Here is a 288,358-nt window from a genome sequence, read left to right on the forward strand (position 1 = left end):
AAACAAGCCGAGCGTTTGCGTTAGTTTAGCCAAGCACTGTTTTAGTAATCCATTCATTCTCACAGCCAAACCATGTGTCTGCGGCCGGTAGACATTGCATAGTTTATGTCGTATCCCCAAAAGGCAGTTAATTCCTTAATCAAATCAAGTGCTGACTGTGATGCTGGAAATGCATTGGAGGGACAGGGCCTCCATGTCCTTGTCCTGTACCCCTTTCATGCTATTAATGTTATTTACACTCTCATTCACTCTTGGATGACCCAGAACTCCATGGCCTTCAACACTGATAAAACAGAGATTCTTATTGTCGCTTCTGGCTATATGTTAAAAAACCTCTCTGCTGAATACACAGCTCTCCTGATTTCTAGCGTTTCTAATCCCGTGGTTCACACCATAAAAACGCTTGGTGTTACCATTGATGCTAAACTTACCATGAGACCTCATGTGGCCAAGAATTGAGCCTCATGTGGTTGAATTAATAAACAAATTGGTTCTTTGCATCCTTTTCTGTCTGTTAACAATATGTCGATCCTACCCTCATCTTTGGTTGACTCAAGGCTAGATTATTGTAACAGTCTCTTATCAGGCACTGCCCAATCCAATTTAGCTGCCCTTCTGATTACTCAAAATGGTGCGGTTAGAGCATTGCTGGGTCTTTCAAGACGGCATTCTATTACTGAAGCCAGACAGAAACTGCACTGGTTGCCCATTAAGCACCAGATTTCGTTCGAAATCCTTACACTTACTTTTAAATGTCTGAATGCTGTAAATCCCAACTACCTCACTGAGCGTATTCAGCGTTATGTACCAGTGCAACCTTTTAGGTCACACGAACAGGCTAGGCTTAGTCAGCCCAGATTTCGCCTGGCCATATTCGGGAAAACCAGGTTTGATGTTGTGGCTCCCTTTCTGTGGAACTTAATTCCTTTGCACCTCAAGCTTTCCATCTCACTGGATGATTTCAAAAAGAAGCTTAAGACCTTTCTTTTTACATCATTTTAGAGCTTTCTCTTCTTGTTCCAGATTCCTGCACTTTCACTTATGACTGTTTGTCTTGTCTATGTTTTATGTGCGCCTTGAGGCTGCGGGCGTTTAGGCACGTTAACAAGAATTCAAATAAATAAATAAAAATGATTTGTGTTCTGTGTTATTTTCTGCACATGAGTCCATGTGGGACTCCTGGCAGTGCAGCTCTTCCTCTTTTTGGTTGTGGTGAACAGAAACCCTTTGGATATCCTTATGGCACCCATGGGTGAGGGTACAACACTGTAGGATAAAACACTCTACTCCTAATGTATGTTTCTGGGCACCTGTGTGTGCCCCACAGAGCAGGGTATGGGCTGGTGGCATCTCCATGTTGAATTTGACAGGTGCATTGAGTATCCTCCATTTTGGGGTACCCAGGCCCTGCCATAGGAATCAGTGGATTTCTTATATGAGACAAGATGGCCCCTATGGCCTATTGGTGTCTATAACCCGTTACCTTGTTTTCCCGAAGATCTGGGAAGCCCTGACTCTGTCCCTCCCCCTGACTGGCTGTTGGGTGGAATAACCGTATATGGTATTGTGGGGAAGTCCAGGCCAGACTGGCTGGAGCCTTCCCAGTGACTGTATGTTGTGGGTACACCCTTGGAGTGGGACCTGGGTGAATGGAGTTAGTGACCAATATGCACTTCATGTTATGGGTGTCTGGTTTCTGGTGTGTGACACTATGAATGAGACAGCCCTGCCCGAAACTGGTATGCATGCAGTGTGGTGTGCTGAAAGGCTGGGTGATTGCCCAATCCACATTTCTTGTTGTGAGTGTCTGGATGGAAATGAATGGCCTGAATGCACTGTGAGCCTGATTGGCTGCCTGCCTGCCTGCCTGAATGCCCTTCTGAATGATTGGCTGCCTGAGCCTGCCTCAGCAGTGTGAATGGGAGACAGAACAGTATATCTGGGAACCTCTTACGTACCAGAATTGTTCAGAAGCTGAAGTCGAAAATTGATGCTTAACTTTGAAGCCCAGCTGGAAGAAGAAGGTTTTGCTGCTGCTTGCCATCAACGCAATCCGAAAGCTGTCGATTCTTCAAGGACTGATCCAAAGTGGCCTGGCTAGGAGACCTCTTCCCGAGCTACGAGGGACCATCATGCAAAAGCTTATCTTCACCGAGGTACCCTGGAAGCCAGTTATGAAAGACTGTTGACAGGAGACAGGGTCCACCGAAGAATCCTCAAGTGAAGCACCCGGACATCTAGGTCATCGAGGTACACTGTCGGTGACCGTGGTTTGGAGGATTGGTGTAACCGCTGGAATCCAGTCGAGTTGTATTGCCTAGAAGTGGGGACAGCTTGACTCTGTGCTGCTGACGGCCAGAGCGCAACACTCCACCTTTGCCTAAGACACTTTGAAACAAAGGACTCCCTTGCCATCACCGTCTACCGCTTTGTCCCACCGGAGAAAATCAAGGTCGTTGAAGAACTGAGAATCCGCCAGTGGATTTCCCGCCACCCGAAGTCCACAAAGACGCCGATGAAGATCCAAATGCCAGCCGTGGTTGCGTCCCGATCGTCGACGCCAATGCTGACACCCAACGCCCGCTGTCAGGCCTATGTTCTTAATCGAGTCATCGTTGCAGCAACAAACTCTTTTGATCGAGGACTCTCGATGCTAAGGTTCACATTCTTCAAGGACTATCAACGCCCTGTGGCTCCTGATTTAAAGAGAGTTCACCCTTGAGGGATCTGTCGATGAACCGTTGATGAAACTCTGCTCAGCTCATGTACATTGGGGTAGTTGAACATTTTAGCAGGCAACAAGACTATTTTAAACATATATGGACGGTGCTTGTTGATACACTTTATTTACAGGTTGCCCAGGTGGGGGATCCTCACACAGAACTGTGTCTTGGTAGGGACAAAGTATTCTGCCATTGTTTAACCTAACTTGTTTTCCTTCCTATGTCTGATGTTGATTCACTTTAATATTTGATTTGTATGCCATTGAAACTGTCAGCATTTGGTGCATTTTAAAGGAGGCAAGATTTAACTGGGACACCACATAGATATTGTACATAATTGCCATTAGATTTGCCCAAGCACGAAGTGTGTTATTGATTGTGTATATATATTGAACCTTATTTATGTAAAGAACTGTGTTATCACATAACATAGTGTGAGGACATTCCTTTGTGTGGGCTTGGGAACTACACTGTACTTAAGGACCAGCCCGCATCACCTTCTGAGAACTTAAGCCTTAGTTGCTCGTCCGTTGCTACCAACAATAGAGAACCTTGGCTGGGGTGCTCTGTGCTCCTACTCTGCCATATAGAGGGCAGGAGTACAGATACTCCCCTCCAGTCTTTACACTGACCATTGTCAGAACGAATTTCTTGGCACCTTGGGAACACCTCCCGCACCAGGAATTTTGCAACTGAGCAGGATGTCATTATGTGCACATGGACTAGCCTCAAGCCAATGTGTACATGAACATACAACCGTAATCTTGTACCTATAAGACATAGTCAATATGCAAGTGCCGGAAGGGCACAATAATATTCCTTGTACTACTTTCAAAGTGTGACATGGCAGAAATGTCTGGCAAACCATACAATTATATACAAATTCAGACACATACTCGTACAAATTGGGCACAGACCAGTCCTCACTAATCCCTGCAACCACATGCTCTTTTGACAAGTGGGCTGGGTAGTGGACCTGTTCCAGAGCCACAGTTAATATCTTTTTTGGTATTACCACTGCTGTGCCGCCAAATTAAATCTGTTGGTTTCAGAGAGCATACCCTTGTCTTCCATAGCGATTTTTTCCTCATTTGGTGCTTCCCCCTGCAATTCGATTATGTGCACTATTGGGGTTGCAATAAAGCTTTCTGATGGCTCATCTTCTCCTTTGTCTTTTTGTTTTATCAGGGCTACAAGTGGTATTTTTCCTCCTCACTAGGGAGGAGGACATGTGATCCTTCTAGCAGATATACTGCTTCTTTGGCTGCTCTGACTACATTTTTGTTACCCAATTAAATAAAATGTTGCCCGCCCGTATGTGCCTTACACTTTATTATTGCCAATTCTACTGGGAGTGGCAGCATTTCCAATAATTCACAAAACATTCTGCATTTTGTACTGGTGTCCATCACTTCGTCTGAATCCTCTCCTTCCCCGGCTTCCCAACCCCGAATGTACAGTGGATGTTATTTATGTAGAGCCAGAAAACATATTTCCTGCATGCCCTTCTGATATGTTGAGCACCTCTATTAACACCACCAATTATGTTGCTTGTGCAGAGTAGTGTGCTGGCAGACGTGTTTGACAAAAAAATGATAAATTCTCCCTCCTTGTGAATTCTGTGCCTGTGCCTCACTACTGCAGACCCAGAGGGCCTCTGTCCAGTATTTGGGTTGATACTTGAGCTTCCATCAATGAATAGCATGCCCCCCCTTTCAATCACTTCCTCTTTTTACCAGAGGGTTCCATTCACTGCTGTCCATAGATGCAACCCAATCATGTATGTAATCTTCCTCAGTTGGTTTTGCAATGAATTCTGCTGGGTTTATTTTCCTGCATCTTCGCACCGATATTGCAGGGTTCGCAAGTATAAACTTGTACCCATATGATCTCTCAGTTGTCAATGTTGATTTGGTCCTTTCTAGTATCACGAACAGTGCATGTTCCACATACAAAATTACTGGGCACCCCATTGCTAGTATTGATGCTTTCTCAATTGCGAAAGCAGCAGCCGCAAGTGCCTTTTCACAAGGAAAGTGTCCCTGCATCAGGGGGTCAAGCGAACCACTGTAGTAAGCCTGTTGCTTGTGACCCTGTCCCTTCTTTTGTGTCAGCACTGCGGTCATGAATTTGCTGTCTGAGTGAGAAAACAAGTGAAACCTCTCTTTATATTTGGGTGTAGCTAGTACTGGTACATGTGCTAACTCATGTTTGAGTTCATCAAAATTCTCATTCATTTCTGCATTCCATTTTATGTTGCTTTTTTTTCTGAACTTCCTTAATTGCTTGGGGAAGCAGCCTAGTGTAAGTAATCAAAAATCCATGCCCTGCAGTAATTGCATAACCCTAGGAACTGCTTTATTTCTTTTACCGTTTTTGGTCGGGGCATTTTATGTATTGCCTCCGTCCTTTGTGATGTTATTTTCCTCCCATCTGCAGATACAATCTGCCCCAAATAAACTACTTCCTTTTGAAAATACTGCAGTTTCTCTTTGTCCACTGTATATTCTTTTTCAGCCAGTATCGTCAGTAATATCCTTGAGTCCTTTCTACACTTGTCTTCTGTCAGGCTGCACACCAAAAGGTCATCCACGTATTGTATCACAGTGTTTTCTACTTGCAAATAGCTCAAATCCATCTGTATTACCCTGTTAAATATGCTGTGTCCCTCAAAGTACCATAGAGGCATTCTGGTGTGTTTGAACCTCCTCCCGTGATACGTAAACACGGTGAAATACCTAGAATCAGGATGCAGGGCGATAAAGAAGAAGGCACACTTCTACTGTGAAGTATTGTGCCTCTCTTGGGATGTTACAGAAAATTATTGCAGGGCTTGGAACCAGAGGATTTTCTGCCTCTATAATGTTAAGAGGGCACAAATCCTGTACAAATCGCTATGCCCCTCCTTTAGATTTTTTGATCGGATAAATTGCTGTGTTGCATGGTGAGGTAGACTCCTGTATAATGTCTTGCTGCCATAGGGCATGCAATGTCTCATATATGCCTTCATCTGCTTCTCGTGAAAGGGGGTATTGCTTTACTCGTGGCAGAAGTGCTCCTTCCTTATCTTAATGTGAATTTCCCCCGCCCCTTTTAGTATACCCACATCATGATGCCCTGTTGTCCATAAACTCTTTGATATTTTCTCAAGATCCATGCATGTATTTTGACTCTTTTCTCACCAATTGTGTCATATGGGGTACTGCTCTTTCCTTTATCTGCACTGGACAGGGTATACTCAGCTGAAACGCCATCTCCCCCTCCTCTCCATCTAGTGTGGCAAACAACTCTGCATCAGTCACTCCTGTCAGTGTTAGCGTATCGATCGCCATTCCATGTGGTTGTCATCTGTAGCAAACAATATAATCATGTCTTTTCTCACTACCACGTCCTCCAAGTATAGTAGTGTGTATGTGCCTAATGTAACTTTGGAGGGGAATTGTTATCTGAAGAATAATTCATTTGACAGTTGAAAAACCTTCCCCTGTATCCCTGGTATCCATCCTAGCAGCACCTGTACCCCATACAAGAACCTCTGTGTGAGTGTGGGTATCCTTCTCAATGTGCTGTGTGCTTAGTAGGTTTGTATCAGCACTGCCACCCTGGTTGGTGCACACCATCCCTTTCTCCGAGGGTGAAATTGTGCCGTTCAATTTGCTGAAAAAATCTCTCATCAATATGTTGATGGCCGTGTCTTTTGAATACAATACTCCTGTCTAATGAGGCACCTTTTCTGCCCCAATCTCATCACATTCCAATGTGTGAGTGTCTGCGCTGGTGCCTGTAACACGCTTGCCATGCCCTGTGCTAATGCTACCCCTAGGGTCAATCCTTACCTTTGCGTAGGCATGACCTGCGTCTGCATGGAGTGCATGTGCATCTGTTGCTGCAGCACCATTTGTGCCTGGTGCGGTTGTAAGTATTCCTGTATGTATTGCAGTTGTGGCTTAATTCCGTCTTGTTGTCCTGTTTGTGGGCATGTTCGTGCAAAGTGACCAAAATTCACACAAACAAAGCATTGTCCTCCAAATAGGGGCCCCATTCCCCTATATCCAAATCTCCTTCCCTGTGGGTAGCGTTAGGGAGAATTGTCAAGAATGTGCTAATTTCCCTTACCTTTTGAGACCTCCAGCAACTTTGCTGGATTTCCATGATTTTAATTTTTACTTGGAAAGAGTGTGAGCCTTTTTTTCCCACTCTTTTATGTATTTTGATGTCTGTTTTCCTTTTGTGTTCTTGGATATGTTCTTGGATATGGATATGGAGTTTAAAACAACTCCATGGGCATCATCTTTTTCTTGTGTGTCACAAAGCACCTTGAGTGCAGTGGCACAGGAATGTCTTTCAGACTTCCCAAGGTTTAAATACCTTCTCTGGGACTGACTTCTGTCTCCCAGAGCATGTAAAGTTAAATTGACTTTACTAGTCTTTTTAAATTTACAGACCCAGCACACACTAACTTCCTATAGAGTGCTGGAGGGGTTGCCTAGCATCCCCTGAGTCTAAACACTCATGTAACAGTCAAATGTTACCCTTTTCTACTTGAAATGTCTGGTGGCAGTGGATCTTAACAAACTACCATGATTTTTCCCAACCGGGAACACTGGTAGCTAAAGACCGGGTCAGCCATGTTTTTCAATATGGCGCCAAAGACCTATCTGTGGAAACAGACTCTGATCGACTTTTTTCGCTGTTTCTTTTAGAATAGGTTCTTGTTGTGTTTAACTCTGTGCGCCAAGCCTGGTTTGGTCCCTTTGTTCATTGGCCTTTGGCAGGCTTCAGTGCTGAAGCCCTCCTCTGGCACCTGAGTGTCTGGGGTGGACAGGATGTGAGGGAGGTGCCCAAAACTCCCTGTGCTTAGTCGCCTAGGAGATCTGAAAGCACTCTGGCGTGATTGGCCGGCTGGCTGTCTGGCAAGGACAGCCACCCTGCTGTGTGAGGGACAGCCATGCTGGAATGAATGGAGAAAAACTGTTTAAAAGCAGGCCCTTGGGACTTGGAAAGCAGAGTCGACCACTGGAACGAAAGAACCGAAGACGAGCTGAAGGAAGAAGACTGCTGCAACCCCAGGTCCACTGGTGAAGCCCTACTGCAGGTCTGAATTGCCTGAAACTCCATGGACGGAGAAGCCCTTCAAGGTTAACTTCTTCCCTTGAGTTTGGTGGGAACAACCAACTCGCAAGTCACCTGGACACCGTTCCAACACTGGTCGAATTTTCTTCAGAGTGCTGTTGAAAACCAGATAGCCAGTGGGAAGGATACCTGTTTGTGGTCTTTAAGGCACTCACACCTTAAACCAACGTTTTGCCAAACTTGTGGCCTCTTCCCTGGGCATTGCAGGAACCTCCCAATGTCCTCCTTCTTGTCCCCTCGACTAAAGCTCAGGAATAGCGACATGTGCAGGACCTGCCAGGAACAACTGCCTCAGCTACAGCTCTTCTTCATTTAAAAGGTACTGTGTAAGTGCGGTCCAGAACTCAGTTTGGCCGCAGTGAAAGTTTGTGAAACTTTCCCAACTTTGAAGGCTTGTCCTTCCCTAAACCAACATCTAACTTTTCATCTGACCAACTACTTCTAAAAATCGTGGCAAAGACTTAACCATTTACTACCAGAACTGTGCTATCCTATCCAAGACTCTGAACCATTGACTTTGGCCCAGGCCTATTTAATTGAATTGCTGGTAGTAGTGAACTGAAACTATTTGCCCTACCTCTGAAAGTATTTGTGCTTTTGATTCTTTTAACCTTGTCTTTTTACCCCTTTTTAAAGTAACTGAAGTGCCATTTTGCTCCCACTTCAGGGGAGCTGAACATGTTCAGAAACTGATTGGTTGTGTATTGTAGTATATTATATTGTGATATTGAGCTGATGTTGCTAGTGGAATGTCTTCCAACTGACGGTGTAAATAAATGTATATTCTTGTACCAAGAAACCTTGAGCAAGTGTTTGTTTGAATCACTGTGATTGCTAGTCCTTTGCGTAACCTCTTGTACTGCTCACTTTATTCTTGAGATAAGTCTGGCTGCTCTGTCACTGCTACCACATGACCTTATAGTACAGGCTTGTACCAAAAGTTACATTTTACTGACACTTGTTGTCTTAATTGTGTGTAGTGTTCCCAAAGGGTACTGCATGTGATTCTGCCTAACAAGAAGTATCCCCTTCCCATCTGATAATGTCCCATGTATGGGCTTACGCCCTATGTGTGTGCGAATACAGGCTGCTGGTTGTTTATAAAGCCAGGCTGCTACTGTAACCGCTGCGTCCCCCACTGCTGATTGTACGCTACTCGTGTGCATCCCCCTAGTGGTACTGTCACTGCTACTGGGAGCCCCCTTGTTGGGTGGGTGGAACGTCTACTAGTCCTGTGAGCACTGCTCCTTCCATGCTTATGTTTGCTACTTTTTTCTGCACAAGTTTATTTTCTGCTCTTACTGCATTGTCTACTGTCTCTTTGTCTTTTTCCTGTGCCCGGTGAAGCCCTGCTGCAGTGCTGAAGCTCCACATCTCTAATCGACTAGAGAAGCCCGGAAAGGATGACTTCTCCCTCTGGGTTGGTGGGACCAATCAACCTCAAAGCAAACTTGCCTAGAACCCCTCTCCCTGCTGGCTGTACTTCCTGGCTGCTGCTGGATCCGAGTGCCGGTTCAGAAACACCAGAATCAAGTGCATAATTTTTAAGCAAATAATATGGATAGTGGGATCGATATAGGTTTCTGTGCGCTCTTGACCACTCTCAAAGTTAAAAATAATTATAAGATTCAAAATCGGCATCGGGCACCCCACTCCCCACAAATCACACACAATGATTTGAGATGAATAAACAAAGAGATTAGAGATCCAGGAGGACAACTTGCGCTCAGGTTTGTGATTAATTTGTAACCCAATTACAGTATCACACAGTTCTATAGCATACAGTATGTGGTTTATTCCACATATTTGTACAGCAACACAGCCATTTCTAAGCAGGCCAGAGCTCCAGGAGATCCCAAGGACTCTCCCGAAGCAGGACTACCCAAGCCCGAGGCATCTCACCAGAGTGCTGCACTCCAGAAGCGAGGGGAGCCCATCAAGTGTCCGAGATCCGCAGTGGTGCTATTGACCGGTAGCTGAAACCGCAAAGTGCCGCTGAATTGAGAAGAGCTCTTTGCTGCCACCAACATTCGGACCACAGTGCAGAAGTCCTCAGATGGCCTCCCTCGTGTCCCACGACTGAGGCCCAAGAACACAGGATCTGCAGGACTGCAACAGGAACAGAAGCCAGCTTAAATCTCTTCTTCCAAGCAAAGGTAATGTGTTAACTAAAGGGGTGCTTACCGTTTTTGTGTGTAGCTTGTTCGTTCTCACAGGAGATTTACAGTAGCTGATTTTTCTGCAGAGTTGCTTGTAGCTTTGCTTTTCACAAGTCTTACGGCTCGTGTCCCAACAGTGATTCTTTCTACAAACATTGTGGAAGACTTTTGTGCTATCTTCCAGAAGTGCCTCGCTCCCCTAGACTTTGCTCAATTGACTTTGGCTGCCCTGGCTCCCGGCAGACATCTGACCCTTTCACTTTGTGTTTGTCTGTCCCTCAAAAAGTCATACATCCATTACTTGTATTGCTGGGAAAATGGTTAACCTATATTTAATTGGGGAATTGTGAAAGTGCTTACCTGTTCAGGAGAACTTGTTAACCTTTCTTTCCTTCCCTAACCTCTTTTCCTTTTGTGCCATAACTCCAGTATTGCATTGAGTATCAAAGTGATATATCAATGTCCACAGTGTCCTAGCTATTGAAGTCACATGAGGATGTAGGAAGTGTCTGAGTGCCATCCCAAAAGGGGATCCACTTACTTAACTGAAACTGAAGGAGTGTATTTTTTAAGTGTATTTTTTTGTTGCATCTGGCCCTTTCTAAATAAAGCATAATTAATGTGACTGTTAAATTAATAAATAATTGTAATAAGAAATCCTAAGTATAGGTGTTATTTGAATACGTGTCACTGTGAATACCTATGTCGCATCCCTACAGCTCACATGTACCCCTCTTCAGATAGGCCTATCTGCTCAGTCACTCTACCAACTTGTGTAGTACAGGCATATACCAAAGGTTGGATTCCCTATTGCCAAGAGGACAAGGCTGATGTAGTATCCCACAGGGTTACTACATACAATCTTGCCTAACACTGGTGGCAGGCTGTGAGGATTTGTGTAGAGTTGTTACATTAAGTGTTTCTGTGCTTGTGTTCAACTAAACCTCCACAAGGCTAAGCTCCATCAGAAAGCGAAAAATCAATTGTAACATGCCAAATATGGATAACGTCAGTCAGGAAGTCCTGATCCTTCTAACAGAAGATCAACTGAAAGAAATATGTAAAGTCAAGAATCTTACTGTAAAAGGAAAGATTCATGAGTTGATTACAAGGTTGTTAAATCACCAAGGTTTGGGTAGTAGTCCCTCAACACCTATTAACCCAGAAAATGTGGACAATGATGATGAGGGTGATAGAATAGGGTCAGTAGAAGTAGAAGAGTCTCAGGATGAGGATCTGTCTTTATCACAACCTGCCTTACTACTCAGCCTGTTTCCACTGAGACCCAACCAGGTCCAACACTGAGTCCAGAATATATTGCTCTTGAGTTAAAGAGAATAGAATTGGAAACCAAATGATTAGATGCTCAACGAGAAGCCAAACATCAAGACATCAGAATCAGGGAATTGAAATGCAGCATGAAAAAGATATGCAAAGACTGTCTCTTGAATCTGTTTCCTCCCAAGTGTCCTCTAGGTCTTCCAGTCCGAAGAGGCGTTGCCTGCCCAAAGAAGCAGTGAGTACATATGATGTGAAGAATGATATTTTGGTTTGCTTGAGTGCTTTTGAATACAATCATGAGAGTCAGGGAATCCAAGGGAATGAGTTCATTCATTGGCTTTTGTCTAGGATACCCCAAAGTGCTGCTGATGCTATACTGGAGTTGAGTGTCCCTGAAAGGAAATAAATTGACAATTTGAGATTGGGATTAATAGCCAGATTTGGGAATACTCCTTCCCGGTACCTTAAGGGGTTTAGGACCCTCAAAAAGACTGATGGTACCCCTTGGGCTACCTGGGTGTGTGAATGTTTGAAAAACTTAGATGGTTGGGTTAAGGTTACAAAATTAACACCTCTGAAGGAATGAGAAATCTGTTTTTGTTAGAATCTATTTTTGATGACTGTTCTCCTGAGCTGAGACAGCACTTGGCTGACTCACAAGAGATTGATCCCAAGAAGTTAGCAAAGGCTGCTGACTTATGGGTAGCAAACAGGCCGGCTCACAAGGATTGTGGAGCCCCTCACAAAAAGTATGAGGGGAAGCAGCACAAGAAAGAGGGAAAAGAGAATTCTAATTCCAACCATCCAAAAGAGGGCCACAAACAAAATAAGGGTACATTCCAAGGGAAACCAAAGTCGAGTGAACTCTCTGGTGCCAAACCAGAGGGAGGTCAGCAGAAACCCCAATTACAGAAAGCATTTGGTAAATACTATGCGTGTGGGTCAACTGACCATGTTAAAGCGGATCCCACGTATAAGGGTAAACCTTCAGGGGTCCACACTGCCTCCTTAGCCTTCATCCCTGAGGGAGAAGTTCATATGGCAAGAGGTAACTTTCAACTATTGCCTGAAGACCACATTGGAGTCTCAGCAAGTATTTCTTTAGTGTCCCTGGCTCTGTGGGAACAGGAGTATGTGGATGTATACTACTCCTTTCCAGATAACACAAAAGAACAGTACAAGGACAGTGTACTTCTAAATGGCCAGGAGAAATATGCCATTATAGACACTGGGACAAGCATTACAGTGGTTGATGAAAACTTTTTCAAACCCAAGGATGTTGCGAAGGCACCCAAAGGTCCCACTAAACTTGCAGGAGGCCCAATCCAGATGGCTCCAATACTGCCAGCTCTCTTGCAGTGCAACAATATGACTGTTAGGATACCTGTCAGTGTACGAAATGAGGTGCCTGGGAGAGTCCTGTTGGGGAATGACTTAAAAACTCTTGGCGTGGTATCAAGCACCCTCAGGCCGGCCAGTAAAAGGAAGCAGGAGCGAACTAGATTGGCTAGAAAGGCAACTTTAGATGCCTCTCAATGGGAGGTTACAGAGATTCCTATAACACCCAGTTCACAGGAAGGACACTCTTCAAAATTCCAGCCCAAAGAAAGAGACAAAGGGGAAACCCAAAGTCTCAAGAAGAAAGAAAGGTATCACACCTGTTCAAAAGACAAGGACATCCCAGAGAGGACAGTCCAAGGTGACACCAGTGACGCCTCCACCGGCTGAGGCTGAGTGGGAGGACCAACCAGAAAGTGCTGAAACAGCTGCTGGTGAAACAGAGCTAGAAGAAGCCCCTCCCTATGGTGGTGATCTGGATCCTAAAGATCATCCTGAGCAGCAGACTTTACTTGCAGAAGGTGGACCCTCTAGGGCAGACTTCAGCAGAGGTCAAAGAGAGTGTCCTACTCTTGAGGTCTTAACCAGCAGGCAGCTTCCCCACTGGAAGGGCAAGAGCCAGGGAATCACAGGCTTTACTGGGAGGTTGGCCTCCTCTCCAGTAAACCGATTGACTCTACCGAGGAGACTACAGAAGACTTGTAGTGCCCCAGGAGGTAAGACCACAGTTCCTACAGTTAGCCCATGAGATCCCTCTGGCTGGTCACTTGAGCTTTAAGAAGACCAAAGAGATTATATCTCTGTATTTCTACTGGGCCAAGACATAAGTTCTGTAGGAGCTATTACACTTGTCAGACTTCTGGGAAGTGGAGCCAAGATTGTGGTACCTTTAGTGCCTTACCCATTGGTGGGAGTTCCTTTTGAGAGGGTTGGTATTGACATTGTTGGTCCCCTAGGCCCTCCCACTTCTTCCGGACACCGATTTATATTGGTTGTGGTAGACCATGCTATCAGGTAAGTTGAAGCCATACCTATGAGGACTGTTACTACTCAGGCAGTAGTTCAGGCCCTTTTCAGTATTTTTACCAGGGTTGGATTTCCTAAGGAGGTCATCTCTGACAGGGGGTCAAATGTTATGTCCCACTACATGCAAACCATCTGGAAAAACTGTGGAGTGATCTACAAGTTTTCAACAGCCCACAATCCCCAAACCAATGGGGTAGTAGAGAGTTTTAATATAACTATGAAGAGCATGAAAGGTGCTTTAGAAGGATCCCTCAGAAGAAGGTGGGACCTTCTACTGCCAGGCCTTCTCTTTGCTTATAGAGAAGTCCCCCAGGAAGAGGTTGGTTTCAGATAAGAACATTGAAGGAGTAAAACTCTCTTCAGATCTGATTCTGCAACAGCAGGAGGAGTGCAAAGTTCTGTTGAATCATTTTGTCTCCCTGTTTTCACTAACACCAGGCTTGACCCCTGGGGGCCAGCATGATATTATCACTGGTGATAGTCCCCCTGTGAAAAGCAGGGTTTACAGGATGTCAGACCATGTAAGATCCCACATAAAGGAAGAGGTCAAGAAAATGCTTGATCGTGGGGTAGTCCAGTTGTACTAGTGCCAAAGGCAGGATCCAAGGAGTTGAGATTATGAGTGGACTATAGAGCTCTTACCCATTTTTTTACCCAGGAGGCCTCTACCCATTTAAGGTCATGCTTTCCGGGCTCAAAAATGCACTCGCTACATTCCGGATGATGGGGAATCAAGATCTGAATAGGATGGAGGACTTCTGCATGGCATACTCGGATGACATTGCAGTGTTCAGCCCCACTTGGGAAGAACATCTTGACCACCTTAGATATGTTTTGCAGGCTCTTGAACAGGCCCATTTGATCATAAAAGCTAGTAAATGTCAAACTGGTCAGAGCCAAGTAGTATACCTTCGACATGAGGTAGGAGGAGTTGAAATAAGACCATTGCCTAGAAAAGTACAGGACTGGCACACCCCTACCACTCAAACCCAAGTGAGAGCCTTCCTATGTCTCACTGGGTACTATAGGAACTTCATTGAGAACTATGGGATCATAGCTTCTCCCTTGAATGTGAACTCCTCACGCAAATTCCCCAAGAAGGTCAGGTGGACTGAGGAGTGCCCCAAGGCTTTTGAAATGACTTAAGAAAGCCCTTTGGCAAGCTCCTGTCATGAGAGTTCATGACCACAACCAAACCTTTATTGTACAGACTGATGCTTCAAATACAGGGATAGGTGCATTTCTGAGTCAGCTGGATGAGAAAGGCAGGGAACACCCTATCTGCTTCATGAGTAGGAAACTGAAGGATCGCGAGACAAGGTGGGCAACTATTGAACGTGAGTGTTTTGCCATTGTGTGGTCTTTGAAGAAGTTTAGACCATACTTGTATCTACTTTTGTAACTGCCAAGAAGCCAAGGTTGGTGTAGTCTCCCACAGGGTTACTGCACACAATCTTGCTTAACATCCCCTAACTAATATGTGATAGAATAAAGGTATTTATTATCCCTTGCTTGTTTATTCTCTTGGGTCCACATTTCTTGGATTGATCTTATGTATTTTTTTTCTTTTTTCTTTTTAATACAGCTGAATTATATCAACGTTTCAATATATTTCAAATTTAAGATTACATAAAAAGGCCATACGTTAAGATACATATACATTTTTTACAAAAATATATACAAATACTCCTATTTGATTTGGGCTTTCTGCTCGACTTAGAAATCAACAGTGTTTTGGAGTCTGAGTTGTCAAGCAATATGGAATCTATGCCAAGGGCAAAAACTGTCACAGCGAATTGTCAAGATTTAAAGAAGCCATTGAAGGATAGGACTTTGTGTGCATGCAACTGCAGCAGTAATTCGAACTAGCTATCTAACCTGGCAAAGTTAACCCCTCTTGGTCAGCTGGAATTCGCGGGCTTTCAAACATTTGCTAAACAATGATGAGAGTGGCCTAGGCAAATTCCATATAATTCGGCTGCAAGAGACTTGGTTGCTAAGCCCCATAGTCTGGTCAGGTTATCAAATACACTTGAATCCAGCTCGGAAGCCCGCAATAGGCAGACCCTCTGCGGGTCTACTGGTGGCTGAAAGACTGAAAGACGAACCGGGATCATCATCACAGGTGTGGGCCATGCCGAATGCATACATGCTACTTGTAAGGGCGGTAATTAATGGTGACATCTATGCAATTTTGAATATATACTGGAACCCAGTAGCCATCACAACTGAGTGTTTCTTTAGGGATTTGAATAAATTATTTGACATAGTATCTGCGGATGATAAGATTTTGTACTTCATCTTAGCAGGTGACTTGAATATGAATTGCTTAGCAACAAATGGGGCACAAAAGAGTGAAAAGCTGTTACAATGGAACACAATGGTCACTCACAGGAACTTGCAAATTTTGAATGGAGCATTTAAAACAGACATCCCTCCTGCACCAACTTGGAAGAGAGGAAATTCTGTATCCACAATTGATTTCATCTATGTAAATTGTGCTTTATGGTCAGCAATGTGCTCCTTTTGTGTGTCTCCATCTGTAACAAGTGATCATAACATGTTGTGTGCCACTTGGCAGGTAATGGCAAATGCGAATGATATCAAACACAAGATAATTGAAGGTGGTTGCTTTGTGGTAAATGGCGGCAAGAACCGACTCTGATGGTCGGAGAACGCCCTGTGGCATTTTAATCAAATTTTATATGACTCAAACACCTCAACTAACTGGCAAGCATCAGACATAGGTTTAACATATTCCAATACAATGCAATTATATAGCCACCAGAAGGCTGTGAATTCCAAAAGAGAAAGGCACATCCATGTTTTTGATAGCTCTATATTCATTAGGAAGAGAGCATATCGTGCTGAAGTGAGAAGTTTGGCAAAGCTTCCTCTCACCATTAGATTGACTCTCATAAAAAAAGTCTGCCTGAACTACAATAACTGGGTCAAAGGACATCGAGCTAATCTATATCAAAAAGATGGTGCAATTATGTTGTCGACTTTGGCTGATAAAAATATCACAAAAATGTGGGCAATAATAAATCAAACTAATAACGCCCGCCAATTAGACCTTCAGACATCGACAGTTGAGGCACATCAGTGGGTAGATTACTTCCAATCCCTATATGCTTCACACGTAAACGGTCTCAACATTAAATACACGAGAGGTGTTGAGGTTCTGGCTACATACTGACCAAAAGGAAATAAAACACCTAATTATGACATCAAGCAACTCGTGTGCAGTAGGGCCTGATGGGATTTCGAACTCTCTGATGAAAAAACACCCTGAAGTCTGGAGCTCAATTCTCTACAAGATATTTTCTGCAATAAACAACCATCAACGGATGCAATTACAATTCCGATTTATAAAAAGGGTGACCGTCAATTACAAATGAGTTACCGACCAATTTCTCTATTGGATGCACCTGCGAAAATATTTTGTAGAAGAATATTAAAGGAGCTCAATGAGTGGGTAGATCAAAATAGTCTAAGAGACCCATTCCAGTCAGGCTTTGTAAGGGGCATGGGCACAATACCGAATATCTTAGCACTCTCAATGATACAATCAGAGCAAGTTGATGGTGGACTCCCCTTATATTTGGGGGTTTATTGACTTTAAATCCGCCTTCGACTACATTGATAGAGATATGCTTATAGCTAAGCTAAGGCAACATCAGTGCCCAATGTCCCTTATAAACTTAGTGATCTTACTACACTCCTCTACCTCTATGCGAGTTAAACTAAATATGGGCGGAAGATTATCACCAACTATCCAAACATATAGAGGAGTGAAGCAGGGCTGTGCTCTTGCCTCATTCTTATTTAACTTCTTTATTTTTGATCTATGCCCTGCACTAATGAACTGCGTAGCTGATGCGCCTCGTATAGGATCTCAAAAGGTTGCCTACTTACTATACGCAGATGATTTGGTATTACTATCCCGCACTCCCATAGGCCTACAAAACATGCTAAACCAATTAGGTTCATATGCAACATCAAATAACCTTGTGATCAACACAGCCAAATCCCAAATGTTAGTGTGTAATAATAATTTTACAAACAAATATCATCTGGTGTGGTCCCTTCAAATGTGTGTACTAACTAAAGTTGCCAGATATAAGTATCTCGGAGTATATATTGAGCACAAGAAAACCCTAAGTACCATGACAGCGGAAATAAGGGTTAAACTTAGTTCTTTGATCTCACAATCTAAAATCATGTTACGAAGATATGGGAAGTTCACCGTGAAACACATTGTGCTCTTTTATAAGGCCAAAGTAATTCCAATTCTGCTATATGGTGTCGAGGCTTTGGTACCACAAAACCGCAAATTTTGGGATAGCTTGGAAGCTAGATTTTGGAAAAAAGTTCTATCACTCTCCCCAAGTACACCACTGGCCATGCTGCGATATGAACTGGGTTTGGTCTCCTTATATGCCCTTGTATTATGGAAGCAGTGTGCGCTTCTATGGAAAATGCTGGATGGTTTAGGGAGGCCTACCTTTCTAAATGTACTAGCCTAAAATCTATTAACTGCAAAAGTTGGTATGTCAAGGATGTGGAGAAGTCACACGCTCAATGCGGCTGCTGATGCCTCAGTATCGATTGAGCTTCTGTTGACTAATCCGGATCATGCCAAAAATAAAATGTATCAAGCAGACTGGATTTTCAACATGGAACTTTGCACAAAACTTAAAGACTTTAACCTCGAAGCTTTTGGCATCAAAAGGTATGGGGTAATAGCAGAGTATCTGCTGAAATTCCCGTCACATGCATGCCGACAGAAATATCTAAGATTCAGATTCAATCAATATGAGACAAATGAGATCCTGTCTAGAAGAAAGGTAATATCGAAGGATCAGAATTTCTGTCGTCACTGTAAAGTTAATGGACAATGTGAAACATTACAACATCTCATCATTGAATGCCCCACATTACATGACATCAGAGTGAAATGCCTCGGGGGAAAGTTGTCGGTTCAGAGTGGCACCAGTTCTGTGCAAATATGGAATCGTCTGTTTTCTAATCCAAGAATGACTATACAACTGGCAATTGTGCAATTTCTTAATATAATTTTCCCCGGCTCGAATTCTGCATAAATTAATTCAAAGTGAATGATGATTGTCAGTTCTAAGTAATTTCAAGGAGGGCTCTCACTTTCACTTTGTATTATTCTGTTTATTTTGTTTTATGTGGTTTTATTATGTTTACTTGTTTCATATTTGCCAATAATGTGGTGTAAATATTCGTTGTAAAGTATAAGATGTTTAAGTATGCTAAATGATGTGTATACACATTTGAAAAGTTGGTTTACCAGCTATAACAAATAAAAAATATAAAAAATATATATTTCAAATTTAAGATTACATAACAAGGCCATACGTTAAGATATATATACATTTTATCCTAACATTGGAGTCTAACGTATCACACAAGCTTCTAAACGTGAGTACTTAGTTCTCAGAATTCATTAAAACTCCCTGCAACTTAATACTAAAAAATGTGTTATTACAATACATAAATGATATAAAATTTGCTTGCAGACATACTTCATCCTGACAATATAGTCTTTAGTTGGACGCAAGTTACAACACACTAAGTATTTGATTCAGTGAATCAATTTAAAATAATTGTTACATACTTGTATTTGTCAGTTTTGGCAAACAATCAATGTCAGACAACATATTCAATTGCTTGATGTGAATGATCACCATCACATTTTACTGTTTATTTGAGCCTTTATATCTTTAAAAAAAATTATTGTATGAAAGATAAGCCAACTATTAGTCACATAAAGCATCTACATTATCCAATTCTGAATCAACATTTAATTTCAATGATGTAAGAAAGTTAACAATTGCTATCCTTATACACACCAATGGCGTGTTTAGAATGAGTTTGCATCTTAATTCTGAATTTAGTTCACTTAAGTACTTAAAGTGTTTCCCAAACACGCTTGTCTTTCTGGCCCTAGGGCTGTACAGCAGTTTATTAAATGTTGTATTGTTTCTTCACATGATGGGACTTTGCAGAACCTACAAACAATTTGCTCTTTGGTTATTATTTTACGTTCTGCTAGTAAGTCTCGAGTTTTTCATAGATTTAATTTCATGTGTAAAATTGCAGATATAAAACGCGGTGAAGGTGACCTACATAAATACGGTTCCATTACACCATATTTATTTATTTATGTTAACTGGATGGAGTGCAAAATGTTTGTATGTTAAACATTGCTCCCTGGTTTTTATCCAATCACTTTGGTAATTTTTTGTTTTACTCGGTCCAGATTGGTAATTAGGATTTCAAGTGTTACCTCCGCACTAACGAGCATGCTATAAATGCTCTTGGTCCATGTCAGTAGCGTGTACAGAATAGAACATGTATTTATTCCATGTTTTTAGCAGCAAATTGGTTTGGGTTGAAATGAGGCATTTCCTAAACGCAGCACATAAGCACCAGCAATATAATGCATTTAATGATATTATGCCCAACTCATATCTTACCCATGCTATTGGGACACATTGGGGAAGATTTAGTACTTGCTTCCAGTATTGGCCTTCAAGTTTGGAAAAGAAGGTTTCCGGTAGACCAGCTCTAGTGTCCATCCCATATAATCAGTTGCCGTAACTTTCTGTTTATAATACACTAGTCTTGAAGTAAAGAACATTTGCCATATCTACTCAGTAGGACACTGGTTTGCGAAATAGCACAGGTCACTTTTTTCCCAAGCTCAGTTGTTGCATTTTATTTTGTGAGTTTTCATCTATAACCAAACCAAGATATGTATAAATCAAGATGACCTACAGTGGTGCACCCTTAATGGTCCAGTTCTTTCTGTGAATAGCCATTTCTTTTGGGTTTGCATGCTATTATCTTGGTGTTTCCCAAATTGTTCTTGAGCTGGTTGGTATCTATATATTGTGATAAGGAATCTAGGAGCCTTCGCAATCCCATCACTGTTTTTGATATGAGCACCAGATCGATAGCATGAAGTAATGCCTTGACCTGTGTGTTCATAAATTTTGGTGAGTCTGAGGCAGTATCCTCGAAAGCATCTTTCATGTCATGGATAAAAACATTAAATAGGCCGACGCAAGTATGCACCCTTGCTTCAGCCCTTTGGATGTCTTTATAAGTGATGAAAGGAGGCCCTTCACGGAAAGTCTTACTCTAACAGATGTTTTAGAGTGGAATGTGTAGATTATATCGCGAATGGTTGAGGGACAACCTGCTTCTTTAAGTTTATTGATTAGCAATACCCGAGACACAGGGGGTCATTACAACCCTGGCAGTAGGGGGTTAACAGGGCTGGTAGAGCTGCCGGCCCCCTTGACACGCTAATGCCTCATTACAAGGACCGCTCGCGATCAAACCAGGTGTCCTTAGCAAGTCCCGCGAGCTGTTCAGCATGCTAACAACGGGCCCTTCATTAACGGGCCCGTTGTTTGCATGTTCCCCATTCCCATTGAGCCCTATGAGGAATGGGAATGGTGATGGGTTCCTGGAATGGGGAAATACCGGGCCTTCCAAGGTCGGAATGGCCCGGTATTTCCCCATTCCAGGAACCCAGACCCAAAACTTGGCATGGGGTAGCCATGCCTCAAATAGCGGCATGTCTATCTCCAGGGTCGTAATGACTCCCACAGAGTCAAAAGCGGAATGTAAATCCACAAATGCAAAATATATTGCTTGGCCCTTCAAATGGGCTTCAAACATGATGATTTTAATACAAAGTAAATTGATTGTGGTGCCCATACCAAGGACGAAGCCTGTCTGATTCGGATCTCTCTTCAGGTGTTCTAGCATCCAGGCATTAAATTTGTGCAATACTATGCACGCAAAGACCTTACCAAGCGCGTCTAGGAACGATATACGCCTATAATTCATCGGAGAGGCCTGAACGCCCTTTTTATATATAGGTATGATCAAAGATTTGCACCAAGTCGTGGGAATCACACATTTCACAATTACATCTTTGAAAATTGTATGCAATATGATGGCCCAGCTGTGAGGATCTGCTTTAAACATGCCATTACTAAGGCCATCTGGGCCTGTTGCCTTTGAGCCACTCAATTTCCCAATAATATCTTCAATTTCTACTACTGAGATTTTTAGTTTCAATACTTGGTTAGTATCCTTTGGATATAGGAAATTATCGAATTTGAATGGGAATATAGGTCTGATATAATGTTTGACCCACTGTTGGTCACTAACACCATTAATTTGACCACTTAATTGCTTATTCTACTTAACATTGTTCAGCATCTGGCAAGTTTCGGCTGAGTTTTTAGTTGACAGTGATGAGATCACATTTGGGCGATCCCAGTGCAGTTGTTCTACTGCTCGCGATAGTTTGCTGATGGTTTTCTTTTCTAGCTGAAATGCTATTTTTCTGTACTTTAGTTCCTGATCAAATTGGTGTTCATGCTGATGTTCTATGGTTTTTGTGGACATAATCGCAATACTAAATTGATCTAATACTGCTGGATATTGAAAGTCCATATTATTTAGATAACAGAGTGTAAATTGTTTATTCAATAAGTACAGATTATCCTTAGACCACAGAAATCATGACTTAGCATTGTTGGTTGTTATGGCAAACCTGTGCCATTCCTGCACATTAGTGTGTGTGTTGATAGACCAGGTCAGTGAGAGCATTTGATGATCACTATAAGGTTGTGAGATGATCTCAAAAAGTTCCACTATATTAAATAATGGGTCTTCAAGATCAATATAATCAATAATGCTCTCCGATTTACCTCACAACCATGTGCTTTTAGGTGGAACATTGCCTGGCAAGGCGCCGTTGACCATTTTAAAGTTCCTTTCTGGCATAAAAGTCTCCCATCTTTGCTCTTCTGGTTGTTTGGTTTTGCAATGGGCATTCAGACATTTGAGATTTAAATCTCCTGCCACAATTGTTTCATAGATGTCAGATTCTAGCGCTATGGTATCGAAGATGGTTGTTAAATCTCGATAGAAGGCATTCTCTGATATTCCTGCAGGGTTTCTGTACACATTCACAAGCGCTATTTTGTATTCATGAGATTCAATGTTCTCTAATTGAAGATAGTTATTAGGTGCTAACCAAGTTTGGATATTTATGTCTGGGCTTTTTCTTATGGCCACTAATAGGCATGAGGAGGGTCTACCTCTAGTTGTTATTTTAGCTGTCAGTAAAACCAAATCATGATCATCCCAAATTGGGGTTCTGGTGAACCAAGTTTCTTGGCACGCCAAGATGTCAAATGTGCGACTATGATTATCAATATTTGATTGTAAATGAAAATGACCATGAGTATTCCAGCTCGCAAGTCTTATTTGTATCAATTTTTTGGTTAATGATGGTTATGCAACATTGGACTGTCTCAAATCGCCTATATGCTGATTATGATTGTTACTTGTGTAAAGATTTGGCTTAGAATGATATGTTTTATCGCCATTAGTAAGCCTTGCCGGGTCTTGGGCTAAAATGAAGCCCATCCTAAATAGATCCATCTTGGCTCTCCAAAGAGTGTTGAAGACTACACCGGACGATATCCATAATCGAACAATGGAGAGGTTGCCATCACTTATAAACTCAACTTGTTCTATATCTGTAGATACCACATGTTTTAGCACCACGACTTAAGCAAAGATGTTAAGCACACTTGCTCTGCATAAGTTATGTTGATTGTTTGGAAGATCACGACATTTCATTATGAGTGTATGTGCAAGTCTTGGGCGTTTCAGAGTCTCATAGGTCAATTGATGCTCGTAATCCTGTTTAGAATTTGAATGCACTACTCCAGAGGATTCTTGACTGCTGCTCTGTGAGTGGATGGCTATAGATTCCATCAGTCTAATTAGTTTTTTTCACTTGATAGTTGCTATTTGTAACATCTTTGTCATGATGAAAACATTCCTCATTATTAGGTGGAAACTGAGTGGGCTTATTTGATAAAGATGGATTATCAGTATGGGTGATTATTTTCTCAAATTGTGATTTCAAATACGCATCCACTGCATCTTTAATTTCTTTAATTTCTTTACTTCTTTCTTCTTGTGTTATTGCGTAACTAAGTTCCTGTTTCTTGATTAATGCAGCAGGACTTTGTTTTCCCATACTGCAATCTTGTTTATTAGTCAGGGAGGGAAAGCATTGATTTGCTTTGGCTGCCACTACCTCTGTGTTTGCCTTTTGATTGTCTACCACTTGGGCTTGGGCCAAGGCTAGCATAAGATTGTTTAATGGAGCATAGGTCAAGTTCTGTTGATTTGCTTGATGGTCATTAGAATGTTTGTTGTATTCTTTCTCTGCAGATACTTTATTTAATGGCGCAACACTTTTTGTTTTGGATGCAGCTCTACTAAGCGCTTGAATAAATGCTTTAGAACTTTTCATGCTGGCTGATCTAGTGGCCCGCATGTTTTTAGTTTTTTTCTTCCATGGTTCTAATGGAAGCGATGCATTCTTTTGTATTATAGGTTTCCCTTTCTGCAGACTTTTTTGAACGTATCCATGAATGTTCAATTCTTATTGATGCAGTAAAATCATCAAGTGGTCTAATTATTTGTTATTATAAACTAATCTAATTATTTGTTTGATTGCAGGAAGCATAGAGTAGCTTGATACAACTTTAGCCAGGCATAGGCAAGGCGCATTCTATTCTATCTGTGCTATTACTGAAACTGGGGTTGCCGGGGGCTCATTTGGAATCAACTTCTTTGGTTCTTCTCGACTTCCCCAGTTTGCAATAGTTTCTATTTGCGCTGCCTGCTGCAAACATTTTTTTTCAAGTGCCTCAAACAATTTAAACAGAGAAATTAATGTCAAATTAATTGCAGCAAGATTGACTTTCAGCATGGCATTTTGATCGTTTTCAAGTTCCAATATCGGAGCTTGAGTCAATATCGGTTTCCTTGGGGTCGGGGCCACGTATGAGCGTGAGATCGATGGCACCGAAGAGTCCATTGAGCCTCTTTTATGACAGTCTGGTGACTGTGAGTAATCCAATTGCTTTAAGTCGGAGCTCAAATCACCTGAGCTCATGTTTATAGATATGTGAGAGATTTCCTGACTCATATTTATTTGTTCACAATATGGAATTGGAGAGAATCGTTCAACATGCTTCAATCTATTAGGGGCTTGTGCTGTGCTCAGAAGGGTTGCATCTGATATTGCTTGTGTGTCTGCAAACTGTGGGACAACATTTTCCTCAGGCAGTTCTTGAGTCTCTATATGATTAATATCAGGCATTACTTTAGGCGGCCTGTCTAACAGAACCAAACTGAAATCACGGATATCCGTGTTGACTGTTATTTGTCGGTTCATGGCAACTGGAGTTAGAAAGATCACTTCCCTCAAGGTTTTCCTTACTTTACGATCGAGAGCTCCGCCCCCTGTTAAACGCATAGTGTTATATGTGTCAGGCATACTTGTTTTCAAAGAGTATAGTCGTAAATGCATACAAATTACATTCTCAAATGCAATTACGCTACAGACTGTATTTTTATAGGATGGTGAACAACTGCAGTCAGGTAGCAGAAAAACCACACAGAAATATGAACAATATAACAGAGACAACAGTTGTGAGATGAGGAGAAACAAGGAGCACTTTTGCCACGTTGCCGCGGAGAAGTGCAAAGTGGTCCTTGTCGGTCCTTGCCCCGGTGCACGTGCGCTGGTGTGCACACTTTCAAAATGAAATAGAAACACCAACAGAAGGGGTCTGGCAATGGTATTTCAAAGTAAATATTACCTAAAACAAGATAAAACAAATAGAATATAAGTACATTAAATCTATATATAACACTGTGTGTATTTACAAAGTAGTCCATGGACATTCACCTTGATTCTTTGAGCAAAGTATGCAACGAAGCAAATATCCAGCAGTCTCCCATGGCAAAGTGGTCGTTGTCGGTTCTTGCCTCTGTGCATATTCTGCAGGGTTCTCATCTGGCTTCATTTGTCATGCTAATATTGATGCCATATCTGATGTGTCTGGATACAGCTCCCTCAGAGCCTTCCAGACATGCACTCAGTAAATATTATAAGGTGACACATCATGTATGTTGGGGCTTAATTTCACCCTTGCATATCTGCTTGCTGCCAAATGTTGTCACTTTGCTCCCCTACCAATACTACTAATAGTATCCCTGACAACTCCTTCTCAAATGCGTATATCCAGTTGCCGGTCCCTGCCCTTAGTGAAGATAACCTGTACACCAGATTGTCCCTATCCAGTGTCTGCCAGCGTACGAAATGCACTTCCCCTTTTGACTCCTGTTGAAGGGGCAACTGTGTCCGTGCTTGGTGCCCAGCCCCCCATTGTGGTCTTTTTACTGCTGCCATTCTTGCTTTCCTGCTTCAAAGCCTATCTTCCCAGTCCCCATTGTGCTCCTCTTTTCCCTCTTCCTCTTCCTCTTTTCGCCACCTTCTTCTACTCTAACTCAGTAACTCGCGTGTGTCATATTTGTCATCCCCGCTGTGATTGTCACTGCTTTCCTCTCAGTCTGATGCGTTATGATCACCATCTGTTATGTCTTGGTCATCTTCTTCCACGTTCACCCACAGCCATCAATTTTAAATTGTATGTGTTCTGCTCTCATACCTGTTTATCTTCCCTCTTCCCTGCTCCTTCTTTTCTCGCTATCTTTCTCTCTCCATTACCTTTTCTGCTTCTCTAAAGATCGAGTCAAGATGTTACTGTGTGTTTTTCTTAATGTCTGCAAAGTTTTTCAATTCCCCCTTCTCTTCCTTATCCCTTGCATAAGTTTCTGTCTATGTTTCTGCTCTGTTCTTTTTCATTTTCTTCCTGTCCAGGGACACTCGCTTCGAATTTGTTTATCCTGCGGCTAATATTATGGATATAATGCATAAGGAGGTGGTGGGCTGCTTGCATTTCTTTTCTCCCCCCTCTTCCTTCTTCTATTCTACTTTATTTTCTTCATGCAGTTTACAATGACCCAGAATATCCTGTCTCTTTTTAAGTTTCACAACTTTGTATGTTGCTGACAAGTATGAGTACATACTGTCTATTATATCCTTGTGAAATGTTCCGTCCCCAGGCCATTCCTGATAACACTTTCCCACTGTATCCTTTACCCACTGAAAATTATATTTTAATATTTTATCTCTATACTGGGGCAACATTTTACACATATGATCAAGGGGGCATCCATAAAATATGATGTCATTTTCGCTCCCCTTTCTTAACCTTTTAAGGGACTCTTTTTACCCCCTTATACCTTATATCTTTTACCTTATATCTCAAAACTTTGTTCACTCCTCCCTCATTCTCACTTGCTCACCATATTTCATCCACACTGGCCTTCCTCTAAGGCCCTGCTCTTTCACACCACACACACAATGGTCCTCTCCACAGGCCTGACTCTTTTGTTCAATTAGTACTTCAATGCCTTCTTGGCTTAGTTACAGCTGGGAAAGCGAATCTCAAACAGAATGCGGAACAGAACTGCATGAAATGTGCTGTCAAAGTTACACCCCAAGATGAAATCTTTTAGAATGGTACAAACGAATTAGCATCAAAACACATTGCTTCAATAGGCCAATCCCCCAACTGAAGCTTATTGGCGGAGCTGTGTGATTTCACTATAGCGGGACATATATTATCCATAAATGATTGGGTCCCGCAAGTCTTACCACACCACCCTTGGCCCTCGCTGTGATGTCACAGTCCAACCCACGCTTCCCACATCATATTGCCAAAACATCGAAACATTAGAAATGACCAGCAGAACTTTATTCATTTGCCGCCAGACATCTCCAAGAGCTTCCCAAGAGAGTGCAATCGATCATGACACCACATGAGCCTTGAACTCTTAACACGTTATGGACTTAATGTTGCAGCCTATGAACTTTTTGAGCCACAGCCCAGCTGAGATGTGCAGAGGGGCGATTTGAAACCGCCTTGGGGTATTTTGAAGCTGTCAGTAGACCAATTTCCACAACTACTATGCTGAATTATAAAATGGTTGTACAATTGCTGCCTTCCCCTGGCACCCATGAGCTTAGTTTCCTGACCTCGAATGAAACGAGAACTGTTTATTTCTTTCCTCAGTAGCCCGGGAACGTGTAGTTTGCAATGTGCTGTCAGTTTCTACCACTGCTAGACAAATTAATAAAAGAGCAAATGTATTTTCTAGTCCACGTGAGCACCCAGGCCTGTTAGCAATGCCTACATCTAATTTTATGTCCCACATACATTACTTGCAGTTTAAGCCTTATTATTTGTAAATTATTTAGTTATTACACCATCAGAAAGAGGCATTTTCCTTTCCTGATGCATAACCCTATGATGCCATCACTACAGCCCTCCTCCCCTTTTAGTTGGCTATTTCCTCAGCGGATAGGTTTGTGCCCTTTCTCCGCTCAGAACTTGCATCCCCACTACATTTGCTTACCCCAGCCAAATGTGGACACGTGTGTGTGTGTCTGTTCAAAATGTTCAGCATACTTCCCAACATGCTACAAACCTGAAGTTTGGCATGTGGGTAGGATCCATGATGTAGCCAATGTAAAAGGTATAGGATATACTTTTTTCCATATTTCTTATTATGTGTCTGCAATGCTTAACCCTGCCATATGTGGATATGTGCGTGTGTCTGTTCAAAATGATCAGCACAGTTGACTACAAACCTGACAGTTCCATGGTTTAGACAATGTAAAAAGTATCAAATATAAATGTTTCTATATTTTATGTTTCTTTAAGTGGTCTGCAAAGCTTACCCCGGCCATATGGCTATCTGTGCCATAGTTATGCCATAGTTCTACGTAAAACCGTCAGTAGTTCATTGTTCCTAAACTTTCCACACCATCATCATCCTAGCTGACTTCACTTCTGAAGTCATGCAGGTGACACAAAACAGTGCTTTTTTTGAAAGGCGGGTTACAGGAAACGGCGCATGTCTCTTCAATAGTGTCCAGAATGATGTTGTCCCTCACATCATGGCAGATCTCTCATAATAATTACAGGAACTTTATTTCCCACAGCAGTTGATGGATGGATGCCATCTCAACAGTATGACGCTGACATGCTTCAGCCGTACATGTACGGGTATGGCACTTCAAGATTACACGCTTCAGCCCTTCACGTATGTCACTTATGTTGAGGTTGCTACTGCCTCGGCTGTGTATCAGGACACCAATAATGTTGCCACGCAATCTCAACGTTCTGAAGTACAGCTCACGGTGCAAGGCACGGGTACAACTGCTAGTCCCTTATAAAGACAATATCGCCTACCATTATATACTTTATCCAAAGTGAGCTGTAAATTATAAGCCACGAATTAGGATGTTAAAAACAACATGTTCTAACATTTTAGTATGCTTGAACGTGACTCAATTAAATAAGTGTTGATTAAATGTTATAGGGAATTATCCAACACAGTGTTTTAAAAGAGAAAAAGAATACCGAATGTCTAGAACACCATCTCCTTCTCCACTGACCCTTAAATTGGATGCAGTACATTCGAGTCATTCACCCACCTTCAGGAGTCCGAGAGGGCAGGAGCCCTTCTCCCCCTGCTTCAAAGCATCCACCTTCCCCCACCCATGCGTGGACAAATCTGCAGCCTACAGGACCAGAGCCTGCACCCCTAGGTCAGTGGACCTACACCCCCACCGCATGGTGAGCACAACGTAAGCGCCTCACCCACCCCCAGTTGCCTCCCACATTCGCCGTACCCGACGATCAGCTGTTCTCCGAGCCGTGCCTGGTCCCAAAATGGCCGGCGCAATGCGGCCTCAGATCGAGGCTCAAAGCAGTTGCTGAGCAACCTACTTACCCAGGACACATCCGCCGGCAGGCGGAAGGAAGCCGGCCAGTCGCAGAAGGCCAGAAGTAAAAGGCCTTGTTTGCCGTTGTCGACTCCATTCACCCGCCTTCAGGAGTCCGAGAGGGCAGGAGCCCTTCTCCCCCTGCTTCAAAGCATCCACCTTCCCCCACCCATGCGTGGACACATCTGCAGCCTACAGGATCAGAGCCTGCACCCCTAGGTCAGTGGACCTACACCCCCACCGCATGGTGAGCACAACGCAAGCGCCTCACCCACCCCCAGCTGCCTCCTACATTCGCCGTACCCGACGATCAGCTGTTCTCCGAGCCGTGCCTGGTCCCAAAATGGCCGGCGCAATGCGGCCTCAGATCGAGGCTCAAAGCAGTTGCTGAGCAACCTACTTACCCAGGACACATCCACCGGCAGGCGGAAGGAAGCCGGCCAGTCGCAGAAGGCCAGAAGTAAAAGGCCTTGTTTGCCATTGTTCGCCGCTTGGGCGCCGGGTCGCCATAACACTCTAAGACACCGGAGGAACAGGAGCCTCGCCTCCACTGCAGGAGCAGAGTGAAGTCGCAGAGTGAAGCAGGAGCTTCCCGCACATATCAAGGTAGGCCCCCTGGGCTTGCTAGTTCATATTTAAGTCTGCGCATTCCAGCCGAAATTACGCGCCAACATTGCTTCCTCTTTTTAACCCTGACCCCCGATTTCTGCTGCAGTCTGCATGAAAATGCCATTTCACGGCAGCATCCCGCCAGAAACCAGCGCGCCCCCCTTTGTTGCATACTGGGCTGCCTCCCCAAGATGGCCACCCGCTATGGCCAAATCCAACTTCCATTGATCTGGGTCCTCACAGGCTACGAGCAGCACCCTCATTAGCCGCCCTGATCCAGTAAGTAGCCTATCACCAGCCGGCCAACCTGCCCCCTGCTCGGAACCCTGATCGTATTCTATGAAGTCTTTGCCCATAAGGTTCTGTACTAGCTCTGCACCGACCTCTTACTACTGGAGTTGTCACCTCTCCTCCCACTGCCTTAAGGTAGCCGGCCCTCTACAAGTCACCGCAGTATTGTAGTTCTCGGTACGACTCTGTACCTAGTTGTGGCCCCACTGCATTACATCTTTATCCTAATGTACCTACCATGTGTCGCATAACTGCTTCTCAGTTGATGCATCACTCTGAACTTAGATGCTACCATGCTGCACCATATGCTGGCCTACGGTCGCTAATGGACCACATTTGATCTATGCGGTGCCTTATGGTCGCTAAAAAGACTATATCTGATTTATGTTGCACCTTATCCTAGGTTGTTCTGTCTTGTTTATGATTCGCCATGCCTTAGCAGTTCACTGTGATACACTCAACTTGGCTGAACTTTACACTGCCTTGCCTATTTGCATTAACTACCTAACTTTGCACACCCCTCAGCCTGGTGTATACTGCTCTTTGTTTTAACTAATATGCCTGATATTTGAATCTAGCTGCGCTGTATTTTGCACTGCATTCCCTGATGTGCCTGATATTTGAATCTAGCTGCGCTGTATTTTGCACTGCATTCACTGATGTGCCTGATATTCGAATCTAGCTGCGCTGTATTGTGCACTGCATTCCCTGATGTGCCTGATATTTGAATCTAGCTGCGTTGTATCCTGCATATCTGATTCTAGGGGCACTCAGACTGCTGTATACTGTGAAATGCCTCCTAGTCTATCTACATCCTGTCACCTTAAAACTTATCAATGCCTGTTAGCCTCAGTTAGCCCGCCTATACCTATCCATCTTAAAATACACTGAAATATCTCAATTTTGTACCCAGCCAGTCAGACGCTCCTAGCTTGACGGCACTAAGCATTCTTACATGTACCTGAATTCCAAACCGCACCTGGCCTGTTTGTCGCATCCAGGCCGCTCACTTTTAACCAGTTAGCATGTACTCCCTAAATCTAGTGAAACAAACTATTGCTGCCAACCGTAGGATAGCTAATCTACCCCGCCTCATCACCTCCTCCATCATATTAGTAGCATTATCACTTAGCCTAGCTACTAAAGTTAGCATACTGTCCCACAGCACCAGGCCACTCGCTACCCACCTCCCATACCACACCATGCCGATATCACAACAAATCATAGGACCTATAATGAACCAACATCAGGAAGATACTATCTTACAAAGGCCCTGTAGTACCACAGACAGAAACCTTAAACTTCGCGCTCGCCTACCTAAATTGCACGAACTATCAGCCAAGAAAATTGAACAACTCAATCTCCACAAAAAAAACACCTACTGTCGAAGCCAATTATAGAATATACCAGGAAAGATAGCAATCCCAAAAAACTCACACAAAACTGTTCCAAATCTATCACCACTGCTAGTCTCAGTACCACGAACCCCAAACCTGAAAGTCACAAACATCATCTCAAAGGTGCGCTCATTAACGCTAGGTCACTAGTAGCACATGCAACAGAGATTTCAGACATCATTCTCGCAGACAACCTCGATTTCCTGGCTATCTCAGAATCGTGGCTTCATGATGCAGCAGGCCCTGCCCTATCATTAGCAGTTCTAGACAATTATACCATCTTAAGAGCAGACAGACACACCTCTCGAGGTGGGGGCCTGGCTATCATAGCCAAGCTTAGTCTTGACATGAGAATTACCACAACCCCTATTTCGAAATCTTGCAAATGCCTTGCGGTCAAAATTACCACCGCTAACTCCCAAACACTGAACCTCATCCTTATCTATAGACCTCCAGGTCCTACTGGAACCTTCGCTGAGGATCTATCTACAACCATATCCAACAACCTAAAAAGCACCTCCCAAACAATAGTGCTAGGGGACTTCAACCTAGGCTATAATGACGCTAAGGATATCCAGTCCACAGCTACAGCTCTGATCCTTGAAGAACTGGGTTTCTCCCAGAAAGTTAACCTTCCCACTCATGACAAAGGCCGCATCCTAGACTGGATAGCGGAACATAACTGTGGAGTAACCATCACAGAGACTGTACCCCAGATCTGGACTGACCACCATCTATTACTATTCACAGTAGCTACGAACTCGGCCACGGCTCAGTCCCCACTTGCCCCTCCCATGCCCACGAGAAACAAAAAACTTATGACGGCGGAAAAATTGCTGCCCATCATACTACCACATCTGAACTCGCTCCCAGCGAACACGGATCCAAATGTGCTAGTTAAACAATTTAATGAAACTATCAACACAGCCCTTGACCACATAGCTCCGCTCAAGCTACGTAATAGTAAACCGAAGAAACATCTTAACTCATGGTTCACTCCTCACCTAAAAAAGCTCAGGCAAAACAAAAGAAATCTTGAAACCACCTGGAGACTCTCTCCCTCAGCCGAAAACAAACTCAACCTAGCTAAGGCATCTTCCCAATATAAGAAAGACATCTTACTAGCCATACAGGAAACGTACAACACCAGAATATCACAATCTAAATCTAGCGTCAGAGAATTGTTCAGCATCCTTAAAGAACTGGAAACTCCTATTGCCCCCCAATAATACTGCACCAAGGATAAAAATTGGTGCTCCAGCATACAGTCAGCCCTCACCAACAAAGTAGCCAATCTACAAACTAAAATTGCCCTCAAAAAAGTTTCTCTTACACCTCATATCCCACAGACTTTAGTTCCACTGCTAAAACCTAAACAAGAATCACGTTTCTGCTTCGCTAAGGTATCGACCATTGAGGTAGAAAAAGTTATCTTGGGACTTAAACCATCCAACTGTAAAGGTGATCAATGCCCTTCCCAATTAATCAAGGATGCTGCGAGAGAATTATCGCCATTCATAACCAAACTCATCAACTCATCCTTTACCACAGGCACTGTACCGAATAACCTAAAGGAGTCCTGGGTACTGCCACTCCTAAAGAAGCAAACCCTTGACCCGGCCATTCCTACCAACTTCAGGCCTATCACGACCGTGCCCTTTCTTCTAAAAATCTTAGACAAAGTGGCATACATGCAAATGCAAAACTTCCTTGAATCCAAACTTTTACTTGGAACACGACAATCCGGATTCCGCCCACAGCATGGGACTGAGACAGCCCTAATCGATCTCAAGGCCCAAATAGATCAATGTAGAGACAACGGCCAAGCAGCCCTTCTTCTACTGCTAGACCTCTCAGCGGCCTTTGATTTAGTCGACCATACAGTATTATGTAGCCACCTAGACTCTGCAGCCCACTTCTCCAAAGAGGCCATAATATGGATCAAGTCTTTCCTGAGTAACAGAACTATGAGAGTCTTCTCTCCCTCAGCCTCAGCTGACCCGATCCCCATAACATGTGGGGTACCTCAGGGATCCTGTGTGTCACCCACCCTCTACAATGTATTCAAAGCCACTCTTTGACGAAATGGATCATCTGGGTATTGCCTACACTAATTACGCAGACGATACCCAGATCCTCCCCCCGCTTTCAGGTGACTACGTCAGGGATCTGGCCTTAGTGAATAAAATCTACAGCATCGTTCAGGCATGGATGGCCACACACGGCTTATGCCTGAACGATGACAAAACTGAACTCATTATCCTAGGCACCCCGACATACATAACCAAACTCAGCCCGGATTATGCCAATTTCATCATCGATGGGAACAACATAAAAGTAGCGAAGGAAGTGAAGACCCTAGGCTTTTACCTAGATGCCACCTTGAACTTTGCTAAACAAGTTAATTCCCTAGCCTCAGCTACCGCATACACATGCAAACTCATCAGAGCGAGCAAACAATTCCTTTCTACAGACAGCTGCATCACGCTTGCCAGAGCCCTCATACTTTCCAAACTGGATTATTGCAATGGACTATACATTGGGGCTAATAAACAGACTATTCATAAAATCCAGGTCCTCCAGAATAATGCCCTGAGAGCAGCTCTCAAGATTAGCAGAAAGGAGCATATATCCTCGGTAAGAAGAGAACATAAATGGCTATCCACACAGGATAAAATTCAACTCAAAATTGCCTCCCTCACCCACAAGTGCCTCAACAACAAAGCACCACCATACCTCAAGGATAGGCTACACCCTAGAACCTCGACCAGACCCACAAGAACAGCAAATGCTAACTGCCTACAAGTCCCGCGATTTAAACTCGCGACTATAGGAGGACAGAGCTTCCCAGTCAAGGCAGCACAGCTGTGGAACTCACTACCCCTTGGCATCAGAGAACCCCAGCCCTTTGCGAAATTCAGGCAGAACTTGATCAATTGGCTGAGAGTAAATGACGCCTAACTAACTTCCCTGTCCTGACTGTTTCCACTGGTAAACTAACTGAAGCTCCACTGGCACCCCTATTCCAGACTATCTAAATCAACTTCCTTTTGCACTGGAATGTCACTGGAATGATACCTGTATATTACTACTGTATATATTATTGTATACTATATATTGTATGTATATTACTACTGTATATATTATTGTATACTCCCGATAGTATATCCACACCTGTAAAACTGTGTTGGCTCTGGACCTAGTTCCGGCCGTGTATATATATGCCTACTATATACTGTACATTGTATGATACCCTTGTACTGCTACTACTATTATGTACTTGTAACTAAGCTGAGCATATTCTTGTCCTGTGCGCCCTGATGCCCCAGGGTTTGGCGCGCCCTATAAATAATAAACTAAACTAAACTAAACTAAACTAAATGAATTTATGGTTCTTATGGACTCTTGGAAAATGTGCCGATTGTTATCTAACAGAGGAAAACATATGTCCACGCAGCTGACTTCCCTATGGGAATACTTACTGATCACTGTGCCAACAGCATTCTGGGTATCTCTGCATACTGCTATTGCTTGCACCACATAATTCTGTCTATTCCTCCTATTGGGATAGGTTTCGTTTATTTCCCAGACATGTTGCATCTGGGTAAATGGTGGCTTTGCCATGTGGCTGTTGCCACTGGTTACATATCTCCTTTTCCTGTATGGAGTTGCAGAACTGTATCAATATTATACGAGTCGTCTTGATGCCATCAACAGAATCTGCCAGTCATAAGCGATGCCCTAAAACGCAAAGCTAAAATATGGTCAATCTTATACTAATAGTTTAATTAAACAGAATACTGCGTGATTAAATTAGCATATTGAGAGTTCATCAACATTGCCTTATGTTGGCACCTAATTAATTAGGCACTCCGTCTATGGTCTGCCTGGGTGCAACAAACACGTTTAAAGCAGACTGACGAACCATAAAGGACACAGACATTACCACTTGAAATAAAAGGCGTGCATCCCATAGTCTACTCCATCCTCACCTATAGACATCAGGCTTTAGAATGCACGCTTGTTTTCCTCATCTTTAAAGCAGGTAAACAAATAGACACACAAACACACAGCAAGACAAATGGACAACAAGACGGATAGATAGCCAGACATACAGATAGACCAATAGGAAGAAAGTCAAACAGACAGCTGGACAGACAAATACATCGAAAGAATGATAACCAGCACTCCATAAATGAATAGATCGAACGAATAATAGATAGATAGATCGACAGATTAAAGGACAAATAGACAGTTGTCGGCTAAGTATCAACTCCTGTGTGTAGAATAAATTGTGAAACTCAGAACCTGTTCAATGAAGTAGCATTATGATTCATACGTGTAAATGCATAGCTAGCGTCGCAGGCCTCCCACACACCTATAAAAGGTTGTTTACAATACGCACCACGGTTCCTCCGCCCTCCGCCCCCAGCGTTTGCAGCTCACAGTTTGCATTCTGCCAGTCCTGAAATTGAAGATGATTGACATGCTGGGGGATGGCACTATAATCATGCTTAAGCTTTAACTTTTGTCTTAATAGACTTTTTTGTATGACAGGTTAAAATAATTTTGTGACAAAATTGAGCTAATTATCTCACCCACCAGTCTGTCAGTCATGGGTTACTTCTGCTTAGAAAAGAAGTAAATTGTTCTGTACTTTCTATGCACAGTATGCTGCACCCACACACTGAAGAATGAGTCATGTTTTAAATTCCCTTCATTTTTCATGAGACTGACTGTAAGCTGTAGATCTTTTCTTCAGAATGATGTGCTTTTGCGAATTATTTGTGTTGTGCTGTACCTATTAGTTTTCATTTATTTGCATGTGTTCATAATTTAATTTGAGCATACCCACATGACGTCTATCAACGTTGGGGAAATTACTGTGAACACAATTACACCTCTCTTTGAACGATTGCATTGCTCAAACAATACGTTTTTGCCTGGCCTTGGAAGAACAGTCAGAACTTAATTATCCACAATGTAGCCGCTTTTTTTTCACCCCAGAGCAGGATCAGAAATACTTGTAATTGTTTAAAGCCATGTACAGAAGAAAATCTGAATAATTTGAAAAAACGCATTATTTGATTCTTAGGGGGTGATTCATGGAATATTCTGTGGCAAAAAAGACACTTGCGTGCGAAATCGCACGCAAATCCTTGTTCGTCAATTCATGGAAAGCAGTGCGTGGTGTTTACCGGTCCACCACGTCACTGCGAGTTGAGGAACACCTTGCATGAGACTCCAAGAAGAGGTTGAGCTGGGCCTATGCAGCCATCTAAAAAGGGGGTGGAACATGTGGAATGAGGAGGAGCAAGTGTTAGGCGGAAACCTGTGCAGTTCCCTCTGGGACCACTGCAAAAGATTTAGGACTACAGGTGTTTGGCAGTAAACCCACTTGGTAGCAGTCTGTACCACACAGATTCACTTGGTAGCTGTGGCTGAGCAGTCAGACTTCCCTCAAGAAGAGTTAGGCAGTATGTGGAGTATACAAAATAGGGCAATTTACACAGTAGAACAAGCAAACACGGAACAAGGCTTCGGTGTAAAGATATATAGTTATTTATTTATAAAACACATCTATGTAAAACACTCGGGCACTAATACGGTAAACACTTCAAGCACAATTACTATAAGAAAAATCAATCCCCCTAACAATAGTTCGACAAGTCTAGGTTCAACGGCACCACTTATTTGCAGACAGAGGTGAATGCTTTAACCTAGATGGCACTATAGTATTCGTTAGGACAGGAGAGAAAGGCAGGGTATGAAATCAACTCGGTACCAACACTTTTACGAACAAATGCAAGGCAAGTAAGGCAGGGTTCACTGTAGATCGCAAAGTTCAGAGGCCAGGCCCACTTGGAGAGAGACAAGGCGATATGTCCCAAAAAGTATCACAGCGGAAATGCACTTCGAGTCTTTGTCGCAAATTGTTATAGAACGATTGGGCCAGTTCAGAACGGAAAGTTACGAAAGATTGGAGGCGACCCAATGGAGAGGCGAGGATTAAGACACCTCACTCTATCCGGCAAAAGGGAAGCCAGGCGGACACGGTACCTTGTTTGTGTAGAGACAGCTCCGGCGGGGGCAGTTGTTCCTGGTGGTGGATGCACGTCGGGTCTTTGCCAAGAGAAGAGATGATCTCGTCGTCGAAGGAAAGTGGAAGATCGTTGCACCACCAGGGAAGAGACCAGCCGCGGAGTGCTCCGTCACAAGGCACCACCTTTTGGTGGCGGTACAGGGGTAGTGGCTATCCGGTTGCCGGGGTGCTCTGCACGGGCAATTCGACCACTACGTCCTGGAACGAAGAAAAATCAAAGGGGACTGGTTGTTCCCACCAGTCAGGGGAAGAGACTCTCCGGCAGGGAGATCTCCTCTGTCGTCGGGAAGTGGTGAGTCGGTTCAGCAGGGCTCCACCGGAGGTGTCGTCGTTGCAGGTCAGCTCAGCTTTACCCTCGTCAGATTCTTAGGTCCTGTGGCGACTTCTGAAGATCCAGTCCCAAAAGCCCTGCTTTTATGCAGAAAACCCCCATTCATTCAGCCTAGCTGTCACTCAAAACACGCTAAGTGGTGAGCGGGGTGGCTCACCACTTGGGCCAATCACACCAGAGTGCGACTTGAGTTGGCAAGGCAACTCAGTCCAGGGTGCCTAAACCCCCTCCCACACCCCCTGTGGTACCCAGACAGAATGGCACCACTTTGGAGGGCCTCTGTGTAGAGGCCCGCCAAAAGTGGAACAAAGGGCTCAACCTTTGGTTTAGGAGTCACAGAGACGAACACAGACGTCATTTTAAAAACTGAGTTCTGGCAGAAAATACCAACCGATAGATTTATTTAAGATAAATAAACCAGTGGTATGTTAGAGATTAACGAGAAAAAGTATTAACCTCCAACAATGGGAAGAATCCCATAGAGTTATATTCGGGGTCGAATATAACAAGTAGTTTCCACTGCCACCAGCCAAAACTCGACGAGGGGGGACGTAACAGTGCCCCCTCGAATAACAGACCCAGGAGTAACCGAATTACCCCTACTAGTACGTCCACAATAGGATGGTTTGTGTTCTGTTAGTAAATTTAGGTCTAGTAAAGCCAATGGTGACTTTACATGCCCGGGGAGACAGTAGTCAGTCCCCGGGTATGGAGTCTCTGATGGAGGTCCGCTAGGACGCCCCAGTGCTACGGCACGCAGGGTGCGGTGTAACACACATAGAAAAACATATGAGACCCTATGGAGTAAAAAGCCCCATAGCCCATAGAACACATTGACATTCAAAGGAATTACACACATTCATGTCCAAGAGTGGGAGAAAAAGAGTCTCACTCTTGGCAGGATGGAAAAAAACAAACTCCAGAAATCCAGCAAGGCTGCTGGGGGACTCACTAGGTTAGGAAATTCAGCCTAAACAGAGAATTCTCCCTAACAGCAAGCGAAAATATGGGTGTTACGAGGGATGTCCCACCGTCAAGCAATCGCACCGCTCGTACGCGTGCAAAATAAACATATTCATGGAAGTGAACTGGGAACGTCGGGTTGCAAAAAAGCATGTGCAAATCCTGGCACACCTACGCCAAGCAATAGCGGGCATAAACGTCAACATGCACCCTAAAAAATAAATGCACAGCACAACCTCCAAATGTATAATGTCCCCAAAATCCCAGACCTCCAAATGTATAATGTCCCCAAAATCCCAGAAGCACAATGCCATATTGCTGCACACCTGTTCGAGAATGTGCCTGATGTGCACAAACAAATCCTATTGTGGTGTGTGGAAATGCAGTGCAGCAATGATTCACATGTTACATAGATTCTGGCAACATGACCACAATGCACCACATCCCAAATTAACTACTGAACAAGAGGTAATTGACAATTGTAACAACGAGGGTGATACCCCAGAATGGCCACATTCACACATGCAGCAACTAATGTAGCCATTCCATATGGATCAAGATGAATGCACATTTTACTTGTCTCCTGGGCATGCAGCCGACAGTCAAAATTCATCCCATGAAATAGCCATCATTCCCAGACAGAAGGATCTGCATACAATCAAACAATGCAAGCTGAATGCAGCCAACACATCCATGAACCCAAAAAGTACAGACACACTTGCTCCCCTCAGTGACATGCAACACATGCAAACAACACACAAGACAACCATCAACATGTGTCCCAGTACACATGCAGCAACATCTAAACACTGCATGCAATTCAAACACACACGAACAAACACACACGAACAAACAACCACAACACCATACTGCCTGATCCCCTGAATGCCATGCAGTGAATGTGCATGTCATATATCCCCATTTCCAAGCTGATGGCACATACACAACACATGCATCAGTCAACCTCCTGCATGAAAATGAAATATATGAGAAAATGTGAGACTCCAAAAAAGCAGGGACTCCCTGGAAGAAAAGCAATGACATGACAAGGCATGCCATTACCAGCATAGTAGTGGGACAATGCAGTGAACACAGTCATGGGAGCCCATGACGCAAAGCACACAAAGGCCAAAACCCAAATACTCACCTCTTGCATTTCAGGCAGGATCTTGCTGGGGGACGCATTTCGAAGAGGCCGATGTCAGACTGGGAGGCTGGCTACCGAGGCAAATGCCATGGAAGACATAAGCAGACATGACAAAGCAATGTGAAACTGCAAACAGGGATAAATGCACACAAGAGATAGAATGCAAGGGAAAAGTGCAAGGTCCATGCAGACTTCATTGTTGAAACATGGCTCCATGATGCGTTAGGTCCTGCCATCAGGTCTTGCCATCAGGTCCTGCCATCTCATTAGCCCTACCTCACGGATATTCCATTCTCAGACAAGACAGACAACTGCTGACAGGAGGAGGAGTTTCCCCCATATCAAAAGATACCCTCTCCATCAGGCTGCGCAATCAACCAACGGAAGGCAATGCTGACATTATATCTGCCAAACTATCCATGTCCCCTAACTGCACCATAAATATGTTCCTCATCTAGCGGCCTCCTGGTCCAGCTTTAGATGTTCAAGGACAGCTCTTCCACCTACTAGGTGATAACCTTAAAAGCTCCACCAAAACCATTCTACTCTGTGACATTAATCTAGGCCTAAATGATCCTAAAGATAAAGCAGATTCAGCCCTAGCAAAGGACCTAGTGTTCATTGAAAAAGTCACCAGCCCAACTCACTGCAAAGACCGTACCCTTGACTGGGTGGAAGACCAGAATTGCTCCACCATGGACAGCTCTAACTTGGCATACCTGTGGACAGACCACAACTGTATCCAATTCACCATTCCCACAGCCCCTACTACCAAAGTTCTCACCTATGCCCCACCAGACAAGGTTAGAAGTACTAAAAAACTAGATAAGGACAACCTCTGCCCCATAGCCCCAATTGAATGCAAAAAAGAGAAAAAGTCAATGCAGGTAAACTCATGGTTCACAGATGAACTGCAAGCCCTTTGTACTAGTAAACGTGTTGCACTAACCAACTGGCAGTCCAAGCCTAGTGACTACACCAAGAAAGAATTTAAAATACAATCCACAAATAAGCGATGATTAAAGCTAAATCTAGCTCCTTCAACTCACGGATATCTAAGGCTAATTTTCAAACTAAGGAAATGTTCACCATTTTCAAATACTTAATCTCCCCCTCCACCGAACCCGATGAAATCACCAAAGACGAAGGTTGATGCTCAAGCATACAAATGGCCCTGCTCAGCAATATAGAACTTCTACAAAAAAAATGCAGGTTCAATTCAAAGCCTTACCTAACCATGACCAGTCTCCCCTCCCACACTCCAAACAATGTCCTCTTTTCCTTCCGAGACGTCACACAACCAGAAGTCCTCAACCTCCTCCAACATCTCAAACCTTCTTTGTTTAAAGGAGATATCTGCCACCATAACATTAATAAAGAATGCACTGAAACCCTTGCCCTTCTCATAACGGTGTTCATTAATGCCTCATTCAAATCAGGTAGTGTCCCCTCTAGCTTCAAAGAAGCGTGGGTGCGTCCACTCTTAAAATAAACCTTTCTAGACCCCACATCCCCTAATAACTACCGACTCATCACCACTGTCCCATTCCTCCTAAAAATTCTGGATAAAGCTGCTCACAACCAGATTCAATACTTCCTACTACTCAATCTCTCTGCTGTGTTTGATCTTGTGGATCACAAGATTCTTACCTCACATCTCACTCATTCAGCCCAGAGAAGCATTGTCGTGGATCTCCTCCTTTCTGGTAGGTAGAGCCATGAAGGTATTCTCTGATCAAGCAAGCGCTGCCCCTAACACCATTCACTGCAGAGTCCCACAGGGCTCATATACAGTTCCTTCTCTCTACAACTTGTTTACAAAGCCACTCTTCGACAAATTGGATACCTTTGGCATAGCATACACAACCTATGCCGATGATACACCTGTCCGTCCGTCCCTTGTTACCCTGCTTACGCAAGCACATTGTGACTGCACAGCGCGTTTTCTTAAAGAAAAACAATCTGGGAGCAGATATGCTCTGAAAGACCTGTTCTCGCTAACTCTTCTGATGTCCTTCCTTACCCGGTTTGCACACTCCCTCTATGCTTTCAACTTCATGACGGTGACGGACACTATTTTTTTCACTTCCCTACTTACGTTCAAATCTGCCTCCCCGCGAATCCAAGCCCACTTCATATCCTTCAAACTCTCTCTTAAAAACTTGTTCGTCTACTCACGGCAGCTCTTCAATACTATTTTTCCACTGGATATATTGTGATTCTCTTAAACACGTTGCAATGTCTCCCTTGCTGAAGAAACCACAACTTGATCCTGCTGCCATGGAAAACTACCGACCAATGTCTCTTGTTACTGTCATCATGAAATTGCTTGAATCTATTGCTACCCCACAACTCTCTGTCTTTCTTGAAACCAACCATCTTCTTCACCCCTTCCAGGCAGGATTCCAACCGGTATGGGTACTGAATGTTGTCCTGGTAGCCCATCATGATGACACTGCCCTACTGCATGACCGCAGATAGATTGGTGCTCTTATTCTCCTTGATCTCTGCGTGGCCTTTGACACCGTCGACCACTACAGACTTCTCTACTGTCTCCACAAAACTGGAATATTGGGTACCCCCTTGAAGTGGTTCTTTTCCATTCTTTCCAACCAAGTTCAGACTGTTTCTCATCCTCTTTTCACCTCTTCTCCTACCACTTTGGATTGTGTGGTTCCTCAGGGATCGGTCTTCTTCCCCTCTCCTGTTTAATCTGTATATGTTGACTCTTGCCAAACTGATCTCCAATCGTGGTATACACTTTTTTCTTATGCCAATGACACACAGATTCTCTTCTGACGTAATGTTCCCTCTACTGATCCTCCTCAGAAGCTGAAGGGCTGCCTCTTGGCATTTGCTGACTGAATATCCAAAAACTGGCTCAAGCTAAATGGTGATAAAACTGAGATCTTGTTGGTTGGCTCTACCTGTTCCCGACTACCCTGGACCACCAATTATTGGCCCTCCTCTCTTGGCCCCAGCCCTGAAATTTCCTCCATTGTTAAAAACCTAGGCATTAAAATCATGTCCTCTAGCTCTAGAGCAGCCCAAATATCGGCATCTGCCAAACTGGCTTTGTAAAACTTAAATTACTGAAAAGGGTTCTCCCCTTCCTCCCGATTGACTCTAGATCCAAGATTGTTAGAGCCTCCTTTATGGGGTCAATAGACTACTGTAATGGCATCTAGCTTGGCCAACCTGATTCCCTGCTACAACGATTACATATTCTTCAAAATACAGCAGCCTGCCTTGCCCTGAATGTCCCTAGATTGGCTCATTCCCAGGGCCTTCTTTGTCAACTCCACTGGCTCCCTGTGAAAAGCTGCATTAAGTTTAAAGCTCTCTGCCTTGTTCATTGAGCTATCCACAATGTTGGGGCAGAGTTTCTGCAATCCAGACTTGTACCATATAGACCATACAGAGCTCTCAGTTCGGCTAACAAATGTTTGGTCAGTATTCCACGATTCCAACAAACTCGAACTGGAAGAAGGTCTCTGTGTTTGGTGCTATGCTGTGGAATGCACTCCCTTCTGAGATTCGTAATATCCCTGATTTCCTTCCTTTCTGCAAATGTCTTAAAACTCTGCTGTTCTAAAATCTCTGGTTGCTCCTCCTCCTCTCATCTCTTTGGTGCCTTGATGCCTTTTTGGCTGTGTACGCAAATCCCAAAATAACCAAGGTATGAAGAAAAGATGAAGAAGGTTGAAGAGGAGGAGGTGGTTGAGGCCTCGACCAGAGGGGGGAATGTACACAATTGAAAAGTGTGAAAAAGTGATTGACACACCCAAATGGACACAGTCACAGATGCAGCAAGTAACGTAGACATTCAATCGAAAAATTAACAGTGAGTCATGACCATATGCAGCATGGCATTGCACCATTCACCAACACAGTCACAGCAACTGCAAATAACATTGTATATGTAGTACACCAAAAACAACACATCACAATAGACTAAGTACCTGACAAATGTCACATGGACAAAAACTGTACTGCATGTAGACACCAAACCTCACACATGAGATGACAAGTAGTAAGGCACAGTACTATCTAGAAGCCAATTAACCCATGCAAGGAAAGCCCTGGACCCACAATGCGTGTTACACAACAAAAAACACGTACACTGGCGATCCCATTCGCTGGCCGCAACAAGTCACACAATATTCAGTGATATCAAAGTAGTCATTTTCAATATTAACAACCAAAGAGCAACAGAGAAGTGCACTTCTTACCTGTTTCCTGTGCATGCATACGACTGCATGTATCCTCTCAATCCCATCAGCCATCACATCACAACAAATGGATCTGCAAGGAAAGACAAATCAATGTTAGCGCAGCCAACACATCCATGCCCCCTAACACACAGCAATATGTGCCCCCTGAGTGACATGCAAAAAATGAAAACTACCATGACGACCATCAACATGTGCCCTGGCACACATGCAGATAGATCTGCACACTGCATGTAAATCCAACACACAAAACACATGCTGACAAACACCCACCCACAACCCACACACTGCCTGAACCCCCAAGTGCCATACAGTGAATGTCCATGTCACACCTGCCCCATTATCAAACTGATGGCACATACTCAACTCATGCATTTGGCAACAGTCAGCATGACAATGATCTGACCCACAAAAAGTACATCACTGAGATCTAATAAAGGCTGGATCACCCTGGGAGTATTTCCCATACCATGACATACTATGCCATCTTCAGCGTTGCACAGGGACACATTTTGAAGACATGCATTGCAACAACTTAAAGACAGTGGAGATCCATGACAAGCATTTACTGAATCGGAAAACAGACATAGACCACTCAGTGCAGTAGGACCAGACTTTCTGACAAACTCTCTCCTCACACAACACACCCAGTAAACTATACTGACCAATCCCTTGCTCTGCTCTTTCTCATTTGCCTGCCTCTCCACCCTAAAATACCACAATGTCAGCGGACATATCTAAAATCTGAGCCGTTGTGAATGTAAATTTAAATAATGTACCCCATTTCCCCTTTGAGGTTGGCTCTGAAAGAGCCATTTTTATGAGGGGGGTTTACAGATGCTTGACAGACACCTGTTATTTTGTATTTTTTTTTTCTTACTTAACTCCTAAAATCTTCACATAACCTTCTCCAAAGCAACCCTTACAATCCAAAACAGAATGGCCTTTCCCATAAAAGATAAGGAAATGCCATCTTCTTTAAAATAAACAGCATTACTGGAATCAATATTCTCATTATTACAGAAGAACATACCAGCTCTAAGCATGAAAGCACACATGCCTCGGTTAATTGCACGCCTAGCAATATTTTGCTGAGGACAAAAAATAGAACTGTTGTCCCATATTGCCCTAGGTACTAATACAGAAAAAAATACTTTGGCATTTGGAAGGATGTTCATTACTACTTGAACCAAGTGTTCCAAATTGGCCAACAAAGTAGGGGCACTCACATAGCCCAAATGGAAAGCACCATAGTGCAAAACTACCACATGGGACTGTTCATCCGGCCCATATCTTCACAAACTTGTACAATTCCCTGTACATTGCAATCAGGCACAGTGCTCCACAACACCTCCACTCCTTTAACATCAAAATTGTTTGCCACATACCTGCATTGAGCATACTGCTGTAAACCATGCACAAACATCTCTCCAAGCACCAACACCCAGACTTTCTCCACCGCTGCCATATTCACCACACACAGTCTCTTTCAACACAAATCCACAACCTCAACATCTGATTGGCTAATACAAACAGTCCCCTTTCCATGCTGGATTTGCTGGAAAACCCCAGTTTTGGCATGCCCTGTCTGCAGACAGCTGCATTGTCTGCATACCGAATACCTCTTAGACAGCCCTACCATTTCCACTTCACTCTCTGTGCCATTCCCTCATTGGATACACCTAAGCAGTTACACAACCATCCACCAAATTACATCCAAGTCCTCTACATATAACTCCATCATCATAGTTCAGCACTTCAAATGTACGTTTGATCACTCTGAGTACAAGTTTCATATCATTGGAAAGCACCTACTACAAAAACTATTGTACAAGTCTCTAAGATTTCTACTTGCAGCTGCATGTATATCCACATGCATGAATGCAAACTAGGGGTATGTATATTTGCTGCATAGTACATGTACAACTCTTATGAATGCATATAAAATAACTGCCGCTTAACCTGTATAACCTATAAAATGAACTTACTGTCATTTTTCCCATCTGCTATAATCAACTGTCACTTCCAAACCTATCTGCTATCTAATTTTCCTTTTACACACACAGCTATCTAAACAATTATAATATTAAAAGTTGGGAGAAATAACAGTATAATTGTAGAAAAACACATAGTAGTGTATTATAAAATTACACACAGCCAGGATATGGTCATGCATCTTTACACACTCACACAGATAGACACTATCATTGCAAAGCTCCCAGCTGAAATAACACCACTGCCTGCAAATCACACCCTTCTGCTTTATTACCCACACCTTCACAAATGCATACATTCCAATGCTTTTCTATAGAGTTTCTGCCATTTACCTTATAAAAATTGCAAAATAAGTATATCATTATTTCTTCTATATCCTAACATTCAATAACACAGCTTTAAGAAACCAAGTGAGTTTCATACACTTACTATTCTAACCATGTGCAAAGCATGTTGAACTAACATATTTAAAGTAAAATATAAAGACTGCACATAGTGAAAGGAAATTGCATGCACACACTATGTTCAGATATCAAACAAGTATACTACTACAAAAACATAATATTCAACGTCTAAATTAACATCTGTGCTATAAACACACAAAATTACTACATTATTTCCATTACAATTGCAGTGAAGACCACTCTCCTGAAAAGCAGCTGCATCTGAAGTACAAACAACAACTCAGAAGAAACCTGCTCATTCCACAAAAAAAGTAAGTACAATACTACCATAATATTCTTATTGTTACTCAAACACACTGTGGGGTTGATTCATGGTATTTGTGCACCAAAAAACAGAGATTTGTGCACCATTCTGCCCACAAATCCCCATTTGTTAAACAACGATTTGCAGGCAGAATGGCACACAAATCCCCGTTTTTTGGCGCACAAATGTCATAACTCAGCACCTAGAATGTTAGTATTGCAGAACAAAGAACTGTATTAATTCTATACCATTAGATTTAGTATTTGTGTTTCTCCTCACCACTAGCTTACTTTCTACTGTCATCTGAACCCGAGTATAGTAACACACAAATACATAAATAGTCTTCCCAACTAGTTGTAGCTACCCAATACACAATCACTCACCACCACATACATCTTTACCATCATACTCAGACACTCATGCAACAGCGCACATACATTGCAGAACAGCCCAACCCATACCTTATTTTTTTTTCAACAGACCCCAAAGAATACCTACCAAAAAGCAAGTCCGTAGAAAGCAACAAATAAGTAGAACAAATGAAAATAAAAGTGTCCAAAATAAGCATCCATCTCTAGCAGAATTTGAACAAAAGGTTCAAACAAAAGATCTCATAGAGTCATTAAGCGAAACAAAACAAGCTTCCAGTACAAAAACTTCCCATCCTCTTTCAAAATGTAAAACGAAACAGAAAGTGATTAACAAGAATTCAGCTACCACTTCTGCTAACACTACTCCTATAAATCTTGATGTAGTGGCAATTAACCATAACAAAAAAAGTATTTCACACAGGAGACATATCATGCACAACCCTTAAAACCTACCATAGAAAATGAATCTTAGAATCTCTCATAGACAGTGCAATCCTTCTCAAAAGGAAGTTATTTATTTTAGTATTAAACAGAATAAAACCACTAACAAAACTAACTACTAAATTACAAAAAAGACTTCTCAATAAACGTAATGTCAACAAAAATAACTTCTTAAATATTTGTGCAGGTGAATGGAGTCACACCACGAGCACAGACCCTTATTTCAATGAAGAAGCATACAAACAAAAGCAAACAAACACAATTGCCATACATGGCAGTGGCCGAGGGTATGAAAAACGTAATAATACCATAATGGAACAAGAAATACTGCTTACAAAAATATCCCCGAAAACTCAGTATCACCTCTCCATCCGACTGAACCAGAAAGTCCAGTATACAAATGGCTGTGCACGGCAATGTGTAACATTGCCAAAACATCTTTCAAATCTGTACGCCAGTTCCTCAATCAGTATGTGAAAGGCAAAGACAAAATCAAAATGAAACTACTACAAAATATGGATACCTGTCCAGTGCGCAAATACACAGGACTACAAGGACATTCATTAGCCTGCATTTCAGGACCTATTTGCAAAATCACCATCCATCAAATCAGAATGATATCAACACATCATCCAACTATAAGAAATCTAGTCTATAAACTATACTATGCTAAAAGCCCTGCTTTAGCACTAGCCAATTTAAATAATCTTCCACATGCTACAGCCAAAGGCCCACTTGAAGAAATAGAGCATATCCAGAGAAAATATTTTGGAAGTGAAAGCCACTTACAAAATGCAATAGCTATACAACAGACTAGCAACAAATGTACAGGTGAAAACCTTCTACTACACACATACAAAAAAGAAATACTAAAATGTAAAAGTATATCCGCTGAAGTACCAAACCATGTTTGTGTGTGTGTTGCTGCAGAACTTTTTATAAAAGTAACACAAAAACTGTAGATGTAACATACAAAATAGAAGACAATGAAGATTCCAAATGATTTGAATTAACTATCTACTTTATACCAGAAAACAAATACGAAATAACTGATCCCTTAATACTTTGCACTTACTGCACTACAAAACTTGACAAAAACCAAACTCCTTCACATGCTATTACAAATAACATGGAATTATTCCCACTACCAAAACCTCTGCAACAACTCAATTTATATGAGAGCATCATAGTTCAAACAGTGCACCGATTTCAAGCAATAATACGCCTTCAACCAAAAACAGCAAAATTACCTCCCTCTGAATTAGTGAAAGGCATTTCTGGCAAAGTAGTTTAGATACCATTAGATCTGAAAGAAAATGTGCACACTCTGGGAGTGCAACGTCCAATAGAGCAATTTTTAATTGTCTTAGTAAATGGTGTACCTACAAAAGATGTTCCAAAAATCATATATGTTATATCATGAGGCTTTTTTATTCCAAAATAATCCTCCAAAAGTTATTCTTAAATAGTAGTACCCTCATGTATCTTCCCCAATATAATACAACATCTGGAGAACTTTGCTCTGTAGATCCTGTTAATGTTTCAAGATATTTCCATCATCGCTTCATTGCTATGCTACACTTTATTTGTAATAAAACTGTTCCTCCCCTTGGAGAAGTGCAACACTTCTTTTGGAGATAAGAATACCAAGCCAGAGGAGCACCACATATCCACATGCTTTTATGGATTAAAGATGTTCCTAAATTTGGTCAAGACAGTGATGCCACTGTTTTACAGTTCATCAAAAAATATGTCACTTGTGAAATTCCATCGGAAGCAACAAATAGTGATCTTCATGCACAAATTGAACAATTTCAAAGACACAAATGTGGGGAATATTGTTGTCTCCAATACAAATACACCAAATGCTGCTTTGGGTTTCCCTAGACCAGTTACAGAAACAGGTGAAGTGAACAACTTCATGTCTTCAGTTAGACATAGTGTTAAAGGTAAATCACCTAACAACACATATTACATACAAAGAACAGAAAAAGCAAAATATATTAATGATTACAATGCAATCATTGGCCTCTTATGGAATGCAAACATAGATGTGCAGTGCATTAAAGACATTTCCACTGCAGTTGCACGATATGTTACAACCTACTTAACCAAAGCAGAAAAAACAGAGCTTCAAGACCTCTGGAATGACCTATCATCGGACAAAACACTGTCTCAGAAATTTTACAGCTTAGGCAGAAAAATGCTCTCTCATAGAGAATGTGGATGCTATGAAGCTGCAGATCGTACAACCAGTACTGCTTTGTATGGAAAATCTGAAAATTTAGTATGGCTAAGTCTTGGTCCTGCTAAATCTAGAAAAAGAGTTCTCAACTCATACGACGACATAGAAACAATAGCCAAAAATGATCCCAACAGCCAAGAAATTTTGAAAAATAATTTACTAGACACATACTACCCAAACAGAAGTACCACTTTGGAAACCATATGTCTATACCACATAGCCCAAAACTTCACATACAAAAATAGTATAAAACCCGATGAAAATAAAGCTAGATACAGAGTGACAAATTGTGAAGGCAGATTAGTGAAACTTAACAAACAAAGCTTAATTAATCATATCAAATTGTCATTAAAAACTCCTCAACATAAAGAACTATATTAGATGTCCCTGCTACAACTTTTTAAACCATGGAGAAAAGAAGAAGAGTTACTAGATATCTATGATTCCTATGAAGACGCTTTCAAAGAAAATGAAAGCACTATAACTGATGTAAACTTTACACAGTACAAAACAATGTTGCACAATGAACAGCAACACGAAGAAGAACTCCAGGCCCAACAAGATAAGGACACTCCCGACAGTAGTCAACCTTCTGTAACAGGAAGCCAAGAACCACTGGGACAGCAACTAATAGCAATTGAGACAGAATTAGCTATGACAGAAGTAGAAAACACCAAGTCGTACTATGAAGAAGATACAGAAGACTTAACTGTACTGCAATCAAAACTGAACAATGAGCAGTGTAGCATTTTTCAAGAAGTAACAAAAGAAATTGCACATGGTGTACAACATGAAAATAAAGCATGTACCTGCCAAAATTACAAACCTATACTACTATACGTCAGTGGTCAAGCTGGTTCAGGCAAAACATTCTTAATCAAAATCATCATCAAGTTACTTCAACAATTGACAAACAACAAACTGTCAGCTGTTGTAACTGCCCCTACAGGTTTAGCTGCCTACAACGAGTCGGTGTCACTTTACACCGATTACTACTCCTTCCAGTAGAACACCAAAACAAATTAAAGGGCGATTAATGGCATTAATGTGCGCCGAAAATCTCTGCGCAAGCGTGCGAAAGCATACAAATCGCAGCGCAAGTACGAAAATCGCAGTGTAAGCGTGCGAAAGCCGCGCACATCGATTCATGGCAGTCTGTGCTCATGTAAATACTGGGATATGAGCCATAATCCTGCGTGGCACACGCAGGCGCACACATCATCAAACAGCGTGCGCTACACGCACAGCGAAAGCGCACATAGTGCGGCGCACACAACAAAAGTAGGCGGAATACGGGGTGTAACACGTGGAATGGGGAACAACGCATGAAAATGTGGGTGTTACGGGGGAAGTACAGGAGGCAAATGCGTGGAACACCCACACCCATGCCTACAACACGTATTCGTGGAATTGAACAGGGGAAATGCGTGCGCCAAAAAAGACGCGCTAATCTGGAAACACGTACACCAGCAGGAAGCAGGCGTACGTGGACCCGCGCAACATAAAAGTGCACGCAAACAACAAACAAGCTCAGACGCTACAATGAATAAACCATTCCTCGCAGCAGTGGTCATGGGAGACCACAGGAGGAGGAGGATAGTCAGGCCCAGAATTTTTACACCCAGGACCAGCCTTTTTGGGATGCCTGATGACCAGGTGTATGGGAGGTACAAGTTTCCACCTGACATAATACTCAACCTGGTGAGTGAGTGGGAGGATGACCTCACATCACCCACCCTGTGCTCCCAAGCACTGAGCCCCTTGGAAAAGGTGCTAAATGTACTGCACTTCTTGGCCACTGGTTCATTTCAGCGGACAAGTGCCATAGTGGGGGGGTGTCAGAGGCCATGCAGTTACGCTGCCTACACCAGGTGTTGGCCATCATGACTGCACGCCCATCAGTCCGCAGGCACATATACCTGCCCAGAACACCTGCAGAAAGGCAGGCTGCCGTCCAGGATTTTTATGGGGTGGCACACTTCCCCAAATGCTAAGTGCCATTGATTGCACCCATGTGGCTCTACGTCCTCCCAGGGCATCTGAGCACATCTATAGAAACCGTAAGCACTGGCATTCCATCACCGTGCATGTAGTATGTGATGCCAAGGGAATCATCACCTCAGTATATGTCAACTATCCAGGGTCCACCCATGACAGTTTCATTTACAGAATGTCAACCCTAAACCGGGACCTAGAAGCTGGGCGGCATGGCGATACATGGCTGCTTGGTGAGTATAAATGCCTCTGCACATGCATGCATGTCAGATACTGAGTAATGTCACAACCCACTTATGATACCCATCATCACCTCCCCAGGGGACAGTGTCTACCCTCTGAGCACCCACCTTATGACGCTAATTCAGAACCCCACCACACCACCTGAGGTAAGATACAACACAGCCCATATTGCAACCCAGGCATAGTGGAGCCCACATTCGGAGTGCTCAAGTCATGCTTTCGCTCCCTTGACCACTCTGGTGGGCAGCTTCTATACGCGCCCCCAGTAGTGTGCAAGATCATAGTGGCAGCATGTGTCCTGAAAAGCGTTGCAACACGCCGGGGCCTGCTGGTGGACATGGTGGTGCAACCACATCACCAACTACATGCACGGCCACTGCGCATGGGAGGGGAAGGGCACGTGGTGAGGCAGCCCGTATGCAGCTGGTGGCTAATTACTTCACCTAAAATCACATCCCTGTGGAGTGCACACAGCACTGGCACATTCCAGTTGACAATCAATGATGATGACATAAGGGACAGTCAACTGTCACAACCATACCAGCCTGAAATTGGTCACCTGGAAGTGTTACATTGTGTGCATCCCTACCACAAAAAGACACACATTTATGCTGCATGAATGACTACCCCCTTGCAATATACAACATGAAAATAGCGCCATGTCACCCAACCCCCACCCCATCTCCGCCACCCAACACACCATGGCATGTCATGCAATGTGAAAGCAAACAAAGGAATGCACAACACATGACACAAGTGTCACAAAGTACACTGTCCCAAATGGAAACAGGCCACAGACAATATGCTCCCAGTAATCAATAACAAACAGCACACATGACCAAATACTTACAAGCAACACAATACAGCAACAACGTATGAAACATTGCCAAAATATGACAGTACAAACCCAAAATAGTGCAAGTCTTACAACCTGAATAAGCCAGCACATCGACCCCTTCCAACTGCAGAGTGTTGCTGTCAGGCAAATGTGTCAGTGTACTGCATACAACATGAACCGCATCTGAAAAGGAGACAGCCTTGTGAAGACATGAAGAAGGTACCTGCGAATAAGGAGGAAGACATGGATGCACAAGCACATATCAATACACCATGCAGTGTTCAAGACAAAAACAAAGCCCACTAGGGATGTCTACACAGTTATGACTACAGACTGCCCACACAGCTCATGGGAGCCCAATGTCACTGTGTAAGTCACTGTCACTTGGTCACACCCTTTGCAAGTTCATAGAAATGGGAAGCAGGAGGGGTGTGTGTGTCAGGAACCCAAGCCTCTAACCCAAACGCAGGACAAGCCTGCATGTGCCCAGCCATAATACACAGCGGATGCCCACGGGAGCCACACAAGGCAACACACTGTAAAATAAATAAAATAAAACCTCAAAAATGCCCATGTGGGGGCAAGGCCAGGGGGGGAAACCACCCAGGAGGTTCAAGGACAGGGTGCACACCAACACCCACCTGCGTGGATGTTGCAAAATAAAAATACATCCATGGGCTCATGGCCTGCACGGCTATGCTACTGTGGGAGAACTGCTGCTGTCGCTCCCTTCACCCTCTGCTGCTGCATCAAGAGGTGGTGGTGCTATGGGAGGCAGCCCACGCAAAGCCCTGGTATGGTCCTCCATGGCAGCAAGCATGCGGGTGTGGAAGGTCTCGTTCTGGAGGATGATAGTACGGAGATCCCCATGCAGCACCTGACGGGTTGCCTGCAATTCTGCACGCATGGCCTCACGTGATGCCCGGATCTCCTCCCGAGTTGCCTGCAGCTCAGCTGAGAGCGAGCTGCTCCAGCTGCTGTTCTAACCTAAAATTTCGGGAAGCCTCAAGTTCACCCAGAGTCTCCGTGAGGTTATGGAGTTCTACCCTCAGGGCTTCCCTGTGGCCCTGTAACTCTATAGATATGGCTTCGAGCAGAGTCTCCAGTGCCACCCGTCGGTCCCTGTTGGACACCAACATGTCTCGCCTGTGTGATTGGCAAATGGAGTCTGTTGCCTGCTGTTGTTGCTCCATCTGCCTTTCAGGGGGGAGAATGGAAGTGGCCACCCTCTCCATTGCCCGAGCCATCATTTCAACTGATGCTCCCTGTTGTGCTGTAATACTGTAAATGGAGTTTTCCCATACAGTATTGCCTGGTGGCGCACGGTGTCATCACCTGCAAAAACATGAAAGACAACAAATGGAAACAGGCATGAGCACCATAGCACACACATAGGCCTTATAAGACAGAGATCCAGTACATGATTTACACATGTCCCACATGACAATAACCCTGGCATGCATGCACTGTCAATGAGTTGGAAGGGCTGGCAAAAAGCACAAACTGAGGACACCATAATGGAAAAGCAACACAGTTGCTGCATGCTGGGTAGCACTGGCATCACACATTAGCCTGTGAGTGGCATGTCCAATACACATACATGACACATGCCAGCACACAGATGGCATGTAGCCTAGCCATGGTACATTTGACAAGTACAGCCATATGTCAGTGAATGAGTACTGCCACCCATCCATGTAAGATGGACATGAGGAGATGAAAAATGCTAAATGGTGTGACAAAATACCCATGTGCCACACACTGCAACACATCCAGTGTACAATAATACAGTTATTGCAGGCAGATGTACACATCAATGGTTGGTGACTTCAACATGACAGGAAACAACTATCATGTTCCACATTCAAACAGGCCCCAAAAATTAATGTGAGCAGGCCAATACTCAATCAGCCTGAATGGTCTAATCATTCACATAACAAGGTACCACATGTGGGCCAATGTGGGGTGTAATCAATGACAGAAGCATGGCATTAGGGCTGAAAAATATGTTGCAAAAATGGGACAATTTAAACAATCAGCCTGAATGAACACTTAAAAATACAGAACAATGTTGTTGCAAGATGACAGTTCAAGGGCAACTGCAGTAATGTGGCGCTAATTTGCTACTGTGGGCAGAAGGGATGCTGTCATACCCAAATCCAAGGCCGGTGAATGTTTTGGAGGAAGCACATGGGTGACCCATACCACTCAGGAGTACACACCCTCACATGGCACTCAATCAGAACCCGTCACCCAAACAACATACACTTGGATTGCACACACATGCATTGGCACTCACAGGACAATGCGTCGTAATCTGGTAGGTCTCCCGCGCCTTGGATCTTTTCCTCTGTGACGAAGGTTGCAGCAACAGACTCATGTTCAGTGAGTTGGTTGTCCTCTGGTGGAGACCCACCGCCAGTCACCAGAGTAGAGGCATGATTTGAGGCCAGCTTGTTCTTTGCTCTGCGTTTCAAGTCATTCCACTGCTTGTAGCAATCATCAGCAGTGCGTCTCACAAATCCAAGGGCACTAATGATGTCCACGATGGTCTGCCAGTGTGCCCTATGTTGACCAGGTGTGGTCTTGCACCCTGCAGTCACCACCATTTCGCGGCTATCTGACGACACATAGGCCACAAGTGCATCAAGTTCGGCGTCATTAAAGCTGTGCTTCCTTGACGTACCGGAGTGTGTATCCGTGTCTGGGGTCTCAGCCTGTAGTGCCAGAGCACCCTTCTTCTTCTTTTTCAAAGTTGGTGCGGATCCTGAGTGGCTTACGCCACTCTGGTCAGTAGGGGCAGAAGCGCCAGAAGCGAATGCACAATGACCATAGGTCTTGGTGCAGGCATTGGCTTCAGGGTGATGTTGGCAGGGTCAACGTCGGTATTATGGACCTGGACCGACAATGTCCCGGCTGGGAGACTCAGAGCTGGGTGGATAGAGCTGCAGCTGCCCCTGCAGCCTCCCCACTCTGCCTACTTGGGGCAGCAGATGACATTGCTGCCCCAGATCCACGTGGCCTGGTGACAGCAAATTGCACCGCCACAAGTGGCTTAGACTTGCTGACCTGGAAGTCGGCCTGGGAGTCATCCTATGCCGGTTCAGGTGCCAAAATGGGCCAGTCCAACAAGGGCTGAGCTGGGATGGTGTCAGCTACGTTTCCCACAACCATGGGGGGGGGCATGGGTGTCCCTGATTGGTCCTCCACGCACGGGGGCCTAGGGGCACCCTGCAAATCCTAGCCACGTCCCCTACCGTGGCCACCACGCCCACCTTTTGGAGGTCGGCCACCTTTGCCTCCCTTACCGCTTGGTCGCCTCCCAACCACGGCACTGATGTTCTTGTGCGTATGGGAGTTGCAGTAAACTATTGTCCTGGGCAATTGGTGGTGGAAGGGGTAGGGTACTAGATGGTATTCATACCCTAGTGCTCTAGGAAGGCTGTCTGTGACCCCTGGGGGAAGATGACGGGTCACGCTTCGCACAGGCACCCCAAAAACAAAAATGAACGTGCACGCAACCCCTCGTAGACCACGTGCATGGAAAAATGTACCCGCACTACGCTGTGGCACCCAGAAACACAAAAATAAGCGTATGCGTAATACACGCAGCCTACAATGACCTCTGAAGGGGTACGCGACACATGGGGCAAGCACAGTTGGTAAATACGTGCGCGACTTACCGTATGCCTGGAAAAAGAACGTGAAAAAGAAGCGCGTGTGCGCGTTGGCAACACCCCCGCCAAAAGACGAATTTTACGCTGTCTGATGAAACAGGACAAAAGAAGAATTGAACGCTGTTTGAGGAAACAGACCAAAATAAGAATTGAACGCTGTCAGAGGTAACAGGGAGTACGAACTTGTACCGTTGTGAAGTAATCGCGTGTGAACCGACAAGAATACAAAATTCACCCACTCGCTCTCCACAAAAAGCACATACAAGAAAATGGCGTCCTACACATACCTTTTAAACCGGCCCACACGTACAATGTCACTTACGTGTGTACGCACTAAGGCCCTTTCCTCCAATTACACGAGCTGACACTCGGACGTGCAGTTTTTGCACTTGTACAATGAACATGCACCCGTGTTGAGGGAAACGCCCTTGAGCGTCATGTCACAGATGCGCTTACGCGCTAAGGGCCTTTCCTCGAATTACACGCTGACGTGCAATTTTTTCACGTGCCAAATCATTCCATATCAAGCTGGCCACGCGAAAACACACCGAAGACCACACTCCTGCCGAAAAAGGCCATTTTCCTGCCCCCAAGAGCCCCGAGCACGCTCCCACCTGCCATCTGCTGCTGCCTGCCTGCCTGATGCCCACGTGCCCTGCTATTTGCTGCCTGCACGTCAGCCAGGGGTGCAGTTGCTGTGAGAACCCTTGCTGGAACCGAAGACTCCCGACTGGGATACCATCGCTCCACAGCCCAGCCCCAGGACTTAGTTGCCCACCCACTCCTGCCTCTGGGGTTGCCATGTCGGGCACAACACCATCTGGCACCACTGGCAACCCCCAGCCAGAGAGGCAGAGGGCCACCAGCTTCAGTGCCAGGGAAGTTGGTGTCCTGGTGGAGCAAGTCCTGGGGCAGTATGATGCCCTCTTTGGAAGTTTGCGCGCCGACAATGAAGGACGGACCAGGATCTGGATGGACATCATGACTGCCATCAACGAGGAGGGGGTGGCAGTCCGCGGCATCAAACATGTCCGGAAGTGCTGGAAGGACTTCAGGTCCAGGACCCTCGACAAGGCCCTGTGCCTCTTGAAGGCAGCGAATGCCAAGGGGTGCCGGGGCCAGCTGTCAGACCACAAAATGAGGGTCCTGGAACGCATACGCCCAGCACTCCATGTCCAGTCTGGAGTCGAGCGGTAAGTGTTCATGTATACTGATTGGACACTGAGCGTGTTGTGGTGTGACAGTAGTGTGCAATTTGCACATGTATTTTTGTAGGGCCATGTATGGATGTGTATGTACAGGGGTGTGAGGCTTACACATGTGAGTCCTCTCATGTGTGACACACATCGATGGTGTTTGTGTTGGTAAGCATGCTGGCCAAATGCAGGTGTGAGAGCACACATGTTTGAATTTATGTATATGTATGTTGGCATGGTTGTAGTGTCACACATGGATGGTGGTTCCTGCTGCATGTATCTGCACTGTGTACATGTGTATGTGTGTGTATTTGACAAGTGTGCAACTGTGATGCAACATGGATGCATGTGACACTGACATGTAGAAGGCAGAATGCCAGATGTGACATGGATGGGGATGTCATCACTGTGACAGTTTGTTGAGATGTACACATGCATGTAGGTCTGGTGGAGTGTGTGCATGTGTTGTGAAATCCCCGTGTTTCATGTGACGTCAGGCTCACCTTCGGCTGCTCGTGCTGTTGTTTGTGTATGGATGGTGCTGCCTGGTGGAATATTGCTGTTGAATTGCTCATGTGTGTGAGTTGAAATGACATGTGTGTTGGGGAGTGTGATGCCATGTCTGAAGTTTGACACTGCCACTCATGTACAACTGTCATGTGTGTATCAGTCCATTGTACAGTTCCCTGATGCCTGTGTTCTATCTCTCCCTGTCTGCAGCGTCAACTGATGAAGAGGGCGGAAAGGGTGCTGTGGAGCAAAGCGGCAGGGATCGCACTACCAGCCAGAGATGCAAGGCCCGGCTCCCCTCTCAGATTGTCATCTCATTGGGGAGTGAGGAGTCTGGTGCCACGTCCCAGGCCGCAGCTGCCGAGGGTAGGTCCAAGAGGTGGAGGTCGCAGAAGGGGCAGCTGAGACCCCACAGGGTCCGACGAAGGAAGGTGGCATGGAGTCATCCAGGTTGGTGGGGGGTTTGGTGGAGGAGGAGGCCGTGGAAGGGACACGCACAGGGTCTGGAGGTGGGGATTCCACTGGTGCTAGTGGTGCAGTGCAGGGGCAGGGAGAGGAGGCAGCACAGGCCACCGTGGAGTTGCCTGTGTGTAATCCTGTCCCTGATCCTGTGACTGCATCATCCGGCACCAACAGGGATGCCTACGTCCAGACCCGTTTTCGGTGAGGGGATGAGCGCACAACAACTGGCCTTCCTCTCCCTGCGGACGTGGCTATCTAGGACCGGGTTGAGCCTGTCCTGGCTGGGATAGCGCTGCATCAACGGGGCATGCGAGGTGACCTGCGGTGTTTTCATGAAGACACTGCACATCATCTCGGATGCCTCTTTGACCGCGTTGACCTACTGGGACGGGTCACCAGTGCTGGATTCCTCCATGTGCTGGACCTTCTTGCGACCCCTCCTCACCTGAAACCCCTACGCGCCAGTCGTCCTCCATGCCATCTTCCCACCCATGTATCACCTTGGTACCCTGTGGAGCTGCCTCTGAGCCAGCGGTCAGGCTGGTAGAGGAAACATCCCTGCCACAGTCAGGAGTCGGACGTCCAGCAGGGGTGGCCACCACGACAACTGCACCCCAGCCAGAGGAGGACGTGCAGGCAGCAAGAGCCAGGGTGCAGGCACAGGCACAGCAGCAGCAGCAACATGGTGGGAGCAATGATGGCTCGGGGCCTTCAACATCGGAGGGGCAGGCATCGGCCAGAGGGCAGGAGGACCCAGGATTGGAAGTGTCTTCCGTGTGGCAGCGGTTGGGCCAGGCCATAGGTGCGGAGTGGCGGCGGGCGGAAGAGGCACGGCTCACAATGGTCAGGGTGGAGAACTCCATGCGGAGGGCACTGAGGCGGGCCGAGTGCCTCGAGGCTATTCGCAGGGAGTTGGAGTCCAACATGGCATCGTCCCTGCGAACCCTCGGGGCCATGGAAGAGGACCGCCTCCAGGACATTGAGCAGGAGTTCGATGATTCCCTGGCCCAGGACATCGAAAAGTGAGCCGTCGGACTAGCCCGCCGCCATTGTAAATAGTTTTTAGTGTTAGGTTTCATTTTCGTTTTCATTTGATTTGGGGTGATTGGACTATGCACCACACATTTGTATACATTGTTTTTCTTAAGTAGTTTCTTAGGTAGGTTTAATTTCTTTCATGGGGCTCATGGATCCTTGACAATGGATTGTACATAGTTGGACAATGGATTTATTTGAATTTTTTCTTTGGATTTCACCATGGATTAATGGATTTTTCTTTTTACGTTTCCTTTGGATTTGCTTTGGTGGAGGGAGAGTTTGGACTATTTTTCTTTTGGATTTCTTTGGATTGGTTGTACTTTTCATTTACTCATCTTTTGGACATGCTTTTCATTTCATGTTTGCAATTTTTTTATGCTTTCATTTCATTGCTTTATTTTTGTCCATAATACATTTTGATATTTTACTTCCATGTGTCTAATGTGGGTTTACACAATCAATGCTAACCAGCGTGTGTGTGTGACGGACATGTGTTGATGTACATTGTTGACTTTTGGTTTGTGTCTTGAGATAGGCATATCAGTGTGGGGTGGATTGGGAAATCATAGCGTCTGAAGACTGGGGTGGCGTGCTGTGGTATTTTGGTGTAGAAGTGGGCCATGATTGTGCATCTTTATGTCATGTGGGGGGGACATGAGTGGGGGCCTGCTGGCAGGTGCCCCTCACTGCTGGGGGGTGGGGGTGCAGGGGGGCATGTGTAGGACATGAGTGGGGGCCTGCTGGCAGGTGCCCCTCAATGTTGGGGGGTGGGGGTGCAGGGGGACATGAGTGGGAGATGAGTGGGGGCCTGCTGGCAGGTCCCCTCACTGCTGGGGGGTGGGGGTGCAGGGGGACATCAGTGGGACATGAGTGGGGGCCTGCTGGCCGGTGCCCCTCACTGCTGGGGGTGGGGGTGCTGGGGGACATGAGTGGGACATGAGTGGGGGCCTGCTGGCAGGTGCCCCTCAATGCTGGATGGGTGGGGGTGCAGGGGGACACGAGTTGGTGATCACTAGTGCAAGGTGACATGTGGCCTGGCTGGGTGGCATGCCCATGCTGGATGGGCTGCCTGCGGGACATGACCAGGGGTGCAGGGCAGTCCCCTGTGGTGTGGGCTGCCTGCAGGGCCCGTGGAGGTGGTTGAGGGCACACCTGGGAGGACCCACACTGCCAATTCACATATGGGACTCCTCGCGCACCCCATTGGATACACGTACCCCGCTCTGACTGCGAAATTGCGTGTGAAACTTCCCGTGCACCCCCGAAATCCACGTACCCCGCTTGCAGAGGGGCTACCGCATGTGAAAACCCCTACATACCACCCAAATACATGTACCCTGCTCGCACAGGGCCAAACGCATGTGAAACTCCCTGCGAACCCCAGTAATACACATACCCCGCTCGCACAGGCCCTACCGCATGTGAAACTCCCCGCGAACCCCAGTAATACACGTACTCTGCTCGCACAGGCCCTACCGCGTGTGAAACTCCCCACGAACCCAGTAATACACGTTCCCCGCTCAGCGTTTGCTGTGTAGCTGGTACAGGGTTAGTGCAGCCCTTTGCATTGGATTGGGGATTTTGATGGCTTTTCCTTGCGCGAGGGGCGTTCTTGGGGGCGTAACTGGCGCTGCAGGATGTTCTCTGCCCCAGGGCTCTTTTTGCCTTGGGAATTCCATGAATATGCGGTGCACCAGAATGCTGTTTAGCGCACACGGCTGGCGCACGCTGGCGCACAATCCCTCTCTGCGCTGCTCGCGTGCACTGCCTCTGTGCTGAATTCTATGAATTACCCCATTAGACTATTACAAACTTTCTACAGAAGCTGCAATGGAACTACGCACAGTGTTAAAACAAATGAAAATGCTACAAATAGATGAAGTGAGCATGGTCTCCAACCTAATGTTGGCTTTGATTCACCTAAGATTACAAGAAGTACTCAAAACAAACTACGAAGAGCTCTTTGGAGGAAAACACATTATTGTTTTCGGAGATCTTCAATTGACACCAGTGAAAGTTGAACCTATTTTAAAACCTTAGGACACAAACTCTGTCGTAAAACTGTTGGCAGCATAGGCAATGTCATCCTTTGGCAACATTTCCAATACAGAGAGATAACTGAAAATATGAACCATTCAGCAGACCTCACATACGCCAACATTTTAAAAGGTATTAGAGTTGGTGTACTACCTCAAGAAGCACCATCAATATTAAAAACCCGGCACATCCATGCACTGTATGGCCATAATTCATGTGCCACTGATGTCATGGAAATTAGCACACAAAAATGTCACTTGTATGTCCTTGATGCCAACTCTTGCAAGCTGTTCAAAATTCAATGAAACAATGTTGAAAAAAGAAATGCAACCAATAATTGAAATTTGTTCCTCAGACAAACTGGACGTACATGCTATGACACTACCCATGTGTCAACAAGCCACAACAAGACTAAGGGGCTGATTCATGGAACAAACGTGTGCTGATAATCCCAGCGCAAGCAGGCGCAAGGTGGTGCAAGCGTGTGAAAGCAAGCGCACGTGCACGCATACGATTCAAGGAAGGTGCTGCGAATGTATACCACTGGTTGTGCGCCAAATCTGTGCGTGGCGCACGCGGGCGCACACGTCATCAAACGGCATGTGCTACACGCACAGGGAAAGCGCATATAGCGCGGCGCACACAACAAAAGTGGGCGGATCAGTGGGTGTAACACGCAGAATGGGGAATAACGCGTGAAAAAGAAGGCGTAACTGAGGAAGTACACGGAACGCCCACACGCACGCGAACAACCCGTATTCATGAATCCGAATACGGGAAACCTGCGCATGGCAAAATACGCGCATAGGCATCAGCGCGTCCACCAAAGGAAGGCAGGCGGAAGCGTCCCCTTGCACAGTATAAAAGTGCGCGCAAACAACAAACACGTATATACCGCTACGATGAATGCCCCATTTGTCGCAGCATTGATCGTGGGACACCGCAGGAGGAGAATAGCCAGGGCATGCATTTTTTCACCCCGGACAAGCCTTTTTGGGATGCCTGACGACAGGTCTACGGCAGGTATAGGTTTCCACCTCGTATCATCCTAGACCTGGTCAGGGAGTGGGAAGATGACCTTACATCCCCCACCCTCTGCTCCCAAGCATTGAGCCCTTTGGAGAAGGTGCTTAATGTCCTGCATTTTTTGGGCACTGGGTCATTTCAGCGGATTACTGCCATAGTGGGGGGGGGGTCTGACAGGCCACGCAGTCACGCTACCTACACCAGGTCTTGGCAATCATGACAGCGCGCCCCTCAGTCCGCAGGCACATATACATGCCCAGAACACCCACAGAAAGGCAGGCCGTTGTCCAGGGCTTTTATAGGGTGGCACACTTCCCCAAAGTGCTCGGTGCCATAGATTGCATCCATGTGGCCCTACGTCCACCTATGGCCACTGAGCACATCTACCGAAACTGCAAGCACTGGCATTCCATCAACGTGCAGGTGGTATGCGATGCAAAGGGAATCATCACCTCTGTCTATGCAAACTACCCTGGCTCCACCCATGACAGTTTCATATAAAGAATGTCCGCCCTGAGCCAGGCCCTGGAAGCTAGGCAGCATGGTGACACATGGCTCCTAGGTGAGTACAAATGCCTGTGCACATGCATGCATGTCACACACACACACCCAAATACACAAAGCCCAATAATCACAACCATCATCACCTCTCCAGGGGACAGTGCCTACTCTCTAAGCAACCACATGATGACGCCAATCCGGAACCCCACCACACCACCCCAGGTAAGATACAACGCTGCCCATATTGCAACCAGGGCAATAGTGGTGAGCACATTCGGAGTGTTCAAGTCACGCTTCCGCTCCCTTGATCGCTCTGGTGGGCAGCTACTCTATGCACCCCCAGTAGTGTGCAGGATCACTGTGGCAGCATGTGTCCTGCACAATGTTGCAACACGGCAGGGTGTACCAGTGGACATGGTGGTGCCACCACATCCCCAACCACAGGCACAGGCGCTGCCCATGGGAGGGGACAGGGCACGTGGCGAGGCATCCCGGACCCAGCTTGTGGCCGCATTTTTCACCTAAACTCCCACCCCTGCTGAGTGCACACATGCCTGGCACATACCAGATGACAATCGATGATGACAAAGAGACAGTCAACTGTCACAACCTTACCACCCTGAGAATGTTGCCATACAAATGCCACATTGTGTGCATCCCTAGCTATTTAAACATAAACAATCCGGTGCAACCAAAAGGCACACATGCAAGGTGTGAATCACACAGACCTGCAAAACAGGACATGACTATCACTGCTATGTCACCCAAACCCTCCCAAACCACAACATGACATGGCAAGCAATAGCCATACACCAACACAGTACCAATAAGGTACACATTGACATGTGAAAAATGTAAAGTGGCATCACGCAATGATGCCTGACATGGAATAAGATGAAATGACTGACCAACAACCTCCCACCCAAACAAAGTCATACCCAAATGCATTCCAACAGTTGTAGTTGTAACATAACAATGAATGCCTGTCTACATGCACATTGTGCATTGTAAAATCAACACTGCAGCTTCTGTGTGCTGTGCCCACCTCATGCAACACACTGCTCAGCGCACAGCATAGTGAACAGCCATTGTGTGTGGCGCACACCCTGAGCATCACATCCAAGTGACAAAATACATTAAAAAGCAAATTACGCATTTACAGGATCCACAATTGGTCATAGATCATGTGCTGCAGGGACACAGTGGGCACCAGAAGGAAAACAGAGTGTACATGTGGACATGGAAGGGTGGTTGTACATGTAGTGGATCATAGAGCGAGTGTGTGGGTCAGTAGGGACATGCACTCAATATATGCGAGTGCAATCAAGTGACCATCAGTTTCCTCTACACATCAAATGTGAACATCCATCATGTGTACACCCCAGCATGTCAAGCCACAACTATTCCCTCACACCTGAAAGGTAAACACAACACATGAACAGGCATTGATCAGCAGAATACATCATGTACATAGGATACTGCAATTACAATGTCAGGTTGTGCATCACACTGTAGGGCAAGGCAACTGTCAACAGCAAAACACCCCCCCCTCCCTCACAAATCACCATGACCCACTGACAACTGCACCTGGGTTATCTAGCCTTCATCCTTGAAGTTCACCTGGCCACAGTATCACCCTTCCCCCTTGTCACCATCTCCCACCTTGTGTGCAAAAAGTGTCCAGCACCCTCAGAGGCCACCTTGACTTGCAAAAACACCACATCACAGAGAACTCAAAGCAGGCCAACACAGAAGCCAAGCAAAAAGCCTGCAGGCAGCAAAACAAACCAGAAGACCCTCCAGTAGATGGCTTGAAGTAGCAGTATGTCACAAAGCCAAAGTACTACCACAATGACGTAACAACCAAGGTAGAACAGTAAAACAATTTCACAACAGGATATGTACCATGTGTGGTACATAACACAGAATAATCCACCACAAACTGATGTGTACTGTCACTGCTCCTATGTACAGGTGCAGGAGTGGCACGAACCAACCACCCCCACCGTGGCTGGGTGCCTGCAAGGTCAAACTCACACAGGCCTCAGAGACCCTGGTGGGGAAGGAGGGTCAGGGATATACAGTCTGGACAGGCATTGCTATACTGGATAACTGGAATGAGGGGCTGAAGAGGGGAGTAGGATTCACATGGGAAAGTAGGAAATGCGCAAAACTGTACCACTCACATTAACACATACACAAGTACACCAAACCTGATCATCATGCACATAGTAACAAATTGCTCAAATGGAAGACAAACAGAAACTTATCTCTGGGGTGAGTGCTGGCCTCCTGCCTGTGCACTCTCAGGACCGGTAACAGGAGCAGTTTAATGCTGCAAAGAGAGCCACAGTTACTAATCTGTGCATGCCTATAACACACAAACACACCACCATATGTGCCCCAAAGTAACAAAATACTCTACAAACAAACAATCTGGTGTGGATGCTTCGTACCCATATGTAACAATACCCCTGTGATGGTTCATACACAGTCAATGCAGTAAGTCATGCGCAGCTGGGTGCGTTGCAAATGGAAGACCAATGTGTCACGAATCACACAACATGCAATGTTCCCTGGGTAAGCAGCCAGACGCATATAGCAAGGAATGACTTCAGAACAAGTCGTATTCCACCATGACCCAAAAAATGTAGGTAGTGCAAGTGTCAAATGGTACATGGTAATGAAATGCACTGCACACAAGTCTTTCCCTTACTGTCTGTCCCTGTGAGCTGCTTCGTTCCATGTCTCGGAATGCTACATGGCTAATACAAGTGCTTCAATGGACCATGGTGGACCGGAGGGTATGTGCCACTGGCCCTGCAGGTGCCCCAGACAACTTTCCCATCAACTAGCCAGTAGTCCACCAACGCATCACAGCTGTATTGTGCGCTTCAACACCAATATTTGTCCAAGCTCACCGTCAGTGCTGCTATTAAGCATGCATGTGCAACTGGCCAGGTGGAAGGTCTGCTGCGTTGTGGCCCCCCTGTCCTGCTCACCTTGCCTGGAGTCCCTTGAAATACGTCAGCTGGTTTCGGATGTATGAGTACAATCCCTGTGCCACTGCTTGCGCACACATGCGCATGTCGGCACCACCAAACGTGTCCAGCTTCCAGACGTCCAATGACCCATGTCTGCTGGCAAAGGTGGTCTGGAGGCTCATCCCCCTGCAGAAAGGGCATGAAACACATGATTAATGCTTTAAAATCATCTGTGTGTGTCTCTTCAGGCATTACATGACTGGACTATGTCAGAGACGTACAACACAAATCACACCATCAGTCCGTCTTTCACAGGCAAACTGTTGAACACACCATCTACGCCATGAATTGCAACAAGCACATGTACAGTATAGATAATAAACATACTACACAATGAATATTAATGAATGTACACATCTATCATGAAACCCCCCATATAGCGAATGAAGAACAGTGGTCAATAACACCCCTATCATCCCAACTAGGGGTGTTAACACAAGTTTCACAGCAGCAGACATGCCACAGATATGACAGTCCAGAGCCCTTGTGTAAATAGGCTGTTACACCGAACCATCCTTGCGAGCACATGGATAAGGGAAGCAGGAGTGGCATATGTGAGTCAATGACCCAAGCTGTAAACACATACACAAGACAAGCTTGAAGGGCCCTGCTAGAACAGACAGTGGATGCTCTCAAAAGCCACAAAGCACCATACCGTCACATGAAATCACAATAGACAAACAATTTCAAACTATATTAACTAATTACACTAACTATGAAAAACCTACATTACCTATTTAAACGAACTATCAATATAAAACTAAACTAACTAAACTAAAAGAAAAATCAAAAATGGCCACATACGACCCGAGGAGGGGGAGGCAACCAGGACGGGGGAGGTACAGGGTGCTGCTCAACACCCACATGCGATGATGTTGAGGAAAAAAAAAACTCCATGGGCTCAACGCCTGCACAGCCCGACCTATGTGGGAGATAGATTGTCGTCCCAGTCTGGCTGTTCCTGGAAAGGAGGACGTGGCACAGGAGCCTGACTACGCCTAGCTGCAGCTCGCCCCTTTTCGGCAGAAAGTCTGCCGGTCGCGTGTGCCTCGTTATGTGCGGCGATAACACGTAGGTCTGCATTTAGAACCTCCCGAGATACACGTGCTTCCTCTTGCAAGGTAGCATGTGTAACACAGAGTTCATCCTGTAAGGCCTGGTTGGACAGCTGCTGCACCTCCCGGCAAGCATGTAGCTCAGCCAAGATGGTACGCTCAAGCTGCGTAAACCTATCCTCTGCACGCTCCCTCTGGGACATCAGAAGGACACCCATAGTGGATCTGAGGGAAGTATACTCTTGCCTCAGGGCCTCCATGTGTGCCTCTGCGTGAGCAGCAATTGCTTTACGCAGAGACAACATTTCAGCCTGGTGTTCCCTGTCTGAGGCCGCCATGCCCAGCCTGAGTGAGCGGGCCGTGGACCGTGCCGCCTGCTGCTGGAGAAGCACCTGCCTAGCAGGGGGCAGCACGGATTGGACCACACGCTCCATGCTCTCAGCGTTCTCCATTGCTGCCCCCTGCCGTTCAGAATTGGCAGTCATGTCTTGCTCCCACTCATTATACTGCGGTTGCACTCAGCGACCGCGTTGCTGGGCTTGATCCCTACGGGACCCAAGGACTGGGTGTCCTCGTTGTGTTGGCACCGCCCGCAGCTGCACGACTACATGCCCCCATCAACGTGATGGGCCAGGCACATCAGTGACTGGTGTGGAGGGTGACTCTGCGTCCCGATCCACCACAGGCGGAGGTTCCAAGACTGTCTGACCCTTCAGTGCAGGTGTTGCGGACAGAGGAGTGTCCACATCAGAATCACTAACCCCTGACATATGGACCTGATGCTCATCCAACTCGACATGGACGTCAGAGTGGTCATCAAGGCTGGACTCATTGCCAGCCAGAGACAAGATGGACTGTAGCACATGTGGGTTTTCGTGGCCTACCACCCCACAACCCCCACTTGTGCCGGGTTTCTGTAGTGATGACAACCCTGTGCCTGGCATGACAACACCATCCTCTGGCTCCATTGCATCATCATCTGAAAAGTACAGAGAAAAAAGGTCACTACACATGTTAGAAGCACACAACACACACACACACAAATACACCAAAAACATCAAGCAGACATGTCACACACAAAATAGAACCTGCCATGCATGCTGAGTCAACTTGAAATTGCTTCTGTGATTAGGCATGTCGAAAGGTGACAGTTTGCACTGAAGTGGGTCAATGCAGTGCAGCAAATATGTCCGTTACTCACTATCTACATGTGCAAGAACTTCATGATGTGTGTCAGAAAATGTGAAGGCAGTAAAAGGTCAACTTCAGGCATCACGTGCAATGTGCATTTAATGGGTAGCATGTCTTCAAGTAAACCACCCCTCCCCCAAGTGCAAATGCAGGGATGCCTAGCATGGTATCAAAAGGCTGAACATATACCTGTGAATTGACAGACAGTGTTGACTAGCATCAACTGCATCATGTGAGTCAAGTGACAACACAGCAAATGATGATGGGACAGTAAGCAGGACACATGATGAAACCTTTGGAGTACACCTACGTGTGAAGAAGACACTACACCAGTTGGACAGAGTCATTGGCCATTAAACAGGCTGAGGCCTGTGACCCACACAGACCGTGACACCCTAAACATGTGTGTGACGCAGGACTGAGCTACAGTGGAAATGGGAAGGCTGATGAAATGCCATGCAATGTAGGCCCCCCTACCACAATGATCATCTAGTCAAGGACACATAGGAGCATGAGTGGAATACACATGGAGCATGAATGGGCACTCATGTCCCTGCTGGGCATCTGACCTCTGCACAGTCCAAGTGAGACACCCTTCATCGAGTACAAAGGATGTACCACACAGCATATGTCTGGCAGGACGCATGAACAGGGAAGTACTCAACGGCAAAATTGAAGCAACCAGTGTTAAGGTGGTATGGGGGTGCAGAGGGGTGGTGGAGGGGCAAGGGAGCATGCCTACATGGAGTACCCGCATGCAGGCACAGGACACATGCACGTCAGTCATGCTATGACAGAGTCACTGGGCTGAGAGGAAGGTCACCCCACGCTACATGCTGAAGGGCCAGTGAGCTGGAACATGGACTTGAGGGGCATCCTGGTGACCAGCATGTGAGTAGGGTGCAATAATGGTGATGCAGACATTCCCCGTCCGCTCCACATGTCCACCATCCAGCAGAGCGGATTTGCATCAGGGAAGCATTGCATTACTTGCACATCAGAACCATGTACATGTGACATGTATTGGCAGTCATGCACAACACATCACACAAGTGAAACACACATGTCCACAACAAACATGCAGCAACACTCACTGGACTGGGCATCAAAGTCCGGCATCTCTCCACTCCTTCGACCGATTCAGATGGTATGAACTCTGCAACGAGTGACTCATGCGGAGTGAGGTCTTCCTCCTGAGGTGCAGGCCCACTGCCAGTCACCAGATTAAAGTTGTAATATGAGGCACGCTTAGCCTTAGCGCTGTGTTTGAGGTAATTCCAATGCTTTTTGCACTCTTGCGCCGTACTCACCTCAAGGCCGAATGCACTCACATGTTCCGCAACTTGCTTCCAGTGGGTATCACGGTGGGCAGCTGTAGTCTGACAATTAGGACCCACTAGCATGTCACGGCTGTGGCCAGCACGTGGTCCACGAGGCAGTCCAGTTCCTGGTTGCAGAAAGGCTTCTTCCTCGACGTGCTAGAGGTCGTGGCTGTGTGTGGGGTCCCAGCCTGTGCTGCAGGTGCAACCTTCCTCCTCTTGGATTGTGGCGCAGACCCTGGCTGGCAAATGCCGCCCTGTTCACTATGGCCAGTAGCACCGGTGGATTGAGCCAAGGGAGTGGCAGATGGAGGGTCGACCAAAGGCCTGAGTTGCCTCAGTGGCAGCTGGGTGCCCTCTAATGGGTCCTGCGCAGCAACATCCGCTGTGGCAGGGTCATTGACCGCGACTGTCCTGGTTGGCAGACTCGCAACCAGGGTGTTGTTGGCTGCATCTGCCCCTGCACTTGCCAACACCCGGTTGGTCGGGGCAGCAGATGACATTACTGCCCCAGGGACACATGTCTTTGTCAGGGCAGCCCTGCATGCACCTACTGTTTCCCTCCTGGCCTGTTGGAAATCTTCCAAGGGCTCTTCACGTGCCAACGCAGCCTGCGCTGGCAGACCCTGAGCCTCGGTGGTGGTGTACACAGCTGCACCTGCAGCTAACACTGCCCTTGAGCCCGTGGCAGTCGATGAAACAGACTGCCGGGTCACACGGGTGCCAGTGTCAGATGCAGAAGCTGCATCTCCCAGAACCACAGGGGGTGGTGGCAAGACTGCACCGACACATGGCACAATATCGTGCTCAAGTCGCGCACCCCTGCCTCTTCCCCCTCTGCGGCCACCCTGGGCACCCTGGAGTCCCCCTACTCCCTGGTCAACCTGGCCACGTCCCTGACCACGCCCACTGCGAGGAGGACGCCCAGCTGAGGCGTCCCTCCCCTTTGGTGGCCTCCCAACCATGGCACAGATGGAGTAGTGCCGGCACAGAGGGAGGAGTGCCAATGGGAGGTTTACACCACAATTGTCCTGGGCAATTGGGGTGAAGGGGATGGGATGCAAGATGTTAACAGCCCCCCTGCACCTGCAAGGCTGTATGTGACCCCAGTGATGTAGTGACAGGTCACGCAATGCTCAGGCACCCCAAAACTGCTGTAAAACCGTGCACGCAACCCTGCAGCCTACGTGTGTGGAATCAACTTCCCGCAGTAGGCGGTGGCACCCAGTAACACGAAAAACGCATACGCGTCGGACACGCAGGCTACTATGACCTCGAAAACGGGTGCGATACACAGGGGCACCCGCAGTGGGAAAAATAGTGTGCGCGACTCACCGTGTGATAATGAAAAACACGCGTAGCCAATAACCCCCCAAAAGAAGAGATACGTCCTGATCCGCTGTGAAGTTGTGATGGCGCACGAAACAACACGAAGCAGCAACACACGTCGGTCTCCACGAAAGGCAGGCACAGAGAACTGCTGGCCCCGCTCACCTTTAACCCGTGCTGAGCGAAGCGCCCGCACGTGTCACGTCACTTACGTGTAGGCCCTTTCCTCGGATTACACGCATTCACACGCGGATGTGCAGTTTTTTCACGTGCGCTGAACCACTATGCCCACGTCACAAGGGAAACGCCCGTGCACGTATTATCACAGACGCGCTTATGCGCTACGGGCCTTTCCTCGAATTACACGCAGACGTGCAAGATTTTCACGTGCCAAATCACTCCGTATAAAGCTGGCCACGCAACAACACACAGAAGACCACGCTCCTGCCCAGAAGGCCAAATTACTGCCCCCCAAAGCCCCGAACACACTCCAACCTGCCATCTGCTGCTGCCTGCCTGCCTGCTGCCCACGTGTCCTGCTATTTGGTGCCTGCACGTCAGCCAGGGTTCCAGTTGCTGTGTCCACCCCTGCTTGAACAGAAGACTCCCGACTGGGATACCATCGCTCCACAGCCCAGCCCCAGGTCCCAGTTGCCCACCCACCCCTGCCTCTGGGGTCACCATGTCGGGGCAAACACCATCTGAGACCACTGGCGACCCCCAGCCAGAGAGGCAGAGGGCCACCAGCTTCAGTGTGAAGGAAGTTGGTGTCCTGGTGGAGCATGTCCTGGGGCATTATGATGCCCTCTTCGGAACATCATGCGCCAACAAGGAAGGACGGGAGAGGATCTGGGACAATGTAGTGGTTGCCATCAACGCGGAGGGGGTGGCAACCCGCGACATCAAGCACGTCAAGAAGCGCTGGGAGGACTTCAGGTCCAGGACCCTCCTCATGGCCCGGCACCTCGCGGAGGGGGGCTGGGTCAGCATGAGTGACATCCAGATGAGGGTCCTGGAACACGTATGCCCAGCGCTCCACGCCCAGAACCTTCTGAGGAAGACCCGTCTGGAGTTGAGCGGTAAGTGGCAAAGCATTGGTGTGTGAGACAGGGCATGTTGCAGTGTGCTGGTAGTCTGATACTTGCATGTATGTGTGACATGGGCCATGTATGGATGTGTGTGTGCAGGGACATCATGGTCATGCATGTGAGACCAGTAATGTGCGAACCACATGGTTGGTGCATGAGTTCCAATGCAACATGGGGAGCTGTATGGCAAATGCACATGTGAATGCATGCCAGTGTCTGTTCTTGCACATGGTGGGGGTGTGAGGGATGGGTGCTGCTGTCATGTACATGTATGGTGCACGTGTGTGTGTGTCTGAGAAGTGTATCTGTGACTTCGATACCCCATGGATTCATGACACATGTCCGTGATGATGTGTACATTCACTCATGCAGTGCGGTCACCGTTGTATGCGCTGTGTCTATCCACTGTGTCTGGGGTGTACAAGGCATGTGCATGACCCTCCGGTGATGTGTGTGCAAGGGATCAGTGTGAGCCATGATGCATGTGAGTTTGAAGGCAACATTTTGATTAATAGAGGCCCTTGTACATGGATGCTGATGTTGATTGCAGGTGCCATGCCTGTTTATGCATGTGTGTTGCGTGCATTCACCCATGTGTTCTGGAGGGACAGGATGGAAGTGACGTTAGACACTGCCACTCATGTGTTATTGCTTCCTGTCTAGGGAATATTGTACTGTACCCTGATGCTTGTGTTCTATGTCTCCCTCTACGCAGCGTCAAGTGAAGAAGAGGGCGGAGACGGCGCTGTGGAGCCAAGCGATGGGGATGCCTCCACTGGGCGGCGACGCAAGGCCCAGCCACCCTCCCATGACTTGCCATCATCCGGGAGCAAGGGGGCTAGTGCCGCGTCTGCCACTACGGCTGTGGTGGAAGGGCCGGGTGAGCCTCCACAGGGGCTTGCAATGGCGGAAGACGGTATGGAGACATCAAGGTTGGTGGTCTCCACAGAGGAGGAGGAGCCCGCTACTGAGCCGCACATGGGGCCTGGTGGGGGTAGTACCACTGGTGCAAGTGGTGCAGTCCAGGGCCAGGGTCAGGAGGCAGCACAGGTCACCGCGGAGGGGCCTGTGCATGTCCTGTCCTTGACCCTGTGACAGCACCACCATGCAACAGCAAGGATGCCCAGGCCCGTCCGCAGGTAGGGAAGAATGCCATGTCATCTGCCTCTCCACTACCTGTGGACGAGGGGTCCCATGAACGTATGGGCTCCGTCCTGATTGGTGTTGCGTTGCGCACGTTTGACATTCGTGATGACGTGCGTTCTTCCTCGGCGGAGAACGCACGCCATCACGAACAGCAGCGTTGCGACGTGGCACTGTTGGGAGGGGCCCTGGTTGGTGGGTTCCTACATGTGACGCTCACTCTGGCGGACCTCTCCTCCTCTGTGGAGACTATGCGCCAGTCATTCTCCCTGCCGTCTTCCGGCCCAGATTCCACCAGGGCCCCCTGTGGACCTGGCCTGACCAACACAGCCAGCTTGGTGGAGATCAAGCAGTCGGGAGTCAGCAGTCCAGCAGGGGTGGACACCACAACTGGAGACCAGCTGATGGAGGATGTGCAGGCATCATCGGACAGGGCACATGGACAGCAGCAGCAGCAGGAGCAGGATCTAGGTGGGAGCAATGATGGCTCGGGGCCATCGACATCAGGGGGGCAGGCATCGGCCAGAGGACAGGAGGACCCTGGAATGGATGTGTCTTCCGTGAGGCTGCGGTTGGGCCAGCGTATAGGTGTGGAGCGGTGGCGGGTGGAAGAGGCGTGGCTCACCATGGTCAGCGCGGAGGTCTCCATGCGTCGGGCGTTGAGGTGGGCAGAGTGCCTCGAGGCGACTCGCAGGGAGTTGGAACAGGCCATGAGTGCCTCCCTGCGAGACCTCGGGGCCAGGACAGAGGCCCGCCTCCAGCAAATAGACATGGAGTTCGATGATGCCCTGGCCAAAAACATCACTGAATGAGCCGCAGGACTTGCCCGTCGCCATTGTAAATAGTTTATAGTGTTAGATTTCCTTTTTTTTATTTTGGGGCTTTTGGACTATGCCCCACACTTTTGTAAATAGATTTTTTGTTAGGTAGGTTATTAGATAGGTTTCATTTGTTTTGTTGGGCTCATGGACCCTTGAAAATTTTATTGTACATAGTTGGACGTTGGATTTATTTGGACATTTTAATTTCATTTCACCATGGATCAATGGATTTACCTTTTTGCGTTTCATTTGGATTTGGTTTGGTGGACAGAGAGTTTTGGCCATTTTTCTTTTGGATTACTTGGGTTTTTTGGAGGATTTTTTTTATTTTTTTTATTTGGACATGCATTTCATTTCATGTTTGCCATTATTTTATGCTTTAAGTACTTTCAATTGGTTTTCATGTTAATACATTTTGATATTTTACTTCAATGTGTGGGATTCACTCATTGGGTTCATGCATGTTGACATGTGGGTTTACTCAATCAATGGCAACCTGTGTGTGTGTGTGTGTGTGTGTGTGATGGACATGTGTTGATGTACATAGTTGACTTTTGGTTTGTGTCATGAGATGGGCATGTCACTACTGGGTGGGTGAGTGGGTGGGGGGACATGAGTGGGGGCCTGCTGGCAGGTGCCCCTCACTGCTGGGGGCTGGGGTGCAGGGGGACATGAGTGGGGGGCTGCTGGCAGGTGCCCCTCACTGCTGGGGGGAGGTGGTGAAAGGGGCCCCTAGGGGACCCTGACGTCTATGGAAACAAGGTGAGTCACCACACACGATAGAAACACCAGACACGAGGTTGTATTCCCAAAGCTAGGGTTTATTGCAAAGCAAAAGGCTCAGTTGGCCAACTCGGTCTCATGCCCCGCAACGTGTATCTCTAGACCTCGAGGGACGCAAGAGAGTGAATTACGTACATCAGTTACATATATACAAAATACATATCAAACAATCAGCTATGACATGTTTAACACCCCCTTTTATTGGGTTTCTTTGAACTTGGTGTGATGATGGACATCTCCCACAGTTATGACACCTTCAAACATCTATTCTAGTAACAATTTGCAATTTGTGAATGCGGAAGCATCTTTCAGTTGTTGAATAGAACACAGCGCTTCTGTTCTTGGAAGCAAGCTACATCTGGGGGGGAAGAGTTGCATTCGGACCTTTCTATCTATTAGGTGCTATTCGTGTCCTGGGAGCCGACACGCTCTAGCGGGCTCAGCAAAGGGGGGCCATAAGAAAAGCATAATTCAAGCCTTTAGCGGTATTATTCTAACATATTCTACCATATAACGAGACTGGCTGGCAGCTGTGAAATGATTAAATGCCCTGCAGCTCTGCTTCAAGGCTACATTCGGGAGGGAGGCGGGCATTCTTCCTGGCGCTGCCTACGTTTGTGTTTCAACAAACTCTTGTTATCCTCTCTGCCCTGCGGCTTTGTCCTTTCTACGTACAGACAACAATGTTTTACAGTCGAGCAGTGTAAGTGGAAAATATACTGCGAAGCAATAGGAACAGAAAGCAATGAGCAATGGTTAGAAAACAAAATGGCGATTATTGTTACATCAAAATGGCCGTTCATTGGCAAACTCGAAAACCTATATTCTGTCATATCGTGCATGAGACGGTTGGCCCACGGCCACCAAAATACGTTTGCGGTCACAAAGTATAGGTATCCATTTTTCTACACTGACAAACCCTCCTTTGGCCGTATGCCAAACGTCTCATCTATTTATTGAAACCTCCTCTAGTGATGATGAGTCTGAAGTACTTATGTCTGAATTTTGCATGCTATCGTAAACATCATCGTCTTCATCAATATCTATTGCCATCAACTCTTTTACTGATCTCATCTCTTTTGGGTCTGGGTCAGTTCGACCATGAGGTTGTTTTTTTCTTTGTCATCATATGCATACATCCTTCCGCACATCCCTCAGTTACCTCAGTGCAAACTATGGGTAGACAATGTATACAACAACAGCACTTAAGGAATATTCCAAGCACCACTACTAATATTGAGATCAACTTCCATCCCCAAGAACGTAGTATTCCCCAAAACCAAGATCCTATTCCCCAGCTCCCTATTCCAGTAGGGAGTTCAGAGCTTAGGACGTGCATTTTCTTTATTGCTTCAAAGATCGTGGGGGAAAAAGTCATTGACATAAACGCAACACGCTGATCCCACTATTTTGCAAATTCCCACACGATCAACCAGGATCACATCGAGAGCCATTCTATTTTGCAGCATCATTAACCTGATTCCCCTTTCTTCCAACGTCATGTTAAATAGTATATCTTTTGTTGTGTTTATTGTATTCTTTAGGATTCTGGACTATATTATAGGAGTTCACTATCTGCCCTAAGAATGGAATGAATGATTTTGTTACATCAGTTGCTATCAAAACACCCTCGTCAGTCCTTTTGACTCTAGTTCTGGATAATCTGGCCATGGCTGCTGTTTCTAAGAGGAATACTCCTAGTCCTAGGTAACATGTACCTCCCCAGTTTCTGGGCAACCAAGGATATGCTTTCTCTCCACATATAAAATAAACTGCATCACCTACATATACTGGTTCTATTACCCATTTTAATACCACCGTATTCGTGAAACCAGTTTATGTTCCAACTGAAAAAGAGCCTTTCTTTTTTAGACAAAAAGGGGCAGTTCTTGGGCTATAATTCACCATATAAAATGGGGGGATTGCATCTTTGTCCCCTTCTGTTCTTACACGAAACGTCATTACAGATGTTTTTTCTGGTGGGGACAATCTATCTCGTCTATTTTGTCGTGTTATCTTTCGTGTACTTTTCCTCGTGGGCTCTGGGGCTATCACTTGTGCTTTATGAAAAATTGAACAACCCACAGGCTTCATTATTATCGCCTTAAACTCATTCATGTTGGTTCTGTCTAATTGACCCGTATTACTCTCATTCCATTTCCCATAGAACATTGCACCTTAAGATGCACTACATGCAGAACTTAATGGTAGTGGCTGCACATACCACCCGATTCCTTTCCCAGCATGCTGTGGTAAATGGGCACATACCCAGCAATTTGTTTTCTTCAGAATTGCATGTGTCATGTTCATGATCAATAGCAAAGTATTATTTCCAAAACCTTCTCTGTGTCTTTCTTCCATTGGGGGCAGGGTATAAGTGATCACCTGAACCGGGCTTTCAGTAGTGGATATATTAATTATTGGTAAAAACATTTCTAATGGGTGTATTTTTTCCACCCACCATAATATTAGGGCCGTGGATATTGGTGCTACCACGCTCATAAAGCACATTATTATTGTCAGTACCAGCATACAATTTGTTTTACCATGCGTTTTTCTTAAGCTTACAGTCTTTATAATTGACTCATTCTCAGCGGTGGTGGTGCAGGAGGAGGCTGGAACCGGTCCCGGCATGTTTCTCGTCGTCCTTCTTCTTTCTTATCACAGTTCGTTGTGGATATCTCTCTTCGTCGCGCTTGCTCTGATGTTAAAAAGTTCAACGGAATTGTCACTGTTCAGTTCTGCCTGTCCTTTTTTAGCCTGGACTCGATTATTTGTTTTTAGGCGGGATCACTTGTCCTTTCTTATACTCCTCAGAGGACCTTTGATCAGTTATCTTATCGCTTTAGTATCATGTGTGCCCAGCTTGTCCGCTCTGGTTCAGGACACATGTACTTTTAATCAGTTATCTCACTTGCCATAGTACCATGTGCGCCCAGCTTGTCCGTTCTGGTTCCTGACACATGTACTTTTATGATCGCACCGAGGAGCCGCGAGTCTTGAATTGTTCGACTTGCACAATTCTCACGCTTCTCTCCTCTACATCTCTAGTTCCTTCTCCGTCCATGAGCAGAACCAGAGGTTGACATAAACACCAAAAAGAACTGAGGATCACTTTGTCTCTCGAAGGCCACAAGTTGTATCGTCTCACTCCTGGTATCGTGTGATCTGTGAACAGTGCCGGTGCACTTCCAGATTCAGGCTCAAAGTCAGCCTGTGTCGCTACTGCAGGTGCTTGTGTGCGCCGCGCCAATGATGCAGATCCGTTCTTTGGCGTGCTGGCAAGTGCTGGTGGGCGCCAAAGGGGTACACAATTTGTTTCTGCTGGTACTTGCAAGGCAGATTTTGTGTAGGCCAGCAGTGATGTCGATTCTGCTGGGCAACGTTGGGGCACTCTTTGCCCTTACCCCTCTTTGGCAATCGTCTCAGGCTTTGTTTCGAGTTTCACTTCTCGTTTTGGCAGATTAGGTGGCTGCTTACTGGCAACAGTTTCTTTCGTTTCTGGGACTGCTGTCTCTTTCCGGTCATCAGTGTCAGGCAAGTCTTTCAGTGCAGTTGGAATCTTCTTGGCATGGGTGGCATGGATCCACGACTTCCTTCCATCCACCCGTATTGCCGTCTGCGTCGCCAAGAGTACTTGATAGGGCCTGCGCCACTTGGGTGCTAATGATGACTTTCTTTCAAAGTTTTTTAGCAGCACCCAGTCGCCTGGCTCCAGCGCGTGCCCCGGACCGGTGTATCTCACTGGTAATGCCTCCTGCACCTGCTGATGAATCAAACACAATTTCTGCATTAAAAGGCCACAATAAGTACTAAGCACAGGATGTTCCATCTCACTAAGTCATTTTGGCTGTGGTGTGCACCAACAATTTGCCGGCCTCCCCATCATGATTTCGTACGGGGAGAGCCCAGTTTTAGCCTGTACAAACGTATGCATGCATAATGGTGCTATTGGTAATGCATCCACCCAACTCAAATTGCTTCCCGCACAAATATTGCTAATCTTTGATTTAAGAATCCCGTTGTCATGATTTCTGCTTCCAAAAGGTCAGGGTTTTCCCAACTCCCTTGGAAGCAGATCCATAACCCAGGTTCCGAGTGCCAACCAGTCCCAATTGGGACCTTTTGGACCCAGTCCTGGCGCCAGTGGCACCAGGCTCATAAATATGCCCAGTCCCAGCGCTGGAAGCGCCGGGCTCATAATGCTTGGGTGGACTTACCTGCAGCAGACCATGCTGCTTACTTGCCTGCCAGTTGAGCCTCTGATCCTCTTCTGTTTGGAACTACTTTTCCTGTTGGGTGGGGCTGGAGCCACTCCCTAGATTCAGAACACTGGAACTCTTCTGGAAGGCAGGAACTCTTTTCTTACCAGGAACTCTTTTCTTACCTAGGCGTGGCTGTGGAAGGAGACACCTAAGCACTACAGGAGGCTATTTAAACCACACCCGGTGGATGAATCTTGCTTTGCGTTATTCTGCACCCTCTGCAGCAGAACGCTCATCGTGTCTTCTGCATCCGGTCCTGGGCCTAAGGAAAAAGGCTTACCATCCTGAATCCAGTCTTCAGCAACACCTATAAAGACAAGAAAGAACAGGTTAGCATTCCGGCATCTGAAAGGCAAAGGCTTACCTACTCTTCGTGCGCTCCGGAGGTCTTCACACTGCATTCCGGCATCTGAAAGACAAAAGCTTACCAACTCTTCGCACGCTCCGGAGGCCGTCGGCGCTGCATCCCGCATCTGAAAGACAAAACAAGGTGCGTTTAAAGACATTGGGGAACTTTAATACTCACGTGCCATTACTCCTTTCCACATCTAACCCAGTGGGCATCCCGGCACCCTGCAGCCGCTCCGAACTTGTACCTGCAAAATAAAAAGACAGTTAGAGCGCATCGTGAAGCTGGCAACAAGCGCTTACTTACGTGCTTCCAGGCGCTTCTATTCATCACACGGGCTTCATCTTCAACTCACTTCAGCCCGTCATCCGCCATCGCCGGAACCCTGCAAAACAAGAGACATCATTATTAAAGACTTTAAAGACATTTGAGTTACTCGAAACTTACCGTTTGTGCAGTAAACGACGGACAGCAGTCCTCTGAAGTCAAGAGGCCTGCGCTACCTATCCAGTGAAGAAACTGGTTACAGCACCCTGCCCCGAGGCAGATGGAGAGCTCGGCATTCACTTACCTAAGGTGAGAGCGTTAACCTGTGGGGGTCTACAGGAGAGGAGAAGAGGAAAGAGATAGGGACACCCCAATAACCCCAGTTCATTAACCCCGTATTTTCTATCTGCAGACATCTTACTCTGCACGTCAGGCATATAGTGCACAGAGGTCCAGCCCAAAGAGCCAACCGGGTGCTGTACATCACCTTTGAAGATACGGTAGTCGCCCAGTCAAGACCGGCGCCTCTGCGAGAATCAGGTGAGCGTTACAGAACGCAAAGCCTACCGCAAAACTCTCGCCCAGGCGCTATGGAAACCTCGGATACTGACCACCTAGCCCGGTTACTTGGGGAACTAAGGGCAGAAGTGCATGCAGCTCGTCAGGAAACGAACGCTCTAAGAAGGGAACTAATTATTTCCAAGGAGAGAACAGATGATCTTGCTAGACAATTGCTACAGTCACAAGCCGGACAGACCCCGCTACCCGCATCAGGGGCAAATCTTCCTTCAACATCCTCTATGAATCCAGTGCAGATCAACCTACCTGGGAATGTACCTCTGGCTCCGCCCGAACGATTTTCTGGTTACCCAAAGAGGTTTGCGGTATTTATCAATCAGTGCCGGTTGCACTTCTTATGCCGGCCAGCAGCCTTTCCAACTGATCAAGCTAAAGTAGCTTTTGTACTTTCGTACCTTAGTGGCAATGCGGCAGACTGGTCGATCCCTCTAGTTAATCAAGATGATCCGGTTCTCCATGATTTTCAAGCCTTTCAGCTTAGTATGGAAAAACTGTTCGCAAGACATGCACAGGGGCAGGCCTTGGACAATGAGCTTCTTTCGTTGCGACAGGGTAATCAAGACCTTTTGGCTTATATTGCATCTTTCAATAGACTAATAGTGGAAACTCAATGGCCTGAGGACAAAAGGATTACGCTGTTTTATAGAGGTCTACGTGAAGAGCTCAAAGACGTTTTAGCCCAAGTAGTGAATCCCCCACAAGACTGTTCGGATTATATAGACTTGGTCGTTCAAATAGATCACAGACTGCAGAACAGGAAGGCCGATCGTTCCAAGTTTGATGCTCGAGTATTTTCCAAACCGCCAACTCCTTCCAAAGGAGTAGACTCCGGGGAACCCATGCAAATAGGGGGTCTGAAAGGTCCTCTAACACAAAGGGAGCAGGAAAGGAGAAAACAGTTGCAATTATGCCTATATTGCGGAAACTCAGGGCACTTTCTTCGAGACTGTCCGGTGAAACCTGCCAAGAAGGCAGTAGGAGCTGCAGTTACCACAGTTACAAACTCTGAGCAGGGAAACGACCTCGCCCGACAAGAATAGAGGTCCTCTTGCCGAGCGTGAAAACCAGTTCCGTGACCTCGCATTTCGTGATACCTATGGTCCTCATTAGCCCTGATAATCCGGATCGATTACATGCAATTGAAGCTTACGTCGACAGCGGTGCCATCGGCAATTATGTGGATCATGAAATGGTTTTGAGGATGAATCTAACTCTTTGTCCCAAGGCTGTAAAGGACGTCATTACTACAGTGGATGGTACGGAGATAGCCTCCGGGCCAGTAACGCATACCACTCAAGAGGTGACGCTAATAAGTCAAGATGGACACCATGAGAAGATCGTGTTCGATGTGATCAAGGCCCCTCAGTTCCAGATTATTCTAGGAATACCTTGGTTAGAGAAACACAATCCTCTGATCGATTGGCGAGCAAGAACGGTCCAGTTTCCAGAATGTGTCTCTACTTGTCACCCTCCACCTGGTGTTGCACTGGCAGCAATTTCTTCAGAGACTCCCCAGTTACCTCCCGAATACCTAGAATACCAAGATGTTTTCCGGAAGGAGCAGGCTAACTCTCTACCTCCTCATAGGTCTTATGACTGCCAGATAGACCTGATACCTGGATCTACTCCTCCTTGTAGTAGAATTTATGCCCTCACCGAGCCTGAGAACCTTCACCTTCGACAATACCTGGATCAATACCTGGCAAATGGGTTTATTCGTCCTTCCAAGTCCCCTGCCTCTTCAGCTTTGTTCTTCGTTCCAAAAAAGGAAGGAGACCTTAGAACTTGTATCGATTATCGCTCCCTGAACCAGATCACCGTTAAGAATAGATATCCGTTACCTTTGATCCCTGAACTCCTGGACCAAGTCAGAAAAGCATGCATATATACAAAGCTGGATCTTAGAGGAGCTTACCACTTGGTACGAGTAAAAGAGGGCGATGAATGGAAGACGGCCTTCCGCACCAAGTATGGGCTATTTGAATATCAGGTCATGCCCTTCGGACTTTGCAACGCCCCGGCCGCCTTTCAATATTTTATGAACGATGTCCTCAGAGAGCTCATAGATGTGTGTGTTGTTGTTTACATCGACGACATTCTCGTTTATTCTTCATCGGAATCTGAACATCGGAAACACGTGAAAATGGTCCTCGAAAGATTGCGTCAACACAAACTTTTCGCTAAATTGGAAAAATGTGTTTTCAACGTGACTGAAGTTGAATTCTTGGGATTCATATTATCACCTGGCGGAGTGCGTATGGATTCAAAGAAGGTCGATGCAGTTCTCAAATGGCCATCACCATCCTCCGTAAAAGGTGTGCAAAGCATGTTAGGCTTCGCTAACTTTTACCGCAGGTTTATCCCCGAGTTCTCGCGAATAGTCCAGCCCATCACTGCCTTGTTAAAGAAAAACAAACGTTTTGAATGGTCTACCGAGGCGGAACAAGCTTTCCAGGATTTGAAGACTAAATTTATCTCTGCACCAATCTTAAAACACCCTCGCCCCGAACTCCCCTACATCGTGGAAACTGATGCTTCAAGCCTTGCCATGGGGGCAGTTCTATCACAAAAGGACCCGGTAACCAATCAGTTGCATCCCGTGGCATTTTGGTCCCGCAAATTCTCGCCTCCTGAAGTCAATTACACGATTACTGACAAGGAACTTCTGGCTATCAAGTCTGCCTTTAAGGCTTGGCGGCATTATCTGCTGGGGGCCCGACACACCGTTACTGTGATTACGGATCACCGAAACCTGCAATATTTGAAAACCGCAAAAGCCCAATCCTCTAGACAACTCCGTTGGGCATTATTCTTTGCCGAGTTTGACTTCATAATTACCTATCGACCTGGTACAAAGAAAGGTAAAGCCGATGCCCTTTCTCGGATGGGAGTGGAAAAACACTTGATCAACCCTAAACCTGTACCAATCATTCCCGAACAAAGAATTCTGGGTGTAATCGCCACAGAATCCATAGAGGAAGTTAAGGATAAAGCCAGGCAACTTGTAACTCCAGCAGACATACAGAATTGTCATCTGCAGGGAAAGGTCTTTGCAGTAAAGGACAACTTATTGTATTTCCAAGACCGATTATACCTACCCAGCACAGATTTACAGAAAAAAGTAATCTCTTGTTATCACGACTCTTTAATGGAAGGTCATCCCGGTATAGCCAAGACCTCAGAAAAGATCAAGCGCTACTTCTGGTGGCCGTCTTGGAAAAAAGATATCAGAGACTTTATAATGTCCTGTGGAGTATGCGCCCAAAACAAGAGTCAAAAGGAAAGACCAGCAGGCCTCTTACGCCCTATTGACATCCCACCTCGCCCTTGGCATACGCTTTCTATGGACTTCATCACCGATCTACCTCCATGCTCCGGATACAATACGATTCTAGTAATCGTGGACTTATTCTCCAAGATGGCGCATTTCATTCCGCTCTTAGCCTTGCCAACAGCAGCAACTCTGGCCCGAGAATTTCTCGAAAACATCATCCGACTGCACGGTTTTCCTTCGGTTCTAATTTCGGATCGAGGTAGTCAATTTATTTCTCATTTTTGGCGAAGTTGCTGTCGGTCGGCTCAAATTGATGTGAGACTATCGACCAGTCACCACCCTCAGACCGACGGACAAACCGAGAGGACCAATCAAACTCTGGAACAGTATTTACGCTGCATGCTGCAACAAACTGAAAAAACTTGGAAAGATATCCTTTGGATAGCCAAGTATGCCTACAATAACTCTGTCCATTCGGGAACTGGGAAAACCCCGTTTTTTCTTTTGTACGGCAGTCACCCTCGAACCTCGGAGTTGGATCCCCTCCAAGATCTTGAAACACCAGCAGTAGACTACCTGCATTCTACAATCACCCAAGCCCTTAAGGAAGCTGTTTCTCACCTTCAAAGGGCTAAAGAACAATACAAGAAAGGAGCAGATCAACATCGGAAGGAAGCCCCTCACTATCAAGTAGGGGATCAAGTCTGGTTATCCACCAAATATCTATCTCTAAAAGGGCCACGCACATTCAACCCAAGATACCTTGGTCCCTATTCCATCACTACCATAGTAAACCCAGTAGCGGTCAAGTTGGACTTGCCCCCGCACATGAAGATACATCCGGTCTTCCACGTCTCTCTATTAAAACCCGTGCAACCTCAAACCCGACTAACCAAATCTCCAAAACCTATCCTAGTTGATGGAGAACTCGAGTTTGCAGTCAAAAGCATTCTGGACTCCAAGATCTCCAAATCTAAACTATTCTACCTAATTGACTGGAAAGGCTACGGCCCCCAAGAGAGATCCTGGGAACCTGCTGAATATGTCCACGCTCCTCGCCTAATTAAAAGATTTCACCGAACATTTCCTGACAAGCCAAAACCCCCGGAGAAGCCCGGTTTGGGAGGGGCCTTGAGGGGGGGTACTGTCATGATCTCTGCTTCCAAAAGGTCAGGGTTTTCCCAACTCCCTTGGAAGCAGATCCATAACCCAGGTTCCGAGTGCCAACCAGTCCCAATTGGGACCTTTTGGACCCAGTCCTGGCGCCAGTGGCACCAGGCTCATAAATATGCCCAGTCCCAGCGCTGGAAGCGCCGGGCTCATAATGCTTGGGTGGACTTACCTGCAGCAGACCATGCTGCTTACTTGCCTGCCAGTTGAGCCTCTGATCCTCTTCTGTTTGGAACTACTTTTCCTGTTGGGTGGGGCTGGAGCCACTCCCTAGATTCAGAACACTGGAACTCTTCTGGAAGGCAGGAACTCTTTTCTTACCAGGAACTCTTTTCTTACCTAGGCGTGGCTGTGGAAGGAGACACCTAAGCACTACAGGAGGCTATTTAAACCACACCCGGTGGATGAATCTTGCTTTGCGTTATTCTGCACCCTCTGCAGCAGAACGCTCATCGTGTCTTCTGCATCCGGTCCTGGGCCTAAGGAAAAAGGCTTACCATCCTGAATCCAGTCTTCAGCAACACCTATAAAGACAAGAAAGAACAGGTTAGCATTCCGGCATCTGAAAGGCAAAGGCTTACCTACTCTTCGTGCTCTCCGGAGGTCTTCACACTGCATTCCGGCATCTGAAAGACAAAAGCTTACCAACTCTTCGCACGCTCCGGAGGCCGTCGGCGCTGCATCCCGCATCTGAAAGACAAAACAAGGTGCGTTTAAAGACATTGGGGAACTTTAATACTCACGTGCCATTACTCCTTTCCACATCTAACCCAGTGGGTATCCCGGCACCCTGCAGCCGCTCCGAACTTGTACCTGCAAAATAAAAAGACAGTTAGAGCGCATCGTGAAGCTGGCAACAAGCGCTTACTTACGTGCTTCCAGGCGCTTCTATTCATCACACGGGCTTCATCTTCAACTCACTTCAGCCCGTCATCCGCCATCGCCGGAACCCTGCAAAACAAGAGACATCATTATTAAAGACTTTAAAGACATTTGAGTTACTCGAAACTTACCGTTTGTGCAGTAAACGACGGACAGCAGTCCTCTGAAGTCAAGAGGCCTGCGCTACCTATCCAGTGAAGAAACTGGTTACAGCACCCTGCCCCGAGGCAGATGGAGAGCTCGGCATTCACTTACCTAAGGTGAGAGCGTTAACCTGTGGGGGTCTACAGGAGAGGAGAAGAGGAAAGAGATAGGGACACCCCAATAACCCCAGTTCATTAACCCCGTATTTTCTATCTGCAGACATCTTACTCTGCACGTCAGGCATATAGTGCACAGAGGTCCAGCCCAAAGAGCCAACCGGGTGCTGTACATCACCTTTGAAGATACGGTAGTCGCCCAGTCAAGACCGGCGCCTCTGCGAGAATCAGGTGAGCGTTACACCCGTTGTGCCTCTCCACATACCGGCAGAACTCGGATGCCTTGAACTATGGAATCTCTTATCAATCTGAAGACCAGCACATATCTGTAATACCACTGTGCCCACAAAATGTGGTCCATTATCAGACCATAGGACACGGGGCAAGCCAAATCTGGAAAAGTACTCCTTCAACATTAATTTTGACGTGCTCATTGCTGGCACCTCTCCATCTCTATGAAATCAAAATGGATCACCTCAAATGGCATAGAGGGCGGGCCAAAACTGCCTGTTGGAGTTACTGTTCCCTTCCCTACATTGTGTTGCAAACGCGTGATACAGTTCTGCACCAACCTCTCTGTATTCTTTTTTATGTTTACATTCTGCCAAACTGTGGAAAGGTGCTGTATTATTTTCTTCGCACAGATGTGTGTAGGGCTGTGGGCCATTGTGACAATTGCAGTCACTTACGAATTTGGCAACATCCATTTTCTAGTTCCCTTATCCACCCAGCAACCCTCTAGATCCAACTCAGCAGATCCCTCTGCCCACCCCTGTATTTCATCAGCCGTAGCTTCGGCCTGCATTTCTTTGACAGTGGCAACTCCATTTTCTATCATACAGGGTACTTCCTCAGTCTGAACCGTCATCATTTTGGTATTCAAATTAGTGGTAGTTTGTTTCGCAATTCTGTCTGCAAACGCGTTTCCCTCTCCTACTTTGCATGTTACTTTTTTATGTGCCTCGCATTTCACTATTGCTAGGCGCTTTGGAAACGTGAGTGCAGACAGCAATCGTGCAATCAAAGGGCCTTGTTGAATTCTGGTGCCATGTGATGTCAGAAAACCTCTCTCAGCCCAGAGTCGACCAAAATTATGAACCACTCCAAAAGCATACTGACTATCAGTATATATATTCACATTCAAATTTTCAGAAATCTTGCAGGCTCTGGTTAATGCTATTATCTCTGTGGCCTGTACTGAATTATAGGGAATCCTTTTGCTTTCTACAACGCTCTATAGGGTAGTGATAGCATATGCGGCAGTTGTCATGCCATCTGGTAATTTAAAACATGAGCCGTCACAAAATAACTCTCCATCTGGCTCTTTCTGTGGGATATCGCTTAAATCAAATCTCCCCTTTGTTTCTTCCCCAGTGACCATTAAGCAATCGTGGGTGGGTGATTCATTCTTCCCAATTTCTTTTATGGTTGGTGGCATTAATTCTGCAGGATTCAAAGCGCTACACCTCATAATTTGCATATGGGGCGTGAACAAGATAATCTCATATCTTGTCAATCTAGCAGAGGTGAGGTGTTGCGTCTGTATCCTATTTAATAGAACGTCTATGGCATGTGGCACCATCAAAATGAAAGTGTGCCCTAATACCATCCCTTCCGTTTGTTTCACTGACGCAGCTGCCGCCGCGACAGATCGCAAACATCGTGGCAGTGCGCGCGCTACAGGGTCCAGCGCAGTAGAAAAATAGCCGCACAGCCTATTTCTTCCACCTTGTTTCTGTGTCAAAACCGCCAATGCACATCCTTCACTTTCACACACAAATAGTCTAAAAATTTTCTCATAGTTCGGCGTACCCAAAACTGGAGCCGAGCATAATGCTGTTTTCAATCCATCAAATGCTTTCTGACATTCCTCATCCCACTGCAAAGGCATAACCGCATCCTTCCTAGTTAAATTCACCAACGGCTTCACAATTAACGCAAAATTACCAATCCATTGTCGGCAATATAAAGCCATGCCTATTTTGGCTCTGACCCCTTTTTGTGTCTTTGGAATAGGCATACAAGAAATACTTTCTATGCGTTCTGGCGTTAGTCTTCTCCCTCCTTTCGAAAGTAGGTAGCCCAAATAGGCCACCTCCTATCGATTATATTGAAATTTCTTCAAACTAGCTTTATGGCCATGTGCCGCTAGGTGTGACAGTAGTAATACAGTGCTTTCTTTACAAATCTCCTCTCTGTCTGCAGCTAGCAATAGATCGACCATGTATTGCAAGAGTGCAACCCACTGGTAATTCCAGCATGTCTAGCTGCTCTTTTAATGCTCTACTGTAAATACTTGGACTTTCCGTGTAACCTTGTGGAATCCAAGTAAATGTAAATGATCGTCCTCCTAATGTGAACGCGAACAAATATCTGCTGTCCTTGTCCACTGGAATGCTGAAGAACGTGTTTTTCAAATCCACTACACTAAAATATTCTGCTGAAACAGGTATCATTGTCAATATTGTAGTGACATCTGGCACTAGAGGAAATTGTGGATCTACTACTTTATTCAATGCGCGCAAATCAATTATGAAACGGTATGGTACCTCATTGCCTCCTTTTTTATAAACCGGAAGAATCGGGCTGTTGCATGTACTGCCTGTAATTTCCTCGATTACCCCTAATTTCAACAAATCTGTAACAATACTCTTCAATCCTTTCTCACCTTTAGCCGAAATTCTGTATTGGGGTATTCGCGGTAGGGTAACACCTTCTTTTAAGATGATCTTTACTGGCTCTAACTTTAAACATCCTACATCATTGTCATGCATTGCCCATATACAGGTTGGTACTTTACTTAGTTCCCCTTGTAACGTTTCAGACATGAATTCTGACACAGTGGCATCGTGTGGCCAAATCATCAGAAACACCCCGTCTGCCGTGCAATGTATAACGGAACCTAGTTTCTTCAACAAATTTAATCCCAATAGGTTCTCCCCACAATTTTCTGTTAAAAGGAAAGGACAATGTTCATTGAATGGTCCTATAGTAACTGGGACTGGTTGGGACACTGGGTTTATGACTGGTGTACCTGCGAACCCTACGGAAACATTCTTTTGCCCTGACAGTGGTATATCCGGAACCAAGTGATGGTCTATTGAACACTTCTGTGCTCCTGTATCTACGAGAAAGCGGTGCTCCTCATTCCCGACTCTCATTTCTACGTAGGGTCCTCTCTGATTCACGGGAATAGACACTGGTTCCGACCCCTGTCCTGGGCTGTCCTAATGGGGAAATAACACATCGTCCGATGTGTAATCATTGCTGTTACTGTAATACGTGTTTGGCTGTGTATCAAAAACGTTCCCACTCTTTCCTCTATTTCCCCCACTCTGGTTTCCATATTGTTGTTTTTGCTATCCCTGACTCTGGTTTGGGGCATTTTGGTTTTGGCCTTGGTTTGGATTATCTCCGTTATTGTGATGCTGCTGCATACTATTCTTATTTGGTAAATTCGCTCCTGGGTGTCCTCTATGCTGTCTCCTCTGACCAGACCCATTTCTATTCTGTAGATGCAGACATTGCGCTCGCCAATGTCCTTCCTCCTTACAGTATGCACACAGACTCTGTCCCACTGTTCCCCCATGCATATTCGAATTACTCCTTCCTTGTGCGTTCCCTTGCCCTCTATTATGTCCTACTACTTGCTGCATTAGTACCTGTGTTCTCAATAGACATTCTTTCAAGTCTGCCCCCACCTGTTTTAGCAACGATAATTGGTTCACCATCTCCTTCTGCCCCGGTGATGGTAACTGCTGCCGTTTATTATGCGACCCCTTTTCCCCCTTCCCAGGTCTCCCGATATCCCTACTCCTGTACGCGGGTGTAGTAAACAGGTGTAGTAAACATTTCGACATAATCATTATCTAATTCATCTATAAGCTCAAAAAGTCTATATACATGTTCTATCACTTCTTCATCCCTCTCCCTACAGTGTGCTAATGCATTCAAATCTAACAATCGCTGCGGTGGTAATTTCCCAATTAACTGTTTCCATTTCTCCGTCAAATATTCACCCATGCATTCCAACACTACCTGTCTTCCGTTGCTTCTATGGAAGTCATATATCGAAGCCAATGTTGTCATCCCATCATTCCTGTCTATATACATCTCTGCCTGTTGCTGCAATTCCACCTTCCTTTCTTTGCTGATTGCGCTGCGAGTTACCCTCGTGCATCCCCGTTGGTTAGTCCCGCCTCTTGCCCCCGTGGTTTCAACTTCAACCCCGGGAGGAACGGACGGTACCGAGTCTGTATCTGAGGCGGGAGGTGCGGATGGGACAATGGGAACAGGGAGTGTCTGTTGTGGGCCTGGTTGCCTAATAGGAAGTGTTACGCACGCGGTCTGTGGCTGTGGGAGGGCTTGAGCTACCTGAGGGGGAGCTTGGGCTACGGGCGCGGTCTGGGCAATAGCTACTGACGTGTCTGGTCTTACTTCTGATCTTGGGCCTTGTTTTGTATGGGTCAATATATTTTCTATTAATTCATCTGCTATATGTAATTCCCGTTGTGGATATATCTTTTCTATATTCAACTGGTCTCGCCTACCTGCCCTTCTTAGACTCTCAGTCCACTCCTCCTCTTCTTTCTCGTCTGCTACTTCACCTTTTGATTTATGCCTGCGCGCATGCTTCGCTCTGCTTTTAAATCGGAGCATTGCTTCCTTTCTCCAGTCTTTAATAGTCTCAAATGCTCCAAGTCGCGCTTTCTTTCTTATCAACACCCTTTCCAGGTTGTCTATCCTCGCTATCTCAAAACTACCATTAATCGGCCACTGATGGTCTTGTTGCTTACTGGTTTGCCTATGGCAAGTCTCACAGAATGTTATCGCACCCACTCCATACTTCACATACATCTCATAAGCCGGCGTTCCCCCAGGTGGTACAATTTGGCCATCTTCCAAAGATTGTCTACCACAGCGGAAAAAAAACCCTGCTAAGGTGGACAATACCCCAGGCATGTTTCAACCTTCCCCCTGGTTGTTCAACCATACCTAGGGCGTTTGATTTTGCAAAGTCAACTCTCAACCAATATCAGGATTACTTTGAATCGGGGAATGACTCACCTGATAAATCAAGTCATCTGTATACTGACGCACCAAAGGACGTCGTATCTGCGTTTCTTGGCTTCTGCCTCATTTCGGGACCCTTGCCTCCTTGTTCTCTAGCCAGGCACGTCGATCAGGGATCAGATGTGTGCAGATCTGAAAAGGAGTCTCTCATCACTTTTACAGGGCGCCCCGAACACCTCTTGATCCCAGCTCGATCGTCCCGTCCTCGCCGTTCTCCGCCTTACTCAATTACAACGTTATGCGATGGAACAAGTGGGGGAGGGTCCCTATTCGGGCGCCATCTTGAAAGGGACCCCTAGGGGACCCTGACGTCTATGCAAACAAGGCGAGTCACCACACACAATAGAAACGCCAGACACAAGGTTGTATTCCCAAAGATAGGGTTTATTGCAAAGCAAAAGTCTCAGTTGGCCAATTCGGTCTCACGCCCTGCGACGTGTATCCACGAGGGACGCAAGAGAGTGAATTACGTACATCAGTTACATATATTCAAAATACATATCAAACAATCAGCTATGACATGTTTAACACCCCCCTTTTATTGGGTTTCTTTGAACTTGGTGTGATGATGGACATCTCCAACAATTATGACACCTTCAAACATCTATTCTAGTAACAATTTGCAATTTGTGAGTGCGGAGGCATCTTTCAGTTGTTGAATAGAACACAGCACTTCTGTTCTTGGAAGCAAGCTGCATACGGGGGGGGGGGAGTTGCATTTCGGACCTTGCTATCTATTAGTTGCTATTCATGTCCTGGGAGCCGACACGCTCTAGCGGGCTCAGCAAAGGGGGGCTGTAAGAAAAGCATAATTCAAGCCTTTAGCGGGACATGAGTGGGGGCCTGCTGGCAGGTGCCCCTCACTGCTGGGGGGTGGGGGTGCAGGGGGACATGAGTGGAACATGAGTGGGGGCCTGCTGGCAGGTGCCCCTCACTGCTGGGGGGTGGGGGTGCAGAGGGACATGAGTGGGGGCCTGCCAGCAGGTGCCCCTCACTGCTGGGGGGTGGGGATGCAGGGGGACATGAGTGGGGGCCTGCTGGCAGGTGCCCCTCACTGCTGGGGGGTGGGGGTGCAGGGGGACATGAGTGGGACATGAGTGGGGGCCTGCTGGCAGGTGCCGCTCACTGCTGGGGGGTGGGGGTGCAGAGGGACATGAGTGGGGGCCTGCCAGCAGGTGCCCCTCACTGCTGGGGGGTGGCGATGCAGGGGGACATGAGTGGGACATGAGTGGGGGCCTGCTGGCAGGTGCCCCTCACTGCAGAGGGGTGGGGGCGCAGGGGGACATGAGTGGGACATGCGTGGGGGCCTGCTGGCAGGTGCCCCTCACTGCTGGGGGGTGGAGGTGCAGGTGGACATGAGTGGGGCCTGCTGGAAGGTGCCTCTCACTGCTGGGGGGTGGGGGTGCTGGTGGACATGAGTGGGACATGAGTGGGGGCCTGCTGGCAGGTTCCCCTCACTGCTGGGGGTGGGGGTGCAGGGGGACATGACTGGGACATGAGTGGGGGCCTGCTGGCAGGTGCCCCTCACTGCCGGGGGTGGGGGTACAAGGGGACATGAGTGGGACATGAGTGGGGGCCTGCTGGCAGGTGCCCCTCACTGCTGGTGGGTGGAGGTGCAGGGGGACATGAGTTGGTGATCATATTGCAAGGTGACATGCTGGGGGGCATGCCCATGGTGGATGGGCTGCCTGCGGGACATGACCAGGGGTGCAGGGTAGTCCCCTGTGGTGTGGGCTGCCTGCAGGGGGCATGGAGGGGGTAGAGGGGACACCTGGGAGGACCCACACTGCCAATTCACGTGTAGGACTCCCCACACACCATACTGGATACACGTACCCCGCTCTGACAGCAAAATCACGTGTGAAAATTCACGCGCACCACCGAAATACACGTACCCTCCTCTGACAGCAAAATCGCATGTGAAACTTCACGCGCACCCCCGAAATACAAGTACCCCGCTCACACAGGACCAATCGCATGTGATACTTCCCGCTAACCCCAGTAATACACGTACCTCGCGCGCACAGGGCCAATCACGTGTGAAACTTCCCGCAAACCCCAGTAATACACATACCCCGCTCACATAGGGCCAATCACGTGTGAAACTTCTCGCAAACCCCAGTAATACACATACCCCACTCGCACAGGGCCAATCGCGTGTGAAACTTCCCGCAAACCCCAGTAATACACGTACCCTGCTCGCACAGGGCCAATCGCGTGTGAAACTTCCCGCGAACCCCAGTAATACACGTACACCACTCGCACAGGGCCAATTGCGTGTGAAACTTCCCACAAACCCTAGTAATACACGTACCCCGCGCGCACAGGGACAATCGCGTGTGAGACTACCTGCACAGTGGGGTACGTGTATTCGGAGTGGTGCGCTGGGAGTTTTACAGGCGTTTTCGAGGTTGTGAGCCTGTGCGCCATGTACGGGATTTGTGCGCTGTACATGAGGAGGGGTTGGGGCGTAACTGGCGCTGCTGCAGGGTCAATGCGCCACTCTGCGCCACGGCTGGTTTTGGATGTTAAAATCCATGAATACACTGTGCACGGAAATGGATTTTAGTGCATGTGGCTAGCGCAGAAAGTCACATGCGCACACTGTGCGCCAGCCGCGTGTGCCACTTGTGCGCTGAATTCTATGAATTACCCCCTAAATACCTTAGAAAACTCTATCTCCAACACAGCTGATTTGGAGAAAATATGAAAATGATCTTTAAACTGTAGAATAATGCTTAAATGTAACCTTGACGTGGAGCAAGGACTAGTTAATGGAGCACTTGTTACAGTTGTTGGCTTTCAAGCATACCCATGTGACAACAACATTCAGTTGTCAATATTCTCTTTGACAAACTATCAGAAGTAAAAAGGAAAGGACGCTCAACAGCTCGATTCCTTCTTTCAAAGACATGTATGTACGCAGAGATCGATTTTCTCTAACTCTAGCATACGCAGTCACCATTCACAAATCACAAGGTCTTACCCTAGATAAAGCATTGATAGATATTGGGAACACAGTCTTTAAAGAAGGCATGAGCTGCGCAGCACTATCACACTTACGTACACTTGACAGTCTATTTCTAATCAACTTTGATACAAGTAAAATAAACGCTGATATTCCTTGCATTTTAGAATACAATAGACTACGTTCACTGTACACCCCCATCTAAAAACGTATCCTGTTCCACAGAAAGGAAAAAGTTGTAAAAGAAAACTACTTCAAACAGAAATGCACCAGGATCTCACTGCAAATCCTCCAACGAGAGTAAAAGTAGGTAATACTTCATCAATTACTACAACCAAAGAAGAATCTACTACTCAAAGTAACTTAGGTACTTCTTCAAAGAAGCAATACAGGCTCCGAAGAATTGACTTGGACACAGAACTATCTGGTCCATCCAAATTTTCAAAGATTACTGGTGTAAAATGCTAAGCAAATGTAGCAATAAATATTCTATTCCAATTGCCACCAATTGTTGACAACATTGACCTACACAATAAAGACCAATTGTGTTTGCAAATGTTAGTCCTTCATAGAAATGCAAGCAACAATCCTGACAACACATTCAGTGTTCATGGAATAAGACAAGAATTGGACTACTGTGCTGGAATGGTGAAATTCACTATAAACTCACAAGAAGATCCACAAAAATGTCTAATGTACTTACTACAAGTACTGGAAAACAAAAACATATCTATAAATGAAATCTTCCAGATTTCATACATGTGGAAACATATATGCACTCTCTGCAATAATGTGGCACAGGACCAAATCCCTAATGAACGCTTTGTGTATGTATCCATACCTAACTGTGAATCCGTTCCATTTCAGCAACTTGTACAAAATGCAAACCATGGCAGATTATGTACTAGCTGCAATTCAGATAATCGCTCCACCTTACAAATACAAACACATAGTAAATACGTAATACTATTGCTTTTATGTTACAATGCAGATGGTACCAAAAACAACTGCAATGTCAAATATCACTTAGTAAGAAAACCTTCACAGCAATAGTGTTGCACTCCGTATGTTCCACGATCAGTCTGGGGGATCACATGGGCTAGATGCCGCTAAAGTAATTCAGACTTCCTTCCTGAGAGCACAGCTTGCAGGGAAAAGAACACCTGTCAGGCCAAGGGCTCAGGCAAAAAGGCGGAACGCACAGCAGAGCTAGAGGGAAGAAAACAAACAAAGCAAATACTACATACCGTTTGTTGACAATTCCAGTCCCTCTACCCCCTCCGAGACCCACAAGCTTACCTGTGTATTCCTTTTTTCCAGCGGAATACCTACTTGTGATAAGACACAAGACGGGGAGTGAGTGAAGGTCAGAGGAAGTGTTCTTTCTTGAAAGAAGGGGGACCAAAGACTTCCCCCAATAATGGATAAGTAATATCAACAGCAAAGCGTCCCACAATCCAATGAGTGAAAGCAAAATCCAATGTTCCGAAATCAAATGAGCGGGAAAAAACAGCAGAGCGTCCCACAATCCAAGGAGTGAAGCCAGGAGCCAAGTGTCCCTAGATCCAAAGAGACAGAGCGATACAGCGAAGCGTCCCAAAAACCAACAAGTGATGAGCACAGCAAGACGTCCCAAAAAACCAACAAAGAAAAAAGGTCAAGCAAAAATTCACTGGGTGTAAATAAACAGCGCAGTTCTTGCTCTAGCGCGGTAAACAACACTTCAGGGAGAAATCAGAAGTGGTGTAAGACTTCTCGAACGCCTGGATGCAGGGTGTTTCTTTCTTCGCTCGGGGAGCGGATGGCCAGGAGCGATTGAGGAATACGGGGTTGAAGGGAGCCGGGAGCCAGACATGAGAAGCAAGTCCGGTGCGTTTTCCGTGGTCGAGCAGGGGAGGAGATCAAACGGACGTCTATGACAGAATCAGGAAAACAGATAACAAGGTCCAAGGCAAAGGTAGGATTCGGCAACCAGGTAAGTAAGGAATAGGGAAAAGAACAACTTATTCCAGGAGCGTAGCTCGCGTAACGCAACGGTTTAGGAGCACTGGCTTACTGGGGGCGTGGCCAGATAAAGGAAGTGAATACAAAGGAGGCGTGAAATGCATGCAAAAGAAAGTGAAAATGTTCCAAAGGTTCCTTGCAGGCACGGTCCTCTTGGGAGATGTAGTTGTTTACCGGCGGTGGCATCGGCGTTGCTGTAAACGCCAGGCCAAACGCCACAGGCTTCTCCCCTGGACATAAGAATGTCCTAGGAAACCGGGGGGCGTGACACTACCCCTCCTCAAAGATGGGCGTCCCCCGGGTCTCGAACCACGAGACCGGAGAAACGCCCGCAAAAGATGCAGAGCGTGAAGATTCGAGGCAGGCTCCCAGGTACGATCTTCTGGGACATAGCCTTTCCAATCCACTAGATAATGCCGGGTACCCCGGACCACTCGGGTATCCAATATAGCCTGTACCTCATATTCCTCTTCCCCCTGAATCGTAATGGGAGCGGGACGATTGCACAAGTGCGTACCGGCAACATAAGGCCGCAATAGGGAGACATGGAACACAGGGTGGATCTTCCAAGGTGAAGGTATGTCCAAGCGATAGGCTACTGCGTTAATGCATAGCGTGATGGTATAGGGACCCACGTAGCGAGGGTTCAGCTTACGTTTGCCTGGTATGCGAAGGTGCACAGTGGATAGCCAGACCTTATCCCCCAGGTGATACTCCTGGGCTGACCTGCGATGCCTATCAGCATTTCGTTTTGTGCGATCTTGTGCTTGGTGTAGATGCTGAAGCACAGTGGCACGGATAGACCGTAACGACTGGGCTGTTGCCTGAGCTGCGGGTACTCGTGCCACCGAAGGAAGGATGGACGGTAGAACTCGAGGATGTAAACCGTACATGGCATAGAAGGGTGAACAACCAGCCGATGCATGGCAGGCATTGTTGTAAGCGAATTCCGCAGCCCCCAATACGGACAGCCAGTCCGATTGATATTGCAGACATAAACATCGAAGATACTGCTCCATGGTGGCATTAAGACGTTCTGTCTGCCCGTCCATCTGAGGATGGTATGCTGAGGACAGGCGAACGTCAATGCCAAGAAAACGGGTGAGAGCCAACCAAAAACGCAAGGTGAATTGGGATCCACGGTCTGAGATAAGGACCAGAGGAAGGCCGAATAGGCAGACCACCTGTTCGAAAAACAACTTGGCCAATGCAGGAGCAGAAGGGACACCTTTGCAGGGGATAAACCGGGCCATCCTGGTGAAGGTATCTACTACCACCAGGATAGTGGTTAACCCTTGGACCGGTGGTAGCTCCAGCACGAAATCAAGTGACACAGTGTGCCAGGGGCGTGACGGCATGGGCATTTTCTGGAGAAGCCCCACCGGTTTTCCAGGTACCGTTTTACATTGTGTACATACGGCACATTTGGATACATACTCTGCCACATCCTGTTTCATATTGGGCCACCAACACCACCGGAGGAGAAGTTCAGTTGTCTTAGTTTGTCCTGGATGGGCCGCTAGGCGAGTATCATGGGACCAGCTTAGGGCCTGTAACCGAGTCCGGGCATCAGGGATATATAGGCATTCTTGTACATAAGGTAATCCCGATATCAACCGTGCCTTTAACCCTTGAAGAACCTCCCCATGGTCTGCAGCCCAATGGCGGATCCGTTCTAGTAACGAACCGGTTGCAGCACAGACACACATAACAGTGTTGTTTGGCAAAACAGGAAGGACTGCCTCCTCGGAGGGTGTATCAACTCCGATGCGAGAGAGTGCATCGGCCTTGCCATGCAAGGGGCCCGGTCGATAAGAAACCGTGAAATTGAATTGTGCAAAAAACAAATGCCACCTGATTTGTCTAGAGTTGGTACATTTCACCGTAGATAGAGCTTGTAGGTTACGGTGGTCTGTATAAACCGTGACAGGGTGTCGCCCCCCCAGTAGATGGTGTCTCCACCCCTAAAAGCAGCTCGAATAGCCAGTAGCTCTCGTTCCATTATGGTATAATGTTTTTCCGGGGGAGTCAATTTACTGGAAAAAAAAGCTACAGGGTGTAGCTGCCGAGTCGTGGGGCATTTTTGAGACAAGATAGCCCCAAGGGCAAGGGCAGAGGCATCAGCTTCGATGATAAAAGGCAATAGGGGGTCTGGATGTAGCAAGACCGGAGCCGTAGTAAACGCCTCTTTCAAGGTCTGAACGGCGGCCTAAGCCTGAGTGTCCCAACAAAAGGGAACTGAAGGACTGGTAAGGCGTGTCAATGGGGCTACGATGGCTGAAAAGGATGCAATGAAACGTCTATAAAAATTAGCAAATCCTAGGAAAGATTGCAAACTCTTAAGCGAAGTGGGAGCATGCCACTCAAGGACTGCTCGTATCTTTGCATCGTGCATATGAACACCCTGAGAGGATATCACGAACCCTAGAAACTCCACAGAGGAAACGTGAAAGGCACATTTTTAAGCTTTTGCATATAACCCATGTTCCCGAAGACGGAGCAACACCGTCCGAACATGTTCCTCATGTTGTGATAACGTTTCAGAGAATATTAATATATCATCCAGATATATCACAACAAAAACATCCAACAGGTCTCGGAAGATGTAATTGACAAAGTGTTGGAACGTTGCGGGGGCGTTACATAGGCCAAACGGCCTTACTGGATATTCAAAAAGGCCGTATTTGCACTTAAAGGCAGTCTTACATTCGTCGCCCGCACGCACTCTCACCAGATTGTAGGCCCCCCTTAAATCTAGTTTCGTAAAGAGTTTGGCAGTAGTGAGGCGATCCAACAATTCCGAAATGAGGGGTAATGGATACTGATTTTTTATTGTCACAGCGTTAAGTGCACGATAATCTACACAAGGCCGGAGATCCCCCTCCTTTTTAGGGACAAAAAAAATTGGGGAAGCTGGAGAACGGGAAGGTCTTATATGGCCCAGTCTCAGAGACTTCTGAAATGGAAAGCAATCCTTCAAACACAAGGGAGAAGAAAAAAGCACTGTTTGTTCCACCCAATCAATGATAGGGTTATGTTTACGCAACCACGGGAGGCCCAAAATGACCCCAAATTGAGGTGCAGAAATGAGATTGAAAGACAGTTATTCTGTATGCCCTTCCGTTGTGCTCATTCGCAAGGGTTGTGTTTGTTTTACGACATGACCCGAAACCAAACAGGAGCCATCTACTGCATAGACAAGTTCTGGTGACTCCTTAGGGTCTACCGGGACACCATAGGTTGCTGCCAGATGTTCATCCATATAATTACCTGTTGCCCCGGAATCTATCATGACTGGACTAGAAAAAACTTGAGAGTTGGGCAACATAAAAGACATATCTAAGTATATGTGCGCGGCAGCTGTATGGAGGAATGAGCCATTGGAAGGCTGTCCCGTCACATCGGCTCGATTTAGGAAAGGGCCGTGGCGTTTCCCACCCGTTTAGCAGGGCGTTTAGGGCAGACACGAATGAAGTGTCCCGTCTGTCCACAATACAGACATAGATTGTTTTGCATTTTTCTCTCCCTCTCTGCCTTTGAGAGGGGACCTTTTGCTGCCCCAATTTGCATGGGTTCTACATCCCCGGAGGCTGGAGAGGATCCCAATTCGGGTTTGCCAGGACGTAGATCAGGGTGACGCCATTCTCCACGCCTTTGTTGCAGCCGAGCATCGACCTGCAACACCAAATCAAGCAATTCAGGAAATACTGAAGGGACAGAAGTGACAACAGATAACGCGTCCTTAAGTTCGTCTGATAATCCCTTATAAAAGACTGCCGCCTTTTTTGATTCAGGCCAAGAGGTTTCTGCGGCCAGCTGATTGAATCGGGCTAAATACGCCAAAAGGGGTTGTTTACCCTGGGATATTGCCAGAAACTCTAAGTCCGAAGCCTGAGCCTTATATCTGGTTTCAAAGACCAGATTCATGGCGACTAGTAGGGCATCAAAATCGTACAAAACCGGGTCATCGGACTCCAGCAACGGATTCGCCCAGGCCGCAGCCATACCCCCTAGATGAGAGAGCACAAAAGCTGCTTTTGTTTCAGAATTAGGGAATGCCAAAAGACGGCATAGAAAATGTAAACGACATTGATTGACAAATGTCCTATACATTTTGGGATCTCCCGTGAAGCGTTCCGGTGGTGCCAATGGAAAATGACCCGGCAACACCACTGGGGCTAGGGGTGTCGGAGGAACCGGTGGCGGTACAGGAGCGGGAACATCCCCAAACTCCTCATCCACAGGCAAGGGTTGCACAAAGCTTTGCATGACATCCATGCGTTGGTGCAAAGCGGCATGTGCTGCTGCCATGTCTGTGCGTAACGTGGTAAAGGCTTGCATCATAGCAGCCATAGGATCTGCATTAGGATCCATCTCGGACAGACAGGTACCAGTATTGGGCTCCTAAATCTGTCGCACTCCGTATGTTCCACGATCAGTCTGGGGGATCACTTGGGCCAGATGCTGCTAAAGTAATTCAGACTTCCTTCCTGAGAGCACAGCTTGCAGGGAAAAGAACACCTGTCGGGCCAAGGGCTCAGGCAAAAAGGCAGAACGCACAGCGGAGCTAGAGGGAAGAAAACAAACAAAGCAAATATTACATACCGTTTGTTGACAATTCCAGTCCCTCTACCCCCTCCGAGACCCACAAGCTTACCTGTGTATTCCCTTTTTCCAGCGGAATACCTACTTGTGATAAGACACAAGACTGGGAGTGAGTGAAGGTCAGAGGAAGTGTTCTTTCTTGAAAGAAGGGGGACCAAAGACTTCCCCCAATAATGGATAAGTAATATCAACAGCAAAGCGTCCCACAATCCAATGAGTGAAAGCAAAATCCAATGTTCCGAAATCAAATGAGCGGGAAAAAACAGCAGAGCGTCCCACAATCCAAGGAGTGAAGCCAGGAGCCAAGTGTCCCTAGATCCAAAGAGGCAGAGCGATACAGCGAAGCGTCCCAAAAACCAACAAGTGATGAGCACAGCAAAGCGTTCCAAAAAAAACCAACAAGTGATGAGCACAGCAAGACGTCCCAAAAAACCAACAAAGAAAAAAGGTCAAGCAAAAATTCACCGGGTGTAAATAAACAGCGCAGTTCTTGCTAGCGCGGTAAACAACACTTCAGGGAGAAATCAGAAGTGGTATAAGATTTCTCGAACGCCTGGATGCAGGGTGTTTTTTTCTTCGCTCGGGGAGCGGATGGCCAGGAGCGATTGAGGAATACGAGGTTGAAGGGAGCCGGGAGCCAGACATGAGAAGCAGAACCCAAAGCAAGTCCGGTGCGTATTCCGTGGTCGAGCAGGGGAGGAGATCAAACGGACGTCTAAGACAGAATCAGGAAAAAAGATAACAAGGTCCAAGGCAAAGGTAGGATTCAGCAACCAGGTAAGCAAGGAATAGGGAAAAGAACAACTTATTCCAGGAGCGTATCTCATGTAACGCAACGGTTTAGGAGCACCGGCTTACTGGGGGCGTGGCCAGATATAGGAAGTGAATACAAAGGAGGCGTGAAACGCATGCAAAAGAAAGTGAAAACGTTCCAAAGGTTCCTTGCAGGCACGGTCCTCTTGGGAGATGTAGTTGTTTACCAGCGGTGGCGTCGGCGTTGCTGTAAACGCCAGGCCAAATGCCACGGGCTTCTCCCCTGGACATAAGAATGTCCTAGGAAACCGGGGGGCGTGACAAATAAGTATAATCTACCACGCAGGAGCCACAACCAATGCAGGTCACTACACTGCATATATAAAAAAGAAACATGGATGGTTCTAATGTAATGATAGTACCATCACTCTAAAGCAGAGATTACCAGCAAATCTTATAAACACTTATTTAATCTTCTTAAACCCAAAATTTAATAACTAATCTGTAAATAAACATTAACAAAACTTCAATTAGAAAACTATAAAGAGTTAGAATACGCCAACAGGTATCTAACTGCCCCAAGGTTTGCTGCACCCACTGTATTGAACTTGCCTGCTGGGTCTGCTGCACCCACTGTATTGAATTCGCCTGCTTTGCCTGTTGCCCCCACTGTATTGAATATGCCTGCCACTGTATTGAATTTGCCTGCTGGGTCTGCTGCATCCACTGTATTGAATTTGCCTGCCACTGTACTGAATTTGCCTGCTGGGTCTGCTGCCCCCACTCTATTGAACACACCTGTGCCTGATGCCCCTGACACAACTATCCTGCCTACGCATGACCCCATGGCCATCTCAGCCACGGCCCTTCCGACCTCCACCCTTAAGTGTGCCCTAATTAATGCCCGTTCTGTTCCTGCACATGCTCTGGACATTCATGACTTAATTCTCAAAAACAACACTGACCTCCTTTTTATCACTGAAACCTGGTTGAATGACTCATCAGGGCCTGCCCTCTCCCTGGCCATTCCAGACGGATACACCATTTACAGGCAAGACCGACACCTTCTTAGAGGCGGGGGAGTAGCCCTCATCGCCAAAGACAACCTCACCATTAGGAGGATCGAAGGGGAACTTGGCAGCTGTGACTACCTTCCCCTTAGAATCTATCATTCCCCCAACCTCACCCTGACCCTTCATATTGTTTATCGACCTCCAGGTCCCATTGCCGAATTCCAGGAATCCCTCATCCAAGCACTCTCAGCGAACCTAAAGAAAAATTCCAAAGTCCTTCTCACAGGTGACCTTAACCTAGGCCTCAACGACCCCTATGACGCCCACGCGGCTGCCCTAAATAAAGCCCTCGCCACTCTCGGATTCTCACAAACGATCTCGAATCCTACCCACCTCAAAGGGCGCGCTCTGGATTGGGTTGGCCACCACAACTGCCCAGTGCTAATCACTGGTAACTCTCCTGTCCCGTGGACTGACCACCATCACATCCAATTTGACTTGGACACTTCTAAAGGACCCCCTAAACCCACCATCCCTCTTCCCGCAGCTCTCGCAAGAAGCTCCCGCTTACTAACTGTAGAAAGGATCACGCCCTTCCTTGAGGTACCGGCTCTCCAAGCCCCCTTTTCAACTGACCCTGACAACCTTGCCAACGCTTTCAAACTGACAATCACCAATGCGGTTGATGCCGTCGCCCCTCTCACTCTCAGAAAATCTAAGAAAGCCAAGCATACTAACGCATGGTTCTCCCAAGAGCTTCTTCAGCTTCGTTCCAAGAAACGAGCTGCCCTCTTAGCCTGGAGAAATAAACCAAACGACGCTACCAAATCCTCCTTTAAGGCTATCTCTAAGGACTACAAAACAGCTATTATCTTCGCTAAAGCTAACTCCTTCAACAATAGGATTGCCAACGCCAAATCTAGTACCAAAGAAATCTTCACCATCTTCAGGGAACTTGAAACTCCGTCCACCCCACCATCCACCATCCAGAAAGATGAAAAATGGTGTAATGACATCCAAACCACCATGTTTAATAAACTAAATACCCTGCAAATTAAAATTCAGGCACACCAAAAAGCTATGACCCTCCTAATCGCCAACCAGAATACTAACACCAACAAAGAGACCAAAGCCCACTCCTGTCCGCCTTTCGACTTCAAAGACATCACTGAATCTGAGGTCATCACGCTCTTAAAAACCATCAAACCATCTAACTGTAAAGGCGACGTATGCCCTGCACAGCTAATCAAAGACTGCAGTCCTACCCTGGCCCCCTTCCTCACAGCCTTCATAAATGCATCCTTTCAGTCTGGCCATGTTCCAACTGACCTTAAGGAAGCCTGGGTCCGTCCGCTCCTCAAAAAGCCCTCACTTGACCCATCAGTACCAGAGAACTACAGACCCATCACTACTGTCCCCTTTCTATTGAAAATTTTGGATAAAGCGGCCTACCATCAAGTCCAAAAATTCCTTGAAGAGCACCGCCTTCTCGGCCTTCGGCAGTCTGGTTTCAGACCTCGTCATGGGACGGAAACAGCCCTACTTGACCTAAAAAATCAAATGGATGACATTTGTGACGCAGGCAAACCAGCGCTTCTGCTCCTCCTCGATCTATCAGCAGCTTTCGATCTCGTTGATCACAGCACACTCTGCCACCATCTCTCTATAGCAGCCAACTTCTCCCCAAAAGCATGCGCATGGATCACCTCATTCCTACAGTAAAGGGCCATGAAAGTCTTCTCGGACTCAGCATGCGCATCTCCTAGTCACATCAAATGTGGGGTGCCCCAGGGTTCCTGCATAGCACCCACCCTCTATAACCTGTTCACACGTCCCCTCTTCAATCTCCTCGATTCTATGTGCATCTCATACACAAATTATGCGGATGACACCCAAGTACTCATCCCGCTTACAGGTGACTATGAGTTGGACAAGAACACCCTCAACTCCATCTACGCCACCATCCAAGCCTGGATGGCTGACAATTGGCTTTGTCTCAATAGCGAGAAGACCGAGCTTTTACTTATTGGGTCACCAACCATTCTAGGCAACCTTGACAAACAATACACCTCCTTTACCATCGACAACATATCGATTGCGGTATCCCATTCAGTCAAGACTCTAGGAGTCTACCTCGACTCTAATCTCACCATGGACAAGTATGTTAATGCCATAGCCTCCTCAGCAGCATACTACTCCAAACTCATCTACGCAGCAAGGCCCTTCCTATCCTCACAAAATGGTCTCACTATTGCTAGGGCCATCATAGGATCTAGGTTGGACTACTGCAATGCTCTCCTTGGTGGGTCCTCCGGAAAAAGCATCGCTAAACTCCAGCTTGCCCAGAACAACGCCCTCAGGGCCGCTACAGGTTTTTCCAGGAAAGACCACATTTCTGACCTTAGGAGGCAGGTCCACTGGCTGCCCATTAGGCAGAGGATCATCTTTAAAATCCTCTCCCTCACCCATAAATGCCTCCATGACCTTGCTCCCCCCTACCTTGCCCAGAGAATTTCACGACCCACCTCGGCCAGACCCACCAGATCTGCCTACACCAACCTGATTTCTACCCCCAAGACTTGTAGAGTACGTGCGGGCGGTTCGAGCTTCTCAGCCCTAGCAGCCTCACATTGGAACGCCCTACCTCCGCTCCTCAGGGGGATTGACTCTCACCTAGCCTTCCGCAAAGCCTTAAAAACCAGGCTGTTTGTCTAAACCTTCCTGCCTTTATATCTACAGGCATACGAACGTCATTTGTAACTATGCTCCGCTCCTCTCTTTGTAACTGAGTACCTTTAGGTTTCCTATGTTTACATAATCTTGATGCTTACGCCTTCATGTAATAGCGCCTCAATGTCTATGGGCTGCAGTGCGCTCTACAAATGTAATAAATAAATAAATAAATAAATAAAATAAAGATTAAGCAACAACCTCACAAATAAATCAATACAACAAAATTATAAGAAGAAATAAACAGAATACGCCAACAGGTATCTAACTGCCCCAAGACTTTTCAATAACCAAACAAATAAATCAATACCAATAATAACTAATCTGTGCAAAAACATTAATAAAACTTCAATTAAAAAACTATAAATAGTTAGAATACGCCAACAGGTATCTAACTGCCCCAAGATTCTGCAACAACCAAACAGATAAATCAATACCACTAAATTATAAGAAGAAATAAACAGTTAGAATACGCCAACAGGTATCTAACTGCCCCAAGATTCTGCAACAACCAAACAGATAAATCAATACCACTAAATTATAAGAAGAAATAAACAGTTAAAATATGCCAACATGTATCTAACTGCCCCAAAAATCTGCAACAACCCAACAGATAGATCAGCAACTTGAGAATATAAATAAAAAACTATAACCAGTTACAATTCGACAACAGGTATCTAACAATCTGCAACAAGCCAACATTAGCCAGAAACAACAAGTAAACATTGAAACCAAACAAACAAATGTACTGTACCATAACAAAAAAAGTTTTTTTTTAATCCAACATGGATTTTTTTTCCCACAGACCCAATGATTTCAGAAACAAACACAGAAACTGAGCAAATTGCACTGTACACTGTGATAAGTATTTATCAACTACCTACACTAACATGATATGTTCTTTTATCACAGAAATTGAAAAAGAATATCTGCTCCAGTTACCCAAGTCATGAAAAAAATATGTCCAATCACAAAAAATCAAACAGTAAGTATATTATTATAGAACTCATACATACTGCTCCATAACAGAAACATTGAAGCAAACATCTAACCATACACCACAATACAAAATGTTAACTTCCATGGATATGTTATACTGCAGTGCTTCTTACCAAACTCTACAATCTTAATGACATGACATAGCCAAAACTTCACATACAAACTATACAAATCAAACAGTACACAAACTGTAGATTTGCAAATATTTGATAGATATTCAATTCTATGGGTGTGATGTATGGGTGTGATATGCTGCGGTGGTTGTGGCCGGGCCTTAGAGTCTTGGGTGCATGGCCTACGGCCACAACCACTGCAGCATATCACACCCATAGATGACACCCATAGAATCAAACATTTATCTGGCTATGTGGGTGAGGACAAAGTCTCCAACCCATATAGAATGCAAGGAACGATGATAGGCCTAAGGGATAGTACAGAGCATTTCAAGCTGCATTGCTCAAACATTTTCATATATCTGCAATATCAGTATGTTGCAAGTGTCCACAAGTAAAGATACAGTGGATGCATAGCCCATCAATTGTGCAGAAGACCCAGTGTACACACAGATGTTAAGACCTAAAGCTGCCTGTCCATGGTTAGGGAATTGCCCATCAAATATATATTAGTGAGATTAATGACCAGGCATATTCCCTTTGCCTTCTAAAATGTACTACTTTGCATACTAGTTTAGTAAAACACCAAGGAGATGATGACAGATAGATAGGAATACAAGTACACTAAAAATGTTGTTTCATCAGTGACACTGCAAGAATCATCTGAGGGGTAAAATGGGATTAGAGATAGGCACAAATATAATCAGATGAATTATCACATCCTCTGCTCTCAAGACATCGCTCAACAAGGACAGAACAGACTTGGATAAATAATATGCGTTTCAGGAACACTTGGGCATGATCCAATGAGGTGGAATGGGTCAAGACGGTCGCTTTATCTTTTATTAAGTCTGGCCTAAAGAAGGTTAAAGTGCATCAAACATTTTAACTGGCTATATGGGCTACTGCATTTTGTATGTCCACGAACAGCCGTGGTGACCGCGGACATGACGAACACACCAGGGGTGCCTGGCACCTAAGCAAATTCAGCATTTGACCCATCTCTTACTCCCCCACCCTCCCCAAGCACTCTTACACAACAACACACTTGCTAAAGTTGTATTTCTCCCCCGTTCGTCGCCATGCTGTCCGCGGATGGCCACGGGTCCAAGATGGCAGGCGCATCGAAACAATACGACGTACCTCACGCTTCATTCCAGCCAATCAGCGAACAATACCGTGGCTGTGTAATCAGGAATCTGTGGGAGAATCCATCAGAAAAAAACATTACCGAACGGGAAGTTATTCATTCTTCTGTTGTATTGAGGCGGATGGATGTTGAACAAACAATGATTACAAGGACCTGGAAATTGCTCTTAGAAGCAAAGTTATGCAAGGAAAATAAACTCAAATGTACGGACTCATGAAGTCAAGTCCTAGAGAAGGCAAGGAAAGCAGCCAGTGGCTTTCCAAATCTTGCTATTTGACTGGCAAGCAATAATGCAACTGAAGGAAAGAAACAATGTATACTCCTGCCCTCAAAAACATGAAAGGGATGGGGACCAAAGTGGGTGCATGCCGTTCACCCACTTGCACCATCAATTTGCACCCTAAATATTTAGCATTCATATAGGCTTACTCATGGGCTTACAACCCACAAGCACTACAGTTAATAGAGCAATTTCCCCACTGCGACCCTGTACAACGGCTGTAAAAGTCATCCCAGACGGGCCCTGGACTCACCCTACCACCCATCTCCACTCTGAATCCTCTGACATGGTCTCTCCCCCCTCTTACCTTGGTCAGTGAAGCAAAGGTCTGCAGGAAGGGAGCTGCAGCAAGCAGGTTCGGACTGGGACAAGAAATAGGCATCCAAAAATAAGTGGCCCAACCCTCGCCTTAAAAAAAGTGGCCCTCAAACAATCATTTGTGAATCGCATTTACAGAAAATGCTACTTATGGAGGGTTCATGTGTCTGTTGCATGTTATGTTTTGTGCAAAAACATGAGAAAGTGATAACATTCCTTTTGTTATTTTTTTTTAAAAACAACATCATCACATGTATAAACACCTATTTTGCAGAACCAGACTCAAGGCATGTCTACTCGTTGCCACCAGTAATGAAAATAGAGTTGCATTTAATAAGCAGTACAGCCAAATGATGACACCGGAAAGTACCAGTTGCCGGTTGCATTTAGGAGCGAGTAAGCGAGATCCTTATGAGGAATATGAAAGCAAGAGTGAGGGGAATTGGGGGAGTTGGAGTAGAAGTCGTGTGCCCACCTGTTTAAAAGTCGGTATATATATGAAAATAAATGGAATGCGTTAATTTCAAGGAGCGTGTACATTATTTGTCGTCCTTATATAGGGAGCATGTTCTTGGATCCATGCATATCGTGCTTTCTAATGATCATGCATTGTCTGTGCAAGCATACGTTTATAAAACATATTGTACTAGCTACTCTTGTCAAGCAAGATTTTATGTAGTTATGTGCAGTCATTGTCGCCCTACTCACGCACTCATTCTTTGGGCATCTAGGTTGAAACCAATACATTGTTCCCATTGCCTTCCTCTTGTGCATTACAAGGAAGACCACAGCCACAGGATGCCGTTGGCAGTGGGGCAGCCGAGGGCGGTTCAGCCTCTTCTCATCAGGATGAAAGGACTGGCTAGAGGGCCGGCTCAGGGGACCACCATGAACGGAAAAAAATGACACAGAATGTAATTCTGGACTTTGAAAATCATCTGCCACCAGCGATCTGTGAACAGATTGGTAAGGCAGCTTCACAGAGAGTATAGTAGGGGGTTTTGGGCAGCAACAGGGCAAGGCAAGCAGTACTCCAGCATCACACATCTTAAACCCTGCTCATCCCAGCACGTTCGCTGCCTTCACTGGGACTCCAGCCCCACGGCAACACAGGGAGTGGCGTCCTTGGCGCCTATCCTGGGGCACCAGACCGGGGTGAACAGTCACCATCTGGTAACAGGGGCCAGGTTCTGTGTGTGTGCCAGGCTGGGCTTGCAGAGGGCACAGATACGGCACTGCCTCCCACGCGAACCTAACACATGTGTTTGAATAATTCACATTGGTGGTGCCCAGGATATTGTGAGTTTTATTTCGCGCATGGGTAAAGAAAATGAACGCTGGGGCACACACGTGCACCAGATCACGCACGCTTTATGTTATTGGATCTAGTATAGGTCGACTGCAGAACACAGACAGCTGCCAATTGAAGAGCTCTTTAACCCCTTTACACCGACAGTGTCGCCAAGTCTTCAATGATGCTCTTACATCAAGGGCACGAAGCTCCACCTCCAGGCTCCTGCCCCAAAATCATGGGGTCTGGGCATGACTCTTCCTGGCACCTCGAGGAATCCCTGTACCCGCCACTCTCGGCACCTGACCCGTTACACACTTTTTATCAACACACCATATTTCTTTCTTGCCCAAACTCTGAGCCCGGCACCACACTGCACCCCTAGAACCCCAACTCCACTCACAACAGCACTGCCCATTGTGCGGGGCTAGCGACCCAGCCATAGGGGCTGTACCTGAGGGGTCAATGAGGCACCACAGACTTCCAGTACTTCGGGCTGAGGGGTCTATTGAAGGGGGTAGCATGCTGTAAGTGCAGAACACGTCATGGCATTTGAGCAGTAGCGTTCTGCACGACTGCACCAGCTCTTGTGTTAGGCAGATTGGTAGCTTGCATACATTTATTATTTGGCATTTAGAAAGCGCCTCTCACGTCTTCACGCACTGATTTACCTTTGATTGAATCTGCGTGCGGGCCTGCGGTTGACTTTGGAGACAGAAGTCGGCGACGGCCGTGGTGTCTCTGCAGGTCTGGGGGGTAGGGCTGGCCAGTGCAGTGCACACAAGACAAACAATCAGTCGACCCCAAGTGCTGAGGGGAGGGCCCGGGCAGCAAGGCAAGCAACTGGGCCACAACAACGAGTCCACCTCCACCACGCCCTAACACTACTCTGAGTGAAGGTGACGCTGTGCCACTCCCCACACCACACGTGACATGACCACACGACCATTGGATTGGCTGGCAAACAGCCAATAAAAAGTGTACATTGTGTGTTACTATACAAATGTATCAAATTATGCATAGTAACACAGAATGTTCGTTTTCATTGGCTGTTCCGTTGTTTCACACTGCGCTGCTGTAGACAGGAAGGCGGCATGGGCTGGGCCAAGGCCTTCAAACAGAGCGCTGAGTCTGAGCAGTGCACGAGATACATTATCCAACAGAAATGAGTCAACAAACAAAAGATTTGTTTGTTGGCTTATTTCTGTTGGATAAGTAAAACTAAACGAAACCATCCCAGGCGTGGCTTTCCACGAACAGGCCCAGAGGGCCTTGCCCACCTCAAATGATGTTGGCCCGGCCACAGGCCGAATGGCCGATGGCCCAATATGACCCTGGCAGCAAGGGTGTCCGAGTGGGCCGAGGGTGCAGGCAAGTGAAAACTCCAGCATTAGTCTGTGGGATGGTAGGTCGAGGTGACTTCAGCCACAGGTCGGGCTGCTACTCCTTCAATGGTCAATCTTCCGGTAACAACAGTGATGGCTACAACATGAGCCCTTTCATGTGGGCATGGCTCCCATATTGCTGGTTGTCTGTTGGCTCCGGACACGCACTACGTGTCTCAGCAGACTTACAACACAGTCAATGTCTTAAGCTTGTGTAGGGCTAGCAATATTCCCAGCAAACAGGCTGGCGACTTACATAATGAAGTACAGACTACTGTGCTTCTTCTGCTTTGCAAGCACGTGAAACGGGCCATATTTCTTTAGGAGGAAGAAGAATATTTACAATATTTACCCTTGTAAAGAAAAAAGCAGTAAGGACAAAAAGAAAGTCTTGTACATGACTAGCTTAGATATGTCTGTGCCATTCGATAAGGTGGACAGGAAGTGGCTGTGAAATAAAATCACTACGTGGGGCATTCACATGGGTCTTTTTACATATGATGACGTTCGTGTTCGCTTGAATTCTGATGGACCTTGTCAAGTGAGATATGAATGAATACGGTGTTAAGGCAGGGCTGTGTCCTGGCGCTACAAGTTTTAACCCGTATTTATCTGATCTGCCGGGTGCATTAAACAGTCTGGTCTTCTTCCCACCAAGGCTAGGGGCCCTGGAGGTAGGGTGGCTGGCTGGCATACGATGATGGCATTCTCCTTTTTGATTATCCCTGATTAGTCTTCAAATGGGATTGAAAGCTGTGGGTCAATATTCTGCAAACAATGATGTATAATCCGGATACATCCAGGGTTCGGAGATTTAATTAAAAAAAAAAGAGATATTCAGAATATACCTGGATATTAATAACAAGGTTATTCAGGAAGTTTAGTTGTTCCTCTATCTTGGGTATATTTTTGCCTGCCCAGACCATAGGCTAACTATAAAGGAAAAGGTAGGGGGGGGGGACTAGAGGCCATTATTATTAAAATAAAGCTAATGCATGACAAGTTGTGTTGCTTTTCATTGGGATCCCTCTTACAATTCTACAAGTCTAAAGTGGCCCCTAAGGTATTGTATGGTTTAGAGATACTCCCAGCATCTGTTTAAACATGGTTAGGGCTGCTGGAGGGTAGGCTATGGCATGCTTTTTCAGACCTCCATAGATGGGTTCTGATTACTATATTTCGCCTAGAATTGGGACTACCTTCCTGACGGTTTATGCACAAATAAATTGCCTTTATATTTTAAAATCCAAGAGGGTCAAGGAGTTTCACTTTTTAATGAATTTGGCAAGATTTATCACTTGAATTGCGATATTTCACTTATGAATTGTATAGACGATTGCAATACATTTTTTAAGAAGCTGCTATTGAGTCTGGTTGTGGGATTGTGCGTTTATAAGGATAACAACTAAACTAAAACAAAGGGACTGCATTGAAAATTGGACTGGTACATAAAAATGCAGCATGTAGATCTACATCAGTAGGTATGCAGGTCCCTTCGTTTATTTATTGTATTTTGTTATAAGCCCAAACCCGGAGGTGTCACAGCATGTTACCCTACCTTTTTAAAATCCCCCTCAAGTGCATTTAGAATGTGTTTTTTAAAATGTCAGCTCAATTGTTTATTGACATTGGAATTTGTGGGGCCACACATGTGTTTATGCTATGAATGTACAACATGAAGACTTTGTAAAACTCACCAGATCGCAAAGCTCAAGCAGTTGTCTTTGGAATGTCCGAACACTGTTACTGATCATAGCCAGTTTCTGGGTAAATTTGTGTACTCATGAATATGGTCTTCAATGAGAATCTGTGGCAAGTTTTACCGTTGTGGTAGTCTCTGTCACTATCCATTGCTCTTGTGAATTTCTTAAAGGTTATTTTTGATCAATTTGGTGATATTTATAAGCAGTTATCCATAGTGAGGAATTTTCTAGCTACATTGACCAGTTTGGCGGTATAGGCCGAAGAGATTGCAATGGCACTCACTTGCCTGTTGAGGGACAGGGACGCATCCAAATATATGCTTGGGGTTTTAATTGATTTGGAGACTGATCTGTGTTCCGTCTATTTTGAAACCTGAAAAGTGTGGGCCAAGGTTTTTTAGCACAGACTGTAAACCTACTAGCAGTCATTTCATCATTGAGCCATAGGTGGTTAGCAGCCATCCAAGCCTGTATAATAAACTTTATTGACCATGATGGAGTCATTGTCATAGGATCTGTGTGGGAGGAGGGATCCCACCCATTCCGAGTCATACACAATTCCTGGTCGTATTTCTAGCACGGCTGCTTTGGGCACACGGCCCCGGCTACAGAGCACCCATGTGGGAATGCCACCAGTGAACTGTAGCTCTTGAAACAAGTCCAGACTACAGTCTAGCAAAACTCCATTTTGTGTGCCCACCAATTCCATTTTGTTTTCGTACAATGGCAGGCCTGCAGCTCTCCCCCTTGAGCCACACACAGTGAGCAAGCTGCTCCCCCCACCTCCTCCCCTCTGTCATCTGTACAGCCATCTAGTTCTCACGGGAGACTGGCCATGTGAATGAAACAAACTTTACACTGTATCTTCTGCATTCCATCTTACCTCATTGACCCAGTCATGGCGCAGCTCAAGGCTTGGCTGCAGAAAACCATTTGTCTTCATAAACCTGCCCCCGACATGCAGACCCAGGCCATAAAGAACACTACCCCCATATCCTTTGAACACACAGAGACAAATGATAGCGACCCTTGAGTATACAGTGTTTTGCCTACATTTCAATATGTCATGGTAAATCACTTTCTAGCAACACATTCAAGAATGGTTTGTTTATAAGCTACTTCTCCGCATTTGGATATTAAAGTGATTATAAATTAATTACAGTGCATAGCCCTTTCTCTGAGATATGTATAAATGCCAGTGACGTCTGATAGAGTTTGCTGCATACAAGGAAGCACAATAGATTATACTATGGCACACATTATGTGCACAATAGAATTAGAATAAGCTAATGACTGATGTAAAGTTGCACGTGTGCACACATGCTACCTCCTTGAGTTTGATATAAATACATGTATTGAATCGTGTGATAATGATTAGGTATTCACGTGCTATGAATATTATAATTGTACTATGATGAGTGTGTGCCAAAACCTGCATGTAAAGAATCTATTTCAGAAACTCCTGTTTCCTCGTGCAATACAGGGCTGCACCATGAACAAGCTCTACTCCCTCCCCTTTGCCCAACATGCAAGGGTTGACCAAGAGACATTATATAATGATGTTTAGATGAACTAACCTCTACCCTACAGTAAAACCTACTATTACTATGATATACATTGCTTGTGACATTGGCCTTTATCTGTGACATACACCCCAATCCTGTGCACTCATTTTATGTGCCAGATGAGCATTCCAGGGCAACCATCTATCTTCAAACTGTGAATCCTCGAACAATGTATCTTAAAGTGCAATAACATGTAGTTAACCCGTGTATCAATAGATCTAACACTGGACCGTTGAAACACCTCCAACCTCTAAGCTGGGATAAATAACCTGAAGTTATGCATCGTTGTCCCTCTTGATGTTAGATTAACGGTTTTTTAGAGTACAGGACATAATCATTTGTAGTCATTAGATGAATGGGTCTGTGTAGCCACAAGAGCAAAAGTTAGCAAAATGCTAGATAACTCGACATCTATCACTCTGGGAGCCGTCCCGTACAGCATGCCAATTCGGTGAGCCCAGCTGACCGATTGACCTGAGAAGCTTCTTTACAGCATCACAAGAACCTCTGCCAATTGCTAAGCATCGACTATATGGAACCTATACATGCCAACCCTTAGTAGCCAATCCCAACTTTTCATGTGCCCCCTAGGCCTCCCCCTTTACCAGTGATGTAAAATTGTATTCAAACTGAACTGTAACACGTTTTCAGCAGAGCGCTCTCAGAGTTGGCAAAATAGATTTTGCTTACCCTATTTTAGATAAAGTTTTTTATATCACCAGCACTTGGCCCGGTCTCATTCCCTTCAGGGGTGCGTCCTATTTGACTCTTTTTGGGAGTGGTTAAGTGGATATTTGGGGACTTCTCACATTCATTGGTGACCCTGACGTGATAGCGTTCTTTTTGTTCCTTTTGGCATGAGATGTTCCTGTCACGACCTGGAGTGCGCCCCCCTCAAGAGCTATCTGCCAACGGCAACCGGTACACCTAGACGTGCGCATGCAGTAGGGCGAGAGGGTACGGGATCCCCTTTACAAAACCCACAGTACCACTCACCGGAGCCGGGTGTGGTCTTTGAGTGTGGGGCAGCGCCCTGACCGATCGGTATTAAAAGCGTGAACCCGGGCCGTAGGGCCAGCAGTCAGAGTAAGGGAAGGAGAGAAAATAAATCTAGAGGGGATATATATATATATACCGGGCCATAAGCCACGAGAGGGAGTCTCTGGGTCTGTTCTCTATTCTATTCTTTTTTCTATCGTATATGGCCATTAGGACAGTGGCAGAAGTAAATTCTGAAAAGAGGATAAGGGGATCCTATCTCTGTTGGGGGGTAGAAGGCGGCGCCGCATATTACTCGACTAGTACAGGATGTACATATGGAGAAATAAATTGAAAATGTAGGGGTCTCAGAGGACTCGGAGTAGTATTTAAAAACGCTTATTTCCTACTTTTTCTTTTTCTTCCTTCTCATCTGGGAGACAGAAAATTTTAGGGAGAAAAATCTTTTAAAGGCACTGGGAAGGTGAGAAAGGACGTAACCAAGTAATAGGGGTATCAAGTAGTGTAGGGAAAGGGGAAACAGAGTAGGGAAGATTCTGTTGTATGTGTTATTTGTTGCATGCGCTACGTTTCTGTGATCCAAAGTGTTTTGTTGCATGAAATGCGTAATGTATATTTGTTAAGTGTTTGTTGAATCATCATGTGAAAAACGCAAAAATCATTGATTTGCATACTGATATGATTTACAGTATTTGGTTTTCAAAAAAGAAGCGTATACAAATATTCTAGTTAAGATATTGTGGAGAATACAACAATTGTGAAATTAAGAGAAGGGTTGTTCTTTTTTTGGAAGCTTCATTGTTCAACAAAATGGGTGCAGAGACACCCTTAGCTCATATCAGCAAGATACTGCCAGGGTATGCAGACAAGATTGTGAAGTACCACGATCAGTGGGTAACCGATTTGAAAGGGGAGGGCCTTTCCCATGTATGGCCCCAAGAAGTGTCATTTGATAAAGCTGTGCTAGACACGGTTGCCACATGTCTGTTTATTAAATTCAAAGGAAAACAATTACAGAACAGGAGAGAAATACTAGACCTGTGGAGGCTGTTTGAAGAAATACCCCCAGGTAAAAGTGGATAGTATATTGCATCTCCTCTGACAACAACTGGCAGTGAAGGGCCCATGGAGCAAAAAGAGAAAAGATCAGAGGCTACACGTATATACCCACTACTAACCAAGCCAGTGCCTGCAGAGGGATGTAATGACCCAGTATACGTAGCGCACCCAACACCACCAGCCACACCTAAGCCCACTGCCACATCACCACCCCCTTATGAATGCCGGGAATGGCAGGACAGGTGAGTACCCCCAAAATAGACATCGAGTTAGACTCACAACTAACAATGGCCCAAACAGAACTATCCCAACTAAGGGACATATGTGAGCAAGGGGGGGTCACCCACCGCCCGAATAGAACGAGGTGCGATGCCTCGACTGAGTGAAGGGGCACCAGAGGAAGGGTGGAAAAGGGGAGAAATATTTTTCCGAATAAATGATAACCCCACAAGAATAATAGAAATAACCACAGCTGGTATTTAGCGAGAAGGAGAAGAAAGGGGGTTGGTATCGGATAGGGAGGAGGAGTACTGGTGTGACATAGAGGAACAGGAAGAGGAAGAGTGAAGGTTGGGAACGGCAACTGGTGGGGCATCAGTAGGGGAAGAGCTATCCCCCATAGAAGAATGGAGAGGGAGGCTAAGGAACAAAACAGGGCACATGGCAATGGTAGGGAAAAAAGGAAGAAAGGTAAGAACAAGAAGGGGGGAAACAAACTACAGCTACCCTTAATTCACTGGGGGGCAGGAAGGCCAAACTACATACCTTGGGATCAGATGGACAAAGCTAACTTGCTGAAACAACTACCACCACTTTCCGGAAGGGATAGTAAACGGATATATGCATTCGAAAAACACACGGCTGGGGTGCCCTTGGCGGTGGGGGATGTTAAACGCTTGTTATTGTCCACAGTTGGGGACCAGGCAATCAGGGTTTTGGCGAAAGCAGGTTTCCCCGGGATAACATTAGATTGTGATCGCCACGATGGATGCATCATTCAACACAGTGCGAGCAAGGGTGTGGGATGCCCTTAGAGAAACATTTCCAGATACATCAGACTTACAATCTGTGATGCAATGCACCATGGGAGATGAGGAACAATCAATGTCCTTCATTCTCCAGGTGCAGGACATGTGGAGGGCGGAAACAGGCACGGCCTGGGACCTATCATCTTCCCTGTTTTATTTTATCATAAAAAGAGGACTCCCAAAGGAAGTACAGAAAGCTCTTGCTAAAATAGCTGGGATAGAAGCCAAGGGGTTGCCAGAAATTCAAAGCATAAAAAAGCACCACTGCAAAAGTATCAAAGAGAAAGAAAAGGAGATAGCCCAGAGGCGGCTGGCAGACGAGGCTAAATTAGTGCAGAATAAACTCTTGAAGGTCAGTGCAGTAGTAGCAACTAACACAGCAGAAAGGAAACGGGAGGAGGAAGAAGGGCAGATGGGAATACCGGCGCCAATGGCAGCAAACTGGACAGGTAATGGGCAGGGGAAAATCAGTACGAAGGGCCACAGTGGCCATCCAGAGGCAGCTGACGTGGTAGAGGGGGATTAAGAGGATCGCAAGGAGGGGGTTTCGGGTGCAGCGGACCACGGGGAGGAGGACAGGGACAATGCTGGAATTGTGGGAAGTGGGGACACTTTATGAGGGAATGTCAAAGTAGGCCCACAAACGCATACCCAAACGAGCAACAGTGTTGCCATCTCCACCCTGGGAGCCCATATGGATTACTGATGGGTGGAGAGAGAAGGAAAGAGCAATCTGACCCCAGGTATATGAATGAACACAAAATGCCCCCACAGCACGCAGCACAACATGCACCACAGCACCCACAGTGTCATGAACGCATGGCCCCCGCACACGGAAACTCATATGCTACTACAGCGAATGGAGCACCTACGCGCTGCAGGAGGGCAGCAGTGATGTCGGGCAATGTTTTCGATACTAACGAACACCCGAGATACTCAGCATAGGACCACTGGTAGGGGCGGCGATAGGAAACAAACAGTTCATCTTCATGGTAGATTCAGGAGCGGGAACAATCGTGCCTACGAGAAGGTAGGTTTCCGCTTTCTAATTAGATAATGGAAACGCAGGGGTTCTCTGGGGTGGTGGTCGAGGTTCCGTACACTGAAGAATTAGACATCACAGTAGGGGGGAAAACAGTATGAGCAGCCCTATTGTATTATGAAGACTCACCCATTAATTTGCTGGGGAGGGATCTCCTCAGCAAGCTTAACATGACCATATCTTTTACTGAGAGAGGAAAAGTGTGCTCTACACCAGGAATATGTGTGATGTGTGCCATGTTGGTGATAAACACGAGGCATACCTGTAGATCCAGACATGTTCATACAAGGGCTAAACATATTGGCAAGAGTGGTGCCTGAATTGAAGAAAAGGGAGTGGGGAGTGCCCTTAGAGTTCATTTTCCGCCTAATCGCAGACCCCGAAATAGTGCCAGGATCAATCGTGTCTTTGGACATACATGCAATACCGTTGTCATCACAAAGGATAGCAGTGATTGCTATGGACATGCAGGGATGCCAGTGGAAAACAGTACTGTGCATCGATGCAAATATTGCCCTGCAAGATTTAACTGATGAAGAACTCTTTTTGGATTCATACGATGATGGGGAAATAGTGATGGAAATAGCAATCCCCTGTGATATGATGATTCAAAAGAGACAGGTGCTACTTCCCCTAGTAGTAGTGGTAAAGACCCCACAAGTATATTTCGAGGAAGACATGTCGTGAGTACCACAGTGATTGTGGACCACAGGTCCACATGATGTAGGGCTGCTACACGAAGTAACACCCGTAAGGATAAAACTCAAGGCCGGGGCAATTTTGTCTTGGGTGAAACAGTAACCCCTATCCAGAGAAGAAGAAGGAATAAAGGACACAATATATGCATTAATGATACAGGGAATAATAGTACCATCCAACTCACCTTGCAACACTTGTATTTACCCTATTAAAAAGGCAAAGGGAGGGGCTTGGAGGGTGATCCAGGATCTATGCCCCATTAATGATGTAATACAGAAAGAATTTCCTTTTGTCCCAAATCCTGCTTCAATACTATGCAGCATTCCAACACATGCCACGTGTTTCACTGTAGTGGATTTGAAGAATGCATTCTTTTCAATTCCGCTTGACCCCAACGCCTGGTACCTAACAGCCTTCACACTAGGTGGGATGAGATATGAACACTGCAGGCTGCCACAAGGGTACTGCGAAAGCCCCAGCATTTTTAACTAGATTTTACATGAAGACCTTGGAAATATACACACAACGAGCACAATAATCCAGTATGTAGATGATTTGTTGGTTTGTGGGAAGGATGAGAAACAGTGCAGAGAGGACTCCATCATACTACTGACATTGTTGGCACAGAAGGGATACAAGGTGGATAAACAAAAACTGCAATATTGCCTGACAGATATGCTATATTGTCTGACAGAGGTGCTATACTTGGGCCAGCTGATATCAAAGGAAGGCAAAAGAATAATACCTGACAGAGCAGCTGCTATAAAAGCAGTAGATGAACACAAAACAGTAAATGAAATGCAAAGAGTCCTCGGTATGTGTAATTACTGCTAAGCTTGGATACTAGACTATACAGCATACACCAGGCCCCTACTGCAGGCACTTAAAGAAGTGCAACGAGAGAACACCCCATTGCAGTGCTCACAAGACATGCACACAGCCTATGACACACTCAAGGACTTGATATCAACAAATTATGATTACAAAGTTTACCTGTTCTCACACTGCAACAGAACACTTATAACAGCTGTTTTAACTCAGAAAACGTCTCTAGGCCACAAGCCCCTGGCATTTTATAGGGGTACACTAGATGCAGTGTTGCAAGGTCATTTTGCTTGCGAACAGGCTCTCACAGCGGCCACGTTCACGATTGAGAAAAGCTCAACAACCGTGACGGGATGCTCCATCACATTGTATGTGGAGCATTCCCTATTTGCTATACTGGTGAGATCAAAAAGCACACTTACAACACAGAGAGCAACAGCATAGAAAATTATCCTGTCCAGCGCAAACATCCACATCGTGCGGTGTAGAAGCGTAAATCCTGCTACATTCCTCACAGAAGCATGCACGCTAAAGGACATGCAACAACATGATTGCGCCACCTACAGAGGTGAGGACGATGACACACCCACAGCACATGAAATCATTTATTTATTTATTTATTTATTTATTAAATTTATATAGCGCGCAGGCAGCCCAGGGGCATTGTGGCACTGTTACTTGCAAGGAAGACTTAGTTATAATGTGAGCAGGTTGTGCCTTGGGTTACAGTAAGGCAGTGCCTGTGATCAGATATATCACATAATACATCATACAATACAGTTATGAGGGCTAGGCCATGTAATTGTTAGATGAACAGGGTCGTTTTCAGGGTTTTCCGAAAGGCGGTCAGTGACAGTTCAGAGCGCAGGGAGCTAGGGAGGGTGTTCCAGTGTACGGCAGCGAGGTACGGGAAACTGGAGCCCCCTGCTCTGGTCCTTTTTACCCTGGGTACTGAGAGCATGCTGGCATAGGGTGATCTAGTGGGTCTTGTGGAGGAGACCAGGTGGATCCTCTGCGAAAGGTACATTGGGGCGGCAAGATGGACACATTTGTGGGTGATGCTTAGAGCCTTGAATAGGATCCTCTCCTTTATGGGGAGCCAGTGGGAAGCTTTTCTGGCAGCGGTGATGTGCTATCTCTTGGCAATGCCTTGTGCAGCGCGTAGGGCACTGTTCTGTATTACTTGGAGCTTCTCAAGATTTTTGTTGGAGGTCCCAAGGAAAAGAATATTGCAGTAATCAAGTCGCGAGCCGGTTATGGCCCTGGCTATGTTAGTGCAGGTGTCTTTTGACAGATAAGGTCTGATTGCGTTAAGGAGGTTTGCATGGTAAGCGGCCGAGGAGGCAATGGCGTTTACTTGTCTGGTCATGGATAGATTGGAGTCTAAGTAGACGCCTAGTGTTTTTACCGTGTCAAGTACTGGGATCGTGATTGAGTCAATGGTGAAATGGCTGAACTGAGCGTCAAGTTTCTTGATGGTGTCAGGGGAGCCTACGAGTAGGAGCTCAGTTTTGTCGGAGTTAAGGCAGAGGCCGTTGATAGCCATCCACATTTGAATTGTGTTGTAGATGTTGTTGAGGGTAGCAGAGTCCGTGTCATAGTCGCCTGTCAGAGTGAGAAGGATCTGTGTGTCGTCGGCGTAGTTAGTGTAAGAGATGCCCATGGCATCAAGGATGAGGAAGAGGGGGCGGGTGAAGATGTTGTAGAGGGTGGGGGAGAGGCAGGAGCCTTGGGGCACCCCACATAGCATGATAGAGGGTGATGCAGTGGATAGGTCAGAGAAAACCTGCATGGTCCTGCCTTGGAGGAAGGAGGTGATCCATGTAATGGTTTCTTGAGAGAAGTTGGCTGTGGAGGAGAGGTGGTGGCAGAGGATGTCGTGGTCTACAGATCAAAAGCTGCCGACAGATCCAGGAGAAGGAGCAAGACAGGTTTGCCTTGGTCCCTTGCGTCGTCCATTTGTTTTTTTAGGTCGAGTAGGGCGGTCTCTGTCCCATGCCTAGGGCGAAAGCCGGATTGTCTCAGTCCAAGGAGGTTCTGTTCTTCGAGGAAGTGCTGGACCTGCAGGTAGGTTGCTTTGTCTAGAATCTTGAGGAGGAAAGGGACAGTGGTGATGGGGCGGTAGTTATTAGGGGAGGTGGGGTCAAGTGTGGGTTTCTTTATGAGCGGTCGGACCCATGCTTCCTTTAGGCAGGCGGGGACTCTCCCAGTGGTGAAGGAGGCGTTGACAAAGGCTGTTAGAAAAGGGGCCAAGGTGTCTGCGCAGTCTTTGATGATGGAGGCAGGACAGGGGTCGCCTTTGCAATTGGAGGGTTTTATGTTTTTCATAATGTTGATCATGTCGTTTTCTTGGACGGTTTTAAACAAGAAGGTGGGTGGGGCCTCAGTGGGTGATGGGGGCAGTGGTGGTGGGGAGGGTGTAGTGTGGGTGGAGAGTGTTAGTTTGGTGTTCAAGATTTTGGCTTGGAGAGAGCTGATCTTATTGCGCATGGCTGTTTGGATGTTGTCACACCATTCTTTGTCCTTAGTGAAGTTTTGGGGGGTGGGTGTGGGGTTCTCAAGTTCCCTGAAAATGGCGAACATTTCCTTGGTGTTCGACTTGGCCTCAGCAATTCTCTCTTCGAAGGATTTAGCTTTGGCTTTAATGATGGCTTTCTTGTAATTAATTGCGAGGGATTTGAAGTTGAGTTTGTCTTTCTCATCCCGTGATGTTTGCCAAAGAGCTAATGCTGCCCGTAGTTTTAGAAGGTCTTGGGTGAACCACGCATTAGCGTGTCTAGTGGGTTTGGTTTTCCGAAGTTTAAGTGGGGCGATGGTATTGATTGCTGCTGTGATGGCCGTATCATAATTTTTTGCCAGAGTTTCCGGGTCGTTGGAGAATGGGGCTGTGAAGGCAGGTCCCTGTAAGAAGGGTAGGAGTCTTTCTTTGGTCAGTTGACGGGCACTCCTTGTAAGGGCAGGAGGCAAGGGAGGAGGGGGGTAGGATGTGGTTGTAGTGGTGGGGATGTTAAAGGTGATGGTGTGGTGGTCGGACCATGGGGTGGGGGTGTTGCCCGTGACTGTGATGGGGCAATTGTGGTGGGCGATCCAGTCTAGTGATCTGCCTAGGGCGTGTGTGGGGTTGTTGATGGTGTTGACGAATCCTAGGGTGGCTAGAGCTGTGTCAAGTGCTTTGGCTGTAGGGTCTTTGGCGTCATTCAGGCCAAGGTTGATGTCTCCAAGGAGAATAGCTTTGGATGACTTTTTGAGGTTGTCCGCCAGGAGGTGGGTGATGGAGGCCTGGAAGTCTCCTAGGGGGCCTGGTGGTCGATAGATGAGGTGTAGGGTGATGGTGCATTGGTGCGAGATGGTGAGTTTTAATTGAAGGTAGTCGCTGTTATTGTTGATAGTTTTGTCAGCCCTTCTGATGGTGATTGAATCTTTGGCTATGAGTGCGACACCGCCTCCAGTGGTCATGCGATCTTGTCTCGTGATGGCATAGCCAGGTGGGAGAGCGAGGGATAGGGCGGGGCCTGAGGCTAAATGTAGCCAAGTTTCTGTGACCATTAGAAGATCTAGATCTAGGGTGGTAATAAGGTCGTGGATGTCTAGTGCATGCGCATTGATGGAGCGGGCGTTGATGAGGGCACATTTGAGGTGCGGTTCAGGGGTGACATTGATGGTCGGGGGTGGCCTATCCGAACCGGTGGGAGGCATGTTTCCTGGGGTCATAGACACAGATAAAGTGGCATTTGCATCATTAGGTAGCAAGGCAGTGGTAGAAGAATTGCAAATAGCGGTAATTTCATTCAAACCAGTGGGGGCATGTTTTCTGGGGTCATAGACACAGATAAAGTGGCATTTGCATCATTAGGTAGCAAGGCAGTGGTAGAAGAATTGCAAATAGCGGTAATTTCATTCAAACCAGTGGGGGGCATGTTTTCTGGGGTCATAGACACAGATTAAGTGGCATTTGCATCATTAGGTAGCAAGGCAGTGGTAGAAGAATTGCAAATAGCGGTAATTTCATTCAAACCAGTGGGGGGCATGTTTTCTGGGGTCATAGACACAGATAAAGTGGCATTTGCATCATTAGGTAGCAAGGCAGTGGTAGAAGAATTGCAAATAGCGGTAATTTCATTCAAACCAGTGGGGGGCATGTTTTCTGGGGTCATAGACACAGATAAAGTGGCATTTGCATCATTAGGTAGCAAGGCAGTGGTAGAAGAATTGCAAATAGCGGTAATTTCATCCATACGTGTAAGTGACACATTAACAAGAGTCTTAGACATTGTATCCAATGCAAATGGCTCACGGTAGTGCTTGATAAGTGGGGTCAGCTTCGTTGTGTGGATTAGTTTGTGGTATAGATGCAGTACTGGGGAGGTGGCCTTTCGGTTAGTTGTAGGTAAGGTTCTCGACTGTAGTCGTGCATTGCGTGCACTTGTGGGGATGGGCAGAGTGACCAATACGCTAGGTAGAGTATGTGTGCGTAGACGGTCTCGCCTTTTTGCGAGTGTGTGGGGTAGTTCCGGAGTGCGGGACTCCTTACCTTGTGATTCCAGCAAGAGTCCGTGGTAAACGGCAGACTATCATACTAACAGAAGGAGAAATTTACTTTGTGGATGGATCAGCTTCCATAGATTGTGAAACAGGAGAGAAACACGTAGGAGCTGCAGTGGTTCGGGTGGAGGACCGGGAGTTTTAAGTGATTGTGCAAGAAAGGATACCATCCCATTTCTCAGCTCAAACAGCAGAGCTAGTAGTGTTAATAGAAGCGCTGCACACTGCTAGAGGGTGTGCGGTTACAATATATACTGACTCCACCTACATGGCAACAACAGTACACAGAGGATTGTTAAGGTGGGGAAGGAGGGGGTCCAGGAGAGCAGACCAGTCCAGCACGCAGTATTACTAGGAGAATTAATGGATATACTAAAAGAGCCCACAATTGTAGCGGTTGTGAAATGCCAAACCATACACAAGGTGATGATGTCATCTCATTAGGAAATGCGGCAGCGGACGCTGCCGCCAAGCAAATGTCCCATCTACAAAGGGAAGAAACAGGTGAGTACATACTACAAAAGTTGGTTGAGGGCGAGCACCTGGAGGGTTACAATTCACTGCGAGTATCCCAAATGATTGAACTCCAGCAGGGAGCATCAACCGACGAAAAAGAGGTGTGGGTAAAGAGACGTTGTAGCCAGTCATCCACTGATCTCCTCTGGATACAAAATAATAATGGAAAGGTAGTGATGCCCGTAAAGTTACTAGAGGTAGCATTCCAACAACTCCACTTACCCGCCCACGATGCAAAACAACATATCATCGCAGACATACAAGAGGACTGGTTTGTCCCCGGATTACAAGAACAAATTTCGAAGTTAACGACAGAGTGTGTCACATGTGAAATATACAATTCAGGAATGACACTGCGAACATTGCGAGGGACATTGCCAAAGCCAGAAGGGCCATTTAGAGAGCTGCATATATATTATGCAGAAATGGGAGAAAGGTGCAATGGGTCCCGATATTTGATTGTGGTAGTATGCCCCTTTTCCCGGTGGGTTGAGGCAGGTCCCTCTGCCCATCCAGACGGACGATGTGCGGCCAAATTTTTGGAGAGGGAGGTGTTCCCCCATTGGGGTCTTTGTGATGTGATACATTCCGACAATGGGATGCACTTTGTGAAGGACATGTTCAAACACATTACAGCAATGCTGGGCATAACCCTCAAACTTTGCACAATGTATCACCTGCAATTGAATGGAATTGTTGAAAAAATGAACGGACTGCTTAAAAGCAGACTGTCAAAAATGTGTAACACGTTAAAAAAGAACTGGGTCTATTGTCTACCTTTGGCCTTGTTGGAGATGAGGAATCAGCCCAGTAAGTACCACCACCTATCACCCCATGAGATTGTGACAGGTAGAAGGATACACACAGCATATTCACCATTACGTAGACAGTCAGACGCACATAGAAGTGCAACAGTATTAGGTGAAGAATTCCATGATTATTTAAGACACCTCACGAGAGCAGCGGGAGCACAGCAAGACAATTGGCTACTCCTTTTACGCAAGACATAGTGACAGAAACCACCCCTCTGGATATTGATAGCCCGGACTGCCAGTTGATGACAGGTGACATGGTATAAGTAAGGAGTTTTTTACAAAGATGGAACAAACCTAGGTTCCATGGCCGCTACAAGGTAATATACGGCACACCCACTGTGGTAAAAGTGCAGGGCATGCGTTATTGGATACATCTGACAGACATCCGTAAGGCACACAGAAGCACGGATTGTGTAGATGAAATAAACGATACAGATGAACATGTTACACAAACAAAGAAGATAACATGTAATTAAATTGAATAAGGAAGCTAATTTGTGCTAAAAGAAGCTGTTGATAAGGATGGACTAATGTAATTATCCGCATATATTGAGTTTGAGAACACAGATAATGTACATAAAATGTATAGTGAGAATATTGAATACTCCCTGTTGGGCTCTCTCTCTCTCTCTCCCTCTCTCTCTCTCTCTCTGTCTCTCTCTCTCTCTCTCTCTTTCTCTTTTTCTCCCTTTAGCTGTCTCTCATTTTTAGCCGCTCACGTTTTTTGCACACACACTGGCACCTTCTTTGATTCCTCATCCTGAGCAACGTGGTGAGGTGGAAGAGAAGAACGTACATTTTAAATTGTGCACATGTATTAAGTTAGAATATTACATGGGCAGGTGTGATTACAAAGTAAAGTTATGAATAACCAAAATGAAAATATAACAGGTATGCTTAACAAACATTTATATCTCATTTAATAGGAGCTACAGTGGCCATGGAGCGGGCCCCAACGAATAATCACAATAGAGTAGATAGAACTAGAAGAACAGTCAATAGTTATCCTAGCTTTTCCTATGAATGTGTATTATTTGTATGCGCAATAGTATTCTTTTCAACACTGTTTGAGCTTGTATTATATTGGGACATTGCATTTATTTCTAGTGAGATGAGCAAGGGGGTTGGAGGGACAACATTGATCAAGAAAGGGACCCACTTGATATGAGATGGGGTTAAGTTAATTTGGGCACACCGAAATGAGAAAAATGAGTCACATGTTGATAATGGGACTAACAATATGACCACACCTGACACTCCACTCCCCCATAGATTTAATGAATCTGAATTTAGCATTTACTCCATGAATGATCGAACACCCTCAGAGCTCACATGGGTGCAGAATCATGCACACCCAACTACAGTGTCAGTTGTAGAAAATTCATCAGTGAATCATGTACCTACACGGAAGCAGGCCAATTATGATACACATATAGCTGACAGATATCTCAAAGTATACACGGAGTGGGAAGAAAAGGGAAAAGATGAGATATCTAATGGTTATAAGGGGGATGGTAATAGAAGGAAGAAGAGAAAGGCAGAACAGGACAAGTGTAGGATGAACATTACAAAGTCAGTATTGATACAATTGAAGATCCACAGCACCCACACCAGTCAAACAAATGGTATGCAGACATGAGCAACACTGCAAAACAAACAACAAATAGGAGTTGTTACGTGTGCTCACTTATACCTCCTGCCTCAGGTACCCCTAAGGTATTGTTGCCACAAGAAATCCCATTTGCAGAGGCACAGTGCCTCGTACATCTCACACTATGCAGAATTAAAAACACTTTTCAAGCTCACACTGTTTCTTTTGAACTGTTGCAGAACAAGCGTACATGCTACTCCAGACCGCAAGGAGTGATAAAGGAGTGTGTAAAGGAGCCCTTTTAAATAATAAAAGGAACATTATATTCCAACAACAAGTGGCAGAATGAGCAAATACTGTGCAAAGCTGAAGCATTAAGGGGACTGTCTGAGGAAAAGCTGTCATGGCTCCAGAGAACATGCGCCCAGATATAGACTGAACACATAGTAAAACTGACTTACATCTCGGCACTCGAGAAACCCTTCAAGTTGCAAAAGGAAACACCATATGAACTTTGTTTTCATGGAGAAGGAAAGATGAACATGGGAGAAAACAGAAACTGTAGCAAGACTTTCATAATACCAGACATAAAAAAAGGAATGGCAGCAATGATGGATACCAACTGGGTTTGCGTTAAACAGGTGTACTTGCACCTCCCGCAATCATGGAGGGGCACTTGTTCCCTGGCGACGCTGCACTCTGCCTTGATGGTGATTCTTGAAAGCCATATCCAAGGAGGAAGAGCACAAGCAGTAGCAGCTGACAGAAAATCTCCCGCACCAACATAAGAAGCTCCCATGTATGTTCTGGTTGAGGAAAACCTGCAAAGTACGATACAGCGAAAAATAGGTCATCAAACTATATCTCCACCAAATCTTCTGAACCCTTGGCACAAATCCCTGATCAATTCCGGCTGTTTAGCTCTGTCGAGATATTCTTCGCATCCCTCGTTCCAAGCATCCAGACAAGAGTGAATGCAAAATGGCTTTAAATAACCAGATGGGAGCTGATCCAGCTGGCTAACGACACAGAAGAAGGGTTCAACGTCATCAGGGTGGAACTCAGGGCCTTGAGGTGAATGATAATGCAAAGCAGGTATGTGCTGGACCCATTAACAGCAATGGATGGAGGTGTTTGGCAAAAAATCGGGAGCACATGTTGCACTTTTGTACCTTCTGCAGACGCGGACAACGGCACCCTGTCCCATGTACCTGGTTTGACAATCTTTTTTCCTGGGTACCATCCTGGCTCGGAATGACAGTGAAACTGCTTATACCACTTATAATTTTTCTACTCCTCATTTTTTGTGTGTGCCAATTAGGTCTCAGGTGCTGTGCTAATGCAGTACCCAATGGTGCGTTATTGATGGTGACAATGGGTCATGCAAATGGAGTGGCGCAACTAAAACACGAGGCAGAAGTACAAACAGGAGAAAATTCAGAGCCCAAATATCGAAAGTCCACCATATACAACACAGGGTACAGAGTAGATAATTTATATCACACAACAATAAAAGAACCACAAGAAATAGAATGGTATAAAGATGCGTAGCTGGTCCTGGAAGGAGCTGGAGGGTGCATTTATATGATCTGCACCCCGGATGAATATGCTAGGAGGGGGGAGATCCTAAGGGCAGTGTGTAGAGCATGGATGCCAATAAAGGGAACTCCCGCATGGGATGAGGCAGTGGCTGAGGAGGAAGAATGTAAGAGATTAGGGGATTTACAATATTTGTTACTTAAGTAACGAAAGGGGGAATGTGTGGGAGGAGGGGTCGCAATGCCCCCCCATCCATTCCGAATCATACACACTTCCTGGTCGTATTTTTGGCATGGTTGCTTTGGACACAGGGCCCCGGCTACAGAGCTGTGAGTCTTTTGTGATCTTCTTGGTGCTGTGGGCCCATGCAGGGTACATGGTGGGGAAATGGAGGGAGTTTAAGAGCATAGAAACTGAAGGTAATGAGGTTGTGGTCCAACCAAGGGATGGGTTTGTTGGAGGTGATGGTAATCTGGTTGTTGTGGTCAGCACACCAGGGTTCTTCCTTTAGTGTGTGTGGGGGCTGAGACCTGATGTTGAAAGTCTAGGCCAGAGAGGGCTTTGGCAAAGCTTGAGGCTTTGTTATCGTTGGGGTTGTGTAGGCCTAGATTGAAGTTGCCTAGCACTATAACTCACGAGGTGCGTTTGATATTCTCTCCTAGGAGATGACTAAGGTCATCCAATTAGCTGCCATAGTGGGTTGGTGGTAAATAACATGTAGGCTTATGGAGTCTGAATGTGCTGTAAAGAGTTTAGTGGTGAGGCATTCATAGTTTCCTTTCGAGTCAGTACTAGTCAGTCTGATGTGGAGGTTTCTCTATGGATTTGGGCTACTCTGCCCCCACGTGAGTTTATTCAGTCACATCTAATAATGATGTAACCAGAAGGTAACGCTAGGGATAGAGCTGGACCTGAAGCTTCATGGAGCCATGTTTCTGTAATTGCTAGGACGTTGAGTTCTAGGTTGGATATTATGTCATTGATATCGATTGCACAGGCTGGTAAGGACCTTGGGGTTAATGACGGCTGCGTGTAGGAGGTAGTTGGGTTTCGGCTGAAACATGGAAGGAGTGGGGTTCGTTTTTGGCCTGTAGCGATCAGGATAGCTTGTGGTTGTATCTGCGGGGGTGGATTAGTGCTGATACTACTTTGTCTCTGAAGATTGCGATTGGTGGGGATACAGGAAGCTGGTAGGCTGAGATAAGTCAAGGTTTTAGCGGTAGACGTGTGAGCACTGGGGTTATGGGAGGAGGGATCTGGGAGGGAGACGTTGCTTGTGCGAGTGCTTCACCCAGGTACACGTTATTACTCCCAATCTGGGGTGGGAGGTGGTTAGGAGTAATTGGGGCAGTTCTAGAGTGAAGCCTGTGCCTTCTCTGGGAAATCGGAGGCTGGATGAGGGTTTTAGTAGGTTTCTGATGAGCTGGTGCCTAGGGGCCTGACTAGAGCAGGCAGTCTTTGTGATTTGATTGTGTAGCTTGATCTGCGTTTGGGGCATTACTATGACAGCCTTTTTTGGGTTTATAACATAGAGGGCATTGGCCGTTGATGTTAGATTGTCATCTTTGGGCAGGGGAGTGAGTGATGGGTGTCTGGTTCTGGTGAGACGGGTGGAGGATGGTCGTGGTCGGCTTCATGTTGGGGGTAATGCATTGCAGGCGTTTGTGGTGGCAGTTGCGAGTCTAGCAGGGTGAAGGCTGTGTGCATGGGGGGTGTCCTGCAGAGAACGAACATGCTGCGGATGTCCAGTGCTAATGGGGGAGAGTTTTCCGTGTGTGTGTAATATCAGAGCAGTTGGGTAGTTTCAGGAGAGGGTATGGGGCTCTGGATATGGTGAATCCAGGGGCACATTGTCATAGGTAGGCTTGGAAGGTGTTGCTTGAGCTGTTTTAATGCCACAGCAGGTGATGAGGGAAGGGTTATACATCCCTCTGGACAGGGAGAATGCAGGTAGGAATGGAGTTGGGCATATGCTATTGGGGTGGCGAGGGCAGGCTTCATGTGTAGAGATAAGCGCCAGCAGTACAAATAGGTATATCAGGCTTAACTGGCGTTGAAGAGTTGTTCCATGTTTCATGAGCGTTAGAGTCATTTTGTCTCTGGGTCACGAAGCAGACTTTGTGTCATCGATTTACCCTCAGCAACTTGTTGTGCAGTAGATGTAATGAATGCGCAAATGGCACAGGTCATTTCTAGACCAATCAATACATCATGCTGTATCATATGTTGTGATTCACGTATGTTTGAGAACCCCTGACACACTTTTCCTTCCTGCCTGATTGTCTTTTCATGTTCTCTAACCCTTTGGCTGTCTCCTTCCTTTGGGACTGTCATTCATTATCTGCCACCTGTAGAGGTGTTACCACCTTCTTGGTTTGTTCTGCTGTTTGTGGTTTGACGAATCTGGGCACCGTCCAGGAAGTGCATTTTATCACTGAACGTTCTGCTGGGTCTCTATGTTGCAGCATTTTTTTGCTGTGCACTTGATCTGCATGTTCTGTTTTGGAGCCATCATTTGTGGATTCTTGACCTTCGTATTGAGGAGATTCATCAGTGTTGAGGCCGTTCCATCTCGTACAGCTGTGTCCCGCGTGGGGTCTGGCACAGCATTTGCATATACATTAAGATGGCAGTCTGTGCTGCAGTGACGTGATGTCATTTCACGTTTCAACTCTTCTAGGGGTTATTTTCTCGCCGTACTTGTTGTTCTGTCTGTTTCTTCTGTGTTCAAACGGTGGTCTGCTGCTGATGAGCCGCACCCCGGGGACCTTGGCACATTGATACAGTCATTAATATATCAATTGTTGCATGTGCCATAGTACTTGATACAATGTTAAGGCAGCGTTTAATAACACCTATCACTCTTTACTAGTGTGCGCCATATAGCTGTGGTAGTTCTTTAAACCTAATAAATCAATATACTGTCACTGTATTTTTGACATGTTTGACAAATTGTGGATGTAATTTGCATATGACTGCATAACATTAATTGTGCACGTGGTCTAGAAGTAAAGCACACCCCTCCACTGTAGGCAGTTAGGGTTGATATAGTGATTTATTCTTGCTCTGTTTCCACCCGTACTGTAGGTAGCTGTGCCCCTTCGAATATAGCTGAATCCCACAACACAATTCGTTTCAGCTGTCACATAGTCTCTGACATAGCAATCCGCACTGCGCCTCACTCTATTTAAACTTCGCCTTCATCTTGCACTGTCTCTACCCTTGACATCTCTGCAAGTAGCTTGAACAGTTTCTTAAATTATAATTACTATTGCACGCAATGTGATTCTCCTTTTCTCATGTCTGGTCCTACTATGGTCTGCCCAAGGGCCATTCAACCTGCAGTGCTTCGAAGATATAACAAATGGCAGGAGGCGCAATACAAACAATAAAGTAACATATGATATGATAGTTTAATTATATAGCGCCTATACACAATGTGTTTCAAAGCGCTTCACAGCAAGGGAGGGAGCAAGGGAAAATACAATGAAATGTTTACAGGCTATGAACAACAAGAATGTGAAGTTAACTATTGTACTCGGCCTGACGACATTTTAGATAGTACAAGAGCTAAAACACAGATTGGAAGGAAATGGGAAACAGACAGGCGACTACCATACTACGCCTGACAACATTTCTGGTAGAGCCTGTGAAAAACAAAAGGTGAGGGAGAGGGGTGCAGGAAGCGAGGGGAGGAACAAAACAAGCGACTATCGTACTAGGCCTGACAACGTTTCTGGTAGAGCCGGAGATTAACAAGAAGTGAGGGAGGTCATAGAAGATAGGAGGAAGAGGAACAAAACAAGTGACTACTGTACTAGGCCTGACGACATTTCAGATAGTGCTGGGAGGGGGGGGTAATAAAGGGGCAGGGAGAAGATAAAACATTTGTTGCTATCCTACTAGGTCCAGGGACAATTCTGAGAGTAAGTGTGACTACAATGACAATCCCTCTAAAATGCGACCCCATCAGCCAATAATGTTGGCCTTCTTAACTTTTATTTAAGGAAAGCCCGTTCAACAGTGGCAGCAGCATTTTATTCTTCAATCAAAATCAGCACAGCCTTCAGGTAAAGAAGAGTTGCATGAAACACAGACATCAGATGTTGCAAAGTGAGTTTCGTATAACTCATTTTTTCTGTGCTCTTGTAGTAAAAGTGCTCTGAAGTGATCATCGGCAGGAGGTATTGCTGGGTAAGATTGATAAACCCATGAAGATAACTACAGGTGTTGCTTGCAGACCTGCATTATAGTACAGCTGCTAAAGACGAAAGGATGTTTTTATAAAGCGTTTTCTTTTTTGTACTTTTTGCATACAACCATTCAAGTTGTCAACTATGATTCGAAATGGTTGTGTTCCATGTCATCAATGCACTGTGTTGCTTCGGATACTGAATTATTCATCAAATCTAAAAGACTGTCGATGTGATAAGTCCACGATAAACCCCATCCACTGAATGTTGTCCTTCTCTCCTTGCAAACATTAGGCATCCTGCTTGCTTTTCCCCAATGTTCTGTATTCTTTTAAAAAGCAATTGGTTATATGTATTAAGTGCAGCATTTCGATACCCGTCTCATAATTAATTATATTTCTGCAAAGTGTAGCAAGAGCGTGCTGTACAGCACAGCATGTAAACTAGCTCAGCAGAGCCCGGTAAACAACGTTAGATGTGCACGCCGCTCACAAATGCGCTTTCACTGTTGTTGTAAGGTTAAGCTTAAGTCTCTCAAGATAAATTCTTCAGAATGCCGCTGCACCCAAAGGGCAGGTATTCTGTGCACAAATAATGCGTGACATTTAAAGGTCCCATTGCCTGCTGAATGTAATGTGATCAGGCCTTCTCTGCCTGGCCGTGGCACATCTCAGAGATGTCTACGCTGTAAACAAACAATGCAACATTTCCAATCAAAATGGAAGGAGCTCGCTGGTTACTTGGGCTCCAAATGCGGAGTTCTTCCGCACTGATGAGTGGTCGACTGGCTTAATGGAAATTCTGGAGATTCCCCTCGGGCCTTTGCTCTATAGGCATATTTTGAAAGGGATGAAGTACAAAGTTTCCAATATATGTTAATGTGGGATAACTTTAAAAAACATTTCCAGGGCCACTTTCGGTTTCCAGTCTAGCCATGGGAATGGGGGATGTCTATGTAGGGGGCCCTCTGTCAAATTTGTTGGGGGAGAGAGGCGCATTTGATTCCAGGCAACTAGAAATGTATAGTTTGGGGCCAATGTAAGGGCCCCTGAGTAGTAATGACCAAATAGAAATACTTGTGTACAGGCACGTTATAAATTACTTATCATATCATACGGAACTGAGTGCTTCATAAAGCTTGTATGGAGGCAAAGACCTCCTTTGGTGCTGTCCAGAGATTAGGGTTCACAGGTAATTAGAGCATCAAAGCACTACTTTCCATGTGGACTTTGCCAATTTTATAAATAGTACTATCGTCACTCACCCCTTTTGCAGCTACAGCATGCAGAGGAACAACATTTGCCTCTTGAAATGTGTCCCACTGTACTGACATTTCTGTCTGATTCATGTGTTACAGAGATTATGCTGACAGCACGTTTTACGAACGATCTGTTGAACCACCAAGACCAGCAAAAGGTACTATTGACTGGTAACTGCCCCATTCATCTATTTCTGAGACCTTGAGACTGGTCATGTCATCATTCATCCCTTTTCACTCAGGTTCCGATCTTTTTTTTACAATCGTCATGATTAATTATTGCCTTTTCTACCCATGCTTCATTATCCAGAGTGCTGAATCTTCTCACTTTGCAACTTCTCTGTTATTTCCACAGGGGTGGGTTTCGTACAGTGTTTTTATATTTAGATATCCTTGCAGATGGTGTGTTTAATTAAAGTATATATTTTTATCAAAACGTGATTGGACATTACCTTTATCTTGGACTGTTGTACTATTGCTGTTTGGGCTGCTAAGGAATCACAGGCACAAACATCTTGAGAGCATAGCTTTCCCTTGTCCTACTGAAGGCGAAGGAGGTATATCTCTTAACTGTGCCTGTTTTACCTTTATGATCAGTCTTAATTTGTAGAAGCATGAGGACAGGGTAGGTGCTTTCGTCACAACTCACCCCTACACTCCTAAAGGGAAGAAGTCATTTTGTCACACAAATACTGTAGTTAACAGTACCACCTTGCCTTTAAATGTCAATGCCAAGTGTTAAAGGATTCAGATCCTACATTAATGATTTGTATTTGATGTAGCTGTTCTCTACTGAGATAAGAGCCTTATGTGCACCAGAAATACTTTCCCACTGAGGTGGGAACAACTGCACTTACCAGATAAAAAAAAAACAAGGCTGAAAAGAATTACCAACAATAACACCAGAAATGTTCATCACACATGTTTGATTCTGAGATGTAATACTTTGCCTAGCAGATGCCTCAACTGTCTGGGGTGGGGGAAATTGATACTTAACTAAAGTTTGGGATTTTGGAACTGATTACGTAGAAATCAGTGGGACGGTGATAGAAAATGCTATTTGGATTTGGTAATTAATTCGATTTAGCTGATGTTTTAAAATGATGTTTAGATTTACAGAATCCTAAATAGTCAGATAACCTGTGTGTAAATGAAATACAATTTCCAGAAATCACATCATTGAGTCTGTCCATGGTTTCATCGGTTGACTACCAGGTGAGCAGGATTACATCACAACACACCAGTTCCTCATTCCTATTCACACTATGGATTGTTGAGGTGGCACCCTACGGTAGGAGGGACAAACTCAGAAGGACATTACCATGTTCACATGTTGAAATGGACCTATGTAAGTGTTCTTTTCATTTGATGTTTTTATTTGAAAAGGGAATCATGTGGAATACCAAAATACTCACATAATGTTGAAGTAATGATACTAAGAATTAAATATAACGATATTGAAACTATGGAGACCACCTGTGTATCCCCTTGTGAAATTAAATTGAAGACAGATGGCTATAACCTATTGCCCAAATGAGTTGGGATTACCAAAATGAATCCCACTCCTGCTCATTTCTACCTGGCATTTGACCAGACTGCCAAGAGGTCATGACTGCCTGACAGAGGAGTCTTGGGATGCCTCACCAATGATCAGAGGGCCTCGTTGGCCCAAATCATGTGGTTTGGAGTGGTTCCCTGTGACCTCAAAACATGATGCAGCCTCATGGCATATCACAAAAGACTGATCTATATTTGCACAGTTTGATCCTAGATCTTCTGGTTGTGTTACCCTCGTTTGGTATGTAGTGAGGTATTTAAATGGGAGACTGCATTGCATGCTTACCACCTGCCTGAGTGTCAGCCAGAAGATGCAACTAGTAGGATTCTCCCTGCTGGCCTGAGGCTCTCATAAAAAACCCTTGGGTCTTTGTGGAACTGTGTGTCTGATATTGAGATTTTTTTGGCCTGGCTATATGACATGCGCTTTGGAAAGGCCCAGGTGATTGACAAGTGTTTTGGGATGGCATTGGTGTCTAATATGGGGCTTCGGGGATTACAGTTGGCTGATATAGGTGTGTGGATACACTAGGATTCTAATATGTTGTTTTGGTAGGCCTGGCTGTCTTATATGAGATGTAGGGATGGGGTATCTGATATGAGAGAGGCATCTAATGTAGGTACCAGTTGAGGGTGTGAGGAGTCCAGTGTTAGTATGCAGGCATGTGGGTTTAGTGTGCCATTTGAGGTTTGATACAATGTTAGAAAGGAAGAGGTGACATTGGTAGATATGCAGAAAGGGAGGATACCCTCAACAATGACTTAACTGTTTTTTCCTTTTCCCTCAGAATGCTACGTTGGTGAGACAAGAAGAAAAATAGAGATGCTGAAGGTGTTTACACATACTTCCAGTCCATCATGTGCGCAAGTGAGAATGAATGACAAAAAATCTAATTTCAGGTAAGTCAGTGACTAGATAGGTCTATCTAAGCTGTGGCACCATGTGCTGACTTTTTGGAAGTGGCACTGTATAATCTCAATGGATCCAGTTTTGTTTTAATGTTAAAGCATATCTATGAAGAGTGATGTACTCTAGGCACAGATCAGCTGTAATCCTCTCAGTTAGAAAGTCCAGGATGCTATATTTTGCATATGTATCATTCCAATTGCTCTAATCTACAAACAAAAGAGATTGCCACATTCAGAACATTCACACACCAAGTATTCATCCATATTCTTGTGCGCTGCCAGTCATGAACATGCACCAACATTCTATCAGTATTAATGGATGGCCAACAGGACCATGCAGACCTCCAAGTCAGTCACAACACACTACTTGGTGGTGGCAAACGCTCTGTCTTTCTCTTCCCTCTGCTGCTCAAACTCTATCGCTTGCAGCTGGACACAGTTGTTACTGGGTTTTGCAAAATAAGATTTGTGCAGGGATTGTCACAGCCTAAGTCTGTGCAATTTCTTTCTCTGCTCAATTAACCCAACAGGGAGCCTCATGGTGGCAACAGATGCCCTTTGCACTTCTTTGTGCAGCTGGTTTAGTGAGTATTGTAGTTTATTCTCTTGAATGTGGATGGGGTGGAAGCAAACCCCAAGAATTCCATACTTCTTAAAAGATAAACATGTAAAACTCTAACCCCCGGTAGAGAAGCTTAAGAACACAGTGAGAACTTTAAAGATGAAAAATCTGAAGCTGTAGAGGTGGTTAGAGACACTTAAGAACAAAACCCCTGAAATGCAGTGAAGAAAAACATAGTTAAGTGCTTGGTAAGTTGAAACAGCTCAAACCAACATCAATATCCGTGAAATGGATTAAAAACATTTTAGTTGAAGTGATATTCAGGTGCTATTCAAAGCAACAAATTAACCAGAAAATCAGAATCAATTGGAAGCGTGCCACCCTAACATAAATATTATAGTGTGGCAGTCTCCACACTATAGTTAAGTTGCACAACTAGTTCCATAGGAACCCCAAAAAGCTGAATTGCCAATAACATTTGACTTGCATGAAGGATTTTGCTGATACTTTGCAAACAAAACTTTTTCACGGGTCCCCCAGGCTGGACATGTTGAGAAACATTTGTCAAAACAAAAAAGTTATTAAGAAAGCAAAACAACAATGTTTTTAGCCTACCCATTCATTATCCCATAGGGAAAAAGTGCACATTTCTGCGCAGCTCAAAGCAAAAACCACAGGATGGAAATGGACCAGGTACGAAACAACTTTGGCATGAACGTTGACTCAATTTTTGAGAGGGGTGCATGGTTATTCCGTACAGTAGTTGTTTAAATAATTGACGGGAAAGGGTTTGCTCAATCCCCCAAAATTATAGCTATACATGTGTCCCACAATTCATCAGACAGGTTTTTCAGAAATGAAAAAGCTGCCATATTTTTTTTTGTTTGATATAAGAGATAACTTTGGCTATTCTGGGGTTAGCTGAAAATGAAAAGTGGAAAAGAACCGTTTGGAGGAGAAAAAAGCATTAGGCTAGAGGAGGGGCGGGGGAAAGAGGACACCATGTGAAATTGGAGAGCTGGTGGGGGCCTGGGGACCAAGTTAAGAGGTTAAACATTTCTGCATAACCACAGGAATAGCGTGGGCAACCCGCGGGATAACGGTGGTCACAATAGAAGACGCGATTGGGAATTAAAGTGCATCACAAAAGGACCTGAGGCGAGTGAGGGAGCATGACAAGAGGGGCAGGGGGCACTTTATGAGTGTGTGGGATGGCATGGAAGAGCTTTTATTTTGTTTGTGTTTTTTTATGACAGCAGTTTCTTTTGTGACAGCAGTTATTTCTGATCATTTACAGATAACCACTGATATGTGAGGGCAGCGGGTATGGGAAAAGGTTTTTAAAACAATAGAGAGTGTAAAGGCCCATCCCCGTTTTAGCACGTGCAATACCAATAAATAGACACACCCCAACGGGGAATGAGACTAAGAGAACAGGTTGCGAGAGTTAGCCTTTTATCAAGAATTGGCACCCAGAGAACTCTGCTGCCCGAGAGCGCTCTGGCAAACATTACAATTACATCAGTTTATGAAGGCAGAAATCATCACCAATGACATCATCATATAAGGGACTACATGGACAGAGGATTGGATAACGTATGTTCCTGTAGGTGCTGCTCCTTCCGGATTGGTTGTTCGGTTGGCGGGAGGGTGAGCGTCACAAGGTCCATCTGCCTGTGTATCTTGCGGGGTGAGGGTCAGGTCACTGTGAGGCAGGGTGGCCGCTAACTAAACTAACATAAATACACTACAATAAAAAATGCACTAAATAATAGTCATTACAACTCCTTTGAGTAAATCATTATAAACCTATAAATTGTATTCTTGTAATCACACCATTATTTATTAGGACTCATATGGGGTACCAGGTTAAGGGTCTTGACCAGTATGATAACATTGATTGCGGGCTGGGTCTGGACTTATGAAAGAGGCTGGGGGGAAAGTTGACGTTTGTTAGTTGTGGGAGACAATGTACTGTGACAGAGGTCTGAATTTAGCTAAGCGCATGCTGGGGTGGGCTTCATGTCAGGGTCAAATATCTGGTACATCAAGAGAATACCTTGCGGGGACACAGGGTTACACTGGCAGTAATTTTCCAACAGCAAGGGTGAGGGGGCATGGTAAGGTTTGTGGAGATGGATGAGCTACAAGGCCTGGCTCAGGCCGGTTCACACACGGGACAATGATCTCAGAGGAAGAGCGAGATGTTGCATTTATTTGTGTTGCAATTACTTCTGATTCGAGCGTGAGAATCGAGCTGCAAAACTTTCAGACACAGTGAGAAAGGGTGGGGCCCTTGTGCGCGGTATGCTTGGCGCTGCTAAGGGGAGAGAAGCCTTTTTCGTATTATCGCAGTGAGGCCTAGTTCAAACGATGGAGTCGAGGGTGCACAAAATGGATGCCACGTCTCCCGCGCAACAGCCCCATCTGCACCAATGCCAGCATAAGGCTGATACTAACATAAGGGTGATGGAGGTGTCCCCCACCATTGGGAGGCACATGGTCCAAACTGTACTGAATGCATGGCGGGGGGGGGGCAAAAGGCCCTTCACTCCCACACAAGAGTTACAAAATTAGATTCATTAGAAAAGGGGGGAATTATTCCATTACAGCAGTAGTCTTCAAACTTTTTTGTCCTGGGCCTCCCCAATCAAAATGTGGGCAGGCCGGGCCCCCTCAAAAATGCCAAATGGACAGTAAGTCCAGATGGCTATGAGCTATTGAGCGCCGTCACCGCATCCTACTCTCAGTATAGTTCCTTGGCTCCCCCACCTGCTCCCATCACAGTCGCTGGGTTCCTTCATCCCACTTCTACCCAGCCCACCACAGACCCTGGTCTTTCCCCACCCTGCTCCTGTCACTATCCTATGGCTCCCGACCTTCCCGCTCCCACCACCACCACACCTTCCCTGCACTCTTCCACCCTTCTCCCAGCACAATCCCAGTACCAGTGGCAGCTGGTGATTTTTTACGTGAAGGGTCATAAATATTTCCCCAGATATGCCATAGCGACCGAGCATAGCGAGGGAGCCCAACCAATGCAAAGGGGTTCGGGGGGATTTGCCCCTGGAATTTTATTAAAATAATGTGTTCAAATGTTGCATTTTAGAGCATACTTAAAAAACTAATTTGGTTAAAAGCCAAACGGTGTGCAATTGCCGCTGTGGGGCTTAAGGGGCAGGCATGATATTTTTTACTGGACATCTATGATAGATGTCCAGTAAACAGATACCAAACTGTCCCCTGGGCCCCACAGCATTCAAACAGCAAGCACTTTATCATTCATACAAGCACCTATCATCGTACATTCACTCAAAACATGAACATCCATGCATCCATACACATATTTAAATAAAAAATAAATGAACATAAACTTACCTTCTGCCCCGGTCCTTAAGTTTCCACCCCAGCGCTCCAGCTCCTGCATAATGAACAGGAATCAGGAAGCAAGAGCAGGGGCCTGCTTGTGCGTGCTGGAACGCCCTGCTTCAGGCTCCTCTGTCCGTATGTGCGAGGAGGCGCAGGAGCTCCCCCTCATACATGCAATTCCCCAGCAGGCATTTCCAAGCTATGCAAGGCTTGCAAAGCAAAACGACACCGGCCTTGAATGGCTCAGTGAGTATGTGCAGCTGGGGAACTGAACTGTCAAAGGGAAACATTGTTTCCCTTTGACAATTCAGCTGCCAGCCCAGGAGCACTCCCTTAGCTGGAAAAAGCAGCTGAAGGAGTGCTCAGTGAGCCGGGAGTCCACATCTGGTTGACCCCTGGTAACTTAGGGTGACCAACCCCAAATTCCTCGCAAATATTTCAAAAAAGGTAGCAGGCGCTCCTCTCCAGAAAGAACAAGGCATGATAAACTGTTCTGAGATGAGAGTTTGCAGCACACGCTTTTTTCTCACTGTACCTTTCACAGATGGGAAATATCCATTTGCATATCAGTCTTTGTCCCACCCACATGGGCAGTCCAGCACCGAAATGCTATGGCAATTCTTCTCTGAACAAGAATACCAACAGCAACCCCATACCCGTGTTTCAGCCTTGTTGGGCCTCATCAGTGAGGTGAAGCTGCACCTCTCTGAGCACAGTGAGCAGGGAGTCCACGTTTGGTTGCCCCCAGGTAACTTAGGGTGACCAACCCCAAGTTCCTTGCAAATATTTCAAAAAAGGTAGCAGGCGCTCCTCTCCAGAAAGAACAAGGCATGATAACCTCTTTATTGTTTTCATCAAATAACAACAACAAAAATGAAAGTGGTTCAGTGAATCACACCTAAACACCATATCTGAGGAGTAATGTATTCCCCATCGTTCACATATCGCAGACATGCTTATCATCATGTAATCAGTTCGAGAGATCCTAATGTCCACCGTTATATCCCATCTTCCAGTATGTAGTCACGTGTCCTTGCACAACCATAGTATATCAGATCTCTCCTTACCCATTATCAGTATGTACCATCACTATGTATTCAAGGTAGACCTTCTTTGGATAAGGACTCACTCTCTCAGGTCTGCATAATAAGGTATTGTTCATAGGGGCCACAGATATCTTGTGCCCTGGCACATGGGCGCACCATTCTTCCATACGCCATTTCCATTTCGTTAAAATACAGGATATCCATTTTCCACTGCACCAACGTGGGACTCCCCATTCTACCCAAGACAATGGCCATCCTTCGCTTAGCCTGAAGCAGAAATAGCCCAGCCAGCTTCTGCACCCACTTAGCAATCTGTTCAGTGTAGCCCAGTAGCACCACTCTCGGGTCAGGAACCACCGTTTCTCTTGTTTTTGTACTCAGTGTTTCAAAGACCCCCTCCCAAAATCGAAATATTGAAGGACAGCCTCATGCTATATGCAAAAACTCTGCCATTGACAGTGCACATCCGGCACATTCATCTGGATTTTCTGCAAACAGCCTGTGCAATTTTGCAGGGGTATAATAGAATTGATGGAGATATTTAAAATGAATAAGCTTAAACCTGCTGTTAAGGGAAATCTTTCTTATCTGCACGCAACAATACTTCTACACTCCTTCAGGTATATCACCTCCTTGAGTGATCTCCCAGAGCCATGGAGATGATGCTGCCCACCCCAGCCTAGATCCTTTGTGCTTTACTACAGAGCCGGGACACAATCTTACTGGTGTTCACCCTCTCCACCATTTCATCCAATGTAGTGGCTATTTCCAGCGAGGTAGAGAATGGATTATTTAGGGAGTCGCTTTACCTGAAGTACAGAAATAAATCTAGAGGCGTAATTAACCCTTTGCTCCACAGCCTTTCCTCTGTGAGGAACTGCCCATCCGGGGAGAGGTCACGGAAAGATACAATGCCCAGCATCTCCATGCAGTGGACATGCCCAAGCTCACCAGTCAATGGAAACCCCGGAATGTAAGTGACCAGGATTTTGGGGGAGTACAGAACCTCACCCTTCCCCTTTTTCTTGATGCGAACCCACGATCTACAAGACAGCTCCACCATATTCATCACTTTAGATGATTTTCCCGGCACAGTTAATATTACTTCCTTTAACCAAGATGGCACAGCAAATGCCCTTTCCATTTCCACAAGCCTCTGTTCTGCATCCTTCTTGAACCAATACACCAAAAAGCCTGCTTGAGCTGCCTCATAATACACCTCGACGTCTGGTAATGCTGAGTCTCCTTTATCTAATGGTGCAACACATTTCTTCCGTGATATACGCTCCTGTTTACCTTCCTAGATAAACTGAGATATCTCAAAATGCACTTCACGAAAGTATGACTTCGATACTACTATTGGTACATATACACAAATAGAAATCGATGAAGTTGGACCATTTTTACCAATAATATTCTTCCATAGATCTTGGGAGGTTCATCCAACTTCTCAACACCAGGCCTGTTTCCTCTGCTGTACTGGACAAAGACAGCTCCAGCCGAACAACTTCGAAAGCCTACGGTGTGTATATCTCACACCACCAGTGTGGACACAGGCCACAGGCATGGGCAAGCATCCATGCACCGTAGAATGCTGCTATGGCTATGCTCTTCTGGTTTAACATCGCATATAGCAGTCCAGACTGAAACACCTGACATACCTCAACATCTCTGCCACTAGCATACATCGACTACCAACCGAAAGGAACTAGTATAGCTGGCCACACATTGGCCCTCATTACAACTCAGGCGGTAAGGGGTTTACAGCGCCGTAAACAGCGCCGACCCTTACCGCCTGAGTACGAGGTCCCTTGGCGCCATGGCGGATTTAACACCTGCTTTTAGCAGGTGTTAAAATCCATGGCGCTAAGGGACCATGGAGTTAATTACGCCACCGTAATTTACGGTGGCGTAATTAACGCCTTCCCCACTCCCATTATGCCCTATGGGGCAAAAATGGGAATGGGGAAGGGTAAATGGGGATTGGGGACTTACCGCCCCGCCAAGGTCGGAATGGGGCGGTAAGTCCGCCAACCACCATGGCGTAAACGTAGTTTACGCCATGGTGGTAAAGTCACGGCCCAGGCGGTAACTTACCGCCTGGGTCGTAATGAGGGCCATTGACTCTTTCAACAATAGCAATCTATCTCAAACCACCAACAGGGCCCACCCACGTGCCACCTGGCCTCTCTTTTGGGATGCTTAGTCGAGCCTAGCCAGCCACTAAAGTCCTAGAATGGCAAAATGCACACATGCATCTCCTAAGCTAAACTCTTTAGAATTTTCCAACACATTGACTACGGTCACCGAGGGCGTTCCAACCATAAAAGCACACAAGTGTGGAAATCGCGCTATATGAATAACCAAATACAATACAATACAATGTATTACACTGTCGTTGCAGAATTGAACACATATTAAACATGAAACACATTTATTTACTGCAACATTATAAACTGCATGCAACTATCCCTCACAAACAACTTTACCCTATGTACACACACATACGCTCACATCAAACACACACACATTGCATGCACACCCTCTCATATGACCTGCACACCCTCACACCACACCTTTCCCCTTACACTGCACATATAATCAAAAAGAGCACTACACTGTCTCAGGGCAACATTATAAAACAGAAAAATGAAATAAAAAAAAAACAGTTTTATGCTGGACACTGCTGTCAGAGAACCATGCCCTTAATGAGTTTGAGACACAGCACTTAACCATTATGCTACAATGATGATATTGTTTGAATTTTTACAAGTTGCATACCTAGCCTTTTATCATTGAACATATAAAATGATAGGCTAAGTATGAAATGTATGCCACATTAGGCACTAAGCCATTGTGGCTTAGTGGTTAAATGTTGGGCCTCAAAAATCTGGTTCAAGGTTGTATGTTTTTTTAAGAAAATCAACGCAAGTGGGAAGTGGTGAGATTTGTTGCAGTGCAGTTCTGTGCACTTATTTAGCATGAGGGCATTTAGACGTAGCTGCAATGTCAGCCACGTCCAAACAACCCTTGTGCCAAAATAATGGCGCTGGAATGGCATTCATGCAGAAAAGGGCACACCGAAATAGGTGCTGCAGTGGAATGGGTGTGCCAAATCGGCCTGCGCCAAAATTATGGTGCCGAAAAGGGTTGTACCGCTTGGAGAACGTTGCTTAACCAAAGTGTGTGCTCCATTGCAAATAATTTAATCTCACTGCGTATTGCCTAAAAACATTGTGGGTTCTCAAAGCCTGCAATCCGAAGGCCATGGCTAGTGGTCTGGTAGCATTTTAAAATGGACCGTTGGCATGGACAAATGCCATGCCCACTGACCATGGCTGAAGACCATGCTAGTGGTCTGGAAGCATTCTAAAATCTATGGAATAACTAAACCATTGAAATGAAAGAAAAAAACTTTTGTTGCAGGGACATTAAGGTGAACAATACATTGTAACAAAACCTTTATAATTCAAGGAAAAAACTTTAGTTGCAGGAACGTTTAGGTGAGAACCTAATTCAATAAAACCCCTGAAATTCAGCTAATGCCACCTTAACTTAGCACCCCCTGTTGTGCAGACTATGACCACAATGATGTCACACAGATCATCACAGATCACATCACTGATGACATCACTAATTGCATCACAACAGTAACTGGCATTAAGCATGGCCTTCAGCCATGGTCAGTGTACATGGCCAAATATATTTTAACACATGAATGGGTACTAGTCATGGACTTCACTTATGGATAGTGGTCACAACTTTCACCCATGTGCACTGACTGAATATTTTAAAACACTAACATGCTACCAACCATAGATTTTGGCCTTTACCAGTGGATGCAGCTTTCAACCGTGTCCACTCTATATTATATACACTGAACAGGCACTAGCCATGGACGTTAGCACAATACTGGCAAATCACCACAATCTTTGACTGTGCCCACTATATATTCTAACATATAAATGGGCCGCTAGCCATGGCCCTTGACCTTCATCAGTATATCTTTTGGCCATGTGCACTGTACATTTTTAAATAATAAAATGCAATAACAGATGGCCTTCAGCCGTGCCTACTGTGTATTACACAACACTAACTAGCCACGAGCTAAGGCCTTCTACCATGCCCACTGTACATTATAAACACTAACCAGCTGCTAGCCATGGTTTTCAACACAATACTAGCCAGTGGCCACAGCCTTTGGCTGTGCCGATTGTAAATTCTGTCATATTAATGGGCACTAGCATTGCCCTTTAGCCACGGCCACTTACTACAGCTTTCAAAGTTTCCCTCTGCATATTTTTAAACGGTGATGGGCTACTAGACATGGCTTTTAACCATGCACATTGGTATTTAAGAACACTAACCGAACACTAGCTATGACGTTTGTTGCTGGCCAGTGACCCCAGACTTTGTCATGGCCAAGTCAACAGCCTAAATTGTTATTAAGGTAATCAGTGTTTTCATGAGCTAACTTAACTTATAAATTATGTTATGTCTAATTTGTTAATTGATGTAATCAGTTATACGTTGCAATTAGTGCTTTTACCAATGATGTTATCAGTGATGTGATCTGTGATGTCCTTATTGTGGTCATATTCTGTGCTACAGGGGGCATGACGTTAAGGTGGCTTTAGATACATTTCCAGGGTTTTGTTGAATTAATTTCTCACCTTAACGTACCTGCAACTAAAGTGTTGTCCTTGAATATATATATATATATACACTACAGTTAACAGAATTCCCTACTGCCACTGCCTGGCACATAGCAGAGGGATTTAGCCCTGCACACCTGCATCCAATCAGCCTCCCTGAAGATTGCTGAGGAAAGAAAGTGTGCTAGGAGGAGAACATCTTTGGAATGTCTGAGCTTACTGCAGCTGGGATCCAGAGTAGCGCCCCTGCCACCTCTCTTGTTTTGTTTGCACATACATATATATATAAGGTTCAAGCTGCACTCTCCACAGTATTAATTAGGCAAAATCAATCCCAATTGTAACAAAAAATGCTGCCGGATCCCACACCTTGTTAGCCAAAATTACCTTACTTTATTTTTCTTGCAGGGAAAATTGTACAATACAAAAACATGGAAATCCTTTAAAATCCAAAACGACCAAAATACACAGGTCCTCCCAAGTGGAGCAATCAGTTTGCTGAGGCGTTCACGTGTTCCGCGGCCAACTCGCCACTTGTTCACAACGATTTACCTCATTGTGAAACAAACATTTAAAAAGACATTAAAGAGAGGCAGCCCAAGAAGATTGGGTGTAAACACAGTCAAAGGACTAGTTTTCCTAGGATGCTGCAGTCCCAAAGATAACATGTCGGCCATATTGGCCTAGTGTTTTAGGTAAGTAACCAACAACTTTTTACTTTCTGCGAGTATCATTCTGATATATGCACAGTAATATATTTACAATAATTCTATAATTCCACACAGCGTATTGCATTCAGGTGCATTGATACTCTTGACATTATTTTTATATTCCGGCTGATAGATAATAGGGCATATTACCATATGTGTAGTTGAAGGATAGTGACAGCGCCAGTACCCATAGAGCTTTTTACATATTGCAAGTTTACGAAACATTTCACATGGGAATTATTACTGTAAGCACCATGTGTTTAGGCAATCTGTTTTTCAAGGTAAAGTGCTTAGTGCATTAGCAGCATGTTATTTGAGCGATAAAGTGCAAAGTGCCATGAAGCATTTAGCATCCGTTCATTTTAGCTTCTCTTTAATGCTGTGGTTTAATCACATACCTGAATGTTTCACGGTTACCTGGTACATACTGGGCAACCCTTGTAGAACATAAAATGCATAGTGCAAAAAAGCATAAATGACTGCATCACTAATAGTTTGATCAATTTCATCTATAAAGTGTATCGTGCTCTAGCAGCATGTTGCCATTATTTCACAATTCCAACTCAATACCAGCTCAACCAATGTTCAACTACCAATAGAGTGCATAGTGCAAATCATGATTGTTCATTATGCCCTACCTATCTTGAGAATGCCCCAATAAATCAATTATTGTACTCGCATTAAACCGATGGTAGTCAGCATAATCACCAAATCATTTTGCATGGGAATTACAGTGTCCTTTTGTCACACCTGTTACACCCCCTCTTTCACCATCATTTAATTAATTCAGTATTTATAATAGACATACGTGCAAAAAGAAACAATCACCTAAAAAACATTAAAAATGTAAAACCTTAAAACCTTGATTATAACTGTTAAAGCATTGTTGGTGTTAGTACTGTTACGCTTCACCATCAACACATCCTGTTGCATTGTAACCATTCAATCCGGCTACTGGAGAACTAACCGAATACTCAGGAGAGGTTTCTCTTTTAGATTAGGTAGGGGACTCTAATACCTAGGCGCCTGTTTCCCCTTTGCGTTATTTGCAAATATATATACCATGGAAACATGGGAGTTTGTTTAGCACCCCAGAAAGGTATACAGCTCTTCATCGATATTATGTCCATCTGGTTGTTTGCTTTCAAAGTCCAGGATACAGCGGGTTTCTTTTTGTCTTAACAATTTCTCCTTGTTTCCTCCCCTTGGGAACATTTCTATTTTGTGTAGTCCAAAGAAACTAAAATTCGCAATATTACTTTGGTGACAATCAGAGAAATGGTTAGCCATGGGATAATTGGCATCGTTGTGCAAAATTGCACGCACATGTTGTTGGATACGAATTTTAAGTTTGCACTTCGTGCTGCCAATATACCATTTTTGGCAGGGACAGGTAAGAACATAAACCACATGATCAGATTCACATGTGATCCATTGTGGGATCCATGTTTTTTGGCCTGTCACCGGATGTGTAAATGCTTCACAATTTATTGCATATTTGCAAATATTGCACCTTGTGCATTTATGGAACCCCTTCTTTTTCATCATCAAACCATTGGTTTGTATCTTAGATTCATCTTTGGACATGAAACTCTGGACCAGGATGTCTTTGAAAGATCTATTTCTTCGAAAGCTTATCTGTGGGTGACTTTTAAGACTTTTAGCGAGGTCTGGGTCTGCTAAAAGAATGTTCCAATGTTTTTGTAAAATGTGTCAAAAAGTTTTGGCTTCTCTGTCAAAAGTGAGGATAACTATAGTATTGTTCTTTTCTTCCTCTGTTTCCTTGTTTTTATTATGACAGCTTATTAGTAAGGTATGTCTCTCTAGCTGTCTAGCTTTCAGGAAAGCCCTTTCAGTGACTCGCTTCTGATACATCGGTCGTTGAAAACCAGCAGCTGTGATCTTGCTTTCTTTATCATATGCTTCCAAGGTGGTGTTATTCCGTCTCAGTCTTACAAATTCACCATAGGGGACACTCCAAATCAAACTCTTTGGGTGTCCACTCTGTGCATGTAGTGGTGTATTTGAACTCACCTTTTTTCAATGTAATTCGCACATGATTTTGTTGTTCACTATTCTTACATTGACGTCTAGAAAGGTAATTAGAGTCCTGCTATGGGTTTCAGTGAATCTTAGGTTTTTAGAATTTTGTTTCAATTTTTCAACATAGTCCAACCAACCCTTTGCAGTACCCTTCCAGATAATGAACAAATCATCGATGTATCTGAGCCACAAGACAACATTTTGTGTAAGTTCATGATTCGTCTCTGCCCAGACCTCTTGTTCCTCCCATGCTCCCATCATGAGGTTTGTGTATGGGGGCGCAAATGTTGTGCCCATTGCGGTTCCTTGAACCTGTCTAAAATATTCATCGTTGAAGAGGAAGACATTATTCGTTAAACAAAGATTGATCATTTCCATCACCATTTGAGTGTGTTCCAAGTAGTTCAATGATTTCGTATTCAGATAATGTAGGCACGCTCTTTTTATATATATATTACACGACCCACGGTAGTAGCCTTGTAGTTATGGTTAAGTGGCTAATCCCATAAAAAGAGCACTTTTTGGGTGGCTTATAACTTTTCTCCCCCTGGACGAACCCTCACCAAACTTTGCAAAAAGAATATATGGCCCACTTTGATTTTTTGCAAAGTTTAGTTAGGTTTGGTGCAGGGGGGCAAAGTTCTAAGGGAAGTCCCAAAATTTATTTTTTCCCATACAGTGAACAGGAAAAAACTTTGCTCACGCCTACAGCTCAAACCGCTGGACGGATTTGCACCAGATTTGCGGCAGGAGCAGCAGCTTGGTCCTGAAAGAGTACTTTTGAAAATTTGATGTAAATCTGTCCAGAAGTTTTTTTTAAAACAACCAAAAAGTAGGTCTCAAAAAATGAGTTATATATCTATGTCCGCTCCATGGACACATTTCACAGTTCGCGCCGCGGACAGGACACCGATTGGTTAATCGGCTTCAGTCATGTCCGTGGACATACGACGTGTTTGCTGATTGGCTGGGTTGAAGCGTGAGGTGCGTCGTATTGTTTTGGTGCGTCCGCCATTTTGGACTCGCGGACATCTGTGGACAGTGCGGTGACGAACGGGGGAAAAATACAACTTTGGGGAGTGTGTTGGTGTGTAAGAGTGCTTGGGAAGGGTGGGGGAGTAAGAGATGGGTAAAATGCTGCATTTGTTTAGGTGGCAGGCGCCCCTAATGTGTTTGTTATGTCTGCAGTCACCGTGGCTGTCCCCGGTCATAAAATATGCACTTCTGGCCATTTTACTTTACTATGATATTGGTTTTGGGTTGTTATACAGGATATTAATTACAATCAACGCTGTACTAAGTATCCCATATAGCACAGTTTGCTGTTTCATTCTATGGGTGTGTTATGCATAGATGTCAACATTCTGACGTATGTGGGATGGAGATTTCCACAGGGAAATCGGGAGATGCACATTTCCCCATAGGAATACATTGGGGCAATAATTATTTTAGGCGGGAGACCGTGATTGTGGTTGCATATATTTTTTTTCATGACTTGTGTAACTGGAGCAGATATTCTTTTTCAATTTCTGTGATAAAAGAAAAGATCATGTTAGTGTAGATAGTTCATAATGTGTTAATGCATTGCATAATAGACATTTTTTGCATTTTTTCGACCCTCATATTTAGCAGTTTACAAACCAGTGTACTGTGCAATTTGCTCAGTTTTTGTGTTTGTTCTTTAAATCATTGGGTCTGTGGGTTAAAAATTCCATGCTGGATTAAAAAAAAACCTTTTTTTGTTATGGTACAATATAATTCTTTCTTTTTTTTCAGTGTTTATTTGTTGTTTCTGGCTAATGTTCTATCTGTTGGCTTGTTGCAGATTGTTTGGGGCAGTTAGATACTTGTTGGCGTATTCTAACTGGTTATTGTTTTTTATTTATATTTTCAAGTTATTCATCTATCTGTTGGGTTGTTGCCAGTGGTGAAAGTTCCGGAACGGTTTCGTTTTAAAATATCAGTGTATGAAGAGGTTGAAACTTGCACTTTCAGTGCACTGCACTTAACATTCCCTTAAACAGCTGGCAAATGTATTTGGGGGTTTGTATTGCGTATGGGAGGGGGCAGGGCGATGGGGTTTGTGAGAAGCGGGCAGGCTAGCAGGGTTCATAGTTCCACTACTTCTTTTCTTACACTTCGACCGTTGGTTGTTGCAGATTTTTGGGGCAGTTAGATACCTGTTGGCGTATTCTAACTGTTTATTTCTTCTTATATTTTAGTGGTATTGATTTTTCTGTTTGGTTGTTGCAGAATTTTGGGGCAGTTAGATACCTTTTGGCGTATTCTCACTGGTTATAATATTTTATTTCAATTTTCAAGTTACTCATCTATCTGTTGGGTTGTTGCAGATTTTTGGGGCAATTAGATACCTGTTGGCGTATTCTAACTGTTATAGTTTTCTAATTGGAGTTTTATTAATGTTTATGCACAGATTAGTTATTACATTTTGGTTTTAAGAATATTAAACAAGTGTTTATAAGATTTGCTGGTAATTTCTGCTTTAGAGTAATGGTGCTATCATTACATTCGAGCCATCCACAATTCTTTTTTACATATGCAGTGTAGTGACCTGCATTGGTTGTGGCTCCTGCGTGGTAGATTATACCTATTGCTGTGAAGGTTTTCTTACCAAGTGATACTTGACCATGTGTGAATCCAGTCAGCTTGCAGTTGTTTTTGGTACCATCTGCATTGTAACATAAAAGCATTAGTATTACGTATTTACTATGTGTTTGTATTTGTAAGGTGGAGTGATTATCTGAATTGCAGGTAGTACATAATCTGCTATGGTTTGCATTTTGTACAAGTTGCTGAAATGGAATAGATTCATAGCTAGGTATGGATACATACACAAAACGTTCATTACGGATTTGTTCCTGTGTGACATGGTTGCAGAGGGTGATGTATGTGTCCACATGTATGAAATCTGGAAGATTTCAATTATAGGTATGTTTTTGTTTTCCAGTACTTGTTGTAAGTACATTAGAAATTCTTGTGGATCTTCTTGTGAGTTTATAGGGAATGTTACCATTCCAGCACAGTAGCCCAATGCTTGTCTTATTCCATGAACACTGTATGACATGAACACATGTCAGGATTGTTGGTTGCATTTCTATGAAGGACTAACATTTGCAAACACAATTGGTCTGTATTGTGTAAGTAAATGTTGTGAATATTTGGTGGCAATTGGAATAGAATATTTATTGCTCCATTTGCGTAGAAATTTACACCGGTTAAATTTGAAAATGTGAATGGACCTGATAGTTCTGTGTCCAAGTCATTTCGTCGGAATGTGTGTTGCTTCTTTGAAGAAGTACCTGAGTTACTTTGAGTAGTAGATTCTACTTTGGTTGTTGTAATTGATGAAGTATTATCTTATTTTTTACTCTCTTTGGAGGATTTGCAGTCGTTTGAAGTAGTTTTCTTTTACAACGTTTTCCTTTGCTTTTAGATGGGGTGTACAGTGAACATAGTCTATTGTATTCTAGAATTCAAGGGATATTGGCATTTACTTTACTTACATCAAAGTTGATTAGAAATAGACCGTCAAGTGTACGTAAGCGTGATAGTGCTACATAGCTCATGCCTTCTTTAAAGACTGTGTTCCCAATATCTATCAATGCTTTAACTAGGATAACACCTTGTGATTTGTGAATGGTGACTGCGTACGCTAGAGTTAGAGAACATTTTTCTCTGCGTACATACATGTCTTTGAAAAGAAGGAATCGGGCTGTTGAGAGTCCTTACTTATTAACTTCTGCTAGTTTGTCAAAGAGAATATTGACAAACTGAATGTTATTGTCATGTGGGTATGTTTGAAAGCCAACAACTGTACCAAGTGCTCCATTAACTAGTCCGTGCTCCATGTCAAGGTTACGTTTAAGCATTACTCTACAGTTTAAAGATAATTTTAATATTTTCGCCAAACCAGCAGTGTTAGAGATAGAGTTTTCTAAGGTATTTAGCCTTGTTGTGGCTTGTTGACACATGGGTAGTATCATACCATGTACGTCCAGTTTGTCTGTGGAGCAAATTTCAATTATAGGTTGCATTTCTTTTTTCAACATTGTTTCATTGAATTTTAAACAGCTTGCAAGAGTTGGCATCAAGGACACACAATTGACATGTTTGTGTGCTAATTTTTCCATGACATCAGTAGCACATGAGTTATGGCCATACAGAGCATGGATGTGCCACGTTTTTAATATTGATTGTGCTTCTTGAGATAGTACACCAACTCTAATAGTATTTAAAATGTTGGCGTATGTGAGGTCTGCAGACTGGCGCATGTGTTCTGTTAATTCTCTGTATTGGAAATGTTGCCATAGGTTGACATTTCCTATGCTGTCAACAGTTTTATGACAGAGTTTGTGCCCTAAGGTTTTAAAAATAGGTTCACCTTTCACTGGTGTCAATTGAAGAAGATCTCCAAAAACAATAATGTGTTTTCCTCCAAATAGCTCTTCGTAGTCTCTTTTGAGTACTTCTTGTTATCTGAGGTGAATCAAAGCCAACATTAGGTTGGAGACCATGCTCACTTCATCTATTAGTAGCATTTTCATTTGTTTCAAAACTCTGCGTAGTTTCATTGCAGCTTCTGTAGAAAGTTTGTAATATTCTAATTTGTTTTGGTGTTGTACTGGAAGGAGTAGTAATCGGTGTAAAGTGACACCGCCTATGTTGTAGGCAGCTAAACCTGTGGGGGCAGTTACAAGAGCTGACAGTTTGTTGTTTCTCAATTGTTGAAGGAACTTGCTGATGATTTTGATTAAGAATATTTTTCCTGAACCAGCTTGACCACTGACGTACAGTAGTATAGGTTTGTGATTTTGGCAGGTACATTCTTTATTTTCATGTTGTACACCATGTGCAATTTATTTTGTTACTTCTTGAAAAATGCTACGCTGCTCATTGTTCAGTTTTGATTTTAGTACAGTTAAGTCTTCTGTATCTTCTTCATAGTGAGACATGTGGACTCATTCCGAGGTTGTAGGTAGTCATGGCGCTATTATCACCATGACTACCTCCAATGCCGGTACCGAGTCCGCCCTCGTTCAATGGGGACAAACCGGTCTATTCCGACCTTTGCAAGACCGGTAAGTCCCCATTGAATAAGCCATTCCCCATTCCCATTTCAGCCCCATAGGGCTCAATGGGAAGGTGGAAGGCGCTAATAACGGTATCACAAATTGCGGTAACGTTATTAGCTCTGAAGTCCCTAAACAGGCCCCGTCCATAACGCCTGGTAAAACCAGTCGTTAAGGAATGCACCCGCTAAGGGTCCTCCGAATAGGGTGCAAAGGGATTACAGGCAACGATGTCCTTAACGGTGCCCGGTATCCCTTTGCACCCACCTCGTAATGAGGCCCATGGTGTTTTCTACTTCTTTCATAGCTAATTCTGCCTCATTTGCTATTAGTGGCTGTCCCAGTGGTTCTTGGCTTCCAGTAACAGAAGGTTGACTACTGTCGGGAGTGTCGTTATCTAGTTGGGCTTGGAGTTCTTCTTCATGTTGCTTTTCATTGTGCAACATTGTTTTGTACTGTGTAAAGTGTACATCTGTTATAGTGCTTTCATTTGCTTTGAAAGCGTCTTCATAGGAGTCATAGATATCTAGTAACTCTTCTTATTTTCTCCATGGTTTAAAAAGTAGTAGCAGGGACATACAATATAGTTCTTTATGTTTAGGAGTTTTTAATGACAATTTGATATGATTAATTAAGCTTGGTTTGGTAAGTTTCACTAAGCTGCCTTCACAATTTGTCACTCTGTATCTACATTTGGTTTCATCTGGTTTTATATTATTTTTGTATGTGAAGTTTTGGGCTATGTGGTATAGACACATGATTTCCAATCTGTATTCCTGTTCTGTAGTATGTGTCTGGTAAATTGTTTTTCAAATTGTCTTGGCTCATTTGTGGCTATTGTTTCTATGTCCTCATATGATTTGAGAACTCTTTTTCTAGATTTAGCAGCACCAAGACTTAGCCATACTATCAAAGCAGTACCGGTTAAATGGTCTGCAGCTTCATAGCAGCCACATTCTCTATGAGACAGCATTTATATGCCTAAGCTGTACAATTTCTGAGACAGTGTTTTGTCCGATGATAGGTCATCCCAGAGGTCTTGAAGCTATGTTTTTTCTGCTTTGGTTAAATAGGCTGTAACATATTTTGCAACTGCAGTGGCATTGTCTGCAATGTACTGCACATCTATGTTTGCATTCCATAAGAGGGCAGTGATTGCATTGCAATCATTGATATATTATGCTTCTTCTGTTTTTTTTATGTAATATGTGTTCTTAGGTGATTTACCTCTAACACTATGTCTAACTGAAGACATGAAGTTGTTTACTTGACCTGTTGCTGTAACTGGTCTAGGGAAACATAAGCGGCATTTGGTGTAGTATTTTCCTTTGTTTTTGTATTTGCAATGACAATATTTCCCACATTTGTGTCTTTGAAATTGTAAATTATGTGCATGAAGATCACTATTTGTGGTTTATGAAAGAATTTCACAAGTGACATATTTTTCGATAAACTGTAAAACAGTGGAATCACTGTCTTGACCAAATTTAGGAGCATCTTTAATCCATGAAAGCATGTGGATATGTGGTGCTCCTCTGGCTTGGTATTCTTTGCTCCAAAAGAAGTGTTGCACTTCTCCGAGGGGAGGAACAGTTTTATTACAAATAAAGTGTAGCATAGCAATGAAGCGATGATGGAAATATCTTGAAACAATTACAGGATCTAGGGAGCAAAATTCTCCAGGTGTTAGCATATCTATGTTTGTTTTTTTTTTATTTGATTTGCGTAGGAAACCATGTAAATCTTCCCATGCATATTCTGCACAACTTAATTTAACAAACCAAGTGGATGGGGCAAGGTTTCTTATCATACAACATACATCTCTGTGATGTTGGAACCAGTATTCTTTAGTACCACGCATGTTTGCTAACAGATTTGTAATGCTTGATTGTAGAACTTCATCTTTTTCTTGCACTTTTTGTAGTAATTGCATAGCTGATATATTTTGAAAATGGGTACCTGATTTCAATGTGTGTGCAAATCCGTAGCATAGAGTTGCTACTTCACTTTCAAAGAGTAGGTGGAATATGTAATCCACATTTTGTCTAAATCTTTGATCTTCAGAATACATCCGTAACAAGCAGTATTCTGATGCTGTTATCTGAGTCGGTCTATCATCGTACCTTCCTCCTTTCCCAGTCGGAAGGAGTAGAGGAAAAGCATGTGCTTCTATACTTTTTTCCATATGCTGATTGGTGATCGTTTGGTTTGTCACATTTGGTATGTTTCTAGTGCATCATCTATGGTATCTTCAGAGTGTAATGGATGAATTGTATAATGGGCTAAAATATTGGATAATGTAGCAGGATCTAAAAGTTCAAATTGACCAGTTTCTGGTGACTCTTCAACTATTTCAGTGCTTTCCCTCAGGTTTTCTTCAATATTAATGTCTTTGTAGTAATCATTATTGTGTTTTAGATATTGCAAGGCTTGTCTAACTTTATGTAAGTCTACGAGTTGTTGCCAATTTATTTTTTCTTTTGTGGGTACAGCATTTACTAAGACAATTAATGATTGATCTATTGGACGTTGCACTCCCAGAGTGTGTACATTTTCTTTCCGATCTAATGGTAAATAAACTACTTTGCCACGAATGCCGTTCTCTAATTCAGAGGTAATGTTACTGTTTTTGGTTGAAGGTGTATTATTGCTTGAAATGGATGCACTGTTGAATTATGATGCTCTCATATAAATTGAGTTGTTGCAAGGGTTTTGGTAGAGGGAATAATTCCCAAACCACAAGTTATTTGTGATAGCACATGAAGGAGTTTGGTTGTTGTCAAGTTTTGCAGTGCAGTAACTGCAAAGTATTAAGGGGTCATGTATTTCATATTTGTTTTCTGCTACAAGGTAGAGAGCTAATTCAAACCATTTGGAATCTTTATTGTGTTCTATTTTGTATGTTATGTCTACAGTTTTTGTGCTACTTTTATAAAAAGTTCTGCGGCAACACACACACATGGTTTGGTACTTCAGCGGATGTACTTTTAAATTTTAGTATTTCTTTTTTGTATGTGTGTAGTAGAAGGTTGCCATTTGTAGAATTGTTCCTAGTCTGTTGTAAAGCTATTGCATTTTGTAAGTGGCTTTCACTTCCAAAATATGTTTTCTGGATATGCTCTATTTCTTTGGTTAGGTCTTTGGCTGTACCGTGTAGAAGATTGTTATTTAAATTGCCTAATGCTAAAGTTGGACATTTAGCATAGTACAGTTTATGGACTAGATTTCTTATAGTTGAATGATGTGTTGATATCATTTTGATATGATGGAAGGTGCTTTTGCAATTAGGTCCTGAAATGCAGGCTAATGAATGTCCTTGTAGTCGTGTGTATTTGCGCACTGGACAGGTATCCATATTTTGTAGTATTTTCATTTTGAATTTGTCTTTGCCTTTCACACACTGATTGTGGAACTGGCGTAAGGATTTGAAAGATTTTTTGTCAGTGTTAAACATTGACGTGCACGGCCATTTGTACACTGGACGTTTTGGTTCATTTGGATGGAGAGGTGATACTGAGTTTTCTGGGGATATTTTTGTAAGCAGCATTTCTTGTTCCATTATGGTATTATTACGTTTTTCATACACTCGCCTACTACTATGTATGGCAATTGTGTTGGTTTGCTTTTGTTTGTATGCTTCTTCATTGAAATATGGTTCTGTGCTCGTGGTGTGACTCCATTCACCTCAACAGATATTTAAGGAGTTATTTTTGTTGACATTCCTTTTATTGAGAAGTCATTTTTGTAGTTTAGTAGTTAGTTTTGTTAGTGGTTTCATTCTGTTTAACACTCAAATAAATAACTTCCTTTTGAGAAGGATTGCACTGTCTAGGAGAGATTCTAAGATTCATTTTCTATGGTAGGTTTTAAGGGTTGTTCATGATTTCTCTCCTGTTTTTCTAAGATTCTGAAGGACTCTGTGGTGGAACATTTTTTGTATAATACTAGTTTTGGTATGGTTACTTGCCACCACATCAGAATTTATACGAGCAGTGTTAGCAGTAGTGGTAGCTGAATTCTTGTTAATCACTTTATGTTTCATTTTACATTTTGAAAGAGGAGGCAAAATGTTTGTACTGGAAGCTTGTTTTGTTTCACTTAATGACTATTAGATCTTTTGTTTGAACTTTTTGTACAAATTCTGCTCGAGATGGATGTTTATTTTGGACACTTTATTTTCATTTGCTCTACTTCTGTGTTGCTTTCTACGGACTTGCTTTTTGGTCGGCATTATTTGGGGTCTGTTGGAAAAAAAGAATGTATGGGTTGGGTTGTTCTGCAATGCATGTGTGCTGTGTGCATGAGTGTCTGAGTATGATGGTAAGGATGTATGTGGAGGTGTGTGATTGTGCAATGGGCAGCTACAACTAGTTGGGAAAGCTATTCTTGTTTGTGTGTTACTATAGTGGGGTTCAGATGACAATACAAAGTAAGCTAGTGGTGAGGAGAAACACTAATACTAAATCTAATGGTATAGAATTAAAACAGTTCTTTGTTCTGCAATACTAACATTATAGGGGCTGGTTTTTTGGAGTTTGTATGCCGAAAACAGGGATTTGTGTGCCAATCTACCCGCAAATCCCTGTTTAACAAATGGGGATTTGTGGGCAGAATGGCGCACAAATCCCTGTTTTTTGGCACACAAATCCCTGTTTTTTGGCACACAAATTCCATGAATCAACCCCACAGTGTGTTTGAGTAACAGTTCGAACATTATGGTAGTATTGTACTTAATTTTTTTGTTTAGAATGAGCAGGTTTCTTCTGAGTTGTTTTTTGTACTTCAGATGCTGCTGCTTTTTTAGGAGGGTCGTCTTCACTGCAGTTGTAAAAAAGGAAGTTAGTAATTTTTGTGTTTATAGCACTGTTGCTAATTTAGATGTTGATTTTTATGTATTTGTAGTAGAATTGTTGTTTGATAACTGAACATAGTGTGTGCATGCAGTTTCCTTTGACTATGTGCAGCCTTTATATTTTACTTACAATCTGATAGTTCAGTATGCTTTGCAAATCAGTATAATACTAAGCGTATGAAAATCACTTGGTTTCTTAAGGTTGTGTTATTGGATGTTAGGAGATAGAAGAAATAATCATGAATACTTATTTAGCTATTTTTATAGGGTAAATGGCATAAACTGTATAGAAAAGCATGGAATGTCTGCATTTGTGAAGGTGTGGGTAATAAAGCAGAAGGATGTGATGTAGAGGCAGTGGTGTTATTTCATCTGGGAGCTTTTCTAATGATAGTGTCTATACTGTGTGAGTGTATAAAGATGCATGAACTTCTCCTGGCTGTGTGTAATTCTATAATACACTACTAAGTGTTTTTCTAAAATTATACTGTTATTTCTCCCGTCTTTTAATATTACATTACACTTTTTTAGATAGCTGTGTGTGTAAATAAGAAGTTAGATAGCAGACAGGTTAGGAAGTGACAGTTGATTATAGCCGATGGGAAAAATTACAGTAAGTACATTTTATAGGTTAGACAGGTTAAGTGGCAGTTACTCTGTTTATATGCATTTATAAGACTGCAAGCCTGAGGTACGAGCCAGTCTGCAGCAGTCCACATCAATGTGTTGAAGGTGCAGGAAGTACCTATTTCTACCCTGTGACACCGCGGAGCGGTGAGCGGAGCTGCGAGCCAGTCTGCTGTAGACGCGAAGCCGTAGCAGAATGGAGCCAGAGGTACGTCCTCCGAAGGCCCAGAAAAGTGTAAAAACCCTCCCGAAGGATTTACAGTCAACCAAAACACTAAAGTCGGGGGGGAGAATGAGCCCGGGTCAAAGGGGGAGGAGTAAGTCTGACTCGGCACAAAGGCCGATTGCGACCCCCTCTATCCTTGATCTGTTATCATCAACCCCCAAAACCCCTGAGCCAACCCATGTACAAATCCAACCACACGGACCTGCGAGTAAGAACGGAGCAGGCAATATTGACTTACCTGAACCACGAGAGCAAGTTTTCTGCCCGCTGACGCCGCTCCAGCCAATCCCTATGAGCAGGTCTTTTGAGAGAGGATCGATCAGATGAGCAGCGGCAGTTGACGGTTCGGAAAGACTGAGGGCCGGTAGAGCTGAGCACGCCCCCGCAGAGGGCGCAGGGGCACAGAACAAGTCCAGTACCACAATTCAGAACGCGGCTGGACGCGGCTGGCGAGCGGAGTCCACCTGGCTCTGACCGGCAGTTCGCCAGAGGGAACGATGAAAACCCGGACCCGGCCCGAAAAATGGACCGACCTGAACGTCTCTCCCCGCATAAACCAGAAACAGATACTGAAGTTCGGCGGAGCGGCTCCAGAAATCCCACGCATACCAACAGGGATGTACGGGGGTACAGGTGATTGAAGAGGGAGTTATTTCAAAGGAACCTATCGAAACAATCGAAATATCCCCTCACCGAATACCAACTGAGGGGGAGAAGAAAACCACTGGCGCAGAAAGAGAAGTACCGACAAACCCGCGACTCCTGATAGAAAAGGGTAATGGTGTTCCGAAGGTGATCTGCATTCAAGCTATGTTCCATGAGTCAGATTGCGATAGCGGGAAAACCACGCAAGATGTGAGAAAATCTTTGGCCCAAAGTCTTTGAGAGTTCCCAGTGAAAGAGTGATAGTAACGACCCCGATCAAGATGCCAAATCAGACGAAGAGGGGCTAGAGAGCGACAATCAAACGGAAGAAGAGCTCGAGGACTCGAACAAGGAAACGGACGGTGAGCAATTGAAAACGGGAGCTGGGGCCAAAAGGAAAAAGAGAAACAAAACCAATACCCCGGCAAAAGCAAGGAGCCAAGGTTTAAAAAAGACGGCGAATATGAGATTGCTAAAGAATCCCATACTGGGGGAACAAAAATCAAGAAAAGGCATGAAAAGAGGCAGCCAAATGGCTAAAGGGCTGCCCAACCCCTTGCTATCATGCTCACTAAAGGCGTTCTTCACGCAGCAACATAAAAGAAAACAGAGCATTGAGACGGAAATTTCAGACGCTGAAATGCTAGAAATAGCAATTGAAACACAGCCTGCTCAAGAACTGACCCAACGTCAGCAGTTAATGAGAAAATGGGACTGTGCGACGTCTCACCACAGGAAAAAGCTGCGATACTTACAAATGATCCACATTAGAATACCAAAAAACCAAAGGTGGCTGAGAGCCCAGCATCCGGCCAATTGAAACCCAACGGCCATCCTAGGACTAGATTCGAGAGTTCCCAGGCGCAAAGCGCCCCCAATGGGGTTCCTTTCTACATAGAGGAGATAGTTGTTTTGGAAGACGACCGAGAGGAAGAGGGGGCAAAGGGGGTCCAATCTGATGGGGACCCAAATCGATCAGCGCAGGTACTGCAGCCCAGAGAAGACCGTCTGGCCTGGACAAAGCCCCATTTGTCCAGGGGGCAACCCACGGTCATGCCCCTGTTTAAAGGGGACCAGTCAAAACTGTATAAGGAAAACCCGCATTCGAAAATCGAATCACCAAGAAGGCCAGTGAATATTGACAGAAATTCAAGATCCATAAATGAACGGCCGGCACTAGACTCATCAGCCACATTGAGAAGATCGGATAAAATCCAAGCCTCTCCAAAAAAGAGACGACTCAGTGAAATTGCGGTGGCGCTACAAAATGAATCGCCCAATAAGAAACCAGAAATGATCGCTATCATGTCAGCAATGACCATCGTGTTAGCACCATTCTGTAAACTGTACGAATCAATCAAAGAAAATGTACAAGATAACTCAGCAATTCTATCAAATATGATGGAGAAATTGGACCAGATGGAGAGCCTCTCACCAGCAAATACTGAAAACGCGCCTGTACAGAAAACACAGTGGGAAAGGAAAATCGAAGCGGTAGAGAAAAAGATCACAAATATGGAAACCATGACCAGGACCCTACTAGTAAAATCAATTGAGCCGGAAGGACCCCAGACCGATGCTATACAGAAAACCGACTGGGAAAGAAAAATAGAAGCGTTGGAAAAAAAGATTGAAACCTTGGAAACTCTGAACAGAAAGGCTCTTACAAAGATATCAGTCCGCGAAGAACCAAGGGATGAGCCCGGAGAACGGACAAATTGAAAAATGAAAACCCTTTTGTTATCGCCAAAAACAAAAAACGGAAGAGGCAAAATCGTCTAGAGGACAAAAGGTGCAGCCACCCACAATTGACCTGACGGAAAGGAAGTCTAACCTCATGAAGGTTACCTCAGTACCGACTAAATCTAATGTGAGGGGTCTCGGCCTGGGCGAACCACAAGCCAATAATAATCGACAAAAACAAAGCTCACGATCTGTAAGAGGATTCAATTCAACACTACAGCTAAGTCAATGCCTAGTCTGGGATACTGAATGGAAACCCTTATTGATATATCTTTATGTCCAGTTCATGCGTTCTGGATGACTACCCCTATATAACACACCTCTCTTGGAATCCTCCTGACCCCACTGAGCCAAGAAGTAGTTCTGTTTTGCAAGTTTAAAAGGTTTATTTGATAATTTAAACAATAGATATATATATCACGCTTTATAATAAATTAATAATTGAATATCACACTGAATCTGAGCAGTAATCAATAATGGATAGTCTGGCACTAGCACACTTGTGAATAGGAACAGAAGAAGAAGGTGGTAGAGAATGCTTTATATAAGTTCAGATGGATGTAATGTTGAATGAAAATGCAATACAGAAAATACTCAATATGATTTCAACAAAACAATGTAATCACTTTTCTCTGGCAATCCCCTCCCCCGTTATGCAATGCAAGGAAATGGAAGGAAAGCACACAGTTCTCAGAAATGCAATCAAATGTAATTCAGTTCACCCCAGCAAGCTTAGAGTACAGATCAGAGTTTTAAACACAGGCCCAAAATGCTTTTACATGTGCTGGCAATGAAGTGAAAAATATGCTAAAATGCTTTTAATTCCCCCTAGAGGTTCAGGTTGAGGATTAGTTGGTTTAAATTAGTTCAGGGATACTTTAGCAATATTCTAGGAATGATTGGCAGGTTGCAAACGACTTTCTAACAGTTCTAGCAAGAAGCTGCCGTTTTCACCCGTGGAGGAATTTTCAAATCGCGGTAAAATTCGCGCGTGCGTATTTCGCGATTACAAGGACTAGCACTATCGTTTTGGGGTCCTAGGACAGCCTAGGATCTCAGCTTCCGGATGGAAGTTACTGCAAGTCTCTAGGACAAACGGTCACAGAGATATGAGCGATATGGTAAAGGTCGTTTTTCAGATTTGAAATTTTAAAGTTCAAAAAGACAAGTGACAGCTAGCAACTAGAAAATGACAGGTGACAGTTAGGAGGCAGTTCTACTTAGATTAAAATAGCTTGAATTATATTATTTTAACTAAGAGATTGGTTCTGCACAGTTCTGCTGGGTACTCACAATATATTTTTGAAATAAATGGGCCTCGCCACGGATCTGGTCAGGTTTTAGACTGGACTCTGGTCTGGTCTCGGCACTTCACAGTGATCTGGGTCAGCTCTCTGGTTCTGCTAACAGCGGTCTGGTCTGGGCCTCTCTGCTCTGCCTCTGGTTCTGGATATTGATAGATTTGAAGTCTGGATCTTTCTGCACAGCTTTCTCTAGAATTGATGGAGGTAAAGTATGGATTTTCCCGGCAGAGCGTCCCGCAGCAAATGGATTTGAAAGTCCCTATCTGTCCTGACTGTCTGCTTTTATGTGTTTTGAAAATGGGTGTGTGTGCAGCATCACTAGCCAGCCCCTCTCTCAACTGCCCATTGGCCACTTCATCCTCTTCCCCTTGATTGGGGGAATGAAATGAAGTGTCATCATGATGAGGTCTGTTTATGGTACAGAGAACCCACCCCTGTCAAATTACACACAATCTATATTTGCTCAAAAAACATATTTGCACAGGTAAACATTTGTTTAAAATTACATGCACCCATCCCATATCACAGGAGGTATACCCTGTCCAAATCTGCTCTTCCTGGGAGCTTGCATTCAGAAATGGCGACATTTGCACTTTTTAACTGGTTTCGCAGTATCTGACATTACCCCAAATTTACACACATGTGCGCAAGGAGTATGGACATTACTTGATGAAGTGTCAGATTTTTAACATGCATACCTTTTAAGTAATACCCTCTTAACTGCTATTTTTCCCCCAGATCATGCCACCAGTTCTAAAAACCTCTCAAAATGTGGGCAGAAAAATCACAAGAATTATGGTATCATTTAAATAATTTTCACAAGTCCGTACTATGAGTTATTCATCTTTTTCTAAAACCATATTCTGGCTACAGGGGTGTGTCTTTTCAGGTCACATGGTACAGAAACCAGTCTTTCCACTTTCATCAAGCTCAGCCTCTGTCTCCAGTTTCTCCCCCTCCCAGTTTCTGCCTGGAAGGCCCATTGTTCAAGAGGAAGCCATTTATGGCCCCCACAATAAAACATTTGCCTGAGTCAGGACAGGGCTTTGTTCAATTTCCTGCAGAGCCCAGGTAATTCAATCAGAGAAGTGTCATATCCCTTTTGGTGGGAGCAGCAAAAGGACAGCTAGGCCTGGGAACACAGCTGTTGTGCAAGTCTCATCTCCTGTCGGGGGTAGCTGGTGGGCAGAATTCAGTCCCTTAAGCCAGGTTTCAGACAAAATGTCACTTTTTGTTCCCCAGTTTAAGTCAAGACAATTTTTACATATGCAGCTAGAATGCTGATTCTAAGTTTAAACTATGACATTTAAACAATTGCAACCTATGTGACACTCAAAAGTAGGTCACTCATTTCTTTTAAACATTTTCGAATTTTGGTAGTTTTAAATCCAGTTTCAGTTAGGCTGCTGCAGACCTGCAGAGCTCAGCCAGTCTTGTTATGAACATTCAAGTCACTTCAGAATATAACTTTACATTGGATCCACCTCTCAGTAAGTCTTTCTTTGGCATGGTTTGGGTTCATTTATTCAGTTTTAAACAAAACAAAAAAATCTGGTGGTTTTAAAACGCCGGCTTTCTGATAGTGGTGAGTACTGGTACTGCACCCATTTTTGAAATTTAAGGAAATGAATTCCCCACAATTCTAGGTTGCTTTTGGCAATCAGCATTGCCATTCCCAATGGTTTCAGACTACTGTGTGGGTAGTCCAATGGTGGTTTTAGGCAGTGCCCTTCTGTGCCCATAACATCGGCAAAAATGGGTGGCAGCCTATTCTTCATGCATTTCCCTGTGCATTTTCTGGGAAGCTCTGGCCATCATGATGTTTTCCATGTCAGTACTGCACAGTTTTGAGGTAGGGCTCGGATGCATGGATAAAAACATCCCACAGATCAGAGGAAACCGCCACCCCGAGATCGCCGAGAACAGTAGATGAATTCTTAGGATGTACAGACCTAATGGACATCTCTGCATACTCAGAAAAGGGCTCGAAGGAGTCAAGCCCCCCTGGTATGGAAGGCGAGGCAAAAAAGCACGGTCCTGAATAGGTTGTGAATCAAACAGCAAAGGCCAAGATGGACAAGGAGGGTCCAATCAAGATGGATAGTAACAAAACTAATCCGAGGGCCGTACAGAGAGTTTCGGTTCAAGCGACTGAGGATAATGAGAAGATCTACAGCCACGCACCCAGACAAAGAAGAAGCCCATCCAAACTCCGAGACGCTCAACAAAAAGACGACAACCGAAGAAGTCTGCGAAAGTATCGGGCGGAAAAAAGTAAATTGGAAAACAAAAATAAAGCAAATGAAGAGATACTAGTTTTCAAGCTTGAACAAAGGGAAGTAGACAAAAACGTCCTAATTTTAAACTGACGACAATACTCCAAATAACGAATAGAATGAAATCTTTGAAAAAGATCAGAATGGATGACCTGGAGCTGGTGGAACCCTATCATAGGGAAAAGAAGGCGAAAGCATTTCTCCATTTAAAATCAGCCGCCATCCGACATATGGATGAGTCAGCCTATGAAGAATTTGACCAAATGGGCTTTCGTTTGACAGAGCAAAAAAGGAAGATGAGCAGGCAAGAGCTGGGTGAAGAAAAGCTGGATAACCCAAAAACCCATTATCACTACATATCCAAAACAGAGGACCTATACCACCAAGGCCGAGGGTACAAGCCCCGGGAGTGGCATGAAACATATAGACGAGCACAATATCAACGTAGGGGCGGCAAAGGGACCACTGAAATGATGGAGAGAGGTGACCCAATCTCAACGCCAGAGCGAGGTGCAAAGGACCAGGGGGTCTGGGCTCGGAACCAAACGATAAACAACAGAGAAGAACAGATTCAATCCGTCGCTTGCAGCAATCCAGAGCGAAAACAGCCAGATGACAGGAAAAAGAACCATGCAACCCATCAGGCAAAAATGGAAGATGAAAGACAACCTAAAGGGCCATGGAAGTGGCTAATGTCGAGCTGGAATAAAAATAATGGTAAATAGCAGCGACCAGGGTCGGATTGCTTTGATGACAACACCTGCGAAAAAAGTAGCGACCGACCCATAAAGGAACTGGGCTCATGGAACACAAGAGGCCATTCGCACCTGACGATACCGGGAGATGTCGATCTTGGTCTATACGACATCTTATGCCTACAAGAAACCTGGCTTGTCAACCAACCAACACTTGACGGTTTCTCAGTGGTGACCTCGCCGGCAGTCAAAGGCTTGCTTGGGAGACCGTCGTCGGGTCTTTTGACTGCCATAAAAACAGGAACGGGTCTGAGCGAACCAGGAAAGTGGAAACAGTCATATGAAATGCTGGTCACGCTGACCTCGCAAATCCAGGGCAAGGCAAAAATGGAAAACGGCTGGCAGAGGCAGGTGGCCATTCTGAATTGCTACTGGAATCCTCAGCGAATGTCAATGAAAACCTTTTGCGACAACGTGTCAGAAACAATTGACCAGCTATATGCGGAATTTGATAATATCGAGCTCATCATCTGTGGCGACTTGAATGCAAAGTGTACGGAGGCCCATGCAGCACACCAATGCTCCAGCGCTCAACGAAGTGTTGACTCCACCATAGTGAGAGGAAAGGCCTGGAACGTAGTAATCAGCTCAAGAAGCATCCAGAATGTGGCCTCTTTGTTCCCCAACCAAACGAATATTCCAACGTGGGAATGCAACGGGTCTAAAGCTACGCTGGACTACATCTTTGTTTCAAATGGTCTCACTAAAGGTTTGACGGGTTTCAAGGTCCAAAAAACCATTCACAGTGACCACAACCTACTCCTCTGTACGTGGCATACCACAAGCCTGAACTTAAGAACGTATGATTGGGCGATCGAGACAAATGCTCAACAGACTCGTCTACGGCTAACCGAACAAGACATTGTGAAAATCAAACAAACTTGGGAAAAGAGAGCCACCAAGCATGGCCGGAAGGAAAGACCAAACTACCTGCCCTTATTACTATCCTTCCACGTAAAGGGCTCAAAGAAACCAAGGAAGCCTGTCTACACGAACCATACTTATGACAAGGATTTGGTGGTAAAAAGAAAAGTGGGCCGCAGACTGCTAAGAATAGCAAAGAAATCTAATGCCGTAGAGGACTGGACAAACTGGCGCCTAGAAGATAAAAGCTACAAAAACTGGCGTAAACAGCACAGAGCCATACAATATCAAAATGAAGCTGAAGTCATGATGCAGAAATTACAAACTACAAATTTGAGCGAATTCTGGAACTTGATAAAAGAGTCCAACTCCACTCAGACTGGCCCGCTGTCTAATGCAGTGGGCGGAGAAAGGTGGATTCAATACTTCACCACAGAATTTGAGGGTACTACTAGGGACACCCAATGGATAAAGCAGATGTCGGTCACACCATGGGTTGATCTCTCTAATGCTGAAGACATCTAAGCATCCATACGGAAATTGAAAACATCAAGAGCCCTGGGTCCTGATGGACTAACAAATATGGACTTAAAAATGTACCCAGGTAAATGGGCGGAATTGAGCAGTAAGATATTCTCTGAATGCGCCAGAACGAATATGGTGCCTGAAACCTGGCTGCAAGTGGTGATAGTCCCTATTTATAAAAAGGGCCCGAGACACGAACCAGCTAGCTACAGACCGATTGCTCTGCTAGACATATTTGGCAAATTATACGCAACTCGCCTGCTGGAGCATTTTCGTGTATGGGCAAAAGACAGTCAGTCCAAAGACCATCTTCTAACAGGCATTCAAAAAAACGGATCCACCTCCATCAATCTAATGGTACTGAACATCTTGAAAGCAAAAGTCAAAGAGGGTGCGCCAAAGGTGTATTTGGCCTTCGTGGACCTCTCAAAGGCATTTGATAAGATAGACCGACCCAGTCTATGGTCAAAGCTACAAGGGTGGAAGGGTCCATCGGAAATACTGGACCCCATAATAGCTCTCCACACGCATACAAAAATCAGAGTCAAGCTAAATCACCAGGGTGCCTTGTAAGAGGACATAAGTGTGAACCGAGGAGTTAAGCAGGGCTGCCCCCTAGCACCGGCTCTGTTTACAGCATTTCTTGGTGACTACCAACTCTCAGAATCCAAAATTTGCTCTTTTCCGCCAAAAATAGGGAAAATGGAGATTCCACGCCTACTGTTTGCAGACGATGTCATCTTGATCGACCAAACGAAAGTGGGCCTTCAAAGAAAACTACACAATCTGGAGTCCTATATTGTTGAAAACCATCTCAAACTGAATAAATCGAAGACAAAAATCATGATCTTTGAAAAAGTCCCCAGTAAAACAACGAACAAAATAGAACTGTTCCTCGAAAACACCAAAATTGAAATAGTTAACAGCTTCAAATACTTGGGGATGCAAATGGATAGCTCCAGATCAGAAAAGAGTCTCCAAAACCAACTATGCAAAAAAGCGAAACGCCTGACTGCCCAAATAAGAGCAGTCGATCGGAAGTTCGGAAAATTCTCTCTGGTACCGGCAATAACATTCTATAAAGCCAAAATTATCCCGGCATTGACCTATGGCGTGGAGGCCTCTCTATACTTCCCGCGTAACATCTGGAGCAAACTTGAAGGCCATGTTTGGAAAACGGTACTAGGCCTACCGAAATCTACTGCCATGCCGGCTATCAGGAGAGAGTTGGGGTTGGTGTCCTTAGCGTCAATGGTAGAGCAAAGTGCCATGCACCTGTACAGAAGAATTATCATGTCAGACACCCTCCCCATCTTCAACATCATTCGTGAGGAAATTGAAACAGGCAAATGCGAGGCCCTTAAAAACTGGGTCAAAGCCAGAAAGGATGACCTGGCAAAAATCTAATGCAGCGAAAAAGACCTGAAAGAAAATCCTGATCGAATTAAAAGAAAAGCTGAAGACCTAGACTGGATTGTGACAATAGAGAAAGCATTAGGGAACAAACTTCTAAAACACCTAACTCCAACATTCAATAAGGTGAAAAAACCACTAAAAATACTGTGCCAAGTTTCCAGATAAGAAGCTGAGAAATTCGATCATGAGAGCAAGGTTAAACCTGTTGCCAACCAGAGAAATCGTAACAATCAGAGGAGCTGGTGCCGAGAAGCGATGTCGATTATGTAAAAAGGAATTATCCATCAAAGACTTTGAATCACCTTGTGATAGAATGTCCGAACACGAATGAAAACAGAAATACATACCTCCCTTCGCTGGCCGAAAACCTGTGGATATTCCAAACAGATGAGTTATGGAATAGATTAATTTCTGGTGAGAACACCAGATGGACTCAAGCCTTGGCCAAACTGATAGAACTAGCGTTTGACCAGATCAACCAGCTACGGCCCGATGGTCGATCTGTACTAGATCAAGAAGCAGCTTAAAAAAAAATCACACTTCAAGGAACTAGCCCACCGGCGAGTTAGAAGATCTGGCCAGCAAGTAGAGGAGGCGTTCAAACGTCCCTTTCTGAACTGCTTCTGTAGATAGGGAAGGTCTTTGACAAAACTTAGTTGTTACTGAGTAAAGTTCAAATAAAATAAAATAAAAAAATAAGACTTGTACATGTACTGTGCAGGAAATATGCATACCTGTAGTTTGTATTCATGCATGTGGATATGCATGCAGCTGCAAGTAGAAATCTTGGAGACTTGTAAAGTAATTTTTGTAGTAGGTGCTTTCCAATGATATGAGACTTGTACTCAGAGTGATTAACAGTACATTTGAACTGCTGAACTATGATGATGAAGTTAGATGTAGAGGTCTTGGATGTGATTGGTGGATGGTTGTGCGACTGCTTAGCTGTATCCAATGAGGGAATGGCACAGAGAGTGAAGTGGAAAGGGTAGAAGGGCTGTTTAAGAGTTACACGCTCCACAGACACCGCGGCTGTCCGCGAACAGGGTGTGCTACATCCGGGGTTTTCCAGCAAATCCAGCATGGGAAGGGGACTGTAGGGATTAGCCAATCAGGTGTTGAGGTTGTGGATTTGTGTTGAAACAGGCTGTGTGTAGTGAAGATGGCAGAGGTGGAGAAAGTCAGGGTGTTGGTGTTTGGAGATATGTTTGTGCATGGTTTACAGCAGTATGCTCAATGCAGGAATGTGGCAAACAATGTTGATGTTAAAGGAGTGGAGATGGTGTGGAGCACTGGGCCTGATTGCAATGTACAGGGAATTATATGGGCAGGATGAACAGTCCCCATGTGGTAGTTTTGCACTTTGGGCTATGTCAGTGCCCCTACTTTGTTGGCAGATTTGGAACACTTGGTTCAAGCAGTAATGAAGGTCCTTCCAAATGCCAAAGTTATTTTTTGTGGTTTAGTACCTAGGGCAATATAGGACAATAGTTCTGTTTTTTGTCCTCAGCAAAATATTGTTAGGTGTGCAATCAACCGAGGCATGTTTGCTTTTATGCTTAGAGCTGGTATGTTCTTCTGTAGTAATGAGAAACTTGATTCCAGTAATGCTGTTTATTTTAAAGAAGATGGCATTTATTTATCCTTTATGGGAAATGCCATGCTGTTTTGGAATGTAAGGGTTGATTTGGAGAAGCTTATGTGAAGATTTTAGGAGTAAAGTAAGAAATAAAACAAACAAAAAATACAAAATAGCATGTGTCTGTCAAGCATCTGCAAAAAAACAAAAAAGAGCTCTGTTCAGAGCCAACTTCAAAGGAGAAATGGGGCACACTATTTAAATTTAAATTCATCAGACTCAGATTTTCAATATGTCCGCGGACATAGCGGTAGTCCGCAGACACCGCATATACCATACAGGGATTTTGGGGTGGAGAGGCATGCAAATGAGAAAGAGTAGAGTAAGGGATTGGTCAATAAAGTTAACTGGGTGTGTTGTGTAAGGAGAGAGTTTGTCAGAAAGTATTTTTCCTGAGAGAAGGACAGATAGCTATGGCTTTGTGTTTCAGAAAACAGATAATCTGGGTTTTGGGAGACTCATGGATACATTGGTTGGAGGTGCATGCAGAACGCTGTGGAGTAGCTGCACATCTTTCGATTCCCTCATGTTGAAGTGCACTGGCATGGAGTGCGTGGAATGAAGTGGCTGGACTTGGTACCTCTCTGTGCTACTTTGGAGACACAGAATCATCCAGACATAATTATAATTCATTGTGGAGGGAACAGTTTAGGACATGTGTCTGGAATTTCTTTGCAATTTGCAACGAAAGAAGGACTTGGGAAGGTCATGGACATGTTTCCAAATTCCCAAGTAATTGTTTCTCATATTGCGCAGAGACAAATGTGGCTGCATTCTTCTTCATTTGGTCCACAAATGGAGAAAGCGAGGCGCAATGTCAATAAGGCTGTTTGTGCCCTTTTAAGAGATGTTGGAATGTCCTCTTTTCACAATGAAAATATTATGTTTTGTAGCACTTACATTTTTCGCAGAGATGGAGTGCATCTTATGCTGGCAATCAGAGTTTTCTGAAAAATGTACAAAATGCATTGCAACCTTTCTTGCAATTACATGAACACATTTTGTAGTAGGTGTTAATCATTTGAAGATTTTAAACACAGAAACACCACCAAAAGGCTCTTTTCAGAGCCACCACTCCCTTTCAGAGAAAAGTGCAATAGTTTTAATAGGGCAGCACCCCAAAAAAATGTGGATGTCCCTGGACTTCATACAAAAAATGCACAAGGCCCTGCACTATTTATTTGTCACTTCTATTTTTAAACTGTGAACGGTGGCTCTGAAAAGAGCCTTTTTATTTTGCTTTTTGTCGTTTTATATATTTTTTGGATTTTTAAATACATAACACAAGGAATGGAGGGGAAAGGAGGGTAAGGAACGGACACCAACCACAAGGATAAGAAAGGGCAGGTGGAGAGAGGAAGATGTAGGGTGGGCCTTATTCAGGTAGTGGGCATACCTTCTCGTGCTCCTTGACCGCAGTCCCGAAAGCACAGCGAACATTCTCCCCCTGCAGAGTACTGCCATCCTGGTTGACCCCAGATTGTCTTCCGCACTGGATGGCCCCTGTGTTGGCTCACCTGTCTCGACCCGCAGCCGAGGAGACCACGTCCACCTTCGAACTCTTGGACTTCCACTCACCAGCTTTGGCCGATAGTAGAGACGTGGCACCAGCCTCCCCGCTACCCAATGATGTTGTGTCCAGGGAGCGTGGCTGCACCTTGCGCCTCTGTCTGGTGGAGGCATCCCTGCTGCCTTCTCCACAGCACTGTCTTCCCCCTCTTCGTCCAACTTGACTGAAGATAAAAAGACATAGAACACAAACATCAGGGTACTGCTCCAATGTGTGCATGCCAACAAAAACATTCACATGAAGTACACTGGTAAAGGGTACAACCATCATCCACCTTCACAACACACATGTACATGCAATGTACATACATGCACATACATGTCTGTCCATCACAACAATCACATCTGGGGACATTGCACTGTCACAACCTATCAATCACGCATGCTACACATACATGCATCATGTGCTCATACACATGTCATGCACACACTTCACCTGACAGTCCTCAAGCAGTGCAATGAGCAATTGGATCAGAGTTCCCTCAATGGCAATCCCGCTGCATGACTATGTCACGCATTGAAATACACCTGTTTCATCCATCCATAAGTGATAGCCAGTCACACAGTCACATCTTTGACACATACACATGAACATCATGCATGCACATGAGGTTGCCAACACCACCTCATCAGTCACACTTGTCACATGGCCACATCTCTGACACATGTAACAAACCATGTGCGCGTCCTGAAATGCTGCAGTACAACACACAATTCAAATGTAGTACCATTTAAAATAAACATGGTTCACTGCACACATGTAGAGTACTGTCTGGGTCATTCACGCAGATATCCGTACAAGAGGCATACTTGCTATAAGCCCAAGGTGCACAATCCCAACATACATGAACATGCACATGCACTGTGGATCCCAGCAACACATGGACACTCACCTGACGTATCCAGACATTGCTGCAAATCGATGACCTGAGTGTGCAGCACAGGGTAGAACTTCTCCAGGACCCACTTGTCGGTGTTGTTGATCTGGCACCTGCGCCCTTTCCCGTTGTCACCGGCCTGGAGGAAGCACAGGGTCTTGTTGTGTGTCCTGGATTTTAGGTCCTCCCAGTGCTTGTGCACGTGTCGGAAATATTGGGATGCCACCCTCTCTGCGTTGATGGCATCCACAATCCCGTCCCAGATCAGCTTACGGCCTTCCTTGCTGACTTGCGTTGGGGCATTGAAGAGTTCATCCTGCTAGTGTGGCTTTGAAGTTACCTGATGGAGCCTGATAAGTGACCAGCTCGCTCTCCACCACGGCGCCCCTGGCAATTAACACTGGATACTGGATCCACATTGGAGAGTCCACATGGAGCTTACATGGCGCCCACACAGAGCTTGCCACCTCTCCAGAGCAAGGCCGGGCAAAGCAAAGCAGAGCCGTACAGCGGATACTGTTACACATGAGCACATCAAGCCACACCACGTGTTGCACAAGCTCACACATCAGCTGCTTCCGACACACTATGCAGATGTATATCTGCTCCTTACACTGCAGTGCAGTTTAAACAAACATTGGCAAAGTCAGCAATTCTGGCAATAGATAGGCACACGTCATATGCCTCGGTTATCACACCCATTTCCAGCTATTTCCCTCTTATGGCTAGGATGTACTGTTCTGGCAGTGTCTAGCAACTTCATATCCCTTCCCTAAACAAAAGCCAACACTGCTGTCTTTGCTAATGGTTGTATTCAATTGAGGAGACTGCAGCCATATGATTACTGGCAGCTGCAAAGTGTATTGAGTTTAAAGTAGGGTTAGGGGCCTGCCTGAAGTACTTGCATTCCTGTTTCACACAATTACCACTTTGATGCATACACATGTTTATTACGATTAAAGGATACAGTAATAATTTTAAATGAACATTACAGCGTCACCAGGCATAGCTGGATTAACTGCCTGCAGTATTCATGAAGGAAAATTACATTTTCACCAGAACAAAGAGACCCTGCAAATAACCTTCCACTCTAAGAATCACAACAGGAAATAAAGATGGACCAGGCCAAGCAGTCAATGACCTCAGAAATATATCTAAAAACAAAAGGGGGAATATCTGAGAGCATTGGCCATATCCAAAGAGGATTAAGATCCGAAGAAAATATGTCTCAGAAGTGGAAGAATCTTCAGAAACAAATACATCTAGGAAAAATGTCAGGGATTAGAAAGTAATGAACTAAACCTAACAAATGGTAAAACCTGGAAAAACACTGTAAGGACCTCTTTTAGACAAAATACATCATCAAAGTGAACAGGATGAACACAGAATCAATCACAGAGGAAAAGGAAGTGCTGCCCCATCCTCTTCCACTTATACAGAAGTGACTTACCCATTACTCTGGAGTGAACATCCGCTGAGGCCATCTACTGGGGGGTAAAGATGAACTGCCTACTCCATGCTGATCATCCAGTTCCACTATCCCCTACACAAAGAGGCTTGCAAGAAAGCTTTGGCAGCCTATCACAGCCCACGGTCTTTAATGATAGTACAAAAGAAAGACCAAAGTGATGATACTGTAAAAGAGATAAACTAAAGTAGACAATAGGACTTGTATTTTACAGGTGTAACCCTGGGACACCACGAATTACACCTGCCTGGTAAGAATGTTCAGTGAATCAGGAAGCTTTCCAGTGGCCAGCAAAAGCTTCCCAGAAGGAAGACATGGGGTAGAGTGTCACAGTGTGCTATACAATTCAAACACACTCTTTTCCTATATTATTTTCACTGTTTGTATGGTCTGTTAAAAAAATGTGTTATGTACACATAAAGTAATGATTATTCATTTGCTTATATAGAGAGGTGTCTACCATTAGTACCACTGTCTTCACTAATTTCCTAACATGGGAAATGTTCTTCAAGCCATTCCAAAGTACTGGACATTTCTGTGTAAAAAAAGAAAGAATATTACTTTTAGTGTACCTAATACAGAAAGTTTAGAAATATATAAGAAAAATGAAGTTTACTTACTAGTCTCTGGTGAGTTTTGTTCTTACTGTTGTGTAGGTCTGCTGTTGCATCTTGCTGTGCAGTTTCTGTGAGGTAATTATGTTGGAGGCATATCTTTTTTGTTTTGGTATATTCCATTTTAGTACATATGCTATTTAAATGGACGGCTGATGTGTTACATATATAGATTCCACTTCTTATTTATTATTTCATATAATGTGTTCATGTTCTGCTTTTTGAACTTGTTCAGTGTTTATATGGCATGATAGAACAATCTAAGATACCCCCTGAGTTTTTGGGTAGTGTTGATGTTGTCCGTGTCCGTCCGCGGACATACGCACAGTCCACGGACATCACAATCAATAGCAGGGGGTTCAGTATATTCTATGTTACATGTATATAAAGTAAGGGAATCTATCAAATTCACACTATGTATATGTATATTCAGTAAAAAAACTTTGATAAAGGGAATTTATAGTTAAGTTGCACTACTAAAAACCTAATAAATTCAGTAAAAAAACTTTGTTAAAGGGACTTTATGGCTAAGTTGTGCTAATAAAAAATCTATGAAATTCAGTAAAAACACTATGTTAAAGGGAAGTTATGGTTCCAAGTAAAACTGAAAAACCCCTTAAATTCGCCAGTTATGGTAAGCTAAGCAACCATAACTCACGCCACCAACATGCATTGCTAAGACTAACACCCAGGACATCAAAGATGACATCACAAATGTCCCCAAATGAAATGTTTGTTGTCTAGACTATGTAAATTCTCCATCTTACCAATATATCATGTTTATTTAGCTAAGATAGAACCAGTGGTCCTTTATGGCCTAGATATGTGTCTTCACATTCTAGGGAACTTGCTTAGTATCATACAAGGCAATCTGTGGAAGGAGGTTTTATGTCTATCCTTTGATATACCAAATGCAGTAATAAGACATGAATTATGCCTGTCCTCTCTGAAGGCACGTTGTGTGTGGAAACAACTATCAAAATACAAAAAAATACTTGATCCTCTTGAGAACTCACTTTATGAGTATTTCAATAAAGTTATGAAGGACAAATCAATAATCTCACTAAATTCCTTCAGATTGAGGATGCAAGGCATATTACGTTCAATTGGGGTGTCTGAGCTCGACTTAATACAGCGACCAGGAGTCAATAAAAGGTGTTTGTTTAGGTTGGACTAGGCTGAGACAGTTGATAGCATTGGAACCTATGTTATATATACAGATTATTCATATATAATCCATCCAAGAGAATGTATTCCACAGTACTTGCAACGTTTTCCCTGTGACAAGATATGTGCTATCTACATGCGCTTTAGGTTAAATCAGTTCCATTTGAGGAAGAGAACTGAGCACTCGAAAGATCCCCTTTCAAGTGGTCATTTTTTAAATTGCAGATTTTGTGGTAACACAGTTACAATAGAAACTTTGAAACATTGGGTCATTGCATATGCTCATTTTGTCACAACTAGGTTGTCCTGTTTTAAGGGTAAAAAGTGGTGACAATACTGAAGCATCCATGAACTTGTTTTGGTGTAGGTTAATGTGAGGGACTAATGTTTCTTTAATGTTAGCTTTGAATAATTTCTTGAATATCATTTTAGATGAATTGAAAACTAACGTATGATTGTATGTCTAATTGCTATGAATTGTATTTATCCTTTTTTTTATATATGTGGTCTTGTGTTGTTTAAGGTTTTTTGTAAACCATAAATGCGATAATAAAAAAAAGAATGCTGTTGGAATTCATGTAATGCAGCCAAGAACCTTCATTAGGGTGTGTGTTCCTTTTCTCTTTCTTGAAACTGTATTTCACAAAAGTACAATCAGAGTGTACCAGACTGTTAATCTCTGAATGATAAGCTTCTATCAGAAAATAGTTATATGGCTATTCAAGCTTTTGATAATGTGCTTTGATCAGTAAGAAAAGGTTGACTTACAGTACAGGTATGACTACATTATGTACTGCAATGCATTATTAGAAATGAACTTTTCAAAATGCTCTTCATTCTTGGAAAAAGTCTGACTCAGATTTCAACAAATTATCTGTTTCTTCTGTGTGCACACAAAGGCAATGTTTAGGCATGGGTGCTGACCACTGATTAGTAGGTAGTGGAGCTAAAACCACACATATTTTACAGTGTGGACAAACACTAACAATGTGTAGAAAAAAAAGAAAATAGCAAGTAGAGTTCCAGACTACGCAGTCTGGTCCTTAGTCCCCTACCAATATTTGAGAGGACCACAGCAGCCTATGTAGAGCCTATCTGTGTACCCCAGACCTCGCGGTACAGACAATGCAACCTCAGTGTGATTGCAACATACCTGTAGGACACAAGTGATGACAATGTATGTCTCCAAACATCCGGCCAGTCTCGAGCTCACGGTATTCCTCATTTGCTACTCCTCTCATTCCAATATTACCCGTAATAACTCAGCACCCTTCCCCACCTCTTCAATATATCTGATTTATTGCTCCTGCCGCCCTGCTGACAGCAAAGACAGAAGTTGTTCTATCAAATGCCCATTTGAGAACGTGACTCTCGCCTAAAGACAAAAAATGAGAGAGAGAAAGATACGGACTTCCCCCACAGTGGCGAGCATGAAAGAGTCTACATTTGAACTGCAGCATGGACAATTATATTAAAATAATGTTGCCTGCCTGTTTTTTTTTCCTAATGATATAAAACGTGCTTTAGACAAAATGGGTTCAACATTGTCATGCATTAGTTTCTTTGCTGCTAGGAAAATCTGTTTTGCAATTAATTGCAATAATTCTCCCAAAGGGCCAAGGTCACATTTCTCCTTACATTTCTGCTATCATAATCATGGCAAGTAGTGGATGGTACGTTCACATTTTAATTTTTGCACACAATTACCTATTAAACATGAATGCTCTATTGCTCTAACATGGAACACAGTGCAATTCAGATTTGGATTGAAATACTTTAGACAATTAGAAAAGAGAACACAATGTAATTTAAGAAATGGTAGATGCAGACTACTTCATTTGAAGCTTTTTATTATAATTCAATGTGTAGAAAGTGATAACATTTCGGTATATACTAGAATATGAACCCAATAATTGCCAGTCTATACATACTGAAGGACAGAATCTACAGCTACTTAGCCATGCACATAGTCTTCATTTTCTCAAGACTATACATTGCATTCGGATTATGTTTCATGACTGAGTGAGCTGAGTGAAAGATTGAGTGAGTTGAGCACGGCATACTATGTCAACGGGTTTACTAACTTAGTCCATTTGGATAAAAATCACTCCGGTTGGAGTGGTGGTGAAGGCATGGGCACAAAGTACACAGGGCCAAAATGGCTTCATGTCCCATTGTTTTTGAATAACGGGGGCAGGGAATGGTGCTTTGCCCCTGTAGAGATCTTCATGAAGGTTTCAGTGGAATCCAGGATGTTACACTACTAGGCGCATTCAGCTACCAACATCTGTTCTTGGTAGGCTGAGGCCAGCCTAGTTGTGAAGGTTGCACGTATCTTGCAAAATTAGCAAGTGCTGCGTTCTTCCAGGGGCAGAATGGCACTTAAGTGTTAACCTGTCTTCCAAGCCCTGAGCATTGATTGGTATGGGAGTGTCTCAGCATTCTTGTTGCTGTGGTGAGCTGCAGTGCCACTGCATAGTAGAAGAGATCCAGGAAGAAAGAAGCAACAGTCTGCATTCCAAATCAGCATCAATTGCGGAGCACCAGCAATCACTTCAGTAGCTGCAGTCTCCAGAAGGACCACCGGCAGTTGCCCTGTGAGGTGACCAAGAAACAGCACTCAGCAGCACGTCTCACAACAAGAGGATCCAGGCCCAGGATCATTTACCAATACATAGCCAGCCTTCAAGAAAACTGTGACAGAGTCTGATGAACTACTCCATTGCCCAATGTGGACCACCTTGCAGATCCCTCAGACCGACGGATTGACCTCCACGATGTGCATTCCCACTCCCTGCGCTGCTCTGCCACTCTTCAGATAGGGTATTCAGTGGTATTTGTATAGGGATTAACTGCTATTGGCAGGACCTTGAGGCTCTTCAGATTGATTGTGAGGTCAACAGACCATAGTGTGCACATATGCGATAAACAGTATGTTCCAATACACGAGAAGACCTTTGCATGATCCCTGTGATTGCTTGGAAGTGACAATTTAAGAAGAGATGACTAGTACTGTATCATTACATTTGGCATGTTTATGTGTTAGGTGTGATATGCTTCATTTAAGTGTTGTGCCTGTGAATGTGTGATCACTGTCATGGATCCCAATTGGCGTGAGACTTATTCAGCTGATATGTAGATGCTGCACTAAATGGTGAGGTGAGCTATATGTGTAAAGGTGATATCTATGCCCAGGGCAACTAACTGCAGCTATGCCCATGGGTTAGTTCCCTTATATTGGTTTGATGCAAAGGGACATTGATACCATTGAGGCATGTACATTAATATATAACAGAACACATTATCTCATTATTAACTTTTATCTGATAATTAGTTATTATTTATTTGAAAATGGTTTGGCTAAATGTGTGGAGCGGGCAATAGAGTGCAGGAAATGCTTTTTGGGGAGGCCATTGTTGAGATTAAGACATCTATGTATATCACCGTTGAGACATGTTTTCATTCGAATCACATTTTTGACCATAGAGCTAGTCAAAAATGGTTTAGCTTTGAGAGTGAGTTATTCTGTGCAAATCACTTCATGTTCCTGTATATTTGCTCCCAGATCTGTCAAAAACGTAGAAATCTTTGTAAGAATAATCAACAATACTAAGCACTACATAAGCACTGAACGTGTGCTGCGTACAAATTATACCTACAAGATCCTAACGCTATAAATCAATGATCAAGCAAAGGCCAAAGAGACATTGTTGACAATCACAAGGGAATTCAACACACCTATCCTGACTACTTCTCACTTCCCACTCCTTCCAAACCAGAAAGCACCTTGAGGCAGCAGCTTCATCATTGTATGGGGGGGGGGGGTGATGTGGCTAAATAGCGGATGAAGACATCCTCAAACCTATCTTCTAATATTGTTTGAATAGATTGTGGGATTGTGGGCAAATCGTCCCCCCCTTGTCTCAGTTCCCATAGCTACACCAAACTAGGAAAGATTTTAAATGGTCTAAACGCACCTATTTATTGATATAAAAACTGCATTTCCATTTAAAATGTGTCAAGGACAGAGTGAAAGAGAAGGGCTAAAAAAGGAAGCCTGCTTCTAGAAGAGATAAGATAACAGGCAGGCTCCGGATTTCTTTTGCTGCCACATTATAGCCCAGTTATACATTTCCTAAACTGATAATGCAAAGCAGGGTTTTGAGAGCCAAATGTACAGTTGTGGGTGTCTGTGGATCAAGGGGTTGAAGGCCCATTGGGTGACTCAACCTTTAATCCATCAGGGACTCATAACAGGAGTGCTGTTGAACTGGTTGATAGTAAAAGATACCCACTCTCGAAGATGATAATTAAATGTGCTCACCACATTTTTGAGGAAAGGAAAGGGACATTATTATTATTATGGTATTTAATGCAATCCATTGCACTTTCCTCTGAGGAAAACCTTTGCATGTGTGAATTTTAGATTGTTGGGCTTATTGTTTGGCTTATTTCTGAAATGTTAGGCTTAGTAATAATTGCTGTGACTGTAGAGTCGAAATACACAGTTGTATCAGTGCAATTACACTTTGATTTGTTAAAGCACTGTTCCTGTAGTTATAATAAAGTAGCTGCAGTAACTGGACTGTGAGGGGTTTCTCTTTTGTTTAGATGCAGCTTTCCTTTTTGGGGGAGTGGGCAGCGAGCTGAGAGGATCAGTTGCAGTTGACAGCCTTCCTAGTCCCCACTCTGACAGAAGAGTGTCATTTCTTTCTTTTTTGTGTTGTACTTCAAGATGTCAGCAGAGCATTCAAATGGAAGCGATTAGTGGTAGATCCATGTGCAATCTTATTCAGCCATTGCATACAGATGTACTGATCAACAGCAACAATAACCTCTTGGTGCACATGCCTCTTGTTTCAGCAAACTACGGCTTACTCTAGGCTTGTTGCACAATAACTGGCTATTTACCAAGATAATTCATAACATTTGGCTGTGATATCCTATGTTCGGTTATCGTTTTGTTATAACATACAGTCATTTATTACATTTAATGCTTAGAAATTTAGAATGCAATACAATCTGTAAGCGTTAGTATTGATGCAACATGGTTCATCATGTAAATGAACATTCAGGTAGTAGAGTTTTGCGTTGTGCCGTTCGAACCCTGTGTGGGACAAAAAGGGGAATAATTCCTATGTATTGTTGCGAGCAAAGCTCATAGTTGCACTTGGGAGTCCTCTGAGTGGCTATTAGTAATGTCTGTCTATTTTCTTCAACAGGTGGGTATTCATATGTCCCACGGAGATAGGTAGGCCTTTGTTACATATTATCTTAATCTGTGCTGTGAGTACACTGTGTAACGTCTCCAAGAAGGCACGTAATTAAAGCACCTCTAGATAAAGAAATATAACTATTATTTGAATGACTGATCATAGGCATTGAGCGCACAAGTGTGAGGGGTCACCCAGTTAATCCATGTACATTATTTCAGACCAGTAAGTGTTACGGTCTTCCCCCCACCAGATGCTGACAGTGTCGGATTCTTCTGAAAGAAAATATCATTAACATAGTCACCTAGATTGGCGCAGTACAACTTGGCAACAAACACCAACCCATATTTATCGATTAGTGGTAGATGGCTGCACGTGCATCATTAAGTGCACCATTGTCAATGACTAATGCCCCTTAGGAGATGCTCAGGCGTGACTGTTGGGTGAAAAGAAAAGGGGAGGAGTGTATAGCAAGGGTCATGTAGGGTGAAATGACTACAAGCAGGTGACCTTTACAACATTTTCTTACATTGTGTGTGTAAAGGCTTATTAGTAAAGTTTTAAAACTCAAATGCAATTTGTTTAGGCTCACACAACTTTAAATGTTGCTGATTGATTTCTTCCATTCGAGATGTGCAAAATAAAGCTATAATCGATATCGATAACGATCTATATCATGTCGGGTTACCTTATTATGTATTTTGGGTAGTTATCTTCGTGTTTTAAGTTTCCTAAAAAATATGCATTGTCCATCATACAGTAAATCTTGACAATGCACATCCATTCTAGGAATGAGCTGATATGCAGAGACACATGAACATTTGATGGCTGATACCGAGGGATTTTAACAGGCAGGCTCCGGATTTCTTTTGCTGCCACATTATAGCCCAGTTATACATTTCCTAAACTGATAATGCAAAGCAGGGTTTTGAGAGCCAAATGTACAGTTGTGGGTGTCTGTGGATCAAGGGGTTGAAGGCCCATTGGGTGACTCAACCTTTAATCCATCAGGGACTCATAACAGGAGTGCTGTTGAACTGGTTGATAGTAAAAGATACCCACTCTCGAAGATGATAATTAAATGTGCTCACCACATTTTTGAGGAAAGGAAAGGGACATTATTATTATTATGGTATTTAATGCAATCCATTGCACTTTCCTCTGAGGAAAACCTTTGCATGTGTGAATTTTAGATTGTTGGGCTTATTGTTTGGCTTATTTCTGAAATGTTAGGCTTAGTAATAATTGCTGTGACTGTAGAGTCGAAATACACAGTTGTATCAGTGCAATTACACTTTGATTTGTTAAAGCACTGTTCCTGTAGTTATAATAAAGTAGCTGCAGTAACTGGACTGTGAGGGGTTTCTCTTTTGTTTAGATGCAGCTTTCCTTTTTGGGGGAGTGGGCAGCGAGCTGAGAGGATCAGTTGCAGTTGACAGCCTTCCTAGTCCCCACTCTGACAGAAGAGCGTCATTTCTTTCTTTTTTGTGTTGTACTTCAAGATGTCAGCAGAGCATTCAAATGGAAGCGATTAGTGGTAGATCCATGTGCAATCTTATTCAGCCATTGCATACAGATGTACTGATCAACAGCAACAATAACCTCTTGGTGCACATGCCTCTTGTTTCAGCAAACTACGGCTTACTCTAGGCTTGTTGCACAATAACTGGCTATTTACCAAGATAATTCATAACATTTGGCTGTGATATCCTATGTTCGGTTATCGTTTTGTTATAACATACAGTCATTTATTACATTTAATGCTTAGAAATTTAGAATGCAATACAATCTGTAAGCGTTAGTATTGATGCAACATGGTTCATCATGTAAATGAACATTCAGGTAGTAGAGTTTTGCGTTGTGCCGTTCGAACCCTGTGTGGGACAAAAAGGGGAATAATTCCTATGTATTGTTGCGAGCAAAGCTCATAGTTGCACTTGGGAGTCCTCTGAGTGGCTATTAGTAATGTCTGTCTATTTTCTTCAACAGGTGGGTATTCATATGTCCCATGGAGATAGGTAGGTATTTGTTACATATTATCTTAATCTGTGCTGTGAGTACACTGTGTAACGTCTCCAAGAAGGCACGTAATTAAAGCACCTCTAGATAAAGAAATATAACTATTATTTGAATGACTGATCATAGGCATTGAGCGCACAAGTGTGAGGGGTCACCCAGTTAATCCATGTACATTATTTCAGACCAGTAAGTGTTACGGTCTTCCCCCCACCAGATGCTGACAGTGTCGGATTCTTCTGAAAGAAAATATCATTAACATAGTCACCTAGATTGGCGCAGTACAACTTGGCAACAAACACCAACCCATATTTATCGATTAGTGGTAGATGGCTGCACGTGCATCATTAAGTGCACCATTGTCAATGACTAATGCCCCTTAGGAGATGCTCAGGCGTGACTGTTGGGTGAAAAGAAAAGGGGAGGAGTGTATAGCAAGGGTCATGTAGGGTGAAATGACTACAAGCAGGTGACCTTTACAACATTTTCTTACATTGTGTGTGTAAAGGCTTATTAGTAAAGTTTTAAAACTCAAATGCAATTTGTTTAGGCTCACACAACTTTAAATGTTGCTGATTGATTTCTTCCATTCGAGATGTGCAAAATAAAGCTATAATCGATATCGATAACGATCTATATCATGTCGGGTTACCTTATTATGTATTTTGGGTAGTTATCTTCGTGTTTTAAGTTTCCTAAAAAATATGCATTGTCCATCATACAGTAAATCTTGACAATGCACATCCATTCTAGGAATGAGCTGATATGCAGAGACACATGAACATTTGATGGCTGATACTGAGGGATTTTTGCAAGAGCACTAATGACTAAATGGCTATGAGGTAGGGCACTCTGTTTCACGAAACCTCTTATTGCACCCTGTGTCCCACTGGAAACTGGTCCTGTCATTTACTGAATTCTCCCCAATCAGCCTTGTCCGCTTCACAAAAGTAACTTGGCAGAATCAACCAGCCCTAGCTTAAAGAAAGAGACAGAGTAACCACCCGCCGGCTGGCTCCGAAAAACTAGAATGTACTAAATATTGTAAATCCATTCTGAAAACGATGGAGGCCGGCTAAGGTCACTTTATTCTCAAAGGTGACCTGTGCATTTCAGGAGGGGCTGTCCAGCCACATTCTTACATTAGTGTTGGGAGAGCCACCTGACACTAAATTATGACAGTCGCTCATCACATGGTTGCTGAGAGCACATTCTGGTCTCACCATCACCGTCTTGTGACCATTGCTGAATTTGGCTTTTCTGAAGTTCGGTGATTCACGGTGCATCACCCTTTCTCATGGTGGCCCTGAATCATGCTGTTGCCATCTTCATCTTGTATCCAGGCTTGCAGCATTATGTGTTACTACTGACTTCTGCAATTGTATTTGCTCCCCCCTCTTGCTTCTCCAGCCTTTTTGACTGCTTACTCTCTGTTCTCTCCTCCTCTCTCTTTCTCCATTTTCCTGTCTCCACCGCTCCTCCCCTTACTTTCTTCTATGCACTTACTCTAACAGAATTGTCCCTGGACCTAGTATTATAGCAACCTCGGCTGTCTCCTCCTCCCTCCCCTTGCTTATCCCCCCCTCCAGCACTAACTTAAAGGTCATCAAGCCTACTACGATAGTCACTTGTTTTGTTCCTCCCCACCCTTTCTGCACCCCTCTCCCTCCCTCACCTTTTGTTTTCTCCGGCTCTACCAGAAATGTCGTTGGGCCTAGTACGGTAGTCGCCTGTCTGTTTCCATTTTCTTCCTTTTCTCCCGTTCCCTTCATTATATATGTCTTACCTCTTGCACTATCTGAAATATCAGGCCGAGTACAATAGTTAATTTCACATCCTTACTGATCATGGCCTGTAAGAATGTAATTGTATTTTCCCTTGTTCGCTCCCTCACCTTGAAGCGCTTTGAAACACATTGGAGGTCATTACGAGGTTGAAGGTAAGGCTGTTAACCCCTTACCGCCGCATTACGAGGTCCTTTAGCGGGTCACGCTAAGGGCGGCTGGTTTTACCAGGCGCCCTTAGTGGGAACCACTAAAGGACCAGCATACTAACAATGGGCCCGTTATTTACAGGCCCGTTGTTAGCATGGTTCCCATTCCCATTGAGCCCTATGGGGGCTTGAATGGGAATGGGGATGGGTTCACTGAAAGGGGAAATACCGGGTCCTCCAAGGTTGGAATGGCCCGGTAATTCCCCATTCAGGGAACCCGGACCCGTTATGCGGTAAGGGGGCAGCCATGGCGCTAATAGCGCCATGGCTACCTCCAACCTCGTAATGACCCCCATTGTGTATAGGCACTATATAAATAAACTATCATATCTATATAAATAAACTATCATATCATGATCAACTCCATTTATCGTCCTCGCTCAGGATCCATTGTGCCCCTTGAAGTAGTCTTTAGTGTATCCTGCTCTGCTCCCATCCCTCCAGGACTGTTTTGTAGGGGCATAGGCATTGTTCAAAAAATGTACTAGCTTAAGCATTGATTTTGATAAAAAATGTATTTGTAACACAGATATTGATTCCACTGGTCAAACACCTGGAGCACCGAAGACGATGACCATCCCCAAACCAATCCTGTGCCAAAGACTGCACTTGTTTGATGAACAGTCACAAAGGAAGTTGAGAAATGCCCCTTCCTGGTCTGCCTAGAATCACATAGCATGAGGCTCTTAAATACACCTATTAACATGAAAAATGCATTTATTACATACGGATTCTCAAACCGGAAAGAGTGGATATAGAATGTATGAAACATCTGTTTGTCCCCATGCAGCTGCACTTAAACCTTCATCATTATTAGCTGTATTACATGTCTCAAGGATTATCAAGAACAAGCACTCAGACTGGATGACAGACTTAAGGCCAGAGGATACCCCATGCATATAATTAAGATTGCACACAAGAGAGCAAGATGCACCTCACAGGAGACTCTTCTTGTACCCAAAATTAGGAAATAGGCACAAAACAGACTTATTTGTGTACACACATACAACAAACAGACCACCCAGATTAAGGCTACAATTAAGAAGTTCTGGCCCCTTGTCCAAACAGTGTTACCCAAAGAACCCACCCCACTGATGGCATTGAAAATATCTAAAAACTTGAGAGAACACCTAACCAAATCTATATTTACTAACCTAGTGGGAGGAACACTCTATGGAATATGAGATCATTTTGGGTCACTTCCCATGTGGTATTTGTAGTGTGTGCAAGTTCACTAAGAAAATGCAGAGCTTTGAGGCCAAGGGGAGAAACTGGACGTTTAAACATGTTTCAAAATGTAAAATGACTAATGTTATTTACTGCATACAGTGTCCATGTGGCAAAAGATATGTAGGCCAGACCAGCAGACCGGTCCACAAAAGAATTGTGGAACACTGGTCAAAAATTAGGTGCAAAACATTAACAGCACCATTGGTCGCAACAGCATACACATGACAATGTATTGTGGTGGATCCTAGAGGTGATCACAAACACCCTCAAAATACGTGGTACCCTGGATCATAAAGAGGGATGGTGGATTTATTGTTTGAACACGGAAAAGAAAGGTTTAAATGAGATACACCTGGTATTAGGAATGCATGCCTAGGTGTTATAGTGCCATCGAAGCTTAGTGTCCCCTCTCCTTTTCCTTCCCACCTTCTCTCTCTAACCACCCCATAATCTCAGCTTCCCACATTTCTTGACACACTTCGTGACAGTGCTAGCATTCATGCTCTGGGTGCAAATCCCTATTAAGTTGGAGTCTAGCCAGTTCCACTACAGCAGACAGACGTCACTAGTGATGTGGGCACTATGAAGTTTGTATTTATCAATCTGAATAGCTTGACTCTTAGACCAGGTTTAACAGTATCTGATTGGGCAACCACATAGCCCTCACATACCAGTTTCTTTGCTACAGACCGTTTGGCTGGTCTAAGCCACCCGGACACCTATGATGTACACCTTTCGGTATTTATTCAAGCACATGATATTTTCCATGCCATATCATTTTCACACCAGTTCCGATATTTGACAACCTTTTATGGATTCTTATATGCACTCCTAGAGAGAGCTGATGTCTACAGCACATACCTCTCCTCTCTCAGCCCTCGGTTTTGTCACCATCAGGTGTATTCGAGCCCCCTCGTGTTTTGACATCTGTGCATGTTTATCTTTATTTGTATCCATGCACCCAGTTATCTTACTCGGATGCTCTACCGTTTTTCCACTGGGGAGCCTCTCTTGTGTCCTTGGTGTTCTTTCATCTCGATCAAGTTAGGCAACATTTTTTAGCAACCGTTTTTGTTATCTTTTCCAATAGGAAGGCTCTACCGAACGTCCTCTGACCAGCCTCTCTGCCAGCATCATCACGCAAATCTGATGCTCCACCAATCAGGTCTTTGGCCCTGGACCAAGCCCTCATCTCCTGTTTCGATGATGATGTTCGAGGCTATTTACTCGACAGCGTATGCGCCCCTGCTGCTTTGCTTTCTCGCGTTGCTTTTCTGCCCGACTTTCATGCTGGCAGCACGCCATTCATTTGGCTATCACGGTGAGCTCTACTTTCATGTATCTTCACCACACCACAGTGATGCACATTTAATGTGCCCCCAGTGTTGTATACACTTTGGTATTGCTTGACACCAGAGCTATACCATATTTTGGGTGCGTTTACCCGTGCCCTGCCCAGATTTATGATTCTTTCCTATGATTGCCCCCTTCCCTTGTCCATCCATCTTCATCAAGCCCAGCTCTGTCCACGCTATGCCTACCGGACATTCTGATTTCCCTGCCCCTCATTGTGCAGGCCCGTCACTCGAGTGGGGTTAGGACAGAGGCACGCCTGCACACATGACCGCAACTACCTCTGTGAGGAGCACTACACCTTCGGATTCTTCTTCGCTATCTCCCGAGTTTTCGATTCAACTTCGAGTGAGTTCCCAGTTCCCTCTTGGCCTATGGCCCACTTTTACTATCAATGCATAGGTGCCCAGTCCACTGGCCTTTTTTGACCTGGTGGCACATAGGGTCTCTTTGAAATTATCATTTTTTTTTAACTATGTTTTTATGTTTATCAGAGATAGACTTTCCTTTTTGTATCCCATTTCAGCTGCAGACACTTACCCTTTTTGACATCCCATCGAGATCTTATTTTATCTGTAGACTAGCCCAGAGAGGTGCAGAGGTTAGTCTCTTGGTTTTTGCAATTCTGTTCCAATGCTCCAATGTGAAGGGTTCCGTCCTCTTATTTTCCCTTTGCTTTCTTGTATTGCAATTTTTCAATAATATTCTTCTTACGCTTAAATTAAGGCAAATGTATACTCATTAGAGGTTCATGTTCATATGCAGGGTCCCCGCAAAGCTATTGCTATGGGTCCTGAAGAAGGCTTTGGTCATAAAACGCTAGACATCAGCCGAAAACGTCAATTCACCATACGGAGAAGCTACCTGATTTCTATACTAGGCGCCCACTACACGGGTTCACCACCATGACACTGTATAAAGACTTGCAATATATTAAATATTGCTGACAATTTCGGGTCTTACCGCAGACAGATTCATGTTAATGTTGAGCCGGCAAATAGTGGTCTCACTCTTTGTACAGTTTCAACTATTTACATAGAGTTCCTATGTCATGCAGTTTATGCTATGAATCTATGTCATTTTACAACATACAAGCGTTGGTTTGATTCACATGGTTGTTTTTGATATATTCACATCTCCGTGTAATATATAAATGTTTGATGTTTTTGCTTTTTGTTTTTAGTATCATAATTGACAGTATGCATTGATATATGAATCACGTTCAATGATAAATATGTCTATGTGAAAAAATGTTTGGATTGAATATGAACATTAATGTTTTGAAAAATTGCAACAAAGTAGACTGGTTTTCATTTCAGGTACCTCACCTTTTGGACAATTGGTACATTTGTAAGAGTATTTTGTAGGACCTTATTAGAATACAGGCCGTGAGTCCCTCCTGTTTTTCACTTTGCAGGCTGAGGATGGTGGAGTTTTACACCTCAGCCCAAGTTATTGTCCTGTTCTGAAGCATGTTCACGTTCTAACCAATGTTAAACATCAAGACATGCTAGAAGCTTGGTCATGTATGCATCAGTCTGCATCACTTGTATGCTCCTTAAATGTCTCGGATTGTCTGTAAGAGGAAACATAGATGTATAATCAGTTTGTTCAGACACATGCTGATGTCAGCAAAGAGCTACAAGCTTTGCACTCCAGTTACACATGTACATGTCTGTGCCATGACGTGCAGAATGATATTTTAAGTGCTTTGCGTGGTCAGATCCGTTCTGAACAGTTATTTTTCTATTATGGTGGATGAAAACACAGACATTTCTGTGAATGAACACATTGTGGTATGTTTTGGGTATTTTGATTCATGGATGTTTGTGCAACGGATATCCCTAAGCATTGCCACAACAACATTTCTGCAGAAATTTGATTTCTAAACTAAGAAAGTGTTAACTTGTAATTGCAATGATTTCTAACATGTATTTACCATAATGTAAATTATCATTTTATGTGTGTGTTTTAGGTTTTCTTTTTATTAATTTTTCACTCCTTGATTCTGCTTTTAAGGAATAACATTATGAGAAATAGATTGCTATTGAATTAGATTACTATTGCCTTTTAAACATTGTATACATATTTTGTTGAAAAAGATTTGTCAAGGTGTAATGTACAATTAAATCACATTTTAAAAAAAAAAATCATAATAATAATTTAGCTTTATGTTTGGATGCAAATGAAGTGTTTTCTGGATTCTATAAATCCATCTAGGGAGGATAGCTCAGCCGCAACGTGCTTGCCTTGGAAGCAAGTCGACACAGAGCAACACAGGTTCGAACCCCACGTCCGCGCTTAGAAACCTCTGGGCACGCTCTAAATAAGCAATCATATCATATCAAGATGCAGATACATTATTCATTGTTGTAAAGCACGTGATGTAATGTTTCAAAGAATTTAAATGGACTGCAGACAAAGGCTTCAGATTCATTTGTTGTTCATTGGGCATCTCGCGTCTGACTTGTCTATATTCAGATTGACTCATTACACGGTAAGCACAGTAACTGCATTTGTATGTGATTCCCGTAAAGGTTGAGTCAGATTAAACCATGCTATGGTGCTGTGCCTAATGCTTGGAGTCCATTGCACCTGGGCACTTCGCGAGGGCAGCTATGGAGAACTTAATGCAGCTTCTAGAAGAACGGAACACAATTGAGCAATTCCGAAGGATGAGCTGGCAGATGGGTGCATGACTTGTCTAACCTCAGTAATCTATTTGCACTTTTCAAACTATAATAATGATTCAGTGCAGTTGGTACCGCAAACACATCAATGCATTCTTCTACACTGAATTTGTACATTACACATCATCTATCATTGGCATTGAAAAAACACAAGTAACAGTTTAAGAATGTGATGAAATGATCAGTGCAGGGCTCCGTAGTGGTTGCTAAACTCCTCAGCCGCACACAGTGCTCTCAATCATACAGGCAAAAGACACAGAACGTCAATGGTACACCTCTTTCACCTCTTTAAGGTAGTGTGAGCCAAAGGTACACTATACGCTTCATGATGCTGTGAGACAGTATGGAAGCATTGAAACAGAAATAGGACTGAGCTATAAAATAGGAGAATGTCTAATCAAGGCTCTATGAACAAAAAGTGTAATGGCTATACTAGGAGAAACACACTCTTAAAAACACTTGCAAACCACCCCTGTAAAGAAATACTGGTTTAAAAGGGCACTCTCCCTATGTCGAACCAAGATATGCAGGCACATAGGGCCACATTGCGAGGCAGGCGGAATGGGTTTACCGGCGCCGGTAAAGGTTCTGGTGCCGTTAATCCCATTCTGCCCTATTACGAGGTTCCCTTGTGGGACTCGCTCTGGACGTCTGGTCAGACTAGACGTGCTTTGCGGTTCCCGCGAGGTGACCAAGGAGCTAACAACGGGACTGTTATGAACAGGCCCGTTGTTAGCTCCCTTTACTTTCCCATTGAGCCCTATGGGGGCTCAAATGGTAATGGGAATGAGTAAATTGAATGAGGAATTACCGGGTCCTCCAAGATTGGAATGGCCTGGTAATTCCTCATTCAGGAACCCGGACCCGAGTTTGGAGGCAGCCATGCCCTTATTCCCAACTTGTAATGAGCCCCATAGTCTTTGTGGTAAATTCATGTCTTTTTAGATATAGAGTGGGGACTGAAATTTAAATAGAGCCCATAAACTTTTCTACATCTACAATCTACTTTCTGGAGCTTGACAATATTGAGTCGAGTTTCTAGGTAATTTCCGGTAGGTTAAATCTGATTTGAGTCGGTCAAGCTAGTTTGATGGGATACAACAATACAGGCAACTCAACAAGCAGAATTGGCTCGAGCCACAAAGAAGCTTGGGACATGCAATGATGTGTAGATCCACATGATTCAAAGGCTCAAAAGAAGCTTGATTTCAGACTTCCAACGATTCAACTTCATGTCCGAGCCAGCCCTACTGTGTCTAACAACTGCGGTTCAGCAGCTGCAATTGACTCCAAGTCCAAATAAGCTGGAGACAGGCAGGTGATGTTGAGAAAGTTGTAACAGGTATTGTGGGGTTTAACGAGGAAAGTGTGGGCGCCTGTGGTTGGGAATTCTGGCGTGCCCAAACGTTAGAGTGTTGCAGACAGCTGCAGATTGTGGCACTGCTAGGCTACCCCCTGCCTACTAAAGTCATACAATAAACCACTGTGTGCCAGTATCTATGTGCTTGTCCATGGATATGTTTTATATGACAAATAATTCTGGTTGTGTAACAGAAGTTCTATTTATTAGTGTGTAATCCCACAAATGGTTGCAACAGGTCTGCCTGGCAACACGTATTTCGACCGCTCAGGTCAGGTCTTTTTCAAGGCAAAGTTTCAGAGTTAACAACCTATTTCACCAATACAATATGACAGTGAATGTTTCATGAGTCCAGATAAACCAGTATTTCTGTTACCATAGCATTAACATCTGTGAAGATCTGCTCTCCAACCTTGACTCTAACATTCCCTCTGTCCTCATCCTCCTCGATCTCTCTTCTGCCTTCGACATGGTCAACCATATCATCCTGCTCAACCGTTTCCGTGAAAACCTGGGTATCACTGATCAGGCTCTGGCCTGACTGACCTCTTTCCTCTCAGATCGACCCGCCCAGGTCCAACTTGGGTCCTTCCTTGGGGGCAACTTGGGTCCTTCCTTTCATCTATCTTCCTCTCTACCTGTGGTGTTCCCCAGGGGTCTAACCTCTCGCCCTGGCTTTTCAGCCAATACCTGTCAACTCTCGCCCACTGCATTGCCACTTTCTGCTCAAATTTCCAGTGCTACGCTGATGATACTCAACTCATTTTCAGGCTGCCCTCTGCCACCTCCTCTCCCTCTCTCATCTCTGATTGCCTAACTGCCATTCAAGATTGGTGTGCCGCCAATGATCTTTGTCTGAATGCCAGCAAGACAGAGATCTTCCTCATCGGCACACCTTCACCATCCTTTCGCCTTACTCTCTGGCCGGCCTCCCTTGGCCCTCCTCCTTTCCCCACCTGCGAGGCTAAGAACCTCTGGGTCATCTTTGACTCCACCCTTTCCTTCTCTGCCCACATCTCTGAGGTCTCTAAAAAGTCAAATTTCCGACTGCACCTCCGCAGAGGTACTCTGCCTTTCCTCTCCTTCCCTCAGAAGCTCATGGTATCCCAAGCTCTGGTAATCTCTAGCTTGGACTATTGTAACAGCCTCTTTCTAAATCTACCTGCCTCTACTCTCCGCCCTCTGCAACTAATCCAGAAAAGGAGTGTGAGACTTGTCCTTGGCCTCAAGCCCTGGGATCGTATCTCTCCAGCTCTGAAATCTCTCCACTGGCTCCCAGTGGATGCAAGGATTAAATTCAAAACCCTCTGCATTTTCCACAAGGCTTTCTGGGGCCTGGGTCCAAAATACCTTCAGCTATCCCTCCGCAAATACCTCCCCTCTCGAGTTCTTCGCTCCTCTACTTCCAACTCCCTCAGGGTCAGTCGTTTTTCAAAGAAACAAGCTGGGGGTAGAACTCTGTCTTCGGCTGGGGCCTCCCTCTGGAACAGCCTCCCTGCCACTCTGAAACTTGAGGAGAATCATCTCTGGTTCCGGAAGCACCTCAAGACCTTCCTCTTTTCTTCTGTTTTCGCTCCCCCTCTCCCCTGCTGATCTGTTCTCTCTTGGCACCATGCACCTGGCCACCCTCTGTTCTTCGGGCCCAGGTACCTGCTCACCCTGCCACCCTCCCGCACTGCCTCCGGGTCACCCCTTGCACTGGGGTCTGTATCTGTACCCATACGGCCCCCCCTTTTTTCTACCTGCACTTATTATTTATTTATTTATTGTTATTTATCTGTTTCTCCTCTGCTTCGCACTTTCCACTTCTCCCCCCTTCCATGCACTTTTCCCCTCCCCCCTCTCCCATACACTTGCGCGTTCTCAATGTCACTGGGCCTAGTAAGATCCCTGTTTTGTTCTCCCCTGTTCCCCTCCCTTGCCTTGTCGTGCTCTGCAACACTTGTGTACAAGCGCGATAGAAATAAAATATCAATCAATTAACCCATTGTGGTGTTAACATATTAAAAAAGCCATTACACAAAAAGTGAGTCATAACCAAAGAAAGTGCAGTAAAATGGGAGAATGTAGCGAGAGAAAAAGTGAAGGAAAAAGAGGTGAGAAAGAGAAAATAATGAATCATTATTTCATCCATTGTAATGTGACAACGATTACATTGTTTCAAAGTTATTGTTATTTACACCATTTTTAATGTGTTTATTGTCTTAATAATCATTGGTACATCTTACATAATGATTGTCATTATTGCACTGGCTCACCAGTGACTAGTTATAGAGAGGCCCTTGTCTAAGCAAAATAGGTCCAACTGGAATAACCAAACTTCATAACATTATTCAGTCACTCAGAGTAATAGAATCTATCAAAGAACCAAATGCTGACCAACCTGTGTCAACCGTGTCCGAAAATAGGATATTGATAAAGTTCAGTCATTTCAGGTTATTCACCCTATTGGTGTGCCTTCTGATGTCAGCTCTCAGAGTGCCTTGTATGCAAAGTGTGTCCTAGTCATTTTCCTGATAGCAGAACCCATTCTCCTGAGCTCAGATCCTCTACTATTGTACTTTCTACCCCCCTGCTCTGTCTGCCTAACTCCATAAAGGATCCAGAGATTATTTCACTGGTGTGATTTCACCATTTTGCTGACAGACCAAGTTTTTAAGCTACCCCCTGGTGGTCTGTCCTTTTCATCTGGGATAGTGTCAATGTGACAAGGGTGAGTAGAGGCTAATATACTCAGCCGTCACACTTCTACAGACCAAGAGCCAACACAATCATAAAGGTAAAACAGGCATAGTCAAGAGATATACCTCCTTGCCTTTTTTGGTAATGTGGGCTGAGGGAAGGCTATACTTTGAAGAGGGATGTTAATGTGGTTCAGTAGCAACCCAACCAGCAAAGTATTACAGTCTAAAATAAAGGAATGTCCAATCAAGGTTCTATTAAAATATATACACTTTAATTAAACACACCATGTACAAAATAAATCTAGAAAAACACTACACAAAACCCACCCTTGAGAAAATAACCCAGAATAAGCATATATATTAGATGCAGCACTCTGGTTAAGGTGCAGGGGTGATAGGTAAACAAAAGCAAGAATGTTCTTTAAAAAGGATATGTACTTATGAGCAACAAGGTTTGAAAATGATATAACCAGTCTCTACAGACCAGGGCAGTTAGTCAGAAGTTCCTTCTTTGCAGTTCTTCGTGGTTCATCAGGGTCAAACCAGACTTCTTGGCACTGTATGAGCAAAAGGCAGCAACGGTGGGTCTTCAGGTTCAAACGTGTTGAACAGTTCATGTCATGCTCCAAGCATTAATATGGCCAAACACTTTACGCTCCCAGCTGTCTTTGCTCTCAGGATGCTGTGAGTCCCGACCGAGAGGCTAAAGGACATATGAGTTCTCTTCACGTGCTCCCAAACATGAGGGAGCTGGCACACAAATGCAGCGGTCCTTCAACACAGTGAAGTCCTGGAGGTTTTATCTTGGCAGACAAGTATACCAGGAAAGGGCTTTTTAGTGGTAGTAATGATAAGCTAGTGAACCAGAAAGAATACATTGTAGCACTGCATTGTCGTGAAAGGTTGTGGCAGAAAGAAAGTGGCAAGTCCACTAAAGTTGTTCTATGAACTGTGGTCATAACCATCCTGATGAAAATGTTGTGCTTATAAAGAAGTGTTATGAAGTTATTGGGCCTCATTACGACCCAGGCGGTAAGTTACCGCCTGGGTCGTACCTTTACCGCCATGGCGTAAACTATGTTTACGCCATGGTGGTTGGCGGACTTACCGCCCCATTCCGAGGTTGGCGGGGCGGTAAGTCCCCATTAACCCATTTACCCTTCCCCATTCCCATTTTTGCCCCATAGGGCATAATGGGAGTGGGGAAGGCGTTAATTACGCCACCGTAAATTACGGTGGCGTAATTAACGACAAGGTCCCTTAGCGCCATGGATTTTAACACCTGCTAAAAGCAAGTGTTAAATCCTCCATGGCGCTAAGGGACCTCGGAATCAGGCGGTAAGGGTCGGCGCTGTTTACGCCGCCGTAAACCCCTTACCGCCTGGGTCCTAATGAGGCCCATTGTCTTTTCTAAAGAAGATAATTTCTACTGACATGTCTAATAGAAATATGAAACAAAGCCTGTTGTTTGATAAACTGTAGCTTGTGGAAACGTATTTTGTGAAGTGATTATTTTGTTTAATCCTGTCACAATCCAAGTGTCAAATAAAACAGAACTTGGATGTGGAATGAAACTTTGGGTTACTCTTGAAGTGGAAATTGACCATTGAAAATAACTTTTGCTGATTTGAACTTTTACTTAGAAAATCCTGCATTGCACCTGGGGAAGGGCATCCGACCCTGGTTATAAAAATATTTATTTACAAAATTTGCATTTGAACATAATTGCTATTTTGTTGACTTGAACAGGCATATACATTCTTGTTTGATTTTGTTCTATGCATAGGTTTGAGGGACAGACACCATGTGATGCTAGAGTGTTTTCCTTTAGTCATTGTTTTATAGGCATGTAAATCCTCGTTAGGTTAGGTAGAGCAAGGCGTTTATCTCACTCTTATATTTTAATAAAATGGCTACTTGTGAAAAATCTTTACCAAGTTGTCCGCCTCATATTTCTGACCAGTCAGACTAGAAAAGAGGTGGTCTTACTTCAGCAGAAGGTCACTTCTCAGGTTGCTGTGAGTCTAACACCATGAATTAGGGTCAAGATGGGTCTTATTCTCTGGCTCCCAAACACAGGGGAGGCTGGCACAAAAATGCAGGGTCCAACAACTTGGCGAGTTCCTGGGTAGAGTTGTGGCTGGCAGAGAGGCAGATTTTACCCCTAATGGTCTCTGGGGATAGTTAAGAGGCAGAGCTGATCAATGTCTCTGAACACTTGCTTTAACCTCACAACTGGAGGACTGTAGAAGGGTCTGCTCTCTCAGCAGGGTAAAGTGAAATCTTCTCATGTGATGATTCAAAGATGCTTCAAGATGATTCCCAGGAAGTTTCAGAGAAGTGGACAGTGACACTTTCTTTTATAGGCATGATTCCCCAGGTGACTGAACTAAAGCTAGCCTGCTTTATGGGTCAAATCCCTGCTCTTGAAATGTGTGGATTTCACCCTTATTATGTCCCTCCCAAAGTGATTTTCTACAGAGGAAGCAGATGGGACAGGAAAGAGAAAGAGAGACAGAGAGAATCTAGATGGCAGAACCTTCCCAAAACTCTACAGATGCCTCTCTGGCTACACTTACTCCATGCCCTTTCCGTCACAATAGCATCAAATGCATTTAGTAATGCAGCCCCCTGGTGTGAGGCCTGACTCTCAGTGAATGGGTGTGTCTCTTTGTTTCTGTCCCTCCCAGGCCAGCATCCTGTGGAGTGGCTATCCTCTCGGAAAGATTGTTACCTACCCTTACAAAGGAACAAAGAGAAGAAATCCCCCAAGGCAACAGTTTTGTCAGTAGACAGGGGTGGGTCTTGTCTGGGAGGAATACACATCGTCCTTCCACATCTGAACTGGGCCCACAATATGATTCACCAAACATTAACTCAGGTATGGCTTATGTTTAAATATTCTCCTGCCACCATTCGTTAGACCCATAATTATTGGGTTTTTGGAACAGGGGTGCATAGCTTAAATCCAAACCATGTGCTGCAGAGACTTGGATGCCACTGCAGCTGTCGAGAGAGCACCTTTGACCTCTGAACCTGCCCTGTGCCACTGGCAGAGCAGGTGTTGCGAATCAGGATATCAATGCAGCAGGGCACAGTACACCTTTTCCATTGACCTTATGCCAGGGAAACCTGATTAGCAAATGACCCTTTCAGAGATGGAATTACCAGCATCATTTTAGTACTTAATGAAAAATGTTGAAAGCCATGGCTTTCACAACCTTGCCAGATGGCAATTCACCACAGTCATGCCTTCCAAGCAAATAACAAATGCTCCTCTAAGGCTGGGCCAACATACGTTGTGGGTAAAACCCTTAGCTCCAGAGAGAAATACAACAACGCTTTGGTAGTTGCAGGAGTTACAGCAAAGTAGTTGATAATGAAATTATATCAGACATAGCTTTTAAAGCTGTACCTCCTCATAGGCACTATATAAAGCTAGATATAGTTGTATATGTATATTTTACTAAACTAACACTGCCAGTCTATGGAAACAAAGGTATAGATTATTCTAATTATTCTAATTATTATTATTATTATTATTATTATTATTATTATTATTATTATCGCCACTATGGTATCTATTGAAAGGGGATATGGCTTCAGAAAGTAACCGAGCACTTTCCAAGTCATAGGGGAAGTGTGCAGCAACAAATCAGGGAGTGAGGAGCCATGAAAAGTGGGAGATTGGCAAATTCTACAGCAAGGGATCTACACGCAGGCAGGGTTGGTGGCAAGTAAACTTTAATTCTTGGAAGCCAACCGTTAAAGACAGCCCCTGGCTTTTGGAATCAGTGTTATTTCAGCAGGCTGCTTTTACTAATGCACATGTTACTCTGTAGATGCCATTTTGCCCAATCAATTTGCAGCTGCTAATGTGTCACTAGCCATTCTCCAGCGAATGTACACATATGTGCATTATACTTTATTAGCACAGGGAATTGGAAAGTGAGGACTGGTTAGCCTCAACCCACATAGCAAAAAACAGAGAAGGTAAGGCTTGCACATGGCATTCTATCACAGACACTTTGGGATAATGCAACAGACAATGGAGAATGCATAATGTTCAAGAACCAGAGATGCCACACCAGTGAAAGAAGCCAAAATACATTGCTGAATGTGTATAACATTCCATTTTTGCAAATGAGAAAATAATTACTTTAGACCAGTTCACTTCTCACCGATGGATACATGTTTGCTCACAGGCAGATTCACAGGTGCAAGTTGGGATTTTCAAATGCCAGCAAAAATGCTGATCCTGAATCAAAAGCCCTGCAAAATACTCACTGATTTGGGTGGCAGTGATCTTGACGCCGGTCGTTGAGGAACACAGCTGGCAATATGTTATGTTGTACAATGAGGCGTGAATGTGAAATCACTAGAAAATGCAGTCGATTCTTGAAAAGCAGATGCAACATTGCATGTTCTACTTCCAGACGTTTTCAAAGCTGAGGCATTGCTGCTAACTGTTCCAATAGCAACATGTTCAGCAGAACAAGCCTACTCTTAACTGAGTATATTGAAAACCTTAAAAGGTTCACAATATCCTAAGTGTGTATACTTCAAATTGTCGTTTTCATATACTGGAGCGTTTGGACTTAAGCACCATTATGGATGAATTTATCACACAGGCAACTGTTAGTGAAAACACATTTGTACAGGTGTCTTGCCTTAAACAAATTCAATTCAAATACATTGTTTTCGAAAGTCACAATTCCTTGTTTCTTCATTTCTTTTGGAATGAAATGCAATTTGGTATGCTCCAATAGACACCATAAAAAATAATTCCATGCTTTTACAACTCTAAAAAAAATGCACATAATACTGGTGCAGATCGTGATACTTTTTTGCTACGGGCACAATAAAAAACAATTCTGCACCCATAGTTAAAATCAAAAGACTTTACCCATGGGTTATGGAATTAAGTCAGCTTTCAATTCAAATGTTCAAGAATTAATCTTTGAAAATGTGTGTGCTCATTCTGAGCCTGGTGGTTTTGAGTCTGTCCAATGCAAAACCGCTTGGAATGCGCTATTGCTACATTTATTCATTCCACGCCCTTCAGCAGGGCGGCAGTGGCTCTGTGATGCATAAGCAGACATCTTGCGCATGTTCAGTTAACCGGCATATGTAGAAGTGTGGTGATTCCAACTATGTCAGATTGAGAGAATTGTGTTGATAGTCTCTAGCTATGCTTCATCAGCAAACACACAGTAGATTCCATCAAAAGGAGGTGGAAAGTGTGCAAGGGAGGATGTCATTGAAAAATGCACAGCTGTCATTCTGGATCACTGCCATGCACTAGATCACATCAGTGCATATGGTTGATGAAAGCCCTGGTAACCAGTTTTTGCCCATATGCATGCAATGAATTGTGCCTATAACAAATGCAGAAATTGTTCTAAATGCCTGTAATGGGCATATTTATTGGTATCAGACAAGCTCTGGCTTAAGTGAGAGTATCAGAATTAGCCCGTAGGTGGTAATCTGTCCTAAAGTCCTTAATGTTGAGATGGCAGACCATCCTTTTCCACTCGCCAACAGTGTTGAGTAAGGAACCATTACTAGTGCAAAGGTGGTCTAGAGAGTAGAATATTACCTTTGAGATTGCTCTTTTTTGGTATGCACAGAATATTTTAACAAGAACGACAAACCATAGATTTTCCTTTGCTTAGTTGATGATGTGGTATCTTGTACAGTAGTATCTGGGACTGTATATGCAATCAGTCCTTGCGGTATGTTCCAGGTTCAGGTATACAGGTCGATTCATGGAATTAATGTGCGCTGAAAATTTCCGCGAAGAGGTGCCAAAACGTGCGATTCGCAGTGCAAGTGAGAAAATCGCAGTGCAAGTGCAAAAATCGCAGGGAAACCAGCGCACATCGATTCATGGAAGTCTGTGCGCGAGAAAAACATTGGATGTGCGCTGAAAAAGTGTGCCGCGCACGCCGGCGCACAGGCCATCCAACAGCGTGCGCCACGGCCACTGCGAAATCGCACATAGCGCGACGCACATCACAAAAGTAGGCGGAACATGGGGCGTAACACTCGGAATGGGGAACAACGAGTGAAAATATGGGCGTCACGGGGGAAGTACAGGAGGCAAGTGCGCAGAACGCCCACACGCTCGCCTACAACCTGTATTCATGGAATCGAATAGGGCAAACCAGCGCACGGTGAAAGACGCGCACAGGGCCAAACAAGTACGCCACAAGAAAGCAGGCGGTAGCGTCCCTGCGCCTGAAATAAATGTGCGCCAAAATGTGCGCTAACAAAAAGCACCCATATACAGCCATGATGAATGGTCCATACAGTGGCCCTCTAGGACAAATGAGGTGCAAAGGGGTACCGACAAACACAGACACCCGCTGTGTGAAAAATAGCGTGTGCGTGTGTTTCTGGGTGCGCGATAAGTTCCACACGCAATTAGCCTGGGTACGTGTACTTCGGGGTGCGCAGGAATTTCCACACGCGATTGGCCTGGGTACGTGTACTTCGGGGTGCACGGGAAGTTCCACACACGATTAGCCTGGGTACGTGTACTTCGGGTGCACGGGAAGTTCCACACGCGATTAGCCTGGGTACGTGTGTTTCGAGGTGCGCGGGAAGTTCCACACGCGATCTGCCTGGTTATGTGTGTTTCGGGGTGCGTGGGAAGTTCCACACGCGATTGGCCTGGGTACGTGTACTTCGGGATGCGCGGGAAGTTCCACACGCGATTGACCTGGGTACGTGTACTTCGGGTGCGTGGGAAGTTCCACACGCGATTAGCCTGGTTATGTGTGTTTCGGGGTGCGCGGGAAGTTCCACACGCGATTGGCCTGGGTACGTGTACTTCGGGGTGCGCAGGAAGTTCCACACGCGATTGACCTGGGTACGTGTACTTCGGGTGCGCGGGAAGTTCCACACGCGATTGGCCTGGGTACGTGTATTCCGAGGTGCGCGGGAAGATTCACACGCGATTTCAGCAGGGTACGTGTATTTCGGTGGTGCCGGGGAATGCTACACGTAATTTGGCCGTGTGGGTCCTCCCAAGTGTTCCCTCTACACCCTCCACAGCCCCTGCAGGCAGCCCACACCACAGGGGACTACCCTGCGCCCCTGCTCATGACCCACAGGCAACCCATCCACCATGGTCATGACCCCCAGCCAACCCACATGTCACCTTGCACTACTGATCACCAACACATGTCTCCCATCACCCCCGCCCCCCAGCATCCAGGGGCACCCTCCACCAGACCCCCACTCATGTCTCCCACCACCCCCACCCCCCAGCAGTGCAGGGCACCCTCCATCAGGCCCCCACTCATGTCCCCCTGCACCCCCACCCACAAGCATCCAGGGGCACCCTCCACCAGGCCCCCACTCATGTCCCCCTGCACCCCCACCCCCAGCAGTGCAGGGCACCCTCCACCAGCCCCCCACTCATGTCCCCCTGCACCCCCACCCACAAGCATCCAGGGGCACCCTCCACCAGGCCCCCAGTCATGTCTCCCACCACATCCACCCCCCAGCAGTGCAGGGCACCCTCCACCAGGCCCCCACTCATGTCCCCCTGCACCCCCACCCACAAGCATCCAGGGGCACCCTCCACCAGGCCTCCACTCATGTCCCCCTGCACCCCCACCCCCCAGCAGTGCAGGGCATCCTCCACCAGCCCCCCACTCATGTCTCCCACCACCCCCACCCCCCAGCATCCAGGGGCACCCTCCACCAGGCCCCCACTCATGTCTCCCACCACCCCCACCCCCCAGCAGTGCAGGGCACCCTCCACCAGGCCCCCACACATGTCCAACTCATGTGTCCCATCACCCCCACCCACCAGCATCCAGGGGCACCCTCCACCAGGCCCCCACTCATGTCCCCCTGCACCCCCACCCCCCAGCAGTGCAGGGCACCCTCCACCAGGCCCGCACACATGTCCCCCTGCACCCACAGCCCCCAGCAGTGCAGGCCACCCTCCACCAGGCCCCCACACATGTCCCCCTGCACCCCCAACCCCCAGCAGTGCAGGGCACCCTCCACCAGCCCCCCACTCATGTCTCCCACCACCCCCACCCCCCAGCATCCAGGGGCACCCTCCACCAGGCCCCCACATATGTCTCCCACCACCCCCACCCTCCCAGAAGTGCAGGGGCACCCTCCATCCGGCCCCCACACATGTCCAACTCATGTCCCCCTGCACCCCCACCCCCCAGCATCCAGGGGCACCCTCCACCAGGCCCCCACTCATGTCTCCCACCACCCCCACCGCCCAGCAGTGCAGGGCACCCTCCACCAGGCCCCCTCTCATGTCCCCTGCACCCCCACCCACAAGCATCCAGGGGCACCCTCCACCAGGCCCCCACTCATGTCCCCCTGCACCCCCACCCCCCAGCAGTGCAGGGAACCCTCCACCAGCCCCCACACATGTCTCCCAGCACCCCCACCCCCCAGCATTGCAGGGCACCCTCCACCAACCTCCCACTCATGTCTCCCAGCACCCCCACCCCCCAGCATCCAGGGGCACCGTCCACCAGGCCCCCACACATGTCTCCCACCACCCCCACCCCCAGCAGTGCAGGGCACCCTCCACCAGGCCCCACACATGTCCAACTCATGTGTCCCATCACCCCCACCCACCAGCATCCAGGGGCACCCTCCACCAGGCCCCCACTCATGTCCCCTTGCACCCCCACCCCCCAGCAGTGCAGGGCACCCTCCACCAGGCCCCCAGACATGTCCCCCTGCACCCCCACCCCCCAGCAGTGCAGGGCACCCTCCACCAGGCCCCCACGCATGTCCCCCTGCACCCCCACCCCCCAGCAGTGCAGGGCACCCTCCACCAGCCCCCCACTCATGTCTCCCACCACCCCCACCCACCAGCATCCAGGGGCACCCTCCACCAGGCCCCCACTCATGTCTCCCTCCACCCCCACCCCCCAGCAGTGCACGGCAACCTCCACCAGGCCCCCACTCATGTCCCCCTGCACCCCCACCCACAAGCATCCAGGGGCACCCTCCAACAGGCCCCCACTCATGTCCCCCTGCACCCCCACCCCCCAGCAGTGCAGGGCACCCTCCACCAGCCCCCGCACATGTCTCCCAGCACCCCCACCCCCCAGCAGTGCAGGGCACCCTCCACCAGCCCCCCACTCATGTCTCCCAGCACCCCCACCCCCCAGCAGTGCAGGGGCACCCTCCACCAGTCCCCCACACATGTCCCCCGGCACCCCCACCCCCCAGCAGTGCAGGGCACCCTCCACCAGGCCCCCCACTCATGTCCCGCTGCACCCCCACCCACAAGCATCCAGTGGCACCCTCCACCAGGCCCCCCACTCATGTCCCTCTGCACCCCCAATCCCCAGCAGTGCAGGGCACCCTCCACCAGGCCCCCACACATGTCTCCCAGCACCCCCACCCCCAGCAGTGCAGGGCACCCTCCACCAGCCCCCCACTCATGTCTCCCACCACCCCCACCCCCCAGCATCCAAGGGGCACCCTCCACCAGGCCCCCACTCATGTCCCCCTGCACCCCCACCCCCCAGCAGTGCAGGGCACCCTCCACCAGGCCCCCACACATGTCCCCCTGCACCCACAGCCCCCAGCAGTGCAGGCCACCCTCCACAGATCGTGATACTTTTTTGCTACGGGCACAATAAAAAACAATTCTGCACCCATAGTTAAAATCAAAAGACTTTACCCATGGGTTATGGAATTAAGTCAGCTTTCAATTCAAATGTTCAAGAATTAATCTTTGAAAATGTGTGTGCTCATTCTGAGCCTGGTGGTTTTGAGTCTGTCCAATGCAAAACCGCTTGGAATGCGCTATTGCTACATTTATTCATTCCACGCCCTTCAGCAGGGCGGCAGTGGCTCTGTGATGCATAAGCAGACATCTTGCGCATGTTCAGTTAACCGGCATATGTAGAAGTGTGGTGATTCCAACTATGTCAGATTGAGAGAATTGTGTTGATAGTCTCTAGCTATGCTTCATCAGCAAACACACAGTAGATTCCATCAAAAGGAGGTGGAAAGTGTGCAAGGGAGGATGTCATTGAAAAATGCACAGCTGTCATTCTGGATCACTGCCATGCACTAGATCACATCAGTGCATATGGTTGATGAAAGCCCTGGTAACCAGTTTTTGCCCATATGCATGCAATGAATTGTGCCTATAACAAATGCAGAAATTGTTCTAAATGCCTGTAATGGGCATATTTATTGGTATCAGACAAGCTCTGGCTTAAGTGAGAGTATCAGAATTAGCCCGTAGGTGGTAATCTGTCCTAAAGTCCTTAATGTTGAGATGGCAGACCATCCTTTTCCACTCGCCAACAGTGTTGAGTAAGGAACCATTACTAGTGCAAAGGTGGTCTAGAGAGTAGAATATTACCTTTGAGATTGCTCTTTTTTGGTATGCACAGAATATTTTAACAAGAACGACAAACCATAGATTTTCCTTTGCTTAGTTGATGATGTGGTATCTTGTACAGTAGTATCTGGGACTGTATATGCAATCAGTCCTTGCGGTATGTTCCAGGTTCAGGTATACAGGTCGATTCATGGAATTAATGTGCGCTGAAAATTTCCGCGAAGAGGTGCCAAAACGTGCGATTCGCAGTGCAAGTGAGAAAATCGCAGTGCAAGTGCAAAAATCGCAGGGAAACCAGCGCACATCGATTCATGGAAGTCTGTGCGCGAGAAAAACATTGGATGTGCGCTGAAAAGTGTGCCGCGCACGCCGGCGCACAGGCCATCCAACAGCGTGCGCCACGGCCACTGCGAAATCGCACATAGCGCGACGCACATCACAAAAGTAGGCGGAACATGGGGCGTAACACTCGGAATGGGGAACAACGAGTGAAAATATGGGCGTCACGGGGGAAGTACAGGAGGCAAGTGCGCAGAACGCCCACACGCTCGCCTACAACCTGTATTCATGGAATCGAATAGGGCAAACCAGCGCACGGTGAAAGACGCGCACAGGGCCAAACAAGTACGCCACAAGAAAGCAGGCGGTAGCGTCCCTGCGCCTGAAATAAATGTGCGCCAAAATGTGCGCTAACAAAAAGCACCCATATACAGCCATGATGAATGGTCCATACAGTGGCCCTCTAGGACAAATGAGGTGCAAAGGGGTACCGACAAACACAGACACCCGCTGTGTGAAAAATAGCGTGTGCGTGTGTTTCTGGGTGCGCGATAAGTTCCACACGTGATTAGCCTGGGTACGTGTACTTCGGGGTGCGCAGGAATTTCCACACGCGATTGGCCTGGGTACGTGTACTTCGGGGTGCACGGGGAAGTTCCACACACGATTAGCCTGGGTACGTGTACTTCGGGTGCACGGGAAGTTCCACACGCGATTAGCCTGGGTACGTGTGTTTCGAGGTGCGCGGGAAGTTCCACACGCGATCTGCCTGGTTATGTGTGTTTCGGGGTGCGTGGGAAGTTCCACACGCGATTGGCCTGGGTACGTGTACTTCGGGATGCGCGGGAAGTTCCACACGCGATTGACCTGGGTACGTGTACTTCGGGTGCGTGGGAAGTTCCACACGCGATTAGCCTGGTTATGTGTGTTTCGGGGTGCGCGGGAAGTTCCACACGCGATTGGCCTGGGTACGTGTACTTCGGGGTGCGCAGGAAGTTCCACACGCGATTGACCTGGGTACGTGTACTTCGGGTGCGCGGGAAGTTCCACACGCGATTGGCCTGGGTACGTGTATTCCGAGGTGCGCGGGAAGATTCACACGCGATTTCAGCAGGGTACGTGTATTTCGGTGGTGCCGGGGAATGCTACACGTAATTTGGCCGTGTGGGTCCTCCCAGGTGTTCCCTCTACACCCTCCACAGCCCCTGCAGGCAGCCCACACCACAGGGGACTACCCTGCGCCCCTGCTCATGACCCACAGGCAACCCATCCACCATGGTCATGACCCCCAGCCAACCCACATGTCACCTTGCACTACTGATCACCAACACATGTCTCCCATCACCCCCGCCCCCCAGCATCCAGGGGCACCCTCCACCAGACCCCCACTCATGTCTCCCACCACCCCCACCCCCCAGCAGTGCAGGGCACCCTCCATCAGGCCCCCACTCATGTCCCCCTGCACCCCCACCCACAAGCATCCAGGGGCACCCTCCACCAGGCCCCCACTCATGTCCCCCTGCACCCCCACCCCCAGCAGTGCAGGGCACCCTCCACCAGCCCCCCACTCATGTCCCCCTGCACCCCCACCCACAAGCATCCAGGGGCACCCTCCACCAGGCCCCCAGTCATGTCTCCCACCACATCCACCCCCCAGCAGTGCAGGGCACCCTCCACCAGGCCCCCACTCATGTCCCCCTGCACCCCCACCCACAAGCATCCAGGGGCACCCTCCACCAGGCCTCCACTCATGTCCCCCTGCACCCCCACCCCCCAGCAGTGCAGGGCATCCTCCACCAGCCCCCCACTCATGTCTCCCACCACCCCCACCCCCCAGCATCCAGGGGCACCCTCCACCAGGCCCCACTCATGTCTCCCACCACCCCCACCCCCCAGCAGTGCAGGGCACCCTCCACCAGGCCCCCACACATGTCCAACTCATGTGTCCCATCACCCCCACCCACCAGCATCCAGGGGCACCCTCCACCAGGCCCCCACTCATGTCCCCCTGCACCCCCACCCCCCAGCAGTGCAGGGCACCCTCCACCAGGCCCGCACACATGTCCCCCTGCACCCACAGCCCCCAGCAGTGCAGGCCACCCTCCACCAGGCCCCCACACATGTCCCCCTGCACCCCCAACCCCCAGCAGTGCAGGGCACCCTCCACCAGCCCCCCACTCATGTCTCCCACCACCCCCACCCCCAGCATCCAGGGGCACCCTCCACCAGGCCCCCACTCATGTCTCCCACCACCCCCACCGCCCAGCAGTGCAGGGCACCCTCCACCAGGCCCCCTCTCATGTCCCCTGCACCCCCACCCACAAGCATCCAGGGGCACCCTCCACCAGGCCCCCACTCATGTCCCCCTGCACCCCCACCCCCCAGCAGTGCAGGGAACCCTCCACCAGCCCCCACACATGTCTCCCAGCACCCCCACCCCCCAGCATTGCAGGGCACCCTCCACCAACCTCCCACTCATGTCTCCCAGCACCCCCACCCCCCAGCATCCAGGGGCACCGTCCACCAGGCCCCACACATGTCTCCCACCACCCCCACCCCCAGCAGTGCAGGGCACCCTCCACCAGGCCCCACACATGTCCAACTCATGTGTCCCATCACCCCCACCCACCAGCATCCAGGGGCACCCTCCACCAGGCCCCCACTCATGTCCCCTTGCACCCCCACCCCCAGCAGTGCAGGGCACCCTCCACCAGGCCCCCAGACATGTCCCCCTGCACCCCCACCCCCCAGCAGTGCAGGGCACCCTCCACCAGGCCCCCACGCATGTCCCCCTGCACCCCCACCCCCCAGCAGTGCAGGGCACCCTCCACCAGCCCCCCACTCATGTCTCCCACCACCCCCACCCACCAGCATCCAGGGGCACCCTCCACCAGGCCCCCACTCATGTCTCCCTCCACCCCCACCCCCCAGCAGTGCACGGCAACCTCCACCAGGCCCCCACTCATGTCCCCCTGCACCCCCACCCACAAGCATCCAGGGGCACCCTCCAACAGGCCCCCACTCATGTCCCCCTGCACCCCCACCCCCCAGCAGTGCAGGGCACCCTCCACCAGCCCCCGCACATGTCTCCCAGCACCCCCACCCCCCAGCAGTGCAGGGCACCCTCCACCAGCCCCCCACTCATGTCTCCCAGCACCCCCACCCCCCAGCAGTGCAGGGGCACCCTCCACCAGTCCCCCACACATGTCCCCCGGCACCCCCACCCCCCAGCAGTGCAGGGCACCCTCCACCAGGCCCCCACTCATGTCCCGCTGCACCCCCACCCACAAGCATCCAGTGGCACCCTCCACCAGGCCCCCACTCATGTCCCTCTGCACCCCCAATCCCCAGCAGTGCAGGGCACCCTCCACCAGGCCCCCACACATGTCTCCCAGCACCCCCACCCCCAGCAGTGCAGGGCACCCTCCACCAGCCCCCCACTCATGTCTCCCACCACCCCCACCCCCCAGCATCCAGGGGCACCCTCCACCAGGCCCCCACTCATGTCCCCCTGCACCCCCACCCCCCAGCAGTGCAGGGCACCCTCCACCAGGCCCCCACACATGTCCCCCTGCACCCACAGCCCCCAGCAGTGCAGGCCACCCTCCACAGATCGTGATACTTTTTTGCTACGGGCACAATAAAAAACAATTCTGCACCCATAGTTAAAATCAAAAGACTTTACCCATGGGTTATGGAATTAAGTCAGCTTTCAATTCAAATGTTCAAGAATTAATCTTTGAAAATGTGTGTGCTCATTCTGAGCCTGGTGGTTTTGAGTCTGTCCAATGCAAAACCGCTTGGAATGCGCTATTGCTACATTTATTCATTCCACGCCCTTCAGCAGGGCGGCAGTGGCTCTGTGATGCATAAGCAGACATCTTGCGCATGTTCAGTTAACCGGCATATGTAGAAGTGTGGTGATTCCAACTATGTCAGATTGAGAGAATTGTGTTGATAGTCTCTAGCTATGCTTCATCAGCAAACACACAGTAGATTCCATCAAAAGGAGGTGGAAAGTGTGCAAGGGAGGATGTCATTGAAAAATGCACAGCTGTCATTCTGGATCACTGCCATGCACTAGATCACATCAGTGCATATGGTTGATGAAAGCCCTGGTAACCAGTTTTTGCCCATATGCATGCAATGAATTGTGCCTATAACAAATGCAGAAATTGTTCTAAATGCCTGTAATGGGCATATTTATTGGTATCAGACAAGCTCTGGCTTAAGTGAGAGTATCAGAATTAGCCCGTAGGTGGTAATCTGTCCTAAAGTCCTTAATGTTGAGATGGCAGACCATCCTTTTCCACTCGCCAACAGTGTTGAGTAAGGAACCATTACTAGTGCAAAGGTGGTCTAGAGAGTAGAATATTACCTTTGAGATTGCTCTTTTTTGGTATGCACAGAATATTTTAACAAGAACGACAAACCATAGATTTTCCTTTGCTTAGTTGATGATGTGGTATCTTGTACAGTAGTATCTGGGACTGTATATGCAATCAGTCCTTGCGGTATGTTCCAGGTTCAGGTATACAGGTCGATTCATGGAATTAATGTGCGCTGAAAATTTCCGCGAAGAGGTGCCAAAACGTGCGATTCGCAGTGCAAGTGAGAAAATCGCAGTGCAAGTGCAAAAATCGCAGGGAAACCAGCGCACATCGATTCATGGAAGTCTGTGCGCGAGAAAAACATTGGATGTGCGCTGAAAAAGTGTGCCGCGCACGCCGGCGCACAGGCCATCCAACAGCGTGCGCCACGGCCACTGCGAAATCGCACATAGCGCGACGCACATCACAAAAGTAGGCGGAACATGGGGCGTAACACTCGGAATGGGGAACAACGAGTGAAAATATGGGCGTCACGGGGGAAGTACAGGAGGCAAGTGCGCAGAACGCCCACACGCTCGCCTACAACCTGTATTCATGGAATCGAATAGGGCAAACCAGCGCACGGTGAAAGACGCGCACAGGGCCAAACAAGTACGCCACAAGAAAGCAGGCGGTAGCGTCCCTGCGCCTGAAATAAATGTGCGCCAAAATGTGCGCTAACAAAAAGCACCCATATACAGCCATGATGAATGGTCCATACAGTGGCCCTCTAGGACAAATGAGGTGCAAAGGGGTACCGACAAACACAGACACCCGCTGTGTGAAAAATAGCGTGTGCGTGTGTTTCTGGGTGCGCGATAAGTTCCACACGTGATTAGCCTGGGTACGTGTACTTCGGGGTGCGCAGGAATTTCCACACGCGATTGGCCTGGGTACGTGTACTTCGGGGTGCACGGGAAGTTCCACACACGATTAGCCTGGGTACGTGTACTTCGGGTGCACGGGAAGTTCCACACGCGATTAGCCTGGGTACGTGTGTTTCGAGGTGCGCGGGAAGTTCCACACGCGATCTGCCTGGTTATGTGTGTTTCGGGGTGCGTGGGAAGTTCCACACGCGATTGGCCTGGGTACGTGTACTTCGGGATGCGCGGGAAGTTCCACACGCGATTGACCTGGGTACGTGTACTTCGGGTGCGTGGGAAGTTCCACACGCGATTAGCCTGGTTATGTGTGTTTCGGGGTGCGCGGGAAGTTCCACACGCGATTGGCCTGGGTACGTGTACTTCGGGGTGCGCAGGAAGTTCCACACGCGATTGACCTGGGTACGTGTACTTCGGGTGCGCGGGAAGTTCCACACGCGATTGGCCTGGGTACGTGTATTCCGAGGTGCGCGGGAAGATTCACACGCGATTTCAGCAGGGTACGTGTATTTCGGTGGTGCCGGGGAATGCTACACGTAATTTGGCCGTGTGGGTCCTCCCAGGTGTTCCCTCTACACCCTCCACAGCCCCTGCAGGCAGCCCACACCACAGGGGACTACCCTGCGCCCCTGCTCATGACCCACAGGCAACCCATCCACCATGGTCATGACCCCCAGCCAACCCACATGTCACCTTGCACTACTGATCACCAACACATGTCTCCCATCACCCCCGCCCCCCAGCATCCAGGGGCACCCTCCACCAGACCCCCACTCATGTCTCCCACCACCCCCACCCCCCAGCAGTGCAGGGCACCCTCCATCAGGCCCCCACTCATGTCCCCCTGCACCCCCACCCACAAGCATCCAGGGGCACCCTCCACCAGGCCCCCACTCATGTCCCCCTGCACCCCCACCCCCAGCAGTGCAGGGCACCCTCCACCAGCCCCCCACTCATGTCCCCCTGCACCCCCACCCACAAGCATCCAGGGGCACCCTCCACCAGGCCCCCAGTCATGTCTCCCACCACATCCACCCCCCAGCAGTGCAGGGCACCCTCCACCAGGCCCCCACTCATGTCCCCCTGCACCCCCACCCACAAGCATCCAGGGGCACCCTCCACCAGGCCTCCACTCATGTCCCCCTGCACCCCCACCCCCCAGCAGTGCAGGGCATCCTCCACCAGCCCCCCACTCATGTCTCCCACCACCCCCACCCCCCAGCATCCAGGGGCACCCTCCACCAGGCCCCCACTCATGTCTCCCACCACCCCCACCCCCCAGCAGTGCAGGGCACCCTCCACCAGGCCCCCACACATGTCCAACTCATGTGTCCCATCACCCCCACCCACCAGCATCCAGGGGCACCCTCCACCAGGCCCCCACTCATGTCCCCCTGCACCCCCACCCCCCAGCAGTGCAGGGCACCCTCCACCAGGCCCGCACACATGTCCCCCTGCACCCACAGCCCCCAGCAGTGCAGGCCACCCTCCACCAGGCCCCCACACATGTCCCCCTGCACCCCCAACCCCCAGCAGTGCAGGGCACCCTCCACCAGCCCCCCACTCATGTCTCCCACCACCCCCACCCCCCAGCATCCAGGGGCACCCTCCACCAGGCCCCCACTCATGTCTCCCACCACCCCCACCGCCCAGCAGTGCAGGGCACCCTCCACCAGGCCCCCTCTCATGTCCCCTGCACCCCCACCCACAAGCATCCAGGGGCACCCTCCACCAGGCCCCCACTCATGTCCCCCTGCACCCCCACCCCCCAGCAGTGCAGGGAACCCTCCACCAGCCCCCACACATGTCTCCCAGCACCCCCACCCCCCAGCATTGCAGGGCACCCTCCACCAACCTCCCACTCATGTCTCCCAGCACCCCCACCCCCCAGCATCCAGGGGCACCGTCCACCAGGCCCCCACACATGTCTCCCACCACCCCCACCCCCAGCAGTGCAGGGCACCCTCCACCAGGCCCCACACATGTCCAACTCATGTGTCCCATCACCCCCACCCACCAGCATCCAGGGGCACCCTCCACCAGGCCCCCACTCATGTCCCCTTGCACCCCCACCCCCCAGCAGTGCAGGGCACCCTCCACCAGGCCCCCAGACATGTCCCCCTGCACCCCCACCCCCCAGCAGTGCAGGGCACCCTCCACCAGGCCCCCACGCATGTCCCCCTGCACCCCCACCCCCCAGCAGTGCAGGGCACCCTCCACCAGCCCCCCACTCATGTCTCCCACCACCCCCACCCACCAGCATCCAGGGGCACCCTCCACCAGGCCCCCACTCATGTCTCCCTCCACCCCCACCCCCCAGCAGTGCACGGCAACCTCCACCAGGCCCCCACTCATGTCCCCCTGCACCCCCACCCACAAGCATCCAGGGGCACCCACCAACAGGCCCCCACTCATGTCCCCCTGCACCCCCACCCCCCAGCAGTGCAGGGCACCCTCCACCAGCCCCCGCACATGTCTCCCAGCACCCCCACCCCCCAGCAGTGCAGGGCACCCTCCACCAGCCCCCCACTCATGTCTCCCAGCACCCCCACCCCCCAGCAGTGCAGGGGCACCCTCCACCAGTCCCCCACACATGTCCCCCGGCACCCCCACCCCCCAGCAGTGCAGGGCACCCTCCACCAGGCCCCCACTCATGTCCCGCTGCACCCCCACCCACAAGCATCCAGTGGCACCCTCCACCAGGCCCCCACTCATGTCCCTCTGCACCCCCAATCCCCAGCAGTGCAGGGCACCCTCCACCAGGCCCCCACACATGTCTCCCAGCACCCCCACCCCCAGCAGTGCAGGGCACCCTCCACCAGCCCCCCACTCATGTCTCCCACCACCCCCACCCCCCAGCATCCAGGGGCACCCTCCACCAGGCCCCCACTCATGTCCCCCTGCACCCCCACCCCCCAGCAGTGCAGGGCACCCTCCACCAGGCCCCCACACATGTCCCCCTGCACCCACAGCCCCCAGCAGTGCAGGCCACCCTCCACCAGGCCCCCACACATGTCCCCCTGCACCCCCAACCCCCAGCAGTGCAGGGCACCCTCCACCAGCCCCCCACTCATGTCTCCCACCACCCCCACCCCCCAGCATCCAGGGGCACCCTCCACCAGGCCCCCACACATGTCTCCCACCACCCCCACCCTCCCAGAAGTGCAGGGGCACCCTCCACCCGGCCCCCACACATGTACAACTCATGTCCCCCTGCACCCCCACCCCCCAGCATCCAGGGGCACCCTCCACCAGGCCCCCACTCATGTCTCCCACCACCCCCACCGCCCAGCAGTGCAGGGCACCCTCCACCAGGCCCCCTCTCATGTCCCCTGCACCCCCACCCACAAGCATCCAGGGGCACCCTCCACCAGGCCCCCACTCATGTCCCCCTGCACCCCCACCCCCCAGCAGTGCAGGGAACCCTCCACCAGCCCCCACACATGTCTCCCAGCACCCTCACCCCCCAGCATTGCAGGGCACCCTCCACCAACCTCCCACTCATGTCTCCCAGCACCCCCACCCCCCAGCATCCAGGGGCACCGTCCACCAGGCCCCCACTCATGTCTCCCACCACCCCCACCCCCAGCAGTGCAGGGCACCCTCCACCAGGCCCCACACATGTCCAACTCATGTGTCCCATCACCCCCACCCACCAGCATCCAGGGGCACCCTCCACCAGGCCCCCACTCATGTCCCCCTGCACCCCCACCCCCCAGCAGTGCAGGGCACCCTCCACCAGGCCCCCACACATGTCCCCCTGCACCCCCACCCCCCAGCAGTGCAGGGCACCCTCCACCAGGCCCCCACGCATGTCCCCCTGCACCCCCACCCCCCAGCAGTGCAGGGCACCCTCCACCAGCCCCCCACTCATGTCTCCCACCACCCCCACCCACCAGCATCCAGGGGCACCCTCCACCAGGCCCCCACTCATATCTCCCTCCACCCCCACCCCCCAGCAGTGCACGGCACCCTCCACCAGGCCCCCACTCATGTCCCCCTGCACCCCCACCCACAAGCATCCAGGGGCACCCTCCAACAGGCCCCCACTCATGTCCCCCTGCACCCCCACCCCCCAGCAGTGCAGGGCACCCTCCACCAGCCCCCGCACATGTCTCCCAGCACCCCCACCCCCCAGCAGTGCAGGGCACCCTCCACCAGCCCCCCACTCATGTCTCCCAGCACCCCCACCCCCCAGCAGTGCAGGGGCACCCTCCACCAGTCCCCCACACATGTCCCCCGGCACCCCCACCCCCCAGCAGTGCAGGGCACCCTCCACCAGGCCCCCACTCATGTCCCGCTGCACCCCCACCCACAAGCATCCAGTGGCACCCTCCACCAGGCCCCCACTCATGTCCCTCTGCACCCCCAATCCCCAGCAGTGCAGGGCACCCTCCACCAGGCCCCCACACATGTCTCCCAGCACCCCCACCCCCCAGCAGTGCAGGGCACCCTCCACCAGCCCCCCACTCATGTCTCCCACCACCCCCACCCCCCAGTATCCAGGGGCACCCTCCACCAGGCCCCCACTCATGTCCCCCTGCACCCCCACCCCCCAGCAGTGCAGGGCACCCTCCACCAGGCCCCCGCACATGTATCCCAGCACCCCCACCCCCAGCAGTGCAGGGCACCCTCCACCAGACCCCCACTCATGTCTCCCACCCCCCCCACCCCCCAGCAGTGCAGGGCACCCTCCACCAGGCCCCCACACATGTCCAACTCATGTGTCCCATCACCCCCACCCACCAGCATCCAGGAGCACCCTCCACCAGGCCCCCACTCATGTCCCACTGCTCCCCCACCACCCAGCAGTGCAGGGCACCCTCCACCAGGCCCCCACACATACCCCCCTGCACCCCCACCCCCCAGCAGTGCAGGGCACCCTCCACCAGGCCCCCACACATGTCCAACTGCACCCCCACCCCCCAGCAGTGCAGGGCACCCTCCACCAGGCCCCCACACATGTCTCCCAGCACCCCCACCCCCCAGCAGTGCAGGGCACCCTCCACCAGCCCCCCACTCATGTTCAACTCATGTCCCCCTGCACCCCCACCCCCTAGCCGTGCGATTTGCCTGGGTGCGTATATTCCTGGGGTGCGCGGGTAGTCTCCCATGCGATACCATCAGGGTACGTGTATTGTGGGTCCGCGTGAACTTCCACATGCGATACCAGCAGGCTACGTGTATTACAGGGTTTGCGGGAAGTTCCACACGCGATTGCCCTGGGTACGTGTATTACGGGGTTCACGGGAAGTTCCACACGCGATTGCCCTGGGTACGTGTATTTCGGGGTGCGTGTGAAGTTTCACACGCGATTTTGCAGGGTATGTGTATTTCAGGGTGCACGGGAAGTTCCACACGCGACTGGGCCTGTGAAAGTGGGGTACGTGTATTCCAGGGGTGGGCGGGAATATTTACTCGCGACTGGGCCTGGGAGAGCGTGTTACGTGTATTCCTGGGGTGGGTGGGAAGATTCACACGATCGCCTACAACGCGCCGAAAAATAAATGGTCCAATCCTGAAACACGTACGCCAGCATGAAGCAGGCGTACATCGACCCGCGCAGCATAAAAGTGCGCGCAAGCAACAAACAAGCTCAGACGCCAGGATGAATATACCGTTCCTAGCAGCAGTGGCCGTGGGTTACCAAAGGAGGAGGAGGAGGATAGTGAGGGCCCGAATTTTCACTCCCAGAACCAGCATTTTTGGGATGCCTGATGACCAGGTCTATGGGAGGTACAGGTTTCCACCACACATAATACTGGACCTGGTCAGTGAGTGGGTGGATGACCTCACATCACCCACCCTGTGCTCCCAAGCACTCAGCCCCTTGGAGAAGGTCCTTAATGTACTGCACTTCTTGGCCACAGGATCATTTCAGCGGACAAGTGCCATAGTGGGTGGGGTGTCACAGGCCACGCAGTCACGCTGCCTACACCAGGTCTTGAAACACCTGTGTATAGGCGCGTTACAAATGCCATATAATATCATATCATATCACTGCACGCCCATAAGTCCGCAGGCACATATACCTGCCCAGGACACCTGCAGAAAGGCAGGCTGCCACCCTGGATTTCTACGGTGTGGCACAATTCCCCAAAGTGCTAGGTGCCATTGACTGCACCCATGTGGCACTACGTCCCCCCAGGGCATCTGCGCACATCTATAGGAACCGCAAGCACTGGCATTCCATCAACGTGCAGGTAGTATGTAATGCCAAGGGAATCATCACCTCAGTATATGCCAACTATCCAGGGTCCACCCACAACAGCTTCATTTACCGAATGTCTACCCTAAGCCGGGACCTAGAAGCTGGGCGGCATGGCGATACATGTCTGCTTGGTGAGTATGAATGCCACTGCACATGCATGCATGTCAGATGCAGAGTTATGTCACTACCCCACTAATGATACCCATCTCCTCCTCATCAGGGGACAGTGCCTACCCTCTGAACACCCACATAATGATGCCAATTCGGAACCCCATCACGCCTCCCGAGGTAAGATACAACACAGCCCATATTGCAACCCGGGGCATAGTGGAGCGCACATTCGGAGTGCTCAAGTCACGCTTTTGCTCCCTTGACCGTTCTGGCGGGCAGCTGTTATATGCGCCCCCAGTAGTGTGCAGGATCATAGTGGCAGCATGTGTCCTGCACAATGTTGCAACACGCCGGGGCCTGGCTGTGGACATGGTGGTGCCCCCACATCCCCAACCACATGCAGGCCCGCTGCGCATGGGAGGGGAAAGGGCACAGGGTGAGGCAGCCCGTACGCAGCTGGTGGCTAATTACTTCACATAGAAATCACACCCCTGTAGAGTGCACACAGCCCTGGCACATACCATCTGATAAGCAATGATGACTCGACCTGACAATTATGACGAACAAAGGGACAGTCAACTGTCAGAACCATAGCAGCCTGAGATTGTTCATGTGGAAGTGTCACAATGTGTGCATCCCTACCTACACAAACACCACCAATGCAGTGTCATCAAAAGTCACACTTCCATGCTGCAGAAATGAATACCCACTTGCAAAATACTACATGAGAACAGTGCCAAGTCACCCAACCCCTCCCCGGTACGGCCACACAACACACCATGGCATGTCATGCAATGTGAGAGCAAACAAATTAATCCCCACAACATGCCCCAAGTGTCACCAACTACATTGTCCCTAATGGAAACATGGCCACACATGAAATGCTCACAGTAATGCAGGACCTACAACACACATTACCAAATACTTACCAAGAATACCAAGCACCTACACAACCTCCAACCTACCTTAAACATGACATTACAGACTTAAAAATTTGGTAGCCTCACTACCTGATAATGCCAGCACTTCGAACACTTCCAAGTATACAGTGTTAGCGCCACGCAAGAGTGTAGGTGCACTGCTTACAACATGGACTCCAGTTCCAAGGTGGACCGCCTTGTGAAGACATGACAAATGGACCTGCAAATTAGGAGGATGAGATGGATGCAGAGGCACATATCAATACACCATGCAGTGTACAATACAACAACAATATGCACTATGAATGTATACACAGTATTGACTACAGACTGCCCACACATCAAATGGGAGTCCAACGTCACCATGTACGACAATGTCACTTGGGCACACCCTTTGCAAGCCCATGGAAACGGGAAGCAGGAGGGGTGTGTGTCACACAAACCCAAGCATCTGAACCAAATTCATGACAAGCCTGCATGTGCCCAGCCACAATACAGCGTATGCCCACGGGAGCCACACAAGGCAACACACTGTCCCAAAAACAAAAATTAAAAAAATAAAATAAAATAAAAAAAAAAATGGCCATCAATGTGCCCGGGGGGGTGGCGGAGGCCACCCAGGAGGTCCGAGGACAGGGTGCACACCAAAACCCACCTGTGTGGATCTTGCGGAAAAAAACACCTCCATGGGCTCATGGCCTGCACGGCTATCCTATTGTGAGAGAATCACTGCTGTCGCTCTCCTCACCCTCTGCAGCTGCATCAGGAGGTGGTGGCACTATGGGAGGCAGCCCACACAAAGCCCCTAGTCTGTTCCTCCATGGCAGCAAGCATGCAGGTGTGGAAGGTCTCGTTCTGGAGGATAAGTGTGCGTAGGTCCCCATGCAACAACTCACGGGATGCCCGGACCTCCGCCCTAGTTGCCTGCATCTCAGTTGAGAGCGTACGTGTGAGACGCTCCAGCTGCTGTTCTGTCCTTCTGTTTGTTGAAGCCTCAAGCTCAACAAGAGTCGTCCTGAGGTGAAGCAGTTCCACCCTCAGGGCTTCCCTGTGGCCCTGGGACTCTATGGAAATGGCTTCCCGCAGAGTCACCAGTGCCGCCCGCCTGTCCCTGTCGGACGCCAACATGTCCTCCCTGTGTGACTGGCAGATGGAGTCTGTTGCCTGCTGTAGTCACTCCATCAGCCTTTCGGGGGGGACAATGGAAGTGGCCACCCTATCCATGGCCTGAGCCTTTATCTCTGATGATGCTGCCTGTTGGTTTGCCATACCGTATATGGATTGCTCCCATGCGGTATTGCCAGGTGGCGTACGGCCACCACGTCGGTGGGCACCACACCTGTGTGGGGCAAGGCGAACTGCGCCTTTCTGTGCCAGCACTGCCTGAGGCTGCAGGACTGCATTCCCCCTCTGATCTGCTGGCCCAGGAACAGGATCAGATGTTGCAGAGTGTGACCCCGCATCCGTAACCACCAAAGGCGTACCTGCCAACACTGACATCCCCATTGAAGGTTCTAACCCTGGTGCAGGTGGGTCGGACAAAACAGAATCCCTCCCAGGAACACTCACCTGCGACGGCACATAGGTCTCATCATCCGAATCGACACCTGAATACAGCTTGGGGGAGGTGCAGCCAGAGACACCCCTTGAGAGCACGACCTGCAGCAGTTGTGGGTTCTCACCCACCACCACACCACGTCCCTCACTGGTGGTCGGTCGGGCCTGAGACCCCTCCTGGGTCTGCACCATCTCCACAACCCCAGCAGTATCAAGTGCGTCATCCCCTGCAAAGACATAAAAGAAAACAAATGGAAACAGGCATTAGCACTATGGCACACAATTAGGGCTGAGAAGCTACAGAAACAGTACTTGATTGACACATGTCCCACATGACTAAAACACTCCCATGCATGCACCGTCACTGCGTGTGAAGGGGAGGCAGATGGCACACATTGATGACACCAAGATGGAAGATGAACACATATGCTGCATGCTGCCTAGCAGTGGCATCACACATTGGCCTGTGATTGGCAGGTCAAATACACATGCCATCACACAGATGGCATGTACCCTAGCCATAAAGTGAAGAGGGAGAGGAGGGTACCAATTTTTCATTCAGTCTAGTTTGCTCATGAAATTGATTTTTTCATTGAAATGGTTCAAATGTTTAACCTGGAGCTGCCAGTCCAAAATGGTCCTATAGCACAGGGACATGTCTAAACAAATCATGTCCAGGAAATAAAGCCAGTCCACTGTACCATAGCCATGTCAGACATGTGACAATAGGACTGAGAAATGCCTAGTAAAAGTGGTGGTATGCAAACAATCTGCCTGAATAAACAGAGGAAAATAAGCAACAATGTTGTGGAAAGATGACACTTCAAGGGCAACTGGCGTGGTGTTGGGCTGGATGTCTAATGTTGGCAGAAGGGATACTGCTATACCCAAATGCTGGTGCGCAGAATGTATTGGATGAGGCACATGGGTGACCCAAACCACTCAGGTACACACACCCTCACCTGGCACCCAAACAGAAGCCCTCACACACACACCATGCACATGGATGACACACACATGCATGTGCACTCACCAGACAATGCCTCGTAATCTGCCAGTTCTCCCACGCCTTGGATCTGTTCCTCCGTGACGTAGGTCCCAGCAACCTGCTCATGTGGAGTGAGTTCTATGTCCTCTGCTGGAGACCCACCTCCAGTCACTAGAGTAGCGGCATGACTTGAGGCCAGCTTATTCTTTGCCCTGCGCTTCAGGTCATTCCAGTGCTTTTAGCATTCAGTAGCTGTGCGCCTCACGATTCCAAGGGCACTTATGATGTCCGCGATGGTCTGCCAGTGTGCCTGACGTTGTGCAGGTGTGGTCTTGGATCCTGCAACAATCACCATTTCACAGTCATGTGCGGACACATACTCTACAAGTGCATTCAGTTCGGCCTCATTGAAGCTGGGCTTCCTTGACGGGCCGGACTGTGTAGCCGTGTCTGGGGCATCAACCTGTACTGGACGAGCACTCTTCCTCCTCCGCTTGGAAGGTGGTGGGGATCCTGAGTGTCCTACGCCGCCCTGGACACTAGGGGCAGGAGCCCCGGTGGACTCTGTACTAGGAGTGTGGGATTGCACACTCAGCATGGGAGTTGGTGCAGGCATTAGCTCAAGTGTGATGGTGTCAGGGGGAATGTCAGCAGGGTGGACTTGGACCGACACTGTCCTGGCTGGGTGTGTGAGAGGTGGGGTGGATGGAGCCGCAGCTACCGCTGCAGCCTCCCCAGCCTGCCTACGCGGGGCAGCAGATGACCTAGCTGACCCTGATCCACGTGGCCTGATGACACCAACGTGCACCGGCGCACGTGGCCTAGACCTGCTGACCTGGAAGTCAGCCATGGAGTCACCCTGTGCCAGGTCTGGTTCCACAGTGGGCTGGTCCAACAAGGGCTGAGCATGGATGGTGCCAGCCACGTTACCCTCAACCAGGGGGGGGCATGGGTGTCCTGACTGTTCCTCCACACATGGGGGGCTAGGGGCACCCTGCAAGTCACGGCCACGTCCCCTACCGGATCCACCACGGCCACCACTTGGGGCTCGGCCACCTTTGCCACCCTTACGGCTTGTTCGCCTCCCAGCCATGGCACTGATGTTATTGTGCGTATGGGAGTCGATGTGAACAATTGTCCTGGCAATTGGGGGTCAAAGGGGTTGGGTACCAGATGGTAATCGTACCCTAATGCTCTAGCAAGGCTGTGTGTCACCCCTGGGGAAAGATGATGGGTCACGCAACGCGCAAGCACCCCAAAAAAGGGAAGTAAGGTGCACGCAACCCCTCCTAGACCACGTGTGTGGAAAAATAAACCTGCACTACGCTGTGGCACCCAGAAACACAAGAATGAACGTATGTGTGTCACACGCAGCCTAGAATGATCTCTGAAGGGGTATGCGACACACGGGGCAAGCACAGATGTTAAATACGTGCGCGACTCACCGTCTGCCAGGAACAAAAGCGTGAAAAATATGCGCGTGTGCGCGTTGGCAACACCGCCGCCAAAAGAAGAATTGTACGCTGTCTGAGGAGACAGGACAACAGTAGAAGCGAACGCTGTTTGAGGAAACAGGCCCAGGAAAAAGAGGAAGAGAGAAAAAGCTGTCAGAGGTAACAGGGAGTACGAACTTGAAACGCCGTGAAGTAAATCGCATGTGAACCGACAAGAAGTACAGATTTCACCCACTCGCTCTCCACGAAAAGCACGTACAAGGAAATGGCGTTCTACACGTACCTTTTATACACACGTCACAGACGCGCATACGCGATGAGGCCATTTCCACCAATTACACGCGTTGACACTTGGACGTGTATATTTATTTTACACGCGCCATTCTCTACGGCCATGCGCGTGACGTCTTAGCTGCGCATGGGGGCCTTTGGGCCAATGAAATTGCGTATGCGTGCAGACGCGCTTACGCGCAAAGGGCCTTTCCTCTAATTACATGCAGACGTGCCGGATTTTCACGTGCCAAATCACTCCGTATCAAGCTGGCCACGCGCAAGCACACGGAAGACCACGTTCCTGCTCAGAAAGCCGATTTACTGCCCCCCAGAGCCCCGAGCACGCTCCCACCTGCCATCTGCTGCTGCTTGACTGCCTGCTGCCCACGTGCCCTGCCATTTGCTGCCTGCACATCAGCCAGGGGTGCTGTTGCTGCGACCACCCCTGCTGGAACCGAAGACTCCCGACTGGGATTCCATCGCTCCACAGCCCAGCCCCAGGACCCAGTTGCCCACCCACTCCTGCCTCTGGGGTTGTCATGTCGGGCACTCCAACATCTGGCACCACTGACAACCCCCGGCCAGAGAGGCAGAGGGGCACCAGCTTCAGTACCAGGGAAGTTGGTGTCCTGCTGGAGCAAGTCCTGGGGCAGTATGATGCCCTCTTCAGAAGTGTGCGCGCCGACAAGGAAGGACGGACTCGGATCTGGACGGACATCGTGACTGCCATCAACGCGGAGGGGGTGGCAGTCCGACTATTCCATCATGTCAAGAAGCGCTGGGAGGACTTCAGGTCCAGGACCCTCAACAAGGCCCGGCGCCTCTTGAAGGCAGCGGATGCTAAGGGGCGCCGGGGCCACTTGTCGGAAGATCAGATGAGGGTCCTGGAACGCATATCCCCAGCGCTCCACGTCCATGTCCTTGAGAGGCAGACCCGTCTGGAGACGAGCGGTAAGTGTACATGCATCATGATTGTAAGCTGTGCGTGTGGTGATGTGCCAGTAGTGTGCCGGTTGCACATCTGTTTGTATGGGGCCGAGTATGGGTGGGAGTGTACAGGGCCGTGAGGCTAACACATGCAAGGGCTGTCATGTGTGAGACATGGATGGTGCTTGTGTGTGTAGGCTTGCATGCCAAATGCAGTTGTGTGGGCACATATGTTTGGATGAATGTGTATGTAAGTAGGCATGTTCGTGATGTCACGCATGTATGTTGTTTTCAGCTGCATGTATCAGCACTGTGTACATGTGCATGTGTGTGTATTTGACAAGGGTGCAACAGTGATGCAACATGGATGCATGTGACAGCGGGATGTGGAAGCCTGATTGGCAGATGTGACATGGATGCCCATCTGAACACTGCGGCAGTTGGCTGAGGTGTACACATGCATGCAAGTGTGGTGGTGTGCGTGCATGTCTAGTGCACTCCCTGTGCTGCATGTGATGTCTGGCTCACCTTTGCCTGCTCATGCTGTTGTATGTGTATGGATGGTGCTGGCAGTTGCGATGTGGCTGTGGTATGGCTCATGTGTGCAAGTTGAAATGACATGTGTGTTGCCAATTGTGATGCCATGTGTGAGATTTGCCAATGCCACTCATGCGCAACTGTCATGTGTGTATGTGTCCATTGTACAGTGCCCTGATGCCTGTGTTTTATTTCTCCCTGTCTGCAGCGTCAACTGATGAAGAGGGCGGAGAAGGTGCTGTGGAGCACAGCGGCGGAGATCGCACCGCCAGCTGGAGACACAAGGCCCGGCTCCCCTCCCAGGTTGTGATCTCGTCAGGGAGTGAGGAGTCTGGGGCCGCGTCCCAGGCCGCATCTGCCGGGGGGAGGTCCAAGAGGCGGAGGTCTGAGTTGGACTCCTCAGCAGCAGAAGGGGCAGCTTGGACCCCACAGGGCCCAACGGGGGAAGATGGCACGGAGTCATCCAGGTTGGTGGGGGGTTTGGTGGAGGAGGAGGCCGTGCAAGCAACAGAGACGGGGTCTGGAGGTGGGGATTCCACTGGTGCTAGTGGTGCAGTGCAGGACCATGGACAGCAGGCAGCACAGGTCGCCACGGAGGTGCCTGTGTGCAATCCTGTCCCTGATCCTGTCACTGCATCATCTTGCACCAGCAAGGATGCCTACGTCCAGACCGATTTTCAGGCAGGAGATGCGCTCACGACAACTGGCCTTCCTCTGCCTGCGGATGTGGCTATCTGTGTCCGGATTGAGCCTGTCCTGACTGGTGTGGCGTTGCGTCAACGGGCCATGCGAGGTGACCTGCGGTCTTTTCATGAGGAGACTGCACGTCATCTCGAATGGCTCGTTGACCGCGTCGGCCTACTGGGACAGGTCACCCAGGCCGGATTCCTCCGTTTGATGGGGCTTGCTCAGACACCCTCCTCAACTGAACCCCCTATGCGCCAGTCGTCCTCCGTGCCATCTTCCCACCCATTAGTCACCTGGGTGCCCTGTGGAGCTGCCTCTGACGGTGAGGCCAGGCTGGTGGAGGAGGCATCCCTGCCACAGTCGGAAGTCGGACGTCCAGCAGGGGTGGCCACATCAACGACTGCACCCCAGCCAGCGGGAGGCAGTGCACGGGTAGAGGCACAGCAGCAGCAGCAACGTGGTGGGAGCCATGATGGTTCGGGGCCTTCGACATCGGAGGGGCAGGCATCGGCCGGAGGGCAGGAGGACCCAGGACGGGCAGTGTCTTCCGTGTGGCAGCGGTTGGGCCACGCCATAGATGCGGAGCGGCAGCGGGCGGAAGAGGCACGGCTTACGATGGTCAGGGCGGTGAACTCCATGCAGATGGCCCTGAGGCGGGCCGAGTGCCTCGAGGCAATCCGCAGGGAGTTTGGGGTGAACATGTGGACGGCCCTGCGGACCCTCAGGGCCATTGAGCAGGAGTTCGATGATGCCCTGGCCCGGAACATCCTGAAGTGAGCCGTCTGACTAGCCCGCTGCCCTTGTAAATAATTCTGTAGTTAGTGTTAGGTTTCCTTTGGTTTTGCATTTTTTTTGGACCTTTGGGACAATGGGCCACATTTTTGTATATATTTTTTTTTTTTTTAGGTAGTGTTATTAGATAGGTTTAATTTCTTCTGTTGGGATCATGGACCCTGGATTGTTTATCTGTATATAGTTGAATTTTGGATTTTCATTATTTTTTATGATTTACCCATGGAGCAATGGTTTTCGATTTTAATTTTCCATTGGATTTACTTTTGTGGACTGTGACTTTGGAGACCTTTCCTTTGGATTATGATTTGTGGTTTTGCATTATTTCACGGACCTGCTGCTTTTTTTTTTTTAATTTCCATTATTGTTTGTTAATTTTTTATTCAATTTATGTTGCTTTTAATACATATTTTTTCTTCAAACTTCCATGTGTAGTATCATCTCATTGGTTTCATGCATATCATGATATGGGTTTTGACATTCACTGACACCCATTGGGTGTATGTGAGATACATGTGCTCATTTCCAAACTTGCAATTGGGGTTCTATCATGTTATTGCCATTTCTAAGTGGGTGGATGCAATACCCGGGTGGGTGTTTAGCATTTGGAGGCTGACCATAAGGGCCAGGGATCTAGATTGTGATGACATGTTGGCTGGGGGACATGAGTGGGGGCCTGGTGGAGGGTGCCCTGCACTGCTGGGGGTTGGGGGTGCAGGGAGACATGAGTGGGGGCCTGGTGGAGGGTGCCCCTGGATGCTTGCGGGTGGGGGTGCAGGGGGACATGAGTGGGGGCCTGGTGGAGGGTGCCCTGCACTGCTGGGGGGTGGGGTGCAGGGGGACATGTGTGGGGGCCTGGTGGAGGGTGTCCCTGCACTGCTGGGGGGTGGGGGTGGTGGGAGACATGAGTGGGGGGCTGGTGGAGGGTGCCCTGCACTGCTGGGGGGTGGGGGTGATGGGAGACATGAGTAGGGGCCTGGTGGAGGCTGCCCCTGCACTGCTGGGGGGTGGGGGTGGTGGGAGACATGAGTGAGGGCCTGGTGGAGGGTGCCCCTGCACTGCTGGGGGGTGGGGGTGATGGGAGACATGAGTTGGACATGAGTGGGGGCCTGGTGGAGGGTGCCCTGCACTGCTGGGGGGTGGGGGTGGTGGGAGACAAGAGTGGGGGCCTGGTGGAGGGTGCCCCTGCACTGCTGGGGGGTGGGGGTGATGGGAGACATGAGTTGGACATGAGTGGGGGCCTGGTGGAGGGTGCCCGGCACTGCTGGGGGGTGGGGGTGGTGGGAGACATGAGTGGGGGCCTGGTGGAGGGTGCCGCTGGATGCTGGGGGGTGGGGCTGATGGGCGACATGAGTGGGGGCCTGGTGGAGGCTGCCCCTGCACTGCTGGGGGTTGGGGTTGCAGGGGACATGAGTGGGGGCCTGGTGGAGGGTGCCCTACAATGCTGGGGGGTGGGGGTGTTAGGGAGAATTCTCTGTTTAGGCTGAATTTCCTAACCTAGTGAGTCCCCCAGCAGCTTTGCTGGATTTCGGGAGTTTGTTTTTTTCCATCCTGCCAAGAGTGAGACTCTTTTTCTCCCACTCTTGGACATGTATGTGTGTAATTCCTTTGAATGTCAATGTGTTCTATGGGCTATGGGGTCTTTTACTCCATAGGGTCTCATATGTTTTTCTATGTGTGTTACACTGCACCCTACGTGACGTAGCACTGGGGCGTCCTAGCGAACCCCCACCATAGACTCCATACTGTCATGGACTGACTACTGTCTCCCCGGGCATGTAAAGTCACCATTGGCTTTACTAGACCTAAATTTAATAACAGAACTAGTACAAACCATCCTATTGTGGACGTACTAGTAGGGGTAATTCGATTACTCCTGGATCTGTTATTCGAGGGGGCACTGTCCCGTCCCCCCTCGTCGAGTTTTGGCTGGTGGCAGTGGAAACTACTTGTTATGTTCGACCCCGAACATAACCCTATGGGATTTGTCCCATTGTTGGAGATTGATACTTTTCCTCGTTAATCTCTAACGTACCACCGGTCTACTTATCTTAAATAAGTTTATCGGATGGTATTTTCTGCCAGAACTCGGTTTGTAAAATGGCGTCTGTGTTTGTCTCTGTGACTCCTAAACCAAAGGTTGAGCCCTTTGTTCCACTTTTGGCGGGCTCTGTACAGAGACCGTCCAAAGTGGTGCCATTCTGTCTGGGTTACCACAGGGGTGTGGGAGGGGGTTTAGGCACCCTGGACCGAGTTGCCTTGCCAACTGCGGTCGCACTCTGGAGTGATTGGCCCAAGTGGTGAGCCTCCCCGCTCACCACTTAGCATGTGTTGATTGACAGCTAGGCTGAATGAATGGGGGTTTTCTGCATAAAAGCAGGGCTTTTGGGACTGGATCTTCAGAAGTCGCGACAGGACCTAAGAATCTGACGAGGGTAACGCTGAGCCGACCTGCACGACCACACCTCCGGTGGAGCCCTGCGGAACCGACTCACCACTTCCCGACGACAGAGGAGATCTCCCTGCCGGAGAGTCTCTTCCCCTGACTGGTGGGAACAACCAGTCCCCTTTGCTTTTTATTCACCTCAGGACGCAGTGGTCGAATTGCCCGTGCAGAGCACCTCCGCAACCGGATAGCCACTACCCCTGTATCGCGACCAAAAGGTGGTGCCTTGTGACGGAGCACTCCGCGGCTGGTCTCTTCCCTGGTGGTGCACCGGACTTCACTTTTCTTCGACGACGAGAACATCTCTACTCTTGGCAAAGACCCGACGTGCATCCACCACCAGGAACAACTGCCCCTGCCGGAGCTGCCCTCCACAACAAGGTACCGTGTCCGCCTGGCTTCCCTTTCGATCGGTTCGAGTGAGGTGTCTTAATCCTCTCCGTTCCGTTGGGTCGCCTCCAAGCTTTCTCCCGTATTGTTCTGAACTGGTTCAATCTGCCCATAACAATTTGCTACAAAGACTCGAACGCATCTCCACTAGAGACTTTTGGGACATATCGCCTTGCCTCTCTCCGAGTGGGCCTGGCCTCTGAACTTTATGATCTATTATGGTTCTTGCCTTCTTGCCTTGCATTTTTCCCGTGAAGTATTGAACTGTGTTGATTTCGTAACCTGCCTATTTTTCTCCCCCGTCCTAACTAATATTAGAGTGCCATCTAGGTTGAGGCATACACCTCTGTCTGCAAATAAGTGGTGCTGGTATAACCTAGACTTGTCGAAATATTGTTAGGGGGATTGATCGTTTCTTCTTCGTAGAGTAATTGTGATTGATTTGTTTACCGTGATAGTGCCATAGTGTTTTTGATAGATGTTTCGTTATAAATAAATACCTTAATATCTTTACACTGAAGCCTTGTTGCGTGTTTGCTTGTCTTACTGTGAAGAATTGCCCTATCTTGTATACTCCACATACTGCTTAACTCTTCTTGAGGGAAGTCTGACTGCTCAGCCACAGCTACCAAGTGAATCTGTGTGGTACAGACTGCTACCAAGTGGGTTTACTGCCAAACACCTGTAGTCCTAAATCTTTTGCAGTGGTCCCAGAGGGAACTGCACAGGTTTCCGCCTAACACTGGTGTACAGCGGTGGGATTTGTATCGAGTATACCGTTTAGAGTGCTTTTCGACACTTTAGGATAACTAACCACAAAACTTAGCACTACAAAGCAACTTTAAAAAAAAAACATGTCTACGATGGAAACTTACAGTCAAGAGTCCTTGTTAGGTGAAAATACTGAGAGTTTGCGAGCTCTCTGTAGGCAAGAGAATCTTCCTGTAAGAGGCAAGAAGTTAGAACTAATAGAGAGATTGCTGGCGAACCAAAGTCTGGGTACTGGTTCAGAGGAACCAATCTCTCCAGCAAAAGTAGATAACAGTGATGGTGTTGATCTAAATCGTAATTCTGATGATAGCGATGAAGAGGCTGACGAGGACGGAGAGGCTAATGAAACTGTCTCCCCTGCTCCTCTACCTGCCTTGCCAGCTGTGCCTACGGGGCCCATACCAGGTCCCACAAGTAACCCTGCTTATTTTGAACTTGAAAAAATGAAGCTCGAATTAGAATACAAACGGTTCTTGGCTCAATCTGAACGAAACCAAGAGCTCGAGTTCAGACGGATGAATGCCAAGGCTGAGCAGAAGCAAGCTGAGTTAAGACTCAGGGAAATAGAATTTAATCACGAGTTAGAGATGAAAAAGTTATCTATGTAAAATGCTTCTCTCTCCTCTGGTTCCTCTAGGAGCTCCAGTCCCAAAAGACCCCGGATGCCGAAGGAATTAGTGGGTATGTATGAACCGAGATTGGATGTGTTGGATTGGTTGAAACTGTTTGAGTCAAATCATGGGCTCCAGGACATCACCGGGAATGATTTACTTCCCTGGTTTTTCTCTAGGCTCCCTCCTGTTGCGACTGATGTGGTGATGGAGTTGGGGGAGGCGGATAAGATGGATTACGAAAGTGTGAAACTAGCTTTGATAGCTAGATTCGGGAAGACCCCTTCCCAGTATCTTAAGAGGTTTAGAACCCTCAAAAAGCATGATGGTACCCCTTGGGCTACCTGGGTGAGTGAAGAGTTGAAAAACTTAGAGGGATGGATTAAGGGTTACAAAGTGAACACTTATGAGGCTATGAGGAATCTTTTTATGTTGGAGTCTATTTATGATGCCTGTTCTCCTGAGCTCCGACAGCACTTGGCTGATTCGAAGGAATTGGATTCCCGGAAGCTGGCTAAGGCTGCTGACTTATGGGTTGCCAACAGGGCTACTCATAAGGATTCTGGGGCAACTGGGGCAGAAAAAGGATGAGGGAAAACAGCCTAAAAAAGACTCAAAAGAGAATTCCAATAACTCAAATTCCAAAGAGGGCCCCAAACAAAACCAGAAGGGTAAGCCACAAGGAAAACCACAGCAGAATAGTGTGTCTTCTGGTGCCAAACCGGAAGGAGGTCAGAACAAGCCACCATTCAAGAAAGCATTCGGTAAATGCTTTGTTTGTGGCTCGACTGACCACGTGAAAGGAGATCCCAGATGTAAGGGTAAACCTTCAGGGGTCCAGCTTGTCTCCTTAGCCTTCGCTCCAGAGGAGGAAGTCCAAATGGCAAGTGGAAACTTTCTACTGCTAGCTGACGAACCTATTGGAGTCTCAGCCAGCGTTTCTTTAGTATCTCTGGGGTTGTGGGAACAACAGAATTTAGATGTCTATAATTCTATCCCTGATAATACTAAATAGTATTATAAGGACAGTGTCCAGGTGAATGGTCAGGAGACTCCTGCCATTAGGGACACTGGGGCCAGCATAACTGTGGTGGATAAATCGTTTTTTCAGGCTGAGGATGTTGCTAAGGCACCCAAACGCCTCACCAAGTTAGCTGGAGGGCCTGTGCAGATGCTTCCCCAATTACCAGTTCTGATCCAGTGTAACGACATGACTGTGAAGATACCTGTCAGCATACAGAGTGCGGTACCAGGACGCGTACTGTTGGGTAACGATTTGAAAACTCTCGGAGTTGCATCGCATACTCCCAGACCTCCTAGTAAACGGTTGCAGGAGCTAACCAGACTCGCAAGAGAGAGGACCATGCGCAGTACTCTCCAGGAGATGATGAAGAAAGAAATCACTCCTGCTCCACTGGAATTGTCGGCCGCTGTCTCCAAGAAATCAGAAGCGAAAGGGACACCTAAGACTTCTATCCCGAAATGAGCAGCCAGCATTCCAGTGCAGCCAACACAGACTTCCCTGCGGTTGTCCAAAGTTACACCCGTAACTCCACCTCCAGCCGAGGCTGAGAGGGAGGTACAACCCTGTGTGGTAGAATTAGACTCTGAGGAAGAGCTAATGGAAGGCCAGGAACTCATTGGAGATCTGGATCCTGTTGAACATCCTGAGCTGCAGTCTTTACTGGCAGAAGGTGGACCCAGCAGGGCAGACTTCAGTAAGGGACAGAGGGAATGTCGAACTCTGGAAGGTCTCCGCCACCAGGCAGAAGCTCAGGCTGAAAGGGCAAGAGCCTGGGAAATACAGGTTGCACTGGGAAGATGGCCTCTTCTACAGTGAACCGACCGAGTCTGCATCTGGAGACTACAAACTACTTGTATTACCCCAAGAGAACAGACCCCAGTTCTTGCAGTTAGCCCACGAGATTCCTTTGGCTGGTCACTTCAGTTTCAAGAAGACTAAGGAAAGGCTCTCTCTCTACTTCTATTGGCCAAAGATGGGGGCCGAAGTAGAAAAACACTGCAGGAGCTGCCACACCTGCCAGACCTCTGGTAAGGTTGGCTCCAAGAATGTGGCACCTTTAGTGCCTCTCCCAGTTGTGGGAGTCCCGTTTGAGAGAGTAGGGATTGACATTGTTGGTCCCCTTGATCCTCCAACCTCCTCAGGCAACAGGTTTATACTTGTTGTAGTAGACCACGCTACTAGGTATCCTGAGGCAATTCCTATGAGGACTGTTACAGCTCCGGCTGTGGCTAAGGCCCTCATTGGTATTTTTACTAGGGTCGGGTTTCCTAAGGAAGTAATCTCTGACAGGGGGTCAAACTTTATGTCCCACTACATGAAAGCCATGTGGAAAACCTGTGGAGTTACTTACAAGTTCTCAACAGCATACCACCCACAAACCATCGGGTTGGTAGAACGGTTCAACCGAACCATGAAGAGCATGATAGGTGCTTTAGAAGAACCCCTTAAGCGTAAGTGGGACCTTCTACTGCCATGCCTTCTCTTTGCTTATAGAGAAGTCCCTCAGGAGGGAGTAGGTTACTCTCCCTTCGAACTACTCTATGGTCATCCCGTCAGAGGTCCCTTGGCCCTGATTAAGGAGGGGTTGGAGAGTGCTCCTTCCCCCAAGCCAGTCAGAGTGACTGACTACGTGATAGGTCTCCGGAAGAGAATGTCGCACATGATGACGGAAGCAAGCGATAATTTGAAAGCTGGACAAGCATTCGTCAAGCACTGGCACGATCAAAAGGCTAACATGGTTGAGTTCGCTCAAGACCAGCTCGTTCTCGTTATGATCCCAACAAGGCAGAGGACCTTGCAAGATAAGTGGATGGGACCCTTCAGAGTTGTGGGTAAACTCAGAGAGGTCAACTATCTGGTGGACTTGGGCAATCCCAAGGAGGCTCCGACAGTCTTCCACACCAACCGCCTCAAAGCGTATGTCTCAAGACCCGATGTAGGGGCGTTGCTTCTAGCATCATCCGAGGAAGAAGAAGAGAGTGAAGCTCTTCCGGATCTCCTCAGAGGCTTACCTTTAGATGCAAAAATTGAAGGAGTAAATCTCTCCTCCAATCTGACACCCGAGCAACAAGAAGAGTGCAAATCTATGTTGAATCAGTTTGCCTCTCTGTTCTCGCTTTCACCAGGCTTGACCCCTTGGGGCCAGCACGACATACTCACTGGTGACTGTCTGCCAGTCAAAAGCAGAGGATACCGCATGTCAGAAAACGTACGAACCCACATCAAAGGTGAGGTCAGCAAGATGCTTGATCTCGGGGTAATTGAGCCCTCTACTAGTCCATGGTCTAGCCCAGTTGTGTTAGTACCAAAGGCCGGATCTAAATAACTTAGATTCTGCGTGGATTATAGAGCTCTTAATGCAGTCACCATGACTGATGCCCACCCTTTGCCAAGAACAGATGAGTTGGTGGATAAACTTGGCACCGTCAAGTTCCTCAGCACATTTGACTTGACGTCAGGCTATTGGCAAATAGCCCTGACAGACCATGCCAAGGAGAAAACTGCATTTTCTATCCCCGTTGGCTTATACCAGTTTAACGTAATGCCTTTCGGATTGAAGAATGCACCTGCTACGTTTCAACGGATGGTAAACCAGGTTCTGAATGGGATGGAGGACCTCTGCATGGCATACTGGGAGGACTTCGCAGTGTTCAGCAATTCCTGGGAAGAACATGTAACCCACCTGAGAGATGTTTTGCAGGCTCTTGGACGAGCCAATCTGACCATAAAGGCGAGTAAATGCCAAATTGGACAGAGTAAGGTAGCCTATCTTGGACATGAGGTAGGAGGTGGAAAAATAAGGCCTTTGCTCAGTAAGATTGAAGCTGTGCAAAATTGGACAACACCGACTACTCAAACCCAAGTGAGAGCCTTCCTAGGCCTCACTGGGTATTACAGGAATTTCATAGAGAACTATGGGACCATAGCTTCTCCACTGAATGTCATCTCCTCGCCCAAATTTCCTAAAAAGGTAAAATGGAATGAGGAGTGCAAGCAGGCTTTTGAAAACCTGAAAAAGGCTCTTTACCAAGCCCCAGTACTCAGAGCTCCTGATTACCACCAACACTTCATTGTGCAGACAGATGCTTCAAATGTAGGGATAGGTGCCGTACTCAGTCAACTGGATGGGAAAGGTAGGGAGCACCCCGTTTGCTTCATCAGCCGCAAGCTGAAGGATCCTGAAACAAGGTGGGCAACAATCGAAAGAGAATGCTTTGCTATCGTGTGGGCTCTGAAGAAGTTTAGGCCGTACTTGTATGGTTCTACTTTTGTCATTCAGACTAACCACCAACCCTTGAGATGGTTAATGCAAATGAAAGGGGAAAACCCAAAACTATTGAGATGGTCGATCTGCCTGCAAGGGTTTGATTTCACCATTGAGCACAGGTCAGGATGTCACCACCAAAATGCTGATGGTCTCTCTAGGATGTATGTCATCGACTAGCGGTATGAGATTCATCCAGGAGTGGATTAAATCCTCCTGTCCCTTAGTCTGGGGGGGGCGAGTGTTAGGGAGAATTCTCTATTTAGGCTGAATTACCTACCCTAGTGAGTCCCCCAGCAGCTTTGCTGCATTTCGGGAGTTTGTTTTTTTCCATCCTGCCAAGAGTGAGACTCTTTTTCTCCCAATCTTGGACATTTATGTGTGTAATTCCTTTGAATGTCAATGTGTTCTATGGGCTATGGGGTCTTTTACTCCATAGGGTCTCATATGTTTTTCTATGTGTGTTACATCGCACCCTACGTGCTGTAGCACTGGGGCGTCCTAGCGGACCCCCACCATAGACTCCATACCCGGGGACTGACTACTGTCTCCCCGGGCATGTAAAGTCACCATTGGCTTTACTAGACCTAAATTTACTAACAGAACTAGTACAAACCATCCTATTGTGGATGTACTAGTAGGGGTAATTCGATTACTCACGGATCTGTTATTCGAGTGGGCACTGTCCCGTCCCCCCTCGTCGAGTTTTGGCTGGTGGCAGTGGAAACTACTTGTTATGTTCGACCCCGAACATAACCCTATGGGATTTGTCCCATTGTTGGAGATTGATACTTTTTCTCGTTAATCTCTAACGTACCACCGGTCTACTTATCTTAAATAAGTTTATCGGATGGTATTTTCTGCCAGAACTCGGTTTGTAAAATGGCGTCTGTGTTCGTCTCTGTGACTCCTAAACCAAAGGTTGAGCCCTTTGTTCCACTTTTGGCGGGCTCTGTACAGGGACCCTCCAAAGTGGTGCCATTCTGTCTGGGTTACCACAGGGGTGTGGGAGGGGGTTTAGGCACCCTGGACCGAGTTGCCTTGCCAACTCCGGTCGCACTCTGAAGTGATTGGCCCAAGTGTGAGCCTCCCCGCTCACCACTTAGCATGTGTTGATTGACAGCTAGGCTGAATGAATGGAGGTTTTCTGCATAAAAGCAGGGCTTTCGGGACTGGATCTTCAGAAGTCGCCACAGGACCTAAGAATCCGACGAGGGTAACGCTGAGCCGACCTGCACGACCACACCTCCGGTGGAGCCCTGCGGAACCGACTCACCACTTCCCGACGACAGAGGAGATCTCCCTGCCGGAGAGTCTCTTCCGCTGACTGGTGGGAACAACCAGTCCCCTTTGCTTTTTATTCGCCTCAGGACGCAGTGGTCGAATTGCCCGTGCAGAGCACCTCGGCAACCGGATAGCCACTACCCCTGTACCGTGACCAAAAGGTGGTGCCTTGTGACGGAGCACTCCGCGGCTGGTCTCTTCCCTGGTGGTGCACCGGACTTCACTTTTCTTCGACGACGAGAACATCTTTACTCTTGGCAAAGACCCGACTTGCATCCACCACCAGGAACAACTGCCCCCACCGGAGCTGCCCTCCACAACAAGGTACCGTGTCCGCCTGGCTTCCCTTTCGATCGGTTCGAGTGCGGTGTCTTAATCCTCTCCGTTCCGTTGGGTCGCCTCCAAGCTTTCTCCCGTATTGTTCTGAACTGGTTCAATCTGCCGATAACAATTTGCTACAAAGACTCGAACGCATCTCCACTAGAGACTTTTGGGACATGACGCCTTGCCTCTCTCCGAGTGGGCCTGGCCTCTGAACTTTATGATCTATTGGGGTTCTTGCCTTCTTGCCTTGCATTTTTCCCGTGAAGTATTGAACTGTGTTGATTTCGTAACCTGCCTATTTTTCTCCCCCGTCCTAACTAATATTAGACTGCCATCTAGGTTGAGGCATACACCTCTGTCTGCAAATAAGTGGTGCTGGTATAACCTAGACTTGTCGAAATATTGTTAGGGGGATTGATCGTTTCTTCTTCGTAGAGTAATTGTGATTGATTTGTTTGCCGTGATAGTGCCATAGTGTTTTTGATAGATGTTTCGTTATAAATAAATACCTTAATATCTTTACACTGAAGCCTCGTTGCGTGTTTGCTTGTCTTACTGTGAAGAATTGCCCTATCTTGTATACTCCACATACTGCTTAACTCTTCTTGAGGGAAGTCTGACTGCTCAGCCACAGCTACCAAGTGAATCTGTGTGGTACAGACTGCTACCAAGTGGGTTTACTGCCAAACACCTGTAGTCCTAAATCTTTTGCAGTGGTCCCAGAGGGAACTGCACAGGTTTCCACCTAACACTGGTGTACAGCGGTGGGATTTGTATCAAGTATACAGTTTAGAGTGCTTTTCAACACTTTAGGATAACTAACCACAAAGCTTAGCACTAAAAGCAACTTTCAAAAACATGTCTACTATGGAAGTTTACAGTCAAGAATCCTTGTCAGGTGAAAATACTGAGAGTTTACGAGCCCTCTCTAGACAAGAGAATCTTTCTGTAAAAGGCAAGAAAGTAGAACTGATAGCGAGATTGCTGGAAAACCAAAGTCTGGGTACTGGTTTCAGAGGAACCAACGTTTCCAGCGAATGTCGAAAACAGTAATGGTATTGATCTAAATCAAAGTCTTGATAATGAGTCAGAAGAGGAAAGTGAACCTAATGAAGTTAGCCACTCTGAGCCTCTGTCTGCCTTACCTACTGTACTTACGGGGCCCATACAAGGTCCCACATGTAACCCTGCTTATTTTGAACTTGAAAAAATGAAGCTCGAATTAGAATACAAACGGTTCTTGGCTCAATCTGAAAGAAACCAAGAGCTCGAGTTCCGACGGATGAATGCCCAGGCTGAGCAGAAGCAAGCTGAGTTAAGACTCAGAGAAATAGAACTTAATCACGAGTTAGAGATGAAAAAGGTGTCTGTGGAAAATGCTTCTCTCTCCTCTGGTTCCTCTAGAAGCTCCAATCCCAAAAGACCCCGGATGCCGAAGGAATTAGTGGGTATGTATGAACCGAGATTGGATGTTTTGGATTGGTTAAAACTGTTTGAGTACAATCATGGGCTCCAGGACATCACCGGGAATGATTTACTTCCCTGGTTGTTCTCTAGGCTCCCCCCTGTTGCGACTGATGTGGTAATGGAGTTGGGGGAGGCGGATAAGAAGGATTACGAAAGTGTGAAACTAGCTTTGATAGCTAGATTCGGGAAGACCCCTTCCCAGTATCTTAAGAGGTTTAGAACCCTCAAAAAGCATGATGGTACCCCTTGGGCTACCTAGGTGAGTGAAGGGTTGAAAAACATAGAGGGATGGATTAAGGGTTACAAAGTGAACACTTATGAGGGTATGAAGAATCTTTTCATGTTGGAGTCTATTTATGATGCCTGTTCTCCTGAGCTCAGACAGCACTTGGCTGATTCGAAGGAATTGGATTCCAGGGAGCTAGCTAAGGCTGCTGACTTGTGGGTTGCCAACAGGGCTACTCATAATGATTCTGGGGCAACTCAGAAAAAGGATGAGGGAAAACAGCCTAAGAAGGACTCAATAGAGAATTCGAATAACTCAAATTCCAAAGAGGGCCCCAAACAAAACCAGAAGGGTAAGCCACCAGGAAAACCGCAGCAGAATAGTGTGTCTCCTGGTGCCAAACCGGAAGGAGGCCAGAACAAGCCACCATTCCAGAAAGCATTCGGTAAATGCTTTGTTTGTGGCTCAACTGACCACGTGAAAGGAGGTCCCAGATGTAAGGGTAAACCTTCAGGGGTACAGCTTGTCTCCTTAGCCTTCGCTCCAGAGGAGGAAGTCCAAATGGCAAGTGGAAACTTTCTACTGCTGGCTGATGAACCCATTGGAGTCTCAGCCAGCGTTTCTTTAGTGTCTCTGGGGTTATGGGAACAACAGAATTTAGAAGTCTATAATTCTATCCCCGATAATACTAAAGAGTATTATAAGGACAGTGTCCAAGTGAATGGTCAGGAGACTCCTGCCATTAGGGACACTGGGGCCAGCATAACTGTGGTGGATAAATCGTTTTTTCAGGCTGAGGATGTTGCTAAGGGACCCAAATGCCTCACCAAGTTAGCTGGAGGGCCTGTGCAGATGCTTCCCCAATTACCAGTTCTCATCCAGTGTAACGACATGACTGTGAAGATACCTGTCAGCATACAGAGTGAGGTACCAAGACGCGTTCTGTTGGGTAACGATTTTAAAACTCTCGGAGTTGTATCGCATACCCCCAGACCTCCTAGTAAACGGTTACAGGAGCTAACCAGACCATGCAAGGGAGAGAACCATGCGCGGTACTCCCCAGGAGATGATGAAGAAAGAAATCAGTCCTGCTCCACTGGAATTGTCCGCTGCTGTCTCAAAGAGATCAGAAGCGAAAGGGAAACCTAAGACTTCTACCCCGAAACCAGCGGCCGGCATTTCAGTGCAGCCACCAAGGACTTCCCCGCGGTTGTCCAAAGATACACCCGTAACTCCACCTCCAGCTGAGGCTGAGAGGGAGGTACAACCCTGTGTGGTAGAATTAGACTCTGAAGAAGAGCTAATGGAAGGCCAGGAACTCATTGGATATCTGGATCCTGTTGACCATCCTGAGCTGCAGTCTTTACTGACAGAAGACGGACCCAGCAGGGCAGACTTCAGTCAGGGACAGAGAGAATGTCCAAATCTGGAAGGTCTTCGCCACCAGGCAGAAGCTCAGGCTGAGGGGCAAGATCCTGGGAAATACAGGTTGCACTGGGAGGATGGCCTCTTCTACAGTGAACCGACCGAGTCTGCACCTGGAGACTACAAACGACTTGTAGTACCCCAAGAGAAAAGACCACAGTTCTTGCAGTTAGCCCACGAGATTCCTTTGGCTGGTCACTTGCGTTTCAAGAAGACTAAGGAAAGGCTCTCTCTCTACTTTTATTGGCCAAAGATGGGGGCCGAAGTAGAAAAACACTGCTGGAGCTGCCACACCTGCCAGACCTCTGGTAAGGTTGGCTCCAAGAATGTGACACTTTTAGTGCCTCTCCCAGTTGTGGGAGTCCCATTTGAGAGAGTAGGGATTGACATTGTTGGTCCCCTTGATCCTCCAACCTCCTCAGGCAACAGGTTTATACTTGTTGTAGTAGACCATGCTACTAGGTATCCTGAGGCAATTCCTATTAGGACTGTTACAGCTCCGGCTGTGGCTAAAGCCCTCCTTGGTATTTTTACCAGGGTCGGGTTTCCTAAGGAAGTCATCTCTGACAGGGGGTCAAACCTTATGTCCCACTACATGAAAGCCATGTGGAAAACCTGTGGAGTTACTTACAAGTTCTCAACGGCGTACCACCCACAAACCAATGGGTTGGTAGAACGATTCAACCGAACCATGAAGAGCATGATAGGTGCTTTAGAGGAACCCCTGAAGCGTAAGTGGGACCTTCTACTGCCATGCCTTCTATTTGCTTATAGAGAAGTCCCTTAGGAGGGAGTATGTTATTCTCCCTTTGAGTTTCTCTATGGTCATCCCGTCAGAGGTCAATTGGCCCTGATTAAGGAGGGGTTGGAGAGTGCTCCTTCCCCCAGGCCAGTCAGAGTGACTGACTATGTGATAGGTCTCTGGAGGAGAATGTCGCACATGATGACAGAAGCAAGCGATAACTTGAAAGCTGGACAAGCATTGGTCAAGCACTGGCATGATCAAAAGGCTAACATGGTTGAGTTCGCTCAAGACCAGCTCGTTCTCGTTATGATCCCAACAAGGCAGAGGGCCTTGCAAGACAAATGGATGGGACCCTTCAGAGTTGTGGGTAAACTCGGAGAGGTCAACTATCTGGTGGACTTGGGCAATCCCAAGGAGGCTCCGACAGTCTTCCACACCAAACGACTCAAAGCGTATATCTCAAGACCTGATGTAGGAGCGTTGCTTCTAGCATCATCTGAGGAAGAAGAAGAGAGTGAAGCTCTTCCGGATCTCCTCAGAGGCTTAACTTTACATGAAAAAATTGAAGGAGTAAATCTCTCTTCCAATCTGACACCCGAGCAACAAGAAGAGTGCAAATCTATGTTGAATCAGTTTGCCTCTCTGTTCTCGCTTTCACCAGGCTTGACCCCTTGGGGCCAGCATGACATACTCACTGGTGACTGTCTGCCAGTCAAAAGCAGAGGATACCGAATGTCAGAAAACGTACGAACCCACATCAAAGGTGAGGTCAGCAAGTTGCTTGATCTCGGGGTAATAGAGCCCTCTACTAGTCCATGGTCTAGCCCAGTTGTGTTAGTACCAAAGGCTGGATCTAAAGAAATTAGATTCTGCGTGGATTATAGAGCTCTTAATGCAGTCACCAAGACTGATGGCCACCCTTTGCCAAGAACAGATGAGTTGGTTGACAAACTTGGCGCAGTCAAGTTCCTCAGCACATTTGACTTGACGTCAGGCTATTGGCAAATAGCCCTGACAGACCATGCCAAGGAGAAAACTGCATTTTCTACCCTGTTGGCTTATACCAGTTTAAGGTAATGCCTTTCGGATTGAACAATGCACCTGCTACATTTCAACGGATGGTAAACCAGGTACTGAATGGGATGGAGGACTTCTGCATGGCATACTTGGATGACATAGCAGTGTTCAGCAATTCCTGGGAAGAACATGTCACCCACCTGAGAGATGTTTTGCAGGCTCTAGGACGAGCCAATCTGACCATAAAGGCGAGTAAATGCCAAATTGGACAGAGTAAGGTAGTCTATCTTGGACATGAGGTAGGAGGAGGAGAAATAAGGCCTTTGCTCAGTAAGATTGAAGCTGTGCAAAATTATTGGACAACACCTACTACTCAGACCCAAGTGAGAGCCTTCCTAGGCCTCACTGGGTATTACAGGAATTTCATTGAGAACTATGGGACCATAGCTTCTCCACTGAATGTCATCTCCTAGCCCAAATTTCCTAAAAAGGTTACATGGAACGCGGAGTGCAATCAGGCTTTTGAAAACCTGAAAAAGGCTCTTTGCCAAGCCCCAGTACTCAGAGCTCCTGATTACCGCCAAACTTTAATTGTGCAGACAGATGCTTCAAATGTAGGAATAGGTGCCATACTCAGTCAACTGGATGGGAAAGGTGGGGAGCACCCTGTTTGCTTCATCAGCCGCAAGCTGAAGGATCCTGAAACAAGGTGGGCAACAATCGAAAGAGAATGCTTTGCTATCGTGTGGGCTCTGAAGAAGTTTAGGCCATACTTGTATGGTTCTACTTTTGTCATTCAGACTGACCACCAACCCTTGAGATGGTTAATGCAAATGAAAGGGGATAACTCAAAACTACTGAGATGGTTGATCTGCCTGCAAGGGTTTGATTTCACCATTGAGCACAGGTCAGGATGTCACTCTCTAGGATGTATGTCATCGACTAGAGGTATGAGATTCATCCAGGAGTGGATTAAATCCTCCTGTCCCTTAGTCTGGGGGAGGGAGGGCGAGTGTTAGAGAGAATTCTCTGTTTAGGCTGAATTTCCTAACCTAGTGAGTCCCCCAGCAGCTTTGCTGGATTTCTGGAGTTTGTTTTTTTTCCATCCTGCCAAGAGTGAGACTCTTTTTCTCCCACTCTTGCACATGAATGTGGTTCATTCCTTTGAATGTCAATGTATTCTATGGGCTATGGGGTCTTTTACTCCATAGGGTCTCATATGTTTTGCTATGTGTGTTACAATGCACCCTCCGTGCCGTAACACTGGGGCGTCCTAGAGGATCCCCACCATAGACTCCATACCCTGGGACTGACTACCGTCTCCCCGGGCATGTAAAGTCCTTTACTAGACCTACATTTACTAACAGAACTAGTACAAACCATCTTATTGTGGACGTACTAGTAGGGGTAATTCAATTACTCCTGGGTCTGTTATTCGAGGGGGCACTGTTCCGTCCCCCCTCGTCGAGTTTTGGCTGTTGGCAGTGGAAACTACTTTTTATATTCAACCCCGAATATAACCCTATGGGATTCTTCCCATTGTTGGAGGTTAATACTTTTTCTCGTTAATCTCTAACATACCACCGGTTTATTTATCTTAAATAAATCTATCGGTTGGTATTTTCTGCCAGAATTCGGTTTTTAAAATGGCGTCTGTGTTCGTCTCTGTGACTCCTAAACCAAAGGTTGAGCCCTTTGTTCCACTTTTGGCGGGCTTCTGCACAGAGGCCCTCCAAAGTGGTGCCATTCTGTCTGGGTAACCACAGGGGGTGTGGGAGGGGGTCTAGGCACCCTGGACTGAGTTGCCTTGCCAACTCAAGTTGCACTCTGGTGTGATTGGCCCAAGTGGTGAGCCACCCCGCTCACCACTTAGCGTGTTTTGATTGACAGCTAGGCTGAATGAATGGGGGTTTTCTGCATAAAAGCAGGGCTTTTGGGACTGGATCTTCAGAAGTCGCCACAGGACCTAAGAATCCGACGCGGGTAAAGTTGAGCCGACCTGCAACGACGACACCTCCGGTGCAGCCCTGCTGAACCGACTCACCAACAACCAGTCCCCTTTGCTTTTTCTTCGTTCCAGGACGCAGTAGTCGAATTGCCCGTGCAGAGCACCCCGGTAACCGGATAGCCACTAACCCCTGTACCGCGACCAAAAGGTGGTGCCTTGTGACGGAGCACTCCGCGGCTGGTCTCTTCCCTGGTGGTGCAACGATCTTCAACTTTCCTTCGACGACGAGATCATCTCTTCCCTTGGCAAAGCCCCGACATGCATCCTCCACCAGGAACAACTGCCCCCGCCGGAGCTGTCTCTCCACAAACAAGGTACCGTGTCCGCCTAGCTTCCCTGGTGTCGGTTAGCGTGAGGTGTCTGAATCCTCGCCTCTCCATTGGGTCGCCTCCAAGCCTTCTTAACTTTCTGTTCTGAACTGGTCCAATCTTTCTATAACAATTTGCGACAAAGACTCGAAGTTCATTTCCACTGTGATACTTTTTGGGACATATCGCCTTGCCTCTCTCCGAGTGGGCCGGCCTCTGAACTTTGCGATCTACAGTAGACCCTGCCTTACTTGCCTTGCATTTGTTCGTAAAAGTGTTGGTACCGAGTTGATTTCATACCCTGCCTTTTCTCTCCCATCCTAACGAATACTAGAGTGCTATCTAGGTTAAAGCATTCACCTCTGTCTGCAAATAAGTGGTGCCGTTGAACCTAGACTTGTCGAACTATTGTTAGGGGGATTGATTTACTTATAGTAATTGTGATTGAAGTTGTTTGCCGTATTAGTGCCAGAGTGTTTTCCATAGATGTGTTTTTATAAATAAATAACTATATATCTTTACACCGAAACCTTGTTCCGTGTTTGCTTGTTCTACTGTGTAAATTGCCCTATTTTGTATACTCCACATACTGCCTAACTCTTCTCGAGGGAAGTCTGACTGCTCAGCCACAGCTACCAAGTGAATCTGTGTGGTACAGACTGCTACCAAGTGGGTTTACTGCCAAACACCTGTAGTCCTAAATCTTTTGCAGTGGTCCCAGAATGAACTGCACAGGTTTCCACCTAACATGGACCCAGGCAATCGCCTGGTTAGACAAAGCAGCTGAGACCATCAAATGTTCTGTGAGGATCTAATGGTCGACAAGGTCAAAGCTGCTGAGAGGTCAAGCAACAGGAGAATGCTTGACTTCAACACTTCAGATGTACATTTAAAATCAGATTGCACGTCCCCAGTCATTCAGAGCCTCATCTATGAAAAGGTACTGTGACACTGTTCCAGATTTCTATTTGCAGTTTCACAAAATCTATATCTAAGAAGACATAGTACAGGTATGCTTGTATTTTTAAAAGTCATTTCTTTCACAGCCTTTTTAAATATATGTACAGGTCGGTACTGCATACCCTGTAATAAACATCTCCATACTCATATACTATTTTTTAACCACTGCCATCACATGCCATGTATTGGCAACATTGTTACCTGCTCACATCAAGTGGCAGTTAATTTTACCTTAAAACTATTCACAACTTACATTCTTTTTAACTTTACAGAATTAAAACATGGTTATTGCTTCTCATACAGATATGCATTCTAAGAGTTTTACTCACATTCTATTAAAATGCAGCACAATTGCCTACATATAAATCTACATTATTTTAGAGCCACTGCAACCAGATTACATGTACTGCCAACATATTCCACCTGCTGAGACCAAGTGCCACGTAACAGTATTCCAGAAATCTTTTGCAAGTCCATTTCCTTCTAAAAAGAAGTTGGAAATGTTGGGGCACCTAATGCACTTATGCATTTTTCCATTTTCCAAAAAATGCTGCTAATTAGATACATTTTGAAAATAACTGCCACGTAACAGTACCATACTAGTGTTTAGCAACTGGATTTCCGTTCCATTACAGAAATATAAACATTGGTGCTGCTGCTGTACCTATATACTGTATGGTTCTTACTAAAAAACAGGTAAATATATGCATTAATAAAACACATTAAGCTTTTCTTGCATATAAAGGTACAGTGTTTTAAAACCAGTACTACCACATTCCAGATAGTGGCACAACATTACACTTCATTACAACATGTGCCACTTAAAACAGTTGCTACAATATTTTGTACATGCCTGCTCCATACTTCAAAATCACAGGGACATGATGGAATTCCAAATGCATATATGCATGTTTTGCCTTTCAATAAATTCCTATTAAAAAAGAGTAAATCCTAAAAAAAACATATAGAGGACTAGTGCTTCCAACCACTGCTACAACACACCATATACTGACAACATAGTTAACATACTTCAGTACCCCGCACATAACAAACCTTTAATCACTCCCTTTCCAAATAAATGCTCCCACCACAATAAATATCAAACTATTCTACTGAAACAACTTCAACATTCCCAAATATACCAACTTTCTTTTACTGAAAAAAAGATTGACAAAAACAGCTACCGAGGGCGTGGCCAGGTGCCGTAACAGATGGCAGCCTGATTTTGTGCTCTGCTCATGGCTTTAATATTCAACGTTCCAATGAAGTAGCAATTTCATAATTTTATGGGAAACACTAACTTTCATTCTGCACAGCCAGCAGTGTTTGGGAAGCAAAAGGAGTGTGTTTCCGCGTTAACTCAAGAGCTTGAAACTACTGTGCAGTTCCCGAGGTGCAGCCTTCATGTCAGCGGAATTGCATAGGGGAGGAAGCCGTGACGCCTAGTCAGCTGTTCGGCTGATGTGAGGCAGATCCTGTGCATGTAGAGGGTAACAAGTTTCTGTCATAACAAAGGCCGAATATTACATTCTAAGCAATTCAGACTGGGAAACGTCTTTTTACATCATACGGTGAGCAGCTCCACGTGGAAATATCACATTTTACTATTTTTGTGAGTGATTATATTTCACTAAATTGGTGAAGAGAGATTCTTCTTTCCTCTAGCATACTGCTGTAGTCCGTATGAATGCCATTTTCCATGAAATGTACCCTGTATATGGGATTGAAGTTCTCCTATAAATACTAAATATACAGATACTCTAATGCTAAATGTGGAATAATTGATAACTGTATAGGTGTGAGAGTCTCTCAAAGTAAAATAAGCATGTGATACATATGACCCACATGATCAGGAATGCTTATATAAATGGATGCACTCTGCTTACCATAATAATTCAGCAAGATGCAATGTTATGTCCAGTGCTGTTGAATCCTGGAATGTTAATAAAGAATATAGCTGTTCTGGCTGAAATTATTAAGGATTCCCTCATGAGGCTTCTCAAATGAGATCTTTTACCCTATTAGACCAATACTGAGGTGTGCTACAAATTGAAATAAAATCATTGAGTTCTCAGCTCTGCTGGTGGAAGGATTAGCTGGTGGAAGGATTAACCGAAACAATGCGTTGCTTCTATTCCGGGATACGGTTTCTGTCTCAGAATGCCATCAAAGAAGGGGTAATCCAACGAAATGTCTTTATCATCTATTAATCACGCCCCCAAAAGATAGAAGAGAGACTCTGCCACGCCTAAAGAAGATATGCAGGACCCAGTTATGCAAGTAATCCTAATGGAAAAAAAACATCCCTCAAACCCTTTATGGAAGCCACTACTGCCAAATTACAAATGCTTGATGATAAATGATCCACATTTGAATACAGAATTCACGAAGTGGAATGAAGGGTTAGTGACGCTGAAGACATTACAGGAAGGGTGCAGTCTTTGGAAAACACAGCACTATCTCTGGAAAAGCAGACAGAAAACTTAGAAAACAGGAAAAGGAGGAACAATATACGTATTGTTGGTCTTCCCGAGAACATTGAAAATGACAACCCAACACAGTTGCTGTACCATATGCTTACTACGCTCTTGAATCTTACCACACCTCCATAGTTCAATATACAAAGAGCCCATCGGTTCGGTCACAGAATTCCCTTTCGCAATACTACGAGAACTATGATTTTCACCTTATTAGGCTATACCCAAAGCCAAACAGAAGAAAAATCTCATATGGGAAGGAACCAACATCTTTATTACCCAGGATGTTTCAAACACTACGGTGGCAAGAATGAAAGAATTATTGGCGTTCAAGCCAGCGTTACGTCAGCTTAATGCAAGGTATGGGATCATTCACCCAGCGTCTCTAAAAGTTACTCTCAATGGCCTTATGTATACTGTTCAAGACCCAAAAGACTTACGTATCTCCATTCAAAGCCATAGAGGAGAAGACATGGACACTACAGATCCCCATATATAAATTATAAGATTACATACAGAATGTTTTTCAGCTATAAATAATAGTTTTGCTGGATTGTGGCATGAAAAGGCTCATCTAAATCTGGCTATCCACCCCCTACTTATTATTGACTGTTTATGAACATGCTTTGTAGTGGCTGTATCCCGCTAGCCTCGACTCTTTCACACACTTGTTTGACGTCATGTGAACTGCAAAACTCCATGTTCTACCTGTTAGTCCTCCCCCCCTCCCTTGTGTCTCCTCCTTCCCTTAAGTGTTTTAGTCCACTTGACTTTTATGATCAATGTCAGATTGCCTACACCAACTGCATTTATTGCATGGCACTTAATATTGTAACATGGAATGTTAAGGGACTGCGTAATCCTGTTAAACGGCAAAAAATATGAAAACACCTAAACAGAACCAAACCAGCTATTGCATGCATATAGGAATCCCACCTTTCACAAGATGAAGCAGCCAAACTGAAACGTCTATGGGTGGTTCAACTCTTCTCAAGTGCAGCTAATGGGAAAAAAGGAATGGGGTTATTACTTTGATTAGTAAAGTTCTTCAGTACAAGGTACTATCCACAGACACAGATGATGTCGGAAGATGGTGTTTGGTTACACTTCAGATTAAATCCATAGAATATTCTATCCTAAATGTATATGGCCCAACTAAGGGGCACCCAGCCTTCTGGTCTCACGTGAGAAATCATATATCCAAATCTAGTCCTAATAACCTAATTGTATGCACAGACTTCAATGAAGTAATAGATCCTATCCTTGATAAAAATGTACGATTAAAAATTACCAAGTACCAACTACAAATTGTCAATTTTGTGTCCAAACTAGGTCTTATGGATGCTTGGCGCATCACCCGTCACTGTAAAAACTTAATTGCAGAATATTTGCTTGCTTATCTTTTAAAATATAAGATTTATCAGTTCCTTAATAAATCTGGCAAGGCATTGGCTTCATACCTCAAATTTAAAAAAAGATAGGTCAAGGATTGCCATCATAAAAGATCAAAATGGTAAAAGAGTCCTTACTGATAAGGACATTCTACAAGTATTCTACACATTTTATCAAAAATTATACACATCTGAAATTACACCTAGTAGCACTCATGCATCAATGATTCTCAAACATATACATCACAATACAAATGCTAACTCGAATCTTCAATCTTTAAATAATCCCTTGTCTTCAAGTGAGATATACAAAGCCATTAGAAACCTCAAAAAGGGCAAAGCCCCAGGTCCTGATGGTTTCTCTATTGATTATTTTGCCCATTTTAAAGAAATCTTAGTACCCAAACTCAACAAAGTATATGCATCCTTTATCGGTAGTAAAAAAGCCACTGGCTCCTTTTAAGAAGAAATGCTTATTGTATTTCCTAAGCCCAATAAAGATTTTAAATTAGCCCATAACTACAGACCCATATACTTAATTAATACTGATTGTAAAATATTTGCTTACATTTTCACCAACAGAATAATTCCACTTCTTCCTAATCTAATTAAAAATGATCAGGTTCAATAGCACAGCGAGTAGGGTGCTCGCTTTGACATCTGTGCAGACCCTGCTGATGCAGGTTTGAATCCCGGAAGGGCCAAACTCATCCTTTCATCCTTCTGACATTAATAAATGAACACCACACACCGTGGGTAATAATAAGCAGCTCTCAGATGCAACAGGGTTCGTATTGCTATATAAATGCTTAATTATGATTATGATCAAGTGAGATATGTCTATTCACTAACATTATTAATATCATTCAAAATTCCCCTAACCCCTATGTGGCAATAGTATTAGATGCAGAGGGTTTATGGTCATTGCATCAAAATTCTATGTTTTACATTAAAAGTACATATGCATCAAAACTTTTCCATCAAATGGATATGTACTTTTAAATGTAAAAGATAGCATTTTGATGCGTTTATTTCAGGGGAAGAGGGATAGCATTCGTCTTCAAATCCCTCTTCCGCGCCTCAATCATCGACAACCAACCCTCCATTCCATCCTGCGAATCGCTCCTTGTTAAACTATCCCTCTCCCTTTCACTCTCGTACAGCTTCCTAATAATCTACAGGCCCCCTGGCTATGATAGACACTTCGCAAACAACCTTTGCGACTCCATCTCCACCCTCCAACTAAACCATCCCAACCTCACCCTTCTTGGAGACTTCAACATATGGCTCGACATCCCCACCAACCCCATGACATACTCCCTGATTGACGGTTTAGATGCAATTAATCTCCAACCCCACATAAACGGCCCGACTCATTATAAAGGACACACTCTTGATGCCATCTTCAGCTCCAACACCCTGATTCATCTAAGGCCGCCCACACCTATCATCTGGTCCGACCACTTCATTCTCTCGTTTGCCATCCACTCACCTGAACCCCTTCCCATACTCGTATCTGAACCTCCGAACATTCGCAAAAAATGGAAGAAACTAATAGTCACCCCTGACCTAGCCGAGGCACTCCTCCAGTCCCCACAACCTACCTGCCATCTCAACAATCAACTAACCCCTGAGGCCTTTGATTCATGGCTCAACTCATCCCTGATGCGCCTGACCCCCTCGTGCAAACCATCAACCCGACTTGGCCTTTTCCCCAGATGGTTTACTCCTGAGCTAAAAAACACTAAACGACATTACAAATACCTAGAACGCAAATGGCATAAAGAGAAAACCCAAGACAGCAGAACCACCTTGGCACAACACCTGTACCAGTACAAAGCCGAAATCCGGAAAGCAAAAAAAGCCCACTACAACTCACGAATCCTAAACTGCAAAAACCCATGCAAAGAACTTCACAAAATTATCTCCGAATCCATCAAACCGGCATGTAACACAACCATCCCGACCGCGTCACAATCACTATGTGACTCACTCTCCCTCCATTTCTACTCCACGGCCATTGAAAGGACAAAATCCCTGACCACCAAACAGGCTCTCTTACAACCACCAGGCAATCCTCAGCCCGTACCAGCCAGCCCCCCTACTACGACCACTACGCAACCAACTTTCGAATCCTTCAGTCCAATATCACCAGAACAATTTCTCAAACTCTTATCCGACCGCAAGCCATCTGGATCACCACTAGACCTTTGCCCAGCCACAACCCTTAAAGAAATCTTTGCCTCCACCTGCGCAGGAGAACACGCAAGATCTATCATAAACGCCTCCCTTTCCTCCGGTATCTTTCCAGATGCATTCAAATTAGTGTACGTCAAACCTCTGATTAAAAAACCCTCACTCGACCCTCTCGAACCAAAAAACTACCGCCCGATCTCTAACACCAGGTACCTTGCCAAACTCATTGACCGAACAGCCTACTCCCAACTAAACGCCTTTGTTGAAGCCAACAATCTCCTAGACCCCGCCCAATCAGGATTCAGATCTTGCCATGGAACTGAAACCACCCTAACCTCGATCTGGGATGACCTAAAAATGACTGCTGACTCTGCAGGATGCGCCGCACTAATCCTTCTCGACCTATCAGCCGCCTTTGACACGATCAATCACTCAATACTCCTTGACCGCCTCCACTCCCTAGGAATCCGTGGAACCGCCCTTAAATGGATAGCCTCATTCCTCAAAGACAGGCACCAAATAACGACACTCTCCAACTTTACATCACAAGCCCGACCAGTTAACACAGGAGTCCCACAAGGAGCATGTCTATCCGCCCTCCTGTTCAATCTCTACCTGATCACCCTCCCACCAATAATTCGTGCTCACAACATCCTGTGTTACAATTACGCAGATGACACTCAACTAATTCTAAAGTTCCTGAACGCGAAACCCAACTCCCAACCTGACCTGACCTCTTGCCTCCTCAACATCGAGCGCTGGATGACCCAAAGCCACCTCCTGTTAAACCCCTCCAAAACAGAAATCATGGTCTGCGGCAACTCAGATCTTCTTCCGCACCCACTACCCTGGCCACCCGCCATGGGCATCTCACCGACCCCCTCTAACACAGTAAAAAAATCTTGGGTGCACCCTGGACTCCGACCTAACACTCTCGCGCCAAGTCAACAATGTCTCTAAGTCCTGCCACTACCACCTCAAAAACCTTAGGCGCATCTTTCCATATCTCTCATTCCCTAACAGAGTCTCCGCGGTCCAATCAATCGTCATATCCCGACTGGACTATGGTAACCCCTTGTACCTCGGAATTCATGCCTACCAACTGAATAAACTACAAAGAACACAAAACGCAGCAGCCAAAGTGCTTCTCGCGCTCGGTCCAAGGGACCACGTATCCCCAGCCCTTAAGATACTGCACTGGCTTCCAGTAGCCCGTAGGGTAGCTTTCAAAACCCTATGCCTCACCCACCGAGCTCTACATAAAACTGGACCCTATTATCTTCAAAAAAAGCTAATACCCTATCACCCTACCCGCACCCTTAGATCAAGCTCAGCCGGCCTCCTAGTAATTCCTAAAACAAACTCAGTCAGGTTAGGCGGAGCATCATTCTCAGCCCTGACCCCAACCCTGTGGAACTCGCTCCCACCCCACATCCGCCGAACTCAGGACTTAACGGCCTTCCGCAAACTACTGAAAACCTGGCTCTTTCCCTAAAACCAACCAGCCCTAAACCACCATCATCCCAAAAAAAAAAAGAAAAAAAAATAAATAAATAAAACAAATACATTAAATAAATAAATAAAGTAACCGAACCAGATTGTAACCTACATTGACAAACAGAACTAAAACGAATAAACTAGATCTAAACAGGGAAATGATTAAATAGAAAAAGAATCACTGAATAATGGAAAGAAGAGAGCGTGGAGAGTGGATGAACAAGGAGAGCGGATGAGCATAGAGGGCACGACCGGATGAGTAGAAAGAACGAATGAGTATGGATGAGTATAGATGAGTATGGATGAATGTGAGGATAAATGCTGTTGGCAAATGAGCCTGGAGAATATGCAGAGCGCAAGATCATACAGAACGAAAGAGCGCTGAGAACAGAGGCACATATAGAGCGGAGAAATGTGGGGAACAACCGAATGGGGGGAGAGACTGAGTGTGGGGAGCGTATGAATGTATTGAACATATGAGTGTGGGGAGTGTATTAGTGTGAGTAGCGGATGAGTCTGGAAAGCGGATGGGTCTGGAGAGCGTATGGGTCTGGAGAGCGGATGGCTGAGTGTGGGGAATGGCTGAGTGTGGGGAATGGCCGAGTGTGAGAAATGGCCGAGTGTGGTGAATGGCCGAGTGTGGGGAATGGCTGAGTGTGAGAAATGGCTGAGTTGTAGGGAATGGCTGAATATGGAAAATGGCTGAGTGTGGGGAATGACTGAGTGTGAGGAATGGCAGGGTGTGGGGAATGGCTGAGTGTGGGGAATGGCTGAGTGTGGGGAATGGCCGAGTGTGGGGAATGGCCGAGTGTGGGGAATGGCTGAGTGTGGGGAATGGCTGAGTGTGGGGAATGGCTGATTGTGGGGAATGGTTGAGTGTGGGGAATGGTTGAGTGTGGGAATGGTTGAGTGTGAGGAATGGCTGAGTGTGGGGAATGGCTGAGTGTGGGGAATGGATGAGTGTGGGGAATGGATGAGTGTGGGGAATGGCTGAATGTGAGGAATGGCTGAGTGTGGGGAATGGCTGAGTGTAGGGAATGGCAGAGTGTGGGGAATGGCAGAGTGTGGGGAATGGCAGAGTGTGGGGAATGGCAGAGTGTGGGGAATGGCCGAGTGTGGGGAATGGCTGAGTGTGGGGAATGGCTGAGTGGGGGGAATGGCTGAGTGGGGGGAATGGCTGAGTGGGGGAATGGCTGAGTGGGGGGAATGGCTGAGTGGGGGGAATGGCTGAGTGGGGGGAATGGCTGAGTATGTGGGAATGGCTGAGTATGTGGGAATGGCTGAGTATGTGGGAATGGCTGAGTATGTGGGAATGGCTGAGTGTGGGGAATAGCTGAGTATGTGGGAATGGCTGAATGGGGGAATGGCTGAATGTAGGAATTGGCTGAGTGTAGGGAATAGCTGAGTGTGAGGAACGTACATAATATGCATTGATATGCGGGAACATTCGAATGAACATATATCATACCACACCTCACGCCTACTCTCCTCTTTACACCATCACTCAAATAGAACACAGGGATACTATGACACCATTCGGTATAACTGTTCTCATATCAACATCTCCCGCTCACTCCCCATCACTCTAAGTAACCACCGCTGGTTTAACACCCCCAGCCAGGCGTTTCTCCTCAGGCCTAACGCAGCCACTCTCGAGCTGGATTAATTCTGCCAGAGCGTACACATTCTCCTGACCTCTCAACCACCACACCTACCGCTAAGAAGCAGCTACCACAATAACCCCGCACCAGCTGCACACATACTCTGTGCGCACACGCACCTTTTGTCTCTCTTCACCCTCTCTACTGACTCGAACCTCGGTTCCCAAGGGCGTTCAACCTACCAGCGCCTTCAGACCATACCAATGGTATATAAGGCGCTATATAAATGCAAAATACAATACAATACAAATACAATTAAAACATTGCATGGAGCTGTCCAGAGCTGAAAGTTCAGCACTGGCCAGCTTCTTGTAACGTTTTAATGTTTTTTTGTAACATTTGTAACATTTCGATCGCCCACTCCTACCCCCTTAAACTTAACACTAACCCTAATCTAACCCTTAATCTAACCCTAAATCTAACCCTAAATCTAACCCTAGCCTCAACCCTAACCCTTAACCCTAACCCTAACCCTAATCTAACACTTAATCTGACACTTAATCTAACCCTTGCCCCAACCCTAACCCTAATCTAACCCTTAATCTAATCCTAGCCCCAACCCTAACCATAACCCTAACCCCAGCCCCAGCCCTAACCCTTACCCTTAGCCCTACCCTTACCTAACCCTAACCTAACCCTTAATCTAACCCTTAATATAACCCTAAATCTAACCCTAGCCCCAACGCCAACCCCTAACCCTAACCCTAATCATCGGAATTAACCATCAAAAATTATTTAATGTTTTTCGATGGAAAGGCAATTCAATTAATCATTTTCGATGGAAAGGTGTTAGATGGAAAGACCAGATACCATGCAGAGAAAGCTGATGATAGGGTTCAATGATGCTCTATGTTTGAAGCTCTGGCCTGGCATGGAATCCCTTATTCGTTCATATCAATGGTCGAAGTACTATATTCCAATCCTACAACATCAATTTTTATAAATAATCAGATGTCCCCATTATTCCCCCTTCATAGAGGAACTCGTCAGGGTTGCCATGTTTGTCCTCTACTGTTTATATTAGCATTAGAACCTTTCTTGGAAGCTATTAGACTAGAAGATTCATTGGTATTCAGTATAAAGTTATTAATATTAAAACGGTTGCATATACATTTTATTAAAGGTATCTGATTTATGTTTACAACATCTAAAACGTATCATTACACAATTCTCCCTTGCATCAGGGCACAAACATTCACATAGTCTGAAGTATTAACACTTACTGTACAAGCCATCATTGTTCAAGCCTGGAAATGAAATGTTGCCCAACAAGTATTAAGGGGCCAATTCATGGAACAAACGTGTGCTGAAAATTCCAGCGCAAGGTGGCGCAAGCGTGAGAAAGCAAGCGCACGCGCACGCGTGCGATTCAAGGAAGGCGCTGCACGTGTATACCAGTGGTTGTGGACCAAATCCGTGCGTGGCGCACGTGGGCGCACACGTCATCAAACGGCGTGCGCTATGCGCACAGCAAAAGCACACATAGTGTGGTGCACACAACAAAAGTGGGCGGAACAGTGGGGGTAACATGCGGAATGGGGAATAACGCGTGAAAAAGAAGGCGTAACTGGGGAAGTACTGCAGGGAACTACACAGAACGCCCACTTGCACGCGAACAACCCGTATTCATGGATCCGAATACGGGAACCCTGCACATGGCAAAAGACATGCATAGGCGTCAACGCGTCCGCCACAGGAAGGCAGGCGGAAACGTCCCCGCGCACAGTATAAAAGTGCGCGCAAACAACAAGCACGTATATAACACTACGGTGAATGCCCCATTTGTCGCAGCACTGATCGTGGGACACCGCAGGAGGAGGAGAATAGCCAGGGCATTCATTTTTTCACCCCAGACAAGCCTTTTTGGGATGCCAGGTCTATGGCAGGTATAGGTTTCCACCTCGTATCATCCTAGACCTGGTCAGGGAGTGGGAAGATGACCCTACATCCCCCACCCTCTGCTCCCAAGCATTCATTGAGCCCCTTGGAGAAGGTGCTCAATGTCCTGCATTTTTTGACCACTGTGTCATTTCAGCGGACTACTGCCATAGTGGGGGGGGGGGGGGTCTCACAGGGCACGCAGCCATGCTGCCTACACCAGGTCTTGACAATCATGACAGCGTGCCCCTCAGTCCGCAGGCACATATACATGGCCAGAACACCCGCAGAAAGGCAGGCCATTGTCCAGGACTTTTACAGGGTGGCACACTTCCCCAAAGTGCTCGGTGCCATAGATTGCACCCATGTGGCCCTACATCCACCTAGGGCCACTGAGCACATCTACCGAAACCGCAATCACTGGCATTACATCAACGTGCAGGTGGTATGCGATGCAAAGGGAATCATCACCTCTGTCTATGCAAACTACCCTGGCTCCAACGATGACAGTTTCATATACAGAATGACCGCCCTGAGCCAGGTCCTGGAAGCTGGGCAGCATGGTGACACATGGCTCCTAGGTGAGTACAAATGCCTGTGCACATGCATGCATGTCACACACACCCAGAAATACACAAAACCCAATAATCACAACCATCATCACCTCTCCAGGGGACAGTGCCTACCCTCTGAGCAACTACATGATGATGCCAATCCGGAACCCCACCACACCACCCCAGGTAAGATACAACGCTGCCCATATTGCAGCCAGGGCCATAGTGGAGCGCACATTCGGAGTGTCACCCACACCCTGCCAAACCACAACATGATATGGCAAGCAATAGCTATACACCAACACAGTACCAATAAGGTACACATTGACATGTGAAAAATGTAAAGTGGCATCACACAATGATGCCTGACATGGAATCAGATTAAATGACTGACCAACAACCTCACACCCACAAGAAGTCAAATGCATTCCAACAGTTGTAGGTGTAACATAACAATGCATGCCTGTCTACATGCACATTGTGCATTGCAAAATCAACACTGCAGCTTCTGTGTGCCGTGCCCACCTCATGCAACTCACTGCTAAGCGCACAGCATAGTGAACAGCCATTGTGTGTGACGCACACCCTGAGCATCACATCCAAGCGACAAAAAACATCAAAAAGCAAATTACGCATGTACAGGGTCCACAATTGATCATAGATCATGTGCTGCAGGGACAGAGTGGGCACCAGAAAGCAAACAGAGTTTACATGTGGACATGGAAAGGTGGTTGTACATGTAGTGGATCATAGAGCGAGTGTGTGGGTCAGTGGGGAAATGCACTCAATACATGCATGTGCAATCAAGTGACCATCATTTTCCTCTGCACATCACATGTGAACATTCACCATGTGTACACCCCAGCATGTCAAGCCACAACTATTCCCTCACACCTGAAAGGTAAACACAACACATGAACAGGCATTGATCAGCAGAATACATCATGTATATAGGATACTGCAATTACAAGGTCAGGGTGTGCATCACACTGTAGGGCAAGGCAACTGTCAACAACAAAACACCCCCCCCTCCTTCACAAATCACCATGACCCACTGAACAACTGCACCTGGGTTATCTAGCCTTCATCCTTGAAGTTCACCTGGCCACAGGATCACCCTTCCCCTTTGTCACCATCTCCCACCTTGTGTGCAAAAAGTGTCCAGCACCCTCAGAGGCCACCTCGACTTGCAAAAACGCCACGTCAAAGAGAACTCAAAACAGGCTAACACAGAAGCCAAGCAAAAAGCCTGCAGGCAGCAAAACAAACCAGAAGACCCTCCAGTAGATGACTTGAAGTAGCAGTACGTCACAAAGCCAAAGTACTACCACAATGACGGAACAACCAAGGTAGCACAGTAAAACAATTTCACAACAGGATGTGTACCATGTGTGGTACATAACACAGAATAATGCACCACGAACTGATGTGTACTGTCACTGCTCCTATGTACAGGTGCAGGAGTTGCACGAACCAACCACCCCCACCGTGGCTGGGTGCCTGCAAGGTCAAACTCACACAGGCCTCTGAGACCCTGGTGGGGAAGGAGGGTCAGGGATATGCAGTTGAGACAGGCATTGCTATACTGGATAACCGAATGAGGGGCAGGAGAGGGGAGTAGGATTCACATGGAAATGCACAAAACTGTACCACTCACATTAACACATACACAAGGACACCAAACCTGATCATCATGCACATAGTAACAAATTACTCAAATGGAAGACAAACAGAAACTTATCTCTGGGATGAGTGCTGGCCTCCTGCCTGCACACTCTCAGGTCCAGTAACAGGAGCAGTTTAATGCTGCAAAGAGAGCCACAGTTACTAATCTGTGCATGCTTATAACACACAAACACACCACCATATATGCCCCAAAGTAACAAAATACTCTACAAAAAAACAATCTGGGTGGATGCTTCTTACCCGTACGTAACATTACCCCTGTGATGGTTCATACTCAGTCAATGCAGTAAGTCATGCGCCGATGGGTGCGTTGCAAATGGAAGACAGATGTGTCACGAATCACACAACATGCAATGTTCCCTGGGTAAGCAGCCAGACGCATATAGCAAGGAATGACTTCAGAGCAAGTCGTGTTCCGCCATGACCCAAAAAAAATAGGTAGTGCATGTGTCAAATTCTACATGGTAATGAAATGCACTGCACACAAGTCTGTCCCTTGCTGTCTGTCCCTGTGAGCTGCTTCTTTCCATGTCTCGGAATGCTACATGGCTAATACAAGTGCCTCAATGGACCATGGTGGACCGGATGGTATGTGCTACTGGCCCTGCAGGTGCCCCAGACAACTTGCCCATCAACTAGCCATTAGTCCACCAACGCATCTCAGCTGTATTGTGCGCTTCAACACCAATATTTGTCCAAGCTCACCGTCAGTGCTGCTACTTAGCATGCATGTGCAACTGGCCAGGTGTAAGGTCTGCTGCGTTGTGTCCCCCCTGTCCTGCTCACCTTAACTGGAGTCCCTTGAACTACATCAGCTGTTTTCGGATGTATGAGCGCAATCCCTGTGCCTCTGCTTGTGCACACATCGCATGCCGGCACCACCAAACGTGTCCAGCTTCCAGACGTCCAATGGCCCATGTCTGCTGGCAAAGGTGGTCTGGAGGCTCATCCCCCTGCAGAAATGGCATGAAACACATGATTAATGCTTTAAAATCATCTGTGTGTATCTCTTCAGGCATTATAGGACTGGACCATGTCAGAGACGTACAACAAAAATCACACCATCAGTCCGTCTTTCACAGGTAAACTGTTGAACACACCATCTACGCCATGAATTGCAACAAGCACATGTACAGTATAGATAATAAACATACTACACAATGAATATCAATGAATGTACACATCAATCATGAAACACCCCATCTAGCGAATGAAGAACAGTGGTCAATAACACCCCTATCATCCCCACTAGGGGTGTTAACACAAGTTTTATAGCAGCAGACATGCCACAGATATGACAGTCCAGAGCCCTTGTGTGATAGGCTGTTATACCAAACCATCCTTTTGAGCCCATGGATAAGTGAAGCAGGAGTGGCATATGTGAGTCAAGGACCCCAAGCTGCAAACACATACACAAGACAAGCTTGAAGGGCCCCGCTTGAACAGACAGTGGATGCTCTCAAAAGCCACAAAGCACCACACCATCACATGAAAGCACAATAGACAAACAATTTCAAACTATATTAACTAGTTACACTAACTATGAAAAACCTACATAACCTATTTAAACTAACTATCAAAATGAAACTAAACTAAAAGAAAAATCAAAAATGGCCACATACGAGCCGGGGGGGAGGCACCCAGGAGGGGGGAGGTGCAGGGTGCTGCTCAACACCCACATGCGATGATGTTCAGGAAATAAAAAACTCCATGGGCTCAACGCCTGCACAGCCCGACCTATGTGGGAGATAGATTGTCGTCCGAGGCTGGCTCTTCCTGGAAAGGAGGACGTGGCACAGGAGCCTGACCATGCCTAGCCACAGCTTGCCCCTTGTTGGCAGCAAGTCTGCCGGACGGGTGAGCCTGGTTCTGTGCGGCGATCACACGTAGGTCTGCATGCAGAACCTCCCGTGATACACGTGCTTCCTCTTGCAAGGTAGTACGTGTAATACGGAGTTCATCCTGCAAGGCCTGGCTAGACAGCTGCTGCACCTCCCGGCAAGCATGTAGCTCAGCCGAGATGGTACCCTCAAGCTGTGCAAACCTCTCCTCTGCCCGCTCCCTCTGGGACATCAGAAGGGCACCCAAGAGTGGATCCGAGGGAAGCATACTCTTGCCTCAGGGCCTCCATGTGTGCCTCTGCGTGAGCAGCAATTGCTTTACGCAGAGAGGACATTTCAGCCTGGCGTGCCCTGTCTGAAGCCGCCATGCCCAGCCTGAGCGAGCAGGCCATGGACCGTGCCGCCTGCTGCTGGAGAAGTACCTGCCTAGCAGGGGGGAGCAGGGATTGGGCCACATGCTCCATGCTCTCAGCGATGTTCTCCATTGCTGCCTCCTGCCGTTCTGAATTGGCAGTCATGTCTTGCTCCCACTCAGTATAATGCGCTTGCGCGCGGCGACCACGTTGCTGGCTTGACCCCTGTGGGACCCAAGGACTGGGTGTCCTCGTTGTGTTGGCACCACCCGCGGCTGCACAACTACATGCCCCCGTCGACGTGATGGCCCAGGCACATCAGTGACTGGTGTGGAGGGAGACCCTGCGTCCCGATCCATCACAAGCAGAGGTTCCAAGATTGTTTGACCCCTCAGTGCAGGTGTCATGGACAGAGGAGTGTCCACATCAGAAGCACTCACCCCGGACATATGGACCTGATGCTCATCCAACTCGACATGGATGTCAGAGTGGTCATCAGGGCTGGACTCATTGCCAGCCAGAGACAACATGGACTGTAGCACATGTGGGTTTTCGTGGCCTACCACCCCACGACCCCCACTTGTGCCAGGTTGCTGTAGTGATGACAACCCTGTGCCTGGCATGACAACACCATCCTCTGGCTCCATTGCGTCATCATCTGAAAAGTAGAGAGAAAAAAGGTCACTACACATGTTAGAAGCACACAACACACACACACACAGACACTAAACACATCAAGCAGACATGTGACACACAAAATATGCATGCTGGGTCAACTTGAAATTGCTTCTGTGATTAGGCATGTCGAAAGTTGTCAGTTTGCACTGAAGTGGGTCGATGCAGTGCAGCAAATATGTACATTACTCACTATCTACATGTACAAGAACTTCATGATGTGTGTCAGAAAATGTGAAGGCAGTGCAAGGTCAACTTCAGGCATCACGTGCAATGTGCATTCAATGGGTAGCATGTATACAAGTAAACCACCCCTCCCCCGAGGGCAAATGCAGGGATGCCTAGCATGGTATCAAAAGGTTGAACATAGACCTGTGTATTGACAGTGTTCACTAGCATCAACTGCATCATGTGAGTCAAGTGACAACACAGCAAATGATGATGGGGCAGTAAGCAGGACACATGATGAAACCTTTGGAGTACACCCACATGTGAAGAAGACACTACACCAGTTGGACAGAGTCATTGGCCATTAAACAGGCTGAGGCCCGTGACCCACACAGACCGTCACACCCTAAACATATGTGTGACGCAGGACTGAGCCACAGTGGAAATGGGAAGGCTGATGAAATGCCATGCAATGTAGGTCCCCTTGGACTCCTACCACAATGATCATCCAGTCAAGGACACATAGGGGCATGAGTGGAATACACATGGAGCATGATGGGCACTCATGTCCCTGCTGGGCATCTGACCTCTGAACAGTCCAAGTGAGACACCCTTCATCAAGTACAAAGGATCTACCACACAGCATATGTCTGGCATATTGGCTGCTGGAAGTCAGCATGTACACAGGACGCATGAACAGGGAAGTACTCAATGGCAAAATTGAAGCATACCAGTGTTAAGATGGAATTGGGGTCCAGAGGGGGGGTGGAGGGGCAAGGGAGCATGCCTACATGTAGTACCCGCATGCAGTTTAGAGGACACATGCACGTAAGTCATGCTATGACATAGTCCCTGGGCTGAGAGGAAGGTCTCCCCATGCTACATGCTGAAGGGCCAGTGATCTGGAACATGGACTTGAGGGGCATCCTGGTGACCAGCATGTGATTTGGGTGCAATAGTGGTGATGGCAAGTGCAGGGGCAGTCCCTGTCCGCTCCACATGTCCATGATCCAGCAGAGCAGGCATGCATCAGGGAAGCATTGCATTACTTGCACATCAGAACCATGTACACATGACATGTAGTGGCAGTCATGCACAACACATCACACAAGTGAAACACATATGTCCACAACAGACACGCAGCAACACTCACCTCACTGGACTGGGCATCAAAGTACGGCATCTCTCCCACTCCTTCGACCGATTCAGATGGTATGAACTCTGCAACGAGTGACTCATGCGGAGTGAGGTCTTCCTCCTCAGGTGCAGGCCCACTGCCAGTCACCAGAGTCAAGTTGTAATTTGAGGCACACTTAGCCTTAGCGCTGCGTTTGAGGTCATTCCAATGCTTTTTGCACTCTTGCGCTGTGCGATCCTCATGGCCGAATGCACTCACATGTTCCGCAACTTGCTTCCAGTGGGTATCACGGTGGGAAGCCGTAGTCTGACAATTAGGACCCACTAACATGTCACGGCTGTGGCCCAGCACATAGTCCACGAGGCAGTCCAGTTCCTGGTTGCAGAAAGGCTTCTTACTTGATGTGCTGGAGGTCGTTGCTGTGTGTGGGGTCCCAGCCTGTGCTGCAGGTGCAATCTTCCTCCTCTTGGATTGTGGCGCAGACCCTGTCTGGCAAATGCTGCCCTGATCACTATGGCCAGTAGCACCGGTGGATTGAGCCAAGGGAGTGGCACGTGGAGGTTCCACCAAAGGCATGACTTGCGTCAGTGGCAGCTGGGTGCCCTCTAATGGGCCCTGCGCAGCAACATCCGCTGTGGCAGGGTCATTGACAGCGACTGTCCTGGTTGGCAGACTCACAACCGGGGTGTTGTTGGCTGCTTCTGCCCCTGCACTTGCCAACACCCGGCTGGTCGGGGCAACATATGACATTACTGCCCCAGGGATACGTGTCTTGGTCAGGGCAGCCCTGTGTGCACCTACGGTTTCCCACCTGGCCTGTTGGAAATCTTCCAAGGGCTCTTCAAGTTCCAACGCAGCCTGCGCTGGCAGACCCTGAGCCTGGGTGGTGGTGTCCACAGCTGCACCTGCAGCTATCACTACCATTGAGCCCATGGCAGTCGATGAAACAGACTGCCGGGTCACACGGGCACCAGTGTCAGATGCAGAAGCTGCATCTTCCAGAACAACAGGGGGTGGTGGCAAGACTGCACCGACACATGGCACAACATCGTGCTCAAGTGGCGCACCCCTGCCTCTTCCCCCTCTGCGGCCACCCTGGACACTCTGGAGTCCCCCTACTCCCTGGTCACCCCGGCCATGTCCAAAGCCACGTCCGCCCGCCACGAAGAGGACATCCAGCTGAGGCGCCCCTCACCTTTGGTGGCCTCCCAACCATGGCACAGATGGAGTATTGCCGGCACAGATGGAGGAGTGCCAATGGGAGGTGTACACCACAATTGTCCTGGGCAATTGGGGTGAAGGGGTTGGGATGCAAGATGTTAACAGCCCCCCTGCACCTGCAAGGCTGTATGTGACCCTGGTGATGTAGTGACGGGTCATGCAACGCTCAGGCACCCCAAAACTGCAGTAAAACTGTGCACGCAACCCTGCAGCCTACATGCATGAAATCAACATCCCGCAGTATACGGTGGCACCCAGTAACACGAAAAACGCGTATGCGTGGGACACGCAGGCTACTGTGACCTCGAAAACGGGTGCGATACACAGAGGCACCCACAGTGGGAAAAATAGCGTGCGCGACTCACCGTCTGACTAGCGTGATAATGAAAAACACGCATAGCCAATACCCCCGCCAAAAGAAGAGATACGTCCTCGATCCGCTGTGAAGTTGTGATGGCGCGCAAAACAATACGAAGCAGCAACACACGTCGTTCTCCACGAAAGGCACATACATCGAACTGCTGGCCCCGCTCACCTTTAACCCGTGCTGAGGGAAAAGCCCGTGCGCGTCACGTCACTTACGCATAGGCCCTTTCCTCGGATTACACGCATTCACATGCGGACGTGCAGTTTTTTCACGCACGCTGAACCACCATGCCCACGTCACGAGGGAAACACCCGCACGCGTAACGTCACAGACGCGCTTATGCGCTAAGGGCCTCTCCTCGAATTACACGCAGACGTGCAAGATTTTCACGTGCCAAATTACTCCGTATCAAGCTGGCCACGCAACAACACACGGAAGACCACGCTCCTGCCCAGAAGGCCGAATTACTGCCCCCAGAGTCCTGAGCACGCTCCCACCTGCCATCTTCTGCTGCCTGCCTGCTGCCCACGTGCCCTGGTATTTGGTGCCTGCACGTCAGCCAGGGTTCCAGTTGCTGTGTCCAACCCTGCTGGAACAGAAGACTCCCGACTGGGATACCATTGCTCCACAGCCCAGCCCCAGGACCCAGTTGCCCACCCACACCTGCCTCGGGGGTCGCCATGTTGGGGCAAACACCATCTGAGACCACTGGCGACCCCCAGCCAGAGAGGCTGAGGGCCACCAGCTTCAGTGTGAAGGAAGTTGGTGTCCTGGTGGAGCATGTCCTGGGGCATTTTGATGCCCTCTTCGGAATATCACACGCCAACAAGGAAGGACGGGAGAGGATCTGGGACGACGTAGTGGTTGCCATCAACGCAGAGGGGGTAGCAACCCGCGATATCAAGCACGTCAAGAAGCGCGGGGAGGACTTCAGATCCAGGACCCTCTACAAGACCCGGCGCCTCGCGGAGGGGGGCTGGGTCAGCATGAGTGACATCCAGATGAGGGTCCTGGAACGCGTATGAACAGCACTCCACGCCCAGTTCCTTCAGAGGAAGACCCGGCTGGAGTTGAGCGGTGAGTGGCCAAGCATCGGTGTGTGATACAGGGCATGTTGCAGTGTGCTGGTAGTCTGATACTTGCCTGTATGTGTGACATAGGCCATGTATGGGTGTGTGTGTGCAGGGACATCATGGTCATGCATGTGAGACCAGTAATGTGTGAACCACATGGTTGGTGCATGTGTTACAATGCAACATGGGGAGCTGTATGCCAAATGCACACATGAAAGCATGCCAGTCTCTGTTCTTGGACATGGAGGGTGTGTGAGAGATGGGTGCTGCTGTCATGTATATGTATGGTGCACGTGTGTGTGTGCTGAGAAGTGTGTGTGTGACTTTGAAACATGTCCGTGATGATGTGTTGATTCACTCACGCAGTGCGGTCACCGTTGTATGCACTGTGTCTATCCACTGTGTCTGTGGTGTACAAGCCATGATGCATGACCCTCCGGTGATGTGTGTGCATGGGATCAGTGTGAGCCATGATGCATGTGAGTTTGACGGCAACATTTTGGTTAATAGAGGCCCTTGTACATGGATGCTGATGTTGATTGTAGGCGCCGTGCCTGTTTCTGCATTTGTGTTGCGTGCATTCACCCATGTGTTGTGGAGTGACAGGATGGAAGTGACGTTAGACACTGCCACTCATGTGTTATTGCTTCCTGTCTAGGGGAATATTGTACTGTGCCCTGATGCTTGTTTTCTATGTCTCCCTCTACGCAGCGTCAAGTGAAGAAGAGGGCGGAGACGGCACTGTGGAGCCAAGCAGCGGGGATGCATCCACCGGGCGGCGATGCAAGGCCCAGCCACCCTCCCAGGACTTGCCATCATCCGGGAGCGAGGGGGCTGGTGCCGCGTCTGCCACTACGGCTGTGGCGGAAGGGCCGGGTGAGCCCCCACAGGGGCTTGCAATGGCGTAAGACGGTGCAGAGACATCCAGGTTTGTGGTCTCCACAGAGGAGGAGGATCCCGCTACTGAGCCGCACATGGGGCCTGGTGGGGGTAGTACCACTGCTGCAAGTGGTGCAGTCCAGGTCCAGGGTCAGGAGGCAGCACAGGTCACCGCGGAGGGGCCTGTGCATGTCGCTGTCCTTGACCCTGTGACTGCACCACCATGCACCAGCAGGGATGCCCCGTCCCAGGCCCGTACGCATGTGCCATGTCATCTGCCTCTCCACTACCTGTGGACGAGGGGTCCCATGAACGTATGGGCTCCGTCCTGATTGGTGTCGCGTTGTGCACACGTGACATTCGTGATGACGTGTGTTCTTCCTGGGCGGAGAACGCACGCCATCACGAACAACAGCGTCGCGACGTGGCACTGTTGGGAGGGGCCCCGGTCGGTGGGTTCCTACATGTGACGCGCACTCTGGCGGACCTCTCCTCCTCTGTGGAGACTATGCGCCTGTCGTTCTCCCTGCCGTCTTCCGGCCCAGATTCCACCAGGGCCCCTGTGGACCTGGCCTGACCAACACAGCCAGCTTAGTGGAGATCCCATCCCTGCCACAGTCGGGAGTCGGCAGTCCAGCAGGGGTGGACACCACAACTGGAGACCAGCTGATAGAGGATGTGCAGGCATCATCGGACAGGGCACATGGACAGCAGCAGCAGCAGGAGCAGGCTCTAGGTGGGAGCAATGATGGCTTTGGGCCATCGACATCAGGGGGGCAGGCATTGGCCAGAGGGCAGGAGGACCCTGGAATGGGTGTGTCTTCCATGTGGCTGTGGTTGGGCCAGCCTATAGGTGCAGAGCGGCGGCGGGCGGTAGAGGCACGGCTCACCATGGTCAGGGTGTAGTTCTCCATGCGTCGGGCATTGAGGCGGGCAGAGTGCCTCGAGGCGACTCGCAGGGAGTTGAAACAGGCCATGAGTGCCTCCATGCGAGACCTCGGGGCCAGGACAGAGGCCCGCCTCCAGCAAATAGACATGGAGTTCATTGCTGAGTGAGCCGCAGGACTTGCCCGCCGCCATTGTAAATAGTTTATAGTTTTAAGTTTCCTTTTCTTTTTTTTATTTTGGGGCTTTTGGAATATGCCCCACACTTTTGTATATAGTTTTTTTGTTAGGTAGGTTATTAGATAGGTTTCATTTATTTCGTTGGGCTTATGGACCCTTGAAAAATGGATTGTACATAGTTGGACGTTGGATTTATTTGGACATTTTAATTTCATTTCACCATGGATTTACCTTTTTGCGTTTCATTTGGTTTTGGTTTGGTGGACAGAGAGTTTTGGCCATTTTTCTTTTGGATTACTTGAGGATTTTTTTCATTTTGACATGCATTTCATTTCATGTTTGCCATTATTTTATGCTTTAATTACTTTACATTGATTTTCATGTTAATACATTTTGATGTTTTACTTCAATGTGTGGGATTCGCTCATTGGGTTCATGCATGTCGACATGTGGGTTTACTCAATCAATGGCAACCAGTGTGTGTGTGTGTGTGACAGACATGTGTTGATGTACATAGTTGACTTTTGGTTTGTGTCTTGAGATAGGCATGTCAGTGTGTGGTGGATTGGGAAATCATTGCGTCTCAAGGATGGGGTGGCATGCTGTGGTATTTTGGTGTAGAAGTGGGCCATGATTGTGCATATTTATTTCATGTAGGGGGGGACATGAGTGGGGGCCTGCTGGCAGGTGCCCCTCACTGCTGGGGGGTGGGGGTGCAGGGGGACATGAGTGGGATATGAGTGAGGGCCTGCTGGCAGGTGCCCCTCACTGCTGGGGGGTGGGGGTGCTGGGAGACATGAGTGGGGGCCTGCTGGCAGGTGCCCCTCACTGCTGGGGGTGGGGGTGCAAGGGGACATGAGTGGGGGCCTGCTGGCAGGTGCCCCTCACTGGTGGGGGGTGGGGGTGCTGGGGGACATGAGTAGGGGCCTGCTGGCAGATGCCCCTCACTGCTGGGGGGTGGGGGTGCTGGGGGACATGAGTGGGACATGAGTGGGGGCCTGCTGGCAGGTGCCCCTTACTGCTGGGGGGTGGGGGTGCTGGGGGACATGAGTGGGACATGAGTGGGGGCCTGCTGGCAGGTGCCTCTCACTGCTGGGGGGTGGGGTGCAGAGGGACATGGGTGGGAGCCTGCTGGCAGGTGCCCCTCACTGCTGGGGAACATGAGTGGGGGCCTCACTGCTGGGGGGTGAGGGTGTAGGGGGACATGAGTGGGGGCCTGCTGGCAGGTGCCCCTCACTGCTGGGGGATGGGGGTGCTGGGGGACATGAGTGGGACATGAGTGGGGGCCTGCTGGTAGGTGCCCTCACTGCTGGGGGCTGGGGTTGCAGGGGGGCATGAGTGGGACATGAGTGGGGGCCTGCTGGCAGGTGCTCCTCACTGCTGTGTGGTGGGGGTGCTGGGGACATGAGTGGGGGCCTGCTGGCAGGTGCCCCTCACTGCTGGGGGGTGGGGGTGCTGGGGGACGTGGGTTGGTGATCATATTGCAACGTGACATGTGGCTTGGCTGGAGGGCATGCCCATGGTGGATGGGCTGCCTGCGGGACATGGCTAGGGGGTGCGGGGTAGTCCCCTGTGGTGTGGGCTGCCTGCAGGAGCCGTGGAGGGGGTAGAGGGGACACCTGGGAGGACCCACACTGCCAATTCATGTGTGGGACTCCCCGCGCACCCCACTGGATACACGTACCCCGCTCTGACAACGCAATCACGTGTGAAACTTCACACGCACCCCCGAAATACACGTACCCCGCTCTGACAGCGAAATCACGTGTGAAACTTCTGACAGCGAAATCGTGTGTGAAACTTCGCGCGAACCCCAGTAATACACGTAACCCACTCGCACAGGGCCAATCGCGTGTGAAACTTCCCGCGAACCCCAGTAATACACATAACCCACTCGCACAGGATCAATCACGTGTGAAACTTCCCGCAAACCCCAGTAATACACGTAACACGCTCGCACAGGGCCAATCGCGTGTGAAACTTCCCGCAAACCCAAGTAATACACGTAACCCGCTCGCACAGGGCCAATCGCGTGTGAAACTTCCCGCGAACCCCAGTAATACACGTAACCCACTCGCACAGGGCCAATCACGTGTGAAACTTCCCGCGAACCCCAGTAATACACGTAACCTGCTCGCACAGGGCCAATCGCATGTGAAACTTCCCGCGAACCCCAGTTATACAGTACCCCGCTCACACAGGGCCAATCGCGTGTGAAACTCCCAGCGCCGGGGTGTACATGTATTCAGAGGGGCGCGCAGTGAGTTTTACAGGCGTTTTCATGGTTGGGGGCCTGTGCGCCATGTATGGGATTTGTGCACTGTGCATGGCGCACGGGGAGGGGTTGGGGGCGTAACTGGCGCGGCTGCAGGGTCGCTGCACCACTCTGCTCCACGGCTGGTTTTGGATGTTGAAATCCATGAATATGCTGTGCGCGGAAATGGATTTTAGCGCACGCGGCTGGCGCAGACTGTCACACGCGCACACTGTGCGCCAGCCGCGTGCGACACTTGTCCGCTGGATTCTATGAATTACCCTGTAAGTATCTAGGCATCCAAATCTCTCCATTAATTAAGAACATTGTTAATCAGAACACAGCCAACATTATTACCAGAGTAAAGGAACTAACGATCACCTCTGAAAGGGTCACCTCTTTATCTTTCCTGGTGGGGGAGACTGGAAGCTATCAAAATGATGATTTCACCAATTATACTGTATTTTCTTTATATGATTCTTATTCCCTTCCCTATATCTTTTTTCAAATCTTTAGACTCATGTATTCTCAAATTTCTTTGGGGAAAAAAGAAGAGAAGGATCTCATTGTATAAACTTTAAAAAAAACAGATCTGATGGAGGAGCGGGCTTTCTGGATTATGAAAAATATCATACTGCCTTTGTTCTAAGACAGGCACAAGCATGGTTTGTCCCTGACAATATGGATATGCCAAACTGGCTACTCATAGATAGAGTGCTGGTCTCCCCTCAAGTTCTACCTGATTGCATATATATCAATTATAAGAATATAAGTTTTACTAGGATAAGTGTTAACACCTCCATTCAGTACTTCTGTGCATACCTAACCTCACCCCATACAAATAGTTTTCAGTTTATTTCACAGTATATCTGGTTGAACCCATTGATAAAAAAATAAATGGTGAACATTATATGTTGAATACCATGGCTATCTCTTGGCATTAAATATATAGGACAGCTGTTTATTCAAGGTACCCCATTAACTTTTGATGAATTTACAATTAAATTTCATGTCCCAATGTTATTTCTCCAGAAATATGTTAGTTTTATAAAAGCTATTATGGACAATTATGAACTATTAGTTCCCAATCCCTATAGCTTTGATGCTCAAAAACGACTCCATTTAGCAAATAATTCTAATGTTACAGCATCCATGTTTTATAAAGTATGCTCATCTACAACAACAGATGAAACTCTGCGTAAATGTCAAGAAGCATGGAATCATGACTGTTCCGCCAGCATCTTCTAATCTAGATGGCCATGTCTATGGATTAGGATTTCTAAAGTAATCGACTCAGATAGCCTGTTACAAAGGCTGTATTATTTCCACCATAGGGCTTTCATAACCACATTCATGCTCTTTAAAAGTGGTATAACTCTAAATCACAATTTTTGGAGTTGTCTTAACTCCCAAGGATCTTTAAAGCATATGATTTTGGAATGTCTCAATGTTAAATCTTATTGGGAAAGGATTAGAGACATTCTTAGAAGTATCTTCCATACACAGCTGATTATCTCTTTCAATGTCTTGTATGAAGGAAGTGAAATGATTCAACCTGTAATTGACAAACATAAAGGTTTCCTGTTTCACTTATTTTTTACACCATAGCTAATCAAACTATTACTTCAAATTGGAAGAATCAAAAAGGTGTATACTTTAAATTGTGGTGGAATTCATTTTGCAATATTCATAGGATGGAAACATGTAATGCAGTATCCCCAACCTTGTTGCATAACTATCTAATAAAATAATAATATTTTGTAGATTATTTGAATGATGGAATGTCTAATCAAAATTAGAGAATACTATCAACTATTATTAACTCCTATCTTTATATACAAGAAACCCTTTCTTCACCCTCCTTATGTTCATGTTAGTCCTGTGAGTCTTGTTTGTCCATATATGTACCTGGCAGAGGAGTTATATGACAATTAGTTTATTAGAAACTGAATTGTATGCATTAGAATGGAACATTATATATATAGTATGTAAGGTTCCACTGTCGCTTAGATGATTATTCATGAATTTTATTACCATAGCCATTTGTGGCACTTGTATTATTCCATTTGTTGTTAAATTGTTATACAGACCTTATATATTAACTATATGTATTAAAATATTTAAACACAAAAAAACAGCTACCGAACAAAGAAAATTCTTCACGGCCTACAAAGTAAGTATATTAACATAGCATGTATGTCTATCTAATTCAAATAGCATAAACTCACTATATATTAGCCTAAAACATTATTTTCCATTCAACAGTATGGTATTACAATCTTATTTATTCCAATAGTGTATTTATTCCATTCCAGCAGTTACACTATTTCCAATCCCATCTCAACATTCCTCTATATTCAATACACCACAAGTTTGTTATTGCCTAAAACACAATACACCTCATACACCTTCAGTAGCACAATGTAATGTCTTTATTCTTTTATAAGCCTAGCCTCATCACCTCCTGAAATCAAACCCCAAAATGTTCACACTCATTGCATTACAAACTACTAACACACATTGACACACATACACAATCTTCCTCACCCCTTTAGAATTACACCTACACAACCCCCATACCTGTACAGTAAATCACACCATTACAACAACTGCTGTGTTTCTCATCACAGCACTATATTCATATTTATTCAATAGCATAATTACTCCCGTATTCACTAACACCACTACTGTGCAACACATAGTACTATAAACACTGTATAACTCATTCCCCATCACATACAATACATATTCCACACAAAACCTCCCAATTTTAATGTATTTACCTAAACCCACCACACCTATACAACATCTAACTCTTACAACCTCCCCAACTACGCCTATCATATAACTACACAATCACACAGCAGTCTCTTTCAACCCTCTATAATTACAAAACACACCCATTATCTTTATACAGTAATACTTGCATAAACATTCCACAATTTTAAAACACACACAATAAACGCACAGACACAACTGAATGCTCATTAAACAGAAACTCTGTAGAAAACAAAGAAAAAATAGAGCAGATAAAATAAAAACAAGCCATATACTCACCTGACACTAAAACAATGTACATAAAACATTCAAACAAAAGAGTTAGTAACCTCGCTAAAGCGAACTAAACAGGTCAGCACTAAAGAAAGGAAGCCCTCCCTAACTAAAATTTAATGTAGTGAGGCAACTAGACCTCAAGATGAGCCTCACACTATATCTAGCAATGTTAATGTACCCAAAGTAAAACAATCTAAAAAGTCAATTTTACAAAATTATTTCCAGTGTAGAGTTCTTAGCGATCTTATAAAAAATCTGAGACGTCACATTCTATGCTTAATAACGACCACAGGAAACTGATCCTTCGAGCTCTCAATGACACTGCATTCAAACTAAAGCTGTTCATATTGATGTTAAACAGAATGACACCACTAACTAAATTAAACTACAAACTACAAATACTTCTTGTAAACATGTTTAATGCCAATATAGATACCTTTTCAAAATTCTGTACAGGTCAATGGTTTCACATCAGCAGCACAGAACCATATTTCAAGGAAAGGTCGTATAAATAAAAACAAACAAATCCAATTGCCATAGACAATCATGCGTGAGGCTATGAAGTGGTAGCACACACCATTATTGCAAAAGCAACCCTTATAGGTAAATCTTTCACAACAAACTTTCAACCAAAAATTCCTTATGTCCAAACAAGTCGTACAGTGTACAATTCAAGATCCACCTCAATATGTAACATACGGCAATAGCCAAAAGACAAAAGTAGAATTAAAACTTTACAAAGCATGGACTCCTGCCCAGTACGCAGCCACTGGACTGCGAGGACATTCATTAGCCTGCATTTCTGGAACTGCTTGAAAAAGCACCTTCCATCAGATCAAAATGTTAAAAACACACAATTCTACTATGTTCTATGCAAAAAGTCCTGCTCTAAAACTCCAAAAATGTAATAACATTCTCCTATATGGAACAGCCAAAGAACTCCATCGAGAAATAGAACATATCCAAACTTAATATTTTCAAACTCAATTTGACTTAGAAAATTCAGTTCCTTTAGGAAACATTAGTGAATACCTCAGCAACAGCAACCTACTTACAAACCTTACAAACACAAACTCACATACAAACACATACAAGAAAGAAATAGCAAAGTTTAAAAAACACACATCTGCTGACATACCAGACAAAGTGTGTGTCTGTTGTTGCAGAACATTTTATGAAAAGAGTACAAAAATATCATATATAGCCTACAAAATGCAAGACAATGAGGAATCCCAATAGTTCCAAAACGCTTTAAATCTAACAGCAGAAAATACATACAAAATAACTGACCCCTCAATAATTTGCACATACTGCAACACAAAGCTTGACAATAACCCCATGCCATCACGTACTATCACTAATACATTTGAAATCTTCACACTTCGAAAAGCTCTCAAACAGCATAACTTGAATGAGAGCATCATAATGCAAACAGTACACACATTTCAAGCTATAATATGCCTTCAACCCAAAACTGCCAAATGTTCTCCATCTGAGTTACTGAAAGGCATGTGTGGCAAATTAGTATATTTGCTATTAGATCTTTAAGAAAACGTAGAAACAATAGGAGTAGGATGGCCAATAGAACAATCTTTGATTGTACTAGTTAATGATGCACCAGCAAAGGAAAACAAAATTTGACAACTGGTTGACTTAAATAAAGTTACAAAAGCCATAGAATATCATAAACAAAACAATGAATACTACAGAGATATAAGCATAGAAGACAACTTAAAAGAAACCACCCATATGATATAAGATTCAACACAAACTGGCCAATTTGTGGGTCTGGATCATGATACCGCAGCTAACATTTTAGACCAATATCCAATTCACCCAATGCATTCCAAATACACTATAGAAGATGCATTATAAAGATATCAAATGCATCAAGCCAAAGGATCGCCAATGAGCAAACACGACAAAAATGTAGAAGCATGTTTTTTCCTCTACACTTTCCCAGAGGAAAAGGAGGAAGATATGATGAAAAAGCCACACAAATTAGTGCATTAGAATAGCATTATTCATGAATGTATTCTGAAGACCCAAGTTTCAGACCAAAATGTAGTACATTTCCCGCCTCCTGTTCAAAAACATACTAGCAACTCTATGTTACAGCGTTGCACACACATTAAAAACAGGCTCTCATTTCTTAAACATGTAAGCTACAACTCCTTCAAAAGATAAAAGACAAAGAGGAAGGTTTTCAGTCAGGTATCACAAATCTCTTGGTAAACATGATGGTACAAAAGAATATTGGTTCCGAAGTCACATGGATTTATTTTGTATGCTAAGGAACCTATGCCTGCCCACATGGTTTGTACTTTAAGTTGTGCAGAATATGCTTGGGAGGACTTGCATGAATTCCTACGCACTGAAAACCAAAATAAAGAGGGAATAGCCATTAAAAATTAAAGGTAAACTGTGTTCTCCTGGCCCTGTCAATGTGTCAAGTAACTTTCACCATCACTTCATTGCCATGCTGAATTTGATCTGCAGTAAAACTACCCCTCCACATGGAGAAGTGCAACAATTCTTTTGGAGAAAAGAATATCAATCCAGAGGAGCACCACACACCCACATGCTTTTGTGGATAAACAATGCTCCCAAATGTGGCCATGACAGTGATGCCACTGTTTTATAATCTATTGAAAAATACATCAAAGTTGACATCCCTTCAGGAACCACACATAGTGACCTACGTACACAAATCCCATGCTTCCAAAGACATAAGTGTGGCAAATACTGCTGACATCTATATAAATCAGAATTACTACACCAAATGCCACTTTGGGTTTTCTAGAGCAGTTTCAACCAAAGTACAACTAAATAGCTTGAAGTCTTCTGTTAAACACAGTTTGAAAGGGAAATCCCCTAAAAACACATACAATATCAAAATAGATGAGGCATCCAAGTACATCAATGATTACAATGCAATCATTGCCCTCTTGTGGAATGCAAATCTCAAAATTCAATACATTGCAGACATTTCCACTGAAGATGCACGATATGTCACAGCCTATCTCACCAAATCTGTAAATACTGAGCTAAAAGACCTTTGGAATGACATTTCATCCGACAAATCCATTTCACAAAAACTGTACAGCTTTGGTATCAATATGCTGTCACATAGAGAATGCAGGTCCTACAAAGCTGCACATCATTTAGCAGGTAAACCCTATATGGGAAATCTGAAAACATGCTCTGGCTAAACCTAGGTCCAGCCTTATCATGAAAAAGGGTACTCAAATCCTATCAAAAGATAGAAACACCACAAATGATCCTAATAGCCAGGCTATTTTTAAAAAAAACAATGTCATTGACACATTCTATTCAAATAGAAGTACTGCTTTGGAAATCATGTGCCTCTACTAAATAGCCCAAAACTACTCCTTCAAAAATAATGTTAAGAGAGATGAGAGAAATGGCAAATATTCAGTCTCAACTTTCGAAGGGAGCCTATTAAAACGTACCAAGCCCAGCCTAATTAATCATGTCAAGTTAACCTTTACATCTCCACAGCATAGGGCACTTTCTTCTTCAATTCCCCACCTAGTTGAGCTCTTCTGTTTTACCTAAACCCTCCAATCTGACACTCGTGCTGGTAGTCTGTCTTTGTGTCATTGTGTGTGCGCTCTGAGGACCTCGGACATGCAGCGCTCTGTACAAATTAAAATAAATAAATACATTGCATGGCCCTACTGCAATGACTCAAGCCTTGGAGAAAAGAGGAAGAATAGTTAGGTGACCATGACACATTTGAAGCAGCATTCAAGACAAATGAAAGCAGTATAACAAATGTCAATGTTAACCAATACAAACAAATGTTGGACAATGAACACCAACAGCCTTCTCTTACATGAAGCAAAGAACCACTTGGAGAACCACTCACTCAAAATGAAGCAGAAATAGCCATGCCTGAGGCAGAAAAAAACGGCATATATCAATCTAAACAATCTGAAGAAGAGTTGTCAGTGCTCAATTCACATGTAAAAGATGAACAACTCACCATTCACTGAAGAAATTGAACATGGACTAAAACATGAAAATAAAACGTGTAGCTCTCAAAATTATAAACCTTTACTCTTTTATGTAAGTGGTGAAGCTGGTTCTGTCAACACCTCCCTAATTAAAATAATTAGTAAATGTATACAAGAGTTAACAAATAAAAACGTTTCTGTAAGGTTTCAGTATAATAGACCAACCTGGTAACTTGCCAATGATGATCTTTCCTAGTATGATGCTGGCAGACTGCGCCACATAGGCATCCACTTAGCCCTCAATGGTACCGGATGGCTGGTGTGCCCCATGGGCAGAGCCCAAGGGAAAAAAAACACAAGAATGGAAAACCCTTATAGAAGACGGAATCCTTAGAGGCAGCAGAGATGATGGTCCAAGCAGGGGTTTTGTATATGAGCGTACCGGCTGAATTGCCCAAGCAAAAATGGGCTAGGTGATCTGGAGCCAAATGCAGAGAGAACATACGCGAGGAAATGGGAGAGGTAAGGCAGGAGAGAAGCCAAGCAAGCAGGCTGCTAGGGAATGCCAGTAAGGCAAGTTCCAGATTGAAGGCAGCAAGGAATCGCAAGGAATAAGAATCAGAATGTCAAGTGAGTAGAGATGCTCGAGGAAGTGGGAAGCCATAAGGAAAACAGTGACTTAGCTTAGCAAGATACAAAGAGTGATGCATGGAGCTCACCGTTGTAGTGCTTCTTATGCCGTCTTCCGCAGTATTCGGTTACCTAGAGACAGAAGGTATTCTGAGCGCCATATTGGAATAGACTGAAGCGCTGATATGACCTTTGCATATGAACCCAACTTGCTGCCATCCTGAAGGGCAAAAAACCCTCTGAGGATGTTTTTTTTTCCAACGTTGTCAGCGAGACCAAGAGCTGGCAGGTATTCTAACACTTTTAGCCACTGTAACAGCCCCACTTCTCTAGCTCCTACAAAATAGAAGGTGTAACTTTAAACCAACTACTTCTCCACCCAGTAGAACACCAAAACAAATTAGAATACTACAAATTGTGCACAGATGTTGCTACTGAAGTACACAGAATTCTGCAATCAAAGAATGTTCCCCTAGTAGATGAAGGGAGCATGGTTTCCAACATCATGTTGGCTTTAATTCTTCTCAGAATGCAGGAAGTGATAAAAACTAACTATGAAGATCTGTTTGGAGGAAAACATATTATTGTTTTTTGAGACCTCCTACAGTTAACACCAGTAAAAGGCCAACCCATAATTAAAACATTAGGACACAGAGAATGCCGTAATGCACTCAACAGCATTGGAAATGTAAATCTCTTGCAGGATTTTTCTAGAGAGAACTAACTCAAACCATGAGTCATTCTGAAGATCTAACCTATGCTAACATTTAAAACAAACATTAGAAGAGGTCTGCTCACTAAAGATGCAAAATCTACCTTACAAACTAAAGCGATCCAAGAGCTTTATGGACAAAAGGCATTTGTCCCTGATGTCATGGAACAATTAACTCAGCAACATCTAAAATGCATGTGCTTAATTCCAAAGTTTAAAAAAGTAATGCAACTGATAATGCATATCAGCTCCACAGATGATCTAGAAGTGCATGTGTATAGCGTGCCACTCCCTATGTGTCAACAAACAACAGTATCACTAAATAGCTTAGAAACATGTTTCTCCAACCAACCTGGATTCGAAAAAAAAATTTAACTCAGTGTCTAAACTGCAAAGTAAGTAATTCTAAAGTGTAACCTTGATGTAGAACAAGGTTTATTCAATGGAGCAATTGGAACAGTTATTGACTTCAAAACATATCCACATGACAACAGCATTCAGGTTATCAACATCCACTTTGACACACTACAAGAAGTTAAAAGAATATGCTGCATAATAGCACATTTCCTTCTTTTGGAAGGCATGTGTGTATGCAAATAACAATTCTCTCTGTCTCTTGCATATGCAGTCACTATTCACAAGTTGCAATGTCTAACTCTGGACCATGCACTGATTGACCCTGGCAGCACAGTCTTCAAAGAAGGTATCAGTTACGTAGCACTTTCATGTGTCTATACACTCAATGGTCTATTCCTAGTTAACTTTGATGTAAACAAAGTAAATGCTGACATTCCTTGCATCCTAGAATACAACAGGCTACGTCCAATGTACACCCTTCTTCTAGATATGTACTCTGTAACTCAAAAACAAAACCTGTAAAAAGAGAACTAATAAAAACAGAATCTATAGCACATCTCCCTGCAATCCCACCCAAAAAACAAAGAACAGCTGCATGTCCATCAAAAGACAGAGAGACAAATGTCTCTCATCCAAAAACAACTGTGGTCCCATTAAATGACAGAGGGGCAAAACTCTCTGGTCTGTTTAAATTCCACAGTAATTGCTATGCACATGTAGTAATCAATCTTCTCTTCCAATTGCCACCAATTGTTGAGAACATTTACTTAAATGACTCAAACCAGTTTTGTTTGCAAATGCCCATCCTTCATAAAAATGCCACAAATAATCCTGACAGCACCTAGTGTCTCTGGTATAAGGCATGAATTGGACCACTGGATAGGAATGATTTAATTCACCATACACACACACAAAGATCCGCAAGACTTCCTAATGTACTTACTACAAGCACTAGAAACAAAAAAATCACAATAAATTAAATCTTCCAGGTTTCATACACGTGGAAACCTACATGCACAGATTCACATGGCCAATATTTCATAGCAATGCTTTTAAGGTACAGTGCACGAGGTACCAAAAAGAATTGTATGCTTGATAGCTTTACACATGTCCAAGTATCTCTTGGAAAGAAAACAGTAGTCATAATATACCACATTGGTGCCACAACCACTTCATGCCACTATACTGCATATATCAAAAAGACAAGTGGTTGGTTTGAATGTAATGGCACTTGGGCAGCAAATCTAACAAATGCCTACTTAATATTTCTTCAACCCAAATGTACTCATTAAAGTACACTAATACATCCTAATAATTAGAAAAATGTCATAACTACAATACATAGAATACTACAATGGGTGTCTATCTACTTTAAACATACCCTTCATTACAATACACTTCAAACCTGCCATTACACTTATACTTACCTAATATAACCATAATAATACAATACTATGTTTAAAATATAATACAATTAAACTATGCCAATGGGTATTTAGCTACTTAAAACACGCACATATATTTTATAACAAGTTTGTTTGTTTATTTATTTGTTGTGCGCGCCGAACCCAGAGGTATCAGGGCGCAGGTACAAAAAAAAAAGAGAATTTAGAGCTTAGTTACAGGTGTTACGGAGCAAAGGTAAAAAAAAAAACGATTTCCTCGGCATTACAGGATGAGGGTAAAACAGTATAGTACATGTATAGGGGCGTGCATATGTAGACAACATGTCATAATTAACAAGCATTTACACATTGGCAAATATATTTGGTTCTAGTAAACTTTAAAACCATGTAAATGCCAGAAACTGAATCGGTACACAATGTTTTTTTCAATCCATCATGGATTTTTTTTTCCAACGACCCAATAATTTACTACATGTTACTACAACAACCATGTACCACCACAAATGTTGTACCAAACATAGTACATAGAATGTACTATTTATGAGGGTGAAAAATATAATTAAATATATATGAACAACTGTAACTTATTAAATGTTTCAAAGTATGTTACATACAAATTATTCTTTCCTTTTCTTTACAGAGAAACAACCACAGATTTTAGCCTCATTGCCATATTCAAGTAAATTTCCACTTCCACTATCAATTGCTCTGGGCACATTACTGTAGCCATAATTACTGAGGAGACATTGTTATGGCCTTCACCATTGTCCAGAATTTTACATTGCAGCCTTCCTACAATATTCAACTGAGCATCCATGCCCACTATCAATTCCTATGAGCATATTACTGTACCCATATACACTGAGGCCAAACTATTTTACACATACCAAATGTGCACATTTCTGAGAGGATTATAAATATTGTATACACTTCAATAATAACCTTCAACCTCGGTATCTTACTGTGGTTATAATGATTGACCACAAATTATTTTAGGCATAGCCAGTGTCCCAAATTTTAGAATTATATTCTACACCAATCCCACCCAGCAATATGGACACTTAACTATGGCCAAAACAATACCCGTCAACCATTTTATAAATACTGTGTATACATACACTTCAAAAATACCTTTCCATCATGTTACAAATACTATATACCGCCCCTACAATAGCCATCATTAATATGCACATATTACTTTGACCATGGCCAGTGTATAGATTCCTGGGGGAAGGCCACAATAGAATTCAACCATATCAAAAAAACTCACAATACACCATCATAAAACATGTCTCTCCCCATTTCGTGTTACTATTGGCTGCAAAATGTTTAACGTCCCTGGACACAGGGCTTGGTCACAGGACCCGGATGCAAGTACTCAACTGATTCTAATTTCCAAATTCAAGAATATCTACATCTAATGTACATGATTTTAAGTAATGCTTTGCGGCTGGGTTTAATGATCAAAATGTCCAATGAAAAGATACAGTTGTCAAAAGAAACGTGACATAGCAACTTGTGTTTCAAAAAGAATGGCTTGAACATTTTTTGAAAATGTTTCGCCTTCCAAATCAATAACGTTACAAAAACAGTAGCGTTTCATGACAATTAGGGATACAAAAGTAGATGGCAGGCAACAGCTGCAGTCAAAAACAGTGGTGTTTCATGACAACTGGGAATACAAAGGTAAATTGCAGATAACAACTGCCAACACGTGTTTCAACCCACTGGGGTCGTCGTCAGGGCATAGTAGTTATGCATTGTAACATTAAGTAGTGAATGGATTGTGTCGTTCAATTGGCCAGATGCCAATGAACTCTAATACCAATGAGTGTATAATACTACAGACCTGTATATACCATAAGAACAGGACATGCTCGTACGTGCAAACACAGCCAAATCAATCCCAAGTTTAATGTATGTGTGTACCACAGAGGAAAAAAGAGGTGAGGGGAGAAAAAGAGAAAAGGGAAAAGATGAGAACACTGGTATATGTATAGTTAAATGGCTATTTTCCATATATGGCATGTTTGAAAAGTTATGAGAACTTTTAGAAGGATTATCAGAGTGATATATGTTACCTGGTGGTAGATCGTTTTTATCATTCATTTAGATGATTTAAGCCTATAACTAGTATATTGCAACATATTCACTGATACACGATATCATCCAAGATGATGTCTGTGAGTACTTAAAGCAAGCCACAGTCTGTGGCATGCTAAGAGTAAAGTGCTGACCTCCATGTTGTCGTGATTATGAAGAGGGAGCACTTGTTTAGTGAAAAGAGTTTGGCAATGGTGAGCAATGGAAAGGTACCTGAGCCAGTTAGTTGATACGTTCTCCAAATCAGTTTGTATATTCCTAGATATACCTCTTTGTCACTTGAACTCAGTTCTGGTGTGACATATAGTCTCCTGAAAAAATGAATACAAATATATGCTCAGCTTGTTGACTGGAAATGCATTGGTAACATGGCTATCCACAAGTTGTGTGACAATATAAACTTATGGTGTGTTGGAAAATGTCCATAGCCTCACAAATAATGATCCAATTCATATTCTGTGAGTTTTACCTGCCTTTAAAGAGCTGAATGTTTTGAGGTCAGTACAAGTGTTAAGGATGGGATATCTGTTGTGATCTGTAAATCCATTATTAATTCCAAGGAGTCTGTATTTAAACGGGATCCCACTAACTATTCTGTACTGAGACAAGAAATAAAGTGCTTGGATGAGTGGTTTAGGTTACCATTGCAGCCGAGATCGGTATATGTGAATATGCGTAATGCAGCTGCGCTTATATGCATTGTGGAATCCTTCCCCACTCACCCATCTCCACTTAGTTGTAGGTATGTGTATTCACTGCTTGATTGCAGAAAAAACACTGCTCGGCATTAGGCACAGAGGTGCGGCCATCTGGCGCCTGTAACTAAATGTGGTATCTGGCCAGTCACGTGATGAGTCATATGATTTGTCCTGTGTTGACATGGCAACCTAGTCTTGTACTTGGGGTCTGAGACAAAATGCTACCGTAACCCTTTCGCAAACTGGATTACCCTTGGTTATGAGCACTAGTTGTTGTGTTTAGTTGCTTAGCATGTATCCAATGTTAAGAATAACTGTAAGCTGGATCTTACAAGTCACATGGTGAGTCACTTGATTGTCCCGTGTTGCCTTGGCAACCTGGACGCGTCCATGAGATGAGAAGCAAAGTACTGCCGTCAGCCTTTTCGCAGACTGGAATGTCCTATGTTTTGAGCACTAAGTGTATTTGATTGGGTAGTGATACATAGAGTGTAGTACAGGTTGATGGTAGTGAACGAGACCAGATACTTGCAATGTACTATGTCAACATGAATAGTCAACATGTCAACATGTCAACATGAATATTATAGGAGTTTGTCCTTTCAATGAAGGATTAGAAATCAGAAAGTAAAAAATAATGAAAAAAATGACATTGGAAATGAGGGAGGGGGGAGGAGAGGAAGAATAAAAGGAACAGACAAAAGTGTGATCACTTAACTGTGAAGTATACATTTACATTTCTCTTGTGTTGATTAACACAGTAGTAACTTGACATAAGAACAGTAGATGCAGAGTATGCAACAAAGTACAACATTTGTAAAAGAGTCATAGTGAAATATTGGCAAGTATCAATGGGTATAGCACGGCATGACATTTGTTTGTTTGTTTGTTTATTGATTTTGTATGGCGTGCCAAACCCAAAGGTAATAGGGCACTACAGAGAACAAGAACACAAGATTGCTTAAAAACTTGGTTACAAGGCACAATATAAATATATACATTACATCACGATAAATCAGTTACAGAATATACATATGTACAGTTGGTTTAATAGGTATGGATTAGTACATGGTTAATCTTGGGGGTCATTGGAATGTAGCCATGTGAGGATATTCCATCTAAAGCTGTAGTAGGACTGGTCTGTTCTGATGTCAAGTGGGAGATCATTCCAGTATTGGGCTGCTTTAACTGGGAAGCTGCTGCCGCCTGTTTTTTTTTCTCTAAATTTGGGTATCTGAAGGCAGTAGGAGCTGGCAGTTCTGGTGGGGCGAGTGGAAGTTTTTCTCACAATTCTTGCTGCCAGGTAGGGGGGGGGCATTATTAAGGCATTTGAAGGTGAGTGATGCTGTCTTAAGTGAGATTCTGTCACAGATTTTGAGCCATTTGTGTTTTCTTCTAGTGTTAGAAATGCATTCTTTAGAGGGTAAATTGAGGGCAGTTCTAAGGGCGTTGTTTTGCAATGTTTGAATTTTGTCAATTATGTGTTTGTTAGCTCCCAGATACAGAGCATTGCAATAGTCAAATTTGAAAAGTATTAGGGCATTGGCAATGATGATACAGCTGGCTTGGGTGAGCAAAGCTCTACTCGCCCTAATAAGATTACAGGTGTAGGCTGTAGAGGATACAAGGGAGTTAACTTGTTTCTTTAGTGTTAGGGCTGAGTGGAGGTGAGAGCCTAGTATATTTACTGTTTTGGAAACTGTGATTATATTGCCATCAATGTTAAATGCTGAGTAATTGGGGCTAGTCACCAAGAGACCGGCCAGAAAACTAGGGGCTTGGAGCAAGCTGCTAAACCAAAGTGCGTGATCCATGGCAAATAATATAATCTCACTGCGCATTGCCTTTAAACATTGTGAGTTCTCAAAGCCTGCAATCATTTATACATAATACCACTGGCGCACGCTCCGAGGAAGTGGCCCGGAAGTGGGCTGTCTGCTGTGCTGTGAAACGCTAGTCAAGTCACTTGGGAACCCTTCATTTGGGATTACCTTTGTACAGACATTAAGCCACACCCCCTTTAGAAAAAAAATCTTAAATTGCCCAGAGCGCGCGCTCCAAGGAAGTGGGTCAGAAGTGGGCGGTCTACTGTGCTGTGAAACGCTAGTCAAGTCACTTGGGAACCCTTGGACCCTTCATTTGGGATTACTTTTGTGCAGACTTTAAGCCACACCCCCTTTAGAAAAAAAATCTTAAATTGACCAGAGCGCGCGCTCCAAGGAAGTGGGTCAGAAGTGGGCGGTCTACTGTGCTGTGAAACGCTAGTGAAGTCACTTGGGAACCCTGGCACCCTTCATTTGGGATTACCTTTGTACGGACTTTAAGTATGGACTTTAAAACTGTTGGAATATATTTTACAAATCTAACCACATATTATTACTTTAAATATACTATTTTTATGTTTTTATTTAGGCCACGCCCCTCTAGAAAACCAATCTTAAATTGCCCAGAGCGCATGCTCCTTGCACGCGCGCTCCGAGGAAGTGGGCCGGAAGTGGGCTGTCCGCTCGCTCGCACTCCCGTTCCCTGTATTTGAACTGGTTGTTTTTCTGTCATTTTCCATCCTATGTTGACACTGGATAAATGACTTGCATGCTCAATGCACGGTATGTGTGAGAGTTCCTAGATTCCGTGTAAGAAGTCATTACTGTGGCAAGAGGCGTGTAGAGTGTTAACACGGTTGATGTTTTCATTCGACAACGTATCATCTCCAGTGGTTGAGCTACTAGCATAATGTGACGTGTTTAATACTTTTTCTATACTTGGAGGTGACATTGTTATTTTTCAGTTTCATGTATTTGCATTTAGCTACTACTTTTGTAGGATTCTAAGATTGGTCACATGGCACCGAGTTTAGCTCTCATTAAAATAAAAAAATTAAAAACGTTTTTTTTAAAAAAAATGGCGACTAATGCTCGTAGTGGGAAATTCAATAAACCTATAGTTCCCATCATCAAGAAAGGATCCTTCAAGTTTGCAGAGAATCTCATTCCCATTACTAAACAAAGGGAAGGTATTTCTGATCCCTTAGCAATGTAAACCAGGATGTTGTCTTGGCGACCACAAACTTGAATGCTATCACTGTGGGACAGGCAAGTGATGCAAATTGTGATAAGGGGCTTTGTGAATCTGCTTGTGTGTTCGGGGATGCTCCCATCAAAAAGAAGACTTTTCGAATTAAAGAAATGTACGATGGGGAACTTTCTATTCAGCATAATTTCCTAAGTGTTAGGCACAGAAACGAATACTAATATGAACACTCTGAGTGACCAAATCTCAAACATTTCATTTGAAATGACTGAGCTTTCCAAGTAGGCATGACTTTCTTTGGGGCCATCCACTCCTGCCACAGGTAGAAAAGGTGGCATTGAGCATGCACATTTCTATTTAGCTACTGAACATGATGTCACCGCTACCGCTACTGCTTTACACCCACTTGGTAATGTGCTGACGGATATAGATAGGAGCAGCATGAAAATGAGTCCCTCAACTATTGCTCAGTTGAAGGCTATTAGATTGGCTATGTTCCGAAAGGATGTCGAAGGTGTACCTGATGAGTTAACGCAGAATATTAATCAAGTTATATGTGGGTGTTCCAGTCCCGTAGACTTAACTTCCCTGCCCAGGATAAACTATGAGCCTGAGCATAATATATTTTCAGGTGCATCTCCTGTTATTAACACAACAGAAACTATGGATTTACAGTTTCCTGTCTTGAGTAGAATTCTAAATCTTAGATGGGGGCACGCATGTACTCATTTGGAAATAAGAGCACTAAAACAATCTAACACTGAAATCTTGATATGCATTAATAAGATTGAAGGAATGCTATATGGCAGTATAAACAAAGTGAGTTCCATTAATAATGCCTCTAATGATGGTATGGAGGTAAAGCATACACGGGACAATGCCTCGCAAACTGAACACTATGTCACCAATGAAAAGCCCTCTCAAACTGATATTGGAGGGAGCGCTGCTCTGTTCTTAACACAATCTTTTTCACCAGCTGTGACAGAGCAGAGAGAGATATTGGTATCTGGTGAGAACGAGTCCCATAAATATACTCAGTGTCCTCAAATTCAAAATTCCAGCAGAACGGCAGGCATGATCACACAAATTGCTGGCGACATAACGCGCTTGGCCAGTCATATTGGTCTACCATTGGAACTAAACTTTGTTCCGGTCTCTGCTATAGTGTTGGATAGCCCGTCATCTCTTGTACGTATGCTTGAACAACAAGGAGGCACAGGAAGTACTTCCGTCAAATGACAGTATAGACAGTGATATAAACACAGATGGGAGTGGTCTGAAGAAGGGGGCCTGTATGTCATGCAAACAGAGACACCTTCATCTAAGGGCCCTAAAACGCATACACAATGCAGAAATTGCAACTTGCTTACACAAAAATAAAAAAGCCTTTAAAGAATACTGCACAAACATCTAATCAGGCTAAGCCTGATTGATGATGTTGACCATGCCACTGGCTCAGTGGAAGAAGCCGGGTTAGACTTAGATCAATTAAATGCGGAAAGCAAGCTACCACTGCAGCACCCGCATGATGATGCAGATATGGGGGCATCAACGAAAAGAAAAAAGTCAAGGAAACTAAACAAACTCTAACTCAACAACAGCTCAAATCAACCGCCATGGTTGGTTCTAAACGAGAGGGGAAGGCAATGGGTTTATCCAATAAATCTATAAGTCCCGTCTCAATTGAGAGCTGTAAACAAACTCAACTGTCCTTACTGTTCACTCCCGAATTAAAATCTACTGCAAAAACAAAAGACAAGCCCAATCAGCGTGGAAACAGTCTCCATCTGCTAAATGATAATAATAAAACCTCCTACTCCCTAGCATCCTCCATCTATAAGTCAGCAATCACCCAAACTAAAATAAAATATGTTCAATGAGAGAATCTGCAATGCCAAATCCAACACCAAAGAGCTCTTTAACATCCTGAGAGACCTCGAGTCCCCACCCCCTATCCCTGACACATGTATCAAAGACTCCTCCTGGTGCACCTTCATACAGGAAGCACTTCTTGGCAAAATACCTATGCTACAAACCAAAATTGAATCTAAGAAAGACAGTCTCACCTTCAAAGAGACTCCCACCTCTTCCACCCACAACTCGCAAATGGACGATATCAACCCATTTGAATTATCCACCATCACTACCAAAGAGGTTGAAGACATAATTAATTATTTGAAACTCTCCAAATGCCAAGGCAACATCTGTCCTGCTCCAGTTGACAACGGCAAACTAGCCTTTCATCTCCTTCTCGACCTGTCTCTAAAGTAGACTACTGAAACGCTCTCTACTTGGACACACGCCAAAAGAACATCAACAAGCTTCAAGTTATCCAGAATAACTCACTAAGAGCAGCTATGAATATACCAAAACATGAGCACATCTCCGAGATTAGACAATCCTGTCAATGGCTATCCATACCTCCGAGAATAGAATACAAAACCCTCTCTCTCACACACAAATGCTTATCCAACCAAGCACCAAGATACCTCTCTGACAACTTCAAGAATCACATCCTATTCTGCCTAACTAGATCAGCCCAAACTCCTTGTCTAAACATTCCCAGGGTTAAGATCCAAAAAGCAGGCGGCACAAGCTACCCTTTGCTTGCCGCTAAACTCTGGAACTCACTACCAGCTGATCTCAGATCCAAACTGTCCTTTCATCGATTTAGACATTGTGCCAAACTATGGCTTTTGGCCAAAGCTAACTAAAACATAACACACAAATATACATACTGTCTGTACTGCCCAACTACAAACGCTTGTAAATATGCTATAATGTACATACTATCAGCAAATGCTTATAACGCTTGTACTACCTGTAATGCATATCTGTTGTAACATGTTGTAATGACTGACCTGTTTAGAAATATGCTGGCTACTCTGTAACCTAGCCAAGCGCCTGGATGCCACAGGGCCATGCGGCGCTATATAAATAATAAACTAAACTAACTAAACTAAACTCATTTTATCCTATCAAGGTGATTTCTACAAAACTTCTACGACAGGCTAATGGCGCCATTCATGGAACCCCATTACAGAGTGACTCAATTCAACCTAAAGGTCCCACTGTCGATCGCAAGATCAAGGGGGACACTTCACAAGAACTGGGAAAAAATGGCAATTCCAATAGGACCAGTTTGCCGAAACCAACTAATGTAGAGCCCTCACACCCCCCACCCTGTTCAACAGAGACAGGAGAAACTGGACAGGGCATGGTGCATATCGGAGAAAGGGAAAGCATGTCTAAGCCAGGTCATGATGATGCTTTACTGATACAAAATCCCTCAACTGTTTTGGGATGGTGTAGCGATCCTGAAATACATGGCAAGGCACGTCTGCATCGTGAATTTTTATTCAAAGCTTTTTTTATAAAATTCCTATGTTAAAACTTCTTAATTCGAATGATGTGGAGTGGGTGAAATTGGCTAATGTCAACAATGGCAGAATGATAAGTAAAATCTCCTCAGCCATTATCCTAAAACAGATTTGGGATTTTCAAATTGATTTTGCTCATCTGGGATTGCAAATCACTTTATTGCAGGATGAAAAGCAAGCGACTCAATGTATGAATTATGTGTCACCACAGCCTGAGTTTCCCTCTGCTATTTTAGAGAATACCGTTGTACCATCTACTTCCACATCTGATGCTATTGTACAACTAGCTGCCATTG

The sequence above is a fragment of the Ambystoma mexicanum genome, chromosome 5p, assembly GCF_040938575.1.
Source record: "Ambystoma mexicanum isolate Mex_15411 chromosome 5p, UKY_AmexF1_1, whole genome shotgun sequence".
NCBI classification, from domain to species: Eukaryota; Metazoa; Chordata; class Amphibia; order Caudata; family Ambystomatidae; genus Ambystoma; species Ambystoma mexicanum.